This window comes from Ylistrum balloti, unplaced genomic scaffold (assembly GCF_031769215.1).
Source record: "Ylistrum balloti isolate Yb309-2 unplaced genomic scaffold, AGI_CSIRO_Ybal_v1 Utg369772, whole genome shotgun sequence".
In the NCBI taxonomy this organism is placed as follows: domain Eukaryota; kingdom Metazoa; phylum Mollusca; class Bivalvia; order Pectinida; family Pectinidae; genus Ylistrum; species Ylistrum balloti.
The window spans coordinates 3,733,452-4,021,809 of record NW_026781965.1 but is presented as its reverse complement, the minus strand read 5'-3'; the positions used below and the strand labels follow the sequence as shown (position 1 = coordinate 4,021,809).

General features: G+C 37.0%; 6 protein-coding genes across 9 annotated transcripts; 2 read left to right on the top strand and 4 right to left on the bottom strand.

Annotated features, from left to right (window-relative positions):
• Positions 1-55,683: 55,683 nt before the first annotated feature.
• Positions 55,684-59,686, top strand: LOC132544009 (uncharacterized). The gene is made up of 2 exons (XM_060207567.1): positions 55,684-55,773; positions 58,739-59,686. Exons 1-2 carry the CDS (start codon positions 55,684-55,686, stop codon positions 59,684-59,686), a joined length of 1,038 nt encoding a protein of 345 aa, XP_060063550.1.
• Positions 59,687-100,508: 40,822 nt separating this feature from the next.
• LOC132544007 (DNA-dependent protein kinase catalytic subunit-like) lies at positions 100,509-235,292 on the top strand. Its single transcript, XM_060207566.1, has 94 exons — positions 100,509-100,653; positions 101,918-101,994; positions 102,459-102,551; positions 103,270-103,344; positions 103,660-103,768; positions 103,922-104,034; positions 104,798-104,897; positions 105,059-105,210; positions 105,882-105,974; positions 106,171-106,230; positions 106,888-106,983; positions 107,610-107,692; positions 108,979-109,063; positions 109,497-109,665; positions 111,231-111,394; positions 111,784-111,924; positions 112,167-112,297; positions 114,638-114,721; positions 114,940-115,015; positions 117,356-117,478; positions 117,631-117,750; positions 119,235-119,391; positions 121,662-121,780; positions 122,814-123,006; positions 123,868-124,079; positions 124,321-124,428; positions 124,658-124,756; positions 125,305-125,429; positions 126,686-126,780; positions 128,066-128,168; positions 128,559-128,683; positions 128,964-129,076; positions 131,934-132,056; positions 132,507-132,601; positions 133,735-133,912; positions 135,316-135,426; positions 135,727-135,974; positions 136,184-136,319; positions 136,682-136,774; positions 138,193-138,257; positions 138,695-138,797; positions 139,346-139,473; positions 139,802-140,006; positions 140,410-140,591; positions 140,856-141,024; positions 142,022-142,087; positions 142,299-142,478; positions 142,906-142,983; positions 143,236-143,370; positions 146,703-146,819; positions 147,282-147,425; positions 147,877-148,028; positions 148,624-148,761; positions 149,405-149,638; positions 150,142-150,291; positions 153,165-153,338; positions 154,385-154,474; positions 154,670-154,880; positions 155,278-155,446; positions 155,764-155,957; positions 156,024-156,041; positions 156,406-156,409; positions 157,991-158,103; positions 159,044-159,175; positions 159,422-159,601; positions 161,383-161,470; positions 163,129-163,252; positions 163,532-163,670; positions 164,157-164,234; positions 165,473-165,574; positions 165,824-165,952; positions 166,601-166,699; positions 167,187-167,295; positions 170,575-170,876; positions 175,998-176,151; positions 176,921-176,925; positions 177,433-177,609; positions 177,915-178,071; positions 178,328-178,494; positions 178,673-178,795; positions 179,170-179,258; positions 180,337-180,430; positions 183,068-183,271; positions 183,940-184,008; positions 184,244-184,406; positions 184,815-184,882; positions 186,336-186,556; positions 186,823-186,921; positions 217,242-217,400; positions 224,479-224,680; positions 225,285-225,473; positions 226,471-226,510; positions 228,718-228,814; positions 233,181-235,292. Exons 1-94 carry the CDS (start codon positions 100,509-100,511, stop codon positions 233,380-233,382), a joined length of 12,102 nt encoding a protein of 4,033 aa, XP_060063549.1. The 3' UTR covers positions 233,383-235,292.
• LOC132543899 (uncharacterized) lies at positions 210,169-213,701 on the bottom strand. Its single transcript, XM_060207444.1, has 4 exons — positions 213,609-213,701; positions 212,760-212,813; positions 212,136-212,199; positions 210,169-211,565 (listed from the first exon to the last, which is right to left on the bottom strand). Exons 1-4 carry the CDS (start codon positions 213,610-213,612, stop codon positions 211,094-211,096), a joined length of 594 nt encoding a protein of 197 aa, XP_060063427.1. The 5' UTR covers positions 213,613-213,701; the 3' UTR covers positions 210,169-211,093.
• Positions 235,293-237,023: 1,731 nt separating the features above from the next.
• LOC132543872 (heterogeneous nuclear ribonucleoprotein D-like) lies at positions 237,024-246,013 on the bottom strand. 4 transcript variants are annotated; one of them, XM_060207401.1, is made up of 10 exons: positions 245,775-246,013; positions 245,397-245,437; positions 243,252-243,379; positions 241,520-241,675; positions 241,141-241,272; positions 240,276-240,390; positions 239,819-239,986; positions 239,004-239,036; positions 238,581-238,605; positions 237,024-237,246 (listed from the first exon to the last, which is right to left on the bottom strand). In XM_060207401.1, the coding sequence occupies exons 1-10, from the start codon at positions 245,942-245,944 to the stop codon at positions 237,213-237,215; spliced, it is 1,002 nt and encodes a 333-aa protein (XP_060063384.1). In that variant the 5' UTR covers positions 245,945-246,013; the 3' UTR covers positions 237,024-237,212. The 4 variants fall into 4 exon arrangements, with proteins under 4 accessions (XP_060063384.1, XP_060063386.1, XP_060063383.1 ...); XM_060207400.1 differs by lacking the exon at positions 238,581-238,605 and adding an exon at positions 237,716-237,802 and having other exon boundaries at positions 237,159-237,246; XM_060207403.1 differs by lacking the exon at positions 238,581-238,605 and having other exon boundaries at positions 237,158-237,246.
• Positions 246,014-250,011: 3,998 nt separating this feature from the next.
• LOC132543930 (uncharacterized) lies at positions 250,012-258,189 on the bottom strand. Its single transcript, XM_060207483.1, has 15 exons — positions 258,063-258,189; positions 257,594-257,795; positions 257,032-257,197; positions 256,566-256,763; positions 255,911-256,178; positions 255,600-255,673; positions 255,008-255,127; positions 253,744-253,909; positions 253,433-253,590; positions 252,954-253,164; positions 252,498-252,702; positions 251,884-252,166; positions 251,367-251,515; positions 250,412-250,616; positions 250,012-250,294 (listed from the first exon to the last, which is right to left on the bottom strand). The coding sequence occupies exons 1-15, from the start codon at positions 258,187-258,189 to the stop codon at positions 250,043-250,045; spliced, it is 2,784 nt and encodes a 927-aa protein (XP_060063466.1). The 3' UTR covers positions 250,012-250,042.
• Positions 258,190-270,928: 12,739 nt separating this feature from the next.
• LOC132544006 (synaptotagmin-17-like) lies at positions 270,929-281,983 on the bottom strand. The gene is made up of 5 exons (XM_060207565.1): positions 281,965-281,983; positions 281,741-281,769; positions 276,145-277,008; positions 271,765-271,885; positions 270,929-271,281 (listed from the first exon to the last, which is right to left on the bottom strand). The coding sequence occupies exons 1-5, from the start codon at positions 281,981-281,983 to the stop codon at positions 270,929-270,931; spliced, it is 1,386 nt and encodes a 461-aa protein (XP_060063548.1).
• Positions 281,984-288,358: the final 6,375 nt, after the last annotated feature.

Genomic DNA, 288,358 nt, shown 5'->3' with positions numbered 1-288,358 from the left:
TGCCACTCTAGCTGTCTACTTTCATTTCTGACTGGTTAACTGCCACTCTATCTGTCTCCTTTCATTTCTGACTGGTTTACTGCCACTCTAGCTGCCTCCTTTCATTTCTGACTGGTTAACTGCCACTCTAGCTGTCTCCTTTCATTTCTGACTGGTTTACTGCCACTCTAGCTGCCTCCTTTCATTTCTGACTGGTTAACTGCCACTCTAGCTGTCTCCTTTCATTTCTGACTGGTTTACTGCCACTCTAGCTGCCTCCTTTCATTTCTGACTGGTTAACTGCCACTCTAGCTGTCTCCTTTCATTTCTGACTGGTTAACTGCTACTCTAGCTGCCTCTTTTCATTTTTCACTAGTTTAATTAATCACCTTGTTTTTACAGACAATTTTTTTCATATTTCCCAAATTTTTCAAACATGTATAAATGAATCTGTTTTTGTTATTCATTGGCTAATCACAGGCATTGTTACAAATGATCACAAAGTCATAACCTTGGTAATATAGTTCAATCATCTACTTGTCTTTTCCAGTTGAATCAGTTATAAATGTGTATCCAACCATTAAGAGATAAAATAATCTTAAAATAGCTCAGGCCAGCTTTATCTAATCCACTATTTTGAAATCTTTAAGAAGAGTTTTATCACCATGTCTCTGGGTTTATCAAAGAGGTATATGAAAATTCAGGTCATTATAGATGTTAACATTATCAGTTTGAGTAACTCTATTAATTCACTGATATAACAGACACATAAATAAAGGACATTTGTTTTCTAATCATTACTGGAGACTATCGTAAAGTAGTCATGGTAACCTTGAGGCAGATGATGAAGGAGTGGAGAATTCATGTTTTATATCAGCACTGGCAATGTATCTGGAGGCTGTACAACAGAATAACTCATCAATTCACAATCTCTGTCCAAAAAATGGACATAAATCCTCTTTCAATCTAAAACAAAAAACTTCAAAATGGAGATTGAAATCCTTTCCCTATTAATATCAGTAATGAACATAAGCCTACCCAAACTTTTACAGAAAAATGTTGACAATTAGACAACAAATTTTCTGAGCAACAATGACAAATTGGTTCTAAAGCATGACATCCACAATAAACATTGCTTGTATTAAAGACTTTTAATCAACAGTATGTAATTTATGTGGCCTTCCAATTATTATACAGACTATATATGGATACAGGTAAACCAGAAGAACAAATTTGACCTCTCTGACTTGCATAATGGGTCAAGGTAATTTTTTTGTAAAAATTTGTTTATCTCAAACAAGAGGGACATGGCCCTTAATGGTCATCTGACAATTGATGAATGGATGGACTAACCACAGAATTTGCAAATAATGGTCTGAAAACCTGATTAATTCAAATTTTGGTAATTCCTTGAAAGTATCAGAAACTCATAAATGGTAATTTCTGCACATGAAAAACAATTGCGTAATCATGTTACATTAAGATGGCTGGTGAGGTGTTGATTAGGCTGGTGCATTGTTTTATTTAACAACATCAAGTAACAAAAAAATGTTGATTTCATGTTTTTGTACACTGTGTTATTTATAAACCTCCTCTGCCAATAAAAGGGCCATGGCCCTCAATTATCATCTGACAATCAATTGATGGATGGACAGACCACAGAACTTGCTGATGGTTATCTAACAAATCTGAATTCCTAGAAAGTATCAAAAACTCATAACTGGTAAGTTTTTGCTCTGAAAAACAGTTGCGTAATCATGTTACTGTGGCTACCATGTTTTGACCTGGCTGAAAAATAACAACGTATCATGCTCCTTCTCCTTAACAAATTAATCACTTTAAACATTTTTCTCAATTAGTGCAAATAAAATTTGAGTAGTTCAGATAATTTCTTCACAATGAGTTATGTTTGATTTATGACCAAACCAAAAATTAAGATTTGATCAGGACAATCTCAGGATCGCTTCATGCACATTTGATATGATTGCCATTCCCAGATAATGCTGGTTGAAATCTCCCCAGACATTATGAAGGAGTAGCATTTTAAAGCAAAATATTGCCTAATTTCCACTTTTGGGGCCTAGCCAATAAGTCTCTTGGGGTCAAATCAACTTTCTTAATTGAAGAATGGATTGCTCATCCCTAATGCTACATGTCTCAGACAAAATCTAACTTCCAATCAAATGCTAAGGAAGAGTAGCATTTTGAAGCAAAGTATTGTCAAACTTCTCCATTTGATGCCCTAATGCTAAGTCCCTCTGGGTCAAATCAAGATTTTTAATTTGATAAATGATTTCCTGCCCCCATTGATGTTTCAGTCCAAATTTGGTTGAAATCCACCACGGTATTTAGCAGCAGTACAGCATTCAAGGAAAAGTTACCAGACGGTGTCCAGTGCATGGCAGACTGAGCACGATGAAACAATAGCAATAGGTCATCTTGACCTTTTTGACCTATGTGAAGAATTGGGTTTAGTTCATCTGTACCCTCCAGCTATATATGTTCATGTCATTCTGTAATTTCATTTTGCACTTAAACCAAGTTCTATTTCAACAGCAATTGATTTTTTTCCTAGGGCAATTAATTATTTTAATCTGTATGAAATATCTTGATAAAACTATTATCTTATGTAGCTGGTAGTATGCAATCATGCAACAGTTAATCCCGTAATTATTTGCTGTCCTGTCACACACTAGTGTAGACATTCAGGAGTGAGTGCACTGATGCTGGACCCAGTCAATTGAGACAAAGGTATATTATACCGAACGTGACACATGCTCAATGAATAGAGTGGGAAATCACTATGGACAACTAAGAGATGGGAATGAAAATGAGTTTTAGGAATATGGGGTATCGGAGGAATAACAACTCAAGGAATCCAGGGTTCAATAACAAGGAATATTTAAGGACTTGTACAGAACCAAGCGACCAGTACTATGTATATGGGGTATCAGAGTAAGGTGGGCGGGGTTTAACTGTATTACGAATCTGTTCCCTTTGGTTTATCAGAAAAAACATTTTGAGTGCTTTAAACAATCTGACCCAATGACCTTTAAAAAAGTGCATCTGATTATTTTTGTGGATCAAAATTTAAAACAAGAGAATCGCATTAAAATGGGTCAAAATTCACAATCTGTATATAAAATAATATATACGTAATATTATGAATATTGTCCCAGGTGTCATCTTTCAAACATGTGATAGCTGATATACCAGTCAAACATCACCATGATTTGAAATGTGGATAATTATTCATGTTTTGAACACAAGTATTCCGTGCTATGTAACAAGCAATTTGTAAAAGATACCTTTTAATCTGTTCAATCATCTGTAATTGTAGAAATATCCTTGCACTATTGAGTCCAGTTAATTACATTAAGGATAAGACAACCATCTTTAATTGCAGTTCTGTTATATGGTGAATAATATTTACACATTTCTTGTTTTTACTCACAGCAAACTTTCACAACCATGTCACTGCTGCAAGGAATTGTGAAATAACATCCCTGCAAAAAATCACACGTGATATAGCTCAGATCAAAATCAATTTTTTTCTTTGTAAACTCCAGTTTCATCCAAAGAACCTGTTAGCCAAATATCATGATTCTAAGTTCTTTCATTGATTGGAGCAAGTGGTTTCAAAAAAAGTGAATATCTGGATACCAGAAACTACATTGGTATCCATGCTACAATATAAGATTATAAACTTATTAATGGCCCTTCCAGCCATGTAAACTTATCATTATGATGATAATAGTGAATAATTTGTAAAGCCTGAATTCTAAGGCTTGATGTCAGTATTCTTGCTGTTTTAGACCTCTGGTGTTATATCAAGGCTATATATATATATATATATCCCTTAATATAAATTAATAAAGGGACTTAATGAGCTAAGAACTATGTAAAACTTTTAAGATTTAAGTACACACACCAATAAAAAATCGTATTTAACCATATCATAACCAACTACTAATTCAGAAGTGTACCACTAAACAAGGTCGTACTGAGAAATTCTAAACAGTTCCATGTCAATACTTAATTAGTAACATGACACACTAAATGGATATTACAGCTAAGTAAGCATTTCTGTGATAAAAAATCAAACAATGATTAACGAAGATGGACATTGAAACCATGAAATTAACAAAAAATAAACACTGATCATACTTTTGTAAATAAAAAAAAAATCCCAAGGAAAATACAATGATCCCAAATATTTGGTCACCTTGTAATAATATAATAGCTCAGAGCAATTAGAAAGGCTTAGTAAATGGCCAACTTACTGGCCTCAGAAGGTTTGAATATTTCATGTCCCTATTCATTGAGCTGGAAACACATCACCAAATGCTATAGATTCCTGGTGGGTTTGTAATTAAATGGAAATCTCATCATTTTGACCAGTCATGTCAACGTGGAAATCAATCTTTGAGGACTTGCCACAACACTGACAATAGTATCTCAAAGAACAACACTAGATACACTGGTGACTGTCAGAGTCCCTGGTACAACACTAGATACATTGGTGACTGTCAGAGTCCCCAGTACAACAACAAATACACTGGTGAATGTCAGAGTCCCCGGTACAACACTAGATACACTGGTGACTGTCAGAGTCCCCGGTACAACACTAGATACACTGGTGACTGTCAGAGTCCCCAGTACAACACTAGATACATTGGTGAATGTCAAAGTCCCCAGTAAAACACTAGATACACTGGTGAATGTCAGAGTCCCCGGTACAACACTAGATACATTGGTGAATGTCAGAGTCCCCAGTAAAACACTAGATACACTGGTGACTGTCAGAGTCCCCAGTACAACACTAGATACATTGGTGAATGTCAAAGTCCCCAGTAAAACACTAGATACACTGGTGACTGTCAGAGTCCCCAGTACAACAGTAGATACATTGGTGAATGTCAGAGTCCCCAGTACAATGATTCTTGTAGATAAATTAATGACTAGATATTAAAACATTAAATTTATCTCATAACAGTTAATTGTCAATTTACATAAATAATTGACTATGAAAAATATTGCTTTAATTGTATTATTTAACTAAGAATGATGTTAAGTTTTATATTGATAGAATATGATGTACCAACTTTACATTGAAATTTTTTTTTTAACCAACTCTAAGTTAAACATTGAAAGTAAATGCTGTGCCAACATGTAATATGCCAATGTAAATACACCATAAGAAAAATCACCATGAATTTCCTGCAAAAGGAAAAACAGAATGACCATCCCAATAGACCAGAAGCTCCTGGTCCCTTGGACTTTATAAATTAAACATTTGCTAGCTAACACCACAAAAGAACATCAAAGGTCTGCTACATGTACTTCAATTAACTTTAAAAAAGTGATACACCTGTTGGAACATGTTCTACAACTTGTTGTAAATTTAATCATCTGTATTTTAGCCTGCTGGTACATACTCTCACTGCTGTATAACCACTATGCCAATATTATAAAGGAATGTCACTAAGATTGCAGGAATTAAACTGTGATGGAAATAAACCAGTCTAATACTACCTTGTAACCAAACATACAACCTTAAACCTGCAGATCCCTGCAGTCTAGGTCTTATATATAATAATCATAGCTTCTCTAAAACTTTCTATTATATCTCTTTAATGTTTAACCACAATGCTATGCATTATCAATGTCTGCTAGCCATTGTTGGCAGTATTGTCACAATCACAGCCCTACTTACCCATGGCAGTATAGTCTCAGCAAATCACGCTTCCAACTCTGTGGTCGAGCAGAAGTGTGCTCTCTAAGGTAATGAGCAAGTTACTGCAGCTATCAACACCTCTTGTCTGTTCTCTGGAGTATTCTCACAGCTCTCAATTACTTATCCAGTTTCAATCAGTCAGGAGAGTACAGACTTCATAATGCAAACCAATTCCATACTTAGTCTCTCTTAAAATTCCTAGAGTAAGGTGATGTGTGTTTGTTTGATGGAAGTCATAAGTATTCAACAGAACACAATATTTAAACCTTTCCACCAAACTGTCAAGAAAGCCAGAGTGAATAATTCTTTGCCTCTCCTACATTTTGACACCGGAGCAGGTTACCCGTGAGGCACTTCCTGTCTGGAATCAATAATAACACCGACTTATGGTATCTGTCATTTTGTGTGTACCACTATGTTATTCGATTTCCACAACCTAATAGTTGTCGCATCAAACTGTATACATATGACAGCTATTAGCAACAGATGGTGCCTTGCCTAAGTGTCTACTAATACTCACAAAATCTATAGCAGGACCAACTCTTTATTTAAGTGTCTCTCATACTCACAAAATCTATAGCAGGACCAACTCTTTATTTAAGTGTCTACCAATACTCACAAAATCTATAGCAGGACCAACTCTTTATTTAAGTGTCTTTATTTAAGTGTCTCAATACTCACAAAATCTATAGCAGGACCAACTTAAGTGTCTACCAATACTCACAAAATCTATAGCAGGACCAACTCTTTATTTAAGTGTCTCTCATAACTCTTTAAAGTCTCACAAAATCTCTAGCAGGACCAACTCTTTATTTAAGTGTCTCTCATACTCACAAAATCTATAGCAGGACCAACTCTTTATTTAAGTGTCTCTCATACTCACAAAATCTATAGCAGGACCAACTCTTTATTTAAGTGTCTCTCATACTCACAAAATCTATAGCAGGACCAACTCTTTATTTAAGTGTCTCTCATACTCACAAAATCTATAGCAGGACCAACTCTTTATTTAAGTGTCTACCAATACTCACAAAATCTATAGCAGGACCAACTCTTTATTTAAGTGTCTACCAATACTCACAAAATCTATAGCAGGACCAACTCTTTATTTAAGTGTCTCTCATACTCACAAAATCTATAGCAGGACCAACTCTTTATTTAAGTGTCTCTCATACTACATACTCTTTATTTAAGTGTCTCTCAATACTCACAAAATCTATAGCAGGACCAACTCTTTATTTAAGTGTCTACCAATACTCACAAAATCTATAGCAGGACCAACTCTTTATTTAAGTGTCTACTAATACTCCCAAAATCTATAGCAGGACCAACTCTTTATTTAAGTGTCTCTAATACTCACAAAATCTATAGCAGGACCAACTCTTTATTTAAGTGTCTCTCATACTCACAAAATCTATAGCAGGACCAACTCTTTATTTAAGTGTCTACTAATACTCCCAAAATCTATAGCAGGACCAACTCTTTATTTAAGTGTCTATAGCAGGACCAACTCTTTATTTAAGTGTCTCTCATACTCACAAAATCTATAGCAGGACCAACTCTTTATTTAAGTGTCTACTAATACTCACAAAATCTATAGCAGGACCAACTCTTTATTTAAGTGTCTACTAATACTCACAAAATCTATAGCAGGACCAACTCTTTATTTAAGTGTCTACCAATACTCACAAAATCTATAGCAGGACCAACTCTTTATTTAAGTGTCTACTAATACTCACAAAATCTATAGCAGGACCAACTCTTTATTTAAGTGTCTCTAATACTCACAAAATCTATAGCAGGACCAATTCTTTATTTAAGTGTCTCTCATACTCACAAAATCTATAGCAGGACCAACTCTTTATTTAAGTGTCTCTCATACTCACAAAATCTATAGCAGGACCAACTCTTTATTTAAGTGTCTCTCATACTCACAAAATCTATAGCAGGACCAACTCTTTATTTAAGTGTCTCTCATACTCACAAAATCTATAGCAGGACCAATTCTTTATTTAAGTGTCTCTCATACTCACAAAATCTATAGCAGGACCAACTCTTTATTTAAGTGTCTCTCATACTCACAAAATCTATAGCAGGACCAACTCTTTATTTAAGTGTCTCTCATACTCACAAAATCTATAGCAAGATAAGTCACTAGGTATCTAAGTGTCTCCTAATATTCACACATTCTATACCAGGACTGCTGTTTATCTAAGTGTCTACTTTAATAATTACACATTATATACCAGGACTGCTGTCTATCTAAGTGTCTACTAATATTCTTGCCATCCAACCTGATTCCTATACCAATCTACAGCCATGAAAGTGTCACATTTCATATGCATACAGACCTAGGGGAGAAACTTTTGGAGCTGGTATAGAATTGTTTGCCTGATGTTGCATATTACCTCTCATTCCATAAAAGGCAAAAGAAATGTGATTCAATTTCTACTCCATACCATCATTTAAAGGTGTTAATGTATCTCTGAAAATAAACAGCATTGAGACAAATTTTCCATCGACATGCTGGACACTGTGCAGTTAAGGAACGAGAGTCAAAATCTATACTGCTTTACCATTGTTCGCTGTCAGGCGCCACTTATATGCAATCAAAAATCTTCTTAGATTTCCTAAAATCCTTAATGTTATCATAATCTTGTTTTATAACAGTATCAGAAAATCATCAGAGTATCAGGGTATCAACAAAGCATAGAGTGACACAGAACAAGCCGATCATTGTGTAAAGTCCACATATGATTGTTGATATGTGATGTAGGACATGATGACTTTTGTCAAGAAATATTATTACACAGACTTATAAATGACCTTAATCTGCAAACTCTACACCTCAATACACAGAATTTCAATTAACTTGACCTATAGCCCCTCTTTCATATATACACATATGAACTTGAACTGTAGTCTCTCTTTCCTCATACACAGAATCTAAATGACCTTGACCTACATTCTCTATACTCATGATATATCACAAAATTCACAAATTCTTTTTAAAAATTTCCCACAAAAAGAGTAAATAACCATTCATCTTAACTTTCAGAGCTTTTTCACAAGATTTACAATGATTATTTTTAAAATGTGATTAGAATCTGGTGTAGCAGACCAAAGACAAAGTACTACTTTTGACATGTTTCTTACTTTCTCTAACAGTGTTATATGTCTTTCTCTTCTGCTATTACAAAGTGATACTGATCGGAAATAAACATTATCATATGTCTATTTGTACATCCTGAGATACTGAACCTTTAACAGTGTTACTAGTAGCCAAAGCTGCCAGTTGCAGCTTCAAGACTTATGAATAAGACATATCAGAAATAGGTGATCAATAAAGCCTTGTATATAACTATTTATAAAGTGGTTTATTTATTTGTGTACATGTCTTATACTTAGTGTAAGAAAATAACTATAGCAAATGATGAAAAAACATGTGCACATGACCCTTGTTTTGGCTGGTCATGTCCTGATATTTCACTCCGAGAGGTCTGTAATAATAGACAATGCTGTTGGTGTATATATATAAATGGTGTATATATATATATATATTATACTAGACAATGCTGTATGTTTATGTATATATATAAATGGTGTTTATACATTTTATAAAGACAATGCTGTAGATGTATATATACAAATTGTGTATATATATATTATATTAGACAATGCTGTATGTTTATGTATATACACGATTTCTATACATTTTATAAAGACAATGCTGTATGTTTATATATATATACACTGAAGGTGTATGTGTTTTTGATGATGTAAAGGAAGCCCCTTGAAGCCATCATTATTTTCATCATTACTATTCCAGAGAGACATCAATATCACTATTGGAATACTGCAATTAAACGTTAATGTCTTACCAGGCCTATCACAGATACTAGCAATCTATAATTCACACTGGGATCCTTTATCAATATACATTATTTTACCATAATGGCTGGATGAGATCAGATTAGATACACTGAGGCATATTTGTCTCCATGAAGTAATACAGTTCCTAATACATGCTAACTCATTAGACTGGATAGCCATCACTGTTGAAGTTTAACCGCAGAATAAACGTAATTAAAAATAATGCCTTCATTTATTGTTCCGATAATAAACACAACACACCTGGGATTACACACACTTCATTTTCATTCATTCAATTATTTTCATGGTTCTGATTAATGTGCTTATGAAAGGCACCAAATAAGAGTGTGATTTTATACACTTTTGAAATAATAACTATTATCACTAATTAAATAGTGTGGTACAAGAGTACTTTTAACTTTTGTTGCCTTTAGATTAATATGTACGATCCACCATAATCAGATTAACATCAGTATAATGTTTCCTAAAATCTGGTTTCCACAAGACAAAGGAATTCCAAACGGAACAAGTCTACAGAGAGTAAAGTGATAGCCTCGTCTGAATGATCAGATTCCTTCATTTTACTTCAGGTCTGAATCAATCTATGGCACTCCAAATAACCCTCCAGGTCCCAATCCAGGTCCCATTCTAAGTCTCTCTCTCCAGATCCTATTCCATGCCTAACTTAACAGGTCCCAAACTAAGTCCAACTTGACTGATTCCTGTCCATGTCTCCTTCTCCAGGTCCCACTCCAGGTCCCATTCCAAGTCTCTCTCTCCAGGTCCTATTCCATGCCTAACTTAACAGGTCCCAAACTAAGTCCAACTTGACTGATTCCTGTCCATGTCTCCTTCTCCAGGTCCCACTCCAGGTCCCATTCCAAGTCTCTCTCTCCAGGTTCTATTCCATGCCTAACTTAACAGGTCCCAAACTAAGTCCAACTTGACTGATTCCTGTCCATGTCTCCCTTTCCAGGTCCCACTCCAGGTCCAATTCCAGTTCCCACAAAATTAGTTTCCACTACAATGCTATCTCCATGTTTCTGTCCGGATCTTTAGGTTTTACTTCAGGTCCTAGGTCTTCCTTCTGATCTCAAAAACAGGGCCCATTTCTGGTTTCTCCTTACACCAGAATTAAATTTTTTATTCAAGGATTCAAAGATTGGACAGGGTAATATTGTAGATAGTATAAACTTGAAAAAAATAATGGACCGTATAGCAGACATGAGGTCAATGAACATGACAAACGCTTCATATTATGTAATAAATCCCCCTAGGTGATATAACTGATATCTTTGTGTATTCCATTATTTCTGTGATACATGGTCTTCTCTGGGGAAATTCTGAAATTGATTGTCCTCAACACAATGATTTAAGAATTTCTCAAGAATGTCCTGTAAGGATTTTCAAAGAACCATTACACCTAGAACTGTCCCTAGATGAAAACAACCCCACTTATTTGATACAACCTGTAAGATTTTTTTTGCATAGTAATAGACTAAGTCAATCGGAGCTGAGAAAAAAAGATGTTCATTCTTCCCTGAAGACATGACCTTCTAGAGGGTTTAAGTTAAACGATGACGTAGGTTTTATCAAATCAGTATAATATGAAACAACAAGGAAACACCAACATGTCAACTAAATCATAATTTACATCAAATTCAATAAAACCAGGGTCAAAATATCAACAACAGAAAGATTTCCACAAAGACTCTTGAGAAAGAACAAGAAGAATAGTACCAGGTGTTCCAAAATAGAAAGTATCTCATGCTTCCTTGAAAGATGATCGTTTAAATATGTGGACAATGTGTGAATGTCCACACATCCTATCTATAGGTGTAGATAATGTGTGAATGTCCACACATCTTATCTATAGGTGTAGATAATGTGTGAATGTCCACAATTTCTATATGTGTAGATGATGTGTGAATGTCCACACATCCTATCTATATGTGTAGATAATGTGTGAATGTCCACACATTCTATCTATATGTGTAGATAATGTGTGAATGTCCACACATCCTATCTATATGTGTAGATAATGTGTGAATGTCCACACATCCTATCTTTATGTGTAGATAATGTGTGAATGTCCACACATCCTATCTATATGTGTAGATAACGTGTGAATGTCCACACATCCTATCTTTATGTGTAGATAATGTGTGAATCCCCACACATCCTGTCTATATGTGTAGATAACGTGTGAATGTCCACACATCCTGTCTATATGTATAGATAACGTGTGAATGTCCACACATCCTATCTATATGTGTAGATAACGTGTGAATGTCCACACATCCTATCTATATGTATAGATAACTTGTGAATGTCCACACATCCTATCTATATGTATAGATAACGTGTGAATGTCCACACATACTATCTATATGTGTAGATAACGTGTGAATGTCCACACATCCTATCTATATGTGTAGATAATGTGTGAATGTCCACACATCCTATCTATATGTGTAGATAATGTGTGAATGTCCACACATCCTATCTATATGTGTAGATAATGTGTGAATGTCCACACATCCTATCTATATGTGTAGATAATGTGTGAATGTCCACACATCCTATCTATATGTGTAGATAATGTGTGAATGTCCTAACAACTTTTCTATATGTCGATTACATTTAAATGTCCAGTAAATGCTTTGAGTACATTTAGGAACAAGAAATAAGTTAGACCTTGAAGTCCAAAATGGCCACCTAGCAGCTACCTATATGCACATAAAAAAAAAGTTAGCTCTGATAAGGTGCCTGCCTTAATAGGTACAGTATGTGGATCAGTTTACAGGCCTAGATCCAGACAGCCTGATTAACCCACAGTACAAAGCCATTAGTTTACATTTCAAATGAAGCCAACAAAAGGATATTGATATTCTCTCATCTTATTTGATATTAATTGAAGAACTGCTGCAAACATATTGATGTCCTCATCAAACTGTGGATGGCCCTCAAATGAATACACTTGTCTGTATTATGTTACAAAAGGTAAATAAAAGTGTCACCAATGCACACAGCTCTGTGACCCTGATGACCAGGACTCGAATGGTCAGTCAAGTACAATACAGCATTAAGCTATAACAATGTTTAATTAGGAATGACCTCAAGCTGACCTTTTAACATAATACCTTAAATATATGAATTATACATATCAAAGAATAATGGTTACAAGTGTTAAAATTTCTTCATTATGAAATCAAATCATGAATTTAATTTACCTTGGATTTTGATGACACCACACTCATCCTGTACAATGCTATCATACTCATCCTGTACAATGATATCACACTCTGTACAATGATATCACATCCTGTACAATGATACCACATCCTGTACAATGATATCACACCCTGTACAATGATACCACATCCTGTACAATGATATCACACCCTGTACAATGATATCACACCCTGTACAATGATATCACACTCATCCTGTACAATGATATCACACTCATCCTATACAATGATATCACACTCATCCTGTACAATGATATCACACCCTGTACAATATCACAATCAACCTGTACAATGATATCACACTCATCCTGTACAATGATATCAAACCCTGTACAATGATATCACACTCATCCTGTACAATGATATCACACCCTGTACAATGATATCAATCACACAATGATACCACACTCATCCTGTACAATGATATCACATCCTGTACAATGATATCACACCCTGTACAATGATATCACACCCTGTACAATGATATCACACCCTGTACAATGATATCACACCCTGTACAATGATATCACACCCTGTACAATGATATCACACTCATCCTGTACAATGATATCACACTCATCCTGTACAATGATATCACACCCTGTACAATGATATCACACTCATCCTGTACAATGATATCACACTCATCCTGTACAATGATATCACACCCTGTACAATGATATCACACTCATCCTGTACAATGATATCACACCCTGTACAATGATATCACACCCTGTACAATGATATCACACCCTGTACAATGATATCACACCCTGTACAATGATATCACACTCACCCTGTACAATGATATCACACCCTGTACAATGATACCACATCCTGTACAATGATATCACACTGTACAATGATATCACACCCTGTACAATGATATCACACCCTGTACAATGATATCACACTCACCCTGTACAATGATATCACACCCTGTACAATGATACCACATCCTGTACAATGATATCACACTCACCCTGTACATTGATATCACACCCTGTACAATGATACCACATCCTGTACAATGATATCACATCCTGTACAATGATATCACACTGATATCACACTCCCTGTACAATGATATCACACCAATGATATCACACTGTACAATGATATCACACACACTCATCCTGTACAATGATATCACATGTACAATGATATCACACCCTGTACAATGATATCACACACCCTGTACCACACCCTGTACAATGATATCACACCTCAATGATATCACACTCTGTACAATGATATCACACCCACACCTGTGTACAATGATATCACACCCACAATGATATCCTGTACAATGATATCACACCCTGTACAATGATATCACACTCATCCTGTACAATGATATCACATCCTGTACAATGATACCACACCCTGTACAATGATATCACACTCTGTACAATGATATCACACCCTGTACAATGATATCACACTCTGTACAATGATATCACACCCTGTACAATGATATCACACTCATCCTGTACAATGATATCACACCCTGTACAATGATATCACATCCTGTACAATGATATCACACTCTGTACAATGACCCTGTACAATGATATCACACCCTGTACAATGATATCACACCCTGTACAATGATATCACACTCACCCTGTACAATGATATCACACCCTGTACAATGATATCACACCCTGTACAATGATATCACATCCTGTACAATGATATCACACTCATCCTGTACAATGATATCACACCCTGTACAATGATATCACACTCTGTACAATGATATCACACCCTGTACAATGATATCACACCCTGTACAATGATATCACACCCTGTACAATGATATCACACTCATCCTGTACAATGATATCACATCCTGTACAATGATATCTACAATGATATCACACCCTGTACAATGATATCACACTCATCCTGTACAATGACATCACACCCTGTACAATGATACCACACTCTGTACAATGATATCACATCCTGTACAATGATATCACATCCTGTACAATGATATCACACTCACCCTGTACAATGATATCACACCCTGTACAATGATACCACATCCTGTACAATGATATCACACCCTGTACAATGATATCACACTCATCCTGTACAATGATATCACACCCTGTACAATGATATCACACCCTGTACAATGATATCACACCCTGTACAATGATATCACACTCTGTACAATGATATCACACCCTGTACAATGATATCACACTCATCCTGTACAATGATATCACACCCTGTACAATGATATCACACTCATCCTGTACAATGATATCACACCCTGTACAATGATATCACACCCTGTACAATGATATCACACTCTGTACAATGATATCACACCCTGTATATATCACACACCTGTACAATGATATCACACCTGTACAATGATATCACACCCTCCTGTACAATGATATCACATGACAATGATATCACACCCTGTACAATGATATCACACCCTGTACAATGATATCACACCCTGTACAATGATATCACACTCATCCTGTACAATGATATCACACTCTGTACAATGATATCACACTCATCCTGTACAATGATATCACACCCTGTACAATGATATCACACTCATCCTGTACAATGATATCACATCCTGTACAATGATATCACATCCTGTACAATGATATCACATCCTGTACAATGATATCACACCCTGTACAATGATATCACACCCTGTACAATGATATCACACCCTGTACAATGATATCACACTCTGTACAATGATATCACACCCTGTACAATGATATCACACTCATCCTGTACAATGATATCACACTCATCCTGTACAATGATATCACACCCTGTACAATGATATCACACCCTGTACAATGATATCACACCCTGTACAATGATATCACACTCATCCTGTACAATGATATCACACCCTGTACAATGATATCACACCCTGTACAATGATATCACACCCTGTACAATGATATCACACTCATCCTGTACAATGATATCACACCCTGTACAATGATATCACACTCATCCTGTACAATGATATCACACCCTGTACAATGATATCACACTCATCCTGTACAATGATATCACACTCATCCTGTACAATGATATCACACCCTGTACAATGATATCACACCCTGTACAATGATATCACACTCATCCTGTACAATGATATCACACCCTGTACAATGATATCACACTCATCCTGTACAATGATATCACACTCATCCTGTACAATGATATCACACCCTGTACAATGATATCACACTCTGTACAATGATATCACATCCTGTACAATGATATCACATCCTGTACAATGATATCACACCCTGTACAATGATACCACACTCTGTACAATGATATCACACCCTGTACAATGATATCACACCCTGTACAATGATACCACACTCTGTACAATGATATCACACTCTGTACAATATCACACTCAACCTGTACAATGATACCACACTCATCCCATTAATGAAAAGGAATGTTCACTGCTACTTAACACAAAGCTCTACCACTCCAGTCTTCAATATTCCGACTGTTAATCACCAAGGACAGAAAGTTCTGCCCATGAGCAGCAATGAAATAGACTTGAACTGCTACAATTGACATCACTTTTTCCTAACAAACTTTCTCAATTTTATCTTAGCTCATCTCCAGTATCCTGACAGAATTGGTTTCGTTTGGAAAATTGCTTTGTCAATTTTTTGTATTGAATCTGAAGTAGAAACTAACCCTACCCGTGATTGGTTGTAAATGCAGCAAATTATGAAAGAATTGTGAACGAAGAACTGATTTATCATACCAATAAATCTAGGCTGGGAAGCCAAATGGAAATTCAAGTTATAATGAGAAATTATCAACTCCAATCAATATTATGGCAAGGACTTGAAAATGGCAATAACATAGTCAAACGGATACACCAATACAAGGTTTTTGTCCACCACATTTAAACCAAAAATATCTTACTAAAAAAATTTGTTAAATATTTGTAATCCATTGGACAGTAGTATATTGATGAATCCTTACAGAGCTCCTTAGTAAAGTCTCATTAATTCAAACTGACAAACACAACATTATAAATGAGCTTTTAATTACACAGAAAAATTGATTCATCAATACATCTCAAAAACCTTTTCATATTTCCTTTTAAAAATTAATACTATACATACGGATAGTTTTCCTCACATCTTAATTTATAACTTCTTCAAACATCTTAACATTTTACCATGACCTTTGATATCACATGTAAACCTTTTACCATGACCTTAGATTTTACCCGTTAACATTTTACCATGACCTTAGATTTTACCTGTAAACCTTTTACCATGACCTTAGATTTTACCCGTTAACATTTTACCATGACCTTAGATTTTACCTGTAAACCTTTTACCATGACCTTAGATTTTAGATAAAGACTAAACTTTGACTACAAATCTAACCTATTTTGACCATGACCTTAACTTTACTACAACATTTTACCATGACATATTTTTACCTGTAAACTTTTACCATGACCTTAGGACATTTTACCTGATAAACCTTTTGACTACAAATCTACAAAAGGACATATTTTGATAAAGACTAAACTTTGACTACAAATCTACAAAAGGACATATTTTGATAAAGACTAAACTTTGACTACAAATCTACAAAAGGACATATTTTGATAAAGACTAAACTTTGACTACAAATCTACAAAAGGACATATTTTGATAAAGACTAAACTTTGACTACAATCTACCAAAGGACATATTTTGATAAAGACTAAACTTTGACTACAATCTACCAAAGGACATATTTTGATAAAGACTAAACTTTGACTACAAATCTACAAAAGGACATATTTTGATAAAGACTAAACTTTGACTACAAATCTACCAAAGGACATATTTTGATAAAGACTAAACTTTGACTACAAATCTACAAAAGGACATATTTTGATAAAGACTAAACTTTGACTACAAATCTACAAAAGGACATATTTTGATAAAGACTAAACTTTTACTACAAATCTACCAAAGGACATATTTTGATAAAGACTAAACTTTGACTTTAATCTCCCAAATGAGATGATTTGACAAGGACTAAAATTTGATTATGGATTGCTGGAGATGTATTTCACCACGACTTAAATTTGACCATAGACTCCCAGCGATATATTTGACAAGGACTCCCAAAGGAGATGTTATGACCAGGAATAAACTATGGACTTCCAGAAGAAATGTTTTCAACAAGGACTAAACTTTGACTACAGACTGTTAGAGAAGATATTTTTGTGAGCATTATGATGATAGCCTTCATTTTCTCACACAAATGTTATAACATACAGTGTGGTATAGATATGTTGCTCACTAAGTTCTAGTTCCTTTATATAGTCTGACTTCCTTATAACTGTAAATTGAATTCCTAAAAAATTTGACCCCAAATCCCTATTGCTTTTAGTGTGCTAATGGTGTGATCACGATACACAGGACCTAATGTCATGATGACGTGTACAAGCCCCCATATCTTCAGTAACTGATCTGCTATGCCAGTGTATTGACAAGTTTGCTCCTGCTCGAGCTTTGTCACTGTCACCGAGTGCAGCATTCAGTATATAAATACTGGAAAAATCTCAAGTCAAAGCAAGCCAGCAATCAATTTAATCGGAAACGGATTGCAATACTTAAAGCTACATGTAAATGTTTCAGTGAGATCAAAATTAAAAGATATATCAAAATGTTTTGAAATGCTCTTATATAGAACTTTTCATGCCTGTGGAGTTCTTCATTTCACTCAACAACAACACACAATTTTTTTATCATGTAAGGAACTGATAATATGGAGCAAACTGCTTTCAAGTAAATGAAACAAGAGGCCCATCAGGCCTGTATTGCTCTCCTGGGTTCAGTTCTCTGAAAATGCTTATATGTAAACTACATGAAAAGCATTCTATTTCCCCTATGGGGACTGCCCCCTCCCATCTCAGGGGTCCAAACCCATTGTTTATTCCTAATTGATTCACTTTTACCCAAGAATGTTCAGATAAAATTTGGACAGAATCCTGATAATCCTACAGAATTTGCTCTACTTCCCTTTTTGGGCCTCATTTCTCATACTCTAGAATGCCAATACCAACCGTATAAGTAAATTTGAATCTGAATCACTTAAGGATGCATTAGACCAAATTTAGACAAAATTTTATCAGGTGGCCAAGACCCAGCATATACATGAACTTGATTCCCTACACCATTTGAAGGGGCTGAAAACCAATGTTTAAACAAAATTGAGTTTTCTTCATTCAAGTATGCTTCAGACCAAATTGGGATACAATACAGGCATTCATACAGAAGAAGGATTTTCAAGAATTTGCTTTATTTACCCTATTAGGCCTCCTGCCTCCTGCCCCCTTGGGCTTTGGAGACTCACCATTTATACAAACTTGAATCCTCTCCATCCAAGGATTCTTCAGGCAAAATTTGGGCAAAATCTAACCATTCTTGCAAAGGGAGAAGAAATTTGAAGATTTTACTCAATCTCTCCTATTACATTCTGCCCTCCAGCTCCTAGAGGGCCCAAGACCCACCATTTATACAAAATTGATAGCCTTTCAATGAAAAATGCTTCAGACTAAATTGTGATATAATCTAGATATTCCTTCAGAAATAGGATCTTTAAGCAGACCCTTTATCTCCCCTTTTGAGCCCTGTCCCTCTGGACTCAGGTGCCAAGACCCACCATTTATACAAACTTGGTTCTTCTTCCCCATGGATACTTCAGACCAATTTTGGTTATACATGTAATCCATTTAGATGTTCATGACTAGTAGTGTTTTTTAGTAAAAAGCTGGGGAACAGACTAGGTAAGCTGAAAATAACCATATCATTATGACTATTCCACTTATGACCAATGCATGTTTGGTCAAAGCTATGAAGAAGCTACATCTATAAATGCCCAGTGACAATATGTTTGTGGACAGTATTCCATTTTCAGTCATTATTTAGATATGGCAGGCATAAGCCTCATTAATATGTTTTTGACCTACTCTAGAGGGAATATATCACAAGTGTCCATTGTACAGAGAGTTTGTATACATGCTAGATGAGTTTTTGTATAAGTCAATTATTTTTAAAATAAAAATGGTAATCATGAAGAGCTAAAAGTAAAGACAACAGACATACACTAATATTGACTTTTAAGACAAAGGACAATAGAAATTTACATTCTACCATGAGAGTATCCTTGAAAATGTCTATTCTATTTTGTTGCCAAATATCTTCCATGACATTTACATTTGTTCTAAAACGATGTATCACCACTGATAGTATCAATATCAGAAATCTAAGCAGATTCTGAAAATAACTAAAGGGGAGGAAATAAGAATTATAGCAAAAATCCTTCCCTGAAGAATTCTAAATTCCCCTCCAGTTGTTAAATTGATTATCTAACAGGAAGATTACAATGGGAGATTTATTTTGTGAAAATGTTAACAGAGAAATCATTCGAGTTTTTCTGATAACCTGAGACATTACAGTCTACAGGAGATACGTAAATCCTATATACATAAAAGTCAACCCAATGCATTATTACATAGGTATCACTGTTATATTGTAAACTTTTTACAACATCAGCTATAAAAGTCTAGTGCAAAATGTAAGATTGAGTCTGGAAACCATTAAATTGCAATAATGAACCAGGAAACCATTAAAACACAAGAATGAATCTGGAAACCATTAAAATATAACAATCAGACTAGAACAATCCGTAAAAACATATTAATGAGTCTGGTAACCATTAAAATGTAAGAATGAATCTGGAAATGAATCTGGAAACAATTAAAATGTAACAATAAGCCTAGAACAATATTAATGAGTCTGGTAACCATTAAAATGTAACAATAAGCCTAGAACAATCCATTAAAACATATTGATTAGTCTGGAAACAATTAAAATAAAAGAATGAGTCTGGAAATCAGTCTGGAAACAATTACAATGTAACAATAAGACTAGAACAATCCGTAAAAACATATTAATGAGTCTGGTAACCATTAAAATGTAACAATTAGTATAGAACAGTCCATTAAAACATATTAATGAGTAAAACCATTAAAATGTAAGAATGAATCTGGAAATGAATCTGGAAACAATTAAAATGTAACAATAAGCCTAGTACAATCCGTTAAAACATATTAATGAGTCTGGTAACCATTAAAATGTAACAATAAGCCTAGAACAATCCATTAAAACATATTAATTAGTCTGGTAACCATTAAAATGTAAGAATGAATCTGGAAATGAATCTGGAAACAATTAAAATGTAACAATAAGCCTAGAACAATCCGTTAAAACATATTAATGAGTCTGGTAACCATTAAAATGTAACAATAAGCCTAGAACAATCCATTAAAACATATTAATTAGTCTGGTAACCATTAAAATGTAACAATAAGCCTAGAACAATCCGTTAAAACATATTGATGAGTCTGGTAACCATTAAAATGTAACAATAAGCCTAGAACAATCCATTAAAACATATTAATTAGTCTGGTAACCATTAAAACATATGAATGAGTCTGGAAAACCATTAATATGTAAGTATATGTCTGGAAACTATTAAAATGAGTCAAAACTCATTAAAAAATTATGAGTGAGGCTGGAAATAATCATCAAAACATAAGAATAAGTATAGAAACTATTTATACATATTACTGTACCTGAAACCCATTAAAACATCCGAATGAGTCTAGAAAATATTAAGAAATCACAAATAAGTCTTTAACCTAAAATATAAGAATTGATGACAAGGAATTGAACCTAAGAATGTTAGAAGGATAAGAAGATGAGATTGTACCATAATGAATATATATAAACATAAGAATGAGTCTTGTTTCCATTAAAACATCAGACTTTGCCTTACAATCATAAAATTTATTTAGTCACAACCTGACATGAACTGTCAGGACTGAAATCCCATTCAATACCTCAACCCTAGATTTCATAGTGAAATGTAAAAGATCCTGACGACAATATATCAAATACTTTCTTCACTATTTGGCTTTGTGTGGCAGGGGGATGGCCTCATTACAGTAAAATACAGGGTAAAAATAGATTCACCTAATTGACCTGAATTCCAACCAATGTCTCATTGAAGTCCTTAGATAATGAAATAATGGCAGAAATCAGGAAGTTTTAGTCTTGAAATGTTGACAACTTAATACTAACCAAATGGCTTAATTGCTACAGTTTATGACCTCCTTTAAAGCAGTCAATCTCTAGGTCAGTCTCCCCTGAAATCATAATGACCAGTAACAAAATGGCATCTAGGCTATGTTGTCTAAAGCCAAACCAATTCTTTGTCATTTGAATATTCATATATTTGACCACTGGAATACTTGTCAGAATAAATCTTTTCATACAAAAATTAACTATAAATTGGTCAGTTTAGGGTAGAGGGTAGTGTAACCTCAGTCTAAATACACATACACAGGGAACTGTAACCTCAGTCTAAAACACATACACAAGGTACTGTAACCTCAGTCTTAAACACATACACAGGGTACTGTAACCTCAGTCTTAAACACATACACAGGGTACTGTAACCTCAGTCTTAAACACATACACAAGGTACTGTAACCTCAGTCTTAAACACATACACAAGGTACTGTAACCTCAGTCTTAAACACATACACAAGGTACTGTAACCTCAGTCTTAAACACATACACAAGGTACTGTAACCTCAGTCTTAAACACATACACAGGGTACTGTAACCTCAGTCTTAAACACATACACAAGGTACTGTAACCTCAGTCTTAAACACATACTGTAACCTCAGTCTTAAACACATACACAGGGTACTGTAACCTCAGTCTTAAACACATACACAAGGTACTGTAACCTCAGTCTTAAACACATACACAAGGTACTGTAACCTTAGTCTTAAACACATACACAGGGAACTGTAACCTCAGTCTTAAACACAAAAACAGGGTACTGTAACCTTAGTCTTAAACACACACACACAGGGTACTGTAACCTTAGTCTTAAACACATACACAGGGTACTGTAACCTCAGTCTTAAACACATACACAGGGTACTGTAACCTCAGTCTAAAACACATACACAAGGTACTGTAACCTCAGTCTTAAACACATACACAAGGTACTGTAACCTCAGTCTTAAACACATACACAGGGTACTGTAACCTCAGTCTTAAACACATACACAGGGTACTGTAACCTAAGTCTTAAACACAAACACAAGTTACTGTAACCCCAGTCTAAAACACATACACAAGGTACTGTAACCTCAGTCTTAAACACATACACAGGGTACTGTAACCTAAGTCTTAATACACATACACAGGGTACTGTAACCCCAGTCTAAAACACATACACAGGGTACTGTAACCTCAGTCTTAATACACATACACAGGGTACTGTAACCTTAGTCTTAAACACATACACAAGGTACTGTAACCCCAGTCTAAAACACATACACAGGGTAATGTAACCTCAGTCTTAATACACATACACAGGGTACTGTAACCCCAGTCTAAAACACATACACAGGGTACTGTAACCTCAGTCTTAATACACATACACAGGGTACTGTAACCTCAGTCTTAAACACATACACAGGGTACTGTAACCTCAGTCTTAAACACATACACAGGGTACTGTAACCTCAGTCTTAAACACATACACAGGGTACTGTAACCTCAGTCTTAAACACATACACAAGGTACTGTAACCTCAGTCTTAAACACATACACAGGGTACTGTAACCTCAGTCTTAAACACATACACAAGGTACTGTAACCTCAGTCTTAAACACATACACAAGGTACTGTAACCTCAGTCTTAAACACATACACAGGGTACTGTAACCTCAGTCTTAAACACATACACAAGGTACTGTAACCTCAGTCTTAAACACATACACAGGGTACTGTAACCTCAGTCTTAAACACATACACAGGGAACTGTAACCTCAGTCTTAAACACATACACAAGGTACTGTAACCTCAGTCTTAAACACATACACAGGGTACTGTAACCTCAGTCTTAAACACATACACAAGGTAATGTAACCTCAGTCTTAAACACATACACAGGGTACTGTAACCTCAGTCTTAAACACAAAAACAGGGTACTGTAACCTTAGTCTTAAACACACACACACAGGGTACTGTAACCTCAGTCTTAATACACATACACAGGGTACTGTAACCTCAGCCTTAATACACATACACAGGGTACTGTAACCTCAGTCTTAATACACATACACAGGGTAATGGAACCTAAGTCTTAAACACATACACAAGGTACTGTAACCTAAGTCTTAAACACAAACACAAGTTACTGTAACCCCAGTCTTAATACACATACACAGGGTACTGTAACCTCAGTCTAAATACACATACACAGGGTACTGTAACCCCAGTCTTAATACACATACACAGGGTAATGGAACCTAAGTCTATATATAAATATAAATGATATTTAAACCTCAAAGTCTGTTTATATTATACTCTAACATATAGAATCTGTATGCTGTGGATGGGGGATGATTTCTGTGACACCATGGGAATATGAATGTGGTGTACAGCAATCATTGTGACGGGCTTGGACCCCCATCTAAGACTTTTTGTGATTTTATAATAATATATGTAAAATGTTGTATTTTTATAATAACCGTCGTTTAAGAAAATAAATGGCCAGATTCAATTTAAGCTAAAGTGTTGAGTCTTTACATAAGTCTTACGAGCTTGCCATTCTTAGAAAATGTAGAATGTTTCACTGTTAGTTCAACATATATGATTATAGATATGCCAAAAGCAGGTTTCTGATACCAAATATACACCCTCTTTCCATGAAAACAAATTCATTTCCTCTCATTCTAGTTGATACTATGTGTTCCAATTATAAAAGTGAAACATTTGTCCTTGCGTGTGGTTATGAAATGAAACAATCTAAGATTGGAGCTGTGTAAATGTCAATGTTGCGAGCAGTGATTTATTGTACAGGAAGCCAGCTCTCCTTGTCTAGTTTTAATCAGTGGCGAGTTGAATTTGACTTTGTCCTTAATTTCCTGTTCATAGACTACAGTTGATATTCAGTATTTTCCCTACCATCTGTCAGCAAAAACGAAATGGCAGTGCCTGATTAAAACGTATGGAGAAAATATTATCTTTATATCAATGTGGTCTTTTGAGAAATTGAAAGGAGAAAAATAAGTTAATCTTAATGAAATTTGTGGCCTCATCTATTGAGAATATCACAGAAACTATGAGAAACAGTGTTCAAGGTTCACCTCCAATTCATGCTTGACACACAGAAAGACAACAGTCCTTTTTCTGCAAATTTTATTTTCAATTAACCCTCAGGAGTAAGGATGACCTTGAATTAAAACCTTGGAAAACATACTTCAAGTGCAAGCATGGTAAGTTTCATGAAAATTTGCCCAGAAATAGCCACATAAGCCACTGAAAATATCACCTTGTTAACCTTGACCTTGGACCCAATGATACAAATCTTAATGACACACACCTTGGATATTACATGAAGCTTTGTTGAAAAGTTAAATTCTATTTCTGGCACATTTTTTTTCAGTAACAGTGCCTTCAACATCATATTCTTATAAAGCTATCAATCAATCAGGTCCAATGTTTGTTCAATACAAACATTATAAGGCGGAAAGCCTTCAAAATTAATAAAAAGAAAATATGGCAACTGGAATGATGTATATAGAATAAAATTGAAATTTTAGAATTGGGTTACAATGATTTTGACCTTCAGTTGACCGTTCTGATAAAACAAGAGGCCTACCATCCTTGATGCTGATGGTCACCTGAGATATGTAATACTGAATATAAATATTCAAGGTAGTTATCAAGTGTCATGAAACAGAAATTGTGACACTGAATATAGTAAGCCAGTGTCTATACATGCATACTATCAAAACTGTCATCCTATATTAAAATTCTTACAAAGTTATTTCCAGAGGAAAATAATCAACATTATGCTCAAAAATGCAATTTTTCTATGAAAATGAGAGTAAGTTCAAAAACAGGAAGAAATGTGAAACCCATTTTGGTGATTAAAGCACTTTCCATGCTTCCATTCATACAGAGAATTTGATTCTACTATATCTGGGTGTTGAGAAGAAGATTTTTGAAATCCAAGTCAATTTGGCCCCTTTTGGCCCTGCCTCTCAGTCCCCTTTGGAGTGAGGATTGTGTAATTCACAATTTAGGTTTATATTAGGCAAGTGAAAGTTTCTGCAAAATTTCAATGAAATTGGATCAGGAGTTTTTGAGAAGAAGTCTAAAATGTAAAATTATTTACAGGACACACAACGCCTGATAAAGGTGATTGCAATAGGTCACCATGAGACTTTGTCTCAGGTAATCTAGAAACACAAAGGTGAAGTGTTGCCACAATTTGTTAATAAATCAAGAGATGAATGACAGGAAAAGTGAAGTTAGAATTTAATTTTTGATAACAGTGACCTTTGACCTAGAGTTAATATTGATAAACCCTTGTCAGACAAATCATCATGAATCCCTGATTTCACTGTGACAATTAAAGAACAGCTAAAATTATAAGTGGCAGACTTAAGTCTCTGTGAGGAGTTGTCTCCTTAGGATTTCCTGTATGGACAGACAGATGAATCATTCCTCACCAGTTAATCCGGAGATTAGTATATCAACACATTACAAATTGAAATCTTAAAAGACAACATCTGTAATATTACGAAGGTTTCAATACAGCAGCTTGAAGTAATTACGAATCCCACGGATTTACACTACAGAAGCAACTACTTCCCAGCTGTGTAAACAAAAAATGCATTACACACATTACCTAACCCAAGAAATTCCTAAAACCATATTAAACATAAAAATTGTGCCTGGAAATCTGAGTATAGAAGACTTTAGAACTGTACAAGTTAGTAAAAACAAATCACAAACATGATGGGCCTTTATTACTCACCTAGTTCGCAGACTTAATTATGAAACGCAACTTTTTTGTAAGAGTTTTTTCTGCTAAGTTTTATCCCAGACATCAAACCCCTCCCTTGAGGTACATGTTAGTAAACTGCAGAAAGAATAACTAAATTCAGGGTCTCTTGATAACTGAAAGGATATTATTGAAAGGAAAAGAATAACTTGTAAATTTTGGGAATTACCTTTCAAAGCAAGTGGTCATGATAAGTTGGAGACCCAGCATGGGCAGAATACTTTTCATTACTCCTTCCTATTACATCTAAATGAAGTTTGATTACATTGCGATTTATAGGCAATGTCTACAATGCGACAATATTGTTGTAGATATATACAGATAAAAGGTACATCTGAACTCAACAAAATCTCACGTTAACATATAACAAAAACAATTTTTGTTAAAATCAATTCAAATTTTTCTGCATAATACATTGTATTAAAAAAATATTCTATCTCAAGATATGAAATTGTGGATTCAAGCAGGCAGTATATAGATTTGTCTTATGCTAACAAAATTCAGAATCATTGTACGCCTATCAGAGGAAGACATCTCCTGTAAAGTTGATTTCACGTTTTGAATATTTCCTGATGATCCATCATTGTTGAGAACTATGTATCCTATTACATGAATAATAAGAAACATGGCCCATCTCTCCTGGAGGACAAGCTGAACAACTGACGCTGTCACACACAGCCTCTCATAACAAGGCTGCCATTTTTTAACAAGATGACGTGTACAGTGTATCTAAAGAATAGGTGAATTATTCATACAAAGATTTTAACTAGTGTTACAGGATAATAAAAACAGTAACTAGTATATCTACTTTAGAAAACTGCAAGCCCTGATTCAATTGCCACCATTTAGCTTGTGACAATAAAACTGGGCTGGAATGTTAAATTTACTTCAACAGGAGGAATAAAAGCTTATGTCAAACACGCAAAGTCTGTATAAATCAGACTTGTCATGGACCAATTTCAGCTATTGCTGGTAAAACATCTAAACTAGAATCAAGCCAACTTGCTTTTTAAGGAAAGTTATCAACATCATCTCCACAAGGAGGCACAGACAATCTAGACAGGATTTTACCCAAGTAGGTTAAAAAGCCTGAAATTGTACATAGGTCATTGGTACATCTGCTATAGATAGTAGTGGTCAGTCTATCTTTATTAATCTGATCAAGTCAAAGCGTTTACTGGGATCACATCATTACATCATGTGTTTACAACAGATTCCAGACATATCAAAGGTCATCTTACACCAGCTATACAACAATGTCACCTCACACAAGCTATAAAACAATGTCACCTCACACAAGCTATAAAACAATGTCACCTCACATGTCCTACACAGCAATGTCACCTTACATGTCCTTCACAGCAATGTCACCTCACACGTTCTACACAGCAATGTCACCTTACATGTCCTACACAGCAATGTCACCTTACATGTCCTACACAGCAATGTCACTTTACATGTTCTACACAGCAATGTCACCTTACATGTCCTACACAGCAATGTCACCTCACATGTCCTACACAGCAATGTCACCTTACATGTCCTACACAGCAATGTCACTTTACATGTTCTACACAGCAATGTCACCTTACATGTCCTACACAGCAATGTCACCTCACATGTCCTACACAGCAATGTCACCTTACATGTCCTACACAGCAATGTCACCTTACATGTCCTACACAGCAATGTCACCTCACATGTCCTACACAGCAATGTCACCTTACATGTCCTACACAGCAATGTCACTTTACATGTCCTACACAGCAATGTCACCTCACATGTCCTACACAGCAATGTCACCTTACATGTCCTACACAGCAATGTCACTTTACATGTTCTACACAGCAATGTCACCTTACATGTCCTACACAGCAATGTCACCTCACATGTCCTACACAGCAATGTCACCTTACATGTCCTACACAGCAATGTCACCTTACATGTCTGACAAATCAATGTCACCTCACATGTCTGACAAATCGATGTCACCTCACATGTCCTACACAGCAATGTCACCTCACATGTTCTACACAGCAATGTTACCTTACATGTCCTACACAGCAATGTCACCTTACATGTCTGACAAATCAATGTCACCTCACATGTCTGACAAATCGATGTCACCTCACATGTTCTACACAGCAATGTCACCTTACATGTCCTACACAGCAATGTCACCTCACATGTTCTACACAACAATGTCTCATACTCAACTCATCCATAATATTTGTGACCTAACCAAAAAATTTAACGATGAAAAAAATATTAGCCCTGTGAAATTAAATAAGTACACAGTATATGTGTGTATAAATAAGTACACAGTAAATATGTGTATAAATAAGTACACAGTATATGTGTGTATAAATAAGTACACAGTATATGTGTGTATAAATAAGTACACAGTATATGTGTGTATAAATAAGTACACAGTATATGTGTGTATAAATAAGTACACAGTATATGTGTGTATAAATAAGTACACAGTATATGTGTGTATTAATAACTACACAGTATATGTGTGTATTAATAACCTTTGAAAGTCTGACTGATATTTGATGGTTCAATATCAATGAATATTTTTAATCAAGTCTTTTGTTTTTATCTAAAATTGTTTTTCTTGCTGCATGTTAACACAACTGGAAAAGCTTTTTGAAAACCATAGTCAGCTAAATGATTTACATAAATCTATAATGGATGTTATCTGAGGTGAAACGCAAAGTATTGACATAATATTGTTTCCTTGCTGACAAGTAAGAGGGAACAGTTCATTGCTGACAAGTCAGAGGGAACAGTCCATTGCTTACAAGTCAGAGGAAACAGTTCATTGCTGACAAGTCAGAGGGCACAGTTCATCACTGACAAGTCAGAGGGAACAGTTCATTGCTGATAAGTCAGAGAGGACAGTTCATTGCTGACAAGTCAGAGGGAACAGTTCATTGCTGACAAGTCAGAGGGAACAGTCCATTGCTTACAAGTCAGAGGAAACAGTTCATTGCTGACAAGTCAGACATTGCTGGCAAGTCAGAGGGAACAGTTCACTGCTGACAAGTCAGAGGGAACAGTTCATTGCTGACAAGTCAGAGGGAACAGTTCATCTCCAACAAGTCTGAGGGAACAGTTCATCACTGACAAGTCAGAGGGAACAGTTCAGTGCTGACAAGTCAGAGGGAACAGTTCATTTCTGACAAGTCAGAGGGAACAGTTCATTGCTGACAAGTCAGAGGGAACAGTTCATTGCTGGCAAGTCAGAGGGAACAGTTAACTGCTGACAAGTCAGAGGGAACAGTTCATTGCTGATAAGTCAGAGGGAACAGTCCATTGCTTACAAGTCAGAGGAAACAGTTCAGTGCTGACAAGTCAGAGGGAACAGTTCAGTGCTGACAAGTCAGAGGGAACAGTCAATTGCTGACAAGTCAGAGGGGACAGTTCATCTCCGACAAGTCTGAGGGAACAGTTCATCGCTGACAAGTCAGAGGGAACAGTTCATTGCTGACAAGTCAGAGGGAACAGTTCATTGCTGACAAGTCAGAGGGAACAGTTCATTGCTGACAAGTCAGAGGGAACAGTTCATTGCTGACAAGTCAGAGGGAACAGTTCATTGCTGACAAGTCAGAGGGAACAGTTCATTGCTGACAAGTCAGAGGAAACAGTTCAGTGCTGACAAGTCAGAGGGAACAGTTCAGTGCTGACAAGTCAGAGGGAACAGTTCATTGCTGACAAGTCAGAGAGGACAGTTCATTGCTGACAAGTCAGAGGGAACAGTTCATTGCTGGCAAGTCAGAGGGAACAGTTCATTGCTGGCAAGTCAGAGGGAACAGTTAACTGCTGACAAGTCAGAGGGAACAGTTCATTGCTGACAAGTCTGAGGGAACAGTCCATTGCTGACCAGTCAGAGGGAACAGTCCATTGCTGACAAGTCAGAGGGAACAGTTCATTGCTGACAAGTCAGAGGGAACAGTTCATTGCTGATAAGTCAGAGGGAACAGTTCCTTGTTCTGCTCAAAATTCCTCCTATGATTGTGATCATTCCTAAGTTGTAGCAAGCAACAAACCTCTAAAGAATAACTATAAGTCATCTCCTCACATTACCCAATGGAAGCTACAAGGTTTTAAAAAAAAGTAGTAACAAAGACATGATTTCATCTGATGGAGTCCATCTCTCTGAACATGCTGGTATCCCACGATATGTTGCAAACATGAAAAGGGCAGTGATAGTTTTAAGTGATAATTTGTAGTTACTTACTTCAGTGAATTTTCATCGTATTAATTTTGTCAAGAAAGGGAATTAATGCTGTTTAAATAAAAACATTAAGGGTCAGTCATGTCCATTTCTACCTACCGGCTGATTGACCAATGTCCAGCATTTGTTTGGACTGATTATATTCTAAATATTTTTATAATAATACACAATCAATTTCACATAGAAAATTGTTAGATTGTTGTAAGATCATTTTGTTGTCATTAACGATAAATTGGTTGTCAGAATTATTTAATTTAAAATATTAAAATAAGAGGGCACCATTGGTTAAACATAACACCTGTGCCAAGTTGTCATTATGATCACATTAGGTTTATTAGGTTTGCAGAAGTTATAGTATTATAAACCACATGTCCTGAATATGCTTCAGAGCTCAAACATTTTGAGTGGTGACAACGATGTTTGTTTCTTTGGTCTAGTGAATGTAGGTGATTTATTGATGAGACACAACAGTGGTTGTCTTGATAAGTGGCAACAGTGGTTGTCATGTTTTGTGGAAACAGCAGTTGACATTGGTGGTTGTCATGTAATGATACATGGCAATAGTGGTTGTCATGATATGTGACAGCAATGGTTGTCTGGATAAGTGACAACAGTGGTTGTCGTGGTTGTCATGATAAGTGACAGCAATGGTTTAGTTGCAACAGTGGTTGTCATAAATAACATTAACAGCTGTTTTGTCATAAGAAGTGACAACAGCAATTATCACATTCACAAAGGGCAACAGCTGCTATAATTTCAGACAACAGTGGTTGTCAATTAAATCATATATGGGGATTGACTGAAAGTTGTGCAGTTAATCTCCTGATTACAACCTTAAACATTCTGTGAAACATGACCAGTAAGCACAAAGCACCAGTCAACAGCAGCCTAGCCCCCTGGGAAAAGCCCACTCTAAGTAACCTGCTGCTAGCACTCAACAGTCAGAAGGGGACGAAAACACCACCAGCTAAAATTGGGGTCCCTATTAAAACTAAGAAAATGATGGGACCTGCCCTAATAATGACCTTCCTGGGAATTGAACTAGATGCTATCTTATATTAAGCCATTTTTCCAGAAGAAAAAAGTAGACAAAATCAAAGACACTCTGCAGTTCTTCCTCTTTTATAAAAAAGGTAACTCTTACAGAGCTCCAATCATTGATTGGATTACAACATTTTGCATGCCAAGTAATTGTTCCGGGTAGAGCTTCCTACATCGACTGATTGACCTTACCAGGAGGTCCAGACTTCTCAACATTACATTAGACTAAACTAGGAGGCCCACAAAGACTTCCAGGAATGGTGGTAATTCATTCAGTCCTACAATGGTAAACTATATACCACAGATATACTTGGGAAACTTCTAAACATTTACATTTGTACACTGATGCCAGTGATTTGGATTCACAGCCATTATGGGGAAACTTTAGGATCTATGAGAAATAGGAATTGTTGGTTTTAAAACAATACTGAAACATTTTTCTCTTTTCTATCTGTAGAAACCTGGGTTATAATGCTAACATGAGGCCCAGATGAGCCTGTATCACTTACCTGAATATTAAAGTCAATAATGCAAAACTCCACATTTCTTAATAAGGAAAACATCGAGCCTCACCCCATAGATACAGCTTTCAATTCCCTTGGGCCAGGGGTCAGAGATTAGTTGTTAATCTCCTGATGGCCAGCAATGCTATTAAGTTACGGGATGGTCATCTCAATGGCCTTAAAGATATTATCACACTACCCAGCGATTACACAAAATTGATTCCACTTCCCCCTAGGATGCTTCAGACCAAATTTGATTAAATTCACTCAGTCGTTCATGAATAATTGCAATATATAGTAAAAGTTGACAAACGATGGATGCTGCCGTATCCCTACAGCTTACATGACCAGGTGAGCAAAAAAAAAATGTGTTTTGTTTCACACGGACAATGCTGTTGTTGTGCAAATTGTAAATAACCAGTCCGCTCAGTATTCAAATCAAAGGACTTTAATTCGCAGACTGGTTTTAGCATGCCCCAGATTTAACTTTCTTTTCAGAATGGAACATATCTCTGATTATCATGATACTGCAGTATATTATGCTATAATGTTTACAAATGGACAAGTTTCTTGACCTACTTGCTTTTCATGGTTTTCCACAAATAAGTGAGACAACACAGCAAAATGTCTGTATTACACCTTGTTTAACAGGTTAGCCTATCACAAGAGCACACTTTTCAAAAAAACTTAACAGGGCTTTCGTGGCCTCAGAGTTAGAGCTCCAAAAATACCCTAGTTAATGTATTGGGCTCACCAATAGCAGACATGGCAGGTTTTCCAGATGACACCATTCTACAGATGAGCAGGTGGAAGCGAAATGCTTTCTATTGATATATGGTGACATGAATCCCCTTGAAATGTCTAACATGTTAGCTCCACATTTAACTAACGTTCGGTTTGGGATTAGATTTGATCTCTGATCAGATAATTTGCATTATTCGCTGACTTTCAAGGATATAAATGTATACTATGGAATTGGAAGTTGCATTAATTACGAGTTAACAACCCCTTCAGGTTACTGGTTTTGTGTTTTTTGTATAGGGGTTTATGATTTGTCGATTTCATCAGATGATTTGTGTGCTCTTTTCATTTGCATAAGCCTGCAAAAGTGTTTATGAAAAATAGCAAAAAAAAGTGTAATTTTTCACTCATGAAAATAACACTTTTTCAACAAGAAATTTCTCAATATTTCACTGAATGTAATGAATTTTGCTGCCAACTTTGACAGAGCTTCATGTCTAAACGATTTGATTCCTTATTTGCATTAAGAAATCTTTAAGAGAATCACTATCTGTTACATCCCAAATACCTGGTTGGGAGTAAATCTTTGATATACTTTGGAAGTTTGGATCTCCACCTTCATGGCAATTCACATTCATACTTTTATCTCTTAACATATATACCTCTACTTTTGAATTAACCTTTAGGGGTTTTGCCTCTAGGTTTACATACATGTTGTCACATTACTTGATGCTGTTTAGACTTAATAAATGACATTTACACACACTTCAGTATATATTTCCTTATTGGTTTTATTTGGTACTTAACATTAACATTTTGTAGAGTATAAAATTATTTGAACTAAACCATGTTTATATATGTGTGATATGGGAAATGGTGGCACGCGACCTTAACGTTTTTGGCAACAAAAGGGAGCAGCCTTCCCTGTTCCGAAAGACTGATTCGAATCCAGTGAGTCAAGTCTACTTGTCAAAATTCTACCATTTTCCAACCAATCATCCGTGTGAATTTACTGAAATTTTACACAACAGCTGCTACTCATTTTGCTTATTTTTTCATGCTATTGCTACAAAGTGAACTGCTTATCAAATTATGGGAATCAGTTTTGGTACAAGTAGTCATCTTCAAAATGGTTGTTTTACTAATTGTGCAGATTTCAGATAATTCACAGTCTGATTGTTTTAAGTAGTGGAATAATTGGTTCCCCAGTTATTTTTGGAGAATTGGTCACTTTCAATGTCCTATTTTAATTAATGTCATTTATTTTTCTTGGCAACTACAGTTATTGGGATAGTAGGTCTCAAGATTATCATTATGTAAATCCAGAGGAACTGGTCTTAATACCTACCCCGATTACAAGTATATGTGATTTGTAAAATCATGTCGAAATGTTAAGTACATTTTGTATAAATTCACCTTATACTGTTCTACAGACGTAAGGTCATACTATTACAGATTGTTTCAAAAACAATTTTTGGCTTCTTGAATCTTGATGTGCTATCAAGAACCCCACCTTACAGAAGTTCATATCATCTCTCACCTGAATTACCTGTAATTTTGCATTAACCTACAGGGTTATTGGTCTCCAGCTTTACATACCAGATCCATGTTGTCAAGTTACTTACATTTTGGTATTTTCTTTATTGACTGTATTGTCATGAACGAGCAGATTTTATTTGGGATTTCACATAAAATCTAATGGTGTGCAAATCAGCTATGGATTATTAAAGGGATACATATCACTGAAGCTCTCTGATGGACATTTTGACCTCAATGATTAGAGGGACATGTCTCACTGAAGCTCTCTGATGGACAATAACCACAATGATTAGAGGAATATGTCTCACTGAAGCTCTCTGATGGACAATAACCACAATGATTAGAGGAATATGTCTCACTGAAGCTCTCTGATGGACAACAACCACAATGATTGGAGGGACATGTCTCACTGAAGCTCTCTGATGGACAATAACCACAATGATTGGAGGGACATGTCTCACTGAAGCTCTCTGATGGACAATAACCACAATGATTGGAGGGATATGTCTCACTGAAGCTCTCTGATGGACAATAACCACAATGATTGGAGGGATATGTCTCACTGAAGCTCTCTGATGGACAATAACCACAATGATTGGAGGGATATGTCTCACTGAAGCTCTCTGATGGACAATAACCACAATGAGTGGAGGGATATGTCTCACTGAAGCTCTCTGATGGACAATAACCACAATGATTGTAGGGATATGTCTCACTGAAGCTCTCTAATGGACATTTTGACCACAATAATGAGAAGGATATGTCTCACTAAAGCTCTCTGGTGGACATTTCAACCACAATCATTAGAGGGATACCACCAAGATTGTGTGATAATAACAAATCCTTTCTATTTACCACCAAGATCCTGTGATAATATAAAAACCTCTTTACTTACCACCAAGATCCTGTGATAATATCAAATTCTCTCTATCAAGATTCTATTATAATAAAGTGTATCAAACTCTCTATATAACAATAATATATTGTTTCAGTAGATCCTTTTTTATCACCAAGACTGTGTGATGGTAAATTTATGAAATTTTGTTAGAACAATCCTATGTGAACTGTATAGGTTGACCCAAGTCCATCATTTTGACTTAAAACCAGATCAATAAAAGGCAGTCTAGCTTCTGCACACAAAAGTGACTGGAATTTCTCATGAGAGAACAATGAAAAACAAGTTGTTACAAGACTTCTTTTTCAAAGCTTTATCATTAATCAATAGCAATTCCATCTTATATGTCATAGGGAATCTACTAAAGTAAAATAGATTCTTCTGAATGTCATGACAACTACCAGAAGAAGTGAACAATCAAAATGGATTCTCTGAATGTCATGACAACCACTAGGAGAAGTGAACAATCAAAATGGATTCTCTGAATGTCATGGTAACCACTAGAATATGTGAACAATTAAAATGGATTCTCTGAATGTCATGGTAACCACTAGAATATGTGAACAATCAAAATGGATTCTCAGAATGTCATGGTAACCACTAGAATATGTGAACAATTAAAATGGATTCTCTGAATGTCATGGTAACCACTAGAATATGTGAACAATCAAAATGGATTCTCAGAATGTCATGGTAACCACTAGAATATGTGAACAATCAAAATGGATTCTCTGAATGTCATGGTAACCACTAGAATATGTGAACAATTAAAATGGATTCTCTGAATATCATGGTAACCACTAGAATATGTGAACAATTAAAATGGATTCTCTGAATGTCATGGTAACCACTAGAAAATGTGAAGAACGATAATGGATAATCTGAATGACATGACAACCACTAGAAGATTGGAACAAGCAAAATGCATTCTTTAAATGTCATGATAATAATTGGTAGATGTGAACAATAAAATGAATTCTCTAAATTGAAGATGACCACAAGAATATGGAGGCAAGCATCATATTCTGTGAATGTCATGACTGCCTTTAGAAGTTTTGACAACAATAATCAATTATCTGAATACCATGACAAACTATAGAAGATCAGAACAAGTAAAATAGATTCTCTAAATTTCATCATGATGACCACTAGAAGACGAAGGCAAGTAAAATGGATTCACTGAGTGTCATGACAACTTCTAGAAAATGAAGGCAAGTAAGTTGATTGTCTGAATAAATGTTATGAGGACCACTAGATGTGGGCAGGTAAAATAGATTTTCTGAATATCATGAGGACCAACTAAAAGATGTCGGTTTGCAAGACTGTTTCTTTTCTGGCAGAAAGAACCAACAGATAAAAATATCGGGGATGGTGGTTGTAAAGGTCCTACAAGGTTATTTCCAGCTTTTGGAAAATAAATTAAGCACAAAAATGTATTACAATTCTTCATTATTTCTACTCCAGCTCAGAAAAAAAGGCACATGGAACTAACAGCCTAGAGATGAAATCAAGCAAAACAGAATCTGCCCTACAGCTCCTCTGAATGCTTTTGTGCAGTTTGTCAAATACAAATGTAATCATTACTTCGAATGGCGTTCACATTCATTTTAAGCCACTCCACCCAATAAATCATTTCTTAAATGTGACTGACATGATTTAAGGCGTATAAATAAACTTGAGCAGCTTCTCTCCACATCCAGTAATGATACTCGGTTATTGGACAGTAACTATGCTTGACATATTGACAAGGATTATTGAAGATAACCATCACTATGAAGGTTAAAAGAAGGTTAATAAAACACCAATCAGTCAGCATTAAATGCATAACCAGTTTTTCTGTAAATCCACATGGACAGAATCCACATGGACAGTTTTCAGTAAATCCACATGGACAGTTTTCAGTAAATCCACATTGACAGTTTTCAGTCAATCCACAGGGACAGTTTTCAGTAAATCCACATGGACAGTTTTCAGTAAATCCACATTGACAGTTTTCAGTAAATCCACATGGACAGTTTTCAGTAAATCCACATTGACAGTTTTCAGTAAATCCACATGGACAGTTTTCAGTAAATCCACATGGACAGTTTTCAGTAAATCCAAACAGTTTCAAATCTAGAAATGTGCAGAGAATGTGGAAATCATTACGGTACTTACCCTTTCATGAGCCCAGGCAATGAAATAGCATTTGTTTGTCATTCTAGTGAACTGTAATAGCATTTGTTTGTCATTCTAGTGAACTGTAATAGCATTTGTTTGTCATTCTGGTGAACTGTAGTAGCATTTATTTGTCATTCTAGTGAACAATACTAGCATTTGTTTGTCATTCTGGTGAACTGTAATAGCATTTGTTTGTCATTCTGGTGAACTGCAGTAGCATTTGTTTGTCATTTTGGTGAACTGTAATAGCATTTGTTTGTCATTCTGGTGAACTGTAGTAGCATTTATTTGTCATTCTAGTGAACTGTAATAACATTTGTTTGTCATCCTAGTGAACTGTAATAGCATTTGTTTGTCATCCTAGTGAACTGTAATAGCATTTGTTTGTCATCCTAGTGAACTGTAATAGCATTTGTTTGTCATCCTAGTGAACTGTAATAGCATTTGTTTGTCATTCTGGTGAACTGTAGTAGCATTTATTTGTCATTCTAGTGAACAATACTAGCATTTGTTTGTCATTCTGGTGAACTGTAATAGCATTTGTTTGTCATTCTGGTGAACTGCAGTAGCATTTGTTTGTCATTTTGGTGAACTGTTATAGCATTTGTTTGTCATTCTGGTGAACTGTAGTAGCATTTATTTGTCATTCTAGTGAACTGTAATAACATTTGTTTGTCATCCTAGTGAACTGTAATAGCATTTGTTTGTCATCCTAGTGAACTGTAATAGCATTTGTTTGTCATCCTAGTGAACTGTAACAGCATTTGTTTGTCATCCTAGTGAACTGTAATAGCATTTGTTTGTCATTCTGGTGAACTGTAATTGCATTTGTTTGTCATTCTGGTGAACTGTGATAAGCTTTGTTTGTCATTTTACTCTGATAACAGCTATAAGAGGGCTTATTTCCAGATATAGAATGTACACATAACCAACTTGAGCTTGTATCAAGATGGCAACTATAAATCAGACAATACCAGACAATAGTAATAACCCACACCTGTGCTATCTTTGTTGTTAAACAGTCTATAAGATTCAGGAATACAGATGACAATCACACCATACATAAAGAAGGATTGCCAGCTCTCCTGGTATCCGAGTGTCTGGTCAAAACTGTCTGACAATGATATAGTAGTATGTTGGAAAGTATCGTTGCCTGAGCCACATCACCAATAACTTTGATCAAAGCCAGTAGTTATAGTATTTCCACTCAGCTGGTGGAATCCCCACCATTTACAAAGACAAGCATTTTCTTACCCTAGTCAATTCTCATAATATTCAACATCTCTACTAATGTGGTTCAAGGTTTATCACCACGCATTTTGGGACAGTCATCTACCAGGCACCTAGTGGTCAGATACAACTGCTGGACAAAATATCATCAGCTTTTAACAGAAGACACTCTTCCTAAATTACAAGTAATAATGTCGGGAGATGATTTGTTGTATCAGTGTAGCGATAGTTGATCAATATAGATATCATGGCATTATAGTAACCAATAGAAGGTTCACTGACCTTTTATAGCAGACTGCTTTCTCCACTGTTTCTAATATGTAGGCAAGTATAACAGCAATCATTCCTCCCAACAGCACTCATTACATAAAAAGCATTTCACTTTCCTAAGATCTCACATCCTCCAGATACCATAAATACATCATAAATGAACTCTTTTCAACCTTGTTTTCAACCCTGGCTACATTACTGAAGCATGAAACCAACTCAATCAAAGGACTGTCTGAAAACAAGACAGGCTCATATTAAATGTCACAGATGAACTATCAATTGGTTTCTGAAATGCTTGTGAAGGGTCTGAAAAAATTCGGAAAATCTGACTGATGATAAATGGCAGGGAAAGATCCTGAAGATATAATAAGCAATGGGAATGACAGAAAGTCTCATGGCTCTTCTCAAATTCCACACAGAATTATTATCAGAGGAAGGTCACAGACATACATGTAACCTCATCAACAAATGTAATTCTCTAAACAGAATATACCATATTGTTGAACAGATGATGATACCAAATTTTGGTCAAAAAAAAAAAATAAATAAATAAATTGCTCAAGTTGACCAGGCTTTTCATAGTGTTTAAAAAAGACGGATGTCTTGACTTTCAAAAAAGGTCAGGGTTTGTCATAATCAAGCATTGATTCATGTGTGGTGTAACAAAATTTAAAACGACTTGATGATACACATTCAGCCAAGATAAATTTCAGCCCAGTCAAATTGAAATTTTGTCAAAAGATTTTAAGAAGAAACTGATGGAAATTCATGCCCAGATCCTAAATTTGTAGCAGAGTGAAAATACATAACAGTGTCGGAAGCACCAAAAAGAGGATTAGGGCTAGGGTAAGGGGACAATCTATGTGTTCAATACTATGGGAGATTACACATTAGAACACATTATCTGCACTGAATACCTGTTTTTCCTTCTTTCTTTCGAATATTTACCATATAATGATTATGGATTCAGGAGTAAGCACAGTACAACATAGATATGTTTTTTTCCCTTCCAATGTTTTTGACTTTGCTTTATGAGTAAATATTTCATTAAAAACTGCTACAGCCTGAGAGTAATACTTTTCAGTTCAACCTGAAATGGAGGAGAATAAGATCAAAGTCTAGATTATAAAATACTTATATTAAACATGTGATTTAGATGTTTTAATAGGTATTTATTGCAATACTACCTGTGATAGTTGTTGAGGTTCAGGCCCAGCATCTGTATCTTTGATGATTCATTTTGTCTATGCTTGCCACTCAACACCATACCTCCACAAAAACCAGTTAGTTAGTGTTGAATGAACTTTACACATGGCAAAAAGTCAAGTTTAGTTTCTCCAGGTGTAGCATGTCTTAATTGTGTACATGTGATTACAGTTGGTCGATATGAAAAATTTCATCATTACTATATTCAGTATAGCAGTTGTCTGATCCCTACAGCTTGAACCCCCAAAGTAATATTTGTCTGTTTGTTGGTGATGACAGGCAGATAGAGCAGTGTAACAGGTTTGGTATCTCAAGCTTTGAAAAGGGTGTTGTTATCACTATGGATGATATGCAATACTTTATTTAATTTAAGGGCACTTTTTTGTACAAAAAAAAAAAAAAAATGAATCGCTCATAACGCCTGCATTGCTCACCTGGTTGAGATTGCTGAAATTGATTACCTTAAACCAAAGGAAAAGTATTTTAACACCTGTTTCTATTTCCCCTTTTAAGGCTGACCCTCCTCCCAAAAGGGGTTAGATGCACTGATTGTACAAACCTAATTTCTCTTCACCAAGGATGCTTCAGATCAAACCTGGACAAAATCCCATCATTCCAACACAAGAAGGATTTGAAAGATTTGCTCTGTTAGATCCTGCCCCACCCACTCCAGTGAGCAAAAACCCAGTGTTCATACAAAATTGATTTCCTTCACCAAAGCATGTTACCAACCAAATTGGGACAGAATCCAGGCATTCATACTAAAGAATAATTATTTTAAAGATTTTGCTCAGAGATGTTTGAGATGCACCATTTGTACAAAATTGATTCCCCTTCACCAAAAATATGCTTCAGACCAAATGAGCTAAAGATTATATTGACACAAACATCTTCATTCAGCTTTCCTTAATCAAACTAATGTATCGACAAATAAAGCACACTCTTTAGGAAATTCTTGTTTTTCAAAAAAGTGATGTACACTACTCACAAAAACAAGGCACATTCATGGACTACCTAGACCATTGGCTTAGACAATCAGTGTACTTAGCTGTCAAAGTGATATATCATTTTTCCATGGTCAATGTGTCTGAGTTTCATCTCAATAAATTATGGAATATGGTCAATAAGTCAGAGCAAACACTGCAGATATTCACATGAGCATAAGCAACATTTCCATCACAGAATGGTAGTATTGCATTATACTATTATAATTAGTGTACAAATGTTCATTATGAATAAGCACTTAAAAGAATATCTGAGGTCTCAGATACTATATCTCCTGTATAAACAAATTATATTGTCTTCTGGTTTCTGACAAAGCCCTGTATATACAAAGGTGGAGCCTACCTTTGTGTCCTGGTTTCTGACAAAGCCCTTTATATACAAAGGTGGAGCCTACCTTTGTCTCCTGGTTTCTGACAAAGCCCTGTTTATACAAAGGTGAAGACTACCTTTGTGTCCTGGTTTCTGACAAAGCCCTGTATATACTAAGGTGGAGCCTACTTTTGTCTCCTGGTTTCAGACAAAGCCCTGTATATACACACTTAAGGTGGAGCCTACCTTTGTCTCCTGGTTTCTGACAAAGCCCTGTATATACTAAGGTGGAGCCTACTTTTGTCTCCTGGTTTCAGACAAAGCCCTGTAGATACAAACCAAGGTAAAGCATACCTTTGTGTCCTGGTTTCTGACAAAGCCCTGTATATACTAAGGTGGAGCCTACTTTTGTCTCCTGGTTTCAGACAAAGCCCTGTATATACAAACTAAGGTGGAGCCTACCTTTGTCTCCTGGTTTCTGACAAAGCCCTGTATATACTAAGGTGGAGCCTACTTTTGTCTCCTGGTTTCAGACAAAGCCCTGTATATACAAACTAAGGTGGAGCCTACCTTTGTCTCCTGGTTTCTGACAAAGCCCTGTATATACTAAGGTGGAGCCTACTTTTGTCTCCTGGTTTCAGACAAAGCCCTGTATATACAAACTAAGGTGGAGCCTACCTTTGTCTCCTGGTTTTGGAGAGGCTCTTCTACCATAGCTGTTTAATTCAGGTGAGGAGGGAGGAGTCAGGGTGCTGGCTCCAGATCCCATAGTTACCAATCATTGGTATCCACGGCTCAGATATCCACAATTATGAGCAGCTCCTGTCAAATAAAAGCAATATAAGCTTTATTCATCTCCTGCTGTATTTATTTATATTTAGTTTTAAGTTTTAAGCAAATCTTAATAATTACAAACAATATACGTTGTACATAACTCCTGTCGATTATCAACAATCTTCGTAGATGTCAACTCCAGTCATTTACAATCTTATAATCAGTTATGGTCAAATATTGTCAATTATAAACAATTTGAAAAATAGCCAGCAACTGTCATATTGTAAAGAATTTAAATTTAAATATAAAATTAAATCCTCACCTCCTGTCAATTACTTTAATTTAATAATAGTCACATCCTTCCAATTTCAAACAATCTTATTTAAAGCCTTATTTAGATTCAATATACCTGTCCGTTTCACTAGTTAACATCTGTCTTTTATTTTCCATTTATTTTTTTTGTATGATATGATTTTTATTCTGTAAATCATAGATAACCTGATGACAACAAAAACTATGAATAAACAACGTTACAGGAAGTGTCTATAACAAACCATAAATAACCTACATTTGCGAAAACACAGAATTGCTTTTCCACAAACAGACCCAGAATGTTTTTATGCCACTGTGGCAAGATGGCTTGTATTGGGTAAATTGGTTCCTCATTAATTAAAGTCAGTGTAGGATGGATTCCACAGACAATACCATAAAGAATCAATAGCACTCCTTATTCAAATGTGACTGGACAGCAGTTTGGAGGATTTTCATGCCAATTACAAATCATTCACATTCTAGATCATAAGAGTTTCTATTTATCTTTATATATTCCAAGCTTATTTTCTTAACCCTTTCAGCACCAAATATCTCTCACAATGTACAGTTCAGCGCCAAATATCTCTCACAATGTACAGCTCAGCGCCAAATATTATAAAAACATATATAACAAAAATATGAAAATTGTCGACTAAAGTCTCCTACAGCAGCCTGTCTGCATGTCGACTAAAGTCTCCTACGGCGGCCTGTCTGCATGTCGACTTTAAATCGCCTACAGCGGCCTGTCTGTATGTCGACTTTAGTCGCCTACATAAATTATTAGTTTGAACAATGACACTAGAACTTAAGTAAATTTCAATTTTTTAGGATGTGGAGGCTCTGGAAGCTAAATAGATTTTCCTCAGAATGTTGGAAATATTGTAGCTGAACAACTTTTACTGAGGAGAAAGAAGCTACAGAAGAAGCTGGGCACTACTTGCCGAGGAGAAGAAGGGAGTTTGTGTAGCTGAACAACTATCACAGACGAGGAGAAGGGAGTTTGTATAGCTGAACAACTATCACAGTGGAGGAGAAGGGAGTTTGTATAGCTGAACAACTATCACAGAGGAGGAGAAGGGAGTTTGTATAGCTGAACAACTATCACAGAGGAGAAGAAGGGAGTTTGTGTAGCTGAACAACTATCACAGAGGAGGAGAAGGGAGTTTGTATAGCTGAACAACTATCACAGAGGAGGAGAAGAGAGTTTGTGTAGCTGAACAACTATCACAGAGGAGGAGAAGGGAGTTTGTATAGCTGAACAACTATCACAGAGGAGAAAGGAAGTACAGGAAGCTGGGCTGAACAACTATCACAGAGGAGGAGAAGGGAGTTGCCAACTATCACAGAGGAGAAGAAGGGAGTTTGTGTAGCTGAACAACTATCACAGAGGAGGAGAAGAGAGTTTGTATAGCAGAACAACTATCACAGCGATGGGGAAGTTACAGAAGCTGAGCCCTACTTGCCGAGGGGAAGAAGGGAGTTTGTGTAGCAGAGCTACTAATTGTTAAAGAGAAGGAGGGAATTTGTGTAGCAGAGCTACTAACTGTTGAAGAAAAGGGTAGAGTATGTGAAACTGAGTAGATATTTGCTGAGGGAAAGGAGGGAGCCTTTATAGATGGGCTTCTTTTTGTAATGGAAAAGGAGGAATCTAGTGTAGCTAAGCAAATATGCAAATATTTTTAAGTATGGAGGTTCTGCAATTGTGTAAATATTTGCTGAGAAGAAGAAGATTGAAGCCTGTGTATCTAAGCTTCTCTTTGCTGAGGAGGAGGAGGAGGAGGAGGAGGAGGAGGAGAAGGAGGAAGGGTTGTGAAGCTGAGCAAATAATTGCTGAGGAGAAGATTGAAGCCTGTGTAACTGAGCTACTATTTGCTGAGGAGGAGGAGGAGGAGGAGGAGGAAGGGTTGTGAAGATGAGCAAATAATTGCTGAGGAGAAGATTGAAGCTTGTGTATCTAAGCTACTATTTGCTGAGGAGGAGGAGGAGGAGGAGGAGGAGGAAGGGTTGTGAAGATGAGCAAATAATTGCTGAGGAGAAGATTGAAGCCTGTGTAACTGAGCTACTATTTGCTAAGGAGAAGGAGGAAGAAGAGGAGGAGGAGGAAGAGGAGTAGGAATAGGGGTTGTGAAGCTGAGCAAATAATTGCTGAGGAAAAGGGAGCTAGTGTCATTGAGCTACTAATTTTTGAGGAGGGGGCTTTATTTAGTAAGAAAACTATTCCTAATATAAATACCTTGCTGTTGTTTCTTGAAGTTGAATGTAATTGATTACCTTGTTCATTAATAATACAATGTTTGTTTTTAAAGCAGGACACATTACATCCAGGATGATCATTTACCAGTTGTCTGACTTCCATCACATTTGATTACCGGTCAAGGTCAATCTCCTCAGCTAAGGCAACTTAAATAATGTGATTTTAAAGCAGGCATCAAACAGTTTTTGTAATTCAAAATACTCCCGGTTCAAAATTAAAACAAAGACCAAGAAAATGATAAAAACATTGTTATATTTAGTACCAAAACACAATTTAGTAGTTATTTTTGGATTTATGAAAGGAAATAAATGACAAAAGCCATGACTAACAAGGATCCTATCACACTGTTATCATTAATGTTATCATTTCAGATCTCAATTCTGATAAATTGATGAGCTAACATATCAAACAGATTTAATCGCTATGATAGATCAACTTTAACACTAAAGCCAGTGATTTCCAGTCTTAATAAGATTAAACAAAAATATACAAATAAACACACGTGTAAGATCCAATCAACATGTCATTATAAACAATATACACATACCTACATAGTCACAGTACAGATATCTAACAGTCAATCAACACCTGTCATTATAAACAATATACACACACCTACATAGTCACAGTACAGCTATCTGACAGTCAATCAACACCTGTCATAAAATACACACACACCTACATAGTCACAGTACAGATCTCTGACAGTCAATCAACACCTGTCATTATAAACTACACACACCTACATAGTCACAGTACAGATATCTGACAGTCAATCAACACCTGTCATTATAAACAATATACACATACCTACATAGTCACAGTACAGATATCTGACAGTCAATCAACACCTGTCATTATAAACAATATACACATACATAGTCACTGTACAGATATCTGACAGTCAATCAACACCTGTCATTATAAACTACACACACCTACATAGTCACTGTACAGATATCTGACAGTCAATCAACACCTGTCATTATAAACAATATACACATACCTACATAGTCACAGTACAGATATCTGACAGTCAATCAACACCTGTCATTATAAACTACACACACCTACATAGTCACAGTACAGATATCTGACAGTCAATCAACACCTGTCATTATAAACAATACACACACCTACATAGTCACAGTACAGATATCTGACAGTCAATCAACACCTGTCATTATAAACAATACACACACCTACATAGTCACAGTACAGATATCTGACAGTCAATCAACACCTGTTATTATAAACAATATACACATACCTACATAGACACAGCACAGATATCTGACAGTCAATCAACACCTGTCATTATAAACAATATACACATACCTACATAGACACAGCACAGATATCTGACAGTCAATCAACACCTGTCATTATAAACAAAATACACACACCTACATAGTCAATATACAGTCAATCAACACCTGTCATTATAAACAATACACACACCTACATAGTCACAGATATCTGACAGTCAATCAACACCTGTTATTATAAACAATATACACATACCTACATAGTCACTGTACAGATATCTGACAGTTAATCAAGGTATGTCATGTACAGCCCAGAAGCATATAATATGAAAGTGGCCTAGTACTGTGTAATTAAGACATACATTTATAGTAGAGGTTGTATACAAGTCGAGCCACCATTTTATTTCTACCTGGCTATAATACCAGGTCAGGGGCAATCAGCACCCAGCAAGATACGTATTATACAAACACCAAGTAAACAGGCAATTTACAGAGAGCAGCAGAGTTCATTTGATAGGCTTTGGTAATGGGCTGCTGGCCTTTGGTATAAAACTCAAAGCTTCTTTCACTTAAACCAATGTTATACATCAGGGCTTGTGTAAGTAGAAATGTCCTAATGGGATGGATTTACCTGGCTAATTACACCAAATTTGGTAAAGTAATGGAAGCATATTTAAGCCTTTACTTATCCACAATGCACAGCTTTCATTACAGCAATAAGCACAATATTAAAGATAGCTACTGTAGATGTAAATTAAATGTAAAAGGAAATGAAATGGTTTAATTCATACCTCCAATATATATAGTGATTTTTGACACAACAGAACGATAATTCATGTTTTTTGTCGGTACCTTTGCAAATCACTTGTTACAGGATCAATGTAAACTCTAGGTGGAATTCAGAGTTTTGGCACCAGCTCATTTATAGATACAAGTATATGCCTGGTTTGGTTATGAAACCATTTTTATTTTGAAAGAAAGAAAGCTCATAACCAAATAAATGGAAAACTTAAACATTGCACAAATTAACAATGTCCAATTAAGGATAAACTGCAGATGAAATCAGAATATAAAATGTGTGTCAGGATGGCCATACCTACATATAAGTATAATCCAGGTTTGGTAATGACATGCAAAATAATTAAGCTGAACACCAAGGTAAGCACACAAAACTATAATAACATGGATAAGATAATTAACCAAGTAAAGTCAAGTGTCAAGGACATGTATAGACTAAATGTAAAATCAAACCATGTGTGAAGATGCTCTTCCTTAGGTTAGTTGATGTCACAACTAAGAGTTTTACACAAATGTTTACCTCATTACTGCCAGAAAAGTCTGGCTCAAGGACAAACATAAAATAATAGTTAAAAATGACAGGATAGAAGTCAAAGGTCAAGGACACAGATATAAAAAAATAACAGGAAAGGAAAAGTAAAAGTCAAGGAGAGAGATATAAAAAAATAGTAGGATAGGAAGAGTAAAAAGTCAAGGACAGAGATATAAAAAATAACAGGACAGGAAAAGTTAAAGGTCAAGGACATAGATATAGAAAAATAACAGGAAAGGAAAAGTGAAAGATCAAGGACAGAGATAAAACACAAGAGATCCCAGAAGGATCTTGGTGCCCACCATTGTTTGATCTTTATTTGCTCTTTGAAAGTTGGATCTTTTTCCTTCTTTTCTCTTCTCTTCTCTGTTTTTGCTCTTAATGATAAAACATTTGAACATTCCTTTGCAGAAATTGCAATAATGATCTTTACTTGCCAAATCCAAAATGGTCCCAAACTCACTCAGGCACAATTAGGGACCAAGAGGGACCCATACAACAAATTTGAGAAAGATCTATTCAGTACTTCTTAAGAAATAGAGATTACAAACTTTCAAAGCCAAAATCCAAAATGTCTGCTTGTGGGCCATTTTATTTTCTCTGATCAGTACCAAAATGAAACAAGCACAACCAGGGAACAAGGAAAAGATACACAAGGAATTTGAGATCTATGCTGCAGTTTTCATGAAACAGCGATGACAAACTTTCAAAGTCATATTCTAAGATGGCCATCTCTCAGCCATTTTGTTTTTCTGATCAGTCCAAAAATGAAATGGGCACAACTAGGGACCTAAAGGAACCTATACAAGAAATTTGAAAACATCTGTACAGTAGTTTTCAAGAAATATCAATCACAAACTTGCAAAGTCAAAATCAAAGATGACATCTGTCAGCCAATTTGTTTTTCTGATCAGTCCTAAAATTACATGGGCACAACTAGAGACCAAGGGAAACCTACACATGTGCAATTTAAAAAAGATCCATTGAGTATTTTTCAAGAAATAGCAACAACAACAAATTGTTTACGGACAGATGAAAGACTGACCAGGGATTCAGGGTGATTTAAATAGCCCACCATCATTAGATGACATAACATATAACGTGCAAGGTCAGGGACAGAGATATAAAAGAAATACATTACATGATAAGTAAAAGGTCAAGGACAGAGATATTAATAAACACAGGACATGATAAGTAAAAGGTCAAGGACAGAAATATAAAGAAACACAGGATATGAAAAGTAAAAGGTCAAGGACAAAGATATGAAAAAACACAGGACATGATAAGTAAAAGGCCAAGGACAGAGATATTAAAAAACACAGGACATGATAAGTAAAAGGCCAAGGACAGAGATATTAAAAAACACAGGACATGATAAGTAAAAGGCCAAGAATAAAGATATAAAGAAATATAGGATATGAAAAGTAAAAGGTCAAGGACTGAGATATAAAGAAATATAGGATATGAAAAGTAAAAGGTCAAGGACTGAGATATAAAGAAATATAGGATATGAAAAGTAAAAGGTCAAGGACTGAGATATAAAGAAATATAGGATATGAAAAGTAAAAGGTCAAGGACTGAGAAATAAAGAAATACATGACATGAAAAGTAAAACGTCAATGACTAAGATGAAAAAAACATGACATGACGAGTAAAAGATCAAGGACTGAGATATAAAGAAACAAAAGACAGGAAAAGTAAATGGTCAAAGACAAAGATAAAAAAAAGCACAGGAGAAGAAAAGTAAAAGGTCAAGCTGTGATATGAAGGGTGAAAAGATTAGAAGAAGTCCATATCCCAACTATTGATGTTTAGAGGTCTGACTGTTGGACTGATACATACATATTATCAAATAGGCACAGACCAGTGAAACCCTTATAAAATTGGGTTAATTGCTTTCTGCTGCTTCTTGCCTCAGAATTAACCGTGTCTGGCATTAATGACCCTATTATAAGCCAGTATAGGGCTTGAGGTCATCAGAATCTACAAGTCCTGGACCCAGTCATGGTAGCCATTCTCCCAGGAGGTATACAATACATACCTTCTTATAAATTATTTAGAATAGTACAGAATATCTATTGATTTTCATATGACTTCAAGGTGTGTTTCACTTAAATGGATAATTATACACTTAATGATAAGGTTGACATCACTAGTCAAGTTACATTTCATGAGTTTAAGAAATGATTGTCAAATCAAAAAAGTACAACAGGTCATTTCAAGCTGATAAAGGACATAGCTCTTTCCCAAAAATGTTTACTCAATGTGCTCCCAAAAACAACATAATAACATATCATGATTATAAAGATGTCAACTTGGGGGACAGAGAAACATTATAGCATGTCATGTCCTTGGGAATTTCAGAAAGGCGTACACGAGTCAGCGTAATTTGGCAGGGAGACAGATCAAGGTCTCAAAAAGGAAAACAAATCATGTGACATTTCCATTGTTAGGCATTACAATCTTCCCTTACATTTGTATTGTAGGTTAAACATACATCTCTAATCAAGGGCAGACATAAAAAAGGAAAAATATTCTCTGTGTTTAAAGGTCGTCCAAGGATGTTACGTTTTTCACTCCAATCCTATTCCATCTAAGAAGTATATAAACATGGGTATATATGTGGAAATGAAGTATGGCTTTTTTCCTATTTGTATAGTCAAACATTATTTAGAATGGACTTGTTGTTTAAAAGTCTGTTTTGATCCATTATCTGGAACACGATACCCTATTTTAGAATTTGCTACAAAATGTCTACCACTATTTTCCTAGATGAAATCCATAGTGTTGATCCATCTTTATAAGCGATACACAAACCTGCTTCACCCATTATTTCACTAATCAGGAAACAAATGTATCTATGGAAACAAATCCACATACAGACTTCCTAAATCTTACGTGATATTAACAAATCATCATCAGCTTCAGAGGGTAACCTAATCAATGCTTTGACAGTGGTTTTCTAACATGTTACTGATATCTCCAGACAAAAGTTTATCTGGACAAAGGTTCCTTTAAACAATCTTTAAAGCAAACAAAGGTTTATCTGGACAGTGGTCTCTCTGAAAAGCCATTTCCTCTGATAAAGAATTATCTGGACAAAGGTCTCCTTAAATAGTCATTTCCTTAGCTAGAGGTTTATCTGGACAGTGGTCTCTTTGAAAAGCCATTTCCTTTGATGAAGGTTTATCTAGACAGTGGTCTCTTTGTAAAGCCATTTCCTCATAATAAGGTTTACCTGGACAGTGGTTTCTTTAAACAGTCATTTCCTAAAGCAGCAGTTTATCTCAACAGTGACGGTGGTCTTTTTAAACAGTTAAATCCTTAAGCTGAGATTAACCTGGACAGTGATCTGTTTGAACTGTCATTTTAGACAAAGGTTTATCGGGACAGTAGTCTCTTTAAAAAATAGATTTTCTACACAGAGCTTTATCTAGACAGCTGTCTCCTAAAACAGTGACATTTGTAGATGGAGTTTTATCTGTACAGTGATCTGTTTAAATAGTGGTCTCTCTTCACAACTGTTTTCTCTTTACAATGGCCTCTCTACACAGTTATTTTCTCTTTACCATGGCCTCTCTACACAGTTGCCTTATCTTTGCCATGGTCTCTCTACACAGTTGTTTTCTCTTTGCCATGGTCTCTCTACACAGTTATTTTCTCTTTACCATGGTCTCTCCACACAGTTGTCTTCTCTTTGTCATGGTCTCTCTACACAGTTGTTTTCTCTTTGCTATGGTCTCTCTACACAACTGTCTTCTCTTTACCATGGTCTCTCTACACAGTTGCCTTCTCTTTGCCATGGTCTCTCTACACAGTTGTTTTCTCTTTGCCATGTTCTCTCTACACAATTATTTTCTCTTTACCATGGCCTCTCTACAGTTGTTTTCTCTTTACCATGGTCTCTCTACACAGTTGCCTTCTCTTTGTCATGGTCTCTCTACACAGTTGTTTTCTCTTTACCATGGTCTCTCTACACAGTTGCCTTCTCTTTGCCATGGTCTCTCTACACAGTTGTTTTCTCTTTGCCATGGTCTCTCTACACAGTTATTTTCTCTTTACCATGGTCTCTCCACACAGTTGTCTTCTCTTTGTCATGGTCTCTCTACACAGTTGTTTTCTCTTTGCTATGGTCTCTCTACACAATTGTCTTCTCTTTACCATGGTCTCTCTACACAGTTGCCTTCTCTTTGCCATGGTCTCTCTACACAGTTGTTTTCTCTTTGCCATGGTCTCTCTACACAGTTATTTTCTCTTTACCATGGTCTCTCTACACAGTTGTTTTCTCCTTACCATGGTCTCTCTTCACAGTTGTTTTCTCTTTACCATGGTCTCTCTACACAGTTGCCTTCTCTTTGCCATGGTCTCTCTACACAGTTGCCTTTTCTTTGCCATGGTCTCTTTACACAGTTGTTTTCTCTTTGCCATGGTCTCTATACACAGCTGTTTTCTCTTTGCCATGATCTCTCTACACAGATATTTTCTCTTTGCCATGGTCTCTCTACACAGTTGTTTTCTCTTTGCCATGGTTTCTCTACACAGTTGTTTTCTCTTTGCCATGGTCTCTCTACACAGTTGTTTTCTCTTTGCCATGGTCTCTCTACACAGATATTTTCTCTTTGCCATGGTCTCTCTACACAGTTGTTTTCTCTTTGCCATGGTCTCTCTACACAGTTGTCTTCCCTTTACCATGATCACAGTCGATTTTTCTCTCCATATCTGTATCAGTGGTCTTTCCAGACAGGTTTTAGTACAGATTTTTTTAAGACAATATAATCCAGTCATTCCAGTCCACACCCATTTCATCCCATGAATTTTTTTTATTGTTTTTCCGTTTAACACTAATTCATTATATCCTTATATAGTACATTAAGGATATGTTAATGATTCCCTGTAATATATTCTTAAAGCAACTCTGAATTCATACAGCCACTCAACAACATTTTTCAAGCATGCTTAGTGATACATTTCAAAGATTTATTCTGAAATGTTCATTAAACTTTTCACACAATTCTATGGTGAAGAAAAATATTGAGTGTCCTGGCACAACCAATTTTCTGTAATTAATCAGAATATGGCTTTGAAAAAAAAAACCTGCTAGACTTCACAGAGTATTTAAACAAGGTATTAATGCATCAATCATATAATCAATGATAAACATGTAATACAGATATACCAAGACAAACAGATATACCCAGACATTTGGACCAGAGATTACACAATATATAAAGATATACCCAGACATCTGGACCAGAGACTACACAATATATACAGATATACCCAGACATTTGGACCAGAGACTACACAATATATACAGATATACACAATATATACAGATATTCATTTGGACCAGAGACTACACTATATACAGATATACCCAGACATTTGGACCAGAGACTACACTATATATACAGATATACCAAGACATTTGGACCAGAGACTACACTATATACAGATATACCCAGACATTTGGACCAGAAACTACACTATATACATATATACCCAGACATTTGGACCAGAAACTACACTATATACATATATACCCAGACATTTGGACCAGAGACTACACTATATATACAGATATACCCAGACATTTGGACCAGAAACTACACTATATACATATATACCCAGACATTTGGACCAGAAACTACACTATATACAGATATACCCAGCCATTTGGACCAGAAACTACACTATATACAGATATGCCAAGACATTTGGACCAGAAACTACACTATATATACATATATACCCAGACATTTGGACCAGAGACTACACTATATATACAGATATACCCAGACATTTGGACCAGAAACTACACTATATACATATATACCCAGACATTTGGACCAGAGACTACACAATATATACAGATATTCCCAGACATTTGGACCAGAGACTACACAATATATACAGATATACCCAGACATTTGGACCAGAGACTACACTATATATACAGATATACCAAGACATTTGGACCAGAGACTACACTATATACAGATATACCCAGACATTTGGACCAGAAACTACACTATATACATATATACCCAGACATTTGGACCAGAAACTACACTATATACATATATACCCAGACATTTGGACCAGAGACTACACTATATATACAGATATACCCAGACATTTGGACCAGAAACTACACTATATACAGATATACCCAGACATTTGGACCAGAAACTACACTATATACAGATATACCCAGCCATTTGGACCAGAAACTACACTATATACATATATACCCAGACATTTGGACCAGAAACTACACTATATACATATATACCCAGACATTTGGACCAGACACTACACTATATATACAGATATACCCAGACATTTGGACCAGAAACTACACTATATACAGATATACCCAGACATTTGGACCAGAAACTACACTATATACAGATATGCCAAGACATTTGGACCAGAAACTACACTATATATACATATATACCCAGACATTTGGACCAGAGACTACACTATATATACAGATATACCCAGACATTTGGACCAGAGACTACACTATATATACAGATATACCCAGACATTTGGACCAGAGACTACACTATATACATATATGCCAAGACATACATCTGCGCACAGTATTCGTGCTTAAAGTGTATTTTCCTTCACATTTAAAAACTCATGTTCACAACAACAATAATATGCATGCACATGCCCTTATATTACTGTATGTACTCAAGGATAAAACTGAAAACAAATACAGGGAAATGATTAAACTTCAATGATATTAGAAACAAATGTCATTCAAGCATTATTGTCCACAAAATACAGTTACAGGGTTTACATGTCATGTTTTCCAGCCAAGCACTTATGTTATGTCTCTGGCACATTTTATTGGGAGAAAAATAACCGAAAATATTTTATAACAGATCTCAGTTATCATAGATTGTTAAGTTATAACCTTTCCAATCCATCAACATCTGATCAAAAGTTGTATCGACCAGCCATGGAAAAATTAAATGCTGGTAAAAAAAGCTAGCTGACCATGCATTTCTAAAAATAGACTGATGGAAAGTACTGTCAACTCTGACACTAGTTGACAATAAAAACAGAAATGGCAGACAGCAGGTTTGCCATTTTTACACACCACATATAACATGCTGTTCCCAATGGCATGGAGTCTAATAACACCAAGCACGTCAACAGCAATAATGTGATATATGTAAATATATAATGAATTATGTATTTCCTCTTCTTTAATTACGCTTAAAAAAATGCATTCTATCGACTAAAAACATGTATGTTATTTTATAATAAAACTATCATAGGCATCACCTTTTGATTTTGGTTAATAAAATCATGTATCAACCTCATCAAAAGTGTATAATTGTATAGAGTTTTCCCAGTCAATGATAAAGTTTACTGTTGAATAATGCAGTCAACCATAAACCTTACCATTAAGTGTCAATAACTGAGTTCATTGTTGAGTTACCCAGCCAAAATTCAATATTATATCATCAATGTTTAGTTTTTTTTTTAATAAAATCCAATTTCATTTCCTTACATATTTTAGTTCAACAATGAAGACATTGTTATGTTTACTGTAGACTGTTCCCAGTATAAACAACAATGTTTGTGAATCAAAATGAAAGTCGTTCCTAATTTGGTTTATCATAGCTGACAAAGTTAAAATAGATGAAATGGAGTAAAACATCACCTGAAAACAACAAAACATCAAGTAAACACAAAAAATAAATCACATGAAAAGCTACCTTGAGTTACTGGCAAATAGAGATGGTCCCCTCGTTCAACCTGTCATATGCACACAGACACAAAGCTGCTGGGTTGTTAGAGAAGCTGGCTTGGCAGGCTAGAGAGTTACAGGTTTGTACCAAGCTATAGCTCTCACTGCTCACTCTCCCCTGCCTATCAGCACAGATAAGCACAGACACACATACTAGTACCTTACTTTTCTAACCAAACTGTCTTTCATCATGTTTCCCTCACTAAACTATCTCTCAGCATGTTTTTTCACCAGACTTTTCCATGTAAGCTTCTCTGTAAATGGATCCCTGATCAAGCTTCTCTGTAAATGGATCCCTGATCAAGCTTCTCTGTTAATGGTTCCCTGATCAAGCTTCTCTGTCAATGCTTCCCTGATCATGTTTCTCTGTCTATAGTTCCCTGATCAAACTTCTCTTCCAATGGCTTTCTGATCAAGCTTCTCTGTCAATGGTTCCCTGGCCAAGCTTCTCTGTCAATGGTTCACTTATCATGCTTCTATGTCAATAGTTCCCTGATCAAACTTCTGTTCCAATAGTTCCCTGATCATATTTCTTTGTCAATAGTTCCCTGATCAAGCTCCTCTGTCTATCATTCCCCGATCTAGCTCCTCTGTCAATGGTTCACTGATCATGTTTCTCTGTTAATGGTTCACTGATCAAGCTTCTCGGTCAATAAGTCCCTAATCATGCTTCTCTGTTAATGGTTCACTGATCATGTTTCTCTGTTAATGGTTCACTGATCAAGCTTCTTTGTCAATAAGTCCCTAATCATGCTTCTCTGTTAATGGTTCACTGATCAAGCTTCTCTCAATGGTTCACTGATCATGTTTCTCTGTTAATAGTTCCCTGATCAAGCTCCTCTGTCTATCATTCCCCGATCTAGCTTCTATGTCAATGGTTCCCTGATCAAGCTTCTCTGTCAATGGTTCACTGATCATGTTTCTTTGTCAATAGTTCCCTGATAAAGCTTCTCTGTCAATAGTTCCCTGATCATGTTTCTTTGTCAATAGTTCCCTGATCAAGCTCCTCTGTCTATCATTCCCCGATCTAGCTCCTCTGTCAATGGTTCACTGATCATGTTTCTTTGTCAATGGATCCCTGATCAAGCTTCTTTGTCAATAGTTCCCTGATCATGTTTCTGTGTCAATAGTTCCCTGATCATGCCTCTTTGCCAATGGATCCCTAACCAAGCTTCTCTGTTAATGGTTCACTGATCATGTTTCTCTGTTAATGGTTCACTGATCAAGCTTCTCTGTCAATAAGTCCCTAATCATGCTTCTCTGTTAATGGTTCACTGATCAAGCTTCTCTGTCAATAAGTCCCTAATCATGCTTCTCTGTTAATGGTTCACTGATCATGTTTCTCTGTTAATGGTTCACTGATCAAGCTTCTCTGTCAATAAGTCCCTAATCATGCTTCTCTGTTAATGGTTCACTGATCATGTTTCTCTGTTAATGGTTCACTGATCATGTTTCTCTGTTAATGGTTCACTGATTATGTTTCTCTGTTAATGGTTCACTGATCAAGCTTCTCGGTCAATAAGTCCCTAATCATGCTTCTCTGTTAATGGTTCACTGATCATGTTTCTCTGTTAATGGTTCACTGATCAAGCTTCTTTGTCAATAAGTCCCTAATCATGCTTCTCTGTTAATGGTTCACTGATCAAGCTTCTCTCAATGGTTCACTGATCATGTTTCTCTGTTAATGGTTCACTGATCAAGCTTCTCTGTCAATGGTTCACTGATCAAGCTTCTCTGTCAATGGTTCCCTGGTCAAGCTTCTCTGTCAATGGTTCACTGATCATGCTTCTATGTCAATAGTTCCCTGATCAAACTTCTGTTCCAATAGTTCCCTGATCATATTTCTTTGTCAATAGTTCCCTGATCAAGCTCCTCTGTCTATCATTCCCCGATCTAGCTCCTCTGTCAATGGTTCACTGATCATGTTTCTCTGTTAATGGTTCACTGATCAAGCTTCTCGGTCAATAAGTCCCTAATCATGCTTCTCTGTTAATGGTTCACTGATCATGTTTCTCTGTTAATGGTTCACTGATCAAGCTTCTCTGTCAATAAGTCCCTGCTTCTCTGTTAATGGTTCACTGATCATTCTCTGTCAATAAGTCCCTAATCATGCTTCTCTGTTAATGGTTCACTGATCAAGCTTCTCTGTCAATAAGTCCCTAATCATGCTTCTTTGTTAATGGTTCACTGATCATCCTTCTCTGTCAATGGTTCCTTGATCCTGTTTCTATGTCAAAAGTTCCCTGATCAAGCTTTTCTGTCAATGGATCTCTGACCAAGCTTCTATGTAAATTGTTTTCTGACCTGATCATGTTTTTCTGTCAATGGTTCACTGTCCAAGCTCCTCTTTCAATGGTTCACATTTTTGTAGCCATGCTTCCATGATCATGTTTCTAAAACCTTGATTCCCCATTCAGGTTTCCCCAACCATAGTGCCTCATATGAAAAGTGGGGCAACATGAATTGTTATCTCACATGGATAGTTTAAACTAGATTAGTTTATTGTATAAACATTTGTAAACTAGATCCAAAGGTAAAAAATCAATGGTACAAGATATCAAAAAAGCTCTGGTATTATTTTACAGTAATTCTTCAGAAAAAAACCTTATTGGGAAAGCCATTGAAATTATAGAAATCCCTTGTAAAACTGATTGGAGTTAGATTGACAAACGAACAATAGCTGTGACATTTAATGGTATTCTATATCATATATGATACAAACATCTACATCACAGCTATTCAAGTGTTTAATGTAACAAACCAGCCACAGTAGATCATTAGTATCAAATCCATGTCACATACTGAGCAGGATACGAGATCAAAGCCATGCGATCAGTGTCAGGTATTGATTGACCTAATATATCCATCTCAGCCTTGTTGTTGTAACATTTAGTTTTTATCCCTTGTCCTTCAGTGTCAATTATATCTCCAATACTAATGTTTCATTTGTTATCAAACTAATAACTAACATCTTCCTGTCAACCAAACATCCACCAACATCGACTCCAGGAAAAAAGTCAACACATGTGGAACGTCCACCAATAGTCAACTCCAGGAAACAGTCAAACAAATGTGGAACATCCACCAATAGTCAACTCCAGGAAACAGTCAAACAAATGTGGAACATCCACCAATAGTCAACTCCAGGAAAACAGTCAAACAAATGTGGAACATCCACCAATAGTCAACTCCAGGAAACAGTCAAACAAATGTGGAACATCCACCAATAGTCAACTCCAGGAAACAGTCAAACAAATGTGGAACATCCACCAACAGTCAACTCCAGGAAACAGTCAAACAAATGTGGAACATCCACCAATAGTCAACTCCAGGAAACAGTCAAACAAATGTGGAACGTCCACCAATAGTCAACTCCAGGAAACAGTCAAACAAATGTGGAACATCCACCAACAGTCAACTCCAGGAAACAGTCAAACAAATGTGGAACATCCACCAACAGTCAACTCCAGGAAACAGTCAAACAAATGTGGAACATCCACCAATAGTCAACTCCAGGAAAACAGTCAAACAAATGTGGAACATCCACCAACAGTCAACTCCAGGAAACAGTCAAACAAATGTGGAACATCCACCAACAGTCAACTCCAGGAAAACAGTCAAACAAATGTGGAACATCCACCAACAGTCAACTCCAGGGAACAGTCAAACAAATGTGGAACATCCACCAACAGTCAACTCCAGGAAAACAGTCAAACAAATGTGGAACATCCACCAATAGTCAACTCCAGGAAAACAGTCAAACAAATGTGGAACATCCACCAACAGTCAACTCCAGGAAAACAGTCAAACAAATGTGGAACATCCACCAACAGTCAACTCCAGGAAAACAGTCAAACAAATGTGGAACATCCACCAACAGTCAACTCCAGGGAACAGTCAAACAAATGTGGTACATCCACCAACAGTCATCTCCAGGAAAACAGTCAAACAAATGTGGAACATCCACCAATAGTCAACTCCAGGAAACAGTAAAACAAATGTGGAACATCCACCAACAGTCAACTCCAGGAAAACAGTCAAACAAATGTGGAACATCCACCAACAGTCAACTCCAAGAAACAGTCAAACAAAAGTGGAACATCCACCAATAGTCAACTCCAGGAAACAGTCAAACAAATGTGGAACATCCATCAACAGTCAACTCCAGGAAACAGTAAAACAAATGTGGAACATTCACCAACAGTCAACTCCAGGAAAAAGTCAAACAAATGTGGAACATTCACAAATAGTCATCTCCAGGAAACAGTCAACAAATGTGGAACATCCACCAATAGTCAAATCCAGGAAACATTAAAACAAATGTGGAACATCCACCAACAGTCAACTCCAGGAAACAGTCAAACAAATGTGGAACATCCACCAACAGTCAACTCCAGGAAAACAGTCAAACAAATGTGGAACATCCACCAACAGTCAACTCCAGGAAAACAGTCAAACAAATGTGGAACATCCACCAATAGTCAACTCCAGGAAACAAATAAAACAAATGTGGAACATCCACCAACAGTCAACTCCAGGAAACAGTCAAACAAATGTGGAACATCCACCAACAGTCAACTCCAGGGAACAGTCAAACAAATGTGGTACATCCACCAACAGTCAACTCCAGGAAACAGTAAAACAAATGTGGTACATCCACCAACATTCAACTCCAGGAAAACAGTAAAACAAATGTGGAACATCCACCAACATTCAACTCCAGGAAAACAGTCAAACAAATGTGGAACATCCACCAATAGTCAACTCCAGGAAAAAAATAAAACAAATGTGGAACATCCACCAACAGTCAACTCCAGGAAACAGTCAAACAAATGTGGAACATCCACCAACAGTCAACTCCAGGAAAACAGTCAAACAAATGTGGAACATCCACCAATAGTCAACTCCAGGAAAATGTCAAACAAAAGTGGAACATCCACCAATAGTCAACTCCAGGAAACAGTCAAACAAATGTGGAACATCCACCAATAGTCAACTCCAGGAAAACAGTCAAACAAATGTGGAACATTCACAAATAGTCATCTCCAGGAAACAGTCAACAAATGTGGAACATCCACCAATAGTCAAATCCAGGAAACATTAAAACAAATGTCAAACAAATGTGGAACATCCACCAACAGACAACTCCAGGGAACAGTCAAACAAATGTGGTACATCCACCAACAGTAAACTCCAGGAAACAGTCAAATAAATGTGGAACATCCACCAACAGTCAACTCCAGGAAAACAGTAAAACAAATGTGGTACATCCACCAATAGTCAACTCCAGGAAAACAGTCAAACAAATGTGGAACATCCACCAACAGTCAACTCCAGGAAAGCAGTCAAACAAATACAGAATGTCCATCAACACTCAACTCCAGAAAAACAGTCTTTCATCAATCCAATATTAGCTAGTGAATTGATATACATGTAATGTTAATTGTAGAAGAATATTTGATACTAAAACAAGAGGCCCATGGGCCTTAATGGTCATCTGACATAAAATACAAGATTTCAAATTTTGAGCTTGAAAAGAAGTCAAAAATGTGTTTTCAAGATGGCGGCCATGGCGGTCATGTTGGATTTCGGACCAACCCGAAATTACCAAACTTTGGTCAGGATCATGGCATGATCATGTCAGGTAAGTTTCAGCTCAATGAGACGTGTAGAACTTGAGAAGAAGTTGAAAATGTTTACGACGGACGACGTACAACAGACAACGAGGGACAAAAGGCGATCGCAATAGGTCATCAAACCCTTCAGTCAGATGACCTAAAAAAGTGCTCAGGTTTGAGATTGATTTAAAATTTCACCTTTGTGAAAGAAGTTCAAAAAACCTTTACCAATCAGAATTATATCACCTGAACCACATAATAAACAATATACTACAAACATATTCTAAATGAGAAAGAAATTCAATACACTGTAATATCCTTCTCATTATGTTATTGACAGTGAGTTTTTAGAAATTCATAAAATTTTTATGTTTTATTTTCTCCATTTGGTCCAGGCAGAATGAGCAGTGCTTAGAAAATTAAATACTACTGGACATTGATAGGAGTTGGTATCTTTACAAATGATTGATATTCTTTTTTCATCTACATGTTTCAACATGTAAAAAATTGTACGAGATTCAAGAAAAATTTAAATGGTGCCAATCATTTGTTTGATCTTTCCCGTTCTTTTCTTTCCTATTATTGGCTCTTAATTGCATATATCTGACAATATTTACATTTCCAGTGTGTATTCTTCATTCAGCCTTACCAACAAAATTCAAACTTACACTTCAGTAAACATATATACCTTGTATAAACTAGAAAACTCAATGCAATATGTGAATAGAAATAGAAGTAATTAAAATATATCACAAAAATGTAATAACAACTTGACATTATGATGGAAGTTTCCCTCCTGGAGTTGACAAACTTTCCAGGGCTGTTGGGCTGTTCCGTCAGTGCATCAAATATCCAATCAACAACAATTATTGTTTTTTAGGGAGCGTAAATAAAGAAAGAAATGCTTTCAAAATGTAAATATAAGAAATAACTATTTAGTTTTGTTGTTTATTGCAGTTTTTAACAAATATGTCTCCAAATTACAAGAGTACTAATAGCCACTAATTTTAAATTTTGAGACAGATCCATTTAGTGCTATGAAGAAATATACTGATAAGAAGTGTTATATAAAGAAGGACAACACCTCACTATTATCAGATGGAGTAAGTGCTGTCTGAAGATTCAGAAGTACTACCCTAGAAATGGGTCAACAGTCAAAGCATTGGGTCTGAAGGCTTGTAACTCATCTTATCTTTGTGATTTTCAATTAACAGAAGGTGATTAGAAATTTTAATATACATGTGTATGTTATAAAAAAGGCCCATTGTGTCATTGATTACTCTATAGGCAGTCTCTCAGGTATTCAAAATAATTCATCTAAATAATCACAATTCATCACATCTATCTATGAGGGGGTTTCTTTCAAAAACATTTGAAGTAATGGAAGACCTCCGATCAGTTGAACTTACCTTTTAATTTTACCAGTTAATCTGATTTAGATGACCTCTTGACCTTTTCAGTGGTCAGTTAATTTTCCGTTTAAATTCTGACCAAGTTTGCATCATCATATCAATTAACAGGAGACAATATATTTACCAGTCAAAAGATAGAAAATTCTACTTGAGGACAGACTTTTGATCTGTTGATACTTTGTTTGATAAAGTTATTACAAAAGGTTATCTGGGTAAAAATATATATATCCAACATTAGCAGACAGACTACTGGACAGAGGACAGAAGGATGCAAACAAACCCAAAGTTTCCATCAGTGGGTAACAAAATGATTACAAAAAGATCAACACAGGTTACAATCATTAAGAAGAGAATGAACTAAGGGCCATAATTCTGTATGTTGTTTGGCTCCAGTTCAGATTCCAGTCCACAATTCCAAAATATGGCCATATACTGAATTTCATAATTAACTAAAAGCATACAATATCTCATAACACCTTCAGAGAAATCATCAATTGTTGCTATGGAAGCAAAACACTTTTAGAATGTCAAGAAAATGCTCAGAATTTACCATTCAACTTAACATGTATAGTCCTATAGTTTTTCATTAACAAATTGACAAATATTTCTTTTGAAGTGTATGAAAACTTACCAAGGAAGGGAGGTGTCCCGGAAACACTGTCACAAAAATATGGAAATAATTCTCCGAGAATTGTCTGAGTATCAATTGACAAGAGATCTGTTCAATAACTGCAGTGTCGTTACATCTTGTTAGCGACAATGTGATGTGTGGGGTGTATAGGTATAAACACCACAGCTGCTAAACTAATTCTACGATTTGTAGCGGGTTGTCACCAGTCTGATACTGCGGGCTAACTCTCCTTACTGTGTACTTAATCAATAGCCAATCACACCTAGGCTTGACTGCTCTAACTAGTGTTGGGGGCCACACTGTCAGGCTCTGCTAATGAGAACCATCAGAACCACCATTTCATGTTCATTACTGGTGCTCACCATCAGGTATCAAGCTAATTGTGTATGTTACCTGAATAAAGAATCCACTTTTATTATCACTTAATAAGGGATTCCATTCTAAAATTACCAGGTACCTAGCAATTAGCATGCACTGTTTGATCAATGTATTCCTTGTTATATGCGTAAGTTGATGGAATAAATCACCGACTTTAGAAGATTAATTGACAGAAATGAAAGTCTTCTTTGTATCTTATTAAAATATGCACAGGTCAATACTTGAATATTGAACTGTTGTAATATGGTGAGTACAGAAGGACTTCCATGAGATAGTACATAGTTACCACCTAATATACATATAGAAGAACACCAGTTCCACCTGTTTTTACTATTATTGCCACCTTAATTGTCACAATAATTTCTACCCTAGTATTTATAATATCATACCACAGTAGAAAGACCTTCGATATTTAAACTGATGTGTTTCATTAGTTATTTGTTTCATCAAGGCAACAAAGTAGCCATTGATATGTCACATCAATATTCTACCTGGTTATAGGGGACAGGGTAGTCATCAATATGTCATACTTCAATACGTCACATCAATATTCTACCTGGTTATAGGGGACAGGGTAGTCATCAATATGTCATACTTCAATACGTCACATCAATATTCTACCTGGTTATAGGGGACAGGGTAGTCATCAATATGTCATACTTCAATACGTCACATCAATATTCTACCTGGTTATAGGGGACAGGGTTATCATCAATATGTCATACATCAATATTCTACCTGGTTATAGGGGACAGGGTAGTCATCAATATGTCATACTTCAATACGTCACATCAATATTCTACCTTGCTATAGGTGACAGGGTAGACATCAATATGTCGTACATCAATATTCTACCTGGTTATAGGTGACAGGGTAGTCATCAATATGTCATACATCAATATTCTACCTGGCTATAGGTGACAGGGTAGTCATCAATATGTCATACATCAATATTCTACCTGGTTATAGGTGACAGGGTAGTCATCAATATGTCATACATCAATATTCTACCTGGTTATAGGGGACAGGGTAGACATCAATATGTCATACATCAATATTCTACCTGGCTATAGGTGACAGGGTAGACATCAATATGTCATACATCAATATTCTACCTGGCTATAGGTGACAGGGTAGACATCAATATGTCATACATCAATATTCTACCTGGCTATAGGTGACAGGGAAGTCATCAATATGTCATACATCAATATTCTACCTGGTTATAGGTGACAGGGTAGACATCAATATGTCATACATCAATATTCTACCTGGTTATAGGTGACAGGGTAGACATCAATATGTCATACATCAATATTCTACCTGGTTATAGGTGACAGGGTAGACATCAATATGTCATACATCAATATTCTACCTGGTTATAGGGGACAGGGTAGACATCAATATGTCATGCATCAATATTCTACCTGGCTATAGATGACAGGGTAGTCATCAATATGTCATACATCAATATACTTCCTGGCTATAGGTGACAGGGTAGACATCAATATGTCATACATCAATATTCTACCAGGTTATAGGTGACAGGGTAGACATCAATATGTCATACATCAATATTCTACCAGGCTATAGGTGACTCGTTAGTCATCAATATGTCATACATCAATATTCTACCAGGCTATAGGTGACAGGGTAGACATCAATATGTCATACATCAATATTCTACCTGGCTATAGGTGACAGGGAAGTCATCAATATGTCATACATCAATATTCTACCTGGCTATAGGTGACAGGGTAGACATCAATATGTCATACATCAATATTCTACCAGGCTATAGGTGACAGGGTAGTCATCAATATGTCATACATCAATATTCTACCTGGTTATAGGGGACAGGGTAGTCATCAATATGTCATACATCAATATTCTACCTGGTGACTTGTTAGTCATCAATATGTCATACATCAATATTCTAACTGGCTATAGATGACAGGGTAGACATCAATATGTCATACATCAATATACTTCCTGGTTATAGGTGACAGGGTAGTCATCAATATGTCATCAATATGTCATACATCAATATTCTACCTGGTTATAGGTGACTTGTTAGTCATCAATATGTCATACATCAATATTCTACCTGGTTATAGGGGACAGGGTAGTCATCAATATGTCATACATCAATATTCTACCTGGTTATAGGGGACAGGGTAGACATCAATATGTCATACATCAATATTCTACCTGGCTATAGGTGACAGGGTAGACATCAATATGTCGTACATCAATATTCTACCAGGCTATAGGTGACTCGTTAGTCATCAATATGTCATACATCAATATTCTACCTGGTTATAGGTGACTTGTTAGTTATGTCATACATCAATATTCTACCTGGTATAGGTGACAGGGTCAATCATGTCATACAATATTCTAATATTCAATATGTCATGCATCAATATTCTACCTGGTTATAGGGGACAGGGTAGACATCAATATGTCATACATCAATATTCTACCTGGTTATAGGTGACTTGTTAGTCATCAATATGTCATACATCAATATTCTACCTGGTTATAGGTGACAGGGTAGACATCAATATGTCATACATCAATATTCTACCTGGCTATAGGTGACAGGGTAGTCATACATCAATATGTCATAGTCATCAATATGTCATACATCAATATTCTACCTGGTTATAGGTGACATTATAGACATCAATATGTCATGTACATCAATATTCTACCTGGGTAGGTGACTATATAAGTCATCAATATGTCATACATCAATATTCTACCTGGCTATAGGTGACAGGGTAGACATCAATATGTCATACATCAATATTCTACCTGGTTATAGGTGACAGGGTAGACATCAATATGTCATGCATCAATATTCTACCTGGCTATAGATGACAGGGTAGTCATCAATATGTCACATCAATATTCTACCTGGCTATAGGTGACAGGGTAGTCATCAATATGTCATACATCAATATTCTACCTGGCTATAGGTGACAGGGTAGTCATCAATATGTCATGCATCAATATTCTACCTGGCTATAGGTGACAGGGTAGACATCAATATGTCATACATCAATATTCTACCTGGTTATAGGGGACAGGGTAGTCATCAATATGTCATACATCAATATTCTACCTGGTTATAGGTGACTTGTTAGTCATCAATATGTCATACATCAATATACTTCCTGGCTATAGGTGACAGGGTAGACATCAATATGTCATACATCAATATTCTACCTGGCTATAGGTGACAGGGTAGACATCAATATGTCATACATCAATATTCTACCTGGCTATAGGTGACAGGGTAACACACCTCATATATATGTCATACATCAACACATATATATAACCCCACATATGTAACACACCTAGACATATAATATGTCACACATGTAACACACACACCTCACTATATAACCCCACACCTCAAACACACCTCACTATATAACCATGTAACACCCACATTCCATGTAACACACCTCACTATATAACCCCACACCTCCACCTGTATAACACATCACACCTATATAACCATACACACCTCACTATATAACCCCACACCTCTACCTGGTTATAGGTGACACCTCCATGTAACACACCTCACTATATAACCACACCTCAATATTAACACACCTCACTATATAACCCCACACATCCATGTAACACACCTCACTATATAACACACCTTCATGTAACACACCTCACTATATACACCATGTAACACACCTCACTATATAACAGGGTACACATCACACCTCATGTATAACCCCACACACCTCACTATATAACCACACCTTAACACACCAATCATATATAACCATGTAACACACCTCACTATATAACCATGTAACACACCTCACTATATAACCCCACACCTCCATGTAACACACCTCACTATATAACCCCACACCTGTAACACACCTCACATATAACCATGTAACACACTTGATATAACCATATAACCCCACACCTCAATATGTAACACACCTCACTATATAACCCCATACCTCCATGTAACACACCCCACTATATAACCATGTAACACACCTCACTATATAACCCCACACCTCCATGTAACACACCTCACTATATAACCATGTAACACACCTCACTATATAACCTTGTAACACACCTCACTATATAACCATGTAACACACCTCACTATATAACCCCACACCTTCATGTAACACACCTCACTATATAACCATGTAACACACCTCACTATATAACCCCACACCTCCATGTAACACACCTCACTATATAACCCCACACCTTCATGTAACACACCTCACTATATAACCATGTAACACACCTCACTATATAACCCCACACCTCCATGTAACACACCTCACTATATAACCATGTAACACACCTCACTATATAACCCCACACCTCCATGTAACACACCTCACTATATAACCCCACACCTTCATGTAACAGACCTCACTATATAACCCCACACCTTCATGTAACAGACCTCACTATATAACCCCACACCTCCATGTAACACACCTCACTATATAACCCCACACCTCCATGTAACACACCTCACTATATAACCCCACACCTCCATGTAACACACCTCACTATATAACCACACCTGTAACACACCTCACTATATAACACCTCCATGTAACACACACTCACTATATAACCCCACACCTCCATGTAACACACCTATATAACCACACACCTATATATAACCCCACACCTCCATGTAACACACCTCACTATATAACCACCACACCTGTAACACACCTCATATATATAACCACCACTATATAACCTCACACCTCACTATATAACCCCACACCTCCATGTAACACACCTCACTATATAACCCCACACCTCACATGTAACACACATGTAACACACCTCACTATATAACCACACCTGTAACACACCTCATAACACACCTCACTATATAACCATGTAACACACCTCACTATATAACCCCACACACTCCTATGTAACACACCTCACTATATAACCCCACACCTCCATGTAACACACCTCACTATATAACCATGTAACACACCCCACTATATAACCATGTAACACACCCCACTATATAACCATGTAACACACCTCACTATATAACCACACCTCCATGTAACACACCTCACTATATAACCATGTAACACACCTCACTATATAACCCCAACACCTCACTATATAACCCTGTAACACACCTCACTATATAACCATGTATCACACCTCACTATATAACCATGTAACACACCTCACTATATAACCATGTAACACACCTCACTATATAACCATGTAACACACCTCACTATATAACCCCACACCTCCATGTAACACACCTCACTATATAACCATGTAACACACCTCACTATATAACCCCACACCTCCATGTAACACACCTCACTATATAACCATGTAACACACCTCACTATATAACCATGTAACACACCTCACTATATAACCCCACACCTCCATGTAACACACCTCACTATATAACCCCACACCTCCATGTAACACACCTCACTATATAACCATGTAACACACCTCCTATATAACCCCACACCTGTAACACACCTCACTATATAACCCCACACCTCCACCTCCATGTAACACACCTCACTATATAACCCCACACCTGTAACACACCTCACTATATAACCCCACACCTTCTTTATAAATATAAATTGTAATCCTGTAACACACCTCACTATATAACCATGTAACACACCTCACTATATAACCCCACACCTCCATGTAACACACCTCACTATATAACCTCCATGTAACACACCTCACTATACACACCTCCACACACCTATATATAACCATGTAACACACCTCACTATATAACCATGTAACACACCTCACTATATAACCCCACACCTGTAACACACCTCACTATATACACCCCATATAACACACTCCATGTAACACACCTCACTATATAACCATCCATATAACCATGTAACACACCTCACTATATAACCCCACACACCTCACTATATAACCATGTAACACACCCCACTATATAACCCTGTAACACACCTCACTATATAACCATGTAACACACCTCACTATATAACCCCACACCTCCATGTAACACACCTCACTATATAACCCCATGTAACACACCTCACTATATAACCATGTAACACACCTCACTATATAATAACCATGTAACACACCTCACTATATAACCCCACACCTCCATGTAACACACCTCTCACTATATAACCCCACACCTCCATGTAACACACCTCACTATATAACCCCACACCTCCATGTAACACACCTCACTATATAACCCCACACCTCCATGTAACACACCTCACTATATAACCCCACACCTCCATGTAACACACCTCACTATATAACCATGTAACACACCTCACTATATAACCCCATACCTCCATGTAACACACCTCACTATATAACCCCACACCTCCATGTAACACACCTCACTATATAACCATGTAACACACCTCACTATATAACCCCAGAAACACACCTCACTATATACCCCCACACCTCCATGTAACACACCTCACTATATATCCATGTAACACACCCAACTATATAAGATTGTTAACACACCTCAATATATAACCCCACACCTCCATGTAACACACCTCACTATATAACCATGTAAATCACCCATGTAACACACCTCACTATAAACCCCACACCTGTAACACACCTCACTATATAACCCCACACCTCCATGTAACACAACACACCTCACTATATAACCCCACACACCTCACTATATAACCATGTAACACACCTCACTATATAACCACACAACTACAAGAAACACACCTCACTATATAACCACACACCTCCATTTAACACACCTCACTATATAACCATGTAACACACCTCACTATATAACCATGTAACACACCTCACTATATAACCCCACACCTCCATGTAACACACCTCACTATATAACCCCACACCTCCATGTAACACACCTCACTATATAACCCCACACCTCCATGTAACACACCTCACTATATAACCCCACACCTCCATGTAACACACCTCACTATATAACCCCACACCTCCATGTAACACACCTCACTATATAACCCCACACCTTCATGTAACACACCTCACTATATAACCATGTAACACACCTCACTATATAACCCCACACCTCCATGTAACACACCTCACTATATAACCATGTAACACACCTCACTATATAACCATGTAACACACCTCACTATATAACCCCACACCTTCATGTAACACACCTCACTATATAACCATGTAACACACCTCACTATATAACCATGTAACACACCTCACTATATAACCCCACACCTCCATGTAACACACCTCACTATATAACCATGTAACACACCTCACTATATAACCATGTAACACACCTCACTATATAACCTCCATGTAACACACCTCACTATATAACCATGTAACACACCTCACTATATAACCCCACACCTCCATGTAACACACCTCACTATATAACCATGTAACACACCTCACTATATAACCATGTAACACACCTCACTATATAACCATGTAACACACCTCACTATATAACCCCACACCTCCATGTAACACACCTCACTATATAACCACACCTGTAACACACCTCACTATATAACCACACCTGTAACACACCTCACTATATAACCCCACACCTGTAACACACCTCACTATATAACCCCACACCTCCATGTAACACACCTCACTATATAACCCCACACCTGTAACACACCTCACTATATAACCACCTGTAACACACCTCACTATATAACCCCACACACACCTCACTATATAACCATGTAACACACCTCACTATATAACCCCACACCTCCATGTAACACACCTCACTATATAACCCCACACCTCCATGTAACACACCTCACTATATAACCATGTAACACACCTCACTATATAACCATGTAACACACCTCACTATATAACCCCACACCTCCATGTAACACACCTCACTATATAACCCCACACCTCCATGTAACACACCTCACTATATAACCCCACACCTCCATGTAACACACCTCACTATATAACCCGTGTTCATGTAACACACCTCACTATATAACCCCACACCTCCATGTAACACACCTCACTATATAACCATGTAACACACCTCACTATATAACCCCACACCTCCATGTAACACACCTCACTATATAACCCCACACCTCTATGTAACACACCTCACTATATAACCATGTAACACACCTCACTATATAACCCCACACCTCCATGTAACACACCTCACTACACACACCTCACTATATAACACATGTAACACACCTCACTATACCATAACCCCACACCTCCATGTAACACACCTCACTATATAACCATGTAACACACCTCACTATATAACCATGTAACACACCTCACTATATAACCCCACACCTCCATGTAACACACCTCACTATATAACCATGTAACACACCTCACTATATAACCATGTAACACACCTCACTATATAACCATGTAACACACCTCACCTTTCATGTAACACACCTCACTATATAATAACCCACACCTCACTATATAACCCCACACCTGTAACACACCTCACTATATAACCCCACACCTTCATGTAACACACCTCACTATATAACCATGTAACACACCTCACTATATAACCATGTAACACACCTCAATATATAACCCCACACCTCCATGTAACACACCTCACTATATAACCCCACACCTCACTATATAACCATGTAACACACCTCACTATATAACCATGTAACACTACTAAATAACCCCACACCTCCATGTAACACACCTCACTATATAACCATGTAACACACCTCACTATATAACCCCACACCTCCATGTAACACACCTCACTATATAACCCCACACCTCCATGTAACACACCTCACTATATAACCATGTAACACACCTCACTATATAACCCCACACCTCCATGTAACACACCTCACTATATAACCCCACACCTCCATGTAACACACCTCACTATATAACCATGTAACACACCTCACTATATAACCATAACACACCTCACACACCCATGTAACACACCTCACTATATAACCATACACCTATATAACACACCTCACTATATAACCATGTAACACACCTCACTATATAACCCCACACCTCCATGTAACACACCTCACTATATAACCATGTAACACACCTCACTATATAACCATGTAACACACCTCACTATATAACCATGTAACACACCTCACTATATAACCATGTAACACACCTCACTATATAACCCACCTCACTATATAACCCCACACCTGTAACACACCTCACTATATAACCCCACACCTCCATGTAACACACCTCACTATATAACCATGTAACACACCTCACTATATAACCCCACACCTTCACATATCACACCTGTATTTACCTTATAGGATACAAATACTATAGGACGGATACTTTTATGATGGGGGATACAAATATGATATGCCACCGGTTATAAATATTTATACAACCAGTATATTGAACCACAGAATTAGAATGTATAGTAAGGTGGAATAGCCGGGTTTGTCAAACAGACATATGAACATTATTGACAAAAAAATAAAGAAAAAAGAATGATGCATTTCATAAAAATTATGTATAAAATACAATATATAATTAATGAATAAACGTACATGCTCAAAATTAACAATCCCACACCTTCACATATCACACCTTTATTTATAACCCGAACACTTCACATATTACACCTTTATTTATAACCCGAACACTTCTCACATTACACCTTTATTTATAACCCAAACACTTCACATATCACACCTTTTATTTATAACACCACACCTTCACATATCGCACCTGTATTTATAAGCCGACATTTCCACGTAAGACATCTGTATTACACCTTTATTTATAACTCCACATCCCCTGAGACAAGTAAGGCGACATGTAATTTCAACTTCTACACACGTAGCACAATCTCTTACCCAACATCTTTGATAACATCTTTCTGTTCAATACCAACAAATATTGATGCTAATTCTCTGCATCACCTGTGCAAACAGTTCTGATGAGTTTTACCCTCGAAACTTTTTCTTACCTTGTTATATATTCAAAAAGAATATTTTGACAGGACCGTCTATAAAAGTAATTGTTATTTCAAAGTGCTTTCATGAATGTGGCGTCCTTCTTCCTGGACGTTGGATTCCAGATACAGACGTCTTTTTTATCCCAATTTGATGGTAACAGTGACAACATATTCGAGATAAACAACACACATAGCTGTCAGACTGATCAGCTGACAAAGTCATCAGCATGTTGTAGTTGTATCAAAGCGTTCTCGTCACCATGATGGAAGTGATATTGTCACTATGGAAACGATACGACTCGCTTTAGATATTGCATTGAGCGATAACATTTCCTTATTATTGATTGTAACACGCGACGCGAGAGTCCAGAACTGAATCAACTGACCAGTACATAAAGTACTGCGTTTGCTCATGTCTTCAGATGCTGTGACAAGTGATGAGCAGGGTAATCGTGTGGGCTTGTTTTTAAGGCTTATGTTGTAACTATTTACTAAGTATTTGTCGATTTGTGTGTGTGTTGCAGACGAATGTTGCTACCGACGAATATTGTCACATTGACTTTTAACAGATGTTACTTTGATAATTGTCTTATCACCATGAGAGGAGGGGTGCTCGTCGTATGTTTGTTGTCATTCACAACTCGAATTAAATACAGGTTCTACAACGAGTGGCAGTTGTTTATCTAACTGGAAGTAGTTAATTTTCAAATTTAGAAAAGAGGCTTTGCCGAGTGTCTTTTTCTAAATTTGAAAATTAACTAACGAGAGGCTTTGCCGGGTGTCTTTTCTAAATTTGCAAAGTAACTAACGAGAGGCTTTGCCGAGTGTCTTTTCTACATTTGAAAATTAACTAACGAGAAGCTTTGCCGAGTGTCTTTTCTAAAGTTGAAAATTAAATACCGAGAGTTAGATAACGATGATAATCAACTGCCACGAGTTGTAGAACTTCTTTCCACCATAACCTTTTAACGTAAAAATAGATATATCGTGTACAACGTTGTTTCGTCCCCATTGACACTTTCGCGTAAGAATACATCGTAGGTTGTCTGATTGGCTCGTTAATATGCAAAAAGAGACAAAATCGCTATTTTTGAAGCAAAATACTTCACTTATTTATCCAGTAATATTGTTTGGAAACACCCCGTAACATTAGTTCATTGAAACACGTTACATAAATTTCACAAACTGTTAATCTTTAAAAAAAATAATTTGGAACTAGATTCTATTGCGGATAAGAGTAGTGCTTCTCCGCGGGAAAATGTGAATGCAGGCACGATTAATATGGTGTGTAATTTTGGGGCTGAGTGTCTGATGCTCTTTGCGGTGTTTCTAGGGGGTCTCGATATTGACATCCTTGGGGCTCAGCTGTACATTTAAGTTTAAGATCATTTGATACTGAGATATTGTCTGAAATGGGGCGGGGTTCAGCGGTATGTCTAGTTGAGACAGTGACGATAGGGTCAGGGTAAATGTCAAACCTGTATCTTGATTCCGAAACGACCTTGCCAATCTCCAACCTAATATAAAAGGTTAGAAAACCAAAATTACTGCATTTACCAGTTACTATCCCCTTTCCCCCTCCACACAGTTTTTTTCCGCATCACCGTTCTTGACCGCCGACAAGAATGACAGATCGTCACTGTCAGCCATGTTGATGATGGACAGCAGACGATGAAAACAATCGCACGTGGCGAAAGTAGTTCGGGGTCACAGATAATGGTTGCGTCATAGATTTGGCTGTCACCAATAATACACGTGTGTATTATGCGTATGAATAAACAATGGATATGGTGAGATAACATACGCAGATTATGGTAGAAATAAGTTTTACCAACTTATAGGTTTAGGTCTACATAATACATTATGAAGTTAAGAAAAATAATTCAACAAACTATATTGTAGGAAAACAACAACGAAACTACAAACGTGTCAGTAAAATCTTTGTTCAAACTAAAATTCTATATACAATGATAAGATACAGACAGAAAAAATATTTACACGAAGATACACTTTATTCCGGAAAGGTAACCTTTATCGGCTCTTGGCCTAACCAAGTTAGTTATGTTGCGTTCCCAAAAGAGAACTAATTCAACATAACCACCAGGAATATTAAACATAGACTCTGCACATCAATGACCAAATGTTAAACAAAGCGAAGCCAACTACAGTATATTTTTACCATGTTATGGGTTTTCTTCTAATATTTCTAACATCTCGTCACGCTATCTTCTACCTTGCACAGGATTAGTACAGCCGAACAAATTAATCGAGTTCGTACTATCTCGTATCTGATGAAGGTGACGTGTAGTCATCGAAACGTCACACTTAAAACATCTACTAGTGGTGTTATAATAACGTCTTTTTGTCTAACGGTATATGGATCAGAATATCTCGCCAAATTACTGGTTTAAAGTATTAGAATACATAACCAAATTACTGGTTGATATCGTAGTACTCGATAAAATTCTAACAGATCAGGATGTGGCCACATTAGGCCAAGGCAGGGACGTCCCTGGCCAAGGTAACCCTTTTCTATTGGACAGACGACCATCGTGTGAGGTAGAGTTGAATTACATAGGATTTCAACGTTAATCTCATTTCCCTTACATTATCGCTAATGTAAAGAAAACAACGAAGCAGTGACTAAATTTAAAAAAAAAAATGGTCATGTAACATCGAAAAAGGTATCTTGAATATAAATGGAGTTGCATGAATGTTTTCAAATTGACCTTTGACCCTTTCACCTTGACCTTTCTGTAAACATAACATTAATTCGGAGCGAAACGCAAAGGATTGACAGATATGGGTAACGCAGTATCCCCCTCCTACCCATTCCGATTCAAACGGCGGGCTCATAAATCTCTGATTTATTGACAAAGCATATTATAATACAGAATAAGGGCTTATTTGTATATAAATACAATATTCAATAGTCATTGTTAGTTCATAGTTTCATATCAATACATACATGATGTCACACTGCTATAATCAGTCGTTGCTCTGTAGTAGAAAGGAGCTGCAGATATACCTATAGTGACGTTGGGCTATAAATAAATGTAATATGAAGGTTTTTTTGTAAAATGTCCTGTGGGACCCCCTAAAGACTATAACATATCACATTTATAAACTCGGTAAATAAATTTAATAGTGAAGACGAATGAAGGTTTGGAGGCCATAGTTTCTAAAATTTCACTTGTTCTGTTGCCGATTTTTTTACGGTATAATCAATATGTTTCTGCGTTTCTTTTTCTGCTAAAGTCGCCAGTTTACCAGTGAATACACATTTTCATACATCATTCTTTATTGTTCCCAGAAAAACATACATTTTTGTTTTTGTATCATGTTTTTTTTCAATAAATTTTCTCTTTCATGAAAATGTAATACGTTGACAATCAGAAAAAAATAATGAATTGATTAAAGAAGCTTCATTAAACGAGATTAAACCGAAACATTAAAGGTTTTTATTCGCGTAAGTGATCTTACTAAAGTACTTAGGTGATGTCTCTCATTCATAATGACGACAGCGGAATAAAAACGGCGCCCTATATAATTTGACAATATTCTAAATTTAACCTTTTTAAAGGCTGTATGATTTTACAGAGAAATATTTCACGATACTATTCATGATTTGAGTGTCGACGAACTTTGTTTATCTTTAATTGGGGGGGGGGGGGGAGGGGCTACCAGAGCAAGCCGTCAACTGCGCCTTCACAACAAGTCCACGGGCAAAAATTCTACAAAACACCGAAGTACAATTGTAGGTAACCAAGTACATATAAACGTCCGAACTCTATGATATAACGCTGGGATTTTGTTTATATTGACCTACGTCCAGTCAAACATCACTTTCACGCAGATAATACGTACACGTATTCAGAATTTCAGTAAGAAAACGTATTTTATAGTGTTTACTTTAGAAACCGTAACTACCTGTCTGACAGCAGTAACACGTGACTGTTAAGTTCCTGTGGTGGCCTGAAACTTCAATACCAGAAAACTATTGATTGAAACAAATCGCACTACTACAGTACACAATAGTAAATCGGTATGTAATCCCGTGTCGATACAGCTCTTATCAGTAGATTAGCGTCATCGCAGGGACGACACGTATCATATTACCGTCAACAAAGGTATAACATCACCGTCATCATAGGTATATAACTTTACCGTCATCAAAGGTTTAACTTTACCGTCATCAATATTATAACTTTACCATTATTATAGGTATAACTTTACCGTCATCACAGGTATATAACTTTACCGTCATCAAAGGTTTAACTTTACCGTCATCAATATTATAACTTTACCGTCATCATAGGTATAACATTACCGTCATCACAGGTATATAACTTTACCGTTATCACAGGTATATAACTTTACCGTCATCAAAGGTTTAACTTTACCGTCATCAATATTATAACTTTACCATTATTATAGGTATAACTTTACCGTCATCACAGGTATATAACTTTACCGTCATCAAAGGTTTAACTTTACCGTCATCAATATTATAACTTTACCGTCATCATAGGTATAACATTACCGTCATCATAGGTATATAACTTTATCGTCATCAAAGGTATACCATTACCATCTTCAATATTATAACTTTACCATCATTATAGGTATAACTTTACCGTCATCAATATTATAACTTTACCATCATTATAAGTATAACTTTACCGTCATCAATGGTATAGCTTTACCGTCATCAAAGGTATAACTTTACCGTCATCAATATTAGGTATAACTTTACCGTCATCATTGGTATAGCCTTACCATCATCAAAGGTATAACATCAAAGGTATAACTTTACTGTCATCATAGGTTTAACATGACCATCATTATAGGTATAACTTTATCGTCATCAAAAGTATCGCTTTACCATCATCTTAGGTATAAGTTTACCGTCATCACAGGTATAACATTACCGCCAGTATAGGTATAATATTACCCTCATTATAGGTATAACATTACGTCATCATAGGTATAACATTACCGCCAGTATAGGTATAATATTACCCTCATCATAGGTATAACTTTACCGCCGGTATAGGTATAACATTACCGCCGGTATAGGTATAACTTTACCGCCGGTATAGGTATAATATTACCCTCATTATAGGTATAACTTTACCGCCGGTATAGGTATAACATTACCGCCGGTATAGGTATAACATTACCGCCGGTATAGGTATAATATTACCGCCGGTATAGGTATCATATTACCGCCAGTATAGGTATAATATTACCCTCATTATAGGTATAACATTACCGCCGGTATAGGTATAATAACTTATTACCGCCGGTATAGGTATAATGTTACCCTCATTATAGGTATAACTTTACCGCCGGTATAGGTATAATATTACTCTCATTATAGGTATAATATTACCGCCGGTATAGGTATAACTTTACCGCCGGTATAGGTATAACATTACCGCCGGTATAGGTATAACTTTACCGCCGGTATAGGTATAACATTACCGCCGGTATAGGTATAATATTACCCTCATTATAGGTATAATATTACCGCCGGTATAGGTATAACTTTACAGCCGGTATAGGTATAACATTACCGCCGGTATAGGCTTAATGTAACCCTCATTATAGGTATAACATTACCGCCGGTATAGGTATGATATTACCGCCAGTATAGGTATAATATTACCCTCATTATAGGTATAACATTACCGCCGGTATATGTATAATATTACCGCCGGTATAGGTATAACTTTACCGCCGGTATATGTATAATATTACCGCCGGTATAGGTATAATATTACCGCCGGTATATGTATAATATTACCGCCGGTATAGGTATAACTTTACCGCCGGTAAATGTATAACATTACCGCCAGTATAGGTATAACATTACCGCCGGTATAGGTATAATATTACCCTCGTTATAGGTATAACATTACCGCCGGTGTAGGTATAACTTTACCGCCGGTATAGGTATAACATTACCCTCATTATAGGTATAACATTACCGCCGGTGTAGGTATAACTTTACCGCCGGTATAGGTTTAATGTAACCCTCATTATAGGTATAACTTTACCGCCGGTATAGGTATAATATTATCGCCGGAATAGGTATAACATTACCCTCATTATAGGTATAACATTACCCTCATTATAGGTATAACATTACCGCCGGTATAGGTATAACTTTACCGCCGGTATAGGTTTAATGTAACCCTCATTATAGGTATAACTTTACCGCCGGTATAGGTATAATATTACCCTCCTTATAGGTATAACTTTACCGCCGGTATAGGTATAACATTACCCTCATTATAGGTATAACATTACCCTCATTATAGGTAAAACATTACCGCTGGTATAGGTATAACATTACCCTCATTATAGGTATAACATTACCGCCGGTATAGGTATAACATTACCCTCGTTATAGGTATAACATTACCCTCATTATAGGTATAACATTACCGCTGGTATAGGTATAACTTTACCGCCGGTATAGGTTTAATGTAACCCTCGTTATAGGTATAACTTTACCGCCGGTATAGGTATAATATTACCCTCCTTATAGGTATAACTTTACCGCCGGTATATGTATAATATTACCGCCGGTATAGGTATAACATGACCATCATTTTAGATATACAACATTACCGCCGGTATAGGTATAATATTATCGTCGTCAAAGGTATATAACATGCAGGCTATACTGTATACTAAGAGAGATAACTCGCATGCGTCATAGCAACTCATTCGTCATCATTTGCTTTTTCTGTAAAAAAAATATTTCAAATGCTGGGGTCAGGGAGTGAATGTACTGATGAACAACGTTGTGTGTGACGGGCCGTACATGATAGCAGGCGAGACGGAAAATCTAAAAACAAAAACGGAGATATAGGTGTATGTCTTATGGGCGCAATATCTTCGGTTATTATCTTAACATTACAATTCTGAAATTACACGTGCTGTAATGATAGGGAGAAGCCTAATAAATTCCTGACCAAAAAGCATGAAAATTACCCGACACGATTTGAGCTCATACATCACAATCTGTTTACTGATATTCTGATGAATTACGAGAAAATGGATTTTTGTTATGAATCTCATTGTCTGTCTAAAACAGAAAATAACACACAAGTATATATGTGTGTGTGTTTTAATTGCACATGGGGACGACATTCTATAAATCATTGTGGAACTTTTATAAAGTCGCCAAGAGGGACTTTGAGACCTAGACAAACAACAGCTGTTCGTGATTAATAAATTCCAGCGTATAATAAGTTGTATTAGAGTTTGAATTCGTCGGGATGAACGAGCGGTTTAACGTACATTATTATAATGAGGACAGGTCTGTCGCTTGCGCCGCCGCAGCATTTACAGAAATTATACATATCTTTAGTTATTTAAGATAAAGCAATATCTTTAATTATAAACTCTGAATGTGTTTATTTGAGATATTTTAACCAGAAAACTATAAACTTGAAGCAGTATACCCGACATTTACTGAGTACGAATAAATGCTGTAAAAAAAAACGTACAAAAAAATGACCACGTGGATCAACCTAATAACGTTAGCCCTGTTTTTACCTACATCGTACAGGCCTAATGTGTCGGATCAATGTGCGGTGAAGTCAATGTCGGAAATGACCACATGATATGAAGATAAAACAAGGGCCACAATTTCTTTCAAACCCAAAGGTTAAGCATACTTACCAACACTCAATACTGCAGTAGTCAGTGCCATACAAAATTTTGTAAAAAATGTTTCAAGTCTCACAAAAAATGTTGTTACGAAGGGTTCACCACACTTCTGTTTCTCTTGGTTTGATTTCGTGCCCTGTCTGTTAAAATATATTTGTTTGATATGTTAACTCAGTGAAAGTTTATTTTGTACTTTGGGCCGAGTTTCATGGTTTCCATTTAGTCGAATGTATAATGTAGATGAATGTAGATCTATTAACGAGGCTCTTGATCGTGACTTGTTTGTGTTTTAAATCTTGATGTGTTTACGGGGCTCTTGACAATTAACTGTAACGGAGGGTTTTCGTGTCCTATGATCCAACCATCATTATCACAGCGACACTTATCCTTGACAAAAAACAAAAAAAACAAAAAAAAAAAAAAAACAGCGGAACGGCAACAAGTGACCACAAAACATGACGTCTGTTATATTAACGGATGCCTATTTTACCAAATCCAAGTACTTAGACAGATTTCCTTCTCCCTTCCTTCGTTCCCTTCTCGAGTACTAAAATAGATATCCTAAGCCCACCCCGCTCCCATTCTCAGGTATTTAGATATATTTTAATACTCACCACCTCCCAATCCCCAGGTATTTAGATATATTTACTACTCTCCCCCTCCCCAGGTATTTAGATATATTTACTACTCCCTACTACTCCCTATTCCCCCCCACCCCCGGGTATTAAGATATATTTACAACTCTCACCCTCCCCAGGTATTTAGATATATTTACCACTCTCCCCCTCCACAGGTATTTAGATATATTTACTACTCTCCCCCTCCACAGGTATTTAGATATATTTACTACTCTCCCCCTTCCCAGGTATTAAGATATATTTACTACTCCCTACTCCCCCCACCCCCGGGTATTAAGATATATTTACAACTCTCACCCTCCCCAGGTATTTAGATATATTTACTACTCTCCCCCTCCCCTCCCCAGGTATTTAGATATATTTACTACTCTCCCCCTCCCCAGGTATTTAGATATATTTACTACTCTCCCCCTCCCCAGGTATTTAGATATATTTACTACTCTCCCCCTCCCCTCCCCAGGTATTTAAATATATTTACTACTCTCCCTCTCCCTAGGTATTTAGATATATTTACTACTCTCCCCCTCCCCAGGTATTTAGATATATTTACTACTCTCCCCCTCCCCCTCCCCAGGTATTTAGATATATTTACTACTCCCCCCTCCCCAGGTATTAAGATATATTTACTACTCCCCACTCCCCAGGTATTTAGATATATTTACTACTCTCCCCTTTCCCATGTGTTTAGATATATTTACTACTCCCCCCCTCCCCAGGTATTTAGATATATTTACTACTCTCCCCCTCCCCTCCCCCCCTCCCCAGGTATTTAGATATATTTACTACTCTCCCCCTCCCCTCCACAGGTATTTAGATATATTTACTACTCTCCCCCTTCCCAGGTATTTAGATATATTTACCACTCTCCCCCTCACCTCCCCGGGAATTTAGATATATTTACTACTCTCCCCTCCCTAGGTATTTAGATATATTTTCTACTCCCCATCCCCTCCCCTTCCCTGGTATTAAGATAGATTTCTTACCTTCTTATCCCCTTACCTCTTCAGGTATTAAAATAGATTTCGTAACCCCTCCCCTTCCCATGTATTTAGATATATTTCCACACTCACCCCTCCCCTTCAAAGGTATCAAGATATATTTACTACTCTCCCCCTCACCTCTCCAGGTATTTAGTAAGATTTCTTACTCCCCCTCCCATTCTCAGATATTAAGATCGGTTAAATGTATTTGCGGATTACCATATTGCCGACTATGATCACCGGCCATCCTTTTATAATCACGCTATAATGCGCAGATGCAGACCTAGTGTAGAGAGTTCGGAAGAAGACTGATCGTCCTTTTAAAACGTTAATCGCCGGCGTTGCTTCCAAATGATTTATTATAATGCTACATAATGACGGAAATCTTAAATGATTTACGTTTTAAGGAACAGCGAAGCTCCGTTAATTTGTCTTATTTTATAGCTTTAAAAAGCTTGCAACCAATCTGATTACATGTATATAACGAAAAACAGCCCAGGACATATCGTTAGAAAACGTGGCTTAGGTCCGTAACACCGAGCTGTGGTCGAAATGATATATATGCCAATTACGTATGATGTGGCAATTAGCGAATTCTTCATTTTTCCTTTTTATCACAAAATAGTATATTTGTAGTAAAAAAACACCACTTAATGATATAAAATCGAGAGGGCAAAATGATAAAACGGGTCAAAAGTGCAGGCCAAACTCCAAAAGTAATTTAATTTGGCGCTTTTTCCATGAAAAACCCGCCAATAGGCGAGAAGAGGTGTACAATATAGTACAAACTCGTGACAGGCGGATTAAACATAACGGAGACGTTAATAAAGTTATAGTGCGTGAGGTTGTTAAAACTGTTCTACCAATCCTTGGCACATCATTGCTTAGCCATCGGTGTAGAAATTTCTATATTACTGTGAACATAAATAATGCATCACACAACAGAAGCTGTGATATCACTTGTAATTAACAGTGTGTCGGCGAGACCCTCTCACTCTCACTTCTGATAGATAGAAGTTACCCTGGCTCGCATACTATAAAAAAACGTTCAATCTATAGACAATTAAGGCGTTTTCTTTACCGATACCACAGTAGAAGTCGTTATCAATGAGAAGAATTTAATAATCAACGTGTATTCGTATGGAGACATTCAAAAACAATTTAATTATAAGATTGATGTCGAGATGATACAACGATTCATTTTTATTATTTATAGTTCGTCATTCTTAATAACGATAATGACGTCATATCATTGATCAAAATATATAAGACAAAATATCAGAAACCTGTAAGTACCAGTTACCTGTAGCATCAGATATCTGTAAACACCATGTTTAAGTAAACATCAGATACTTGTTAATACCAGGAGGTCAATAACGGTGGAACACATGAAGTACATGTAGACAAAGTGGGTCAGTAACAGTAAAACACATGAAGAACGTGTAGACAAAAGGGGTTAATAACGGTGGAACACATGAAGAACATGTAGACAAAGTGGGTCAGTAACAGTGGAACACATGAAGAACGTGTAGACAAAAGGGGTCAATAACGGTGGAACACATGAAGAACATGTAGACAAAGTGGGTCAGTAACAGTGGAACACATGAAGAACAGGTAGACAAAAGAGGTCAGTAACAGTTTAACACATGAAGAACATGTAGACAAAGTGGTTCAGCAACAGAGGAACACATGAAGAACATGTAGACAAAAGAGGTCAACAACGGTGGAACACATGAAGAACATGTGGACAAAGGGAGGCAGTAACAGTGGAACACATGGAGAACTTGTGGACAAAAGGGGTCAGTAATAGTGGAAAAACTTGGGCCAGTATACATGTGGAACATGGGGGTCAGTAAAAGTGTAGTATGTTAATACTGAACAAGTGGACGAAGGAATCCAGGGATAGGAGACGTAAAAGTGTCGTAGGGGAAAACAGCATGTTTCCTCGTCACTAATTTAACATGTCCCCTTCGGACTACGTGTACGACAGACACGACGACGACGACGATGATGATGATGATGATGATGATGATGATGATGATGATGATGATGATGATGATGATGATGATGACGACGACGACGACGACGACGACGACCACGACGACGACGACGACGACCACGACGACGATGATGATGATGATGATGATGATGATGATGATGATGATGATGATGATGATGATGATGATTCATTGGTGTGGTGGTGCTATGATGTTGATGATATTTCATGAGATGAGATTGTGATGACAAAGTATAATGATGATAGTGACGTAATGATGACGACAGTGTGGTACTGAAGAGGTGTGGAAACGCGTTGTGATTAATGTATGCGTATATCGATAGTTTAAAGAAACATATATAAAATTAATATATATGCCTTGAATTTCGTCCCTGGATACATACACATTTGTATAACTCATAGCCACCACTGACTTACAAAGGAGCGGGGTTATGAGAGAGTTTTTTTTTCATGTTGAAAGCTTCCAGCAACTCATCATATTAAAATGTATTGATCCCAAACGTCGCGGTTTAACTACAGTCTTTTGTTCATTATTATCACAAACTTCGACAAACTGTCAACTCCCCTCGCTTTGTAGTATTTACCATGAAACTGTCACAAAACAAACGATTGTGTTGAAATTTTGAGAGCATCTGTGTCGCCCCAGAAAATGGGATGATATGGATTAATCCCCTGGGGTAGAGACGGAGGTCGGAGGTGTCAATATTACCCAGGGGCAGTGTATATAAATTGTATCAGAGTCAGAACCTCACGACATTGATTATCACATCAAAGTGTCTCCTCCACGGTAACAGATTGGTACTAATACATGACATGTACATATATTACACTCACCACTTGTCTATACAGTCTACGCCTTGGTTCATTTGACCGATGTAATGTGGTCCATGCATATAGGTATCCCTTAAAGTATTGGACCTTGAATGGACTTAGATATTCGTTATTCTTTAATAAGAAAACATGTTTCATAAAATTATTTAAAATAACATGTGCATCATGTATGTAAATTAATAAAGATATGGATCTTTCATTACTTAAAATGGCGGAGACCATTTTGCCTATGCTATTTGCTAACTTATATAATGAAAATAAAAGTTATTGTGAAGTAAGACAAAATGTACATAAAATTTAATAACATAGGAATGATATAGAACATTAGTGACCGTTTAATTTGTCTTGGAATGTTTGCTCCGGGTTGTTAAACAAAGAGTTGTTCAATACATTTTTGTGGCGGACGCCGCGCCGACGGAGACAAATTTTTATTCATGCGTCTACACCACAGCTTTATTGTATCAAAAGTGACGCGTCTACACCACAGCTTTATTGTATCAAAAGTGAAGGATACATATTTTAATCTTGAATCACACGACATTTTTGCCAGTTGACTACTTTTTGACCTTTTGCTGTAGTACAACTAGCCAATACATCAATGGGGCCGACTTTCCAAGAACTCTTGTATTATATAACTTGAATCTACATCACTTGAACTACGTCATGTACCCATTCACATGACCAATTACAGAAGTCACGCCCCCTCCCCGAACACATAGGCGTGGACTTAATAACACAGAAACTCATGTCCCACTCCTACACTTACAAACAATACACGTAAATGTGACAGTTATCTCATTTTAGATAGCAGCGATACCTTATAGACAAGTTTATTATATTGTGCAACGTGTAGTCCACACACTAATTAACAAAATGAGAAAGAAAACAAACAAAATAAATTCATACACTTTCGACATGTTTGATTGAGTTGTTCCGGTTTGTGTACTGGACTTGATGTGTCTATAGAAGGTGCCCCTAGTCGTGCTCAGCGAAATGACAAGGGCAAACGTCACACCTTTGATTCATGTGATACTATCCATCTGGCCGACGGCTACACCGGCCCACTAAAGCGATAGAGGGAGGGACTTAAGAAAACTTCAATATAAAACTGTGTTCGTAAACTGTTGGGAATATTGATCTGTAATCAACGTGCAATCCTCCACGGACGAGAAAATGGGTCCCGTTGGAATTTTCGTAGGCCTCTTAATATGGGTATGTGCCTTATCCGATGCAGCTGGCAGCAATTTTACACTGGAATTTGAAAATGCTGCAGAGCGCGAAAACCAACATTTTCGTGCCATGTGGCGAAGTATGGCGTCCAAGAAACGAACGCTCCTAATGTACGAAGGCGACTACGTGGTTTTGGACTTCTGCCTGTCCTCTTTGACCTCCGTGACCATCACAAATCTCCGGTTCTCTAACGACGGGAGTTCCGATAACATCACATTTTTTGTCGATGGCAAGCAAATTGGAAGCTTCGAGACTTTCGCAATATCGGACTGGGGTCGAATGTGGAACGTGTTTCAAGACACGGGGGTCATAAGTGACCCTGTCATCATTCATCCTGGAAACCACGAACTCAACATCAGTGTCACGGTATCTGACAACTATGGCGTTGAGTTCGATACTTTGCAATTTGAACTCGATAATGAAATAAGCGAGGAGACATTCCTGTGTCAAACCGAACTGAAAGAGCACGTGATGTTCAGTGGCCTCCATACCCCTCCTGTCCTTTCTGTAGACAACGTCAAACCCAACGTCATCCAAAAGAGTTTTCCGTCAGACTGTATCGACGAAACAAACGTTCAGATTTGCTTTAACTCTTCAAACTGGGTAGGAGCTCAACTTTTCGCCACCTCGGAGTTCCTCAACAACACCGGCGTGGGAGATGAGTGGGAGAATGCCTTGATCAATGCCAAAACCTGCCACGAGTACGAGGGGAATGTCTGGAAGATTGGAATCGAAGACAACAGAAATATGGAGTTCGGTGGAGCAGAGGCCGGGTCAAAGGTATTTCAAATATCCATTCCTAAAGTCCTCGAAAATCTAAAAGTAATTCCAGGCGAAATTACGGACGCTTCAGACTCTGCTCTCGAGGTCAGTTTCCGTTTAGAACAAAATGTGATTGACACGTTTCCATGGGTGATTCTGACCGTCGGCCTTGTAGAACCGGATGTCATTCCTGTGGCTGTGTCCCATTCTGACGTGAGGGACAGCAGTATGTCTACTGAAGATCAAAAGACTTTCACATATGACATCAGAAAGCATACCTGGTTCATTCCGACGAAAGCATTCTCTCCGTCAGTTGAGAACAAAATCAAAATTTCTTTCCCTGGGGCGACCCACCCTGTTCTCATTGACTTCCTGAGGTTGGATGCGGAAGACAGGTCTCGTAACGAGTCCTCCTTGCATATTTTTGAAAATAAATTCATGAAGATTCGCGGTGTAAAGAATGTTCTGGGTGACCACGATGGCATGGAAGTGAGCACACTTGATGATCCAGTGGGCGTCAATGTTGATCGATTCTCCATCATGGCAAGGAAGGGGCGCCGAGCGACCTTTGCTAAAATCTTGACTCTACATTACGACGGCCGAATTTTTCTACATACTCTCGCTGAACGGCGCTTCTTTATGGATTTATTTCCGAAAGTGTTGAGCGAGGCTTCCGGTTTTTCTTTTCTTCCTCGTCACAATCTCCCTAACGGTAAACCAGTGTCCATCATGGACGTCGTGTTGGACCCGACCGGACTGGTCATGAATGTTACGTACACGGACAACACTCAAATCATGTTCCGGTTTTCGTTGGTCGGCGACGAAACGAAACTCGTTATTTATGACATGTATCTGTCTCCGGACACGGAACAGGAAACGTTCGGATGTTACTTCTCCAAAGCCCATACAAATGATATGTCCGCTGTAGATGATGTAACGATCGACGGAAGAAAGAAATTCAAGATATTGGATCCTCATATTTCCGGAAAATCTGGCTCAGTATTCGTGTTTGATCACGAGTTTGCTCCGTGGTATGTTGGGGTAGGATCGGACATGGTGGTCACTTTTTGATCTGTCACGTGGGAGTATTTCTCAGAATGCAGCTAAGCTGATTGGTATGATGCCAATGTTTTGGTAACGTCAGAGCTACCGGTGTTGTCATAGAAGGATATCGAGTTGTGCAAATTAAATGACCGATTTGCTCAGATGTGTGTAGATTTCAATGAACATATCATGTAGTCAATAGATGTGATGTTTTCCCCCGTATCTGATACATGGTGCAGGCAAGACCCTGGAGATGATTTACCATCAATATTTAGTGTTAACCCAGGGCTAAAACCTCTCAAAACATACATTGATTTTCCATCGACATTGAAAAATATTGAACCACATTTTCATTATATCACTAAGATTATCTAGACTTATTGTAAGTCTTCTTGTCAATTAAGTTTATCAGATATATTGCAACTATTGTATCCTTTTTTTTAATTTTCTGTCAAATCTGTCTTATCCAGAAAGGCTTCAATTAAACGGTGTTTTAATGTGTTGTGTGATATTCTCGTTGTGGTTCAGCGCTTGGCTAGGTGTTACTATATTAGGTGTTCACCGCATACCTTATATTTGTATTGTTTATTTATTTGCTTGTATCCACAGGCATATTGGCCCTAAAGTAATGCATCTCTGATTTGTCAGATAAAACATACTGAGACACAACTGTCATTTTACTGTATAGCTTCCGTGGTTACCTATAAACACATGTTTACTCTGTTCTTTTTCATCTTTTTTTTTATTTGTTGTCATTATTTCTGTAATTCATCCATTGTCTCTCCATCCCTGTTTATGGCTTTGATATAAATGAAGTATTGCGTTCATTAGATCATGAAGCAATCTGTTATGTCCGATAATCCATCACTCCCTGTTTACAGACCATGTGACTCCTTAATTCATCCTAGATACGAAACTAACGGAAATGTGTTAAAGTAATATCGATGGCTCTCTTATGTAAATAACTGATATTGAGGAGCATTATTTATCAGTGTACTGCTCGTACATCACATGACGGAAATCGTTGTATATTACGCTAAACGGCATTCATTAATTCTGATATGATTATTTAAACCTTAGTTATCATCCATACAAATGCATGTGTATGTAATGTGAGGATGATTGCTGAATTATAGTGATAAGATTAAATAAATTTTCGGAAGCATCACAAGGCAGACAATGTAGAATATTCGGCATAAAAACGCCCTTTGGTTACGGGTATGAGTATTTTAAAATCATTACTAGAATGACATAATAGTTGTATTACGTCACATGAATGATTTCTTATGATGTCACTAAAAGTACTTACTTGTAAATATGAAGTCACCCTAAGGACATAGTTTCGCGTCTGCGTATACATTTGTCTTCGCTCTACAAACGTTCTCTGTGTTATCTTGACTTGTTTTAATTAATAAACTTCTTATTTTCCTAATAAAATAAAGAGACTATTAAAATCTGTTTTCCAGTTCTATTTTTCTATACTACATTCATACTGTTTACACATGTGTTCAGTCCTGTACATCTATTGGTGAGTTTACATTTTTTCCAGATTTAAACATTTGTGCAAAATATACTCGAGGTAAAACCAGCATCCATGTAACCAACAAACAACCCGTCTACTTTAATAGCTTCTGTTCCTACTGATCATTATCTAACATTTTATGAATTTGTTCAAGGTGAAAATTATATATATATATAAAAAAAGGAAACGTATTTTGGTCCTAGCCTATTTCTGGTGTTAGCGCTTTTTTCTTTCTTTTTTTTTCTTTTCTTAAGCGCATGCCTATTTTTGAGAATAAGATTTAAAAACTGTTTGGTAATGACACATACATTACACGAATCTGAATATTGACACCTGTATGCGCTGTGTGCCAAAATTGCAAATGAAGTCTAGAAAACTCAAGTCGTAACTATGATCACACCAAAGGTTATTCACGTGATTATAAAGTCTACACACCTAATTAAAATAAAGTGTGTTTGAAAAAAACATCATGTTTTGATTTAACTTTTTCTCGTGTTTCTTGCCTGCGGTTAGGACCTAACGCACTATATAATGGCCCTCTTTAAAAGTGGTCCATCACATTATATCAAACACAAATCGTACAGGAATACAGCACTTCGTCAAATGACAAATAACATTTACTTCACAGGAGGACGGACAACAGTCCGTCACATGACTTACATCATTTACTATACAGGAGTACAACAGTCCGTCACATGTACAACAGTCTGTCACATGACTTACATCATTCACTATACAGAAGTACAACAGTCCGTCACATGACTTACATCATTCACTATACAGGAGTACAACAGTCTGTCACATGACTTACATCATTAACTATACAGAAGTACAACAGTCCGTCACATGACTTACATCATTCACTATACAGGAGTACAACAGTCCGTCACATGACTTACATCATTCACTATACCAGAGTAGAACAGTCAGTCACATGACTTTTATCATTAACTATACAGAAGTACAACAGTCTGTCACATGACTTTCATCATTAACTATACCAGGGTACAACAGTCTGTCACATGACTTTCATCATTAACTATACAGGAGTACAACAGTCTGTCACATGACTTTCATCATTAACTATACAGGAGTACAACAGTCCGTCACATGACTTACATCATTCACCATACCAGGGTACAACAGTCTGTCACATGACTTACATCATTAACTATACAGGAGTACAACAGTCCGTCACATTACTTCATCATTAACTATACAGGAGTACAACAGTCCGTCACATGACTTTCATCATTCACTATACAGGAGTACAACAGTCCGTCACATGACTTACATCATTCACTATACCAGAGTAGAACAGTCTGTCACATGACTTACATCATTAACTTTACAGTATAGAAGAGTCCGTCAGATTACATACAACATTTACTATATAGGGTAGAACAGTCCGTCAGATTACATACAACATTTACGATACAGGGTACAACAATCCGTCAGATTACATACAACATTTACTATACAGGGTAGAACAGTCCGTCAGATTACATACAACATTTACTATACAGGGGTACAACAGTCCGTCAGATTACATACAACATTTACTATACAGGGGTACAACAGTCCGTCAGATTACATACAACATTTACTATACAGAGTAGAACAGTCCGTCAGATTACATACAACATTTACGATACAGGGTACAACAATCCGTCAGATTACATACAACATTTATTATACAGGGTTCAACAGTCCGTCAGATTACATACAACATTTACTATACAGGGTACAACAATCCGTCAGATTACATACAACATTTATTATACAGGGTTCAACAGTCCGTCAGATTACATACAACATTTACTATACAGGGGTACAACAGTCCGTCAGATTACATACAACATTTACGATACAGGGTACAACAATCCGTCAGATTACATACAACATTTATTATACAGGGTTCAACAGTCCGTCAGATTACATACAACATTTACTATACAGGGTAGAACAGTCCGTCAGATTACATACAACATTTACTATACAGGGGTACAACAGTCCGTCAGATTACATACAACATTTACTATACAGGGTACAACAATCCGTCAGATTACATACAACATTTACTATACAGAGTAGAACAGTCCGTCAGATTACATACAACATTTATTATACAGGGGTACAACAGTCCGTCAGATTACATACAACATTTACTATACAGGGGTACAACAGTCCGTCAGATTACATACAACATTTACTATACAGGGTAGAACAGTCCGTCAGATTACATACAACATTTACTATACAGGGGTACAACAGTCCGTCAGATTACATACAACATTTACTATACAGGGGTACAACAGTCCGTCAGATTACATACAACATTTACTATACAGAGTAGAACAGTCCGTCAGATTACATACAACATTTACGATACAGGGTACAACAATCCGTCAGATTACATACAACATTTATTATACAGGGTTCAACAGTCCGTCAGATTACATACAACATTTACTATACAGGGTACAACAATCCGTCAGATTACATACAACATTTATTATACAGGGTTCAACAGTCCGTCAGATTACATACAACATTTACTATACAGGGGTACAACAGTCCGTCAGATTACATACAACATTTACGATACAGGGTACAACAATCCGTCAGATTACATACAACATTTATTATACAGGGTTCAACAGTCCGTCAGATTACATACAACATTTACTATACAGGGTAGAACAGTCCGTCAGATTACATACAACATTTACTATACAGGGTACAACAATCCGTCAGATTACATACAACATTTACTATACAGGGGTACAACAATCCGTCAGATTACATACAACATTTACTATACAGGGGTACAACAGTCCGTCAGATTACATACAACATTTATTATACAGGGTTCAACAGTCCGTCAGATTACATACAACATTTACTATACAGGGTAGAACAGTCCGTCAGATTACATACAACATTTACTATACAGGGGTACAACAGTCCGTCAGATTACATACAACATTTACTATACAGGGTACAACAATCCGTCAGATTACATACAACATTTACTATACAGAGTAGAACAGTCCGTCAGATTACATACAACATTTATTATACAGGGGTACAACAGTCCGTCAGATTACATACAACATTTACTATACAGGGGTACAACAGTCCGTCAGATTACATACAACATTTACTATATAGGGTTCAACAGTCCGTCAGATTACATACAACATTTACGATACAGGGTACAACAATCCGTCAGATTACATACAACATTTACGATACAGGGGTACAACAGCCCGTCAGATTACATACAACATTTACTATACAGGGGTACAACAGTCCGTCAGATTACATACAACATTTATTATACGGGGTTCAACAGTCCGTCAGATTACATACAACATTTACTATACAGGGGTACAACAGTCCGTCAGATTACATACAAAATTTACTATACAGGGTACAACAATCCGTCAGATTACATACAACATTTACTATACAGGGGTACAACAGCCCGTCAGATTACATACAACATTTACTATACAGGGGTACAACAGTCCGTCAGATTACATACAACATTTACTATACAGGGGTACAACAGTCCGTCAGATTACATACAACATTTACTATACAGGGGTACAACAGTCCGTCAGATTACATACAACATTTACTATACAGGGGTACAACAGTCCGTCAGATTACATACAACATTTACTATACAGGGGTACAACAGTCCGTCAGATTACATACAACATTTACTATATAGGGGTACAACAGCCCGTCAGATTACATACAACATTTACTATACAGGGGTACAACAGTCCGTCAGATTACATACAAAATTTACGATACAGGGTACAACAATCCGTCAGATTACATACAACATTTACTATACAGGGGTACAACAGTCCGTCAGATTACATACAACATTTATTATACAGGGGTACAACAGTCCGTCAGATTACATACAACATTTATTATACAGGGTACAACAATCCGTCAGATTACATACAACATTTACTATACAGGGGTACAACAGTCCGTCAGATTACATACAACATTTACTATACAGGGGTACAACAATCCGTCAGATTACATACAACATTTACTATACAGGGGTACAACAGTCCGTCAGATTACATACAACATTTATTATACAGGGTACAACAATCCGTCAGATTACATACAACATTTACTATACAGGGGTACAACAGTCCGTCAGATTACATACAACATTTATTATACAGGGGTACAACAGTCCGTCAGATTACATACAACATTTATTATACAGGGTTCAACAGTCCGTCAGATTACATACAACATTTACGATACAGGGTACAACAGTCCGTCAGATTACATACAACATTTACTATACAGGGGTACAACAGTCCGTCAGATTACATACAACATTTACTATACAGGGGTACAACAGTCCGTCAGATTACATACAACATTTACTATACAGGGGTACAACAGTCCGTCAGATTACATACAACATTTACTATACAGGGGTACAACAGTCCGTCAGATTACATACAACATTTACTATACAGGGGTACAACAGTCCGTCAGATTACATACAACATTTACTATACAGGGGTACAACAGTCCGTCAGATTACATACAACATTTATTATACAGGGTACAACAGTCCGTCGGATTACGTACAACATTTATTATACAGGGTTCAACAGTCCGTCAGATTACATACAACATTTACTATACAGGGGTACAACAGTCCGTCGGATTACGTACAACATTTACTATACAGGGGTACAACAGTCCGTCAGATTACATACAACATTTATTATACAGAGTAGAACAGTCAGTCACATGACTTTTATCATTAACTATACAGAAGTACAACAGTCTGTCACATGACTTTCATCATTAACTATACCAGGGTACAACAGTCTGTCACATGACTTACATCATTAACTATACAGGAGTACAACAGTCTGTCACATGACTTTCATCATTAACTATACAGGAGTACAACAGTCTGTCACATGACTTACATCATTAACTATACAGGAGTACAACAGTCTGTCACATGACTTCATCATTAACTATACAGGAGTACAACAGTCTGTCACATGACTTTCATCATTCACTATACAGGAGTACAACAGTCTGTCACATGACTTACATCATTAAATATACCAGAGTACATCAGTCTGTCACATGACTTTCATCATTAACTATATAGGAGAACAACAGTCTGTCACATGACTTACATCCTCCACTATACAGGAGTACAACAGTCTGTCACATGACCTTCATCATTAACTATACAGGAGTACAACAGTCTGTCACATGACTTTCATCATTAACTATATAGGAGTACAAGAGTCTGTCACATGACCTTCATCATTAACTATACAGGAGTAAAGCAATCTACCACATGACTTTCATCATTAACTATACAGGAGTACAACAGTCTGTCACATGACTTACATCCTCCACTATACAGGAGTAAAGCAATCTACCACATGACTTTCATCATTAACTATACAGGAGTACAACAGTCTGTCACATGACTTACATCCTCCACTATACAGGAGTAAAGCAATCTACCACATGACCTTCATCATTAACTATACAGGAGTACGATAGTCGGTCGCTTTATCTTTTTATAGCATTCATGTCACTGTTTTGCAATTCATAGAAAGACATATCACATGTGGTTGATATACGAAAAAAATGGTTCGTGACTTTTTGTTTTGTTTTGTTTTCCATTCCGATGATAGATGACTCCAATATATTGAGATGTGTTATTGGTTCACGTAATGAAGCGAGGGAAGTAAAAATTCTGCTATAATTTACTATGTGTTTTGACTCCGTAGCAATAAGTTACCGATCAAACGTGTGGAAGACAAGTCAATACGGACATTCATAAGAAGTTATTTATCTGAATCTTAACCCTAGCTATCTATGATTGGTGAAGCAGTGGAGATTGATACACACCGTTTATTAAGTGTGTAAAGTCTATTCATCAAACGATCTGCATCTTGATGCCATTGGAGTGGACAGCGCGTGCACAGTTGTCAGTAGTGATGTTGTAGGAATGATGGACGAGGAAAGTGAAAGGACGACACAAGTCGATCGATTTTACGGAGGAGGAAGGGGGAGGCAGGTTAACCACAACACAGTGGCGTGGTCATGTTATGTAACAAGACAATCTGTAAAGAAACAGAAAACTGACACAATCATTACTTATCCATACTATGACACATTAAATATATAGCTTAAGGCGGTAAACAAGTCAATTTCTGTTCTTAATATAAAAACAGAGAGAGACCTGATATCATATTTATATATATATATAACCAGATTAAACTATGAACACTGCCGTTACCTGACATTTCCCATTACGTTACACGTTGCATCTACAAAATAACCATAGTTTTCTTCTATTTCATTATCGACATAACAAAACTATGGAAATCTCACATTGACAGAAAAAGTTTCAAAGGTAGTGAATGGTTTCAAACTTGTTCAGGTTAACTATAGATAGATGTAAACTAATGCTGTAAAATGGTCAAATAAATGTATCTGAACTTCATGTATCATGCATGAGTGGGAATCATTCTACGTGGATATCGTGTATCATTATCCATGAATATCGTTTATATCGTTCTCCGCAGCTACCATGTATATCATTCACCCGTGTATGTTGTGTATACCATTGCCCGTGTATGTCGTGTATCTCATTCCCTTTGGATATCGTGCATATCTTTCTCCGTGTATGTCGTGTATACCATTGCCCGTGGATATCATTCTCTTTGGATATCTGTTCTCTGGGGATAACGTGTGTATCTTTCTCCGTGTATGTCGTGTATACCATTGCCCGTGTATGTCGTGTATATCATTGCCCGTGTATGTCGTGTATACCATTGCCCCTGTATGTCGTGTATACCATTGCCCGTGTATGTCGTGTATACCATTGCCCGTAGATATCGTTCTCTTTGGATATCTGTTCTCTGGGGATAGCGTGTGTATCTTTCTTTGTGGATTTCGTTTTTATCATTCTCCATTGATAGTGTGTATGTCATTTTCTCGGGTCTCGATCTCTGTGGATATCGTGTAGATGTATATTATTATCAGATTCTGTGAATGTCTCGTAGCAGGTAGATTCTTGATAGAAATAGGCCACACAGTTTAGCTGTTCAAATGATGCACTTAGCCTTACGTCAGGAGCTATCAATTTCAGTATGAACATTTCAAGCAAAACTGATTTTTTCTTTTCAAAAAATAAAACCTGTTCGTACTTCTTGCAATGTCTCTTTTTGAGTTTGGTGCCGTATGCCACAAACGATACATCCAATTGAACAATAACTCGGACTAAAATGATGTACCTTGTATTCTTACAAAACACAAGTTTGCTTTGTCACCTAATGCAGCGTTTGCACATGTATTTCTGATTAATCATACACGTGCCCATAACTGTAATTAAAAATTGGACGTCGAAAATTGACGGTTGCTGAAAGATGGCAAGCCTATGGAATGGTTTTAGGTGTTGTGACTTGTATACCAGCACGTAGCTACACGTTTTACGTGTGATGTCAACCATTCTGTTATTTCTCGGTTAATGGGTATGTTAACGAGCGTCTCGTGCCTTGTAAACCTCAAAAGAACAGGCAAGTCGAGCCCTCTTCTCTACTGCCGACAGACTCTGGGGCAGTGGCACGTAAATGAACAACAGACGACATCGCCCTGTAAACAGTCCTTGACTGGAAGGCAAAACACACAAGACTGCAGTGGGTACTTTCAAGTTATCATCGAACATGAAATATTAGGTCTTGGAGGAAAGTCCACTGATCTGATTAAAACCGCTTTTCACTTAGTCTGACAGACGGCAGGGTCTGTGTTTGGAGAACAAGAACAACAGCACACCATCAGAATAAGATTTTTGGACACATCATCATTTGGTGGTGGCAATGGTACTGTTTGGGGATGTTATTCTCTAGACTGCATACTTTGCTTGCATGCCCTTCATGGAACTTTTAACGAGCAAAAGTACCTTGGTAAAATCCTTCTACCTTAAATTTTCCCGCATTTCGATGGCCATCGATTGACAGATCGGCCTATTCTAATTGATGGCAATGCTATACCACACAGAACCCACCTTGTCCAAGACTACCTTCAACAAGAAGTGATAGAGACGATCCCATGGTTAACAATGTCACAGACATGAACCCAAATGAGCTTATGTGGGACTATATCGGACAAAAAGTTAATGAATGGTATCAAGAACGCCAAACAATTGGAGAATTACGGGCCGCATGGGATCAGGAATGGCAGTGGTTTCCTCAGAATAAGTTTCGTCGTCTCGTCAGTAGCATGAGACGACGGTCACAACAACTGTACCGGTAGCGTGGTGACTACACTAAATACTGACATACCTGTAGAACTCGTTGTTAAGCGAATCCTCTTGAACAAGTAACGTATTTTGGTGATTTGATGACCTGTTCATAAGGGAGAGTTAAATGCATACATTTTTAGTATTTGAGCACGATTTTTTTATAATGATTCAACACTTCCAAAATGATTCAGCACTTCCGGTTCTGTAAAGTCTTGTTAGATACAACACGTTCCTATACATCCTATATATCCTTAATTGTCAAAATGGAACATCTTAAATACAGGGAAGAGAATTAATTCCAATCTAGGATAAGGGTGATCCCTAAGGTTTGGCCAAGTGTACAGTTAATCAAATAAAAACTGTTTTGTAGAAAGTCGTAAACAAAACTTCTCGGGAGCAAATAAAATTATACTTAAACGCGGATTCGGGTATATAAACGTAAATATTCTTCATTCAAAAAAAGGGTAGGCTTCCATGAGAATTTCCGAACGGGGTAGGGGGATACCTTTCTTATGTGGTTTTGGTGCGGCTGGGCGGTGGGAATGTCTTTTAGTGTGGGCAGGGGGATTATGGGGATACTATCTTAATAGGAAAAGGGCTTAAGGGATAAATATACACTTCTGAGAACATGCGGAATAGTGTACGATGTAGAAAGATGGAATAAAGATAAGGAGAGTAGGAAGAAAGACGGAGAACATTGCCAGTATACAGTATTTATCCAGTACACCAAAATTATGAAAACACATTTGCTTTCAATCATGTAGTCCTGTCTCCTTTAAATAAAGCCAAAATTGATATATTAACTGAAATTCTTCGCAAACCCTTATTTCCCTAAACCAGAAAAACACATTTAATTTCAATTAGTTAGGGCTCTAATTATACCCAAAATCAAATGTTTACTGATATTTCTTCCCTACCCCAAATTTCCATAAATCAGGAAAACACATTTAAATGCAACCGTTTAGAAAAGTATGTATAATTGAATGATACATCTGTTTGCGCGGATTTTTCACATTGAATCGATCTTACATAACAATAAGTAACTAAGTTCGTGTCCTTCCAAAACACTTTGTCCTATTGTTCTTGTATTTTTTCGATTGTCTCTGAGTAAATCTTTCTTTTGTTCAAAGTTTGCCCTCGTCCCATAGATTTTGACTTTTAAGCGAGATTTATTTTGACACGCCGGATGGTATACAAAATGTAATTGTTTTCAGTAACAGGTGCTTGTGGGCATTTTTTGTTTTTTGGTTTATTTTGTTTTGTTTTAAACATGGTAAATAACAGGAAAATAAATCTTGTTATAAGATCCAGATGCTTGATTTCCAAAGCACATAGAAATTATATATCACGTAGTCTTACCATGATACTTATCAGGGACGAATGATATACATGTATATTGAGTCCATGTATTTAAAGAACTGAAAAAAAACATGTCCACAAGTACTCGTGGACTACAGTACCGGATTATGGTCTAAAAAGTGTTGTCAACATACAATTGTTAGGTTAAAATACAGATTTCTTAAGATGAGACATTGGTCTCTACAATACACGTCTCTGCTTGAATGGGCCATGGTGAAGCACGCTCGTCAGTGAAAGTATCAGTATTTCATGAGGAGTTACATCCCTTGACTATTCTCACGTGACTTTGTTTTGGTTTGTATGGTTAATATGGCGGCAAGCCTGCTGGAGAACAACTTGCGATCTCTCCACAAGTGCTTGACAGCCGGCGATTCCTCGTCATTGGAGCAGAGCGATGGGATCATTTCAGACATAAGTCAATTATGTCTTCATGAAATCGACGATAAAGAAATTGGTACTTGTCATGATTGTTTATCCGACATTTCGGCTCATAGTTTGTTTATCAGCTGGTTTTATATCGATGTGCAAGCTAAGCGAATTCAGGGTCGTGTCGTATAGTTATGAGTTCTTGGTCTCTAACACTAGGTATACACATTCTATACAAGTGATCGTTGTTATAGCTTTAGATGCACGTTGACACACGATTACATAGAGCGGGTTTATCTTTCATGGAATGTTGTATTTGGCCGAGTTTGGTACATACATTCTAAAACATACACAATGGTGTTGCAATTTAACATGATGAAGGCGCTCCTCCACCTGTGTATTTCCATAGTTAGCCAAAATGTTGAATTATCAAGATTAACAAGACTAACTAATGGAGTTGCATTGAAATGAAGAGAACAAGTGTTTGACTGGTTATGTGAATTGCCTGGCAGTATGACTGTCATAACAAGTGCACTCAAGGATGAGCTACAGACAACTTTCACCCCATATCATGGATTGGAGATGCACACTATGTCCAGTGCTTTCCCTAAATGTCCTAAACAACATTGTCCTTTCTACAAGTCGTTGTAAAAGTTGAACAGAACTTACATTGTTTGTTGAGCTTGTAAACGACATTAATGAATGTTCTGTAACAGAATGGAAAAATGCACGGCTAGACTGGGTTCTAACCTTCGACTCTCCAAATTCTCAAAGGGCACTTTACCAATTGAGCTACTTGGTCACTGACAACTGACCCAGTCTGTTTGGCTAAATGTCATTTTCAGGTTTCTTCCGTCCTTAAATTGGTTTGTCAAAAGAGTTTTCTTAAATATTATATTGATATTTTGGACATTGCAATAATGATCATTGAGGAAATGCAATGGAATGATAAGTGTCTGAAAGGAGATAACATATATTGTAATGCTGGTAGTACTTGTACAACATAACACTAGTTCTGTCTGTGTGGCTTTTACATATACTCATATACACAATGGAACTATTTTTCCATTTTCTTTCACAAAGTCTCCCTATGAAATCCTTCTGATGTTGTTCTCGGGTTGAGTTTTGGAAATGTGTGTAAAAAGAAGGAATTTTGACATCCCTGTCCTGTTTACACATCTATGATATATAAATACACACTACAAAATAACAACTTGAGAACTAATAAGTATTTGTAATGTGCATCCACTATTTCTGTATACTTTGGCAAGGGAATTTAGAAGTTTTTATAAGTGCACAAAAAATGTTTTAAAATGATTATTGGAAAACTGCTTTTGATTTGGGTTTTTCAGATCTCTGCTGTTCAGCTTTGTTTGACAAAGACAAAGGCATTGTAGCGTTTCTGAACAAGACATTCAACAAAGATGAGGTAGGTACCTTAATATTTTATCAGTATAAAGTTTCTATTCAAAGCTGAAGTTAAGTATACATGCCTGGTACATAAACATTGTATATGTCTGTTTTGTTGTAGCTGAGAAGTAATGGTGGAGTGTGAAATATATATTCTAACACAGGATTCTTTTTAAAAGTGCTTAAGTGAATGGTCAGTGGTGTACTTGAAGATTTGAAGATTAGGATTGTAAGAAACAGAGAGACTTAGTTAATACCATTTTTGTGGTTGTCTGAGCTTCTCGCTGAGTGTTATTATAGACAGTATGGGTGATGTATGATAGAGATAATCAGGTGGTCACCACCCAAAAATATATGACAACAACAACGCCATTGACAATTTTTTTATCATCAGTTTCTTAGTTGTAATATGTTGATGCTTGATCTGATTTTGTTATGAGTGCCTGGGCTGTAATAATCATGTGAGATTTTGTTTCTCATCAGTTCCTGGGCTGTAAACAAAAGCTACTGGAGCTGTTGTCTGGATTTATACAAAAGACTGAGAAAAAAATCCTGCCTTACGCTGTGGACATTAAGGTATACAGCAAATATACAATAGATAAAAGTACATGAGTTACAAAATATAGAATTATACTGTCATTTCAGTGTGTTTGGAGAGTAATTTTAAGATTGTTTTTCCTTCCTGTACATGTATCAGAATTTACATCTAGGTAACTACATATTGCTTAAATTTACATTTGATAGTCACAGATTTTCAAAGAAACATTAATAAACAAATTACCTTATACACTTGGTCAGAACAGCAGCTAGATCAATTGAACTGCCATATGATAGTGGAAGCTGTAGGTGGTGCCACTTGGGCATCATTAACAATGTTTATAAAACTGATCAAGAATAAAATGATATCAAATTTTCATTACTATTTAAGAATACACATATTATGTAACATTACTTCTAGATATCTTAATGTCTCTTCTCATTTAAACAATGTCTGTACAATATTTAGGGTATAAGCAAATGCTGCAGAGTTACAATCAGTTTCAGTATTAACAAGACTGTATACTCTTGTGTAATCCTAGTCATTATGCATAAATATTGAAAAATTCTCACATGTTGAGGTGGGTGAGCTCCATCTAGAGACTATGTAACACAAGTGTAAATCTTGATTTTTTGACTTGATGGATCTGTATAAGGGAGGTAACAAGTATTTTGATTGTATTGATGGATAGATTGATTTGGTTATAACATTATTTCTGTGATACTAATTATCAACTGCATATTTCTTTGTTGACAGGATGTGTGTGTCTCTTTGTTTTTTCGTGATCGATTTGCCAAAGTCAAGAACGGCGCCATCCCGGTTTTGGCTAAGGTGACTTGTAATTATGTACTTAAGAGTTAAATTTGTTTAAGGATATTTAGCTATTCTAATCGGTTGATGGTGGGTTTTTCTAAACAATTTTTTAATTTTAATTTTTTTAGTATGTTCATCACTCCCTCCCATAAACATCTTTTGTTTCTCTTTTGTGAAGTAAACTTTATAATCTAGTTGATGATGTGTCCTAGTTGTGCATGCCAAATTTTAAGATGTCTTATGTGACTTTGTAAATTGCTTAATGATAATTATTGTCTTCAAATTGTCAGTTTAGACAGAAAAAATTAGAGAATGATGTGTATTATCTTTCAGTTAATTGAGGTGACAGCTGGGACTAATATTGGAAAGGATCTCAACATCCCTAAACTAATAGAAAAATTTTTCATGGAGCTCACTAAAGGATCAAAGGTGTCTTCCACAGGTAAATATATAAATACTTAAGATCTGAATCCCGCATGTCAGCAACTCTTGAATGTTTTAAAAAGTGACATTAAAACTGTTCAATATTTCTGTAAATTTTATGAAGCAAATGAATAGTTAGGATGTTTACATAGCGTGAGGTTTTAATTTTCAGTGAAGGAGAACATATTTGTGTTACTTGGTGTGGTAGCTGAGGTATACCCGGAACACATGGCAAGCTATGCTGAAAGGTTCATAGGGCTGTGTGTTACATCATTGAAAACTGAGGTAATCTAATCACCAGAGTCATCATTATGTATGTATGAATGAATATTCAAGAAATTTTGATTGAAATTTTTGATTTAGTTAAAAGTTACATTTGAATTATTACTGATTACAATGACATTAAAAAAGTTCATGCAGGTTTTGACTGAAACAAGAAAAAAGAATTTGGATTGTACACATGTGTTGCTTTTATTCTTCAATAGTTTTATACTTAAGTGTGCATGATTTCATCACAAAGTGACCTTCAATATAAGTTCAAAGTGTGAATCATTACCTTGATTGTATTTGACCTTCGACTGACCTTTCTGACATAGATCCATCATGTGAAGACATGTATCTTTTTTGTTCCTGCTGTTAAACTTTATAATAAATGTCAATGGAATCTGTGTGTCTTTGATGTACCTTTCTGGGTAATTGATTACTGGATGTGACATTTATCTTCACAAAAGGTTCTCATTCATAATTGAAGGTAAACACAATGGTAGATTATGTTTTAGGTGACAATGATAGAACCAGACATTAACACCTATAAAAGGAAACTTACCTTATAAAAGGGTTAATTTTCTTGACCTTGTCAAGGTCACAAGAATCACAAATTTATTACAAGAACACCATAATATTGTTTGAACAGTAATGTTATGAAAATTGATTAAAAAATTAAAAGAATTATAGGAACTTTAAGCTGCGTATTCTCAGTTTAATGACAATACAGCCAATGAGCCATCTTGTTTTTTGTGGATATTTTAAATGAAATGTTTGATGTCAGATGACTGCCAAAACTAGGAAGGCGGAATTATCCATCATAGCAGGCAGCCTGTCTGGTCTGACTTCCTGTTTGGTGAACTTTACCCAGTCTGCGGATGACAGTAAGTAGTAACATAAGAAAAATGTTTCAGCAATGATTGACTTAATGGTAATATTTCTCTATGAAATCTACACTTTAAGGACACAGAAAAGTTGTAATATATAAATTACTTGATCCATGTATACTTGATACTACATGAATCTTTGAAATGATATATTACAGGGTCAAAACAGTTATACGAAATATTTAAGTACGCACGGATGGCCATAGACCCAAAGGTGGAGTATACTCGTTACCAGGTGCCAGGCGCTGGTTTGAGGTTGTTAACCAAGCATGCAGCACAGTTCAGTCTGTATCTCATAGAGGACTACCAGGTAAGTAATGTGGTACTAAAGGGACTACTGTGTAGGAAGTGTGATACATAGAGAAATATTGGGGCGGTAGTGTGGTACAGAGAGGACTACTGGGGAGGTAGTGTGGTACAGAGAGGACTACTGGGGAGGTAGTGTGATACAGAGAGGACTAGTGGGGAGGTAGTGTGGTACAGAGAGGATTAGTGGGGAGGTAGTGTGGTACAGAGAGGACTACTGGGGAGGTAGTGTGATACAGAGAGGACTACTGGGGAGGTAGTGTGGTACAGAGAGGACTACTGGGGAGGTAGTGTGGTACAGAGAGGACTACTGGGGAGGTAGTGTGGTACAGAGAGGACTACTGGAGAGGTAGTGTGGTACAGAGAGGACTACTGGGGAGGTAGTGTGGTACAGAGAGGACTACTGGGGAGGTAGTGTGGTACAGAGAGGAATATTGGGGAGGTTGTTTAGTACAGAGAGGAATATTGGGGAGGTTGTTTGGTACAGAGAGGAATATTAGGGAAGTAGTGTGGTATAAATTTCAGTCTTGATCTCATAAACAATATTAGAAAGATATCAAGACATAGGATGATGACAATATAGGGTATGTAATATGATGATGGCAACAATGATTATGAAGTGTTTCTTCTGGTAATAAAGAGAATAAGAAGTGACCTCAGTAATTCCTTTGACAGGGTATGTATGATAAGCTGCGTTACTGGAGCCACCATCACAATCGTGACATGTTACACTTGGGTCTGTCTGCTATTGAGGCTTTCTTGGGACAGGTAGGTCTGCATTATATCCTTGTATACAATTTTTGTTTTTATACTCTCGTTTTAAATTGTCAGATAATATTGTTATTCTTGTTTAACAATCAGCTTATATGTAGATCAAATTCGTTTTACAATGTAAGTATGAATCAGTTATCTAAACACTAATATGGCCTCAATATCGCTATATTTAATGCATGTTTTTTGATAGATATCAGAGATGCTGGTGACACGAGCTGAGGAAGGTCACAAGGATGGAGCTGTCTTCAAGGTCAGATATTTGAATTTATTCTGGTATAATTGTAAAAGAAGTATTATCTGACAGTGGTTGGCAGAAAAAGTACAATTGGAAGAAGAAATAAAAAACTTAATCATTATTGGTCTTTATAAAAACCTGTAGTATTGTTCTTGGGATCATGTGTAAAATTACCAGATTTTGGACACTATGACCAAGTGCTAAACAAAGCATAGCCACTCTATAATCTGTTAACCATCTCATCACACTGTTTTTGACCTTAGTGTACATAGGATCATAATACATTAAAAAAAGTTGATTGATACCTTACCATCTTGTACACTACGTACGTCAGTCTTAGTTCACTCCATACTGGTTACTTGTCTGATGAAGGTAACAGTAGATATCAAAACATTTCACTCAAATCTCCTACTGGGTGTGTTAAAAGGAACTTCTATTCTATAAGTAACAGTTATCGATTTATTATAAGTTAATATGTCATGATCTTATCGTATGAATTCTCGCAAACTGAGACAAAAATAAACAGTTCACCTTATGCAAGCATTTCAGAAAGAAAAACATAGCCGTACATTTTGCACAATTGTTAATGTATGACAGCGGTATAGCGACCGGAAAAAAGTTGTACTGAAATTTGGTCTTTGATTGTGTTAGTCTGTGTCTTTTTGTTTTTAGTTCTTCATACAGGAGTTTCGTACTCTGATGAATGATGCATCAGCCAGTGCCAAGGAAGTGTCTTTGGCCATACGTGGGTATGGTCTCCTTGCAGCTGTAGGTATAAATAAAGTAATGAGTTTAGTAATTATATATTTTGCAAAAGGATGTTTGAGTAAAATTTTGTAAACTTTTAGTATTTTTGTAATATATTCAAGGATAGAATATGTAGGTATACAATGTGTATATATCCCCTTTCACTCTATCAAATGAAAGCTGAATATTCATGAATACTTTTACAAAAATGGAAGTTTTTATGCCCCCAAGATTGAAGATAATGGGTCTGTCTTTCTGCCTATTTGCCTGTCTTAGGGTTTTGTTCGAATAACTGAATCTTTTCATCAAATATGAACCAAATTTTGCTATATTGCATTTTATAAATAAGATCTACTATTAGTTTTATGTTGGTCAAAATCAGTCAATGTTTGCCAGAATTACAGGACTTTAAAATTTTTACAATAAGTTATTTCTTTGTTTCTGTACAATAAATTAATTTTTTATTGCACGATATGAACCAAATGTAGTATTATATTTCTTTATGTTAATGAGATGTTAAATATTGATATCAAACTCCTTCAATATTGCTAGGCCTCTTCTTGTACTTCTGTGTTTTCAATCATTTAGTGTTAAGATTATATTCTATGTAGGAGTTTAAGGACGGATGTATGTTATTCTTATTGCAGCCATGCAAGACATTTCTGAAGCAAGTGGATGTACAGTTTATGTTTAGTGAGATGATGTCCAAAAGTGAACAGCAGTTCCTCAGGTACATCATGGTCATTTTCTTGTCAAGTATTTTAAATCTAAGATTTGATTTAAAAAGTGTTCTCCCAATTGTTGATCACTTTGTAAAAATAATTCCATTATTGAATGAATACATGTGTTATGGTTGTCAAATTGAAAAGGTTATATATGTTGCTCAAAGATCTAGGTATATGTAGATGGATACTATGTACTATAGATGACATTTTTATCAGGTCATCTGACCGAAGGGTCAGAATGACCTATAGCCATCGTGTTACATCTATCGTCATCCGCCGTCTATCATGCGTAAACTTTCCATTCAAATGACTTCTTCTCAACAACCAGAAGGTTCAGGGTACTGTTGTTGGGTCTGTAGTATGATGGGACGAAGTGCTATGAAGTTTGTTGATATGAATGACCTTGGCCGATTTTTAAGGTCACCGGGGCAAATATGATAAAATTCTTAATAGACTTCTTCTCAATAACCAAATGACCTAGGTAACTGATATTGATACTGTAGCATGCTGGAATGAAGGGCTTCCAAGTTTCTTAAAATTTTAACCTTGACCTGCTTTCATGGTGAAAGGTATCAAAATATGTTAAAATCTTTAAAAAACATGCTTTCAATAACCAAAAGGTTCATGCTACTGATATTAGGCCTTTAGCATGCTTGGATGAAGGGCTACCAAGTTTGTTTAAATTAATTATCAATGTGTTAAAATGCATTAGCAACTTCTTAATAAGCGAAAGGCCAAAGGTCTTGATATTTTCAACAAGCAATATGTCTTGAATAATGGCATTTGTGGAGTGCATGTATAAAGAATATGGTTTATACAGAAAATGTCTTTATGAACCAACCAATGCCTTCTATGTAAGCTGTAGTGTAGTTGAGCAATTTATACTAGGCCTATTTTGCCTCTTTCATATATAGGCCTTTATAGTCAGATGACCCTTAAGGCCTGTGGGTCTCTTGTTTTATTTTATAGATCACACTTGCCAAACCTTTGTAGGTCATACTTGCAACACCTGTTAAGAACCTAAAATTCCTAACCCCATGATGGATTGATATTTGTTTTGAACATTCTTCCCTATTAATAGTCATTGCTGTGTTAAGTGCTTATGCTGCACTGATGAAATTGAAAATTTATTGATGATGAAAAACATATTCTGGAAGAAAAGAATTCAGTTTTTTGTTTGTTTGTGACCTTTACAATGATAAGTTTGAACTATTATGTTACTTGTATGTAGGAGTAACTCACTGATTACTTGGAGACCTGTTTACATGACATGTAATATTATATGTTACAGTCAAGATGAGAACCTTGAAGAGAGGCTTTTTAATTTGCCTAGCTATCTGGAGGCCCTTGGTAACATCATCAAGCAGTTGGATGAGGTAGGAAGAATTAATTTCTTTTATACAGAAATTATCATTGAGTAAAAATTCCCCTTACACAAATATTGCGATGTTGCTCTTTAGGGTTGTATAATTTGGAGTTTTTACCTTTACCAACCAAAGGGAAAAAATCAATAGGGGAAGTCTATTGGGACAATGAAGAGTTTAGGCCTGCATCTGATTACAAAAAGAATGGGTCAGGAGATGTATGGCATGTGGTGTAACACGTCCGTCATTGTTCTACAGCTTTCATTGAATTGTTTAGAAACAGGTATTCAGTAAACAATACCACAAAAACATACATCCGAAGTCAGGGTTATTGTTTTTGCAAATATACAGGGTCCAAGATCTTGAACCCAAACATGACATATTTTGTGATCGTTGGAGACCTTGCAGAGTCTATTTAAATTAAAATGTTGTTTTCTTGTATCAGATTTCAGAGACATATACCATATCTCTCGAGCGACTGTTGGTACTGTTGATAGAGAAGCTGCCGTCACTCCCACAGACTCACTTCTTCATTTGTCTGAAGTCCATACTATGGCTACTTCTGGCTGTGATGCCTAAAGGCACAACATTTCAGCAAATCATGTCCGGTGTAGGTAAGTAGGACCCAATCTTAAAAGTCAGTTTATGGTAGGGTATATCATGGCTGGTAAAGGAGCCGGAGGTCATGTCTGGTGTAGGAAACTTCGACTTCACCTAGAAGTCAGTTTTTGGTATGGCTATGTAATGTCTATTACAGGAACTGAAGGTCATGTATGGTTTAGTGGTTAAGGTTATTATGACTCATACTGATATATCATATCTGGTAAAGGAACTGAAGGTCATGTGTGGTTTAGTGGTTAAGGTTATTATGACGGATACTGGTATATCATATCTGGTAAAGGAACTGAAGGTCATGTGTGGTTAAGTGGTTAAGGTTATTATGACTGATGCTGGTATATCATATCTGGTAAAGGAACTGAAGGTCATGTATGGTTTAGTGGTTAAGGTTATTATGACTCATACTGGTATATCATATCTGGTAAAGGAACTGAAGGTCATGTATGGTTTAGTGGTTAAGGTTATTATGACTCATACTGGTATATCATATCTGGTAAAGGAACTGAAGGTCATGTATGGTTTAGTGGTTAAGGTTATTATGACTCATACTGGTATATCATATCTGGTAAAGGAACTGAAGGTCATGTATGGTTTAGTGGTTAAGGTTATTATGACGGATACTGGTATATCATATCTGGTAAAGGAACTGAAGGTCATGTGTGGTTAAGTGGTTAAGGTTATTATGACTGATGCTGGTATATCATATCTGGTAAAGGAACTGAAGGTCATGTATGGTTTAGTGGTTAAGGTTATTATGACTCATACTGGTATATCATATCTGGTAAAGGAACTGAAGGTCATGTGTGGTTTAGTGGTTAAGGTTATTATGACTGATACTGGTATATCATATCTGGTAAAGGAACTGAAGGTCATATGTGGTTTAGTGGTTAAGGTTATAACGACTGATACTGGTATATCATATCTGGTAAAGGAACTGAAGGTCATATGTGGTTTAGTGGTTAAGGTTATAACGACTGATACTAGTATATCATATCTGGTAAAGGAACTGAAGGTCATGTATGGTTTAGTGGTTAAGGTTATAAAGACTGATACTGGTATATCATATCTGGTAAAGGAACTGAAGGTCATGTGTGTTTTAGTGGTTAAGGTTATTATAACTCATACTGGTATATTATATCTGGTAAAGGAACTGAAGGTCATATGTGGTTAAGTGGTTAAGGTTATAATGACTGATACTAATGACTACTAAAGTCTTGATTTTAGCATAGGACCTTATTTGTCAGGTATTGGTTTTATTTTGAAGGAGAACTATAAATCTTTTTGTCTCTTTAATAGAAGTTAATCAGAATCTAGTGATATACATGATATATTTCTGAAACTGTCAAGTATTCCGAAAAGAATATTGTTTTCTAAAAAAGTTTTTATAGATTTTCTATCGAACTTTTTATGTTTAAAAGTTTAAGAAGGATAAAGTTTTATTAGTTTGATTTTCCCAAGTTTCTAGTCACAAATCTGTGATAAAGAGGGTCTCCGTTTTCTTCTTTTCGTCAAGAATGATCAAATTCTACAGAAAATATCTTTATTGTGATGTGGGTTGTAGTATTTCAGGGTCTGATCCGGACCTGCTCCCACCCTCCTGTGATAGAACTTGAGCAGACAGAAGAATCTAATAACCCACAGCCAGAAAGTGTCCTAGTCAGAAAGATCACCTACAAAGATTACATAGCATTGTGGACTGGTCTTCTGAACAGTGCCAAGATAAAGGTGGACCAACTACTGATGACCTTACAATGTTTGAATGTCAGGGGGAAGGTCACAATGCACTGATAATTTTACATTTTAACAGGATCAAGGTCAAAGTGCACTGACAATTTTGCAATGTTACAATGTCAAGGTCATAATGCTGTGAAGGTTTGTTAATGTTACAGGGTCAAGGTCGTAATACACCTTTAATTTTATAATGTAAGAGTATCTTGGAGAAAATCGTGAACCTTTTCTCAGACTGTTTTCTCAAGTGCTACATAATAGTGGTAAAACAACAGGTATAACTTTAAAAATAACTCTCCCCCCCTCCAAAAAAAAAAAAAAAACCACTTGACATATTAAGATTCACTGAAAGAAGTTATTTTACAATATAAATATATTTGTTGTAGGATTTCTCAGTAGCTGACATTAGTTTGGATGTGCGACACCGCCTTACAGAGGTTCTGTACGATGAACTGATTGCATCTGTGTTAAAGATTCTAGGCAAACTTGATCTCACATCTTCCTCAACATCTGAGCTTTCCTCTCAAGTGAGTTGCTAAAATTTAATATCTATGAAGGGAAGTTTTTCACCCTAGAAATCTTTCACAGAATCTAGAAAGGTTGGAATCCATTTTTATCAGCATCTCAAATGCTTCAGCAATAACATATAAGAAGTTTCATTCCAATTTGAATTTAGATTCAGCAAAATGTTTTTTTTTTTTTAATTTCAAGTCAAAGTCGTTGCAGTAGTGTAGCATAGTGTATGTGTATTGATATACATTTGTTTCAGTCGGAGGGTGTGGCTGGGACCAGTGAGGAAATGTTAGAGGAGGGCGGGGTAACTGGTGATCCCACACAGGGAGTACAACCCAACAGGCCGAAAGACCATCAAGTCTTTATCAACCTGGTCGACTTCTGCAGGTCAGTGTTTCTCTAAAGGATGGGTAAAGGATTGGTGTATTAGCTGCTTATTAAGACTAACAGGTGGCTATTGTTGATACAATTTTTTTGTCAGAGGATAGCTCGAAAACTGTTAAAACATTAACCATTACAAGTCTGTCAAAAGGAGTAGCCATTTAATTAAGTGGTAATGTGTATACAATTATTTGATAATCAAAAGATTTTGTCACTTCTGTGTTAGGAGTAGGGTATCAAGGAAATTCATTTATTAACACTATATATTGGTTAGAACTGGAAGACTTTTTCTTCCCAGTGTGGTCCTCCATTTTGTCCCTACTATTCAGACTGTGTTATCAAAGATAATCCTTTTTTAGGGATGTTTTGTTAACCTCATTATGTTATTTTTTATGGACTTATTGTTAAACTCCATTTAGTATTGTTTCTGTACATAGTGTTATTGGTTAAACTCCATTTAGTATTGTTTCTGGACTTATTGTTAAACTCCATTTAGTATTGTTTCTGTACAAAGTGTTAGTGGTTAAACTCCATTTAGTATTATTTCTGGACTTATTGTAAAACACCATTTAGTATTGTTTTTATACTTATTGTTAAACACCATTTAGTATTGTTTCTGGGCTTATTGTTAAACACCATTTAGTATTGTTTCTGGGCTTATTGTTAAACACCATTTAGTATTGTTTCTGTACATAGTGTTATTGGTTAAACTCCATTTAGTATTGTTTCTGAACTTATTGTTAAACTCCATTTAGTATTGTTTCTGGGCTTATTGTTAAACACCATTTAGTATTGTTTCTGGACTTATTGTTAAACTCCATTTAGTATTGTTTCTGTACATAGTGTTATTGGTTAAACTCCATTTAGTATTGTTTCTGGACTTATTGTTAAACACCATTTAGTATTGTTTCTGTACATAGTGTTATTGGTTAAACTCCATTTAGTATTATTTCTGGGCTTATTGTAAAACACCATTTAGTATTGTTTCTGGACTTATTGTTAAACTCCATTTAGTATTGTTTCTGTACATAGTGTTAGTGGTTAAACTCCATTTAGTATTGTTTCTGGACTTACTGTTCAACACCATTTAGTATTGTTTCTGGGCTTATTGTAAAACACCATTTAGTATTGTTTCTGGACTTATTGTTCAACACCATTTAGTATTGTTTCTGGGCTTATTGTAAAACACCATTTAGTATTGTTTCTGGACTTATTGTTAAACTCCATTTAGTATTGTTTCTGGACTTATTGTAAAACACCATTTAGTATTGTTTCTGGACTTATTGTTAAACACCATTTAGTATTGTTTCTGGACTTATTGTTAAACACCATTTAGTATTGTTTCTGGACTTATTGTTAAACTCCATTTAGTATTGTTTCTGGGCTTATTGTAAAACACCATTTAGTATTGTTTCTGGGCTTATTGTAAAACACCATTTAGTATTGTTTTTGTACTTATTGTTAAACACCATTTAGTATTGTTTCTGGGCTTATTGTTAGACACCATTTAGTATTGTTTCTGGACTTATTGTTAAACTCCATTTAGTATTGTTTCTGGACTTATTGTTAAACTCCATTTAGTATTGTTTCTGGACTTATTGTTAAACTCCATATAGTATTGTTTCTGGGCTTATTGTTAAACACCATTTAGTATTGTTTCAGGGCTTATTGTTAAACTCCATTTAGTATTGTTTCAGGGCTTATTGTTAAACTCCATTTAGTATTGTTTCTGTACATAGTGTTATTGTTAAACACCATTTAGTATTGTTTCTGGACTGATTGTTAAACACCATTTAGTATTGTTCCTGGTGATGTATTTATAACCCAGAATGGATAAAGATGTTTCCTGTGGTACCAGAACTTGTGATCATGTGACCTTGACCTTTGACCTACATTTGAAAAATTATAACATTTGCCATAACTTTTGCACCATAAGATGTAGGGCTTTCATATTTGGCATGTGTGTTTCTTGTAACAAAACCACAATGAAGAAATAGGTATTTCACAAAGTGTGCATGCAATTAGCACATGCCTTACACAGTACAGTTTTAATGTCCCAATTCAGAATTTTGTTGTGACCGAGGACATAGTGTCCATTCAGTTTTATTTCTGAACTTACTGTTAAACTCCATTCAGTATTGTGTCTGGACATATTGTTTGGCTATATACTGCTTTGCATGTGGGAATTTTGTAAAACTGTGATATTACAATCACCACAGGAAGCTTTGTATAGATATACATGTACTATTTAGCTACTTTCACTATGTTAATTGTTTGTGGATGTTTTGTAAAACTACATAATAATATGGTATTATTTGTGGACTTTTAATATATACATGTTTACAGAGACTTACTACCTACAGCCCACTATGAACTGTTTGAGAAGTGGATTTTCACATTCTGTCACAAAGTCATTCTTTGTTCTACTGAGTAAGTAAATCTCTTACATGAAAGATGTACAAATTTTTGTTATGTAAGACGAGTTGTTATAAGATGTGGTATATAATAATTCCTGTATAATTTATCTGAATATTTTAAGAGTTTGGTTAATATATCTGTGGTTTGTATGGTAATCCGTACATTATTTCTACAGTAGCTAAATGCTGGGTGATTGTTTTTGCAGCAAATTGTATGTAATTTCTTTGCAGTAATCCATTGGTCAGTGGATTTTACAAGCTTCTGGCAATGAGTATGAAGATTTCAAACAAGCTCAACTTTTTCAAGGTATGTTTTGTACCAAGCATTTTACTTAACCAAATTTACATGTGTTTTAGTTTTATTTCTTCTAAAAAAAGTTGTATAAATGGCATTATTGTATCTTGACAACTTGCATTACAGTCCATCTATAAACAATGGCTGTGTTTCTGAAACTACTGATTGTAGGATCAATTTGGTTACAAGGCTATTCAGTTTCCAGTGTATATAGCTTGAAACGTTTTACCTGGAATTGATAGACTGTACCTGCATCTACATTGATTTTAGTTCATGATTCTCTGAGTTCTTATAAAAACATGTAATGAATTAGAAAATCTAGCAAAGACAGACTTTCTAATTGTCTTGGTGTATGTATATATCTAGGAGAGGACAGAGGAATGGAGTGATGAGTCATGATTTTTTTACATGGAATTTGTTTAACAGAACAGTAAAAGGTGTTTGATTCTTTTGTTTGTAAATTTTGCAATGTTGATCAGAACATTAAAAGTTGTTTGAAATTCTGGTTGTAAATTTTGGAATGTTAAACAGAACAGTAAAAGGTGTTTGATTTTTTGTTTGTGAAGAATACTTGATGGTCCAGGTAAGATTATTTTACGTGACTGTACCTGCCAGGAAAACAATTTACACCTGTTTATTGTTGATAAATACTAAAAAAATTCTTTTTTTTTTAATATTCATAAAACTAGTTTTTAACTTTTATTTAAATATCAAATATTTTTCTGTCTTAGAATTGAAGAAAAAATTGGGTTTTTATCTGATGTTTTATCAAAACAAATTTTTGATAACCTATAATTCATTCTCTCAGTAAACACATTACATCATTAAGTGTTTGCACACAATAGAAATCAGTAGAATAGACAAAAGCCACTCAGTGAAAATATTTTGGAATCACAGGACCTGGAGTTATCTATAATACTGTATATGTATTGTAAGCTACAGACTGTATAGCCCCACAGGACATGGAGTTATCTATAATACTGTATATGTATTGTAAGCTACAGACTGTATAGTCCCACATGACATGGAGTTATCTATAATACTGTATATGTATTGTAAGCTACAGACTGTATAGTCCCACAGGACCTGGAGTTATCTATAATACTGTGTATGTATTGTAAGCTACAGACTGTATAGTCCCACAGGACATGGAGTTATCTATAATACTGTATATGTATTGTAAGCTACAGACTGTATAGTCCCACATGACATGGAGTTATCTATAATACTGTATATGTATTGTAAGCTACAGACTGTATAGTCCCACATGACATGGAGTTATCTATAATACTGTATATGTATTGTAAGCTACAGACTGTATAGTCCCACAGGACCTGGAGTTATCTATAATACTGTATATGTATTGTAAGCTACAGACTGTATAGCCCCACATGACATGGAGTTATCTATAATACTGTATATGTATTGTAAGCTACAGGCTGTATAGCCCCACATGACATGGAGTTATCTATAATACTGTATATGTATTGTAAGCTACATGCTGTATAGCCCCACATGACATGGAGTTATCTATAATACTGTATATGTATTGTAAGCTACAGACTGTATAGCCCCACATGACATGGAGTTATCTATAATACTGTATATGTATTGTAAGCTACAGACTGTATAGTCCCACAGGACCTGGAGTTATCTATAATACTGTATATGTATTGTAAGCTACAGACTGTATAGTCCCACATGACATGGAGTTATCTATAATACTGTATATGTATTGTAAGCTACAGACTGTATAGCCCCACATGACATGGAGTTATCTATAATACTGTATATGTATTGTAAGCTACAGACTGTATAGTCCCACATGACATGGAGTTATCTATAATACTGTATATGTATTGTAAGCTACAGACTGTATAGCCCCACATGACATGGAGTTATCTTTAATACTGTATATGTATTGTAAGCTACAGACTGTATAGTCCCACATGACATGGAGTTATCTATAATACTGTATATGTATTGTAAGCTACAGACTGTATAGCCCCACAGGACATGGAGTTATCTATAATACTGTATATGTATTGTAAGCTACAGACTGTATAGCCCCACATGACATGGAGTTATCTATAATACTGTATATGTATTGTAAGCTACAGACTGTATAGTCCCACATGACATGGAGTTATCTATAATACTGTATATGTATTGTAAGCTACAGACTGTATAGCCCCACAGGACATGGAGTTATCTATAATACTGTATATGTATTGTAAGCTACAGACTGTATAGCCCCACAGGACATGGAGTTATCTATAATACTGTATATTGTAATTTGAGTATATCAGTAAATTATTTTTTACTCTCTAACTTGTGGTGTTTATTGTGCAGGATGTTGTTGTGACTGGCTCTCCTAAGAAGTCATCGACTGTCTCGATGGATGTGGACCAGCAGATGATCACAGGGACACAGCGTGACAGTGCTTATCTACTCATGAAAAAATTTTCTAAAGAGGTATACATCTTCACTGATTAAAGTTAACAGTAATATCTTTGATTTTCTTTATGATTGGTTGTGGTTGAACATTACTGAAGAACTAAAATTTGAACGATCCTTTTGGTTTGCCTGTTTTTGAGGAATGTAAACCTGAAATCTTATAATGACAGGTGCTAGTGAGAATGAAGCAGTATAAGGATGATCTTCTGGCATCTTGTTTGACCTTCATCCTGGCTCTTCCCAAGGAAATCATTGCCCAGCAGATGGTGGAAGTGGTACCTGTCATACAGGTAAGTGAAGTGTGGTACCTGTCATACATGTAAATAAAGAGGTGGTACCAGTCATACAGGTAAGTATAGAAGTGGTACCAGTCATACAGGTAAGTAAAGAGGTGGTACCAGTCATACAGGTAAGTATAGAAGTGGTACCAGTCATACAGGTAAGTAAAGTGTGGTACCTGTCATACATGTAAGTAAAGAGGTGGTACCAATCATACAGGTAAGTAAAGAGGTGGTACCAGTCATACAGTTAAGTAAAGTGTGGTACCTGTCATACATGTAAATAAAGAGGTGGTACCAGTCATAGAGGTAAGTATAGAAGTGGTACCAGTCATACAGATAAGTAAAGAGGTGGTACCAATCATACAGGTAAGTAAAGAGGTGGTACCAGTCATACAGGTAAGTAAAGTGTGGTACCTGTAATACAGGTAATTTAAGAGGAGGTACCAGTCATACAGATAAGTAAAGAGGTGGTACCAGTCATACAGGTAAGTAAAGTGTGGTACCAGTCATACAGGTAGGTAAAGAGGTGGTACCAGTCATACAGGTAAGTAAAGAGGTGGTACCAGTCATACAGGTAAGTAAAGAGGTGGTACCAGTCATACAGGTAGGTAAATAGGTGGTACCAGTCATACAGGTAAGTAAAGAGATGGTACCAGTCATACAGATAAGTAAAGAGGTGGTACCAGTCATACAGGTAAGTAAAGAGGTGGTACTAGTCATACAGGTAAGTAAAGAAGTGGTACCAGTCATACAGATAGATAAAGAGGTGGTACCAGTCATACAGGTAAGTAAAGAGGTGGTACCAGTCATACAGGTAGGTAAATAGGTGGTACCAGTCATACAGGTAAGTAAAGAGGTGGTACCAGTCATACAGGTAAGTAAAGAGGTGGTACCAGTCATACAGGTAGGTAAAGTGTGGTACCAGTCATACACGTAAGTATAGAAGTGGTATCAGTCATACAGGGGAGTAAAAAGGTGATGGTGTTATCAGTCAACTGATAAGTAAACAGTCAGTGGAGGGGATACCTGTCATACAGGTAAACAAAGAGGTTGTTTAAGTCATACGGGAAAATAAAGAAGTGGTACCATTCATACAAGTAAGTAAAGAGGTGATGGAGGTGGAAACCAGTCCAACAGGTATGTAAAATAAATATAAATTTTGTTTATTTTACAATAAGTGCAAAACAGGCTTTCAGCTGATGTTAATCACTCTTGTTGGCCGCATGAAAGAGTGTGGGGATTTTACTGTGGGAGGAAATTGGATTACCGGGGAAAACCCACATGGTCGGGCAGGTGACACCATACGTCTTCACATCTGTTCCTGGAATCAAACCCTGTACAACTAGGTGAAAGGCAAGTGTGTTACCACTGTGCCACTCAACCATTCATTAAATTACACATATAAGTTTAAAGAAAAATGAGTTGATGAATCAGTATAAAAAATTTTTTAGATTTTGAAATTTTTCAATCTACAGTTTTTTTCTTTCTTCTAGATAACTCTGAAGATGGGTCTAAGTTATCTGCCCTTGGCAAAGGTGGCACTGGATGCACTGGAGTACTGGTCAGACAATTTGCCTGCTGCTGTCATACAGCCACATTACCCCAAGATACTGCCTCACCTTGATACCTACCTCAAAACAGCTGACAAAGGTAACTGCTGGCTACCAGTTACACTACCCCTAGATATGGCTTTACTTATTTAGACACCTACTTCACAGTAAATAAGGTTAACTAGAAGTCTTGTTTAAAGCTTAGTATATTATGGAAAACAATTCAACTGTTGATTACATTTAAGGGAAATGAGAAAGTTTTTAGGTCACCTGAGACAAAGTCTCGGGATGAACTATTTGGATCCCCTTTTGTCTGGCATCATGTGTCATAAACTTTTAACATTTTCTACTTCTTCTGGAATATTCTTGACCCGATTGCAATGAAATTGTACAAAAACCTTCTTTGGCTAAAGATGCAACAAAATTGTGAATTAAACGGTACCCAATTGCCAAGGGCCTGAGGGATGGGACCAAAAAAGGTCAAATTGATTGAAACTTCAAAAATCTTCTGAGATCCCAGGTATGGTAGAATAAAATACCCTTCATAGATGGAAAGGTCTTAGGTGCTTTACCAAAATTGTAAATTTCATGACCCCAGGGTCCCCTTGGGGAGGGGGCAAAGTTTACGTTAGTTTATATATCACATTTTTGATACATTTTTGAATATTATTTGTGTATTTTCTTTTAGAAATTGTTCACACTTGGTCAGAATTATTAGTATAAGCTGACAGTTGATGAGATGCACATATTGACCTTGCTTGACCCCTAGAGGCCAATGGGCAAGGCCATCAATCTGTTATATTGACTGAAATTTCAAGGTTGTTCATGGATGGGATTTAGAGTGATACAATAAGTATGGATGGGATTTAGAGTGATACAGTAGGTATGGATGGGATTTAGAGTGATACAATAGGTATGGATGGGATTTAGAGTGATACAGTAGGTATGGATGGGATTTAGAGTGATACAGTAGGTATGGATGGGATTTAGAGTGATACAGTAGGTATGGATGGGATTTAGAGTGATACAATAGGTTTGGATGGGATTTAGAGTGATACAGTAGGTATGGATGGGATTTAGAGTGATACAATAGGTTTGGATGGGATTTAGAGTGATACAGTAGGTATGGATGGGATTTAGAGTGATACAGTAGGTATGGATGGGATTTAGAGTGATACAGTAGGTATGGATGGGATTTAGAGTGATACAGTAGGTATGGATGGGATTTAGAGTGATACAGTAGGTATGGATGGGATTTAGAGTGATACAATAGGTTTGGATGGGATTTAGAGTGATACAGTAGGTATGGATGGGATTTAGAGTGATACAATAGGTATGGATGAGATTTAGAGTGATACAATAGGTTTGGATGGGATTTAGAGTGATACAGTAGGTATGGATGGGATTTAGAGTGATACAATAGGTTTGGATGGGATTTAGAGTGATACAGTAGGTATGGATGAGATTTAGAGTTATACGATAGGTTTGGATGGGATTTAGAGTGATACAGTAGGTATGGATGGGATTTAGAGTGATACAGTAGGTATGGATGGGATTTAGAGTGATACAGTAGGTATGGATGGGATTTAGAGTGATACAGTAGGTATGGATGGGATTTGGAGTGATACAGTAGGTATGAATGGGATTTAGTGAAACAGTAGGTATGGATGGGATTTAGAGTGATACAGTAGGTATGGATGGGATTTAGAGTGATACAGTAGGTATGAATGGGATTTAGAGTGATACATTAGGTATGGATGGGATTTGTAGTGATACAATAAGTATGGATGGGATTTAGAGTGATACAGTAGGTATGGATGAGATTTAGAGTGATACAATAAGTATGGATGGGATTTCGAGTGATACAACAAGTATGGATGGGATTTAGAGTGATACAGTAGGTATGGATGGGATTTAGAGTGATACAGTAGGTATGGATGGGATTTAGAGTGATACAATAGGTTTGGATGGGATTTAGAGTGATACAGTAGGTATGGATGGGATTTAGAGTGATACAGTAGGTATGGATGGGATTTAGAGTGATACAGTAGGTATGAATGGGATTTAGAGTGATACAGTAGGTATGGATGGGATTTAGAGTGATACAGTAGGTATGAATGGGATTTAGAGTGATACAGTAGGTATGGATGGGATTTAGAGTGATACAGTAGGTATGGATGGGATTTAGAGTGATACAATAGGTATGGATGGGATTTAGAGTGATACAGTAGGTATGGATGGGATTTAGAGTGATACAGTAGGTATGAATGGGATTTAGAGTGATACAGTAGGTATGGATGGGATTTAGAGTTATACAGTAGGTATGAATGGGATTTAGAGTTATACAGTAAGTATTAATGGAACTTACAGGTGCAGAGGAAGTGTCGGTGGATGGCACAGTGAACATGACCAAGAGTAAGACAGGAAGGGGTAGGAAGAAGCTAGCTGTACGGATGATCAGAGGACCCAAAAAAGATGAGGTGAAAAAGGTAAGTATAGACGTGGTATAATACAGAAGATTTTGTTTTCTTTATGATATTGGTTCTATAGGGACAATTAACAAATATTTAGTGTGATCAGATATCAAAGATGGCAACCAGAGGCCATTTTGAATTTTCATCCCCTGCTCATAGATTGAAACAGGATATTATACTGTCATATACTGTTATGCCATTATCCTGTCTGTCCACATCACTTATTTCAGATAATGATTCGACCAGTCATGTTTCGTCACGGTAACCAGTAATCAATTCATCTTTCTGTAGAAAACCTTTTTTTTTTTTTTTTTGAATCTGACCCCAAAAAAGCACCTGCACACTATACTGGAGTGTGCACTATACCCGCAAATTTACGGTAAATGATGGGGCTGACCCCCAAGAGGACTGAGGGGTTTGGCCAGAAGCGGGCTGTTTGACTTATTGCTGTAAATTACCTCTTCTCTAGAACTGGATATCACAAACATTTGATTGGAAACTTTTAGGGGTGAAAGATGTTCAAAATTGTACAAATGGAGTGGCTGATCTTCCTGGGAACTGAGGAGTGAGCCAAAAGGGGATGTATGGCAAATTCTTAAAAAATACTTCTTCCGTAGGAATAACAGGATTTTGTCCAAATTTAGTCAGAAGCATAATTGGGTGAAATGTACAGAACTTTATATAAATAGTCCTTAAGAAGAAGATGGAGGGGTGGGGCTCACGACGTTAAATAGAGGTGCTGCTTTCAGATCCTTCTGTTGGGATGAAGGTATGGGAGCTGATTTTGTTAAACTGATGGGTCTCAGGGCAGGGTCCAACAGAAAACTCATTTCTTGTAAATCAAGGGTCTACAGAATAGCAGGACCTATTACAGGTGATAGTGGTCAAAGTTTTAAAATAATTATTTTTCTGCTTGCATGAAGATTTTTTTTCTTTAAGGAAAAATGTAACAATGTAATTGTGTATAAAACGAGGACTTTTATTAGGGCTACGAGTCTGAGCTGAGAAATGAAACCTTGAAACATTATATGTGCGTTGACTTTACCAGGGATACAAGTCTGAGCTTTCTCAAGTGAAGCTACGTGTGATGCAGTACCTTGGAAGCCTCGGAGGTGGTCAGAACCATGCCTTGCTGGCAGACAGTGAGACAGAGATCAGCAAGCAGGCCATTGCTTGGGACACACAACACCATCTCAAGTTTGATATGCCCTTCATTGACATGAAACCCACCATCTACTTGGGTAGAGTTTTTATTCAAACATTTTAGAAATGCCATCTGTTGTTGAGTATTGACTTCAAACATTTGTCGAGAGTGAAAAGGGGAAAAAGTGTTTATCTTTGTAGAAAGAAAAAGTAACTGTTAGAAATGCTTTGGTGATAAAGCTATACTGTATAGTTAGTGATATTTGTAGGGGTTTTAAGTTAACAATAATTGCAGACAATGAAGTTATTTCAAAATTAAATACCTAACAAAATATTTTTATAATAACAATCTTCATTTTCTGAGGATAAATACATGTGAAGCCAATGGCTTATCAAACACATAGTCCTCTTATTAGAAAAAACATACACATACATAAATTAGTTAGTAAAAAACAACAGATATTGGAAAACGAAAATAACATCAAAATGTTTGATTTAAGATACACATACATACATTGTTAACTCTTTGAAAGAGACATTTACTGTAAAAAACCAACAAAATAGTATCTGGGAAATCGCAGACATATATTGTAGCTCTATTGTGACTACTTCTAACTAAAGATGCATTGCTGCGTAGTAGTCAGTGATTTCTTCATGAAAACATTACAAAATTATTAATAGCCTTCTAAATTTAAAATATTTATCAATAGAAATTTGTATAACCTGGGAAATTCACAGAATATTACACTTGTGACATTAAACAATTATACAGTAGTTAATTGAGTTTAAAGTCAGATTCTGATTGCCAAGTTTACCAGTTTTGGTCATGAAATGGTAAATTTCCATTACTGAGACATTTTGACTCATATAGCATTAAACATTCCGTACTTTGATTGGACCTAGTCCTGAAGACCACTCATCTCTGGGGTACAAATGTCATTTTATTTCCCTGACAATAGATCCGTTCCTGCCACACGTTGTTATGTTAGCTACCAAGTCAAGTGATCGCCAGACCAAGGTAGCTGCTTGTGAGCTACTTCACTCTCTGGTACTGTTTTCCCTGGGACGAGGTGCCACCCAACCTGGAGAAGCGGCCAAGCGTTGTTCCATGGCACCACTGTACAAGAAGCTGTTTCCTGTGCTTCTGCAACTGGCTTGTGATGTAGAACTGGTAAATATACTATACATATGAGAATGTGAGTGGTGGTATAGACGTTGGCAGCCATTCTAGGTAAAGTATGTGATTGATAAGGATTTAATGAACTCTCAAAAGGGTTAGAAAAACCTGTACCTGACCTGGAATATCAATTTCTAACTATTAGAAAGAGGCATGAAAAAATGTGAAACAGTGAAAGGAAGGGTATTTTGTTTAATATGCTATATAATAGTTTGTAATAAATCTCTGTTTATAGGTTGCTAAGCAACTGTTTGAGCCCCTGACAATGCAGATCATCCATTGGTTCACTGGCAGCAAGAAAGCAGAGAGTAAAGAAACCATGTCTTTACTGGATGCCATCTTTGTAGGTTTTTTTTCTTTTGGTATCAGTATCAGGAGTGTATAAAACAACTTATTACATGTTAATAGATAGATACGTACTGAAGTTAATGGAGTGGTACTATTGTTAAAGATTTAGATATATATTTCTCAATGATCAGCAGTTTTACCTAGATATCTATACTTCAAGAAGCAAATACAACCAGAAATGACTGCTTAGAGAAATTATTCTGAATATGTATATTATTTTCCAGGATGGTATCATTCAACCTACAGACACCAGCTTAAGAGATTTTTGTGCTACTTGTCTTCGAGAATTTATGAAGTGGTCCATTAAGCACACATCCAAAAAAGTAGGTATTGTTCACACTGTACTTTTAACAATTTAAGTATATTGTTTATACTGTACTTTTAACAGTGTAAGTATATTGTTTATACTGTACATTTAACAATGTAAGTATATCGTTCATACTGTACTTTTAACAATGTAAGTATATCGTTCATACTGTACATTTAACAATGTAAGTATATTGTTCACACTGTACTTTTAACAATGTAAGTATATTGTTCATACTGTACTTTTAACAATGTAAGTATATTGTTCACACTGTACTTTTAACAATGTAAGTATATTGTTCACACTGTACTTTTAACAATGTAAGTATATTGTTCATACTGTACTTTTAACAATGTAAGTATATTGTTCATACTGGACTTTTAACAATGTAAGTATATTGTTCATACTGGACTTTTAACAATGTAAGTATATTGTTCATACTGTACTTTTAACAATTTAAGTATATTGTTCACACTGTACTTTTAACAATGTAAGTGTATTACTTATGTAAACAGTATACACAACTACTATTAACAGTAAATAATATAAGTTGTTTGGTTTTAGATGGAGACGAGCCCTATCAATGCTAAGTCAGTGTTGAAGAGACTCTTTACTTATGCCCTACATCCCAGCGCCTTCAAGAGGCTTGGTGCAGCTCTGGCGTTTAACAACATATACACAGTGTTCAGGTATAGTCATTCTTCTATATACACATTCACACTGTTACCTAACCCTTTTTATCCTGCAGCATGAACAGATCTTGATGTATGACAATGTTGTATGGTCATAAGGTGTTACCTTTCTATCATACAATGTTGTATGGGTATAAGGTGTTACCTTTCTATCATACAATGTTGTATGGATATAAGGTGTTAACTTTCTATCATACAATGTTGTATGGATATAAGATGTTAACTTTCTATCATACAATGTTGTATGGGTATAAGATGTTAACTTTCTGTCATACAATGTTGTATGGGTATAAGGTGTTAACTTTCTGTCATACAATGTTGTATGGGTATAAGGTGTTAACTTTCTATCATACAATGTTGTATGGGTATAAGGTGTTAACTTTCTGTCATACAATGTTGTATGGGTATAAGATGTTAACTTTCTATCATACAATGTTGTATGGGTATAAGGTGTTAACTTTCTGTCATACAATGTTGTATGGGTATAAGATGTTAACTTTCTGTCATACAATGTTGTATGGGTATCAGGTGTTAACTTTCTGTCATACAATGTTGTATGGGTATAAGGTGGTTAACTTTCTGTCATACAATGTTGTATGGGTATAAGGTGTTAACTTTCTATCATACAATGTTGTATGGGTATAAGGTGTTAACTTTCTGTCATACAATGTTGTATGGGTATAAGATGTTAACTTTCTATCATACAATGTTGTAATGTTGTCATACAATGTTGTATGGGTATAAGATGTTAACTTTTTATCATACAATGTTGTATGGGTATAAGATGTTAACTTTATGTCATACAATGTTGTATGGGTATAAGATGTTAACTTTCTGTCATACAATGTTGTATGGGTATAAGGTGTTAACTTTCTGTCATACAATGTTGTATGGGTATAAGATGTTAACTTTATGTCATACAATGTTGTATGGGTATAAGATGTTAACTTTCTATCATACAATGTTGTATGGGTATAAGATGTTAACTTTCTATCATACAATGTTGTATGGGTATAAGATGTTAACTTTCTGTCATACAATGTTGTATGGGTATAAGATGTTAACTTTCTGTCATACAATGTTGTATGGGTATAAGGTGATAACTTTGTATCATACAATGTTGTATGGGTATAAGGTGTTACCTTTTTTTCATACACTGTTATAAGATTCTATCACTTGTACAACTTGAAATATTCTGTGTTGTTTACTATATTTTCCAGTCCCTACATTTTTAGTAATGTAAATTTTTCCAGGGAGGACAACACTTTGGTGGATACATTCACGTTCCAGATCTTGGTTCACTTCGTCGAGAGTCTGGCAATTGCTCATAAGGATGAAAAGTCTTTAGGTAACTATAGCATACAATAAACACAGTAGTGGAAAACTATCATACACCCCCAACAAAGTCACAATAAAACAATGTATTTATCAGTGATGATATGATCACTGTATAAAACTCCCAGCTGTATTAACGATGCAGGATGATAATCATTAGTGTGTTTGATTTGTATGTAAAATTGCCTTAAGAAAATAAAATGTAAGTTCCGAAGATGGACATGAGTGTTTGGGAAAAGAAGTACATCAATAGTGTATGTGAACATGTTTCATGAAGTCCCATCATTGCAGAAACATTATCAATGACTGGTGTACAGTTTGTATGTTACTACCATTTTATGGTCAGGTGGATATACATGCTACCTTTGTCTGTCATTCTGTCACATTTCTGCTCATCTTCTCTTTAGCATATATAGATATAAAACTGTAGTATGGTATGTAGTTGTATAGTGGTGATATGCAGGTAAAGATATGAATTGCTTAGGGTCAGTTAATTTAATTTAATTTTTTTTTATTTATTGCCATTTAACTTTGAATTTTTGTAAAATTTTCATAAAAAAAATCCCCCCAAAAATTCAAAAACAAAAACTCTGCTGTATTTTGCTTCAGATTATTTAACATTGATTTATTACGTGAGTTTACCTCTTAACAAAGCCTATAACACTGGACAATTACAAAGCTCTCCTTGGTTTCTTGTACAGGCGTATGTGTCTCTCCAATACATCTAGTTGTCTAATTGTTTACATCGTTAAAGCGGCCAGTGAGTGTGAGAATACCTGAGTGTGCATTTCCCATGGAAACCAATCTTAGAATTGGTTCTGAATTTCTCTTTATTACAGATAGACAATTCTATAAATGAATAATTTTTTTTTTGCTGTTTAGGATTGAGTGTAAGTAATGAATGAACTTTAAGTGTTCCCCAGAGAATAGATACACTTTCTGTATGAAGGTAATAAAATGTAGATACTGAGATTTAAAGTTTTACAGTTGCAACCTTACCCGTGTCATAAAAATATATCTCTAGTTTCTAGAATGATTCTATGATTTGAGGAACATGTCACTGATTCAGTGCTTGGATATTCATTTTATTACAAACATTGTGAAATCATATATATCAAGTGAAGTGTCTTTAAGCTGGACACCAGGTTATAATGCTCCTTGTTGATTTCTCAGAGGATGTTTGTGATTGGCAGGGGTGTTTTCTTGTCACGTTTTCTCAACTATATATTGTATCTCTACCACTACGTTCTTTAATGGTTCTCTCTGTCCTACATTATCTCCGTGGTTATACTTACAAGGTACACAAGAACAAGCATGCAAAGCCCTGGAACACTTAGAAAAGATCATATGTAAAAAGGCAGACATCTTAAGGAAGGAAAGTAAACTTCGTACAGAGCCCAGGTAAGAAAAAATAACTTCTCTCTCAAGTTCACATCTCATGTGAAAAAACAGGTGATTTCACTTTATATTTTGAACTTTTTGTGTTACAACAATGAAAAGATGTTGAGATAAGATTATCAGTGAAAACTTCTGCTGAAGTCCAGTATAAGTTTGTTCTGGACCAGTATTTTTAAAGCTGTCTTAAATACAAGGCCAGTAAAAGACTGATGATTTAGAAAATTAGTACATCATTATTTCATATTGTTCTTATACCAAGTTTTCTACCTGATTTTAGTATCAAAGCATTCCTTGTATAGAACATGGGATGTTAATGATGAAGAAAACTTGTCTCAGAATCTGGATTTTTTTATAACTTTAGATGTTAATAATGAATGTTGTTTCTTTCCCTAGTCAGTGGAGTAAGATCACTATTGATATCTGTGTACGCTGGTTCATGCGTCAGTGTGGTCGACCACAGACAGAATGTAGACACATGTGTATGAGATTACTTCACAGGATGACCCCATTAATACAAGGTACAGTACCGTAACAGCCACGACCTTTCACCTTAATTTCTATATAAACAATATGTATATAATATAATATAATATGATAATATAGAATAAAAATATAGACAATTTTAATCTTTATGACATAGGTTTCCTTTTTGTTAGAGACAGTGAAGGATTTATAAACGATGTCCTATTACAGGTGGAGCATCATAGCAACAGACAAACTTTAAGACTTAATACCTCAGACAGTCTCATCACAGTTGTTAAGGATTAGATTATTAAATGAAATGTTGATTTCAAAAAGATGGAGACAGTTCTGGCTTGTTACTGAGGGATGGAGGTCATAATTACTCTGACCTCAGACAGTTCTGGCTTGTTACTGAGGGATGGAAGGCAAACCTACCATTACCTCAGACAGTACTGACTTGTTACTGAGGGATGGAAGGCAAACCTATCATTACCTCAGACAGTTCTGGCTTGTCCCTCAGACAGTTCTGGCTTGTTACTGAGGGATGGAAGGCAAACCTACCATTACCTCAGACAGTTCTGGCTTGTTACTGAGGGATGGAAGGCAAACCTACCATTACCTCAGACAGTTCTGGCTTGTTACTGAGGGATGGAAGGCAAACCTACCATTACCTCAGACAGTTCTGGCTTGTCCCTCAGACAGTTCTGGCTTGTTACTGAGGGATGGAAGGCAAACCTACCATTACCTCAGACAGTTCTGGCTTGTTACTGAGGGATGGAAGGCAAACCTACCATTACCTCAGACAGTTCTGGCTTGTTACTGAGGGATGGAAGGCAAACCTACCATTACCTCAGACAGTTCTGGCTTGTGACTGAGGGGATGGAAGGCAAACCTACCATTACCTCAGACAGTTCTGGCTTGTTACTGAGGGATGGAAGGCAAACCTACCATTACCTCAGACAGTTCTGGCTTGTTACTGAGGGATGGAAGGCAAACCTACCATTACCTCAGACAGTTCTGACTTGTTACTGAGGGATGGAAGGCAAACCTACCATTACCTCAGACAGTTCTGGCTTGTTACTGAGGGATGGAAGGCAAACCTACCATTACCTCAGACAGTTCTGACTTGTTACTGAGGGATGGAAGGCAAACCTACCATTACCTCAGACAGTTCTGGCTTGTTACTGAGGGATGGAAGGCAAACCTACCATTACCTCAGACAGTTCTGGCTTGTTACTGAGGGATGGAAGGCAAACCTACCATTACCTCAGACAGTTCTGGCTTGTTACTGAGGGATGGAAGGCAAACCTACCATTACCTCAGACAGTTCTGACTTGTTACTGAGGGATGGAAGGCAAACCTACCATTACCTCAGACAGTTCTGTTGTCCCTCACTGACTTGTTATGGAAGGCAAACCTACCATTACCTCAGACAGTTCTGGCTTGTTACTGAGGGATGGAAGGCAAACCTACCATTACCTCAGACAGTTCTGACTTGTTACTGAGGGATGGAAGGCAAACCTACCATTACCTCAGACAGTTCTGACTTGTTACTGAGGGATGGAAGGCAAACCTACCATTACCTCAGACAGTTCTGGCTTGTCCCTCAGACAGTTCTGACTTGTTACTGAGGGATGGAAGGCAAACCTACCATTACCTCAGACAGTACTGACTTGTTACTGAGGGATGGAAGGCAAACCTACCATTACCTCAGACAGTTCTGGCTTGTCCCTCAGACAGTTCTGGCTTGTTACTGAGGGATGGAAGGCAAACCTACCATTACCTCAGACAGTACTGACTTGTTACTGAGGGATGGAAGGCAAACCTACCATTACCTCAGACAGTTCTGGCTTGTTACTGAGGGATGGAAGGCAAACCTACCATTACCTCAGACAGTTCTGGCTTGTCCCTCAGACAGTTCTGACTTGTTACTGAGGGATGGAAGGCAAACCTACCATTACCTCAGACAGTTCTGACTTGTTACTGAGGGATGGAAGGCAAACCTACCATTACCTCAGACAGTTCTGGCTTGTTACTGAGGGATGGAAGGCAAACCTACCATTACCTCAGACAGTTCTGGCTTGTTACTGAGGGATGGAAGGCAAACCTACCATTACCTCAGACAGTTCTGGCTTGTTACTGAGGGATGGAAGGCAAACCTACCATTACCTCAGACAGTTCTGACTTGTTCCTGAGTGATTGTCTAAGGCAGTTCTGGCTTGTTACTGAGGGATGGAAGGCAAACCTACCATTACCTCAGACAGTTCTGGCTTGTCCCTCAGACAGTTCTGGCTTGTCCCTCAGACAGTTCTGGCTTGTTACTGAGGGATGGAAGGCAAACCTACCATTACCTCAGACAGTTCTGGCTTGTTACTGAGGGATGGAAGGCAAACCTTACCTCATTACCTCAGACAGTTCCTGGACTTGTTACCAGACAGTGTTACTGGGGATGGAAGGCAAACCTACCATTACCTCAGACAGTTCTGACTTGTTACTTGTTACTGAGGGATGGGAGGCAAACCTACCATTACCTCAGACAGTTCTGAGTTGTTACTGAGGGATGGAAGGCAAACCTACCATTACCTCAGACAGTTCTGGCTTGTTACTGAGGGATGGAAGGCAAACCTACCATTACCTCAGACAGTTCTGGCTTGTCCTTTCAGATCAGTTTTTGCTGAACAAAATATTGTTATACTTTCAACTCAAGTAGGTTTCAAACACATACCCTGTACATCTGAAGAAATGCTATTAAAGGTTATTATAAATATCTTAACAGACACAACATTAATGTATAGAGTAAAAAATGAATATAAAATAGTCTGATTTATACCTGATTTTGTATGATAGGGAATGCCAAAAATTATTTTCAACTGTTTTTGACTTTTTTTCATGGAGTGTTGACCATTTGGTGTAAAGAGGTCTTTGCATATGCAGGGGTTATTGATGTAGTGCTGATTTTACTAACAGTTGTCACATTCAAACTTTCAGGGAAAAATGTACAGTTGTCATCCGTCTTTTGAATTTCCTCTCTGTGGTGGTCGCCACTTGTGAATCAAAGGACTTGAATAAGGTAATAGGAGGTCATACTTGAAGCTGGAGAGTCTGACATTACATGCTTATTGATATTTTATGAACATGTACAGTGGATATTTTAAGATTATCAAATTAAAAAGTACATAATTTGTTTTATATTAGAAAGCATTTTTAATGAAGGAAAAGGAAATAAGAAATGTGAAAAACAATGTACATTCTTATTTAAAACTCTGTAACACAAACTGTAAGTGATGTAATCATTCTGGGTGATAGGCAGTTCCACCAGAGGTTTGGAGTGATGCACTCTGGGAAATGGTGTGTATGTGTGTGGTAGAGCCAGGCTCTGTTGGTTTCAATCTTGGAGAGGTAGAGGTCATGAAGAATCTACCAAGGGAGGTAAGTCTTTTTTCTTTTTTTAGCCTTTGTGTATAGGTGATACATCTATGTTAAATTTCTAAGATCCTCACCACTGAGATGATAGATTAACAAATTGGTGGATACACACTGTAGTTACTTGCAAACTTTATTAAATGTTTCACTGAAGATCTTGTTAAATTGCCCTCCGTTGTCTGTTATATCAATGAACTTTGGTCAACGTAATGTTTACCACTTTGTGAGAACTGCCTTCCATTATCTGTCATCAGTAACGTCAACAATAGTGGTCACCATATTGTAAGAAAGGGTGCTGCTTATAAACTGCAAAACATGGTACTTAGAAATAGGGACTTGTGAGGACACACACTTTGATACCTTAGAAGTAGGAACTTAATGGACCCACACTTTGGTTACTTGAAGTAGAGACTTATGAAAATGGTCAACATTCATGTTTTTTTATCACTGTTGTAGATGGAGCAAGTTCTTATGGTGATGTCAAGAAAGCTTCCTGCCAAATTATGTGAGAACATGAAAAGTCAGTTTACAAAGACTCTATCTGGAAAGAGGTATGTACTATCAGTGATAAATCTGCTACTTGAAGGCAATCTGCTTGCATGCATTTGGAATTCAGATAAATACTGCATAACCACAAGGTGACTGTTTTCTTTTGACAAGTTTATCGCAGCGTTGGGCATCTTATGTCCGGTATCTGTCAACTTTCACTACATATTGCAACTATTCATGAACAACTCAGCGAATTTTAATCAAATTTAGTCAGAGCCTCTTTGGGGAAAGTGGAACATTTTTTTTTGTAAATGGTTGGCCTGGCACCCCAGCCTGAGGGGCAGGGCTAAATAGGGAACATCTATCAATTTCTTTAAAATCCATCTTGTTCCTAAGGAATTGCAGGATATTATCCAAATTAGTTTGAAGCATGCTAGGGTGAAGGAAAATCAGATTTGTACAAATGGTGTGTCTTGGCCCCCTGGAGCTAAAGTGATGGGGCCCCAATATGGAAAATCTATGAATCTATCTTGTTCTTCAAGAATTGCAGGATAATGTCCTGATTTGGTCTGAAGCATGTTTGAATGAAGGAAAATATGTTTTTAGCACACCTGAAAAACAGTCATGATGTAAGATTTGGCCATGGGGGTCTGGCCCTACTACTTGGATCTTAGTTTTGTACGGATATCTTGGAAACAGTTGAAATCCCCCACCCCATAACCATGTATGTATAGAGTTGCTTGGCATCAAGAGATAAACATATTCGTTATGTAAAAATTGACCCTTGGGTGTGGTACACCTCTAGGGACATTATTTGCGGGTCATATTTTTTATATAGTTGAGATACCAACCCAGTAAACATAAAAACTGTTACTGGGAATCAAAAGAGAAAGACGGTCATGATATTAAAACATACCCACTGGTCTTGCCCCATTAAAGAGGTTAAGTGACTGAACTTTAACTTGGAAATATTTGAAATATTCAGCCTACAAGCATGTGTACCATTACTGGGCTTTAAGATTGAGGTGAGTGATACAGGCCCTATAAGCCTCTTGTTTTTCGTGTTTTGAGAAAATATTATACTCAAAGAGTTTAAGATTTGTGTTAGTTGGAATCTCAAAGCTATATGTTATAACTCAAGAATATTATAGTTATCATAATATGTTCATGAAACCTCACTTCTATTTTTACTCAGAGATTTGTCTGGTCACCTTCCATTGACTTTGGATAACCTTAAGCTTGATCCTATTTACCTGCAACAGTTACTGGGTGGATATCACCAGCTCCATACAGCTGGTCTGATGACAAGTGTCCACTCAGGATCAAAGAATGCTGATGACTTGGCACAGAAACTCTTTGCTAATGTCCTCCAGGTATACAGCCCTATGTTAGAATACTTTATATGAAATCTGAATCTCATTAAATTGTAGGTAAACCTTAATATTTATTTGTGAAGTATGGGTTGGGTTTCATCTGTTGTTGGTTTTTGTTGGTTATGATCTAGGCATTTTAGCAGTTTTACCAGGTTGTACTGTTAAAAATACTGAATATCATGAGTAGGAAGAACGGTCGTGCCTCCTGTAGAACTGATAAACATGGTTTTATTTCTTCGGCCTAAATTGATATCGAAAGAGGAAATCCCATAATGACAAAATGCAATCACCTTTTGTCTGACGTCATGCAGTGTGCCATGCATCATAAAATTTTCTTCTTCCTTTGGAAAACCCATGAACCTATTTCAATCAAATTTCATCTCAGCCAAAAGTGCACAAAAACTGTAAATTTTGAAGTTCCCAACCCCCTAGTGCAAAGATGGTAAAATTGATTGAAACTTAAAAAATCTTCTTCTCAATATCCGTATATTGTAGAATGAAGCACTCTCTGTAGATGGAAGGGTCTTAAGGTGCTTTACCAAAATTGTAAATTTCATGACTCCAGGGTCTCCTCACATTTCCCACGGGGGTAAGGTTTACTATAGTTTTTATAGGAAAATGTTTATTTTCCACTGGAAATTGTTCACATTTGGTCGAAATTATTCGTTTAGGAAGACATTTTGATGTTATGCACATATTGACCCTGACTGACCCCAAGGGCTGATGGGTGAGGCCAATAGGAGTCAATGCTTGAATGGATTTCAACCAAATTTGGTCTGAAACATCATGGAGAGTGGGGAAACATTTCTTAGATTCAGAAAGTTGATTCGACCCTTAGTTTAAAGGAATGACCTTGATCCTCTTGAAAGATCACAGGGATCAAATGTGTTAAAATCTTTGAATGTCTTCTTTTCAATAACCAAATGGCCTGTTGATATTAGGGCTATAGCATGCTAGAATGAAAGGCAAACAACTTTGTTAATATGAATGACATTGACCCACTTTCAATGTCACAGGGGTCAAATGTGTTGAAATGCTTAAGCAACTTCTCAATAAGTGAATGGCCAAGGGTCTTGATATTTTTCAACAGGCAAGATGTCTTGAGTAATGGCAATTGGGTAGTGCATGTATAAAGAATATGATTTCAAGTATGTCAATGTAAGCTGTAGAGTAGTTGGGCTATAAAAATAAAAAAAAAAATGTAAAGCCTATTTTGCCTCTTTCATATACAGGTCTCAATAGTCAGATGAGCGTAAAGGCCCATGGGCCTCTTGTTTTTGTTAGATTAAGAACAGTCCTTTAAACTGACCCTTTATCAAGTTATGTTGATGATATGCTTGTCTCTGACATGAAGATGAAATTTATATTGCGGTTTAACTGTTGCTGCTTTTGTCATTGCCCAGGGTGTGGTATGTAGGTATAGCGGAGGAGCACTGGAGGCTGTTACTCTTACACCTGTGATACACACTCTCATGAAAGACATGCTGGCTCTCAGTTTCCACCTTGGACTACCAGTAAGTTGTACTCTGACAAAAGTTATTTTGATAAAACATGTCAATTCCTTTAGAATAATCAGTGGTTTAGGAGATATTTTTATAAATGGTGGACCTATGAAAGTGGGTCTCACAAGGAGTAAAAATGAGGACAGACTTTACAAATGAAATGAAAATAATTCTAGGCTAAAGCCATTTAGGTACTGAATATCCTTTTTATCTGTGAAGCTAGCCTCAGGAGATGTTCACTCTGATCTGGTGGTGAACAACACATCCATTGTCTAATGTCAAAACCTCATCATCAACAAAATTGGTTTGTAGGGGATTACTCTTGTGGAGGCTATACTTGACCAAACTTTGGTGAGTGGCTCTAGTAAAGGGTTGGAGCAGTGCCATGGAGACCTTATCTTCTCCATGTTTAAGTCAGTCATAGCCGGTCACATGGCATTGGAGTCTGACGTGTGTGTCAAGGCATTGGCTGTGAAGGCTGGAGCAGATGGTAGAAAGGTGAGCCGGATCCTGGTTGCTGTGGTAGACCACGTGACGAGGGACAAGGCCCTAAGGAAACGGTGAGTTTCTACGATAATCCCTGAAAGTAATGATGATATTTTTCTAAACATAAACATAATAAAAAGGTGGGATAACCCTAAAAAAAGGACTTCAAATAAAATCTGTCAATTCTATTGAAATTTTGATGTTTTTTGCAGTTTGTTTAAATACTTCTATAATGACAAAGTGTGACAGGTGATACATATAAATATGTGTAATTCTTTGTCAGTATTGGACAGAAAGTAGTAAAAAGTGTCCTGATGCAGTGGAAGACAATAGCGACCTGGTGTGATAGCAAGTCTTCCATTGACCTTCAGAGTATGACCTTGCTGTTATTGACCAAGCTCCTATTGATTGATAGTAAGGTAGGGTACAGGACAGTATATTCTTTGTTTATAACTAGTGAGCAAGACTTCAGAGAAAGTATTCCAGATAACTCAATGTCCTCGGCTTGTTACTGTGGCCTTCACCTCTGTGTTAGAAGACTGAATTATACTTACATCTTCTACAAAATATTGGAAGTACATTGTACTCAATAGATATGATAACCTAAAATATGTATAACTCAGTGCTAAGAGGAAAGAAAAGAGATTAAATGAAAATTACATATCTAGTTGAAATGAAAACTATTTGACAGTTTCAAATTTAATCAAATTTTCTGAAGATTGTAGAAGAAAGTGTCTTGACATGTTTGAAAAATGATGACATTGGATCTGCTATCTTACAGTTTGTGTCCACACCGTCATCCCCATCTTTTGAGGATGTGTTTGGTACATACCTCCAGTGTCTGACGGATACACGAACTAACCTGGCATTTAAGGTATGTGCACTTTACTGAGAGCTAATGCTGTTGACTATAAGTTTAAATAACTTTATAGAAAATAACATGTTACATGCTTGTTACTTCCTTATCAAAGAAACATAGGAAGCTTGTCTGTTTATCCAGGTTTCAGGATACTTACCTGTTTATCCAGTGTTCCAGGAAATTAATCTGTTTATCCAGTGTTCCAGGAAATTAATTTGTTTATCCAGTGTTCCAGGAAATTAGTCTGTTTATCCAGTGTTCCAGGAAATTAGTCTGTTTATCCAGTGTTCCAGGAAATTAGTCTGTTTATCCAGTGTTCCAGGATACTTGTCCATGTATCCAGTGTTCCAGGATACTTGTCCATGTATCCAGTCTTCCAGGATACTTGTCCATGTATCCAGTCTTCCAGGATACTTGTCCATGTATCCAGTCTTCCAGGATACTCATCCGTGTATCCAGTGTTCCAGGAAACTTGTCCATGTATCCAGTCTTCCAGGATACTCGTCCGTGTATCCAGTGTTCCAGGATACTCATCCGTGTATCCAGTGTTCCAGGATACTTGTCCGTGTATCCAGTCTTCCAGGATACTCGTCCGTGTATCCAGTGTTCCAGGATACTTGTCCATGTATCCAGTCTTCCAGGATACTCGTCCATGTATCCAGTGTTCCAGGATACTTGTCCATGTATCCAGTCTTCCAGGATACTCGTCCGTGTATCCAGTGTTCCAGGAAACTTGTCCATGTATCCAGTCTTCCAGGATACTCGTCCGTGTATCCAGTGTTCCAGGATACTCGTCCGTGTATCCAGTGTTCCAGGATACTCGTCCGTGTATCCAGTGTTCCAGGATACTCGTCCGTGTATCCAGTGTTCCAGGATACTCGTCCGTGTATCCAGTGTTCCAGGATACTCGTCCGTGTATCCAGTGTTCCAGGATACTCGTCCGTGTATCCAGTGTTCCAGGATACTCGTCCGTGTATCCAGTGTTCCAGGATACTCGTCCGTGTATCCAGTGTTCCAGGATACTTGTAAAGATATTAGCAGTGATTGTTCCATTCAGTTGTATTTATTTAAGAGAAGCCACATTATGTGATCAGGGCTGTTTTCCTTGATTGGTTTGACCAGTTTGACGCAGGTTGTTGATGTACAAAATAAGGTCAAGCCTGCTGATTTTATTTTGCTCTCTGACGAGCTTCAAATTGGTTTTTTGAGACCTGTGCTAATATTTCAAGTCCATACTCATTTTTTTTAAAATGTTACATTAAAAGTGATGAGGAACCACATATATGAACAGGCAAGTGGTTACACTTCTCTCTCATTGTGTGCCATGAATATGTGATTATATATACACCTCAGTAACTCATCCATTTTTAGTACAAACATGTCTGCATTTATCACTGTATAACTGATATAGCCCCTTACAACTTTGTTTACAGTGCCGTGTGTTAGACCTAGTACCATTCTTTGTCAATGTCCCAAAGCCCCATATCACAAAGCTCAAGTAAGTAGCTCATCAACTTTAATATTCATAAAAAATTGACATGATTTCTATGCTGTTTTCATATTTGTTCAGTAGATGTTTTGGTCAAAGAAATAGTTGCTACAACTCTTCATAGTCTCAAAAGTGGGAGACATGTAATGTTTTTATACGCCTGTCAAAATGTATACATCAGTTTCGACTGTATTTGAAAGAGTTATTGCCCCTTGTTGTTTCATAATGTTAATCTTGTCCGAAGTTTCCTTTATTTTGTAGGCATTATAACTATGACATGTAATTATGTTTTTTAGGGAATTTCAGTTTGATCCAACAATTTTTGAAGGAGTTATTGCCCTTTATGGTTGTTTTTTTGCTGAAATCGCCACCCTCAGTCTTTCACCAATTTCTTAGAAACCTAACAGACTATATTTGAGTTAAGTTATATTACTTTTATATTAAAGGACAAGTCTAGACAGGCTTGTGGCAGATAACTTTCCTCTGAAGAGTTCCGAGTTCCCAAAAGGCAGTTCCCATTATCGGGATTATATATCAGCTTTAGACAAGGTAAAATATTTCTCTGAAGAGCTCGGTGTTTCCCAAAGGCAGTTCTCATTATCGGGATTATATATCAGCTTTAGACAAGGTAAAATATTTCTCTGAAGAGCTCGGTGTTTCCCAAAGGCAGTTCTCATTATCGGGATTATATATCAGCTTTAGACAAGGTAAAATATTTCTCTGAAGAGCTCGGTGTTTCCCAAAGGCAGTTCTCATTATCGGGATTATATATCAGCTTTAGACAAGGTAAAATATTTCTCTGAAGAGCTCGGTGTTTCCCAAAGGCAGTATTGGAATTATGTATCAGGTTTAGACAAATTAAAACTTAAGTGTTAAAAAATGTCTTAAATAATAAACATTGGTATCACTTAGGACAAAAAGACTTTATATTCTTTATATTGCAGATGGATCTGTAGCTTATCTAATTGTAAACAAGTCCATGCTGTTAACCGTTGTAACAATTCAGAATTGATGTAAAATTGCTGTTAATGATTATCAGTTACCTTTTGTCTTCATTGAATAGTTAACACTGCTTGATGTTTGTGTGATTAATTTAGATCTTAAGTGGACTAGAGCTGTCTGGCAGTCTGGTTCTCTTAGAGCTCCTGATCAGCGTAGCCTGTCGAGAACAGAAGCATACATATGAAGATACAATCCAGCAGTTTCTCAACAGGTTCATAAGAAGGTAAATACACACAAATGTTTTCATGTCAATCAATCCTCTAAGATGAAAAGGACTTTACAAAAAGATAATTGCCATTGGTTGCCTCCTTTAGCTTTAGTCCTAGGATGCAACAGCTGTATAATGCAGTATAGTTCATTAATTGGCTCTACTATATCTAATTCCAATTTCGTATTGAAAGGTGCTCCCCCCCCCCCACCCCACCCCACCCCACCCCACCCCCCAATCTTTGAGGACTTGGTACAGTTTCAGTCTCCTGTGTGTCTATCAATTTTAGACAATAATAAAAGTTTTAACTTAGTGTAGTATGATTGTTATGTATATATGACAGACTTCCTGCTGACAAACAGAAGCTGGCAGTAGATGTGGCCTATAATATATTCTGTAAAGAGAGCTATCCTGCTGAGATTCGTACTGCGACCTTGGAGAAGGTTGCCCTGCCTATGTTACATCTGTGTCACAAGTCTGCATTACTGGAGTTCTATCTGGACCACATGAAGGATTTTAGAACCATACTTGAGGCCAAACAGGTCAAGGTTAGTTGTCATGTGATTACAAAGCCAAGATTAATGGTTATAAGGAGGTCAAGGTCAATGTCATGTTATGAGAGGGTCAAGATCAGCCCATGTCAGAGTGCCAGGGTTAGAGGTTGTAGTTTTAGATCAAGGTCACAGATTTTGTTTTTAGTTGTTAGGTTTCAAATATTTAGTTTCAAGATGGTCAGAAGAAAAGTTATTAAAACCAAAGTAGAAAGACTATATCATTAAGACAAAATGATGTTGATGAATAAAGTGCAATTTTAATATTGTTGAAGTTTTAAGGCTTTTTCAGGGTAAAATTTTTCTTGGAAGACATCTTGTTGAAATTTTTATGGTGTATAATTGGTAGCAAAAAATTAAAACACAATTATAATAGTACTTGAAACCATGATTTCCACAGGGGTCAGGACTGGAAAATCAGCTAGTGAGTAAGACTGGGTGTTTCCAGCTGATGGATGTCATGTACTCACACCTAGCTAAGGAGGAAGTCTCCAGCAAAAACTCAGCCCTCAACGAGAAGTTCTGTCAGTTGAAAGACGAACCAATCAAAACAGGATCGGAGATGACTAGAGCTGTGATGAAGTAAGGAATTACAATGATGATAATGAAATTAAGGGTGATTAGCGTTATGATAAAAAACGAAAGGTGACAAGGGGGATAATGAAATAAAGATAATAAGGACGATGCTGAAGTAAGGGATGACTAAGGTGATGATGGAGTAAGGAATGACAACAGTGATAATAAAATTATGGATGACTAGAGAGATTAAACTTTTAGTCTTAATGCAAGATTTCTGACATTTTTCTGTAAGTGAAAGATTTTCTGTAAATGATTGTTTTATTGAAGGATTGGTCATGCTGCGAAGGGTGAAGATACACGAGGGGAGACAACTCTGCTTAGCCTTCGTCGCCTGTATCACTGTGCAGCCTACAACATGCTTATTTCAGTAGTATCATGTACTCAGACAGAGGCCAAGTTTTATCAGGTGTTCTTGTTTAAGGAGGACGAGACAAAGGTATAGATCATATCAATGACCTTTACTTATTTTCAAGGTCACAAGAGGCTTTCGTTGATAACTAAAAAATGGTGGGCAGTTTGGCGGATTGGTAGATGGGCACACACATTGTCCACTTGATGACTTGAGTAGTTTTCACTGTTAGATTTCAAACTTCAAAGAAAAGTTCATCAACCATGATAGCTTGGACAAGTTCAATTCCTGTGATTTTCGAAACAGTTATTCAAAGAGTTTTGGCACCTTATTAAATTACTGCAACAATGCCTTCTATACATCACAAGTAGTTTTTAATGAATCAACATCAAACTGCAGAGAAAAGTCCAATATCATGATAGTTTGGACAAATTTGATCGCCGTAATATTTGGACTTTATTTCATAGCCCCTTATTGAATTACCCAAACAGTGTCCACTCAATAAAACAAGTAGTTTTCAACAGATCAACTTCAAACTTAATAGGAAGTGTTATTACCATTATCATTTGGACAAGTTCAATGACAGCATTTTTCTAACTTTAATTCATAAAGTTATGGCCCTTTATCTATTATCATTGATGCTGGGTAGTTTACACAAGTTTCCTTCACCATTACACAACTGGTACTGTCTGTAAATGACCTTGTTATTACACAACTGGTACTGTCTGTAAATGACCTTGTTATTACACAACTGGTACTGTCTGTAAATGACCTTGTTATTACACAACTGGTACTGTCTGTAAATGACCTTGTTATTACACAACTGGTACTGTCTGTAAATGACCTTGTTATTACACAACTGGTACTGTCTGTAAATGACCTTGTTATTGCCATTGATGCTGGGTAGTTTACACAAGTTTCCTCCACCATTACACAACTGGCACTGTCTGTAAATGACCTTGATGTGTTGATGTTGATTGGACATTGAACATCTCTTTCCTTCCCTTTCCTTTCGCGAAATGCTAATTAAGCCTGTGATGGATGTATCATGTACCACACTGCAGAACTCTTTTCTATTTTGCAGGGTGATTTTCTGCTGGATAATCTTATTGATAAAGAAAGGACATATGAGTTTCCTACAGAACTGACCGTGAGTTTATTTTATAGCAATGTGTGTATATACACCGTGTAAATATAAAAGAATGAACAAGGCTAGTTGATTATCACTAACATTTTCATTTTGTGTAAGTCACCTTTTCTTAATCATTCAAACTAAACTCTATTTAAAATGTGTTTTTTGGTGCTAAATTACTTTGCTGAAACTTTTTATGCTAAACTTTGATTTTTGTTGTCTTTGTCAGTCGCCCATGGAGCGCAAGAAACAGTTTGTGTCACTTCGTAAGGAAGTGAAGGAACGACAACAGGAGGGTGGTATGGAAACAGAATATGCTTCCTTCAATCTTGCCTCACAGTACCTGGCTGACAGTAGTCTCCATGATGATGTCAGCCAATATGATTTCTCCACATCAGGCACGTCACAGGTCAGGGTTGTGTCTGTATCTATAGTAACACAAGATTTAACATACAATATCTCCAGGGCAGGCACGTCACAGGTCAGGGTTCTGTCTGTATCTATAGTAACACAAGATCTAACATACAATATTTCCAGGACAGGCACGTCACAGGTCAGGGTGCTGTCTGTATCTATTATAACACAAGATTTAACATACAATATATTGAAGGCGGGTACATCACAGGTCAGGGTTCTGTCTATCTATAGTAACACAAGATTTAACATACAATATATCGAAGGCAGGGTTCTGTCTAGTTAACATTGTAACATCATTTGTCATTAAAGTGATGTAGTCACAAAAACTAAATGTGAACTTCAAGATTATTAAAAATGAGTAGTAAAAACAAAAGGATAAATTGTCATTTCTCTAAAACATTTTTTATACCACTATCCAGTTTTCACCTTCACCCTCTGATAAAGGAAGGACTCGACTGGGAAGGATCTTCAGCTACAACAATCCTGATGATGACACGGTAGGTTTAAATTAACGTTAGGGATTTATCATTTATAAAGTTGAGTTTGCCCAGGAAGTAGGAAAATAGTGTCCGAGGCTCGGTTATAACCGGAACAAGGACGTTAAGCTCAAAAAAAAAAAAAAAAAAAAGGAAGTAGGAATTCAGTGAATAATGTGAAATTTAACTGTGATATGATTTTATATGGATAAATTACTCTGGCTTAAGCTGTATTTGGAAATTGGTATGATTGACACTTTGATATTTCTACAGGAGACCAAGGTTGTGGTACAGGATGACTATGTAGAGTTGGAGATGGATGATCTGAACAAACATGAGTGTATGGCCACCTCTATAGCACTGCTGCAGCACATGCAACGCACAGGTGTCACACCTCCTGTCACTACAGTAAGTAGTAGTCACACTGCTGTAGTCCTGTCTCTACACATGCAACGCACAGGTGTCACACCTCCTGTCACTACAGTAATTAGTAGTCACACTGCTGTAGTCCTGTCACTACACATGCAACGCACAGGTGTCACACCTCCTGTCAATACAGTAAGTAGTAGTCACACTGCTGTAGTCCTGTCACTACACATGCAACGCACAGGTGTCACACCTCCTGTCACTACAGTAAGTAGTAGTCACACTGCTGTAGTCCTGTCTCTACACATGCAACGCACAGGTGTCACACCTCCTGTCACTACAGTAAGTAGTAGTCACACTGCTGTAGTCCTGTCACTACACAAACAATGAACAGGTGTCACACCTCTAGTCACTATGGTAGGTAGTAGTTACAGTGCTGTAGTCCTGTCACTACACATACAATGAATAGGTGTCACACCTCCAGTCACTATGGTAGGTAGTAGTCACACTGCTGTAGTCCTGTCACTACACATACAATGAACAGGTGTCACACCTCTAGTCACTATGGTAGGTAGTAGTCACATTGCTGTAGTCCTGTCTCTACACATACAATGAATAGGTGTCACACCTCTAGTCACTATGGTAGGTAGTAGTCACAGTGCTGTAGTCCTGTCACTACACATACAATGAATAGGTGTCACACCTCCAGTCACTATGGTAGGTAGTAGTCACACTGCTGTAGTCCTGTCACTACACATACAATGAACAGGTGTCACACCTCTAGTCACTTTGGTAGGTAGTAGTCACACTGCTGTAGTCCTGTCACTACACAAACAATGAACAGGTGTCACACCTCTAGTCACTATGGTAGGTAGTAGTCACACTGCTGTAGTCCTGTCACTACACATACAATGAACAGGTGTCACACCTCTAGTTACTATGGTAGGTAGTAGTCACACTCCTGTAGTCCTGTCTCTACACATTCAATGAACAGGTGTCACACCTCTAGTCACTATGGTAGGTAGTAGTCACACTGCTGTAGTCCTGTCACTACACATACAATGAACAGGTGTCACACCTCTAGTCACTGTGGTAGGTAGTAGTCACACTGCTGTAGTCCTGTCACTACACAAACAATGACCAGGTGTCACACCTCCAGTCACTATGGTAGGTAGTAGTCACACTGCTGTAGTCCTGTCACTACACATACAATGAACAGGTGTCACACCTCCTGTCACTATGGTAGGTAGTAGTCACACTGCTGTAGTCCTGTCACTACACAAACAATGAACAGGTGTCACACCTCTAGTCACTACATTAAGTAGTAATCCCTATAAGCACAGTGATTTTGTGTATTTTTAAAATGATTGATCCTACTCATAAATTATTGTGAACGATCATGGTATATTTACAGTTTAACATGTGAAATTTGATTGTGACAATACTTAACAGTTTAACATGTAAAATTTGATTGTGACAATACTTAACAGTTTAACATGTGAAATTGTTTGTGACAATACTTAACAGTTTAACATGTGAAATTTGTTTGTGACTATACTTACATCCACTAATATATTGCAGCATAATTCATTCATCCATTAGTGTGCAGACTCCAAAATAGGAAATGATTGTACAGTTGTTATATACATATATTATTATGTAGTATGCACTTTATTCAGCATTTTTAGTTTTGTATCATGAGTGTGATAATGAAAACTCAATAATAATGATATTTCTAATAATGATATAATCATGTCCTGATTTGTTGTCCCATTGGTCATTGTAAAAAGTAAAACAAGGGCTATTTACCCTAAATTGTAAAATTTAAATCATGTTGGATTATATTCTCATCATATCTTTTGGAAAGCATTCTTTGTTGTTTTGAAATTTATCCTGATGTGCATACTTCAGACAAAGTTTCAGAATGTTTTGGCAGCATATCAGAGAACTTAGTAGCATGGATGCCAATTATTCATGATAGTTGTAACAATTTCCAAGTGAAAAAGGGTTTAAAACCAATTTGAACACTTTTGTCACATTAGCCAATTAAAATCAAACACACCAGACTTCCCTTGACCTAGCTTGACCTTACAGGTAAGAGAGTCTGTCTTTGTTTCGGAGTCAGCAGATGTTTAATGTTGGCCAGTAGGGCACATCCATGTGTGACAAATGGCCCCTGAAGCAAGAATTTATAGGTCTTTTTCTCACATTCTAGTGATTAACTTGTGTTTTTCTTTGCAATAGTCGCCAAAACGAACTGATATCATGCATTGCCCACATTACCAGATGTTGGATTGCATAGAATTATATGTAGGTTAAAATTGATGTTTGAAATAAGCATAATATTCACTGGAAGATGACATTACGTGATATAAAAGTAGGTGGTTTCCAGGGTATAACAATATTGATTTCCTGTGCTGTAAACTGTTAATAGAACAATATTGGTTTCTTGTGCTGTAAACTGTTAGTAGAACAAAGTTGGTGTCTTGTGCTGTTAACTGTTAGTAGAACAATGTTGGTGTCTTGTGCTGTAAACTGTTAGTAGAACAAAGTTGGTGTCTTGTGCTGTTAACTGTTAGTAGAACAATGTTGGTGTCTTGTGCTGTAAACTGTTAGTAGAACAAAGTTGGTGTCTTGTGCTGTAAACTGTTAGTAGAACAATGTTGGTGTCTTGTGCTGTAAACTGAAAGTATAACAATATTGGTTTCCTGTGCTGTAAACTGTTAGTAGGACAAAGTTGGTGTCTTGTGCTGTAAACTGTTAATAGAACAATGTTGGTGTCTTGTGCTGTAAACTGAAAGTATAACAATATTGGTTTCCTGTGCTGTAAACTGTTAGTAGAACAATGTAGGTTTATTGTGCTGTAAACTGTTAGTAGAACAATGTTGTTGGTGTCTTGTGCTGTAAACTGTTAGTAGAACAATGTAGGTTTATTGTGCTGTAAACTTTTAGTTGAACAATGTTGGTGTCTTGTGCTGTACACTGTTAGTAGAACAATGTTGGTGTCTTGTGCTGTAAACTGTTAGTAGAACAATGTTGGTGTCTTGTGCTGTAAACTGTTAGTAGAACAATGTAGGTTTATTGTGCTGTTAACTGTTAGTAGAACAATGTTGGTGTCTTGTGCTGTTAACTGTTAGTAGAACAATGTTGGTGTCTTGTGCTGTAAACTGTTCGTACAACAGTGTTGGTTTCCTGTGCTGTAAACTGTTAGTATAACAGTGTTGGTTTCCTGTACTGTAAACTGTTAGTTTAAAAGTGTTGGTTTCTTGTACTGTAAACTGGTAGTATAGCAGGTTTCCTGTACTGTAAACTGTTAGTATAACAATTTTAGTTTTCTGTACTGTTAGTATAAATGTTGGTTTCCTGTACTGTAGGGGACAGCAGCCTCCATGCCTGGATGGATGGATTACCTACATACCAAAATGAAGAGTGCAAAAACTCATGTCAACATCAAATTGTTCATTGCAAAGCTTGTCAGCAACTGTACCCAGGTTTGTGCTGTTATAGATTACAGTCACTGTGAATTATTTAATCATCACAAATACTTGACTTTTTCTACATAAATATATCATTTATAGAGCTAGTTTTTAGATTCACTGTTATTATAGTTACCATGTACATGAAAAATGTCAAATGTTTAGGATTATGGGGTTAGTTCACCTCCTTTTCTTAATTTTGACTTTTCTATCACTCAGTTTCTTGTTGTCTTGATCCCCTCCTTTATTTAAAAGTTTTAAGCCCTTAGCATCACTGACAAGTCCTGGTAAACGAACAGCTGTATCATCTGTTAAATTACTGTTGGAAACTGTATTTTTATCAATTTTTCATCTGCTTTCTGTAAGAATCAGTCACTCTTTAAAGTGTCCTCCTAATTTTCAAAGTTGTCGTATTGAGTATCATTGACCTTGAAGCTTAAAGCAAGTAACTTTTTACACCATTGTCCTTTGTTACAGATATTTCAGCCATATGCCAGGTACTGGTTGCGGCCGCTGAGCCAGCTGATTCTGAGTGGGGCTTTAGGAAGTGAGGGAATCAATTACTTTGTTGTGGATGTAGTTGTCACAATGATGTCATGGCACCAGGTGGCCATCCCGCAGGTAACTTTATTTACAAAGTGGCCATTCCTCAGGTAACTTTATGTACAAGGTGGCCATCCCTCAGGTTACTTAATTTACATGGCCATTCCTGTGATAACTAAATTTACAAGGTGACCATCCTGCAGGTAACTTAATTTACAAGGTGGCCATCATGCAGGTAACTTAATTTACAAGGTGGCCATCATACAGGTAACTAGATTAAGAAGATGGCTATCCCTCTGATAATTTTGATGTTACTAATGACTTAATTGATATAATGTCTGTCACCTTGACCTTGACTGATGTTGCTGATTACTATATTGATGTATGTCTGTCACCTTGACCCTGACTGATGTGCTGATTGCTATATTGATGTAATGTCTGTCACCTTGACCTTTACTGATGTTGCTGATTGCTATATTGATGTAATGTCTATCATCTTGACCTTGACTGATGTTGCTGTTGACAACAGGATACTGCAGAAGAGCGTGCCATGGCTACACGCGTAGTGGAATACTTGACAGCCAATGCATTCAGTGAGACACGACCAGTCTTTAGAAACAACTTGGAGCTGTTAAAGACTCTTCTACAGTGCTGGAGAGATCGTCTAGAAGTCCCATACAAGTATGGACCTACATAGATCTTAAAACCTCTCTTAGTCATAGGAAGTCCCATCTAAGTACTGTCTTATATGGCTTCCATTTAGGAGAAATTTTCAAAGAACAAAGAAAGATTAAATAACGGGTGCCAAGATCCCTCTGGATTCTCTTGTGTATTGCTTTATATATTGATAGAAATATTACTTTCTGTGTTATAAGGTAGATGAATAAACTTGATATGTTATAAGGTATGTTGATCTAGATATATAACCTTAGATCAAAAGCTTTTCACTGTAGATTTTTGTACAACAAAAATACAACCTTCTCATGATAGAGTGTCTACTGTGTGAATTCAACTTAAGTGCTATTATTGATGGGAAATTTCATTGGAATATTAGTTATTGAAGACACTAGAGAAGTTAGCATGGGAGTACTTATCTAGTGTCGTAGCCACAATATAAATCGTTATAAATACATTTGAAAGAGAAAAATATTATTTACTTAGAAAGAAAGCTAAAATTTAATCCATTTCATTGCTTAAATAATGATGTTTTCAAATGTAGATTTAATAATGAAAAATATATGGTATAGGCATTCTACATGTTTGTTGTTCCTTGCAGTGTCATATACAAGTTGATGATGGATTCGCGTGGTGACCCGAAATCTCCTCGTCACAGCACAGGAATTCAGATTATGGGGGTTGTCCTTGCTTGCAAGTTACCACCGTATGGTCCAGCAGCCCCAGTGGACCGTGATAAGTAAGCTGTTTATTAGTCCACCATCATTGCACCCAAGTTGTTCACATTAGATTTTGGGACTGATCAGAAAATTAAAATGGCTGACAAGCAGCCATCTTTGATTTTGATAATGAAAGTTTATTTGAAACCTATTTCTTTAGAATTTTTCTCAAATTTCAAATGTAGGTTCCCCTTGGTCCTATATAGTGTCCATTTAGTTATGGAACTTGTCAGATCAACAAATAACTGACAAGCAACCATCTTGGATTTAGCACTTAAAGTTTGCTATGTTTATGTCTTAAGAGGGATTTCCAAATTCCATATATTTATGAGTAAAACCAAGAAAGAAGTGAAAAAAGGGAAAAGATCCAACTTGTAAAGAACAAACACTGTTGGATGCCAAAATCCCTCTTGGATCTCTTGTTTATAATACATGTTTAATCTTGATAATCTTTCTTTCTGGCAGTTGATTTTTCATCTATATTCACACTATGTGGTCTAGCAGATTTTAAATCATTTTAAGGGTCGGTACCAGATATTATTCAGCAGTCAATGTTTCTGATATAGTTTTGTTTCCTGTAGGCACATGCAAAAAAAAGAGAATTTACATAATTTTGTAAATAAATGATAATTTTGACACCCGAACAATTTTGTTATGTTGTAGGTTTTTCTCCACTGTATCAAGCTACTTGACCCATCAGCTACGGTCTGTATATGCAGCCACAGCTGAGGTAGTTGGCATGATATTCCAGTATCTGGCTGAGAAGGAGAAGGAGACAGAAGGGCCATTTTACAATCATGTGACACGCCTGATGAATTCCATGCACCTTTCTAAGCCAGAAAACTTTGTGATTGGGGTCCATCGGCTACACCGACACTACCCTCCAGTGGCTGTCAAGTAAGGCTGGTCAATCATGAACAAGTCTTATAACCTGCTAGGACCCGTTAAGGATGGCAGAACATTGATATTTGAGAGAATAATCTGAGTGATTTACTATTCTAATGTTGTTTGATTGGTTGTGATGTTTGATAAAGGACTGCATTAAACATTAATTCTTAGCCTATCATGCCTTTCTGCATGAAAAAGTTACTTTTAAACAAATGGTTAAAGAAAACCCCAAACCAGGACTATTTCCTGGAAAATTTATCTGCCTTTTGGTTTGTGAACAAACAAATGCTTTGATTTTAATGAAATTTTTTTGAAGAATAATCTATTTTGGGTTATCATAAAAGATCAGTGGCTTGTACAGGTCTGTCATTATAATTTCTAATTCCTAACATAATAGACTACATTCAAATCTGTGATCATGTACAGCCTCTTAAGTTTCTGTTAAACATTATCTACTGTCTGTCACGGTGAACACAGTATTCAGACTGCTTTATATGAAATTTTCTCTACAGATTTATCAATAAGATATTGTTTATGCTGCCTAAGATGCATGGTGAGTTTCGCAGTCTAAGTCTGGAGATTATTCATGGCTGTGTGGAAAGCATTGATAATGTCTACATGGAACTCAAGTCAAAAGGTCTTGTTTCCTACCTCAGTCACAGGTCAGTATCCTAACTTAGTCACAGTTCAGTAACCTAACTTACTCACAGATTTGTTACAGTCTGTCACAGATCACTGTCTCACCAGGTCACAGGTCATTTTTCTGCCCTCGTCACAGGTAGATGTCTTATCCTAGTCAAAGTTCAGTATCCTACTTCAGTTACTAGAAAGTGACCACCTAGCTTGATCAAAAGTAATTGTCCTGACCTTAGTCACAGGTCATTATACTAACTAAGTCATAGGTTTTACCTTAGTCACAGCTTATTATCCTTACTAAGTTACGGGTCCTACCTTAGTCACAGGTTATTATCCTAACTAAGTCACAGGTCCTACCTTAGTCACAGCTTATTATCCTAACTAAGTCACAGGTCCTACCTTAGTCACAGCTTATTATCCTAACTTAGTCACAGGTCCTACCTTAGTCACAGCTTATTATCCTAACTAAGTTATGGGGCCTACCTTAGTCACAGGTTATTATCCTAACTAAGTCACAGGTCCTACCTTAGTCACAGCTTATTCTAACTAAGTTTAGATCCTACCTAAGTCACAGGTCATTATCCTTACTAAGTCACATGTCCTACCTTAGTCACTGGTCATTATCCTAACTAAGTCACAGGTCCTACCTTAGTCACATCTTATTATCCCAACTAAGTCACATGTCCTACCATAGTCACAGCTTATTTTTCTAACTAAGTCACAGGTCCTACCTTAGTCACAGCTTATTATCCTAACTAAGTCACAGGTCCTACCTTAGTCACAGCTTATTATCCTAACTAAGTCACAGGTCCTACCTTAGTCACAGCTTATTATCCTAACTAAGTCACAGGTCCTACCTTAGTCACAGCTTATTATCCTAACTAAGTCACAGGTCATACCTTAGTCACAGCTTATTATCCTAACTAAGTCACAGGTCATACCTTAGTCACAGCTTATTATCCTAACTAAGTCACAGGTCATACCTTAGTCACAGCTTATTATCCTAACTAAGTCATAGGTCATACCTTAGTCAAAGTTTAGTGTCTTACCTTGGTAATAAGTCAGTGTCTTACATTAATCACAGGTTATTGTCATTCCCCAATCAGTGTCATACTTCAGTCTGAGGTCAGTGTCCTACTTCAGTCACAGGTCAGTGATTTACTTCAGTCACAGGTCAGTGACCTCCTGCAGTCACAGGTCAGTGACCTAGCCCAGTCACATGTCACTGTCCTAGCCCAGTTACGGATCAGTGTCCTACCCATGTCACATGTCATTGTCCTATGTCAATCACAGGTCAGTGTCCTACTTCAGTCACAGGTCAGTGTCCTACTTCAGTCACAGGTCAGTGTCCTACTTCAGTCACAGGTCAGTGTCCTAGCCCAGTCACATGTCATTGTCCTAGCCCAGTTACAGATCAGTGTCCTACCCACATCACAGTTCATTGTTCTATGTCAGTCACAGGTCAGTGTCCTAGCCCAGTCACATGTCATTGTCCTAGCCCAGTTACAGATCAGTGTCCTACCCACGTCGCAGGTCAGTGTTCTATGTCAGTCACAGGTCAGTGTCCTACTTCAATCACAGGTCAGTGTCCTACTTCAATCACAGGTCAGTGTTCTACTTCAGTCACAGGTCAGTGTCCTACTTCAATCACAGGTCAGTGACCTACTTCAATCACAGGTCAGTGTTCTATGTCAGTCACAGGTCAGTGTCCTATCCTTGTCTACAGTTTAGACTTCTGTAAATTTTCATTTTGTTGGTACTCCAAGTCCATAAATTCTCAACATCCAGGAATGGTAGAATCAAATGCTCTTCGTGGTTGGAGGGGTCTCTTGGAGTATCAAAATTGTGAGTTTCCTGACCCGAGAGTCTCATATTTCTCCCTGGGGAAGGGATGAAGTTTACTGAAGTTTTTATAAGAAAATTGAATTTTGAGAAAAAAGTTGCTTATTTTCCATAGGAAATAATTTGGTAAGTTGAATTATTGGGATAGGATGACAATTGTGAAAGGATGCATATATTGACACTGGCCAACCCCCAAGGACTTCAAACATATCACTTACATCTTACTGCAATTAATGTTGCAATTTTTTGTTTGTTATATATATATATATATATATATATATATAAACTTTATTTATTTTACAACAATTGCGAAACAAGTTATGTCAACTTATACTAAATACTCTTGTTGGCCCGGATGTAAGCGTGCTAGGGGTCTTATTGTGGGAGGAAACCGGAGTACCCGGGGAAAACCCACGTGGTCGGGCAGGTGACCCCTTACCTTTTCACGTCGGTTCCGGGAATCGAACCCCGGTCGGCTAGGTGAAAGGGGAGTGCGTTAACACAGCGCCACCCTGTTTCTTGACACTTGAAAGTCACTGAACCTGTAATTCTTTTATATTCAATATTGCTTACCTCAGGTGACCTTCAAAGCCACTAGGTCTCTTGTTTTTGATGTGGTCCTCATTTTAGGTACACTGAATTATAAGTCCCACCCTTTTCTGATGATATGGTAACCACTATGTTGACCTTAGTTGGTTGATTATTCATCTGAAGACAGTTGACAAAATTGACAGTGAAACATTTAATAATATATCTAGAGTTCTAGGTCACTTGCTAAGTATAGTTTTGCTAGCTGAAATCAGTTGAGAATCAATCATCAGATTGACTTTAAACTTTGTGTTCGCAGTACCTAAAGGAAATGGAAATCAATATCCTTCCAATGTTCGGGTCATAAATGTTTGAAATGTTTTTCTTCTTTTGTTTTTTTAACCTGTAGAACCTTGTTATTTAGATTGTTAGGTGCAAGTATTGAAACATATCATCAGTGAAAATCAGTGTAAGCTGCTTCCTGAGACCATGATCATCTATCTCAATATACTGTTCATGTTTATTAAAGGGATGAGCAAACACAACTTATTGCTTTAAAGATTGTGAAGACGATGATGGTGAAACTGGAGCCTAAGGAATTGATGGCCTTGTTACCACTGGTGACAGCATTCTCTGGTCATCCTAGTACATCCTGTCGCAACATAATGTATGATATTCTCATGTGGGTGTACGATAACTATCGGTAAGTCTATAATCTTTACATAAAATAAACGGACAAAGTAGTGTTGGAAAACCTCGTGGTCAAAATTACTTTCATTTTGAATGAATTTAGTCTTAGCATGAGTTATATAAGTTTCCATTACCTTGTACATTGTATCTTGTTCAGTTATAACATTCAAATAATAGCCAGTCATGTTAACAGTGCTGTTAACATTCCCTCATAACATTTTTTATGCAATGGGAAAACTTACACAGGGTAGACTTATGTTAATACTGATAACAGGGTAGAGTTATGTTAACACTGATAACAGGATAGAGTTATGTTAACATTGATAACAGCATAGAGTTATGTTAACAATGATAAGAAGGTAGAATTATGTCAACACTGATAACATGGTAGTGTTGTGTTAATATTGATAACAGGGTAGAGTTATGTTAACACTGATAACAAGGTAGAGTTATGATAACACTTATAACAGGGTAGAGTTATGTTAACACTGATAACAGGGTAGAGTTATGTTAACATTGATAACAGGGTAGTGTTATGTTAACATTGATAACAGGATAGAGTTATGTTAACATTGATAACAGGGTAGAGTTATGTTAACATTGATAACAGGGTAGAGTTATGTTAACACTGATAACAGGGTAGAGTTATGTTAACACTGATAACAGGGTAGAGTTATGTTAACACTGATCAGAAGGTAGAGTTATGTTAACACTGATCAGAAGGTAGAGTTATGTTAACACTGATCAGAAGGTAGAGTTATGTTAACACTGATCAGAAGGTAGAGTTATGTTAACACTGATCAGAAGGTAGAGTTATGTTAACACTGATCAGAAGGTAGAGTTATGTTAACACTGATCAGAAGGTAGAGTTATGTTAACACTGATCAGAAGGTAGAGTTATGTTAACACTGATCAGAAGGTAGAGTTATGTTAAATGTTATTCAGATTTCTCCTGCCTATAAACTTGAGAACAAAATCTGGCTCCATTGACAAAGAGATAATTACTCTAATCAGAAAATAAATGTGTAATGAAGTCTTATGTAGTGCTCTGTATTTCAGGCGAGATGATAATGAGGATGCCCACATAATCATACAGCAGACTAAAGAGGGACTCCTGAGAGGACTTGGAGATGAAGATCTTCACTCCAGGTAAAATGATACTATGGTAATGGCTTTATCAGGGTAATGTCAAAGTAACAGTTTATCAGCATTCTTTTTTCTTTTTTTTTGAGTAAGAATTCCCTCTTCATGTCTTTAATATTTACACTGACAGGTAAAGACTTTCATACATAACGTTTTCTTGTCTTGATCATTAGTACAGAGACAGATATTTCGTACTTGTAGGTTGTTGATCCAGAACTTTTGGAGCAGTGAGACCCGCCTGCCACCGGACACCTTAGACCGTTTAGTGGCAATGCTGGAAGCAATGTATGCTCCTGTTACTGAGCAACAATACCTTAGCTATGCCACAAATTTACTTCTGGAGATGACCTCTAAAAGTCCTGACTACCAGCGACAAATATTTGAGCATCCTCTCTCTGAATGTAAATTCCAGGTACTACCAACGTTTTGTATTTACCATTTTTAGATAACAATTCTTAGAGTTATGTGAATTGAAAATGTCAACAAGAACAGGAAGCAGAGACCTGTCTTTTGTTTCCCAATTACTACTGATTCCTTTTACGATAACTATCACGGTAGTTTTGTTTAACATCTTATTCATCCATCAACAATTTTTGTTTTCAACTCATCATAAGGAGCTTTTGAAGATTATATCTGATGTTGATAAAATTGAGTCGGTCACTGAGGGCAAGATCGTCATTAGTTGGCAAGCAATGGTTTGGCTTGCTTTTAACTGTGACGTCTTATGATAAGACGTCATTTTTTTGTAATAGTAAACAGAGATGTCAGGAAAACAGTAAAATAATTGTGTGATTTTGTTGTTTACCTAGGATTACAATGTCAAGTCATCATGGAGACAGAGACATGTAGCCATGACGCCATTGTTTGCCAACACCATGGCAACCCAGGCAATGGACTCTGATAGTCCTCCATCAGACAGCTTGGACGGTGAGATACAGGCTACAGCTGATGTTCAGCAGTTCACAGCCACTCAGGATGGTCAGTATTTCTGTGGTCATTTTGTGTGATAATCAGTGGAATCAACATTTACATGTGATCGTGAAAACGTCATCCTTTTAAAGGATGACGGAAAATGTTCAGCTTCCAAATAACAATAGAACTTGTGTAAAATCTTATTGTGTTTATTTATCTGTCACCTTTAAATTGAATTCAAAACTTTCAAATGAATTTCATTTAATGGCATTATTACACTTTTATTTGTACACTGGATTTAAAAAAAAAATTATAATGTTTGTTGTGATGTATTAAAGATTGACTTACAGTTTAACAAGATACAACATTCCTGTTCACCACAGCATCTAGAGCCCCATTTAACTGGCTGACCCAGAGCAGCTTGGATACCTACACAGACTATGGAACTGTGGGCTCAGAACCTCAGAGTGCTCTGCTCTTCACTGTCGGATCAATGGAGGCCTCAGCCAGAATTGGCCGCCCAAGGGTCCGGCCTAAACCCTCTGGGTTTGGACGGCCACACCCAGGGCCCAGTAAGGTCAAGACAGAGGACAAAGCTGGATCATCAGGTACAGATAAGTACAAGCCATTATTCAAGATCGAGAAACCAGCTGAAAATTTGGTTTTTGGAGACCTTAAAATCAGGGGAAAGTGATTCTTAAATTTGAAATAATGATTTTTAGCGATAATTAATGCAAAATATAGTGGAAATCTACCCAAGACTTTGAGATTATACTGTGAAGAAGTACCTTACCAACAAAAAAAACAGTAAAATTGTTGATGCTATTATCTGAATCACACCAACACCTATACGTCAAAAAATATAATTAACAATCAAAATTTCTTCAAAAGGTTGTATAAAGGCCCCTATTTCATTTTTTAAGTACACCATTAGATTACAAACTACATGTATATAAAAACACAAAAGTCTAAGATATTACCTTGAATTAATTCTATCAAATTATGTCCTTCTGGTCAAACATCAGAGGAGTACATCCTGAATTGAAAAAAAGAAAGTCAGAAATCTTGTATTCAAGCTTTAAACACTATGAATTCATATCTGATTATCATGAAAACTACAATATACTCTGTCACATTTACTTTTACCGAAACATGGTAATGGAATAAATGAATATGTAGTAATGACTTTGTCTCTACATTAGCTCAAAATCAAAGTCTATACCTGACTTGACTTTGGTGGTCATTGGTTAGGGTTGAAATATATACATATATGTAAAAAATGCACTTCAGTGTCAAAGGTCACTTTTGATGTAAAGTAAGCATATGGACAATGTATGCCACAAAGCTTTCAACAGATGTAATTATCCCCCATGAAATGTGTTTGCAGTGGATATTAACTTGGGCTCTGTCTGTCCATCCAACCGTCCATCCCTCCACAGGATTTTCCAGGCTATAACTTCAAAACCGTTCAACTCAACTTCACAAAACTGGCGTCTTTTGCTTTTGATGACATTTCAGTTTCTGTATTTTTTGTGTTACCATGGAAACATGTTGAAGTTAAGGAGATTCAAGGAAATTCAATTGATAATTGACAAAAAAAGATGTTATATTTTGTACTAGTGCTTTCACTGTATTAGATCTTAAGATGATAGTAGCGGTACATAATTGAAGTGTGAAGTCACAAATTGTTATACCGGTGTATATATTTATCATATTTGGGTTTTACATCAAAAGCTCGGTGTGGGGATAGTAGCTGTACATAAGTCACAAATTGTTATACCGGTGTATATATTTATCATATTTGGGTTTTACATCAAAAGCTGAGTGTGGGGATAGTAGCTGTACATAAGTCACAAATTGTTATACCGGTGTATATATTTATCATATTTGGGTTTTACATCAAAAGCTGGGTGTGGGGATAGTGGCTGTACATAAGTCACAAATTGTTATACCGGTGTATATATTTATCATATTTGGGTTTTACATCAAAAGCTGGGTGTGGGGATAGTGGCTGTACATAAGTCACAAATTGTTATACCGGTGTATATATTTATCATATTTGGGTTTTACATCAAAAGCTGGGTGTGGGGATAGTGGCTGTACATAAGTCACAAATTGTTAAACCGGTGTATATATTTATCATGTTTGGGTTTTACATCAAAAGCTGGGTGTGGGGATAGTAGCTGTACATAAGTCACAAATTGTTATACCGGTGTATATATTTATCATATTTGGGTTTTACATCAAAAGCTGGGTGTGGGGATAGTAGCTGTACATAAGTCACAAATTGTTATACCGGTGTATATATTTATCATGTTTGGGTTTTACATCAAAAGCTGAGTGTGGGGGATAATTCCAGGCTTTGTGGCTCCTTGTTCTTGGTTACATTCATATATACATCTATATAAAGGCAAGCTTTCAAGGATATCACATACACTTCAGTTCTCAGTGTGATGACTCCATAAGATGTATATAGTCCAAGTTTATCCTTAAATAAATGGTGATCATGCATCTTGTACTTCATTATCTTAGCCGAAGGGTTTGTGTTGTGGATGTGTTGTGATTAAATCAGGGGAGGTAATATAAGATATTTTTTGTCTTAAATGATAGAGTCTGATGAAGGAAGTGAGATGTTGCGATTAAAGAGAAGATTTTTGAGAGATGAAGAGGCAAGCAGGATTTTCTTTGCAAGGAGGACCCAGCGTATACAGCAAATGAGACAGGTAAGTGGCTGACAGGACTGAGTGTATATAGTAGATGAGACAGGTAAGTGGCTGACAGGACTGAGTGTATACAGTAGATTAGACAGGTAAGTGGCTGACAGGACTGAGTGTATACAGTAGATTAGACAGGTAAGTGTCTGACAGGACCCAGTGTTTACAGTAAATTAGACAGGTGAGTGGCTGACAGGACCCAGTGTATACAGTAGATTAGACAGGTAAGTGTCTGACAGGGCCCAGTGTATACAGTAGATAAGACAGGTGAGTGGCTGACAGGACCCAGTGTATATAGTAGATGAGACAGGTAAGTGGCTGACTGGACCCAGTGTATATAGTAGATTAGACAGGTGAGTGGCTGACAGGACTGAGTGTATATAGTAGATGAGACAGGTAAGTGTCTGACAGGACTGAGTGTATATAGTAGATGAGACAGGTAAGTGGCTGACAGGACCCAGTGTGTATAGTAGATGAGACAGGTAAGTCACTGACAGAACCCAGTGTATATAGTAGATTAGACAGGTAAGTGGCTGACAGAACCCAGTGTATATAGTAGATTAGACAGGTGAGTGGCTGACAGGACTGAGTGTATATAGTAGATGAGACAGGGCCCAGTGTATACAATAGATTAGACAGGTAAGTCACTGACAGAACCCAGTGTATACAGCAGATTAGACAGGTAAGTAGCTGACAGGACCCAGTGTATACAGTAGATTAGACAGGTAAGTGGCTGACAAGACCTACAGCACATACAGCAAATGAGAAACCATGTCACTGACATGTATATAAACTTATGGTATCATCCTGTTTATGTTGTATAGACAGAATAGTATCGTAAACGTTTCAGTATAATTTGTAAAGTCTAAGATATCAATTCAGTTGTATTTGTATTTACTGTGTTTTTTATGGTTATTGACTGTTTATTGCATACACTCCTTTGTATCAGGTGGCCATGCAGGAGCAGAAGACACGTCGTGAAAACCAGGTGACAATGTACAGGAAGTACCGTATTGGGGATTTACCAGACATACAGATCAAGTACTCCTACATCATTGCCCCCCTCCAGGCTGTGGCACATGTGAGTGATACATCCCATCCACCCTCAAGATGCATTTCCCTTAGCCCTTAGGATATATCCCCTCCATCCTCAACATGCAATCCTCCTAAAACTCAGGATACATCACCCCATTCCACATTCCAGAAACACATTCTGGAAGGATGCATTCCCAAAGCCCAAGGATCCTTGACCATGGTTAAGATTTATAACATTTATAACAGCAATGCATTACTATAGCTTACATTCTGCTGATATTACTTCTTTCAGCGAGACAGCACAATCGCCAAGATTCTGTTTAGTGAGCTCTTCAAGGCAATATATGACCAGATGGACCAGGTGAAAGTTGAACGGGAGATAGAGCCTATTGTGGAACAGATCAAGGCCAGCCTTGGCACAGTGCTGTCACAGTCAGTACAGTACCATCCGCCCTTCGTCGGCTGTATGTTGGTGAGTTAATCTCTACTACCTCTTTTTGTCAGCTGTATGTTAGTGAGTTAATTTCTACCAACTGCCCTTTGTCAGCTGCATGTTGATGAGTTAATCTCTACCACCTCCTTTTGTCAGCTGTATGTTGATGAGTTAATCTCTACCACCTGCTCTTTGTCAGCTGTATGTTGTTGAGTTTATCTCTACCACCCGCTCTTTGTCAGCAGTATGTTGATGAGTTAATCTCTACCACCTGCTCCCTGTCAGCAGTATGTTGATGAGTTAATCTCTACCACCTCCTTTTGTCAACTGTATGTTGATGAGTTTATCTCTACCACCTCCTTTTGTCAGCTGTATGTTGGTGAGTTTATCTCTACCACTTGCCCTTTGTCAGCTGTATGTTGATGAGTTAATCTCTACCAACTGCCCTTTGTCAGCTGCATGTTGGTGAGATATGTCAGCTGAATTTGATTGTGATGGTATTGTGTGACCTCTGTGACTATGATGTGTGACCTCTGTGACTATGATGGCATTGTGTGACCCCTGTGACTATGATGGTATTGTGTGACCCCGGTGTGACAATGATGATATTGTTAACCCCAGTGACTATGATGGTATTGTGTGACCCCGGTGTGACAATGATGATAATGTTAACCCCTGTGACTATGATGATATTGTTAACCCCTGTGACAATGATGATATTGTTAACCCCTGTGACTATGATGATACTGTTAACCCTTGTGACTATGATGATATTGTTAACCCCTGTGACTATGATGATATTGTTAACCCTGTGACTATGATGATATTGTTAACCCCTGTGACAATGATGATATTGTTAACCCTTGTGACTATGATGATATTATTAACCCCTGTGACTATGATGATATTGTTAACCCCTTTGACTATGATGATATTGTTAACCCCTGTGACTATGATGATATTGTTAACCCCAGTGACTATGATGATATTGTTAACCCCTGTGACTATGATGATATTGTTAACCCCTGTGACTATGATGATACTGTTAACCCCTGTGACTATGATGATATTGTTAACCCTTGTGACTATGATGATATTGTTAACCCCTGTGACTATGATGATATTGTTAACCCCTGTGACAATGATGATATTGTTAACCCTTGTGACTATGATGATATTGTTAACCCTGTGACTATGATGATATTATTAACCCCTGTGACTATGATGATATTATTAACCCTGTGACTATGATGATATTGTTAACCCCTGTGACTATGATGATATTGTTAACCCCTGTGACTATGATGATATTGTTAACCCCTGTGACTATGATGATATTATTAACCCTGTGACTATGATGATATTATTAACCCTGTGACTATGATGATATTATTAACCCTGTGACTATGATGATATTATTAACCCTGTGACTATGATGATATTGTTAACCCCTGTGACTATGATGATATTGTTAACCCCTGTGACAATGATGATATTGTTAACCCCTGTGACAATGATGATACTGTTAACCCCTGTGACTATGATGATATTGTTAACCCCGGTGTGACTATGATGATATTGTTAACCCCTGTGACTATGATGATATTGTTAACCCCTGTGACTATGATGATATTGTTAACCCCTGTGACTATGATGATATTGTTAACCCTTGTGACTATGATGATATTGTTAACCCCTGTGACTATGATGATATTATTAACCCCTGTGACTATGATGATACTGTTAACCCTTGTGACTATGATGATATTGTTAACCCTTGTGATTGTAATAACTTATGTGACTCCTACATTTTGTGACAGGACATAGTGTACCAACTAAGGAGCCAGCTGTCAGTTGATGTGACCAGTGTGGGATCCAGTGCAGCCTTTAGTAACCTACAGCCTTTAGGTAAGTATATGGTAAACACTCAAACTTCACAGAATAACCACTAGGAGTCATCAATCTCTACAGAATAACCACTAGGAGTCATCAATCTCTACAGAATAACCACTATGAGTCATCAATCTCTACAGAATAACCACTATGAGTCATCAATCTCTACAGAATAACCACTAGGAGTCATCAATCTCTACAGAATAACCACTAGGAGTCATCAATCTCTACAGAATAACCACTAGGAGTCATCAATCTCTACAGAATAACCACTAGGAGTCATCAATCTCTACAGAATAACCACTAGGAGTCATCAATCTCTACAGAATAACCACTAGGAGTCATCAATCTCTACAGAATAACCACTAGGAGTCATCAATCTCTACAGAATAACCACTAGGAGTCATCAATCTCTACAGAATAACCACTAGGAGTCATCAATCTCTACAGAATAACCACTAGGAGTCATCAATCTCTACAGAATAACCACTAGGAGTCATCAATCTCTACAGAATAACCACTAGGAGTCATCAATCTCTACAGAATAACCACTAGGAGTCATCAATCTCTACAGAATAACCACTAGGAGTCATCAATCTCTACAGAATAACCACTGTGAACACTGAAACTCCAATGACTACCTTGTACAGGGCAGAGTTCGTTGGAATTAGGAAGTGGATTGTGAACTGAATGATATTCATGTTTTCAAGTAGAAAACTTGCTTTTGATACTACATTTATTTTAATCATATACATACATATTAATTTATATGTTACTATTGTCAGGTATTGTGTACTTATTGACAGGTACCAATGACCAAGTACATGTACATGTACTGTGTACTTTCAAAATGTTAAGTTTAATAATAGAATTTTACTAATTCACATAAGTTGTGTCCTAATTGACAGGTATGGTATACTCATTGACAGGTATGGTATACTAATTGACAGGTATGGTATACTCATTGATAGGTATGGTGTACTATTTGACATGTATGGTATACTAATGGTATACTAATTGACATGTATGCTATACTAATTGACAGGTATGTTATGCTAATTGACAGTTATGGTATACTAATTGACAGGTTGGTATGCTAATGGTATACTAATTGTATACTAATTGACATGTATGGTATACTAATTGACATGTATGGTATACTAATTGACAGGTATGGTAGACTAATTGACAGGTATGGTATACTCTTTGACATGTATGACATACTGATCGACAGTCATGGTATACTAATTGACAGATATGGTATACTCATTGACAGGTATGGTATACTCATTGACTGGTATGGTATACTAATTGTATACTAATTGACAGATATGGTATACTAATTGACAGGTATTGTATGCTAATTGATTATTGTAATTGACAGGTATGATATACTCATTGACAGGTATGATATACTCATTGACATGTATGATATATGAATTGACAGGTATGGTATACTAATTGTATACTAATTGACAGGTATGGTATACTAATTGACAGGTATTGTATGCTAATTGATTATTGTAATTGACAGATATGATATACGAATTGACAGGTATGATATACTAAATGACAGTTATGGTATACTCATTGACAGGTATGATATACTCATTGACAGGTATGATATACTAATTGACAGGTATGGTATTCTAATTGACACTTGTAATTGACAGGTATTGTGGTATTGGAAGAACAACTTATCATCCATAATCCAGAGGAAGAGAGACCATCCAAGCGAGGAAAGATGGACTCCCTGACCATCTCAAAAGAAGTTCCTACTTGGATTGAGTTGGCAAGGTCAGTTTGGATTTAAATATAGTTGAACAATGTATTCAAAATATGTCAGTTTTTCTAACCACACATTGTTTACTTTGTTTATGTTGTCAGATTGTCTTATTCACTTTTATAGTATTCTCGACCCTTTGTAGTTTCAAACCTTTTAAAATTACAAAATATATGTAACTTATACACATTTCATTTTGTGAGGTTTTAATTTTGAGGTTTTATAGTACTGTTTGCTATGGTGATTGTTTTCACTTTCCATATTTTCCTGTTGCTGTTACAATAAACGGCCAGGTTATACAAGTCTGTAGACGAATATGATGTACTACTTGGGATATTTACTGGTAAGATTGGCACTCAGGAAATTACCCAGAAGGCAGTGGCTTTTGAAGCAAGGGGAGACTTCTATCAAGCCAAGAAGTTATATGATGAGGTTTGTGATAGTTTATATGTTGTGTCTCCATGTGCACATGTGCATAGCATTAATGAATACAAGTGTATCAGTTAAAGATGTTCGTTTTATCTATTTATTAGAAAGTGTATGTCTGACTAATTTATTGTTTGGTACTCGGTATGTATTGAAGACCAATATGTATTAAAGATTTACTATATATTAAAAACTTATCTGTATTAAAGATTTAGTTTATATTAAAAACTTATCTGTATTAAAAACTTACTATATTATATAAAAAACTTATCTGTATTATTAAAAACTTATCTGTTTATATATATTAAAAACTTATCTGTATGGAAGATTTAGTGTATATTATAAAACTGTTCTGTATTAAAGATTTAGTATATATATAAACAGATCTGTATGGAAGATTCAGGGTAAGATAACAAAAACTGAAGTAGCAGAGATCTAGTATATATTAAAAAGTGATCTGTATAAAGATGCAGGTGTGTGGTCTGTTATTAGGCGCTGAGTTATACTGACTGGCCGGATGGTAATCCTGAGATGGCCGAGGTGGACCTCTGGGATGATTGTAGGATGGAGGTATTTTTGTTTATAATTGTTGATACGTTTATATTTACTTACTCTTACATAACTGGGACAGCAAATTATCCTCAAGTTATAAGCGAAATGTTATGTCACTTAGTCTTATTACAAATATTCATTTTTGCTTCAGAGTACCTAGTACACACTGAGTACCTAGTGTACGCTGTGAGTACCTAGTATAAATTCAAAGTACCTAGTGTACACTCAGAGTACCTAGTGTACACTCAGAGTACCTAGTATACACTCAGAGTACCTAGTGTACACTCAGAGTACTCAGGGTACCTAATGTACACTCAGGGTACCTAATGTACATTCAGAGTACCTAGTGTACACTCAGAGTACCTAGTGTACACTCAGAGTACCTAGTGTACACTCAGGGTACCTTATGTACACTCAAGAGTACCTAGTGTATGCTGTGAGTACCTTATATACACTCAGAGTACCTAGTGTACACTCAGAGTACCTAGTGTACACTGTAAGTACCTAGTATACACTCAGAGTACCTAGTGTACACTCAGAGTACCTAGTGTACGCTGTGAGTACCTTATGTACACTCAGAGTACCTTGTATACACTCAGGGTACCTTGTATACACTCAGAATACCTAGTGTACACTCAGAGTACCTAGTGTACACTCAGTACCTAGTGTACACTCAGAGAACCTAGTGTACACTCAGAGTACCAAGTGTACACTCAGGGTACCTAATGTACACTCAGAGTACCTAGTGTACACTCAGGGTACCTAGTGTACACTCAGGGTACCTTATGTACACTCAGAGTACCTAGTATACACTCAGGGTACCTAGTATACACTCACCATACCTAATATTCACTCAGAATTTTGTTTTTTTGTCTTTAACCATGCATTTTCAGTAATAACGTAATTTCAGTTACTGTAAATATATCATCTGATTAAACATAACTGATCTCTGAAATGTAAAACTGATGACTTGAGCCAGTGGCAAATAGCAAAAGTTTTGATAAAAAAAGGTAACAGTTTGAGGAGACTTGATGGATCTCGGATTTCTTCCCCCACTCCATATTGTCAGTGTATGAGATATAGACATTAGGATATACGTCAGCACCACATGGTGTTATATCTGTATAGGATCAACTGACGGTAGACTTGTTCACAGGAAAACGGAGAAAATGTATCAATATATAGAAAAGAAATTTTTAAAAAAATTGTTAGTTCAGGCAGACATCGCTAATATGACATTTTTTGTTACCTTGCAGTGTTTAGATAACTTGACCAGTTGGAATGAGTTGGACACAGTATCCACTTCAGGATTAGATGCTGGCGATCTCTCCTCTGTGTGGGATGATACGTTTTACCAGGTACAACAAGACAGTATAGAATTTGTACAGAGTGTAGTTTATGTACATTTATTGATATACAATTCACAGGAAACAGGCTTCTATCACTTATATACAGGCCAAGGTCACTATCATACTCTTCATTTTAATATGAAGCTTGTAAATATAGATTGTCTAACATTGCTTTATATTTTGGATCTTATTAACAAATTATTATTGAAATAGAGGTAGATATAAAGATGTTGACAATTTATTTGATTGTTGTCGTAGGAACACTACCTGCCTTTCATCATCCGTAGTAAGGTGAAGCTGATTCTCCATGGTGACCATCATCAGCAATCACTCATAAGTTTTGTGGATGAGGCAATGAAGACACCAGAACACAAGTCTTTACTAGAGGTAGGTTGTTATGTCATTGTATTACATCTTTGCCAGTGAAATATATAGAGATATATCTCACTGACTCGGACTTACACCAGTGAAAAGAGAGAACACAAACCATCTGATAAAATTAACAAATCATGAAGCCTGGTTCAAAAACCTCAAAACCGGAGATCTGAAGGGGTTGTTTACTTGTGATATGACCCTCAGTTTCATGGTAAACATGAAAGTTGGCTAACAATGCAATGCAGATGACCTTATCAGAGATCAAATCCAATCCTCAACCGAATGTCTTGAATGCGGAGCTAACATGTTAGACATTTCAAAGGGATTTGTGTCATTAACAGCAATAACTGTAGGTTACCACCATGTTTTCAGTCACATAGTAACTAGTCATTGGTTAAACTATTTTTGAAAGTTTTAAAAAATTTTGTCTCTTAGTGACATGAATAAGTAACATTTTCTATGTGAATATGAAAAGAAATTTACATGGAATTTCATTTTTGTGTTTACATATCTTAAATGATTTTTGAAAAAACGTACCATATTTTGTTGTATACTGAGAAGTTATAATGAAGGAGTAATGTCTGCAAAAAGCCAAGTCAGCTTCCTTTTTTTCGTTTCTTTTAAACATGCCTGTAAAAAAATTTTGTGTACATTTGTCAGAACCGTTACTGTGGAGAGCTTGCACTACTGGCAGTATGGCAGGAGGACTATGATCGGGCTCGACATTACACAGCTATGGCAGTACAGCGGTTCCAACAGGTAAAACAATAAAACAGAAATTCATTGCTTCTTATCTTGAATATAAATATTTTAGGGAAAACAGGTCTGATTGAAACAAATGAAAAGAAAGTTTAAACAACACTAGGCCCTCTTCAGTAATGCTATCCTTGACAGCATTTCTGAACGTGTTTGGGTAAATCTAATAATGTAACATTTGTTATTTTTTCAATACAAAAATATATCATTATATAGTCAGAGGTCCTTATACATTAAGACACTGATTCCTATGTAATTCATTGATATAATTAGAGCATTTCCAGCACATGGTTGGAGCTAGGGAAATGCCTCTAATATAAATTGGTTATCCCCTTTGGCAAACTTTACCAAATGGTTTAAATGTTAAGGTGATATTTATTGGAGTTAAAATTCCACAGGACCAGCAAATAGGGGTTGGGAAAGCATTGTAAACATTGCTCACTTTATTTAGTGCCAACATGAACTTTTGTCTCTGATTTGATGTGTTAAGGAGTGGAGCAGCACAGACACTCTTATGATGTCAAGTCGTGTGAACAAACTTCAACAGTTACAACCCCTAGTGGAACTACAGGAGTTTCTCAACTTTATCTCCCATGAATGTAAGTATATCCCAGCCATTACAACCCCTAGTGGAACTACAGGAGTTTCTATTTATCTCCCATGAATGTAAGTATATCCCAGCAGTTACAACCCCTAGTGGAACTATAGGAGTTTCTCAACTTTATCTCCCATGAATGTAAGTATATCCCAGCCATTACAACCCCTAGTGGAACTACAGGAGTTTCTCAACTTTATCTCCCATGAATGTAAGTATATCCCAGCAGTTACAACCCCTAGTGGAACTACAGGAGTTTCTCAACTTTATCTCCCATGAATGTAAGTATATCCCAGCCATTACAACCCCTAGTGGAACTACAGGAGTTTCTCAACTTTATCTCCCATGAATGTAAGTATATCCCAGCAGTTACAACCCCTAGTGGAACTACAGGAGTGAATGTAAGTATATCCCAGCCATTACAACCCCTAGTGGAACTACAGGAGTTTCTCAACTTTATCTCCCATGAATGTAAGTATATCCCAGCAGTTACAACCCCTAGTGGAACTATAGGAGTTTCTCAACTTTATCTCCCATGAATGTAAGTATATCCCAGCAGTTACAACCCCTAGTGGAACTATAGGAGTTTCTCAACTTTATCTACTGTGAATGTAAGTATATCCCACCCATTACAACCCCTAGTGGAACTACAGGAGTTTCTCAACTTTATCTCCCATGAATGTAAGTATATCCCAGCCATTACAACCCCTAGTGGAACTATAGGAGTTTCTCAACTTTATCTCCCATGAATGTAAGTATATCCCAGCAGTTACAACCCCTAGTGGAACTATAGGATTTTCTCAACTTTATCTCCCATGAATGTAAGTATATCCCAGCCATTACAACCCCTAGTGGAACTACAGGAGTTTTTTTACTTTATCTCCCATGAATGTAAGTATATCCCAGCCATTACAACCCCTAGTGGAACTACAGGAGTTTCTCAACTTTATCTCCCATGAATGTAAGTATATCCCAGCAGTTACAACCCCTAGTGGAACTATAGGAGTTTCTCAACTTTATCTCCCATGAATGTAAGTATATCCCAGCCATTACAACCCCTAGTGGAACTAAAGGAGTTTTTTTACTTTATCTCCTGTGAATGTAAGTATATCCCAGCCATTACAACCCCTAGTGGAACTATAGGAGTTTCTCAACTTTATCTCCCATGAATGTAAGTATATCCCAGCAGTTACAACCCCTAGTGGAACTACAGGAGTTTCTCAACTTTATCTCCTGTGAATGTAAGTATATCCCAGCCATTACAACCCCTAGTGGAACTACAGGAGTCTTTTTACTTTATCTCGTCCTGTGAATGTAAGTATATCCCAGCAGTTACATCCCCTAGTGGAACTACAGGAGTTTCTCAACTTTATCTCCTGTGAATGTAAGTATATCCCAGCAGTTTCAACCCCTAGTGGAACTATAGGAGTCTTTTTACTTTATCTCCTGTGAATGTAAGTATATCCCAGCCATTACAACCCCTAGTGGAACTACAGGAGTTTCTCAACTTTATCTCCTGTGTATGTAAGTATATCCCAGTAGTTACAACCCCTATTGGTACTACCGGTGTAATGTAAGTATATCCCAGCAGTTACAACCCCTAGTGGAACAAGGAGTTTCCCTTTATCTCCTGTGAATGTAAGTATATCCCAGCCATTACTAGTGGAACTACAGGAGTCTTTTTACTTTATCTCCTGTGAATGTAAGTATATCCCAGCAGTTACAACCCCTAGTGGAACTACAGGAGTTTCTCAACTTTATCTCCTGTGAATGTAAGTATATCCCAGCAGTTTCAACCCCTAGTGGAACTATAGGAGTCTTTTTACTTTATCTCCTGTGAATGTAAGTATATCCCAGCCATTACAACCCCTAGTGGAACTACAGGAGTTTCTCAACTTTATCTCCTGTGAATGTAAGTATATCCCAGCAGTTTCAACCCCTAGTGGAACTATAGGAGTCTTTTTACTTTATCTCCTGTGAATGTAAGTATATCCCAGCCATTACAACCCCTAGTGGAACTACAGGAGTTTCTCAACTTTATCTCCTGTGTATGTAAGTATATCCCAGTAGTTACAACCCCTATTGGTACTACCGGTGTTTCTCAACTTTATCTCCCATGAATGTAAGTATATCCCAGCAGTTACAACCCCTAGTGGAACTACAGGAGTTTCTCAACTTTATCTCCTGTGAATGTAAGTATATCCCAGCCATTACAACCCCTAGTGGAACTACAGGAGTCTTTTTACTTTATCTCCTGTGAATGTAAGTATATCCCAGCAGTTACAACCCCTAGTGGAACTACAGGAGTTTCTCAACTTTATCTCCTGTGAATGTAAGTATATCCCAGCAGTTTCAACCCCTAGTGGAACTATAGGAGTCTTTTTACTTTATCTCCTGTGAATGTAAGTATATCCCAGCCATTACAACCCCTAGTGGAACTACAGGAGTTTCTCAACTTTATCTCCTGTGAATGTAAGTATATCCCAGCAGTTTCAACCCCTAGTGGAACTATAGGAGTCTTTTTACTTTATCTCCTGTGAATGTAAGTATATCCCAGTAGTTACAACCCCTATTGGTACTACCGGAGTTTCTCAACTTTATCTCCCATGAATGTAAGTATATCCCAGCAGTTACAACCCCTAGTGGAACTACAGGAGTTTCCCAACTTTATCTCCCACAGATGAAAGTATAGCTCAATAGTTACAACTTACAATATTAAGGGGCTCCATCTGAACCTAGGAAATTGGTGTCTAATTATTTGAAATGATTTACCTTTCATTTTGTACTTATTATCCTTTGATATTTTGTTTGTTAAATTTATACAAATAAGGTTTATGTTTCAAAGTTTTTCACCTGAACTGTCTTTATATGTGGCAGTTAGATTAACATACTAACAGGCTTCATTCAGGTGTCAGTCAAACAATTTTCCTTCAGGTGTGTTCAGTTCGGGCTATGGACGGCCTTTTATTTCATAGTATGTTCTAAGGATTATAAAACACCAGGCATTTAAGTTTACGACATTTAGGATTTAATTTTTGAAATGTCAGCCACAGACTTTCTCTTTGTCTATTTCCTTCCTTCTCTGTCTCTGTCTTATAGAATTCCTCAGCTTTATCTCCCTCAAATGAAAGTTCAGAATTTTTTATTAATAACGTTTTGAAGAATACATATATTTTGCTAACATTAATATTAGCCTCTGACTTCCATCATTCAACAGCTTTCAAAATGATTTTGCTGAATGGCAGAAAAATAAGAATAAATGGTTATCATCAATTCTTTGTAGCTAATTTCAGTTCCCCTGGTCCTGCTAATCGCCTACTGGAGAAGTGGGAGGGTCGTTCTCCTGACATGTTGTTGGACTCAGTGAGGGTATGGGACGACATTGTCACCAACAGGAGCCTCTTTCTGGATCACATTGGGGCACGTTTAATGGCCAGTGAACAAAACTCAGAGGATTCTATGGAAGTAGATATGTCTGACACATTCCTCGAGTCCAAACTCCGACTCCACCTTCAAATGGTAGAGAGCTGCAAAAATCAGAACAATTACAAGCTGGCTTTGCAGATCCTGGGAGAAAATAAAAGTGTAAGTGGGCACTGATAATTATCGGACATGATAACACTTATCAGACATTTAAGTAAGAGGTTATTTATTATGTACAGTCAGAAAAAAATTGTATTGAGACTGAATTGAAAGTTTTATTTACAAGTGTTTCTCCCTCCACCAGTATACACCTGTTACCATAGTCTGTAGATGACTGATTTCTCTTTCCATATCAATGTTGACATGGCTGTTCTCATAGTCTGTAGGTGACTGATTTCTCTTTCCATATCAATGTTGACTTGGCTGTTCTCATAGTCTGTAGGTGACTGATTTCTCTTTCCATATCAATGTTGACTTGGCTGTTCTCATAGTCTGTAGGTGACTGATTTCTCTTTCCATATCAATGTTGACTTGGCTGTTCTCATAGTCTGTAGGTGACTGATTTCTCTTTCCATATCAATGTTGACTTGGCTGTTCTCATAGTCTGTAGGTGACTGATTTCTCTTTCCATATCAATGTTGACTTGGCTGTTCTCATAGTCTGTAGGTGACTGATTTCTCTTTCCATATCAATGTTGACTGGGCTGTTCTCATAGTCTGTAGGTGACTGATTTCCTTTTCCTTGTCAGTGTTGACTTGGCTGTTCTCATAGTCTGTAGGTGACTGATTTCTCTTTCCTTGTCAATGTTGACTTGGCTGTTCTCATAGTCTGTAGGTGACTGATTTCTCTTTCCATATCAATGTTGACTTGGCTGTTCTCATAGTCTGTAGACGACTGATTTTAGTTTTCAATATCAATGTTGACTTGGCTGTTCTCATAGTCTGTAGGTGACTGATTTCTCTTTCCATATCAATGTTGACTTGGCTGTTCTCATAGTCTGTAGGTGACTGATTTCCTTTTCCTTGTCAGTGTTGACTTGGCTGTTCTCATAGTCTGTAGGTGACTGATTTCTCTTTCCATATCAATGTTGACTTGGCTGTTCTCATAGTCTGTAGGTGACTGATTTCCTTTTCCTTGTCAGTGTTGACTTGGCTGTTCTCATAGTCTGTAGGTGACTGATTTCTCTTTCCTTGTCAATGTTGACTTGGCTGTTCTCATAGTCTGTAGGTGACTGATTTCTCTTTCCATATCAATGTTGACTTGGCTGTTCTCATAGTCTGTAGGTGACTGATTTCTCTTTCCTTGTCAATGTTGACTGGGCTGTTCTCATAGTCTGTAGGTGACTGATTTCTCTTTCCATATCAATGTTGACTTGGCTGTTCTCATAGTCTGTAGGTGACTGATTTCTCTTTCAATATCAATGTTGACTTGGCTGTTCTCATAGTCTGTAGGTGACTGATTTCTCTTTCCATATCAATGTTGACTTGGCTGTTCTCATAGTCTGTAGGTGACTGATTTTAGTTTTCAATATCAATGTTGACTTGGCTGTTCTCATAGTCTGTAGGTGACTGATTTCTCTTTCCATATCAATGTTGACTGGGCTGTTCTCATAGTCTGTAGGTGACTGATTTCTCGTTCCATATCAATGTTGACTAGGCTGTTCTCATAGTCTGTAGGTGACTGATTTCTCGTTCCATATCAATGTTGACTGGGCTGTTCTCATAGTCTGTAGGTGACTGATTTCTCGTTCCATATCAATGTTGACTGGGCTGTTCTCATAGTCTGTAGGTGACTGATTTCTCTTTCCATATCAATGTTGACTGGGCTGTTCTCATAGTCTGTAGGTGACTGATTTCTCTTCCATATCAATGTTGACTGGGCTGTTCTCATAGTCTGTAGGTGACTGATTTCTCTTTCCATATCAATGTTGACTTGGCTGTTCTCATAGTCTGTAGGTGACTGATTTCTCTTTCCATATCAATGTTGACTGGGCTGTTCTCATAGTCTGTAGGTGACTGATTTCTCTTTCCATATCAATGTTGACTGGGCTGTTCTCATAGTCTGTAGGTGACTGATTTCTCGTTCCATATCATTGTTGTCTGGGCTGTTCTCATAGTCTGTAGGTGACTGATTTCTCTTTCCATATCAATGTTGACTGGGCTGTTCTCATAGTCTGTAGGTGACTGATTTCCTTTTCCTTCAGTGTTGACTTGGCTGTTCTCATAGTCTGTAGGTGACTGATTTCTCTTTCCATATCAATGTTGACTGGGCTGTTCTCATAGTCTGTAGGTGACTGATTTCCTTTTCCTTGTCAGTGTTGACTTGGCTGTTCTCATAGTCTGTAGGTGACTGATTTCCTTTTCCTTGTCAGTGTTGACTTGGCTGTTCTCATAGTCTGTAGGTGACTGATTTCTCTTTCCATATCAATGTTGACTTGGCTGTTCTCATAGTCTGTAGGTGACTGATTTCCTTTTCCTTGTCAGTGTTGACTTGGCTGTTCTCATAGTCTGTAGGTGACTGATTTCTCTTTCCATATCAATGTTGACTGGGCTGTTCTCATAGTCTGTAGGTGACTGATTTCCTTTTCCTTGTCAGTGTTGACTTGGCTGTTCTCATAGTCTGTAGGTGACTGATTTCTCTTTCCATATCAATGTTGACTGGGCTGTTCTCATAGTCTGTAGGTGACTGATTTCCTTTTCCTTGTCAGTGTTGACTTGGCTGTTCTCATAGTCTGTAGGTGACTGATTTCTCGTTCCATATCAATGTTGACTGGGCTGTTCTCATAGTCTGTAGGTGACTGATTTCTCGTTCCATATCAATGTTGACTGGGCTGTTCTCATAGTCTGTAGGTGACTGATTTCTCTTTCCATATCAATGTTGACTGGGCTGTTCTCATAGTCTGTAGGTGACTGATTTCTCTTTCCATATCAATGTTGACTGGGCTGTTCTCATAGTCTGTAGGTGACTGATTTCTCGTTCCATATCAATGTTGACTGGGCTGTTCTCATAGTCTGTAGGTGACTGATTTCTCGTTCCATATCAATGTTGACTGGGCTGTTCTCATAGTCTGTAGGTGACTGATTTCTCGTTCCATATCAATGTTGACTGGGCTGTTCTCATAGTCTGTAGATGACTGATTTCTCGTTCCATATCAATGTTGACTGGGCTGTTCTCATAGTCTGTAGTGTGACTGATTCTCTCTAGATCATAACACTTTTGACTGGGCTGTTCTCATAGTCTGTAGATCACTATTTGTGTGGGAATCGTTCCATATCAATGTTGACTGGGCTGTTCTCATAACACTTTTACTACGTCTACATACCTGTAAGCCCTCAATATTTGTGTGGGAATCTCCATGATCTCCACTCTAGATCACTTTTATACGTCTACATACCTGTATTTGGTGACTGATTTCTCTTTAACCTTTTATATCACATACCTGTTTCCCTCACTTTGTGCTGGGAATCTCCATGATCTCCACTCTAGATCATAACACTTTTACTACGTCTACATACCTGTAAGCCCTCAATATTTGTGCGGGAATCTCCATGATCTCCACTCTAGATCATAACACTTTTACTACGTCTACATACCTGTAAGCCCTCAATATTTGTGTGGGAATCTCCATGATCTCCACTCTAGATCATAACACTTTTACTACGTCTACATACCTGTAAGCCCTCAATATTTGTGTGGGAATCTCCATGATCTCCACTCTAGATCATAACACTTTTACTACGTCTACATACCTGTAAGCCCTCAATATTTGTGTGGGAATCTCCATGATCTCCACTCTAGATCATAACACTTTTACTACGTCTACATACCTGTAAGCCCTCAATATTTGTGCGGGAATCTCCATGATCTCCACTCTAGATCATAACACTTTTACTACGTCTACATACCTGTAAGCCCTCAATATTTGTGTGGGAATCTCCATGATCTCCACTCTAGATCATAACACTTTTACTACGTCTACATACCTGTAAGCTCTCAATATTTGTGTGGCAGTCTCCATGATCTCCACTCTAGATCATAACACTTTTACTACGTCTACATACCTGTAAGCCCTCAATATTTGTGTGGGAATCTCCATGATCTCCACTCTAGATCATAACACTTTTACTACGTCTACATACCTGTAAGCCCTCAGTATTTGTGTGGGAATCTCCATGATCTCCACTCTAGATCATAACACTTTTACTACGTCTACATACCTGTAAGCCCTCAATATTTGTGTGGCAGTCTCCATGATCTCCACTCTAGATCATAACACTTTTACTACGTCTACATACCTGTAAGCCCTCAGTATTTGTGTGGGAATCTCCATGATCTCCACTCTAGATCATAACACTTTTACTACATACATACCTGTAAGCCCTCAATATTTGTGTGGCAGTCTCCATGATCTCCACTCTAGATCATAACACTTTTACTACGTCTACATACCTGTAAGCCCTCAGTATTTGTGTGGGAAGCTCCATGATCTCCATTATTGATTTGTACATTTGTATTTCCAGAACCTAGCATCCTCATACTGATGTGAAATTAGTGCATTCGGTTCTGATAAGAGATATAGCATCACTATTTTGTCGTATATCAAATAAAGAGTTTGAATATAGTATATTACTTTATAATGTTAAATTTAGCCATATATTTCTCCTACATTTGAAAACTGGAGAGTTGATAGGCATGCTTATAATGCTTAAGTAAGACAGTAGGGTAAGACTATAATGTAATTATGCCTGATAATTTTTATCATATGATTGTCTTGTTATTCAGCGGGGACCATAGATAAAAAAACAATAAATACCAGCATGTCAACATAAGTGAATTCAAACTCCAGTTCTATGAAACTAACCACTCTGGAGCACTGCTAAAATCCTTCCGATCCACCTAGGATTCTTCTACCGACACATCTACCAACTACTACCACTCACAGGATGTTGGACTCCTCCACCTCTTTTTATTTTCCTTTTGTTGAAACTAGTGCATATTGTAAACTGAAGAAAAATTTACTCATATACTCCTGAAATAGTACAAGGAGAAATAAAAAATACCAGGTGTTCCTGAAATCGATGACAGCCGCCTTGTATATTTTTGTTAATCTCTCATGAGAATTAAGATAAACAATAACAAACCACCAGGAACACTAATGAACATCTGACACATATGGGGTATTTCCAAGTGAGGTCGTCATGACAACAATAAAAATTCCTCTTCATCAACCTAGAAAAGTGATGTAATTTGTGAGACACTCTATTAAGATGGTATTTGTTACAGCAATGTAAGGGTAGTGGGAATGCTGGACTCTGGATAAGCTGGGGACATCTATATACCAGTACTCATCACAAAAAGGCACATAGCGCTCAGTCAAGCTGGGCAGACGACACTTTTACCAGCATTGCCTCCACTGTAGATCTGCTAGGTAAGTACAGTGCTGGTTTAACTGTAATCTCGTTGATATTGACCAGTCCTGAGCATACAACACCCTTACTTGTATCACACATACAGCGGATCTGTGGGTTTAGCCCTGAGCCGATTGTACCCTTACAGGTATGACACCAATTGTGTTCTCTGTGACACACTGTTATCACTACCCTATCCTCCCTTCTCAGAGGATTTGTGTGTGTTAAGTCTTGAACAAAAGCTACCCTTAGTTGTGTCGCCCCAATACAGAAGATCAGTGTTATTAGTCTTGAACAAAAGGCACCCTTACTTGTGTCGCCCCAATACAGAAGATCAGTGTTTTAAGTCTTGAACAAAAGGCACCCTTACTTGTGTCACCCCAATACAGAAGATCTGTGTGTTAAGTCCTGAGCTGATGATATCCTTACCCATACTGCCCCTACAGAGGATCTGTGTGTGTTAAGTCCTGAGCTGATGACATCCTTACCTATACTGCCCCTACAGAGGATCTGTGTGTGTTGAGTCCTGAGCTGATGACACCCTTACCTATACTGCCCCTACAGAAGATCTGTGTGTGTTAAGTCCTGAGCTGATGATATCCTTACCTATACTGCCCCTACAGAAGATCTGTGTGTGTTAAGTCCTGAGCTGATGATATCCTTACCTATACTGCTCCTACAGAAGATCTGTGTGTTAAGTCTTGAGCTGATGATATCCTTACCTATACTGCCCCTACAGAAGATCTGTGTGTGTTAAGTCCTGAGCTGATGATATCCTTACCTATACTGCCCCTACAGAGGATGTGTGTTAAGTCTTCAATGAAAGACACCTTTACCTGTATCACTCCCACATTGGTCTGGCCCCAGTTGGTCAATGGCTGGTTATAGATAACCAGTGTCTAACATGAGTTTAACAAAATTGGAAACATTCTTTTCCATTACATAGCAGTAGTTTTGTTGAGACAAGTCAGAATCTTATATTTTATGTGTTAATTTTACATTTAACACTGTTGTTGTTCACTGTCAGCAATTTCAATTTTTCACTAACCAGTGGTTAACTTTAGCTAACTTTTGAGCAACAGATCCCCTATTAGGTTATGAGCAGAAAACACCCTTACTAGAGTGACCTTGAAGTTCTGAGCATATGACACTCTTACTTTTATCATATCAAAGAGGAGTTGTTGTTTAAATCCAGGGCATAAAACACCTTTACTTGTATCAATTCAACAGAAGATCAGCCTGTTAAGTCCTGAGCAAAAGACACCCATACATTTATCTGCTACTTTTCTGTTTCAGGTAAAAACAGCAAGAGTGATGTCCTTGAGGAGATTCCAGCATTTGGTCGTCTTCATTTTGTGTTGCTAGGGCAGACACACGAGCTGTTGGTAGATGGTGTGCGATCAATAAGTGGCTTGGGCTGTCTTGGTGACAGGAACAGAGAGAGATTAAAAGATATTACAGGAGTCAGCAAAATGGAAGAGACAGAGGTAAATTGAAAAATAAATGACATATATGTTTAACTAATAGGTAGAGTGTTTATATGCAGAATTAGGAACTACTTTCTTAATGGCATAGTTAGAACATTTCCTCCAGCCTGGGTCTATGGTAGGTCACATATTTGTACTTTGTACATGACTGCGGAGAATCTGACTTCTGAGAATCAGTTTGATAATTTCTTCATCTGATCGAGAACGATTGGTTCATGTCTTCTGAGAATCAGTTTGATAATTACACATCTGATAGAAAACGATTGGTTCACGTCTTCCGGGAATCTGTTTGATAATTTCTACAGCTGATAGAAAGCCTGGTTAAACGTGGCTTTGAGAACATGAAGAAGTCGCTACACTATGAGGACGGTGGACATTCCCCACGGAATGGGTTCACCAAAGACATGGCTTTGATGGCAGTGGCCAAATTCTGTGACAAGATGCTGAGAATGACCGAAGATGGTATGTTAATTTCTAATTCATGTATGGTAAGACAGGTAATAAAGAATATTCTTAAATCATCGTGAATTACACATGCAACACTATTATTGAAGGCTCTCGTCATGTCTTGTTGTAGGTAAACTTCCCCTATCTAGATCAGTTGTGAAATAAACAGTTTGCTGTCAGTTTCACATTAGTTTGAATCTTTTCTCCAATGAAAACTATTTTCAGTTCAGTTCAAGAATTCTTATTTGAATTCCTGTATCTGTTTTGTCAGATGACTTGGACTTGAGTAAATCAACAACCAAAACATTTCCTGATACCGTAGTTGTGTGTCTACTCAACGCCATGCGGTTAGACTCCATGGAGGCCAAACAAAGATTTCCCCGTCTTTTACAGCTGATTGAACTTTACCCTGATTGTATGGGCACATTTATAGACAAGGTTTGTACTAGTGTAAGGCTCCACCATGATATTTCAAGGTTTGAAGTTTTCTGATGAAACACATGTATCATTCTCAGTAACACACATAGTAGAAGGTTACTAATTTTGATGACTTGAGGAAGAATTTTAAAGGGAGGTAATCACTGTAGCATTTGATGAGTAAGGTTGGTTTTGACAGTGTGATGAGGTGCCCAGCTGGATGTACTTATTGTGGATCAGTCAGATGATGGCCTTGATGGACAAGCCAGAGGCTCCTGCTGTACAACCAGTGCTGTTTAAAATAGCTACTTTGTACCCTCAGGTAAGCTACTGTTTAAAGTAAAAAGTGCTGCCAGAACTACTTCAAATGCAGATTTTACAACACTGTCAAAGGAGTTGAATATCTATTTCTCTGGACTGGTAACCTTTTGATGAGAAACTATTTATCATAAAAGTGTTCTTATATGGCAATTAATGTTAATCATCATATACAGAGATGATGCCTTTTAAAAGTATTGTAAATTTTTATAAAAATCTGCTGCAAACCACAATTTTCTGTTAACCAAGAACAAATACCATAGACAGAACTTTCAGTTATACATCCCAAGAAACATGGAACCAGCTTTCTTTCGAAATTTCAAAACAGCAGGCAGTCTGTAGACAGGTTTTTGTAGCATGTCATATGTTGATTTACAGGCTGTTGTATACCACTTCAAGCTCAGTCAGGAAGGTTTCCAATTCGGGAACAAACCTTATGATAAAAAGAACAAAGCCGTGGTGGAAAGGTAGGTGATTCACTATTATCAAAGTTAGGAAAAGGTAGAGTCTTGCATGTGCTCTTTTGCCTTGAATGGTATTAAGGATTGATATCATTATGTTGACTAAAAGCCCTCCAAGTACAGGTTAACAGGTTCTTCTGGGTGTGTTAGCACCGACTTAATTATTGTCCTTGTGTTGATCACTTAAGGACATCTTTAGATAACCATTAAGTCTGTATAAATGTTTACACATTCTAATAAAAATTCAATGAAATTAATGTCAAATTATGGCATTTCCATCAATCCTTTGTCACAATTTGGGGTATTCACCAACCCATATAACCTCATTCCTTGTTACACAGATCTGCTGTCCACTTGTCAATAAAGTAATCTTCAATAAAAACGGTATGTGCAGTTTTGGGTTTAAAAAATACAGTGATAGCTTTGAAGCTGTACTGGTAATGGAATACAGACCTACCCCATTTGTATGAAATGTATATAAGTGATCTCTTCTCACATGACTAGTAATTCACATAGTAATTGACCTAGTTAGTACAGATGTCAGCAAACCAGCATTGTTTGTTGTAACTGATTAAATGATACCAGGTGATCTTACCTTTATACCAGCAACATCCTAAACAAAACTTTAACAAAACAAAGTATTATAGTCACAAATTTTTAAAATCACATCTTTCTTGAAGAGTGACACAACAATACATTTTCTGTAGCCATGTCATGCATGAAGGATTCTCTGCTGTAATCACCGAAATAAAACCACATTACCTAATGATGGAGCTGCAAATTGGTGCATCTGGAATATCTAGTATTTTTTGATATGACAACATTATGATTTAATGTGTTTAATTTTGGTGCTTTCATGCCAGCTGGTGCCAAATAAACCAAAATATAACTACAACCAAAATGTCCTGGTTTACAGTAATTAGTCGGAGGTTAATGATACGTTACATTTATAATTTGTTAATGTTATTTAAACTTTTATCAGTTCAAATGGAATCACAATACTACAGCTATGGAATGCATTGGTTTCAGCATCCAACCAGCTGGTCAAATGATACATTGTACTATTTCTTTATTTTTTTTTCAGACTGGCCAACCTGCTGGATGAGGAGCATGTCCCCTTGGTAACAAAATTCATTTCTGCCTTGGAACAGTTTGGACAACCAGACCAAATATTCAAGGTAAGTCATAATTTCAAGGCCCATGGTTGATATATATTGAAACTTATTTATAACTATTTTCTGATTGACCAAGGGATCTAATTGGAATGATAGATCATTGAGCTTGATCAAACGAATAATCTAGGTCAACTTTCAATTTTAGTAGTAGTAACACGTGTTCTTAATGATATTTCCTTGTCTTACCTGGACAGATGTATTTGGGCCTTTACTGGTGTGATATTTCCGTGTCTTACCTGGACAGGTATATTCGGGCCTTTACTGGTGTGATATTTCCCTGTCTGACCTGGACAGATGTATTCAGGTCTTTACTGGTGTGATATTTCCGTGTCTTACCTGGACAGGTGTATTCGGGCATTTACTGGTGTGATATTTCCCTGTCTGACCTGGACAGATGTATTCAGGTCTTTACTGGTGTGATATTTCCGTGTCTTACCTGGACAGATGTATTCAGGTCTTTACTGGTGTGATATTTCCCTGTCTGACCTGGACAGATGTATTCAGGTCTTTACTGGTGTGATTTTTCCCTATCTTACCTGGACAGGTGTATTCAGGTCTTTACTGGTGTGATATTTCCCTGTCTTACCTGGACAGATGTATTCAGGTCTTTACTGGTGTGATTTTTTCCTGTCTTACCTGGACAGATGTATTCAGGCCTTTACTGGTGTGATATTTCCTTGTCTTACCTGGACAGGTGTATTCAGGCCTTTACTGGTGTGATTTTTCCCTGTCTTACCTGGATAGGTGTATTCGGGCCTTAACTGGTGTGATATTTCCGTGTCTTACCTGGACAGGTGTATTTGGGCCTTTACTGGTGTGATATTTCCCCGTCTTACCTGAACAGTTGTATTCAGGTCTTTACTGGTGTGATATTTCCCTGTCTTACCTTGACAGATGTATTCGGACTTTTACTGATGTAGAATTTACTTGTCTCACCTAAGGGTTGCAACAGTTAAATCCTTTCTTTTTTCACAGCATTGACATCATATTGAAATTGCCAAATTTATAATCTTTCTCTTCAGGTAGAGTTCTCATATTTTGTCCCAAGGTTCTGTCTGGTTGTGAGTGTCGTACTAAAAATTGTCTGTTTTGTTGATATTCTCTGTCTTGTACAGATTGTTTCCCTTCAATAGATTTTATCTTGTTGTAAGTTCCTCCTTGTAAAGTTTCTGTGTACTGGGAGTTTTTTTACCTCTGCTTTAAAGTTCGTCCTTTTTGTATTTGGTGAAAATTCAACAATATAGCAAAGTATCACTGTTGAACGAGATATAAAAAATGTTGTTTTTTAGGCATATCCCACATGGGGCAAAAACCCATGAAACTATGGACCAGTAGATCTGACATCTTAATCTATGGGGTTATAATACACAGGGCAAAAACACAGGAAACTATGGACCTGTCAGTCTGACGTGGTAATCTATGGGGTTATAATACACAGGGAACAAACACAGGAAACTATGGACCTGTCAGTCTGACGTGGTAATCTATGGGGTTATAATACACAGTTAACAAACACAGGAATCTATGGACCACTCAGTCTTACGTGGTAATCTATGGGGTTATAATACACCGAGACCAAACACAGGAAACTTTGGACCTGTCGGTCTGATGTGGTAATCTATGGGGTTATAATACACCGAGACCAAACACAGGAAACTATGGACCTGTCAGTCTGACGTGGTAATCTATGGGGTTATAATACACAGGGAACAAACACGGGGAACTATGGACATGTCGGTCTGACATGGTAATCTATGGGGTTATAATACACAGTTAACAAACACAGGAAGCTATGGACCAGTCAGTCTGACATGGTAATCTATGGGGTTATAATACACAGAGACCAAACACAGGAAACTTTGGACCAGTCAGTCTGACGTGGTAATCTATGGGGTAATAATACACAGAGACCAAACACAGGAAACTTTGGACCTGTCGGTCTGATGTGGTAATCTATGGGGTAATAATACACAGGGAACAAACACAGGAAACTATGGACCTGTCAGTCTGACGTGGTAATCTATGGGGTTATAATACACAGAGAACAAACACATTAAACAATGGACCTGTCAGTCTGACATGGTAATCTTTGGGGTTATAATACACAGGGAAGAAACACGGGGAACTATGGACATGTCGGTCTGACATGGTAATATATAGAGTAATGAAAAATATTGTTTAGGAACATTTTAACAAATTTTTTAGGTCAAATGAATTTCTATAAACTGTAGAGCTTTAAATCAGGTAAACTTATGAATGTTAAAAAATTTAGATAAAGTGACTGTTCGTCTTCATGTACAAACTTCCAGAAATGGTAAACTCAAATATGTATGCTTTTTGTTGATTATACACAAATATTGAATATTTATAAGAAATTGGGAAGATATGCATACCCTTCATTAGAATCAGCAACACCTGGCCATTAGGAATGTACCCAGGGAAACGCAAACATATGCATGTATGTCAATGTCAGTGATTGGGAAACAGATCACATCAACTGCTTGGAAATAAACTCCAAAAAACAGCAAAAAAGATATTAATGTACATTGTGTACATATTGTTTCTCTGTATAGGTATTGCCTCCGTTCTGTTACCCTTCTATAGATATATTTTCCTGCAGCAGAGCGTTGATTGTTGTAGGACTGGGGTCATGACATGCTGAGGATGCTGAAGAAAAAGAAGCAAGACAATGTTAAAATAAAGGAAATGTATCTGGAGATGTACCAACAGGTGCTTGAACCATCCCAGAGTGTGATGTTGAGTTACCGTGATGATGTGTCATCCACACAGACCAGTTCACAGTCCATTATAGAGATGGGGCAGTACCTCAAAAAATTCTCAGCTGTAAGCAGTTACTGATAACTGATTTTAATTAATAACTGATTTTGATATAGCCGTGGCTATTATCAGATTTTTTCAGTAAATCTTATTAGACTAAGCTAAAAATGTTTGGTTTTCAGAGATTCAAAAAGGAAATTAGCAGTAAAGATAAACTTTTCAGGTGCCTAGAAGTTGATGGTGCTTTTGATTAAGTGGTTATTAAATACCTGTAACAACAAAGAAAGAGGGTATAATAGTGTTTACCTGTAACAACAAAGAAAGAGGGTATAATAGTGTTTACCTGTAACAACAAAGAAAGAGGGTATAATAGTGTTTACCTGTAACAACAAAGAAAGAGGGTATAATAGTGTTTACCTGTAACAACAAAGAAAGAGGGTATAATAGTGTTTACCTGTAACAACAAAGAAAGAGGGTATAATAGTGTTTACCTGTAACAACAAAGAAAGAGGGTATAATAGTGTTTACCTGTAACAACAAAGAAAGAGGGTATAATAGTGTTTACCTGTAACAACAAAGAAAGAGGGTATAATAGTGTTTACCTGTAATAAGTGTTGAACTGGGTTACTGCTTTGACTTTCAGTTCTTTTTTTTTTCAAATATTAATGTTCAAAATTTATCCTTTCCAAATATATTCATATTAAACCAGCAAAAAATAAATTTTGGGTTTTCAGAGATTCAAAAAGGAAATTGATAAATGTTTTGGAGAAGGTGGCAGGAAACTTGTGGGTATGAAGACAAAAGTAAGTATTGAGTAATAGTCTTATAACAACACAAGTGTTTTAGGAACCTCTGTATCAACTATAGACAATAATCAACTAGCATTGACTTGGTATTATGATAAGAGATGTCAAATAGTCTCTAACATATAATAATGTTGGTATTTGGTCTTAAAAGCATTGATTAGTGAAATGAGTCAATGTTGAAATGATTGCAATTAAAAATTATCAAAAATAATGAAATTTTTTATTTATGAAGGAGTTCTATGCGATTTTCCGCAAGCTTTCTGAAGATATGGACCTGGAGGTGAAAGGGGTACCAAAGAACTCAAAACTCATTCCTCCAGCATCACTCAAGGAGTACTGTAAGTGGATGGTGGACTTTAACCCCAACACAGAGGGCAATAACTTGGAGATTCCAGGTAACACACGACAGTGAAATAAAATCACAGATATAATTTTGCTATCTAATTTGAGATTTCCTTTTCGTCACACTATTTTCCTTTTGATTGTTTAGATAACAGGGTGAGCGAGAAAATTCAGATTTATGATCCATTCACTTTTTTTTTATTCAGATTTTTTTTGCTGGCAACTTTTTGTGTTGTTATCTTTCTTTAGATGAGATGTAAGAGATGAAGAAGTGGGGCGTTCACTGTTTGAGCCCCTACTTTGTTTTTAATGTTTAGAAAGATTTTTGTGGATTCTGATGAAAAATTAAAAAAAATAAAAGAAGAAACTTTGACAGTTATGCTAATGACACATTTTTTCCTCGTGTTTATATTAGTTTTGTTTGGAAATTGAAATATTGATGTATCTGGCTATTTCTCTAGGTCAGTATACCGGCCTGACAAAGCCTCTTCCTGAATACCATGTAAAGGTTGCAGGCTTTGACCAAAGGGTAAGTACTATTTGTACAAATCTCTTGTAATTACTTATTGCCGGATCTTTTTTCTTTACCTTCTAGGATATGTTCATATACCAGATTAATTATCATTATGATGATAATCACTCTTAATTAATACCTTACCCCTTTTTTAGTTCACCTATGAGCTCACCAAAGAACCTATGCAATGGTGTAGCGACTGTTGTCTGTCCGTCAACTTTTTCTAAGAATTTGCTTCTAGACATGAGGGGCCCAAGAGATGGGGCCCAAAAGGGAAAATAGAGCAGATTCTTTAAAATTCTTTAGAATTATGTCCAAGTTTGGTCTGAAGCAATTTTAATGAATAATGAATTTGACTTCTGTTTAACTACAAGTTTGGACCCAAAAGAGAAATTACAAAAGAAATTAAATGTTATGTTTGAAATTCTTTATTTAACTACTGAATAGTTTCATTAGTCAGGTGAGCAATGCAGGCCCCTTGGGCCTTATATTTACATGAAAGTGAAGATGATCATAATGATAAAAAATAAATGTTTATGATGACCAACTTAAGGTTATTAATGGTGAACTCAAGGTAACACAGCCAGTAGAAGGTTAGAGTGTGACATTTCAATGACTACACAATCACCTTCATCAGACAAATGGCCAGTGTAGAGCATACTAGCACTGGCGTACATAGTGTATGACAGATGGTACGATTTTGACCAACCTTTTCGGCTGCACTATAATCCTATGTACACTAAGGTTGAAATACACTAAGGTTGAAAATAGTATGATGAGATAGTAAATAGATTACACCAGATGGTAACTATGTACTGTAGTCAATTTAGCTTTGCTTTGTTTAATACTTGGTCAAAGACATTTTCCCTGTCAAATATTTTGTATGTTCCCAGTCAATGATATGATTTTTCTGTGTGGAATGGTTTGTCACTCTAAAAAAAACCTCGAGGTTATTAACAGAGGACCTAAGATTATTAGTGGTGAACTCAAGGTTATTAACAGAGAACCTAAGGTTAATGGTGAACTCAAGGTTATTAATGGTGAACTCAAGGTTATTAAAGGAGAATTGAAGGTAATTGGAGGTGAACTCATGGTTATTAATTGAGAACTCAAGGTAATTAATGGAGAAGTTGAGGTTATTTATGGAAAACTCAAGGTCATTAATGGTGAACTCAAGGTTATGAATGATCTGCTCAAGATAATCAATGAATTCACAGGATTATACACTGAAGAATTCAAGTCATTAATGTAAAACTAGATGTTATTGAGGAATAGCTTAAAATTGTCAAAAGCAGAAAGACTTAGATATTGGTGTAATGAATTTAGAACTAGAAGTTATTGATGAAGTTTAAGAAGTTACAAATAGAGAGTCGGAGTTTCATGATAAATGTCTTTGACTTCCTTACTGCTGTCAGTATGGAATGGCAAAAATATTTATAGACAATAAAGACTAAACATATATTTACAGGTGTTAGTGATGTCATCAATAAGAAAACCAAAGCGTGTTGTGATCCGTGGTAATGATGAAAAGGAATACCCCTACCTTGTAAAGGGAGGTGAAGACTTAAGACAGGACCAGCGTATAGAACAGCTCTTCTTCCTAATGAACCAGGTGTTTGAGAGAGATCCTGCTTGTCGACAACGTAAACTTCATCTCAAGACATATCAAGTCATCCCTATGACCCCCAGGTATTTACACATTGTAAACCCTTAGTAACCTTAAAACAGCCATCCCTATGAACCCCAGGTAATTACACATTGTAAACCCTTAGAAACCTTAAAACAATCATCCCTATGACCCCCAAGTAATTACACATTGTAAACCCTTAGTAACCTTAAAACAGTAATCCCTATGACCCCCAGGTATTTACACATAGTAAACCCTTAGTAACCTTAAAACAGTCATCAGCTATCATGCTAAATATTAGTAACTGAGATTCTTGTTTACTTGACAGGGTTGGTTTGATCGAGTGGGTCAGCAACACCATGCCCATGAAGGATTTCCTAAATGCCAGTCTCACTGAACAGGAGCAGAACTTTGTACACCACAAAACGTATTTATACTTTCATCTTACATCCTGAGATAACTTTGCATCAGATGATATAAAATTGTCATTACATTTTTGCCTGTGAACTAGAAGAAAATATTAATTTTGATAAAAAAAAAATATATATATACATTTCCAGTGATTCTTTCTAACTTTTTTAATGGTGATATGTGTTTTTGAACTCTGAAGTGCTGTTTTCTAGTTTAAACTTGTTGATTGTTCTGTTATTGGTAAATGAAGCAAAAGTTGAATTCGTGGAATTTTCACTAAATTTTTGCTGTGTAACTTGAACTGCAAGTTTCATTGAAATTTAAACGTTATTACAGTTTAACAGTGATTTGCAACAGAGAATTATAGAAGACTTAAGGGCAGGGCTTTAGAATGCTACTCCTTCTTAATTCCTTGGATTTCAATCAAATTTGGTTTTGGACATTATTAGGTTGTTACAATTGTATCAAACGTGCCTGAAGTTATTCTAGGATTGTCCTGACCTGATCATATTTTCTGGTTGGTCCAAAATCCATCATAACTCATCTACGACTACTCAAGTTTCGTCCGCACCAATGAGGAAAATATTTGCAGTGTTTTAATTTGCCAAGGTGAAGAAGCATGATAGGTTGTTATATTTCAGCGTGATGAAAATATGGCAGTCACGGTGGCCATTATGTAACATGATTACGAAACTGTTTTTCATGAACAGAACCTACTATTTATGAGTTTCTGATACTTTAAAAGAATGTTCTGAATTTTAATTCATCAGAGTTGTTAGACAACCATCAGCAAATTCTGTGTTCTGTCAGTCTATATGTCAATCGTCAGATGACCGTTAAGGGCCATGGCCCTCGTGTCTAAAGATCTTTCTTCTTCCTTATGTCTCCCAAAAAACACTTCCTCACTTATGGCCTTTAGTTGAGTGCTCGTCCCTGTGAGAAAGGCTTTGGGTTCAGTCCTATGGACGAGCCTTACTAGAGTCTTTAAAAATAGTTGTTACTACTTCCTGCTTAATGTTCAGCATTGTTGTAGTGTAACAACTGGTTTGCCTGTTGTTGAAGTAATGTGACAAGGTTGGATGTCCAAATGGGAACCATCTGCAGTTTACTTCAGTGTGGTAGCACTATAAAGTTGGCTTCAGTTCAGTTCTGCACTATTACGATCACTATCCCAAAAACACATACATTCAACACATGCGCTCTTCTCGCATACACGGGGATGATGTCCTTATATGATCCTGGATGTTGATTGAATATTAAGCAGTTTAAGACAAACCAAACCAATTATAAGCATGATATGTGAATGATCTAGGTCATCTCTCTGGTGACCCTAATTACCAACGCAACTGGATAAAATTTCAGTTATACTTCCCATGGATATACTTTGGATAATTTTTGACATCACAATTGCTCCAAGGTCACTGACTAACTAGAACCTCAGCATTCACACTGTTTGCCATTCGATGAGTCTTTCATTCATTTGTCTATCCTCATCTCAATTTGCTGACAATAGTTGAGGCTTATGGATCAAACTCCAACTTCACTCATTCTTATTGGGAGTGCTTTAGATTGCTTTTCATATCAAAATGTCAAATGTCAAGGTCTCTATTAATATCAGTAAAAATTGATTTCCAACCAACTCCTTTCACTCATAATTTTACATGATGATACAAGTTTACTTGATCTGATCAATGACAATCAAGCAATTAGGATTAGTTTAATTTCACTTTACCTTGTTTTCTCTCAGACAGTAAAAATAATAAAGTATACAGACACGGTCAAATGCATAAAGTTTATATTCAGTAAAACAATTACAAAGTAAAATACATACAATATGTATTTAGTAAATTACACACAGTAAATTATGTACAGTTATATATCTAGTAAACTACACACAGTAAATTATATACGATATATATCTAGTAAATTACACACAGTAAATTATGTACAGTTATATATCTAGTAAACTACACACAGTAAATTATATACGATATATATCTAGTAAATTACACACAGTAAATTATGTACAGTTATATATCTAGTAAACTACACACAGTAAATTATATAAGATATGTATCTAGTAAATTACACACAGTAAATTATGTACAGTTATATATCTAGTAAACTACACACAGTAAATTATATACGATATATATCTAGGAAATTACACACAGTAAATTATATATGATATATATCTAGTTAACTACACACAGTAAATTATATACGATATATATCTAGTTAACTACACACAGTAAATTATATACGATATATATCTAGTAAACTACACACAGTAAATTATATATGATATGTATCAAGTAAACTACACACAGTAAATTATCTACGATATGTATCTAGTAAATTACACACAATAAATTATATACGATATGTATCTAGTAAATTAAACACAGTAAATTATATACGATATATATCTAGTTAACTACACACAGTAAATTATATACAATTGTATATCTAGTAAACTACACACAGTAAATTGTATACAATTATGTATCTAGTAAACTACACACAGTAAATTATATACGATATGTATCTAGTAAATTACACACAGTAAATTATATATGATATATATCTAGTAAACTACACACAGTAAATTATATACGATATATATCTAGTAAACTACACACAGTAAATTATATACTATATATATCTAGTTAACTACACACAGTAAATTATATACGATATATATCTAGTTAACTACACACAGTAAATTATATACAATATATATTTAGTAAACTACACACAGTACATTATATACAATTATATATCTAGTAAACTACACACAGTACATTATATACAATATATATCTAGTAAACTACACACAGTACATTATATACGATATGTATCTGGTAAATTACAGTAAATTATATACAATATATATCTAGTAAACTACACACAGTACATTATATACGATATGTATGTAGTAAACTAGATTTTCTCCTTTGATTGGTTGTGGAACAACTGATGCAGTTTGAGAGATATGCACAGTAAAATTTTGAGAAAATTAGATGTGGGTCACAAGGGTTTGTTTAGTAGAATTGAAGAAATGAAGGTCACAACACACCTGGTATTGTGTGATAGGACTTTGTTGATCACTTAATGGAATGGCGATAGTGACCTGCAAGGGGCAGATTAGTCAGCAACTATGATAATGATTTATCTTGTCAAAAACAGTCCAATATTTATATAGTAAACTGATTCTTACCAAGAATTGCACGAGGACATATATATGTTTTACTAATCTGTATTCCCTCACCAAGATTTTTGACCAATCTGTATTCCCCCAGCCAGTTTTTAACCTGTTTTTTTCACCCCGTGCATTTATTGACTGGTCACTATCCCCCAGCCAGTTTTTTACCTGTTTCTATCTCCCCGTCCACTTTTTGACTGATCACTATCCCCCCAGCCAGTTTTTTACCTGTTTCTATCTCCCCGTCCACTTTTTGACTGATCACTATCCCCCAGCCAGTTTTTTACCTGTTTCTATCTCCCCGTCCACTTATTGACTGATCACTATCCCCCCAGCCAGTTTTTTACCTGTTTTTGTCTCCCCAGCCCATTTTTTTTAACCAATCTTTATCTCCAAGGTCAGTTTTTCACCAATCTCTGAAATAGTGGTTGTTCAAATGTAATTAATACATACATATCCAAATTGTTATGTATGTTTTTTTTTATATATATATTAAAATACATGTTTTAACTGATTTATTTTGGCGAGTTTAACATAAATTTACAGGATTCTTGTTGACATAATATTGTTGATCAGAAAATTTATAAACTTGTTATTGAATGAGATTGAAGAATTGTGTCAATTTTCTTGAAATGTATAAAGATTATAACTAGTTTTGATATATATTTGAATGTTGGAGAGTATCATAGAAATGTTTATTTTCTGTGTTAGCTACAGGATTGTTACTGAAGGATGTCTCGACTTCTGTGACGTTTTCATATGTCATGTTTTGTTGTCCCGATATAGTTGGCACAGTACTCCTAGGTACAGATTGACATCTATTATGTACAATGTAGATGACAAGTGCTGTACCCAAAGTGATGACCAGGAGTATGGTGAGAGCTACAATCACTCCAATGTAGATAGTGTGTGTTGTTTGAGATCCTGCTGAAAGACTGCGTTGCTCTACAGGCTGGGTCTGTGTTGACATTGCAGGTTGAATCTCAGTTGGATCCAAGACAAGACATTCCCTGATGTTACTGAACCATCTTTTATCTGATAATGTCAGGCACACTAGATCTATATCATTACTGTCATGAGGAAGTGTCCAGGTGTCCTGACTTGTAAGTGAAATGTTTGCCTCCAGTTTGCATTTGCTGTAAACTTTAACATTGGCCAGCGATTGTGGTGTAGTTTGTTATAACCAGATAGTACATCCCATTTTAGCTTTTGGTTCTGATTTCTGAGCACCAGTCCATTCCTGAAACACGCCTGTATAGTTTCCTTTAATGTATACACACTTACATCTGTATCACAAGGTAAGGTTGCCAAACAGGTCACCGAGTTACCTTTTAGTTCTGCTGGGTAAATACACTGTGCTAGGTCTGTGGTAAGGGTATAGTTTCTCAGCCAGGCACTGGAACAGGAACAGACAAGTGGGTTACCATGAAAGTGGAACATTGACAAAGATGGCCACAAGGACAGGCCAGCATCTGGGACTGTCAGAATCAAGTTTCCTGCCAAATTGAGTATTTCCAAGTTTGATAGACTGGTTATACTTTTGGGGAATACAGTCAGATGGTTAAAGCTTAAATCCAGTTGTACGAGTTGAGGCAGTCCATTGAAAGCATCTGGTGTGATTGTTGAGATGTTGTTGTTACTCATAACCAGGTACCGGAGAGTTGAGGAGTTGGAAATCGGCTCCAGAATCTCGGTGAAAATGTTGTGACTGACATTTAACATCTCAAGGTTTTCCATCAAACATGTTTGGTTGCTGGGTATAGCATGGAGGAAGTTTTTAGAGAAATCCAATCCTAGATATCCATTAGGACAAATAAAGTGTTGTAGAGAATTGCATGTGGGGAATTCTGTCATCATGTTTTCAGTAATATTAAGAATTATTCTGTTCCAATAAAATCTACCCTTACAACTGGTTTCACTTTTGTCTGAGATAGTTTTTATTGTGTTTCTGCTGAAGTCAAAAATGAATGTTGTGTCAGCAATGTTATGTCCATCTAAATGTATTACTTGTTGAATTGACTCTATGTGGTTGTCAGATAAATTAAGATAAATAGAAGAGTGATAAGAGAATTCAAATGTTCTGAAAGTCATAGGTACTGCATGTGTTAAGCTATTGTTGCTGATGTCTACAACAATATTTGTCCCAGCCAATCTATCAAATTCCAATTGAAAACTTTTTCCACTAGAAATATTACTCGAGGAAAAATCCAGAAACCTTGTTTCCAAATAGCTTTGTCTTGTTTTAACTTTGATGAGAGGGAGTTCCTGTATATCATTAAATGATACATTCAAATGTAACAACTTATGAAGCTCAGTAAAGTTATCTGCTGTTACTGACTCCATATTGTTTTCAGCTAAATCTAAGTACACTAGATCTGGCATTTCCTGTGAAATAAAATATTCATTTGTAAAAGTCAAATAGTTACCTTTCAGAGACAGAGCTAAAACAGTCACATTGAGAGGACATTCCTGTAGTGTTGTCATTCCGTTTCTGTCCAGGAAAAGATTTACTCCATGTGGACTGGACAAATTTGATCTCAGCTGACATATGAATTTGGATGGAACACAATTGTCTGCCAGATTTAATGTTATTTCCGAGGAAATCTGTATCTCTGGGATGTCCATTTGTTCACACAGAAAAGTTGTGTTCTGTAAGTTTACATCTTGTAATGTTTGATGAGGGAGATAAGTTAGGAAGTCCATCACACTTGATGTAGAAAACAGGTTATGAGATCCATTAAAGTTAGTCCAGGAAGGTAAATGAGGAGGTAAGGATTCCAGCTTGTTGTATGAAATGTCAATCAAACTGAAGGTGCTGTTTTGATTTGAAGAAAGGCGCATTGTGGTAAGGCTGTTGTGGTGTATAGAGAACTTACAGTGGGAGCAATCTAGAATGGTCAGATCTACACTGACAAGCAAATTGTAGGACAGGTCAAGGGTAAATGAGTACCTGAACCCTGTCCCTGTAGCAAACATGTCCTCTGTGATGTCAGTGAGGAAGTTATGATGAAAAAACAGAACTAGCAAAGTCTGTTGGTGAACAAAGGCTGGTCCTAAGTGAGAAATCTTGTTGTATGAAATATCAAATGTCTGTAGGTTCTCCATACTTGACAGCACATTATCGTTGACACGATCTATCTGGTTGTGGGACAAATTAAGATTTCTCACCTGTTGTAAATATTCTAGACACAGCCAGATATCACTAGTCAGCTGGTTGTTGGACAAATTGATCTTCTGGAGATGACCACCAGATGTTACAAAGGACCTTGGTTGGATGTATTCTAGCTGATTCTCACTCATGTCAAGACTTTCTAAATTAGAAAACTGATACAGTTCATTCTTACTGATTGTGTGAAGTTTGTTTCCTCTGATGTTGAAACTTTTCATGAGGTTTTTCTTGTAGACATCTGTGGACATGTCAGAAGTCATTGTATATAACTGGTTGTATGATATATCCAGGTGTTGTAGTGAACTAGGAACTGAGTGTTCAGGAATACAGGTGATGAAGTTCTTACTCAAGGTCAGTTCTCTCAGGTAATACAAGTTATTGAGAGAGCATGCAGGGAAAAAGTCCAGCAGGTTGTCATCCAGGTTAAGAATGGTCAGCTTCTGTCTGACGTTTGTAAAAACATCACACGACAAATGTTCTAAACCAATGTTTTCTAGTTTGAGCTGATTCACATTCAAGGAAATGTTTGAGAACAAGTTCTTGTCTAGGTTTCTTATAATCCACTGTCCATTAAATGATAGATAGTTGAGGGTACCATTGTAGCGTGGAAAACTTGATATGACATTAGCTTGGTCTTGATAACATCCGAGTGTTCTAGAATATGTAGACAAATAACATCGAGTAACCACAGCTGGAAGTGACCACACCAAGAGAACTGCTATCAAAAGGAATGTAGACTCCATCTTAAGTGTGTTAAATAGTAATGATAGACCAGCAACACCTTGTTGAGATTTTAAACTTCCTGGTTATAACTTATGTACTAGAACTAACATAAAAGGCATTCTTTGTAAATCCATGTCATTATTCAGAATGCTATATTTAGTAAGATATCAAGCTTGATTGAACAACATTATGCAATGTATTCATCTTTAAAACTGCCTACAATATTGAAAGTCCTGTGGGCTTTTCAAATTATTGTGATCCCCTTTTGTCCAGCATTTTCCATCGTAAACCTTAAAACATTTTTAATGTGTACTAGTCAGAGCTGTCAGTTAACTGTGTACCAGTCCAGGTTATAATGTCACAGCTGTCAGTTAACTGTATACCAGTCCAGGTTATAATGTCATGGCTGTCAGTTACCTGTGTACCAGTCCAGGTTATACTGTCACAGCTGTCAGTAAACTGTGTACCAGTCCAGGTTATAATGTCACAGCTGTCAGTTAACTGTGTACCAGTTCAGGTTATACTGTATTAGCTGTCAGTTAACTGTATACCAGTCCAGGTTACACCGTCACAGCTGTCAGTTAACTGTGTACCAATTCAGGTTATACTGTATTAGCTGTCATTTAACTGTATACCAGTCCAGGTTACACCGTCACAGCTGTCAGTTAACTGTGTACCAGTCCAGGTTATACTGTCACATCTGTCAGTTAACTTTATACCAGTCCAGGTTACACTGTCACAGCTGTCAGTTAACTCTGTACCAGTCCAGGTTACACTGTCACATCTGACAGTTAAGTGTGTACCAGTCCAGGTTAAAATGTCACAGCTGTCAGTTAACTGTATACCCGTCCAGGTTATAATGTCACAGCTGTCAGTTAACTGTGTACCAGTCCAGGTTACACTGTCACATCTGACAGTTAAGTGTGTACCAGTCCAGGTTAAAATGTCACAGCTGTCAGTTAACTGTATACCCATCCAGGTTATAATGTCACAGCTGTCAGTTAACTGTGTACCAGTCCAGGTTATAATGTCACAGCTGTCAGTTAACTGTATACCTGTCCAGGTTATAATGTCACAGCTGTCAGTTAACTGTGTACCAGTCAAAGTTACACTGTCACAGCTGACAATGAATTATGTACCAGTCCAGATTACACTGTTAGCTGATAGTAAACAAAATACCCATCTATGTTAAATGAAATTTGGCAGAAAGGTTTCATTGACAATGACAAGCTAATATTTTGTAAATTGTGTGATTCCTACTTCGGTCTGAAGGACAGAGCAAAATGGGTGGTAATTTGCTTTGATTTGAAAAAAACTTCTTCTTCAGACAGAGATACTATTAAATCAAAAACTCTTCATGAATGGAAAAATATGAAGGAGTTTATCAAAATTGTAAATTTCATAACTCCTTGATCTCCCTTTTCCCTCTAGGGATGGAGTAGATTTTAGTAATATTGATACAGGACAAAAAAGAGTTTGTTTTGTTTATTTTCAGTTAGAAGTAATTTAATCTTCCTTAGAGTTTCTATCGTTAGGTAACACTTTGATTATATGGGAAAAATGATCATAAGTGAAATGGAAAAGAAATGACCTTAACTAATATTCAAAGTCACAGGGTCAAATTTGTTAAAACATTTAAATGACTTCTTCTCATGAACTAAAAGGCCTAGAGGCATGATATTTGGTCGGTATTTATATATACCAGGTGGGCACAGCAGGCCAATTGGACCTCATGTTTTTGCTTTTTTCTTCAAAACTACTCTTAATACACATGTTTATAGAGATTTATTTTGGTGAGTTAATGCAGATTTAGCATATTCTATTGAAGAATTGTGTCAATTTTCTTGTAATATTCAAGGGTTATAACTAGTTGTCCTATTGAAGAATTGTGTCAGTTTTCTTGTAATATTCAAGGGTTATAACTAGTTGTCCTACTGAAGAATTGTGTCAATTTTCTTGTAATGTTCAAACGTTAAAACTAGTTGTCCTATTGAAGGATTGTGTCAGTTTTCTTGTAATATTCAAGGGTTATAACTAGTTGTCCTACTGAAGAATTGTGCCAATTTTCTTGTAATGTTCAAATGTTAAAACTAGTTGTCCTATTGAAGGATTGTGTCTGTTTTCTTATAATATTCAAGGGTTATAACTAGTTGTCCTATTGAAGGATTGTGTCAGTTTTCTTGTAATATTCAAGGGTTATAACTAGTTGTCCTATTGAAGGATTGTGTCAGTTTTCTTGTAATATTCAAGGGTTATAACTAGTTGTCCTATTGAAGAATTGTGTCAGTTTTCTTGTAATATTCAAGGGTTATAACTAGTTGTCCTACTGAAGAATTGTGCCAATTTTCTTGTAATGTTCAAATGTTAAAACTAGTTGTCCTATTGAAGGATTGTGTCTGTTTTCTTATAATATTCAAGGGTTATAACTAGTTGTCCTATTGAAGGATTGTGCCAATTTTCTTGTAATATTATAGGGCTATAACTAGTTGTCCTATTGAAGGATTGTGCCAATTTTCTTTGAAATGTATAAAGATTATAACTAGTTTTGATATATATTTGAATGTTGGAGAGTATCATAGTAATGTTTATCTTCTGTGTTAGCTACAGGATTGTTATTGAAGGATGTCTCGACTTCTGTGACGTTTTCATATGTCATGTTTTGTTGTCCCGATATAGTTGGCACAGTACTCCTAGGTACAGATTGACGTCTTTTATGTACAATGTAGATGACAAGTGCTGTACCCAAAGTGATGACCAGGAGTATGGTGAGAGCTACAATCACTCCAATGTAGATAGTGTGTGTTGTTTGAGATCCTGCTGAAAGACTGCATTGCTCTACAGGCTGGGTCTGTGTTGACATTGCAGGTTGAATCTCAGTTGGATCCAAGACAAGACATTCCCTGATGTTATTGAACCATCTTTTATCTGATAATGTCAGGCACACTAGATCTATATCATTACTGCCGTGAGGAAGTGTCCAGGTGTCCTGACTTGTTAGTGAAATGTTTGCCTCCAGTTTGCATTTGCTGTAAACTTTAACATTGGCCAGCGATTGTGGTGTAGTTTGTATATAACCAGATAGTACGTCCCATTTAAGCTTTTGGTTCTGATTTCTGAGCACCAGTCCATTCCTGAAACACGCCTGTATAGTTTCCTTTGATGTATGCACACTTACATCTGTATCACAAGGTAAGGTTGCCAAACAGGTCACCGAGTTACCTTTTAGTTCTGCTGGGTAAATACACTGTGCTAGGTCTGTGGTAAGGGTGTAGTTTCTCAGCCAGGCACTGGAACAGGAACAGACAAGTGGGTTACCATGAAAGTGGAACATTGACAAAGATGGCCACAAGGACAGGCCAGCATCTGGAACTGTCAGAATCAAGTTTCCTGCCAAATTGAGTATTTCCAAGTTTGATAGACTGGTTATACTTTTGGGGAATACAGTCAGATGGTTAAAGCTTAAATCCAGTTGTACGAGTTGAGGCAGTCCATTGAAAGCATCTGGTGTAATTGTTGAGATGTTGTTGTTACTCATAACCAGGTACCGGAGAGTTGAGGAGTTGGAAATCGGCTCCAGAATCTCGGTGAAAATGTTGTGACTGACATTTAACATCTCAAGGTTCTCCATCAAACATGTTTGGTTGCTGGGTATAGCATGGAGGAAGTTTTTAGAGAAATCTAATCCTAGATATCCATAAGGGCAAATAAAGTGTTGTAGAGAATTGCATGTGGGGAATTCTGTCATCATGTTTTCAGTAATATTAAGAATTATTCTGGTCTGAAAGAATCTACTCTTACAGCTGATTTCACTTTTGTCTGAGATGGTTTTTATTGTGTTTCTGCTGAAGTCAAAAATGAATGTTGTGTAATAAATGTTACGTCCATCTAAATGAATTACTTGTTGAATTGACTCTATGTGGTTGTCAGATAAATTAAAATAAAATGAAGAGTGAAAAAAGAAATCAAATGTTCTGAAAGTCATAGGTACTGCATGTGTTAAGCTATTGTTGCTGATGTCTATATCAATATTTGTCCCCAACAATCTATCAAATTCCAATTGAAAACTTTTTCCACTAGAAATATTACTCGAGGAAAAATCCAGAAACCTTGTTTCCAAATAGCTTCGACTTGTTTTAACTTTGATGAGAGGGAGTTCCTGTATATCATTAAATGATACATTCAAATGTAACAACTTATGAAGCTCAGTAAAGATATCTGCTGTTACTGACTCCATATTGTTTTCAGCTAAATCTAAGTACACTAGATCTGGCATTTCCTGTGAAATAAAATATTCATTTGTAAAAGTCAAATAGTTACCTTTCAGAGACAGAGCTAAAACAGTCACATTGAGAGGACATTCCTGTAGTGTTGTCATTCCGTTTCTGTCCAGGAAAAGATTAACTCCATGTGGACTGGACAAATTTGATCTCAGCTGACATATGAATTTGGATGGAACACAATTGTCTGCCAGATTTAATGTTATTTCCGAGGAAATCTGTATCTCTGGGATGTCCATTTGTTCACACAGAAAAGTTGTGTTCTGTAAGTTTACATCTTGTAATGTTTGATGAGGGAGATAAGTTAGGAAGTCCATCACACTTGATGTAGAAAACAGGTTATGAGATCCATTAAAGTTAGTCCAGGAAGGTAAATGAGGAGGTAAGGATTCCAGCTTGTTGTATGAAATGTCAATCAAACTGAAGGTGCTGTTTTGATTTGAAGAAAGGCGCATTGTGGTAAGGCTGTTGTGGTGTATAGAGAACTTACAGTGGGAGCAATCTAGAATGGTCAGATCTACACTGACAAGCAAATTGTAGGACAGGTCAAGGGTAAATGAGTAGCTGAACCCTGTCCCTGTAGCAAACATGTCCTCTTTGATGTCAGTGAGGAAGTTATGATGAAAAAACAGAACTAGCAAAGTCTGTTGGTGAACAAAGGCTGGTCCTAAGTGAGAAATCTTGTTGTATGAAATATCAAATGTCTGTAGGTTCTCCATACTTGACAGCACATTATCGTTGACATGATCTATCTGGTTGTGGGACAAATTAAGATTTCTCACCTGTTGTAAATATTCTAGACACAGCCAGATATCACTAGTCAGCTGGTTGTTGGACAAATTGATCTTCTGGAGATGACCACCAGATGTTACAAAGGACCTTGGTTGAATGTATTCTAGCTGATTCTCACTCATGTCAAGACTTTCTAAACTAGAAAACTGATACAGTTCATTCTTACTGATTGTGTGAAGTTTGTTTCCTCTGATGTTGAAACTTTTCATGAGGTTTTTGTTGTAGACATCTGTGGACATGTCAGAAGTCATTGTATATAACTGGTTGTATGATATATCCAGGTGTTGTAGTGAACTAGGAACTGAGTGTTCAGGAATACAGGTGATGAAGTTCTTACTCAAGGTCAGTTCTCTCAGGTAATACAAGTTATTGAGAGAGCATGCAGGGAAAAAGTCCAGCAGGTTGTCATCCAGGTTAAGAATGGTCAGCTTCTGTCTGACGTTTGTAAAAACATCACACGACAAATGTTCTAAACCAATGTTTTCTAGTTTGAGCTGATTCACATTCAAGGAAATGTTTGAGAACAAGTTCTTGTCTAGGTTTCTTATAATCCACTGTCCATTAAATGATAGATAGTTGAGGGTACCATTGTAGCGTGGAAAACTTGGTATGACATTAGCTTGGTCTTGATAACATCTGAGTGTTCTAGAATATGTAGACAAAGAACATCGAGTAACCACAGCTGGAAGTGACCACACCAAGAGAACTGCTATCAAAAGGAATGTAGACTCCATCTTAAGTGTGTTAAATAGTAATGATAGACCAGCAACACCTTGTTGAGATTTTAAACTTCCTGGTTATAACTTATGTACTAGAACTAACATAAAAGGCATTCTTTGTAAATCCATGTCATTATTCAGAATGCTATATTTAGTAAGATATCAAGCTTGATTGAACAACATTATGCAATGTATTCATCTTTAAAACTGCCTACAATATTGAAAGTCCTGTGGGCTTTTCAAATTATTGTGATCCCCTTTTGTCCAGCATTTTCCATCGTAAACCTTAAAACATTTTTAATGTGTACTAGTCAGAGCTGTCAGTTAACTGTGTACCAGTTCAGGTTATAATGTCACAGCTGTCAGTTAACTGTATACCAGTCCAGGTTATAATGTCATGGCTGTCAGTTACCTGTGTACCAGTCCAGGTTATACTGTCACAGCTGTCAGTAAACTGTGTACCAGTCCAGGTTATAATGTCACAGCTGTCAGTTAACTGTGTACCAGTTCAGGTTATACTGTATTAGCTGTCAGTTAACTGTATACCAGTCCAGGTTACACCGTCACAGCTGTCAGTTAACTGTGTACCAGTTCAGGTTATACTGTATTAGCTGTCATTTAACTGTATACCAGTCCAGGTTACACCGTCACAGCTGTCAGTTAACTGTGTACCAGTCCAGGTTATACTGTCACATCTGTCAGTTAACTTTATACCAGTCCAGGTTACACTGTCACAGCTGTCAGTTAACTCTGTACCAGTCCAGGTTACACTGTCACATCTGACAGTTAAGTGTGTACCAGTCCAGGTTAAAATGTCACAGCTGTCAGTTAACTGTATACCCGTCCAGGTTATAATGTCACAGCTGTCAGTTAACTGTGTACCAGTCCAGGTTACACTGTCACATCTGACAGTTAACTGTGTACCAGTCCAGGTTAAAATGTCACAGCTGTCAGTTAACTGTATACCCATCCAGGTTATAATGTCACAGCTGTCAGTTAACTGTGTACCAGTCCAGGTTATAATGTCACAGCTGTCAGTTAACTGTATACCTGTCCAGGTTATAATGTCACAGCTGTCAGTTAACTGTGTACCAGTCCAAGTTACACTGTCACAGCTGACAATGAATTATGTACCAGTCCAGATTACACTGTTAGCTGATAGTAAACAAAATACCCATCTATGTTAAATGAAATTTGGCAGAAAGGTTTCATTGACAATGACAAGCTAATATTTTGTAAATTGTGTGATTCCTACTTCAGTCTGAAGGACAGAGCAAAATGGGTGGTAATTTGCTTTGATTTGAAAAAAACTTCTTCTTCAGACAGAGATACTATTAAATCAAAAACTCTTCATGAATGGAAAAATATGAAGGAGTTTATCAAAATTGTAAATTTCATAACTCCTTGATCTCCCTTTGCCCTCTAGGGATGGAGTAGATTTTAGTAATATTGATACAGGACAAAAAAGAGTTTGTTTTGTTTATTTTCAGTTAGAAGTAATTTAATCTTCCTTAGAGTTTCTATCGTTAGGTAACACTTTGATTATATGGGAAAAATGATCATAAGTGAAATGGAAAAGAAATGACCTTAACTAATATTCAAAGTCACAGGGTCAAATTTGTTAAAACATTTAAATGACTTCTTCTCATGAACTAAAAGGCCTAGAGGCATGATATTTGGTCGGTATTTATATATACCAGGTGGGCACAGCAGGCCAATTGGACCTCTTGTTTTTGCTTTTTTCTTCAAAACTACTCTTAATACACATGTTTATAGAGATTTATTTTGGTGAGTTAATGCAGATTTAGCATATTCTATTGAAGAATTGTGTCAATTTTCTTGTAATGTTCAAACGTTAAAACTAGTTGTCCTATTGAAGGATTGTGTCAGTTTTCTTGTAATATTCAAGGGTTATAACTAGTTGTCCTACTGAAGAATTGTGCCAATTTTCTTGTAATGTTCAAATGTTAAAACTAGTTGTCCTATTGAAGGATTGTGTCTGTTTTCTTATAATATTCAAGGGTTATAACTAGTTGTCCTATTGAAGGATTGTGTCAGTTTTCTTGTAATATTCAAGGGTTATAACTAGTTGTCCTATTGAAGGATTGTGTCAGTTTTCTTGTAATATTCAAGGGTTATAACTAGTTGTCCTATTGAAGAATTGTGTCAGTTTTCTTGTAATATTCAAGGGTTATAACTAGTTGTCCTACTGAAGAATTGTGCCAATTTTCTTGTAATGTTCAAATGTTAAAACTAGTTGTCCTATTGAAGGATTGTGTCTGTTTTCTTATAATATTCAAGGGTTATAACTAGTTGTCCTATTGAAGGATTGTGCCAATTTTCTTGTAATATTATAGGGCTATAACTAGTTGTCCTATTGAAGGATTGTGCCAATTTTCTTTGAAATGTATAAAGATTATAACTAGTTTTGATATATATTTGAATGTTGGAGAGTATCATAGTAATGTTTATCTTCTGTGTTAGCTACAGGATTGTTACTGAAGGATGTCTCGACTTCTGTAACGTCTTCATATGTCATGTTTTGTTGTCCCGATATAGTTGGCACAGTACTCCTAGGTACAGATTGACATCTATTATGTACAATGTAGATGACAAGTGCTGTACCCAAAGTGATGACCAGGAGTATGGTGAGAGCTACAATCACTCCAATGTAGATAGTGTGTGTTGTTTGAGATCCTGCTGAAAGACTGCGTTGCTCTACAGGCTGGGTCTGTGTTGACATTGCAGGTTGAATCTCAGTTGGATCCAAGACAAGACATTCCCTGATGTTACTGAACCATCTTTTATCTGATAATGTCAGGCACACTAGATCTATATCATTACTGCCGTGAGGAAGTGTCCAGGTGTCCTGACTTGTTAGTGAAATGTTTGCCTCCAGTTTGCATTTGCTGTAAACTTTAACATTGGCCAGCGATTGTGGTGTAGTTTGTATATAACCAGATAGTACGTCCCATTTTAGCTTTTGGTTCTGATTTCTGAGCACCAGTCCATTCCTGAAACACGCCTGTATAGTTTCCTTTGATGTATGCACACTTACATCTGTATCACAAGGTAAGGTTGCCAAACAGGTCACCGAGTTACCTTTTAGTTCTGCTGGGTAAATACACTGTGCTAGGTCTGTGGTAAGGGTGTAGTTTCTCAGCCAGGCACTGGAACAGGAACAGACAAGTGGGTTACCATGAAAGTGGAACATTGACAAAGATGGCCACAAGGACAGGCCAGCATCTGGAACTGTCAGAATCAAGTTTCCTGCCAAATTGAGTATTTCCAAGTTTGATAGACTGGTTATACTTTTGGGGAATACAGTCAGATGGTTAAAGCTTAAATCCAGTTGTACGAGTTGAGGCAGTCCATTGAAAGCATCTGGTGTAATTGTTGAGATGTTGTTGTTACTCATAACCAGGTACCGGAGAGTTGAGGAGTTGGAAATCGGCTCCAGAATCTCGGTGAAAATGTTGTGACTGACATTTAACATCTCAAGGTTCTCCATCAAACATGTTTGGTTGCTGGGTATAGCATGGAGGAAGTTTTTAGAGAAATCTAATCCTAGATATCCATAAGGGCAAATAAAGTGTTGTAGAGAATTGCATGTGGGGAATTCTGTCATCATGTTTTCAGTAATATTAAGAATTATTCTGGTTGAAAAAATCTACTCTTACAGCTGATTTCACTTTTGTCTGAGATGGTTTTTATTGTGTTTCTGCTGAAGTCAAAAATGAATGTTGTGTAATAAATGTTACGTCCATCTAAATGAATTACTTGTTGAATTGACTCTATGTGGTTGTCAGATAAATTAAAATAAAATGAAGAGTGAAAAAAGAAATCAAATGTTCTGAAAGTCATAGGTACTGCATGTGTTAAGCTATTGTTGCTGATGTCTACAACAATATTTGCCCAGCCCAAATAAAAAACTTCCAATTGAAAACTTTTTCCACTAGAAATATTACTTGAGGAAAAATCCAGAAACCTTGTTTCCAAATAGCTTTGTCTTGTTTTAACTTTGATGAGAGGGAGTTCCTGTATATCATTAAATGATACATTCAAATGTAACAACTTATGAAGCTCAGTAAAGTTATCTGCTGTTACTGACTCCATATTGTTTTCAGCTAAATCTAAGTACACTAGATCTGGCATTTCCTGTGAAATAAAATATTCATTTGTAAAAGTCAAATAGTTACCTTTCAGAGACAGAGCTAAAACAGTCACATTGAGAGGACATTCCTGTAGTGTTGTCATTCCGTTTCTGTCCAGGAAAAGATTTACTCCATGTGGACTGGACAAATTTGATCTCAGCTGACATATGAATTTGGATGGAACACAATTGTCTGCCAGATTTAATGTTATTTCCGAGGAAATCTGTATCTCTGGGATGTCCATTTGTTCACACAGAAAAGTTGTGTTCTGTAAGTTTACATCTTGTAATGTTTGATGAGGGAGATAAGTTAGGAAGTCCATCACACTTGATGTAGAAAACAGGTTATGAGATCCATTAAAGTTAGTCCAGGAAGGTAAATGAGGAGGTAAGGATTCCAGCTTGTTGTATGAAATGTCAATCAAACTGAAGGTGCTGTTTTGATTTGAAGAAAGGCGCATTGTGGTAAGGCTGTTGTGGTGTATAGAGAACTTACAGTGGGAGCAATCTAGAATGGTCAGATCTACACTGACAAGCAAATTGTAGGACAGGTCAAGGGTAAATGAGTACCTGAACCCTGTAGCAAACATGTCCTCTGTGATGTCAGTAAGGAAGTTATGATGGAATAACAGAACTAGCAAAGTCTGTTGGTGAACAAAGGCTGGTCCTAAGTGAGAAATCTTGTTGTATGAAATATCAAATGTCTGTAGGTTCTCCATACTTGACAGCACATTATCGTTGACACGATCTATCTGGTTGTGGGACAAATTAAGATTTCTCACCTGTTGTAAATATTCTAGACACAGCCAGATATCACTAGTCAGCTGGTTGTTGGACAAATTGATCTTCTGGAGATGACCACCAGATGTTACAAAGGACCTTGGTTGGATGTATTCTAGCTGATTCTCACTCATGTCAAGACTTTCTAAATTAGAAAACTGATACAGTTCATTCTTACTGATTGTGTGAAGTTTGTTTCCTCTGATGTTGAAAGTTTTCATGAGGTTTTTGTTGTAGACATCTGTGGACATGTCAGAAGTCATTGTATATAACTGGTTGTATGATATATCCAGGTGTTGTAGTGAACTAGGAACTGAGTGTTCAGGAATACAGGTGATGAAGTTCTTACTCAAGGTCAGTTCTCTCAGGTAATACAAGTTATTGAGAGAGCATGCAGGGAAAAAGTCCAGCAGGTTGTCATCCAGGTTAAGAATGGTCAGCTTCTGTCCGACGTTTGTAAAAACATCACACGACAAATGTTCTAAACCAATGTTTTCTAGTTTGAGCTGATTCACATTCAAGGAAATGTTTGAGAACGAGTTCTTGTCTAGGTTTCTTATAATCCACTGTCCATTAAATGATAGATAGCTGAGGGTACCATTGTAGCGTGGAAAACTTGGTATGACATTAGCTTGGTCTTGATAACATCTGAGTGTTCTAGAATATGTAGACAAAGAACATCGAGTAACCACAGCTGGAAGTGACCACACCAAGAGAACTGCTATCAAAAGGAATGTAGACTCCATCTTAAGTGTGTTAATTAGTAATGATAGACCAGCAACACCTTGTTGAGATCTTCAACTTCCTGTTATAACTTTTGTGCTAGAACTAACATAAAATGCATTCTTTGTGACTGAACCTTGAACCCTGAAGCTTAACAGAACAAACACCTTTCCAGGTATTCTTTTGTTTGAACAGCCTGAAGTTTTAATCAAATCTGTTGGCATCTTTAGACGGAAATAATTGATGAATACTTTTTAAAAAGTTAAGGTATGTTGACAGGAAGATAAGACATTATGGTTTGTTTTAATTCATCATCTATGTACCAGTCCAGGAAATCTTCTCACAGCTGACAGTAAACTATGTACCAGTCCAGGTAAGCTTCTCACAGCTGACAGTAAACTATGTGTACCAGTCCAGGTAAGCTTCTCACAGCTGACAGTAAACTATGTACCAGTTAAGGTAAGCTTCTCACTGCTGACAGTAAACTATGTGTACCAGTCCAGGTAAGCTTCTCACAGCTGACAGTAAACTATATACCAGTTCAGGTAAGCTTCTCACAGCTGACAGTAAACTATGTACCAGTTCAGGTAAGCTTCTCACAGGTGAGAGTAAACTATGTACCAGTTAAGGTAAGCTTCTCACAGCTGACAGTAAACTATGTACCAGTTAAGGTAAGCTTCTCACAGCTGATAATTAACCCTGTATGCACCCATGTTACTTTGTCACTGCTGACTGTACACTGTGTACCAGTCCAGGTTACACTGTCATAGCTGTCAGTTAACTATGTACTAGTCAAAATTATTCTGTCACAGCTGTCAGTTCACTGTGTACTAATCCAGGTTATACTGTCTCAGCTGTCAGTTAACTGTGTACCAGTCCAGGTTACACTGTCACAGCTGACAGTTAACTGTGTACCAAACCAGGTTATACTGTCACAGCTGTCAGTTAACTGTGTACCAGTCCAAGTTATAATGTCACAGCTGTCAGTTAACTGTATACCAGTTCAGGTTAAAAAATATAGTTGTCAGTTAACTGTGTACTAGTCCAGGTTATAATGTGACAGTTGTCAGTTAACAGTGTACCAGTCCAGGTTACACTCTAACAGCTGTCAGTTAACTGTGTACCAGTCCAGGTTACACTGTCACATCTGACAGTTAACTGTATACCCGTCCAGGTTATAATGTCACAGCTGTCAGTTAACTGTGTACCAGTCCAGGTTATAATGTCACAGCTGTCAGTTAACTGTATACCCGTCCAGGTTTTAATGTCACAGATGTCAGTTAACTGTGTACCAGTCCAGGTTATACTGTCACAGCTGTCAGCTAACTGTTTTCCAGTCCAGGTTATAATGTCACAGCTGACAGTTTATTGTGTACCAGTCCAAGTTATAATGTCAAAGCTGACAGTTAACTGTGTACCAAACCAGGTTATACTGTCACAGCTGTCAGTTAACTGTGTACCAGTCTAGGTTATACTGTCACAGCTGTCAGTTAACTGTGTTCAAGTCCAGGTTATAATGTCACGGCTGTCAGTTAACTGCGTACCAGTCCAGGTTATACTGTCACAGCTGTCAGTTAACTGTGTACCAGTCCAGGTTATACTGTCACAGCTGTCAGCTAACTGTATACCAGTCCAGGTTATAATGTCAAAGCTGTCAGTAAACTGTGTTCCAGTCCAGGTTATAATATCACAGCTGACAGTTTATTGCGTTCCAGTCCAAGTTATAATGTCAAAGCTGACAGTTAACTGTGTACCAAACCAGGTTATACTGTCAAAGCTGTCAGTTAACTGTGTACCAGTCCAAGTTACACTGTCACAGCTGTCAGCTAACTGTGTACCAGTCCAGGTTATAATGTCACGGCTGTCAGTAAACTGTGTTCCAGTCCAAGTTATAATGTCACAGCTGTCAGTTAACTGTATACCAATCCATGTTATAATGTCACATCTGTCTGTTAACTGTGTACCAGTCCAGATTACACTGTCATAGCTGACAGTTAACTGTGTACCAGTCCAGGTTACACTGTCACAGCTGTCAGTTAATTGCGTACTAGTCCAGGTTATACTGTCACAGCTGACAGTTAAATGTGTACCAGTCCAGGTTATAATGTCACAGCTGTCAGTTAACTATATACCAATCCATGTTATAATGTCACATCTGTCTGTTAACTGTGTATCAGTCCAGGTTATACTGTCACAGCTGACAGTAAACTGTGTACCAGTCCAGGTTATACACAACTTTTTTCAGTTATCTCCCCATTAGTTCATATATTTTCATATAGGGGGCGTCGAAATCGGCCGCCATTACGGTCATGATCGACTACCGTAAACAGCTTGTGGGCGGAAAACACTCAAATTTGACAGTCGGATACCGCGAAAAAATTGAATGAAACTACACAAGATCTTAAGATACAGACATTAAGAAATCACTATGTCTCATTCTAAACTGTGGAAAAATGCTGACATTCGTCCAGATTCATGTAATACAACTGAGAGGAAGGATGATATGCGAGAGTGGCCTGCAGTGTATTATGGTAATATTTATAATTATTTGGTACAAAGTCGTGCAGTGGATGGGGATGCTATGAGGTAGTTTAAATCTCTTGACAGTTTCAACTATTTTCAGAGTGGTTCATTAGGTCGGATTGTTCACGTAAATGTAAATGACGATATGGTATTGCTAAAATCAGAGGTGAGACTGTCTCAAAATGCAAATCAGGAGCATCATTTACCATGGGTAATGGAAAGCGTGACGGAAAGATACAAATGGGAGAGTGTTCGTGTGTTGCAGGTAAGAGCAAAACCTGTAGTCATATTGGAACTCTTGTGTGGAAAATTGAATATGCTGTGCGAATGAATATGACTGGAAAAGGTTGTACAGATGATCAAATGAAATGGAACAGGGGAACAACTAGAAACATTGAACCTCGTTCCATCACTAGCATGGATTTTAAGAAGCCTAGGAGAGACAAAGTTGAGAGCGAGCTTGCTAGTGAGAGTGACGGAATGGAAGAAGGTAGAGATAAGTCTGAATTCAACATGTTTACAAGTCATGATGAGTATAAAGCCTTTGTCAAAAGTTCAGACATTAAAGACTTATTTATGCTTGAAAACAGTATTATTCATAAATCAGTCTGTGCAACACCTCAACAAGTATCAATCCCTGCATCACATGGAGTTCATGAAGATGTTCTTGTGATAAGTGTTTTGAGTTCTACAGGCAATACATACAGCTTACAGAATCACAGATAAGCAGCTTAAATGAAACAACCACTACTCAAGCTAGCTCTCAAATTTGGAAAGATAGTAGAAAGGTCAGAATTACTGGTAGTACAGCACATAAAGTGCCAGTTAGAGATACTACCAACCCAGATAACTTCATACGGGAACACATGTTTCCATCCTTTCTGGGAAATAGTTATACTAGGCATGGTAATATTGGTGAAGTTACCGCCAAAACAACATTGCGAGAAAATGGCATTGTTATTTCAGACTCTGGAACTGTTGTATCAAAGAATTATCCATGGCTTTCTGTGTCTCCTGATGGCATTATTCACACTGATACAGGAAACTACCTGCTTGAAATCAAGTGTCCTGTGTTAAGTAGTGTGTATGATTCCTTAGAAGCTTAGTTTTGTTCAGGAAAATATGATGTGGTAAGGATCAATGATACAAATCAATTGAAACCAAAGAGTAGCAGAGGTTATTATCTTCAAGTTCAATTTACTCTTCATGTTTGCAACTTGCAGAAATGCAAATTAGTAATATGGACACCAGAAGAATATCAATCTGTGGAGGTTGGGTATGATGTTGACTTCTGTAACATGCAAATCCAAAGATTAAGGAAGTTCTACTTCCAGAAATTTCTGCCAAGAATTGTTGATGATTTCGAATCTTCTCGATTTCAATTAAGTGATGAATACAAAACCATCTGCTGTAAGAACTAACAACAAATGAGCAAATCAACTGTATTACAATCTACAATTGTCACAGTAATTTTGCTAACAATACCTTTCCAAGAGTTAATTTTCCATTATATAAGTTTATCTATATATCAATCAGATAAGAAATACAAAAAGACAATTTTTCAAGAAGAGGAAATAATAGTTTTATTTTTACCTCTATAAAGTAAGGAAATCAAACTTACAAATTCTTCATGCACATATCAATAAATATCCAAAGTATCTACATGTATTTGTGAGACTCTTATTGTTCTTTAGTCTGATTAAATTTTGAAATTATTATCATATAATTAAAGTTGAAACCTGTTTCACATAAAAATGCTGTATATAGTTGCTGCGATAATAGTGAAATGAAATACAAAGCTGATTTATTAATGAGATCATAGCATGTTCTTTAGTAATCTTCAGAACTCATTAATTAGCAAGATTTAAAATGAAAATAAACTAGAACTGTCATCCAAAGGATAACTAATACCCCCACACTCCACCGCCCCCACCCCAGAGTGACCTGGATAGCATAGTAACCAAAATATTTTGAGAGAAAAAGGGTGCAGGCACATCTACACATTGTCCCTAACATTACTATGAAGTTTCATTGAAATCAATTCACTGGTTTAGGAGGAGTTGTCCGAACAAAATGTGTCTACAGAACGACGGATGGACAGACAACCTGATTCCAGTTTATCCCCTTAACTTTGTTGGGGGGGGGGGTGTAATCATTACTCGCAATCCCAGATATAGACAATCAAACTACTGTGCCGAGTATGTTTGCCGATTAGACATTTATTGTACAGTACATACCAGGTACATGTACATATACTGCATTTACCCTGCAATAAACCCATGGGGCCAGTGTTAAATATTGGATCAATAGTTTGGGTGGGCTTATTGGAGGGATACAGTTTATATAGGACAATGAATTTGAATTCTATGAAAAACATGGGTGGGCTTATTACAAGGCATGGGCTTATTGCTAGATAAATACTGTATTACATGTGTACTCTCTTGATATATCCAAGACAGATAATGTTATTTCCTATATACTCATCAAAACTGTCATCTTTTTCCTCACCTCTTATTAATTCAGTCCCTAGATTTGCAAGTGCTGAGCAAACAATTAAAATGTCATCAAGTTTTTTAACAGAGGTAACCGGCACAATATTGCTCAGTATTTTAAAGACTTTCAGCCTCCTTATAGCCCATTCCACATGAATTCTTACATGGGCAATACGTCTAGTTTCTGTAACTTCTTCTTCTGTCAGTTGTGGTTTTCCTTTTGTAAATGCTGGCATATTAAGCTTAACTTTGCGTGGAAATAGTAAGTCATTAATTGTAAAACCTCTGTCTGCCATGACTTCATCTCCAGGTAATAGGTACTCAAGAAAACCAGACTTCTCCACTATAAATTTGTCACTAGCTCTTCCCCCAAAACCTTTTGAAATAAACATAATTTGTCCAAAAGGTGCAATACCTATCAAGTACTTCACTGTATTATGTGATTTATAGTGGCTGTAAGTTTCACCTCTTGTTTTCAAATTTTTTGGCCTTTGCATGAATGTTTCAGCACAGTCGATGATAACAGTCGTTTTAGGATACTTCTCCTTGAAAGCTGCTGGCATAGTTGCACGTATAGTTTCCCTAGGTAACCACACAATCAACTGGCGAAGCGTAGCACTTACAACTGGCAATCAACAATTGAAAATTTTGGAAGCTTGACTCTCACTAATACCAAACCAATGACCTAAATCTGCAAAAAGAAGATTAAGTCTCAGTCTCATCAAAAACAGGAGTAACTGGTCTCCTACATTCATTGTGAACTTAAATGGTAGTTCCAGGTTCTGAAAAATATTCAACAAGGTGATAAATGCTTGTAAACACAGGCCAGTATACAGGTGAGATAAAGAATCTGAGTTCAACTTTTCACAAGACATGTTAATATGAGTCGTTGAACAATTTACACCTTTGGATACATGTGATGTTGATTGGGTCTGTGTACTGGCATCAGAATTGCTATTGGAATTGGCTGACACTTGGACGTATATATGATCCTGCAGGCTTTCATCAGACCACTGAGTAGATGAGGAGACAGTCTCAAAATATGTTTGGACACCCATATCTTTAGCTTGTTCTTCACAACCAGTCAAAAGTGGCTCATCATCACTGAGAAATGAAAGTGATAACAATCAGATTTACATTATAGCACTTAATTGTTTCCAGTACCAATTTCTTAATCCCTTTGCACCCACACAAAAGGCTTTAATGAAGAATTTCTCATAAGTTGAGAAAATATAGTCTTTAAATTAAACACATTTTTTTTCCAATAAATTTCTAATAAATTACGGTGTACTGAATAAAATAAATATTTTACATAGTGCTGACTGGATATAGCATTGTTACAATAATAGTAATTGGACTCCCAGTTGTGATCATGTAGCACCATATATTAATATACAAATAATTAGTTTCATTAAAGTTCAAATAAACTTTTCAGATGTTGGTGACAACACACCACTTGATCACATGGGCAACATTAGCCTATCTTTTTGATATATGTCAAAATTAAAGGTTTTTTTTTAATTTTTAAAGGGTAGAGACGTAGAGTATATATGTGTTCATTTCTTCATTTAAAAAGTACATACCGATTTCTTTCTACTATTTAAATAAGGACCAGTTATTGAAATATGGTTGAATTATATTAAATCTCTTTTAACACCAAATACATGTAATTACCTGGTAAGTAAAAGGTTGTCATTAAATTCCATCCTGTCATCAGTCTTTTTCGTCATCAGAGGGTCTTTAAAAATAATTGAAAAATGATATTAAAGGTTTTGTTATGAAATAAAATGATTCTGGAAGATTCATTAACTTCCCTTCCTACCCCAGACAGGGATATCCAGTTTCCATATCTCACCCTAGAGGTTGAAACTGGGGATTTCCCTTTTAGGACAATGCCATCACAATAATTCAATGACGTCACATCAACAATTGAACACAGCATCCAATCCACAAAGCCAACCATTAAAATAACAACATTGCATGTATAGGAGCCAAAATTATGAGAAAAATCACCATTCAACCCCCAGGGGATTATCAAGCTATCAAACACGACTCTTTAACCAAATAATCTCACCCTCAGATACCTCCAACCACATCCCAAAGAGGACGAAAGATTCTATTTCTCCAACATAATTTAAATTACAAGATAATGTTTCACTGAGTAATTATGCTAGGAGTAAAGAAATTAAAATATTGAAATCTTGTGTAGCAAAATAATTATTCAGGTAACACTGATATACAAGATTAGATAAAGTTTTTGAATAAACTGACAATGTAAAATTATGTGTAATTACCTACCTTTCCTTATTCTTTTCAGGATTCTTCTGCTTCTGTTAGCAGGTGTTTCATAGCCTAAACAGGATAAATTTGAAAAAAATGTAAAGCCTATGCTATTTCAAATAAGATCAATATTGGGAGAATATTGCATGCACATTATTTAACACATACATGTAGATAATCCCTAACGTGAAGTTTCATTGAAATTGGTTCACAAGTTTAGGAGGAGATATCCTCCAGACAGACAGACATTCTGATTCCATTACCCCCACCCCCCACCCCTCTTTACTTTGATGCGGGGGGGGGGGGATTAACTTTGACATATCCGGTACATGTAATGTTTTGTATGACTCCCAACATCAGGTTACATCACAGTATTCCCCCTGGTATTTTAAAACTGGGGGGTACACTGTACCTCCAGTAATGTATGTATATATAATTAGGGGAGTCCTTGAAAAGCAGGGGTACAAGTTCTGAATTTCACTAATTTCAGTGGTTTTGTACCCTCAATCAAGAGTAATGGGGAACACTGACATCAATTTTATTTATACTACAAGTGTACATATACTGATCAGTAATCCATTAGAAATACATCTAACAGGTACATGTAAAACTTGCATAACTGTTACAGTTACACACACATTAACTACATGTAAATTGTAATTATATTCTCGAATTTCAATAATCTATTATCAATATTTCTACTTGTGTGAGTATAATATTCATATTCCTAGCTACATGTAGTTTGCAAGCATCAGCAACTGACATAGCATTAGTAGGCCTAATTACAAGTTGACAGTTACGGCTTACGCTTCGTGTGTGTACATCTTGATTTTTTTAACTGTTAAAAAAAATAAATGAAATACACACCCATAGCGATACTAGGAACCGGATTTTTCGGTGTTGGGAGTCCATCTTCAAAATGGCATGAACAAACGAAAACTCGCTTTGGTAGATCTTTCCTGTTGATAGCTTTCACCCAGTCCAGTCTTTGGCTCTCGTTTGGTGGTAGTCTGTGAAGCGAAAATGGAAGCAAACACGGACATTCGTCGTGTATTATGTTGTGTTTGTCACATACTTCATGTCGCCATTGAAATAACTTCCTTCTGTTGTTTGCACATCCGACAATAGCACACGAATTCCCCCCGCCAGCTCGATACTTCCGCGTATCCGCCATGATTGTTTACCTTGCCGATCATGACAGTAATGGCGGACTGACCACGTGATTACAGATGGGCGCGCCTACTGCAAATGACGTAATACATCAATCAAGTCGTGTATAATGACACAGCTGTCAGTTAACTGTGTACTAGACCAGGTTATAATGTCACAGCTGTCAGTTAACTGTGTACCAGTCCAGGTTACACTGTCACATCTGACAGTTAAGTGTGTACTAGTCCAGGTTAAAATGTCACAGCTGTCAGTTAACTGTATACCCGTCCAGGTTATAATGTGACAGCTGTCAGTTAACTGTGTACCAGTCCAGGTTATAATGTTTTTCACAGCTGTCAGTTAACTGTATACCCGTCCAGGTTATAATGTGACAGTTGTCAGTTAACAGTGTACCAGTCCAGGTTACACTCTAACAGCTGTCAGTTAACTGTGTACCAGTCCAGGTTATAATGTGACAGTTGACAGTTAACTGTGTACTAGTCCAGGTTATATTGCCACAGCTGACAGTTAACTGTGTACCAGTCCAGGTTGTAATGTCACAGCTGTCAGTTAACTGTGTACCAGTTCAGGTTATACTGTCACAGCTGTCAGTTAACTGTGTACCAGTCCAGGTTACACTGTCACAGCTGTCAGTTAATTGTGTACCTGTCAAGGTTATAATGTCACAGCTGTCAGTTAACTGTGTACTCCAAGTTACACTGTCACAGCTGTCAGTTAACTGTGTACTAGTACAGGTTACACTGTCACAGCTGTCAGTTTGCTGTGTACTTGTCCAGGTTATAATGTCACAGCTGTCAGTTAACTGTGTACCTGTCCAGGTTATAATGTCACAGCTGTCAGTTAACTGTGTACCAGTCCAAGTTACACTGTCACAGCTGTCAGTTAACTGTGTACCAGTCCAAGTTACAATGTTATAGCTGACAGTAATTATAACAGTTCAGATTACTGTGTCACAACTGACAATAACATGTTTACCAGTCCCAGTTACCTTGTCATATCAGACAATAAATATCAGAAACTCAAAATGACTGACAGATGCCTTCTTTGATTTTTTACAATAAATATTTTATGACTGTTTCTTGAGAAGTACTGGATGGGTCTCTCTCAAATTTCATGTGAGGTTCTCCTTGGTTCCTTGTTGTGTCCATCTGATTTTGGGAATGAATATAAAATAGCTAATAGTCAGCTGTCTTCGATTTGAACTTAGAAAGTGTGTAATCACTGTTTCTTGAGAACTACTTGGTTCTTAGTTGTTCTTATCATTAAGAGCAAAAACAGAGAAGAGACAAGAAAAAAAATATCCAACTTTCAAAGAACAAATAAAGATCAAGCAGTGGTGGGTGCCAAGATCTTTCTGGGATCTCAGTGTTTTTTTTTGTTTTTGTTTTTTTTTCTTCATCTGGAAATGAATAGAAAAAATTGACATATCAGAAAGTTTTATTTTGGATACAAACTAAGAAAATTAATTATCTTTGTTTGAACATTTTCACATCTTTGACTTCAGTGATTACAATAAATTTTTGCGGAAAGGTTTTCATGAACAATGAAATTGTAAATTGTTTGATTCAACCTTTGGCCTGAAGGATAGGGCCAAAAGGGGGAAAAATTGGTTATATTTCAAAAATTGAAAAAACTTTTTATGAAAGTAAAGGTCTCAAGGTGCTTTACCGAAATTTTAATTTCATAACCCCTTGCCCTCTAGGGATGGAGTAAATTTTAATGATAGTTGATATTGGAAAATAACATGTTTTGGTATTTTTTGTTTCCTTTCATTGAGAAGTAATTCAGTCTTGGTTTTGATTTACTAGTATCAGATAGCAGTTTGATTGTATGAAAGATGCCAACCTCATCCCTGAGTCAGTTCTAAAGGCCAGGGCTCAAAGGGGAAAAAATTGCTTTTATTTCAAAAATTTTATCATCCAGACTCCAATGCTGTAGATTAATAAAACTTTCCATTGATGGAAAATTCTCAGCATAAATTTTTAAAACTGAGCTTCCCATTTGATGCAGCGTAGGGGGTCAATTTTAATTTAAATATAGGAATATATAGGAAAATAATGCTTTTGGATACATATGTGTTTGTTTTTTTATAAAAAAAAAAATCATTCTAACTCCATTAATATTGTCATGAGATAGCTGTTTGCGATAAAAATACGAACTCTTGCAAGCTGTAAAGCCCAGTGGCCTCTTGTTAAATTATAGTCTTATACTTGTTTTCTTGATATAGTTATGACAATATCATATCACAATAAAAAATATACCCAATCACAGGAGACTGCTTAGTGATATTGTCCTCTTACCTCGTTATAGATATACCATAAAAAAATAATTTATATTTTCGTCATCTCACCCAAAGGGTCAGAATGACCTATAGCCATCGTGTTTTGTCCATCATTGTGCACCATTAGTCAAGTGTCATCCATTGTGCATAGATTTTCCATTCAAATGATTTTTCAATAAACAAAAGGCCAAGGGTGCTGTAGTATGATGGGATGAAGGGCTATCAAATTTGATAAATTTATGTCCTTGACTAACTTTCAAGGTCACAGGGGTCAAATATGCTGACATTTTTAAATGACTTGTTCTCAGTAACCCAAAGGCCCATGGTGCTTATATTGGCATTGTAGCATGCTGGGATGAAGGGAAACAAAGTTTGTTCATATTATTGTTCTTAACCTACTTTTAAGGTCACAGAAACAAATTTGAAAAAAAAATCTCAACAGCATCTCAATAACCAAAAGGATTAAAGTGCTGATATTGGGCCTGTAGCATGCTGAGATAAAGGGCTACCAATTTTGTTCATATCATTGACCTTGACACTTCTTTAAGGTCACAAGTGTCAATTATGTCAAAATCTTTAAAATGGCTTCTTCACAATAACCAAAAGTCTTAGGCTATATTTGACATTTGGTCTGTGGAATGCTGGGATGAAAAGTTACTATTTTTGCTCATGTGATTGACCTTTTCTCTTATCTAATGTCTAAGATTAAATGTGTTAAAATCTTCAAACAACTTCTTCCCAATAATGAAAAGGTTCAGGCGCTTGATATTGGTTCTTTAACAAAGTGGATGAAGGGCTTCTAATTTATAACCTATCAAGGTGTCCTGGGTCAAATGAGTTGAGATCTTAATTTTTTTTTCAACAAGCAATAGGTCTGGAGTGATGGCATTTTTGTAGTATCATGTATAAAGAATATGATTTCAAGTTTTCATAAAAAAAATTTATGAGTCAACAATGTCTTCCTTTTAAGTTGTAGAGCAATTTATTGTAGGCCTATTTGGCCTCTTCCATGTATTGATCTTTATTGGCCTCTTGTATGTATTATATAGGAATGGTCCTTCTGCTCAACACACAGCCTGGCTACAGAAACTTGGGAAGAATCTGCCACTTCCAAAAATGTATGGCCTAATGTACCAGAAGTATAATAAAACAGAGGCTATCCGTGAACTACATCTAAAGGAAAACAAAATACCTTGGGATCTGTTCAGGTAAGGTGCTGGAATGTCATTTGTACAGGTAAGGTGCTGGAATGTCATTTGTACAGGTAAGGTGCTGGAATGTCATTTGTACAGGTAAGGTACTGGAATGTCATTTGTACAGGTAAGGTGCTGAAATGTCATTTGTACAGGGAAGGTACTGAAATGTCATTTGTACAGGTAAGGTGCTGAAATGTCATTTGTACAGGGAAGGTACTGAAATGTCATTTGTACAGGTAAAGTGCTGGAATGTCATTTGTACAGGTAAAGTGCTGGAATGTCATTTGTACAGGTAAAGTGCTGGAATGTCATTTGTACAGGTAAGGTACTGGAATGTCTTTTGTACAGGTAAAGTGCGGGAATGTCATTTGTACAGGTAAGGTACTGGAATGTCATTTGTACAGGTAAGGTACTGGAATGTCATTTGTACAGGTAAGGTGCTGAAATGTCATTTGTACAGGGAAGGTACTGAAATGTCATTTGTACAGGTAGAGTGCTGGAATATCATTTGTACAGGTAAGGTGCTGATATGTCATTTGTACAGGTAATGTACAGGTAAAGTGCTGGAATGTCATTTGTACAGGTAAAGTGCTGGAATGTCATTTGTACAGGTAAGGTACTGGAATGTCTTTTGTACAGGTAAAGTGCTGGAATGGTAAGGTGCTGGAATGTCATTTGTACAGGTAAGGTACTGGAATGTTATTTGTACAGGTAAGGTGCTGAAATGTCATTTGTACAGGGAAGGTACTGAAATGTCATTTGTACAGGTAAAGTGCTGGAATGTCATTTGTACAGGTAAGGTGCTGATATGTCATTTGTACAGGTAAAGTGCTGGAATGTCATTTGTACAGGTAAGGTACTGGAATGTCATTTGAACAGGTAAGGTGCTGGAATGTCATTTGTACAGGTAAGGTGCTGGAATGTCATTTGTTTTTCAGGAAATATTTGGTTCAAATAAAATGGTTTCAATACACTGAAATCTCTGTTGAAGATAATTATTATAATACACAGACCTACCTGATTCAGATGTACTATTTACAATACACTGACATCCTTTGTTAAGTTACTGTTAACAATTTGAGTTTTTTTTGCATGTAAAACCAACTTTCATGAGGTGATACTTGCCATAACTTTGGTGTGCAAATGCGATACCTACACCCATTTTTGCATCCCAGCAACAAAAGATTAAAAAATCCTGCCCTCCCTACAATCCATGAGCCATCACAGCAGGAACATTGAGTGATCTCCCTTCCTCTAATAACCTTTATGGAGTACCCAACAGAGGGGCAGCCAGGCAGATAAGGAAGAGGGAAGGATAGGGTGGTACTCCATAAAGTTATGGTAAGTATTACCTCCTGAATATTGGTTTTACATTTAAAAAACCTCAATTTCATTTCAGTAATAATTACCATTACTGTAGTATGAGAATTCCTGTTACCATAGTGGTGACTAGCAGCCAGGCAGCCCATCCAGCTAGGAGAGTTACAGCATTGTAGCCTCTGGACCAACGTAGACAAGAAGGGAGCAACGACAAGGCGTGGACTTCACTTCATAAAAAGCAAGGACACTGACAATAGCTGTACAATAGCCAGCAGTAGTGCCAGGTGCCAGATTGTGGTCCCTAAACTTAGAAAGTAGGAAATCCGCAATCAACAATCCACACCAATCACAGAAGAGCTTCCAACATGACTGGCAGACGGCAGCAGAGGAAGCCCTGATTGATTGCTCATTGCAATCTGACACTTCTCAAGAAAAGCCTGCCTTGGCGAGGCTTCCAGAGATAGCCAGCACGCGTGATAGTGGAGGATCTCTGGTCGAGAGTGTGTCATTCTGGACCTAGGCTGGCAAAGGAGATTAAGTCTGGTGGGGAGAGCCAGGGGCTCCTCCACCAGAAACGACAAGAGCTCTGGAAACCAAGGATGCCTTGGCCACAGAGGGGCTATCAGAAGTAAGGAGCAGTGATGCTCCCGGAACTTCTATAGTACCCCCCCCCCCCCCCCCCCCCACCAGAGTGAAGGGAGGAAATGCATATGCATACATCCTGTCCCAGTCCAGAGAAAGTGCGTCCACAGCCCAAGCCTTCGGATCTGGGACCGTAGAGATGAAGGTTGGCAGGTGGTTGTTCAGGGAAGTGGCAAATAGGTCTATAATAGGTCTGTCCCACACCTAACAAATCCTCTCGAAAATCAAGCGACACAGTTGCCATTCTGTCAACACCGGCTGGCTGCATATGGAGAGAGTGTCTGCCAACACGTTCAGCTTGCCAGGAAGATGCTTGATTGCGATGGTCAACTGCATCTCCTCGCAGAGTGGAAGAATAGGGATAGCAGGGGCACACAGGACGTGAGACCAGGTGCCCCTCTGTCTCTCCAGATATGTGACAACTGTAGATTTGTTGGTAGCCACACTGCAGGATCCCCTGAAAGGACTGCAGAGCCAAAAGAACAGACCTCATCTTGAGCACATTGATGTGCTGCGAGAACTGTCTCCACATGCGGCATTGGCCGTCAAGGTAAACTCCCCATCCTGTCATGGACGTATCCGTGAACAGGGTCATAGAGGAGACAGGCTTGGTCAGAGACACCCTGCGTAGAATGTTCTCCTGAATGGTCCACCAGTGAGCGACCTCCCTGACCAGCTGGGTAAGAGGAATCCAGGCCTCCCAATTCCTGGATGACGGATAGGAGGAACATCTGGATCGGTCTGATGTGAAGCCTCCCTAGGGGGACCACATCTGCCAGGGAGTTGAGATACCCCAGAAAACTGAGGAACCAACGCACCTGGGCATGCGACCAAGCGATGAAGGTCAGGGCTAGAGCCCTAGCCTTCTGGAACTTCTCAAAACATGGAAGGGCTAAGCCCCGAATCGTGTCCAACGGTTCCCCAGGAAGACGAAGTCCTGGAATGGGGAAACCTCACTGGAAAGGAATGAAGCCGACTCTGAGCAAGACTTTCAGGACCAGAAGGGTGTCCTTCACTAGCGATTCCCTCATCAAATGAAGCATGAAGGAGTCGTCGAAATAGATGTGGACGTTTGTGAGTGTAGGAATCCCACGACCACCTGCAGTAGCTTGGTGAAAACCAAAGGAGCTGTCGTGAGCCCGAAGGGAATGGCCTGGAATTGGAAGACCTTGCCATTGCACGTGAAACAGGGCAAGCATGGACCCTACTTCCTCCTGGAGCGCCCGTGCCTTTCCTGCATCCTCTGAAGGAGGAAAGAAAATAGACTGGGCGGCGAGTGGCGGATCCCGAAGAAGGGGACGCCTAGAACCTCCCTGACCACAGACAAAGCCGAAGCATCTTCCGTGATCTCCCGCCACAGAGGGAGAAAAGCGGAGACACCCTTACCAAGCAACCCAGGAAGCACTCCCCCAAACAAGGTAGAGCCCGAGAAGAGGGCAGTCAACAAACGGTAAAGGTAGGGTTCCTCAACCAGGCAGTTTTTCAATACTGGAAACCGCCAGGCCAGCACGACATTGGAGAGCAAAGAGACTTGCAAGGCTGCCGATGCTCTCAAAGCCGTGCCTCAGGCAAGTCGGATACCGTATACAGACAAACTGTCAGGTAGTCTAAATACGACAGAATCTGGATGGACAGGCACAACATTCTCTCCATCTTGTGGTGTTACTAAACTTCCGAACACCACCTGATCCACTGATTTGCTAGGCCAGGTCTCCAGCTCTCTCGATTCCAGCTTAGCTGGTTGAGAGGCTAGCTGCCTGTCATGCATGGCATAGTCATTGGAGGAAGCCTCCGGCAGATCACCAACGCCGAGTTGCAGTCCAGCAAACCCGGGAGCACGGGTAGAGGAAGAATTCTTCTCCATAACATGAGTCCAGGCAGTGGCCAGTGCTGCAGACACGATAGTGCCTTCTGGCAGAGACAGATCTGACCAAACAGATGCCGCATCCCAGACAGAGCATGCTGAGCCTCAGCTTCAGCAGCCTCGGGGCCATCTTCCCCCTGGGAACCATCCTCACTGGTAGGGTCATCATCGGACTACTCATATGGGCCAATATCCGAGCACCCAGGAGAAATATAGATAACATTGTCTTCCTCTGCCATGCCTACACCCTCAAAATCCATCTCCTCGATAGGGACCAAAGTCTCCATGGGAGGAACAGACGCCACCAGAGGAGCCAGCTCCAGAGAGGGAGGCTCTTCCATACAGCCTTTGCTGTAGGCTTGGGTCTAAATCCGAAAGCCAACCTTTGGACTTGGATGACCTACAGGACTGTGCGTGTGGCGAAAGTCCTAAAGGTCCAGCAAACTTTCTTTGGACCAGTCGACAAGGCCCCCGAAGTAACAGAACATTGGGGGGATTTTGAAGTGCTTAACTGTCTCCTGGAGGGAGAGACCAACCCCCAGGGATTTCACGAGGGAAAATCCATAGGGTTAAACCCAAACCCCTAAGGGAATGGGAATGGTCCTGTGGGCTGGGAGTGACCCCAGAGATGGCCAAAATGGCCCACCTGAGTCTGGGGCTGGCCACCCTGTCCGAAAGACAAGGATGAACCACCACTCCCACCAGGTTGACACCCAGACATGTATGGGCTAGACCTGTAACTGCTTGGATACTGTTGGCACCCAGGCCCAAGAATTAGTATTAGTAAGAATTAGTGAACTGCACGTCACTAATCCCCGTAGCCACAGACAACCCTGACAAGAATTCTGTGGCCCCGGAACCTGCACTAGAAAGTACAGGTCTGGAGTCAAGATGGCCCCCACCAACAACACCACTTGGTGGGCCAGGATCACTGAACGAATCAGCGACCTGTGGCCGAAGTCTCTACCCGAAAGTAAAACTGTCTGCAAACGGGAGCTTCCTGCCAATTAGACTGGACTGCACCGAGTCAGGGTCAGGCTGTCCCGCCCCCTACTCCAGGGCGCACCTGGACGGGGGGACCACCCCCTGCTCGAGGGCGGAGCTCAACAGGACGAGAGCATCCTGGCTGGAACTCCTGAAACAGTCACAGGTTCAGAACCGGAGGTGGAAGACTTACAAAGTTACTTATCCTACCAGAAGAAGAGGATGAATCCCTCTTCTGGGGGAAAGTTCGCAGACAGGCATGGAAGCCTTGGCAGTAGACTCCATGTGCAAACAAAGTTCGCCCAGGGAAGTCTAGCTGCAAGGCCGGCAAAGGGGACAGGCATAATGGGGGTCCCGTTCTCAGAAGAAATGGGAACACCCATGTGCTGAAGTTTTCTAACAAACAAAAAACTACGAACAAAAGCTCAAGACTAACATTACGCAGTAAGACTGCAATAAGAAACCGGTCACACAAAACAGCCAATAAAGCAGCAAAAAAACAAATTACAACTTCACGAAAATCCGGAAAGCAAAACATGTGGTTATGCACTCGAACACATGGAGGAAAACACGGTCATAAAAATGGCTGAAATAAACATATGCCAAGACTTATAATTTCCAAAATAAGTTGGGAGATGGTTTAACAAACTACTTAAGGAGTAGCAATATACTCAGACAATAATAGAAGTACGAAGAGAAGGATAAAGAAAGCACTCAGCTTCAGACATCTCCACACTTGACGGCAGCCATAAAGGTAAGAGGAAGGGAGATCACTCTATGTTCCTGCTGTGATGGCTGATGGATCGTAGGGATGGTAGGATTTTTTTAATCTTTTGTTGTTGGGATACAAAGATGGGTGTAGGTACTGTATTTGCATACTTAAGTTAATTATGACTGAAATGAAAATGTTATTTACAATACACCAACATCTCTGGTTCAGATATACTGATTACAATACACTGACAGCCCTAGTTCAGATATACTATTTACAATAGACCAACATCTCTGGTTCACATATACTATTTACAATACACTGACAGCCCTAGTTCAGATATACTATTTACAATAGACCAACATCTCTGGTTCACATTACAATACACTGACATCCCTAGTTCAGATATACTATTTACAATACACCAACATCTCTGGTTCACATATACTATTTACAATACACTGACAGCCCTAGTTCAGATATACTATTTACAATACACCAACATCTCTGGTTCACATATACTATTTACAATACACTGACAGCCCTAGTTCAGATATACTATTTACAATACACCAACATCTCTGGTTCAGATATACTGATTACAATACACTGACAGCCCTAGTTCAGATATACTATTTACAATACACCAACATCTCTGGTTCACATATACTATTTACAATACACTGACAGCCCTAGTTCAGATATACTATTTACAATACACCAACATCTCTGGTTCACATATACTATTTACAATACACTGACAGCCCTAGTTCAGATATACTATTTACAATACACCAACATCTCTGGTTCACATATACTATTTACAATACACTGACATCCCTGGTTCAGATATACTGTTTAAAATACACTGACATCTCTGGTTCACATATACTATTTACAATACACTGACAGCCCTGGTTCAGATATACTATTTAAAATACACTGACATCCCTGGTTCAGATATACTGTTTAAAGTACACTGACAGCCCTGGTTCAGATATACTGTTTACAATACACTGACATCCCTGGTTCAGATATACTGTTTAAAGTACACTGACAGCCCTGGTTCAGATATACTATTTACAATACACCGACATCCCTGGTCCAGATATACTGTTTAAAATACACTGACATCCCTGGTCCAGATATACTGTTTACAATACACTGACATCCCTGGTAAAGCACTGGCAATAGTATTCAGGTGGACTTTTTATTTTGTGCAAATCTTCAATTAACAATTTAATTTATTATGTTAAATATTAACTTCACTCTTTCATTCTCTCTTAATTATTTTGTTTTTCCCCTCATTTCATGTTTTTTTGGACTGGGGAAACAGTTGAAATGAAGGTAATAAAGCATACCAATAGAAAATCCTCACAATTTTCATCACAATTTTTACTGTCACATGATACTGGTATAGGAACTTGTTGTCATGTATAACTAATAGATATCTAGGTATCTACTTATCAATTTTAACATATTATTTAAGATAAAAAATTTTCTCTTATAATTCTGTATGGATTTGGAAAACAGGTCAAAATAAACCAATTCCATTTCTGTACTTGTAGACGGGCCTTCCATGACATCAGTACATGTCCTGAGGCATTCCATGTGCTGCGTTGTACTCTGGCTGTTTCCCATGCCCTCGTGTCCATATGTCAATATATTCTAGGTATTGGTGATCGCCATCTCTCCAACTTCATGATCAATCTCAAAACAGGGCAGATGATTGGCATTGATTTTGGACATGCATTTGGATCAGCAACTCAGGTAATCATCTAAACCAATTGATATCTGTGTTTTAATATTTATCTAAATTTATATTAACATCATGTCTGTTCACAGGTGTTCATTGTTTGGTAAGTATTTCTGACTGACTGAAATATCTGTCAGCATAATGAACAGTTACAGGGATCCTAACACTCTGTGCATAAAACAATGATCACTCTCAGGGAAACTTTACATTCCAGTTTGTCTCCCGGTCAAGGTACAGTTATCAGCAACTTAACCTGATCTATCACATAACTGCCATGTTGTATCATATCAAAGACATGTCATAAATCTCAAAAGACATGTAGTAACACTATTGTGACATCATAGATAAGTCATGTATTGACAACGTCTCTTGATTGTCTTATTAGTGAAATTAGTCTATCTTATAGGGAAGTTGATTGGGGAGTTTTCATTTATTTTTTAGAATATGAAAGGCTCACAACATATCAATTTATTAAACTTGTTTAGTAAATTCCATATGCCCTTATCTGTGTAATTGATAATGGAGAGGATTATGGTGATGATGCTTGACGAGTAGCATGTTGATATGTTGTAACAAAGATTTCAGAAATCCTGTGATATCTTGTTCTTGTTTCCACAGTTCTTACCGATCCCAGAGCTGATGCCTTTCCGTCTGACTAGACAACTCCGTAACCTGATGCTACCCCTACAGGTGAAGGGCTTGATGGAGAGCACTATGGTTCATGCTCTGCGTGCCCTGCGTGAAGACTATGACCTACTTCTTGCAACCATGGACATATTTGTGAAAGAGCCATCTGTTGATTGGCTGGTGAGGACATCAGATATCATCACAGGTTTATTCCCAATAAGGCAATACCATATTTATACTTAGTAACTTCAGAAACTACCTCTTCCAAAATCCTAAGTCAAAGTACATCATGTAATTCTCAGCCTTAACATAACAGTACTTTATTATTATTTATAGGAGCTGTTCAGGTGTATTAGCCCCATGTTATAACCCATGATAAGTGGTTGCAGGTTATATTAGATTAAGCTACATTTACCTGTCCCAAGTACCTTTTCTAGGCTTCAACTTGAAAACTGTTCAACTGATAAAAATTATTGTCATCTTCCATCATCCATTGTGCATTAACTTTTTGCTGTGGATGCAACGATTTATGTAAATATGAATATACTTCAATGAAATTTATATGCAGCCTTATATCAGTAAGATCTCCATTTGACCAGGGGACTGATTTGATTGTAACTTACAGATATAGCCCTTTATAGTTAAGTTCAGTGTTGATAATCATAAGGTGACCATTTGTACCCACTGGTTTCTTGTTAAACCTTTAGCTGTTTGCAAGACTTCTTTTTTTAATGTTCTCCCAGTTATCATGGTAACAATATTAGATATAAAAAACACATTGATTACAAGCTTTTACCATTATACAGTTTGAAATTCTTTCAGCTTACCTTTACAAATGATAAACATCAACAATGAAAAACAAAGAAACTGCATCAAAATATTAACTTATTGTAAAGTACACGGTACATATATGCCTGTATGGATGCTTATACCAGTGCTTTTTTGCTCCCTTTTAAATTTTTAAATGGACAGGAAAGGTACAACACACATTATATCAGTCGTTGCTTTGATTACTGGTAACTGTGATAAAGTCGTCTGTGATAGGTTATATATCCGTCGACATGCCACATGTTTGAAAACTTCGGCCTTCTCACATTGAGATCACCATTCTTGTTGACTTCATGTTAAAAGATGAGCTCTGTTTTTTATACATGTATTTGTATGTAATCTTTTGCAGGTTAATGCTGAAAAACAGATGCAGAGTTTAAATTTAGAAGGTAAAGTATCCACACTAGGCAAATCATGGTCACACAGAGTGGAAAAATCTGCATTTCATTTACAATACAGCAATTTATTAACAGTACATTTACATAGCCAAATTAATAATAAAATCAGAGTCTTACTTATTGATTTCCAGTATTTTGATCCCTAAATTTATGAAAAAAGTTGGTTTTGATTTAGAACCTCCCGATGAGGAAAAGAGGGTCACTTAATGTGGATAAACAAAGTTTAACAACTGAAATAGGGATGTATTTCTCCTTGTGATAAACCACACAGGTGTGATGACTACCCTGCGATCTGTCCACATCTTTGAGTCCTTTGTCAAGGACAAAACTATAATTGGTTATACTTACAGGGTATTTAAATTTTAGATTTTTAAATTAAACTTAAAAATAAATACCAAGCATTTTTACAGTGAATTAAAATCTTGTAAGACGTATGTTGTCATCCCTGTTTGGTAACAATGTATAGACTTTGACGAAATTTAATACTTACGAAATAGCCCAACCAGGAACATTTGCAGCCCCACGAAATTAAACACCTATACAGCAGGCTGACATTGTTTAATGGTATATATATAGGTGTTTAACATTATTACCATAGGCATGAAAGAGCATCAGTATGCCCAACATTTAATATGCCTGTTACTTTTAATGGTACTAAACTAAAATTTTAGGTGATTTTAAACTTGATTTTCTGGCGTTCCCTTTCCATGCACTGAAGAAGACCAATAGTTATGACTAAGGTCTCAAACTAAGTCTACATCAAATAATTGAGCATGTTAAACTTTAAAAAATAAATGGTGGGCTAGTTATAAAATTTCAACATAGCTTGCTGTTGGAAGTGTTTACAAAAGTGTAGTACTGCATGGTCCCGAAACCCCTGACATTAAAGGAGAGGTACAACAGTTAGTGACCATGGTACACCGAGTCCTTGTGCCCTCCACACAAAGGGGCCTGTGTGATCTGAGACAACTGAAGGGTGACCTGTTCTGCAAGAAGGGTCACCAAGTTTACTAGGTAACATATATACAGCCATTCCTCCCCATCATCTTATGATAAACCCCACCAGGCAGACACTACCATTCAAGTTAATGATGTATCAATCAATCTATACCTTCATACACCTATATCATTACATATAATGAATTATCTCATTCTTCTGAAACTTCGTAACTAACTTACAGCCATCCTCACTTGTACAAAGTGGTGTCTTGACCCTAGATTTAAACTTGAGGTCACTTTCTATAAGTTGATACTTTACATCCTTGCCATCTGGCTTGATTAATCCATCTGATTGTCTTGAAACATCATACATATATTCATTGCCATCATCTCATATACAAGTTCATGTCTCAAACTTATGTGGTGAAAATTGAGGTTATTGTCAATATAAGTAGATTTGTTACGTTCCTGCTTGCCAATAGCCCACTGAAAAAAGGCTGTAAGGCTGTGGTAGTATAGGTAAAACCTGTTTAATAAATAAATAAATCCTGCTGTCCATGTAAAAATCATATGAATGTCCTGAACAACATGTACTGACTCACAACCTCCATAGATCAAAAGTGGGGTAAACTGTATTTTTGGTGTCAAAATGTTTTTATGTTACTGATAAGTTCCTGCAGCAACGATGTCTTGTTTTAGCACACCTCATCAGAAGTACCAGTGAGCTCATGGCATGGCATCTGTTGTCTGTCCAGCATCCCATGCCCATCAACTTTTTACTAAAAATTGCTTCTAGTCATGAATGAATAAAGGTATTTTGTCCAAATGCATCCTTTGGGGAAAGGGAATCAAGTTTGTTATATATATTTGTTCTTGACCCCTCGGGGCCTTAGGGGCAGGACTCAAATGGAGAAAGTTTGCAAGTTCTTTAAAATCCTATTCTTTCTGTAGAAATGATCTGATTGTGCCCAAATTTAGTCTTAAGTATTCTTTGGTGAAGAGAAATCAGTTCTATATAAAACAGTAGATTGTGGCCCCTTGGGATGGGAGGTGTGGGGCTAAATTGGGAAATGTGAGTTATTAAAAAAGCCTTCTGTACAAGGAATTGTGCAAGTTTGGTCTGAAGCAGTTTTTATGAATAGTGAATATGACTTTTGTTTGGCCACAAGGCCGGGACCCAATAGGGAAATAATTACATCATTAATTGTTATATTATATAAAGCGTGGACTTTTTACAAACAACAGAGTTTTTTTTGCAGAATCCCTTGATGAGGAGAGTATTTCCTGGTATCCCAAGGAGAAAGTTCGATATGTTAAGAGGAAACTCAAGGGTGAAAATCCTAGTTACATAACAAGGTAAAGAAAGGCTCTTACAAAGAACTGCTTGTTTACTGTTAAAATAATAAAATGACTTCTGGTAGGTCACTGTTATTTCCTTGTGATGCTTATCAGCTACTCAACTTTTTATCACTTACAGATCTGTACATACTTCACAAAACACTACACTACTGACAGAAATACTACAGAAATGGTATGGTACACACAGGAACAGTAACATTACAGAAATACTACTCAAATGGTATGGTACATACAGGACCAGTAACATTACAGAAATACTACTCAAATGGTATGGTACATACAGGAACAGTAACATTACAGAAATACTACTCAAATGGTATGGTACATACAGGAACAGTAACATTACAGAAATACTACTCAAATGGTATGGTACATACAGGAACAGTAACATTACAGAAATACTACTCAAATGGTATGGTACATACAGGAACAGTAACATTACAGAAATACTACTCAAATGGTATGGTACATACAGGAACACTACAGTAACATTACAGAAATACTACTCAAATGGTATGGTACATACAGGAACACTACAGTAACATGACAGAAATACTACTCAAATGGTATGGTACGTACAGGAACACTACAGTAACATTACAGAAATACTACTCAAATGGTATGGTACATACAGGAACACTACAGTAACATTACAGAAATACTACTCAAATGGTATGGTACATACAGGAACAGTAACATTACAGAAATACTACTCAAATGGTATGGTACATACAGGAACGCTACAGTAACATTACAGAAATACTACTCAGATGGTATGGTACATACAGGAACTCTACAGTTACATGACAGAAATACTACTCAAATGGTATGTTTACCACAGGAACACTACAGTAACATGACAGAAATACTACTCAAATGGTATGGTACATACAGGAACACTACAGTAACATGACAGAAATACTACTCAAATGGTATGGTACATACAGGAACACTACAGTAACATGACAGAAATACTACTCAAATGGTATGGTACATACAGGAACACTACAGTAACATTACAGAAATACTACTCAAATGGTATGGTACATACAGGAACACTACAGTAACATTACAGAAATACTACTCAAATGGTATGGTACATACAGGAACAGTAACATTACAGAAATACTACTCAAATGGTATGGTACATACAGGAACGCTACAGTAACATTACAGAAATACTACTCAAATGGTATGGTACATACAGGAACACTACAGTAACATTACAGAAATACTACTCAAATGGTATGGTACATACAGGAACAGTAACATTACAGAAATACTACTCAAATGGTATGGTACATACAGGAACACTACAGTTACATTACAGAAATACTACTCAAATGGTATGGTACATACAGGAACAGTAACATGACAGAAATACTACTCAAATGGTATGGTACATACAGGAACGCTACAGTAACATTACAGAAATACTACTCAAATGGTATGGTACATACAGGAACACTACAGTTACATGACAGAAATACTACTCAAATGGTATGTTTACCACAGGAACACTACAGTAACATGACAGAAATACTTCTCAAGTGGTATGGTACACATAGGAGGATGCAAATGGTGTGATAGGAGGACAGAAATGCTATGCTTTCAATGTATTAAGTTGTTGAGTAAATACATACCCAAAGGGTCAAGATGACCTATAGCCATCGTGCTTCGTCCGTCGTCGTCCGCCGTGCGCCGTCTGCCGTGCGCCGTCCGCCGTGCGTAAACTTTTCATTCAAACAACTTCTCAAATACTAGAAGGTCTAGGGGGCTAATACTTGGCCCATAGCATGCTGGCATGGAGCCCTACAAAGTTTGTTCAAATGAATGACCTTGGCCCACTTTCAAGGTCACAGGGGTCAAATATGTTAAAATATACAAAGGACTTCATCTCAATAAGCAAAAGTCTATGAGTGCCGATATTGGGTCTGTAGCATGCTGGGAGGAAAGGCTACCAAGTTCATTCAAATGAATGACCTCGACCCACTTTCAAGGTCACAGGGGTCAAATATGTTAAAATATACAAACGACTTTTTCTCAACAAGCAAAAGTCCATGAGTGCTGATATTGGGCCTGTAAGATGCTTGAAGGAGAGGCTACCAAGTTTGTTCAAATGAATGACCTCAACCCACTTTCTAGGTTTAGCTTGCTTTTTGTCAGATGACCGTTAAGGCCCATGGGCCTCTTGTTTATTAAAGGCAGGATGTGTTTCCTGTTAGAAGTCATCCTACTGTAGCATTGCTTTGGTTACAAGTTATACCAGATAATATTAGATGTGATTAATACACCTTGTACACATGTCAGAATGGTCATTTATTATATAACAGTCACCTGAGTGGCATGTTTTTACACTTACTACTTCGTGTTATTGTTTGGTAATTTATGAATTTGATGATTGGAGATCACACATTGGTCCATTCTTAGTTGAGAGGTTTTTGCGCTCTCTGAAAAATTTTTTAGGGTAGCATCTAGTTGCTGCTTGGTCAGTCTGTCCATCCATCCTTTGTTGTCTAATGCATAACTTTGCCAACATTTAAGAAAGGATCTTAACAACATTTGAGAAAGGATCATGAAACTTGATGTATGCATTGGTCACACTATGACAATGTCCAGTATACAAGATTAAGGGCCAGCAACCCCAATTTTACAGAGTAATTGCCCTTTGTTTAAAACTAGAGTAATGAAACTTGATGTATACATAAGTTAACAGTTATTTCCCCCGGTCATCACTTACAGTTACTTCCCCTTGTTTTCACTTACAGTTATTTCCCTAGTTGATCACTAACAGTTATTTCCCCTTTTTTCACTTACAGTTACTTCCCCTGGTCATCACTAACAGTTATTTCCCTAGGTTATCACTAACAGTTATTTCCCCTGGTCATCAATAACAGTTATTTCCTTTGGTCATCACTAATCGTTATTTCCCTAGGTTATCACTAACAGTTACTTCCCCTTGTTTTCACTTACAGTTATTTCCCTAGGTTATCACTGACATTTATTTCCCTAGGTTATCATTAACAGTTACTTCCTCTGGTCATCACTAATAGTTATTTCCCTAGGTTATCACTAACAGTTATTTCCCCCGGTCATCACTAACAGTTATTTCCCCTGGTCATCACTAATAGTTATTTCCCTAGGTCATCACTAACAGTTACTTCCCCTTGTTTTCACCAACAGTTATTTCCCCTGGTCATCACTATCAGTTAATTCCCTAGGTCATCACTTACAGTTACTTCCTCTGGTCATCACTAACAGTTATTTCCCTAGGTTATCACTAACAGTTATTTCCCCTGGTCATCACTAACAGTTATTTCCCTAGGTTATCACTAACAGTTATTTTCCCCGGTCATCACTAACAGTTATTTCCCTAGGTTATCACTAACAGTTATTTCCCCCGGTCATCACTAACAGTTATTTCCCTAGGTCATTACTAACAGTTACTTCCCCTGGTTATCACTAACAGTTACTTCCCCTGGTTATCACTAACAGTTACTTCCCGTGGTTATCACTTACCGTTACTTCCCTTTGTTATCACTAACTGTTACAGACCCCATTGGCTTCTTGTTCATTGGACCCCTATATTTGTGAGTGTATGTACATCTGTCCATAACTCAATTTGTGTCTACTTCATAACTTTTTTACGAGTCATAGTAGAGGGATGACACATTGTTTGGTTGTTTTATTAGAAGATGTGTCACACACCACATTCTTATTTGTCCTCCAAAGATCAAGTTCTCAAACTTAACAGTTTTTTTCGGGATCCAATATTTGTCTCAAGTGTGCTCCTGTTCAAAACACATCGGTGTCTGCTTCATACTTTTGTCATGTCATGGTACAGTGATAAAACTTTGTATGGTAACCCTCTTTAGAAGATTCAACACATATTAAATTCTTGTTTGCCCATCAAACCTAAGGTTTTTTTTTTATTTATCAGACAATAAATGCATACCTGGTAATAGGCCACCCTAGATTCTACCATACCATGATCATCAGATGTTGGGCTATTAAGATTGCCCTTCATCCATGACCTGTCATACATCATTAGAACATAAACCTTGTTATGACTACCTTTTCAGAAGTTCTAAAGGGATGTTTTCATATTTGACATTTACTTGTTCCATAGTTACTACTTGTTCTGCTCAAGAAAACAAAATGGCTAACTGAAGATCATCTTCGACAGTGTTATAGACCTTCAGATCATCTTCGACAGTGTTATAGACCTTCAGTCAATCACTTACAGATCATCTTCGACAGTGTTATAGACCTTCAGTCAATCACTTACAGATCATCTTCGACAGTGTTATAGACCTTCAGTCAATCACTTCATTATGTCAATTCAATCTGTTTCCTCTTACAGGGATGAACTAAAACTTGGTCATTCTAAGAATGATGCCCTACAGAATTTTGAGAGTGTTGTGATGGGAGAAAAAGGAAATCGGAGGGCAGAGCTTCCTCAACACAGCCTCAGTGTAGAGGATCAGGTAGCTGCTCTCATAGACCAAGCCACAGATCCTAATATTCTTGGACGGGTATATGCTGGCTGGGAACCTTGGATGTAGAGCATGGCAATACATAAAGCACAATGAAGATCCTGATATTCTTTGCCAGGTCTACAAAGGCTGGGAACCTTGGATGTACAGCTTGGCAATACATCAGGCCAAATGAGGATCCTAATATTCTTTGTCAGGTCTTCAAAGGCTGGGAACCTTGGATGTACAGCTTGGCAATACATCAGGCCAAATGAGGATCCTATTCTCGCTCAGGTCTACAAAGGCTGGGAACCTTGGATGTACAGCTTGGCAATACATCAGGCCAAATGAGGATCCTATTCTTGCTCAGGTCTACAAAGGCTGGGAACCTGGGATGTAGAGATTTTTTACTTATTCACAGTAGAGACAAGCAGTACAAAAGGCCAAATAATGATCCTTTTATGCAGATATTACCACAACTTGGCTCTCATCAGAGCTGTAAGAGTTGAAATAAGTAGATCCATGTAGGCTCAAAACTTTGAATGTAGAGCTTGGCAGTGCATACAATCATTCAAAAATTCTTTGTGTGTTATACACTAAGAAGGCTGTCTGCAGAATCCCTAGAATTCCAGGAAGATTAGCTAGTTTTTTAACTTTTATTTAATGCTATTAAAAAGCAGTTCCTAGTCCCAGAAAGTTCTTTAGCCAATACAAACTACACCTCATTTACAAGAGACAGCATCTCTATCTTGTTACCAAATACCAGTTATAAAGCCTAAGTATATCATAATTTGATAGGTAATGTCACTGACATCCATTCATAGGGATTTGTCTGGCAAAGTGTAGAGCTTTACTTAGAATGGACACAATAGTGAAAGTTAAAACCAGTTCATTGAATAAACAAGTAGACAACAATCTAGATGTGTTCTGATATTCTGATAGGCATTACAAAATAAAGTACATATAATGCAGACAGCAGGATCATAGTCCTATCAATTTGATAGCATGGTTTTTAACCAGAAAGTCATATTCATATTTCTGTCAAATGTGGAAAATGTTGCTTGTGAATTTGTCCTGCTGTTGATTCTGTTGTCTGTGAAAAAAAATGTATTGTATTATAGGAAAGCTGTGTTATATGCTCTTTAACATGATTTTTTAAGAGTACATGTAGTTATCAACCAACAAGGAACATTTTGTTTTTCGCTTAGTTTCAGTTTTAAGACAATGGCACAGTATGTATCATATAAACAACTACCTATTGTAGAACATTGTATTGGGTTTGTTAATCAATTTATTGAAATTGAAGAACATAGACAAATCCTTAAAAAAGTGTTTGACTTCAATATACATTTACTGACATCTGTATTTTTCTCGATGCAATATTTGTAACAAATATCCTTCAAATAGACATCAAAAAGGCACTGTGTGGAACAGTTTTAAAAGTTTTACTGGGCCAGAAATGCAGTCCTAAAATAAATATGAATCAATTTTCAATTGTATCGCTCTTCATAGAAACTCTTTGCAAGTAAATGCAGTTTTCTTTCTGTATGTTTTTCTTTTCTACTAGAAATTGAGTGATTCAGATAAGTAAAAACCGTCTGTTTTTCTTTTCTAGTAGAAATTGAGTGATTCAGATAAGTAAAAACCGTCTGTTTTTCTTTTCTAGTAGAAATTGAGTGATTCAGATAAGTAAAAACCGTCTGTTTTTCTTTTCTACTAGAAATTGAGTGATTCAGATAAGTTTACAACAGGAATTTAAAACCTTTTAAAATTTGTTCACATATCAGTTTGTGTTTTATTTTTTAAGCAGAATAATCCTCGTTATGACATAATTGTTAGGATATTGCTGTTAAATTCGGTTGTGTTCCAGGAAAAGTACATGTCTTGCTTTAAAATTTTGTTGTGTTGTAGGATATGTGTATTGTGGTAGCCTTTCAACATTAGCATTGCCTTTTGAATGTTTTTCATGCAGGATAAAAATAAAATGATTTCAACACGAATTTGTTTCATTTGATGGCCTTGACTTTGAAATATTAAAACATTTTGACCTGAGCCAGAGACTCACAAGTTACTGTTTTGGGTCCTTCAATTGTCATGCATAGTTAATACTTTTACTTGGTCAGTTTTGATGAAGCTTCCCATGATTGATTTTGATTAATATTGCATTCAAGAATGCATTTTGATCGTTCTTTTCAAATTCTGAGTCATAGTTATATTTTCAGCTTGTGTGAAGGTTTCTAAACTAATGTTTGAAAAATTAAAACCTTACACTGACTTTATTTGTCCTATGAGTCAGTATACAAGCATAACTTTAACACTAACAACAAAGTATGGAATTATCAATTTTGTTTGAAAATTAGACTAATATTTAGTGACCTACATATTGACATTTGGATTAACTTAAAATGAAGAATTAAGTCCACTGACAATTATATTTATAAGTCTGTTACATTTTCACGATTGACCCAACTTTTACCTTTCATCACATTTATTTTTAACATTTTATCAGATAAATTAATACTTTACTGAATTTAAAGGAATTATATTAAGCATAAAAACCAAATTTCATTGTTATAACTCATACACATGAAAAGTTATCCACATGGATTAAATTCAGCAAACAATATCATATCCATGACATTGGTTTACCCATAAATTCACACTGGTAACTTTCTTGTACAATGTACACAATTTGTACAAGATGTCAGATTGAATAGAAATTGATTGGTATTGCAGCCTAATTTATATGCTTTGTCTTGTGAAAAAATTTGACAGGGTATTTAGATTTACAAAGTATTCCCGATATCTAATCGGCCAGAAGTGAGGGATCAATATCGATATGAAAATATTTATCAAAAATTAATTTTCGTAAAAATAAACCTTGTACTTCATGCAGCATCTCCTTTAGAGTTCGGTACCATATGCCACTTAGCAATACACCTATTAACCTACCTTGTTCTCTACAAAACAATTGACCAATGCTGGATGAGCATTTTGAATGGTTCATGTGTCCACATCCATCTATAGACTTTTGAACAAAAAGCGACTTTCTGGCCCTCTAAAATGTCATCTGGAAGACACACACTGCCTGCAAGACTGTTAGGCTCTAGAAATGGAATACTTATTCTTGGCAAAGAGTCCACTGGTCTGATGAAGGCAGTTGTGATTTTACTGTTTCATGACCCTGATGTTACTGTAAATGAGCGGAAGTACTGCGATTTTTATTTGTTTGGCATTTCAACCTAGTCCAAGACTCTTCAATAAGTGATGGAGACTCTCCCATGGCCTGCATTGCCACCAGGCATGAACAGACCATTACACAAAAAACCCATGTAGAGCGACATATTTCCCTGGCAAACCAAAATTTAGTTTAAAATCCTTCATGCTATTCTACACATCTCCTCTCAACATTCTTTGGTAAAAAGAGGATCGTTTGTGAACTTTTTCATCTTTACTCATCCCACCTCCAAGGTTTCGCAAAGGTCTTTTCTTTCACTGTAATGAGGAAGAAATTCTTGTATTCGATGATCTAGTTATACGATTGTTTTTTAACAGAATAACTCACTTCAAATCATTTGACATTTTTTGCTATGCATGTTGCTTCTACTGGCAACAAATCAAAAGCAACTGAATCAAATGTGTATATTTGTACAGTTTCAGCATCTGAAGTCATACTTCTCATTTCCAATTCCTTCCTGCTGATGGTGAACAAATGAAAATGAACAAATGAATAAAAAAAAGTCAGTTTTATTTTTTTTTTTTTTTTTACAAGACAACGATCAGACAATAAAATCAAAGATGAGAATGAATGAATCTGGTTGTAGAGTCAATAGTTTATTCAATGTCACTGTTGTATCCACTTTGGAATGATGTAACACAGTGTCCAGCATGTGATGATAAATGAGGCAATGAAACATGATTCAATGGTTGTTGGCAACCGACACTTTCTTCACTCTGGTTAGGGAAAAAAGAAGAAATTGCTAGTTCACAAGGTCAAGTATATATTAAACTGTTTGCATGTCATTAGGCATAGAGGAGGAGGAAAGCAAGCCAATAAAAAAATGCAGATTAAAAAGCTCCTGCAAAGAAAACTATCTACTAATCAATGAAATATAGTTCTGGCCAAATGGAGATAGACATAACTAAAAAAATGTTTTATACCTTTCCTATCTATTGAAATAAAGTTAATCGATGCAACCAATTGTCAAGTACTTTCCAGCTTGCTGCAGCTGGCTGCATTCAAGTAATAAAATTCAAATCGATACAACCTTGCAAGTTCATAATAATGAACCATCAGCAAGCATTAACCATCACCTTACCACAGGTAGACTTCCTAATCACATAAACAAGGTCTATATTGTGAAACTAACCCCACTCTGCAAGTATACCAAGATGGATATGACAATCCATAAATCACGCCTACCTGTTTATCGGCTGTATGGGTGGTACCCACCACCAGCCCCTCGGCCTCCTTTTTGTGATTTGCCATAGGTGCTCTGTTGCTGATTCCCTGTGAATACGGATAGAAATTGATTGATTTTATCCATCGGATGGTTTTATTGCTATGTTTCTATTTACATTGATTACTACTACACACTACAAAGGTTAGCACAACTGACCTCTTGTCATTAGGATCCACTATCACCCCAACCTACTCAGAAACCTTGCAGAGTTGCCTTGACAGACCTTGAGCTAGATAGTGACCAGAAAGATCTGTACCTGTGGAAAGGTGATTTCATGATCAAATGCACTCTGCAAGGTTATACAGTTATTCAAAACAATTATTACATAGTGAGAAATATCATGTAAGATGTTGATTTTAATGAAATGTCAGGTTCAAATACAAATGTTTTTCAAATACTTTATATTTGACATCCAAAATAATTGCATTATCCAAGAGGTCAATTCTTGCAAACTTGCAGTGCACATTATCAACGAACTACAAAAATTGTCACAAAATGAGAAACACTTGATTTCTGGTCACAGAACTTTTTCACACCAGGCATTTTATATATACATGGTGGTGTTCAAGCTATTCTTTCAATGGCAGTAAAAATATATCATTCCAAATAAAGCAAGCTGTCAATGTAAAGTGACCAGAAATGAAATGTTATTCAATATTGCTGATTTTGAACCATTACATAATACCAAGACACAGCTTTCATTTATGGATAGTTCAAATCCATACATGTAGAATTCCGAAACTTGAAAGCTGTTTTATTTTTATACAATGGTTCAAGTTTATGAACAGGAAACAAAACTGCAAGCAAAACTGTAACAGCAGTTACCTGACTGAGCGTGAAGTCCTTGATGCTACAAATGCATCATCAAAGGAATTAAATGCTTCATGCAAAACAATTATGTCTGATCAGATCGTAATCAATCTTTTCAGGTCGATGATTTGAGAGTGCACCATCAATCTTCATGTCTGATGACGGGGAAAGTTTTCTTACTGCTACCTTGTGTTTGTTTTTTGTATTCTCCTTAATCTTTACCTCCTGTTACACACTAAATTTTACAATATTCATGATTTTTTTTTCCTTTGTGCCATTCTAAATTGCTTCATTATAAAATCTGTAAATGTCAAAACTTTATCTTCATTTTACTCAATGAAACCATAAATACCATGGTATTTTTTCATAAATAGCATGATGTCTACATGATTCTGGTAAAGACTAGAGAACTAATTTACACCTAATATTGCAACTCACCTTGGTCATAGCCCCATCCTCCATTATAATCACCTATAAAAGATCAAGGTAGTCTTGTTACTTACAATGGCTACCCAATTTTTTCAGCTTTTTTACATCTATTCTTCCAAAATTTCCTCTTTCAGTAGTAGCAAGTATTACTTCCTTGTTTTGTGCAACTACCTTATATAATGTCCCATGTATTGGATTACAAGATCCAAAAAAGATTACCCTTGTCATTTATATAACCAGTATTCATATGCATTTTCCTCTGAGGTATCTTAATGTAGCCATCAATTTTACAGGTACTGTGAATTAAAATATTGAATTGTAGTTATTCTAGCATACTTTGGTCTAGCTATATCCTCTTAGAGATGAGACAAACTAGCATACTGACAAGTACTTTTTATCAAAATATTCCCATTTGTAATAAATATGATTATTCTTGAATACCTTTAGACTAATCGGCAAATTTCACAGTATGTAGAAAGGAATGGAAGTAAATGGTGTTCTTAATAACAAGCTATACACCAAATAAACTTGGTGTTTAAGTAAAACTACTTCATCTATCACAAATACAGCAGCAGTTTAATTTTCTCAAATGTAAAAATCTATTAAAAATGAAAACACAAGACCATGCACATAACAACAAACACAGTTTAATGGTCATCACATCTGCAATTCCCTGTAATATCATGCACATTAATTTCAAAGAATTGTTCAGTCAAGTATTGAAGATCAAAACTTAAAAAATTACACTAATCATGAAAAAAGACTAGAAATATTCATTTAATTTGATTACATTGGCAGAACTGATCAAAATTGTCAAGACTTACTATAGCTCCCATAGTAGCCCTGATCGTATCCACCCCATCCACTACCATATCCTTGATAGTAGCTGTTGTCATAACCACCATATCCTCCATATCCACCATAACTTCCATATCCTTGGTTATAGTTGTTGTAATAGTTATTGTTATATCCTTGGCCTCCCCAGCCACCACCTAAAAATTTAAACAGAAATATTATAGTTGTCACTACATGGGAAATTCGGTGGTTGTTTGAAATGATAAATATCCTGACAAAGAATTTCCATACACAAGTACTCCATGTATCCAACAAAGATGTATTGTGTATTTATTACCTATGGTAGTGGAGGAGATTTCCCAAACAATTACTTAAACAATATAAACAAATATCTTGGGATTATTACTTAAGGGAATGTATAAAAGGGGACAAAGTCTGCTATAGCCATTGGTATTTTTCTAAAAGCAAATTCAATTATGTTCTTACCTCGACCCCCACGTGCTCCACCACCGCGACCACCGCCCCATCCGCCTCCCCAGGCAGCAAATCCTCCTCGGCCTCGTTTGTTCTGGTTGGTGGGTGTGGCTTTCTTCACATCAATCTTAAAGGAATAAATAAGTATATTAAAGACAACAAAATATACATTTGCTTCTTCAAAAAAAAATTACATTAAAAACTATCAAGATGCTTTACAGGGCTGCGAGCAAATTGGACAACTAGAAACGCCTTTAAGGAGGTCCAGTTAGCCAGGGCAGTTATGAATATAAAGCACCTGTTGATGTGAAGAATCAGGATCCTTTATGCTGGAAGAGTTTCAAAACAAAAAGACATTAATTACATGACGTGAATGATATTGAATATTTTAATCGCAACCCTATTTTCTTTAGCTTATAATTCAACGGTTGTTAAAGAAAATAAGATGCTGTGGTTGGGAACTTTCATTTAGTTCATTTGGTACCTCTAGCCCATGACCTCAATCAACTGTTTCGGCTCCTTTGCATCCACTCATTACCGGCATCTTGCTGGAAAGTGGAATAAAAGGAGGATAGTGTCAGTCACATGGTACATGTTAACCTTCACATTATCATTCATCCTTTACCAGCATGATCTATTCTTACCGCTTAACTTATCCCAACAGAAAATTCTTTGAGAGATGTTGAACTCAGAAGCAGGTTTGACTGTTTTTTTTTACATTCCCGTGCAAACTATTAAAGAGCGTAAATAAATCTTTAAAGTCAAACACTTTAATTTATTCTTTCCTGTAACGAGAAAAAAAGACATGAATGAAATCAATTCAATCTGCAGTTCTCATTGATGAAACAAATATTTCCATTAGGAACAATGTACTTACTTCTTGGTCATTTAGTTTGTGTGGACAACTATCTATGATTTTTTTCACAGTTTCTTCCTTCTCAAATTCAATGAAACAGAATGCCCTCCTCTGATCCTTTACTTTATCAAAAGGCAGGTCCAATTTTTCAATCTGATAAAAAAAAACACATTCTACTTTATCCTTCAACATTTTGCCAGTGGGAAAATTTCATACTTGAGTATACTCTGTTCACACAAGTCTTACATTTCTCCAATCTTTGAGATTTCCTTGGTGAATACTAAATTAATACTTGCACACTTTCTCTTAGGGGAAAAACTCAAGGATTTTTTTAAATAAAGCTAAGTGTGTTGGAAATTTCATACTATATTTTTGCCTTGCAGCGAATTACAACACATACCTTTCCATATTTTTCAAAGTATTCCCTAATATCAGCTTCTGGTACACCTGGATCCACTTTTCCACAGAAAATTTTCTTGATTACTTCTCTCCTAGGGTTTGCTCTCTTTGGGTCTATTACACGTCCTTGAAGTTTGTGTTCCTTTATTTGTAAAACCTGAATCACATACAAACAAGGAAAATAAAAATTTAAGACTGGATTTATTTTCAATTCCCCTTTCCTCAAATATTGGCATTTTTTGTGCTTTGATGTGAAACATCAGCGAGATAATGTAATATATCTCATTCAAGCACTCAAGGTAATAACATGATAGAAAAACTTTACTAATGACATATTGGTCTATGTGGACCATGGACACGTCGCACAGCTTGCTAAATACTTTTTTTTAGTTTTTGAGACAGTTATCATCCACTAATCACTCTACTCAATCAAAATTTGAAGTTTGTTTTAAAATCTATATATAAGGATGGCAGCAGGACCATACTTGTCCCAATCCATCTGCAGTCTGAAAAAATATACGAAAGACAATAGACATATTGAACTATGAACAAAAGCATGATGCATATTAACACCAGACAGAAAACAAAACTTTCTGAATCCACATTAACATTACTTTTCAAAACATTCAGTTTGCAGGGAAACAGATGTCATTTTCAACTTGCTTGTTCAGCCTACACATCTCTTCTTATTTCAAGCTTTACCATCACTCACACCTATCAAGTTTTAAGGAGTTAAATTCAGACCAAATAAGATTTATTGGCATATATTATGTCACTTGTACACATAGAATGGACACCCTCCATCTCCTGCACAATACTGAATATATTGATACTAGAAGCTCGCATGGTTTTGATTATTCAGAACTTTACAGGTCAATAGTAAATAAGTGTTTGCCCTTTCTTCATGAGCCATTTGAATTTTTTCTTGCAGCCAAATCACAAGAGCTTTCTTTTTCAAACGAGGTGCATTTTATATATGTACATGCAAGAAATTGACAAGTTTTCAGAATCTCTCAACAGGAATCAGAGACCCTGGCAGACCAAATGAGACTGAACACGACTTGACCAAATGTGCCACATTTAGCAGTAGCCAGAAGAGGCTGCTTGGTGATTGAAAAAATCATTTGGTTGTATAAATAGGATTTGATAGTTACAGATTAAAAAAAGATGCATGTACCAATAAATAATTTTGGATACACAGCTTTTAGATATCCAAGATTACCTGGACCCAAAAAATACAAAGATAAGAGGTTGGAATGGCCTTATGATCACAGCTGCAAATTTTGGAATTTGGCTTCAACAGGAAATTATTTCAATAAGGAATGCTAGACTCATTTTTTATTAGGACAATGAATTATCATTTTGCACGGATTAGTGTTTTTTTTATTCCGTTATCAAAACAGTAATAATCAAATAATGATCTGGTAATAATTTTATTTGATATTCAAAATTGAAGAGTTTGTCCTTAAAAAAAGGAGGGTTGAAAACCGTATTCAATAGTAAGTTTCGTCACATGATTATACTGGGATTAGGCATAGAAGATATGACATGTATTGCAGCAAAACGTAATGCAATGTTTATATGTATCATTATCACAAATTGGTCAAAGCACATGACACATAGGCCTAGGTGCAATATAAGCATCTTTACATAACAGAAATCACTACATTCTTCTTCACTTAAAAGAAACTAGTTTCACACTACTTCAAAAGACTTGTATAACCCGCAATTACCTTCTCTACACTTGCTGGATCCTTGAATACCACAAATCCAAATCCTCTAGATCTTCTTGATTCTGGATCTGTTTTTAATGTGCAACTTGTGACTTCTCCAAAGGTTTGGAAGTAATCTTTTAGGTCCTCTGCAATAAATATTTGGTAAACCAGCTTACATTTAGTGGTGTAAAAATACTGCAATTATATGTATTGATATCGTCATATACCCAAACAATTATTTATTTTTTGATATGTTGGTCATTTTGGAATCTTGAGACAGGACAATGTACAACACCCACAGAGTTGCAAGTCTACAATCAACATAAAATTCCCTGACTTTCCCCCAACCAGTTGTTACTTTTCACTGACCAAAATAATAGTAATTTTTAACAGCCTCCACACAGGCCCCTACAGCCGTCCAGTCCACCTATATCTTAAAAGGATTTATCCAATAAAAGCCAGACAGGTTTTTTTTTTCTTCATTGAATTGGAAAACTGCTTTAGTCACAGTAAAATGTTTGACCATGGAAATAATTTATCCCCAACTTTCATGTAATTAGAAAATTTTACCAACTTTTCGCCAACATTTGAAATTTTTTTTTTTTAAATTTTCTTATAACTGATTGAATAGACTAGTGGAGAAACTGCAATGAAACAGTGTTGATAGATTTAAAACAAATATTTCTAAAATTATAGGTTTCAAGTTAATTTTGTAACAAGAAAAGGCAATGAAATACAAAGATCAAACCGAATGTCATAACCTATTCCCATAAATTACTTTCTGTTAAGATTAATCTCCCACTTTTATTTGCTTGCATCCAGTTATGACCAGCCAATACCTTTCATTTAAACTAATTATACTTTGCAAGAATTTCTTTTTGACCTTAATGCTTTGACAATGCAATTATCCCTGCATAAGAAACAGTTGCATAATCATTGTCTTTCATCTGTGAAACAACACAATGACCTAGACCAAAACTCCATAAAACCAATAATTTTATTGATCACAACTTTTAACTTTTGATTAACAAACATTTAACGACTTGCACTTATTTGCTCAACACAGTTTAGAATTTTTGCAAGATATTTTTCAAGCCAGTGCAGCCCACCATTTTAAAAATTCTGACTAATCAAATCACAAAGAAATTTAGAGGGTTCTTAAAATTTGGGGGAGTTCCAAAGGAAAAGTATGGATCTTGAGACACAAATATCCAAGACACAAAAATCAAAGTTTCAGTAAAAGTTACACACATGCAATTACCAAAACAATAGAAGTTTACATGGCAAGAAACTTGAGACAGGCACCTAACATCTAACTTCCCAAAAGGTGCCTAACCCATTGCTGTCTGTAAAGTTTTCTCATTAAGTTCACATTATCACATTTAAGCGTTTTGGCATAAATTTGAAATTAACAGTATTGGGCATGTAATTATTTGTTTGAAAAAACCTATGACAAAACCACTTCTGTGCCATGAAAGAAAAATGTATAAATGCTCTTTTTCCTATTCCATCTTGAAGCAGAAAGAACATTAGCACTCTCCTCTAAAGCTTTACAAAATAACACGTTGAGTTAAAAAAAAAAGAAAAATCTAAATATGCACACTATATAAAATGGAGTCTCTTCTCCTTTAATCACTTTATTTGTTTAGAATATTGCATATATACATAGTTTGCATTGGCCAAAATTATAATGTTTGAAAGTTAGGTCAACAAAAGCACAAGAGTGAAGCTAGAATTTATTGATATACTAAATTGAACAATGGACAATACCTAAGCTGCAAATACATATATTTGTCATTAACTTTTATGCTATAATCAGGTTGGACACAACCCCTCGTATGGGTCTAGTTTGAGGGATAGTTGCTGCTTCGAGAAATCAACTATTTATCCAAATGCTAGGTCATTTAGAATACAACAGAAAAAGTTTTTCTAATAATTTGCAACAAAGGCATCATACTTTTTTCAAGAATACTAATGCTTAACATTAGTGTTGGTATTCTTTCTATATTAATATATAAAATCATGCAAGGTTAAGTTTTGCCAATGACTCTCGGTCACCATAAAAAGTAAGCACTCAGAAGATCTAAACGGATTTTGATCATGCAACATGGTTCAGCCGATGGTATTTCCACCAATATTGATCGACGAAAAAGGCATACTCACTCTGCTGGGTTTCCCAGCTCAGGTTTCCCACGAACAATTTACTGGAATAAATGAATTTTCATATTAGCAAAAAAAAACCGATTATTTTAAAATCCACAACTTTTTATTTTTAGATTACCAAAACGGTTTTAGCAACTTTTAAGTCTATTATGATGATTTTAGCTTACCCACGCGGTGGATCACGTGACTTGTGAATGGGCGCCATTTGCTCCATGTTTGGGACTCGAATATCAACAAAGGCAGTCAATTATTTTACATTTTACAAACTGGAAAGCGTGCATTTAAGTTGATGTTCAGTTATAAAAGCAGGATAAGAAAGCTTTCGCGTATAGAATTCGACGATAATACAAATCTCGAGAGTAATGAATCTGAACATACCGGTCGTCTTCGTCGTCTTCGCCACCTTCTACGGTGTCGCCAGCAGCTTTTTCTGATTCATCCATTGGCTCTGCAGCTTCAACATCACCACTAAAGTTTTCAAAACCTTGTGCTTGTTCGAATCCTTCTCCATTTGCCTCGTAGCTGTATTCGCCTCCTTCTTCTGCCATGATGTTATTTGTCTGATCCTTAGGTCTTGTTCTTTGTCGGCGAGGTAGGCATTCACAAGGACCGATTCACAGTGCGGTTTGGGCACGTGTTAAGAAAACAGCTATTTCATTGGTCGACGATGACGTTCAGTGAAGATAGCCTCTAACTATTTTTTACGACTTTTATCTAAGATAATTTATCTAATTATTTTACACTTTATTTGTCAATTTCACATAGCTGGTATCAAGTATTAATATTCTCCACATGTTTCAGGTTATTTCTAGGTAAATGATATATCGATTATTCTTCGTAATTTTCCGCTGTATTCCGGAAATAGTCTTGCTAGCGACATGTTTGCTAACAACATAACGTTCATCGCCAGTAGATTTGTAGTATATTTTTAGTCTTATCTAGGTTACAGAAACCAAACTTTTTTTACTACAATTTGGAGTAGAGAAATAATACTTAATATTTCGTCCTACATTTTGGAGAAGTAACTCTTAGTTTTCTGTGGTATCTTGCCGTATATTGAAGAAAGTAATATAGGAAGTTTGAAGTCTCCCTCTCTCTCTCTCTGAGCAAGGATCCTGTTTGTTACTGGAACACTTTGAAAATCGTGTTTAGTGGACTCATCAGAAGATATCCAAAAAAAAAGGTCCACTTCGGCCATTAAGGTAAAGGAAATAAAAAATCTAGTGTGATATTGATCTCAAACTGTTATTGATATATTCCCCAACAACTTTTTTTTTTTCAATGATAGCCTGACCCAAAGAACAATTCACTTCATAATGGCGTAACAAAATATTTACTAGGTAAGGAAACGGTATATTGTACAAACCCGGCGGAAGCAATTTGACAAAAGCTACAATACACACAAAAACTTTGTTTTCAACCATGTTTTTGTAAAATTCCTTAAGTTGTGATGATGACAATAATAAATGTAAATTGCAAATCATTACTAGGCATGATAATATATACATTTGTCTTGAAATGTTTTTTAATTCATGCTAAAGATATTGTGTCGGTCATTAAAATTTCTTATGTTGAGTTGATATAATTTGTTTTTGACCAAAATTTTCTGTTTTAAAAATAACGTGCTTTTGCAGCAGTTACAGGACCGTGTTTTGATTTCGCTGTTTACACCACAATGTAAATGTAACCACAACATAACAGGGTCAACATGAGATTGTTTGCGAAGTTGTAAAATTTCTGAAATTGTTACTTTTGATACCAGCAACCAATGCTGTGTGTAAACGGCCATTGCGCAGAATCAAAACCTATCTGCGATCAACAATGACACAACGTCTGGAAAACTGCATGCAACTTCATGTCCACAAAGAGGCGACTGCATCTATTAATTAAGTTGATGTTGCAAATGAATTTGTAAACAATGAAAACTGCGAAAGGGTATTTGGAAAGTTCACATCAGATGACTGATTTTGCATCGCTTCTTTGTTCGATAAGGTCAAGTAAAACTTTTCATATTATGAAGATTGAAATATTTCAACGATATGATTCAAAGAAATGAATATATACTATATTTTCACTGAATTGTGTTTTGTCAGTACAGTGTATATGCTATGAGGAAAATCGACTTGCTAAAACTTAACTATCATTGAATATTAAATATCATCTGTAAAATTTGCAATTTTCATTTTTATTTTGAGCCCCCCGTTCCGCCGGCCCTGTTGTGAAAGTTAACATTGATGTTTGACACAATGACTGTGAGTTTTGTTCAGATGAAGCCCTCTTCTATTACGACACATCATGATGATCTGTCAACCGATTTCCAGTAAAATATTTAAAATTAGACCTGATGACCTTGACCTGTGGTAAGGTGACTTCTCATTTAATTTCAGTTCATTGTGTCATAAGTGATTATCTATGCATAAAATTTTAGATGTGATGTATTTTTGCTGCATACGCCCATATCTCCATATAGTAATCGCGACCTTTACCTTTGACCTCTGAGCAAAAAGTAACTGAGAACTAGCACTTCCAGCAAAGAAGATCGACTAAGTGTAATGATCCCTGCAAAAATGAAGACATTTTGAAGAAACAATTTTATATTTGTAGTAAGTGACCTTGACCTGTTACTCAAGGACCCATAAATCACTTCCATGCAGGCATTGGTTGTGAAGAAGCTTTGGGTAAAGTTTAGGTAGGATTTGTGCAATAGATATTGTTAAAAAATATGGGGCCTAATGTTGAGGTGGAATTTATAAAATAGAACTTAGCGATTTCTCTTCGTGAAGTTCCAAAATATACCTAATGTGTGTTGTACAAAGTAGCAGAGTTGAATTATTTACAAAGCTCAATTTTTTGTCAAGTAGCACAGCATAGGCAAAATATCATATATTTTCATGAGTGGTAGAGTAATGACAAACAATTATTTATAATGTAGCAAGTCAAACCCCATTGAAATATATCTTTAAAACTAGTTAAGAAAAGTTCCAACAAGAGCCACTGAGTATGAATACTGAAGAAGTTCATAATATACAAGTATATAAATGTGCAGAGTAAAATTTTTAAAAGTTTGTGAATAATTTCACATTTTTTTTTACTCAATTGAACACTAATTTTCCACATGATAGCAGTAAAATAACATTATTTTTTTGTGTCATTACACCAAGATATAGAGCAAGCTCAATGGTTTCCTATATTATTTCATACATATAATTGCACATGTATGACAGAACATCAGTATTTACACGAATGCAAAAATATTATGAAAAATTGTAAAGAATCTTTCAAGTTTCAAATCGCTCTTTGGTCTTGCAGCCATTTTGAATCTATATATCCAGTAAAGAATGACTATATGCTCAACTATACAGCAAAGCAACACCAGTGTTCTCAAAGGTTTGTTGAATGGTGATAGTTTATTGTCTTTTTTTTTTTTTTAGTATATGGTTGCCAACTGCTTCCCATAGTCTTCATTGTGAGTAAATAAAAAAAACAGTTACAACTGTTTATTCTGCTGTAGGCTAAGCGAGGCAACAAAATAACTGACTCAAAGTTAGGGGATGGGCTTATCAATGGACTTTGAAATACTGACAGGAATGGGTGGGCTTCATTTGAGACACAGGAAAACTAAGAAGCAGACATTTGACTGGATTGTACATGTGATCAATTTATCAATATCCTCCATATTACCAGGATCATTTATCTTACAGGAATTATCAAATATCTTTATTCTCCTTTATAAGGAAAAATGATGCACAAAACAAGGAAACAACTTTACTTATTTACAGATGATATTTATTTCATTGTTCTTTACAATATATACACAAGTACATGGTATGGATACAGAATGGCAGACCCATCCAGCTCCATTGTTATCTACAAACAATGTGCTGCCAGCAAGTCCTGTGTGCCTGCATAGCCATAGCAATGATTAAAATACTGAAGTAAATATATATATCACAGTCTCATATTCACAGCTGAAAAAATATCAGGCATCCAGAAAAAAAAACAATAATTTATTAACAATACTTTGATGTAAACGTAAAAAATATATCTGTAAGATAAAATTTAATTCAGTAAAAGGATAATACTTCAAAAGACAATAGTACATTGTTGTAAAATGATAATTTCATATTAGCAGGTTATAAGGACAAATACAATTTTCATGAAAATGGGTGTCATCATAACTTACAGTCCCAAACACAACAGGACATTTCTAACAATAGTGTAGGTCTGCTAACATTGGTTTTTTATTCTGTTATCACCATACGAGGAGATCACTAAGCAGAGAGACATGTATTGCATTCACACAGGTTCATTTCCACCATTACAAAAATTGTATATTTGTAAGGACATCACAAAGATACCACAGACATTTTCAGTTCTATTTTGACATGTAATGATGTAGGCAGAAGGTAACAAATAAGAATAAAAAAGTTTCCTCAAATCCAACACCTAGTCTGTGGAAACCATCACTAGCTCGGTTCAAAATGAGGACACACAAAGTTTCCATTTTCTATATCCAAGTTTCAACATCCACTTTCAAATTGTCTGTATTCTTAATTAGTAACACTGGTATTTTAAATGTTTTTTCTATTAACTTGTTTTTTGTTTTCTTGTTTTTATTATATTCAATTTAACATCTTTTATTTCCATCATGGCTTCCTCCATTCAAATTTTGCCAGCTCATAAATCATCTCGCAGAAAGCAGTATAATCTACGTCATCTTTGCCGCCAATCTTCACTTCAAATTTAAACCACAGTAAATCAAGCTCCTGTTCACTGACGAGGCTGCCGAGTTCCAGCTCACTCAGCACTCTGCGGAACTGAGACCTCGATACTGTTCCATTGTGGACCCTGTCATAATCCTCAAACAGTGGAAACAGCTGCATTTGGTGTTTCCTCACCTGTAAATGAAATGAAAGAAAATGACCTTAAACAATATTATCATGTTTATTTGACAAATACCTTTAGATGGCATAAAACAATGATATTCCTCTTAACGTTCAGAGGTTTGCACCTACCTTCTCTGCTATTCTGTTCATGCAGGCTTGCCATTTCACTTGATTTTCCCCTTCCAGTTTGTTGAGGGCCCACTCTTGGGGAGGTTTGAACTGAACAGGGTTTTGAAGAGGAGCCTTTTCTAGCTCCTTAAATGTGAAAATAGACTCCATTTCATCAGAGAATCTTACATAGTCAACATGATCAGCATCTCCAATAGACTGATACCTACAAACCACATGAAAGTAAAGAGTTCAAATGCATAAAGTATACACATGCAAATCAACATTAACAGGTTATCTCAATTCACATGTAAATCATCCAGTAAAGGGAGAGACAAGTAACTACAGACTGATGCTTACTAGTCCTCTAGTAAAGAGAGAGACAACTACAGATTGGTGCTTACCAGTTATACAGTAAAGAGAGAGACAACTATAGATTGGTGCTTACCAGTTATACAGTAAAGAGAGAGACAACTATAGATTGGTGCTCACCAGTTATACAGTAAAGAGAGAGACAAGTACAGATTGGTGCTTACCAGTTATACAGTAAAGGGAGAGACAACCACAGATTGGTGCTTACCAGTTATACAGTAAAGGGAGAGACAACTACAAATTGGTGCTCACCAGTTATACAGTAAAGGGAGAGACAACTACAGATTGGTGCTTACCAGTTATACAGTAAAGAGAGAGACAACTACAGATTGGTGCTTACCAGTTATACAGTAAAGAGAGAGACAACTACAAATTGGTGCTCACCAGTTATACAGTAAAGGGAGAGACAACTACAGATTGGTGCTTACCAGTTATGCACTAAAGGGAGAGACAACTACAGATTGGTGCTTACCAGTTATACAGTAAAGAGAGAGACAACTACAAATTGGTGCTCACCAGTTATACAGTAAAGGGAGAGACAACTACAGATTGGTGCTTACCAGTTATACAGTAAAGGGAGAGACAACTACAGATTGGTGCATACCTGTCCTCTAGTATAGAGGCCTCACTTTCCTTTAGCTCAAAGCGGCACAGATCTAGAGCTCGCCTGAATGATGTTTTCAACACTCTACCAGATCTCAGCTTGTCGTAGTCCTTCATAAAGTCTATTACTCGAATGCGTTCCTTGCTCACCTGAAAGCACATGAACATGAAATGTACACTTATCCTTACATATGATGTACGTAGCTAAGTTAAAACTAGAATGTGTTGGAGTTAAGCTATTTTTTAAATATTAGCTTGTCCTTTAATTGGTACAATTGCCATTTTAAGATGGTTTTAAGCATAACTGTCATTTTGACTACCTGGTACTTAAAATTCACTTTGTAACTTTCCAGAGGGAATATAACAAAAGTTGCAAATGTGTCATTAATTTTTGATTTGATGAGAAAGTCTTAATGCAACAGACGTACTGACAGTTGGAGTGAATGATAAATGCCATTTCAATTAAATCTATCCAAATGAAAAATTTCACCAGTCACACTGATCTCTTGCAATATTACCTTTGTCTTCACTTTCATGAGAACTTCCTCCAAGTCATTTGCAGCATTGATTTCTGGGAGTTTTGTTTTCTTGTTTGTGAGGCGCAATTCCTCCAGACGAGTCTCATACATAAACTTTGGAGGTATGACTGGCTGCAGCTCATTCAGTAAGGCAAGGTAGTTGAAGCCCACATCATTACAGAACTTTGCCTCCAGACCTGCCATTTCTGCCTCTGTAGAGTGCAACTCAAGCATGGTGAGACACTGTCGAAACTGGGCCTTTGTCACATGACCATTGTTATGTCTGCAAGACAAGAAACTTCAATAACTAACTTAAGCAAAATTTTCAAATATTAGATAGATTGCTATTTTCTGTAAGTTGCCTCCAATATACCCCCACATCAGCATTGGGCGCAATTGATAACAGGTATAGGAGAGATATTCATCTAAAGGTGACCTCCTTAAATAAAACTCTCTAATAAAAGGTGTAATATTTTGATTCCTATAATTTCCTATCACTAAGCTTAGTCGCAGTAAGGAACTAAAACTAATTCAATGAAGGAGACAGTTACATCTGTCTCCCTGTCACTGTGTTGCAGTATTGTCTGTACAAATGTCTACTAAATCATCCTTACTTGTCAAAGTCCTGGAATACCGGTTTGGCCAGAACCCTGCGCTGGTTTATTCTCTGTCTCAACCTCTCCATGGTGCTCTCAAACAGTTCTTTGTGGTCCTCTGTGGCGTAGGCCCAGTCTATGGTGCCAGGTTTGGGGACCCTGAACATTTCCATAGGAGGGACCTGGTAGGTTGGCTCTTTTTCCAGTCCTGGCTGTGTGAAGACTACAATCACAACAAAAACATATATCAAGTAAATCCAACAACTGAATATTTTTTAAACAACACTCGGGCAGAATTCATGAAATTTAATATTGAATTTTATGAGTGTTTCTTGAAGACTTTAAAACTTACTACAATAAAAGTCATCAAACTTAGTTCAAACATAAATATAAATTTTACATCTTGAAACAGATGAATTTTGACTACGTTTAAGTTAATGGAAAGAACTGAATGGACATCTTTTTTCTGCTCACCTGTTTCAACATCGTAGGTAAATTTGGTCCAAAGGACTTGGTCTTCTTTATCTGGGTTTTGGTAATAATCAATGAGGACCTGAAACTGTGGATCCAATAGGTCATGCTGACCTAGCTTACTGAGACCCAGAACGGACAGGCCCCGCCGAAACTGTGACTTACTGATTGAACCACTCCTTAAGGGGTCATAGTCCTGGAAATACTCAATCACCTGGGGACAGAAAACAATGCCACATTGTCAGCTTACCTTTGTTGCCTGGATATATGCAGTGGATACAGACTGATGTATATATATATATATATATCATGTTTCATACTAGCCATGTATATAAAGCAGAATTAAATATGACCATAGTGAAACAAAGGGGAAAGTACTCAAAGATATCATGGATCTATTTCCTGAATATTTTATCGAGTCAGTTGTTGAGGATGATGATGTGTCTGATCGGGAATGATGAAAATTTCTCGTCAAAACTTACTCGCAGTCTGTTGGTAAGGACAATATTCCTGATTCTGCTCATTAGGTCCTCATAGCTCACATTGCTGTCTGAAGCACTGACTGGTTTGGATGGTACTGGGGTATTAGTACGGTTCTTGTCCATCATGTTTGCATCATCCAAAGTATGGCCAACAAATTCTATATAAGAGAATGATGTATTTACTACAAATTTAAGGGATAAGAGATTTGAATACAATTATGAAGCCTGCTTGAGGAGTAGTGTAGTAGGTAGATAGATATAGGGACTGATAGAGTACCTGTGTTTTTATAAACATACTTAAATGATCATACCTTGGTCAACAGCTTGGACAAAGTCAGGATAATTGACATCACCACTTGCTGGATCCTCAAACTTAAGACAGATTAATTTCAGATCCTCGGCATTAATGTTGAGGCTGAGGAAGTGGAGAATACGTCCAAACTGGGTCTTCGTGACCACTCTGGTGTAGGCAATACCCTGTAATTACAGTCATCAATCATAACTTACATTGATACCCTGTTAATGGCAGTCATAGATCATTGCACTAATTAATTCACTGTAACCATGCCCCAAAACCCCCTCCAACAAACAAAGCCCTTATCAACACATACAGTCATAGATCATTGCACTAATTAATTCACTGTAACCATGCCCCAAAACCCCCTCCAACAAACAAAGCCCTTATCAATACCCTGTAATGACAGCCACCAATCTTATCTCTCATCAATACACTAAAACCATGTCCCACCAATCATACTCCTAAGTAATACCTTGCAATCATGCCCACCAATCATACTCCTAAATAATACCTTGCAATCATGCCCACACATCATGTCCCTAAGTAATACCTTGCAATCATGCCCACCAATCATACTCCTAAGTAATACCTTGCAATCATGCCCACCAATCATACTCCTAAGTAATACCTTGCAATCATGCCCACCAATCATACTCCTAAGTAATACCTTGCAATCATGCCCACCAATCATACTCCTAAGTAATACCTTGCAATCATGCCCACCAATCATACTCCTAAGTAATACCTTGCAATCATGCCCACCAATCATACTCCTAAATAATACCTTGCAATCATGCCCACCAATCATACTCCTAAGTAATACCTTGCAATCATGTCCACACATCATGAACCTCCTTAATAACACCCTGCTACCCTATTACAGTCAACAACCAAAGTCAAAATCAGAGACCTGTAATCAGAGTCACCAATCATATCATTCATCAAAACTCTGTTATCATGACCTCCAAACATACCATTCACCTATATCCTGTAACCATGCCAACTAACATAACCCTTATCAATATTCTGCAACTGTGCCCACCAAACATAACCCTCATCAATTCAGTGTAACCATGCCCATCAAACATAACCATCATCAATACCCCTTAAACATGCCAACCAAATATATCTCTCAGCAATACCCTGGGATCTTGATCACTGTTAAAAGCTATAAGACATGTAAACAAAGAATGATCTTCATATTTATTAAGATAGCCATCTATTTTTCATGAAACAATGAGACATTTGCACTAACCGAGGTTATTACAGCTACATACCCGGTCATAATCTTTGAAGTATGGATACATCATGAGACGTCTCCTTTTGACCTGCTCTAAGATTTCCCCAAGGATGACCTTGATTCTTGCTTCCTGGTCATCTGTCAGAGACTTCAGTCCCTACACGGAGAAGACAACGTATTCTTGTAACTACCATCACAAATTTGTATTATTCAACTAGGACAAACATATATCTGCATGGCAATTATTGTATCATTTTTTCTTCTTTAATGACATATTATCAAAAATGGCAGATTTTTGACAATTATGCATACTTAATTACAGTTAAGCTGTTTCTCCATATTAATGATAGCATTACAAATAATTCCAATCTTTCAAAAGATATATATATATAAGTATATATAAAAAGTACATTGGGTATACAATGAGCATCATTTGTATCATAATACAATTAATAAATAGACCTGTTGGAAATATCAGAGTACTTGAATCTTTGTAAAAATATGTATTTGATAAGCACAATTCAAAACTTAAAACTGTGGCCCTAAAATGCAATTAATCATTTCTTCTTAAATTAAATATATTAATTAATATCAAATTTGCTGTGTGTATAGAAGAAAAGCACACTCACTCTATGTAATGTTCCCTTCAATGGCCGGACAACATTCTGAAGTGGTTTCTTGTCCAAATGGGGAATGTTAAATGCTGTAAGTAAAACAGGTGCATTCTCAGATGAAAATCACAATAGAAATTTATAACGAATGAGAAGATACACCTTTCCAAACCTCTCAACATTTGTTGTAGCATTATAATGTTTGAATCAACATGATGTTAAAAACATGAAAGAATTATTATAAAAATTCACATAGAGAGAAAAAATCCTATTACACCATCAAATTGCCATTGTGTTAAGCTATAAAATTTATGAAATTATTTCCCTACCATTTTCCATCATGTCGCAGAATTCCTGGTACTGGACACGTCCATCAGGCTGTCTGTAATATTCAACCACTTTCTGTATTTCAGCACGTGATAGCTGTGCCTCCTTACCCACAGCTAAAGCCAGACCACATACAAACTGATTTTCTGTGATTATACCACTCCTCAGCTTGTCATGGTCCTTAAAAAACTCAGGTGTACGTATTCCATTTTTATACACAGATACTCTAATCTTGTCAAAGATCATGCTGAGGGCTGGATCCAAGTTTGGCTACAAGATATTTCATAAGATTACTGTGACCATCAGATATAGTGGTATGTTTCAATGGAGATTCTCACAGGTTACTTCTATAATAAACAGATCAATTAATGGGAATCAAGCAAGCCATGGACATAATTCACAATTTTTAATACTAGGAAAAAATAAGACACATGCCTGACAAAAGCACAATTGGGGAAAAATACTGGTATTTATATTCAGTTTTGGCTACTCACAGATTACATATCTTAATATATTCTGCTGATATTCTCTACAATGATACAGAAAATAAAAGCAAAAACAAGGAACAAAAAGATGTGGACATATCATTTGAATATTCCATCAAAATGTCTAACATTTTCCCTATTGATCGAGCTGAGCGATAAAATGAACACCTACCATCAATGGGACAAGATCTACATTCCTGTCCAGGACACTGCTAACAGACCCCATCAGTTGTTGTCCTATAGCCACGATGTCGTGGTGTAGATTGAGATAGTTGAGGAGACCTGGCTTATCAGGGTCTCGGTACTTCATCACCAACATACTCATTTCATTGTCATTGACATCTGGGGGGCCAGGGAAACTCCGATAAAACTGCACAATGCAAAATGTATTCTATAAGCATGAGCAAATTAGACTTTCAAAAACTATGAAATATTTTGATTGTTTCAAAATCTTGGCACATACAATTTATCCCTTACATCTTACACTGATAACAGTAATTGATTAAAGGGAAGTAATAACCTCCACCAAATTTGCAGTATATATCGAAATTAAAAATATATAATCTGTTGTTGAGATATCTAATTGGTATTCAGTCTAAAATCCAGCATCACTAGAGTTGCTGGCACAAATCCTTTACCTGGCTTTCTGTGACGACACCCATGTGATGGCGATCAAAGTCCTCATAACATGTCCTCAGGTTGATCCCATGGTAGTGATAGAACTGTTGCATTCTCTGTAGGAGCTTCAGGATCTTATCTTCTGTCTGAGGACTCAATGGTCGTACAGACCGCTTGGTTCCCAAACTGTGATGTTATGAACAGAAAATGCATGTATGTGCTTGACCTTTTATTCAAGACAGAATTTAAATCTTCATGAGGTGTAGTTAGTCCTATTTGACTAAGCATCAATTATTTTGCAGCATGTACATTAAAACATAAAAACAGTTTCTGAAATTCTTTGAGAAAAATGATAATGATATATTTATCTGTACTTCTTCATGAAATTAATCTTATTAGACCAAAATCACTGCTACATACTGTATTAATGTTTTGTTAATAAGGATTAACTTAAATTCTTTTATGTTATTGAATCATAGTACCAAAAATGGAATGTACTCTAAATAAACCACAAGGTTTTATGTATGGGATGACAATATAAAAAAAATAGAACATTAAATTAAATGTATAAAAATATCTTACAATTCTGGTGCTTCTTTTTTCTGACTTTTTGGATCAACTGTTAGATCACCAGGATTGAAGTTTTTCTCTATTTCTTCACAGAAAGACTTATAGTGCATTCTTTGATCTCGTTTTAAGTCATATTTTTTTCGCAAAACATTTGCTTGTTCATCATCTAGCTGGAGTCCTAGGGTGAGCCATAAACACCGGAAAAACTGTTGGTCTGAAAAGTAAATACTGCTTATCAGAGGCTATCATCCTTTCATTTTTATCACCTTATGAACATCTTCATGAGGACAGTAATGATCATGTTGTCAAATTTTTGAAGCAATAATTCATCTTATATGACAGACAATAAGAATATGCAAATTGCAAGACATGAATTTTCCTTGTTGCTGTGTTATGAAATAAAGGAATTCATACTTATATTGAACATAACAGTATCGGAGGCCAAACATTACATGATGATATTTATATCTTATTAGATTACCTGAAATAAATCCTGAGCGGAGCTTGTCAAAGTCTTGGAAGAATTCAGTGACTCGTATCCTCTTTGTTAGTGACAGAGTGCGGATATTATCCTCCAGATCTGCCGCAGTTACTAGAGCAGCAGGCATGTTGACTTCCTTCATGTCAAAAAGAATCAATAGCATTAGGCTATTATCTGTCATTCATGTAAATCAAAAAGTTGCACAAGAGGTGAACATGTTCGATTATAGAACCCATAATCATAACCTTCCTCCTTTGCTTCACGTGATAGAAACAAGACGGTATTAAAATATCAAATTTCCCTTCTTAATATGCATTATTGTTTATTTTTGTATCTATATGGATTGATACTTGAATACGATGCAAACCAACTATCATAGACAAAATAAAAACTAGGTACCATATCCATGAAGGTGTAATATTTCAATCGAAACTGTGCAGTGATGCCCTGTTACGTAGCTTGCACAAGAGGAAGAAAACGACGACACTGAAAACTGAGACAGGCAGTTTCCATGTACGTCAGTTAAATAAATATCATCTAGATTCATACAAATTTATCACAATGTATTGAAGTCATAGCGTTTATGTAGTTTAATGGATGATAATTTTCAATGCAATCAGAAAATAAGAATATTCTTTCAAAATCTTCTACAGCGGCATGTTGGAATTGTCAACAAAATAAAGTACACAACACCGTCGCCAAACTGAACTGTGGAACGGTAAATTGTACACGCCGTTCTAGTTTTATTCTAATTTGATTGTGAAATGTAAATGACACTTCTTTAAACCTCAAATCACATTACCTGTGCGAAGCAGCCGTCAATTTTCTGCCTGTTCCTTATAATCAAGAAAATGTTCTATAGACCACCAAGCAGTGTGAGATGTTGAAATGTTGCTTGGATACGGACAGCTTCCGGTAAGACCATGTCAACTTCCGTCGGGGAGAAGTTTGTATTCAATATCTCATGCGTATTGATAATATCTGTTGTCTATGAAATCTGTGTAATATCTTATCTCAATCTCCCTTTAAGTTTTAAATGTCATATGGATTATCACATACGATACCCTCTTATATTGCACTACTTTTTCAACGATTAATTATTACGATACTATTTTTATATATGTGTACGAATTGCTTCCCTTTTATACACAAACAAGAAGCAAGAAATGACCCTTGGAGATTAAAGAAACGGTCCAAGACTTTTAACGCCTATGAAGAAGGTTTATTAGCACTGGTGTACCCAGAGTGAGAGAGAGAGTGGGACATAGGGTGAAATTGACAATGTGACTTTTTTTGCGTGGATAATGATATGAAAACTGAAATTTTATCATCACACTCGATTGCATTCATGTGCAAACTGGGACATTAACATGATAGTATTAAACAAATAATTGGGGCTACGCCCAATTCAGACTCCAGAAATTTGTAGAATTTGGAATAAATACCGAAATTATCTCTTCAATCAGTCCCAAAGGTAATGATTGATAAGAAAGCATCAACGAAAACCTAGATAAGGAATTTTGTTAAATAATTTGTCGAAACAAAGAAAAAGATACATGCATTCTTTTCACACACCCCTCCTGTAAACACTAGAAAAATGAGGAAAAAGTGAGTGAGAGGAGCAGATGGAAAGAATATTTTTTAGTGTGAAAATGTGCGCCCCTCTAATCCGAAATCTGTGATCCGCGCCTGATTAGCTCCGAATCTGATCAATTCAAGTTCAATTATCTTTACAGTAGCAGTTGTCTTTAAAATACTTAAGAAAGATTGTTTGACGATCAATAAGGCATCGGAATTCGGAATGGTGAAAATGCCACTTTGATCATGTTTTACTGATTGGATACCATTTTAGGGGCTAGTCTTGTCTGAAGGGTTGTGACTATCTTTCCACGATTTTACTTTTGTCATGGACTGCGACGAAGAAAAAAAATGAAAAATAAAATCACGGATAGATAGTCAGACTTATGCTAGTCTAGAGGAATTTACATATCCCTACATACACAATTTACATGTATATTTTGACTTCCGAATTAAAATAAAAATAGAATATTATATGGTCTCTAATTGGTTTTTTATTCAATGTCATCCCCTTCTTTTATATCCTTCATAACCATATCTTTAAATATATTGGAAAGGCTACCGAAACGTATTTACAGTGTCGATCCCCAAAATCCATCTAAAATGTCTTGACAAAGACAATGAAAAAAAGTCTGGTGCAATGTTGCTGTGAACTACGTCACAAACAAATCCCATAACACTTCTAGACCTAGTACACTTTGCTGGTGACATGTATGATTAAAAAAAACTTGGCAGGAGTTGTCTCTCAACTAGACGTAGCGCTACACGGCTTTCCGTGCTATATAACACATCACATAAAACTAAACAACCTTATCATTATCTTGATTTCATACAAAAGTGAAAATTCATAGATATAATACCATACATGTAATTATTTGTAGATGTTTCATACAATTAGCGAGGGACTTATAATACAGAGCTATATCATATGTCCATGAATCACCTGACTTACCTGGTCTTAGGTCTGTATAAGCTTCACAATCACCTTGATTCTGCATGCCTGTTCTGCCGATAGCTGCGCACGGTGACCGCACAGAAATATTTTGTTCAATTTCTTTAAATCATATAAAAGTAAAACCAAGGTATGGACGTCAATGTTAAGCTTTAAAAGTTGTTGTGACTGTTAAGGGACGATAACTCTGGTAAAGATCGGCTAATGGCTTCAAACATTTCTTGTCCTGTTTCGCCGATTCCATTAAGGAGTCTGCATACTTAAATGGCATCATATCTCTTTCTGTTTCATTGCAGGATAAGCATTTCAGGAAAAGTATCAAATCTTGATATGATAAATCCTTATAGATCTGACAACCTATTCTTTGAACATTTCAATTGCTCTAGTAACGTCTGTCATTAACAATGGATTTCATAAAGTTACAACATCCACCGCATGTGATCTTATGGGGGTTTTATATAGTGCAATAAACATTGCTTTGTCCATGTGCATGAAGTACTTCTTTAGTACCACTACTAATCTGATTTCCCTTTTTTCAGGTCAGTCTCAAATGTGACTCCTAGATTTTTTTCTGAACTCTTTATTGTACTTCCTCATCATCTACAATGTAAATGTGTCTTACGTTGTTGTGTCCGAAATGCAAAGACTTGTATTTCCCTTAATTAAATTTCGATTGCTTTTTTTGAACCATTCTTCTAGGCTGTCCAAGTTGGCCTGAAATTGACCCGTGCGGTTCTGACGTTGCTTTGTATCATTTGCGGTAATTTTGTGGTGAAATCCGTAACTTTTGGTAGGTCGTTAATGTAACACAGGCCGTAAAACGCTCCCCTGAGTGATCCCGCAGTTTTAATTCGCTCAGTCAGATGTTTTGCCAAGGATTAATACACGTTCCTGTTACTGAGGAAGGATGTTTGACACTCTACCTTTTATACAGATGGTATTGGTGTTTGCTATCAGTTTTAGATGGGGACTATGTCAAAGGCGTTTTGAAAGTCTAAATAAATTATATCATTTCTTCTCTCGTCTGTTTTCCTTTTAAGAGCTGTAATGTGGTTGGTCTGCCTTTACAAAGTCCCTATTGACCATTGCTCAGCAGGTTGTTATGCTCACAGTGTTCCATAATACTCTCTGTCATCACCGATTCCATAAGTCTTAAAAACTACCCATCGGACTAATAGGTCTATAGTTAATCTTTTTACCATCATTTTTTAAGATTGCAGTAATGTTGACTCCCATTTATTAATCTATTAACTTTTCTTCCCCTAGAGATTTGCTAAATAATATGCCACCAGTTTACTTATTAACGCTCTTGTTTCCCAAAGTAATGTTGGGAGTATGCCTTCTGGTCCTAGAGCTTAAGATGTGTGAATAAGTGGTGAATATTTTACAGAAACATTCGTTAAGAATGTCTGTCATTATCATCAGTTGCTATTTTACCATCTTTTTACCGGGTTTTGTCTTCGTCTTGGTTTGAATACATTTCTTAAAAAGATAGGGTCTGTCTAGAATTGATTGGCTATGCTTTTTCATATTGTTTAACAGCCTGTCGCTGTAGGTTCCTAGTGCTTTTATCATTCTTACGTATGATAATTAAAGTTGTAGGGTCACTCTTTCCTAGTGATGTTCCAACTTCCAATTCTGTACGATTACTTCCTTGTTTGTAAAGACAAGGTATAAACTTCCAGGTCTGTATCTTGTGTAGTCAGTTACATGCTGGTATTAGATAATTGTCTACAGTCTAAATTGTTGATTCACTGTTGTTGTCTCCGTTTCCCAGTGTATTCCTTATATAGTCACACAGTATGAGAAGATGTGCAGTTCTGATACTTGTTTCCTGCAGCATTGCCTTTAGGATTCTAAAGTTGGTTCTACTACCAGAGGGACTTCTGCATCCTATTTACAACTTGTTAACTCCTTGTAATCTAATGCTGCACTATATTTCCACTCCAATTGCAAGAAGTCACATTCTCCTCTTCGATAAAACAATGCATAACCAGAAAAAAAGTATATTGGACTCGAGTAGCTTAATTCCATATATTATATCCCGAGAACTGGTATATTCTTATGACCGAGCATCGACGTGTTACATGACAGTACTGTGAAAATCACGCAAACTATAAAAGTGTGTGTGTTCCACGCAAACTAATGTGTGTGCCACGCTTTTGATTTCCAAATCTCAATTCAAGTCTAAATACTACAACCCATGATAGTTCGTTTGGTGCCAATGTAAAGAATCGTTGATGAGCATTCAGAAAGAAACTGAACCAGCGTCTCAGGTGTGATAATTCGCAGGCAGCTCTACCAACTGAGTCAAATAAGACAAACTACAAATAACTTCCTTTAGTCAACCTGTAAACTACTGAAAGTACGACGAGATCAGTTGATCATTCGAGCTCTTGGTCACAGTCCTGTCATACAGTAAACTTCAATGTTTAAAAAAAACTTTACAACTGGCATATGATAATTCAGATACATGATTCGCCAAAACCCTTACAGATTATTAATTTCATCTGGATCTTGTAAAATGATGATGAAATATTAGTCACTTTCATAGGATTATATAACTGTCGCATTGACGCAATATTAGTAACATTGATATAATACCAGCGACATTAATACAACGTCAATTACATTGACACAACATCGATCACATTGGTATATTATAAGTCACTTAGATACAATGTCAGTCACACTTATACATTTAAAGTCACTTTGACACGACATCGATCGCATTGATATATTATAAGTCACTTAGATACAATGTAAGTCACACTTATACATTATAAGTCACATTGATACAATATCATATGCACTAAACTAATATGTCCAGTATTGATACGATATCAGTTACAAATGTTGGCCGCTTGTTCACCGTTTTGGTGACGTATTCCTCGCTAATTGTCACATTTTTAACGGAACGCAATGCGTCCGCTTCGAATAATGTAAATGATGAAACGAAAAACACAACAACGGGTATCTACTTATACATAAACTTACTTTATTTTCTCTGACTGAGAACAACTTACACGGTACATACAATAAAAAGTACATATAAGTATATACGTCATATAATATCGCAAACAACGTCTTTACTGTAGCTTATAAAAATAAATCAAGACCGACCTAAAATATATGGTTTTGGCTCATTGTTTTATAACATAAATCACATCTGCAGATCAACATACGGAACAAGAACAACAGTAATATTATACATGATATTTATAAACAAGATTAAGTTTATAAAATACAGCAGTTTTTGGCATTGGTTTTCACAAATATACGACTTCCTGATCTCGACATGGACCATATTATCAATTAAGACTAATATCACGTAATTAATCCCACTAAACACTTGCTGAATGTAACAGTACCTAATTCTAGAATAGACACTTCACAAATGTAAAATGATTTACCTTGTATTAAGTACATCCTGAAGTAATCCAAAGACATCCTGTACAGGTGTGATGAACACAGAAACGCAAATCTGTAAAAACGAAATTCATTCGTCGTCCCATGGTCTCTATATGGTGTCAAATATTTGAACAATAGGCATGCTTGGGGTCGAGAAGGGTGCTAACTGACAACGGACTGTGGGATTGGGGAGGGTACGGACACATACTTACTGACCGTGGGATCGGGAAGAGAACTAACATACAACGGACTGCGGGGTCGGGAAAGGTACTAACATAAAACGGACCGTGGGGTCGGGAAGAGAACTAACATACAACGGACTGTGGGGTCGGGATGGGTACGGACATACAACGGACTGTTGGGTCGGAAAAGGTACTAACATACGACGGACTGTGGAGTCGGGAAAGGTATTAACATACAACGGACTGTGGGGTCGGGAAGGGTACTAACATACAACGGATTGTTGGGTCGGAAAAGGTACTAACATACAACGGACTGTGGGGTCGGGAAGGGTACAAACAACTAAATATGTGCCGTGTGGTCGGGACTGCAAGGGAGAGAAGAGCACAAACAATGCACATTACTTGCCGTGGGGTCTGAAGGAAGAGGTACAAACAATACACATTACAGGCCGTGGGGTCTGAACGGGAAAGGTACCAACAATACACATTACTGGCCGTGTGGTCTGAAGGAAGAGGTACAAACAATACACATTACTGGCCGTAGGGTCTGAACGGGAGAGGTACAAACAATACACATTACTGGCCGTGTGGTCTGAAGGAAGAGGTACAAACAATACACATTACTGGCCGTGGGATCTGAAGGGAGAGGTACAAACAATACACATTACTGGCCGTAGGGTCTGAACGGGAGAGGTACAAACAATACACATTACTGGCCGTGTGGTCTGAAGGAAGAGGTACAAACAATACACATTACTGGCCGTGGGATCTGAAGGGAGAGGTACAAACAATACACATTACTGGCCGTGTGGTCTGAAGGAAGAGGTACAAATAATACACATTACAGGCCGTGGGGTCTGAACGGGAGAGGCACAAACAATACACATTACTGGCCGTGTGGTGTGAACGGGAGAGGCACAAACAATGCACATTACTGGCCGTGGGGTCTGAACGGGAGAGGTACAAACAATACACATTACAGGCCGTGGGGTCTGAACGGGAGAGGTACAAACAATGCACATTACTGAACGTGGGGTTTGAACGGGAAAGGTACAAACAATACACACGCAGGACATAAGGTTGAGAATTTGTGCAAAACTCGTGTTGTCTACAATGCTATAACGTCTGGTCAGGAACATGTCTCTTGAACAAAGGAAATTAATTATCAGTACTCCTCCAGCTTGGTGAGCAATATATCATATCTGTACTCCTGGTAATGAATTAGCAATATCTTATATCTGTACACCTGCAGCTTGATACGCAATATTATATGGAGTGATAACTACAATTGAGATCAAGTAAATTAAATAAATGTTTATTATCAGGGGACATTAACAAAACAGAAAAATAATCCTTATATTTACAGCATTTCTTCAATAAAATATAGTTAAGTTTTTAATCGATTCAAAACATTAAGACACAAAAATAACGAAACCATTCAGTTTTCCGACATAAAAACTACCATCATATTATAGACACAAAAATAACAAAACCATTCAGTTTTCCGACCTAAAATCTACCATCATATTATAAACACAAAAATAATGAAACCATTCAGTTTTCCGACATAAAAACTACCATCACATTATAGACACAAAAATAATGAAACCATTCAGTTTTCCGGCTTAAAAAACTACCATCATATAACAACCTGTGGTTCTAGTCTTTCTGATACCGCAGAAACAAAACGAACCACTCTTTAATATTTCACATAAATTAATGTATCATTTGTAAAATACAAAATTTAAACGTTTATTTTATTGAGATTTCGTTAAAGAAATCATGAAACGTTTGACAAAAGATTGGCATAAGACCCATATTTCAAACGGACTTCATTTCGCGCGAAAATCAAGATTAGGGTGTAATGTAACGAGACAGACTACCATTATCGGCTTAAATATGCTCTCCTGTTTCTTACAAATTTGTAATAAGCAACATATCATTTCTACTCTTTCAGACAGATCAGCAACATATTATACCTGTACTCATGTAACTTGGTTAGCAATATATTATAACTGTACTCATGTAGCTTGGTTAGCAATATATTATAACTGTACTCATTTAGCTTGATTGACATTTGTTTACATCTATACTCCTATATATTGGGTAATAATATATTATATCTGTACTCCGATCTGGCTTGATTAGCAATACATTACATACGTACTCCTGATATATATATATCTGTATTCCGGTAGTTTGGTTATTAATATATTTAATATGTTTCCGTCTAGCTTGATTAATGCAATAATTATTTTCTGTACTCTGTGACACTCTGTTATTAACATAATTAATTATCATTTATTAATAAGCAATAATAATACTGGTCACATTTATCCCTTTATATAGAAACGGCGTCCCCTCCCATTATTAGAGACTCTATCGGAATGGCCTTGACCTTTGACTACCGTCAAATTGAAACATCCGACCTTTACATATATCACAGAAAAATGACTATTATGATAAAATGACCGTGTTGATTTTTTAGAACTGAAGACTAGCGTACCGAACCGATGACTGAAGTTTATCCACGATCGCCTCATCTTCGATCTTCTAGGGGCTACGATCAATTACTAGGTTGTCAGCCCTTTGGAAAACACTGTAATACTACTGATGAAAGACGAAAATTATTGGCCCAGATTACTTCTTATCACCTTATCCTATCTTAGTTTGTGTAGTGTTGGATTAGACGGAATCACAACCAGAAGATACGTGTGACGATGGACGGACAGGCAGCTTAGGCACCTTATAAAAGTTATTGTTAAGCTTAAACTGTTTCAAGTTTAGAAAATAAATAATTTTCTACTCAACATTTTCCTTCTCTTTTAAAGTAAAAAAGTCTTACATGTTCATGAAATTTAAAGAACGTTTCAGATGTATACACTGAACCAGAGATATATATACTGGACAAAATAAGTTAAGGATCATAAATTGTGACCATAATATCTTTAAAAATTCAAATCATGTATTGATATATATAACAAAGTCATGTCATATATACTGAAGGTCTTGCCGTTCCGCTCTAGTTAACTATGGTGGTGTGAAAGAGAAAATTGTTTTTGATTCTGTTACTTCTAAGCAAAAAAAAGTTAATTTGGAAACATTTAATCAATTTGTAACGAAAACTGAAAAACTAATCATGCGAAGACATTTAAATGATATGGAAGCCGCGCGAATAGTCCTTCAAGCTGGTCAACACAAATGTGGCGGCACAGCTTCATGTTTCTCAGAGCTTGATTAGTAGGCTATGGAATCGCTATCAACAAATAACGTCCGTCAACGCCCCAGATCTGGACGACCACGCTGTACGACAGCCCGACAGGACAGATTCATTTGCATCACGGCACGACGTCAGCGGTTTTGAGTGCTCCTGTCTTGAATCTTCAGTTTCAGCGTGCTACAAATCTAAGGATTTCATCCCAGACAATCAGAAACAGACTCCATGCCTCTAATTTACGAGCTAGAAGACCAGCAGTCCACAATTTTATCAACAATCCAGACATCAATGGGCCACTCATCATTTGAATTGGCAATTACGTCATTGGAGAAATGTTATGTTCACAGATGAGTCTAGGTTTTGTGTTGACTTCCATGACGGTAGGAGGAGGGTATGGAGAACCCAAAGAGAGCGCTATGCAGACTGCTGTGTTGTCCAGCATGATCGCTTTGGTGGTGGGTCAGTGATGGTTTGGGCAGGGATCAGTGTTGACTTCCATACAGACCTCTACATCATAGACAATGGATCTTTAACAGCTGTTCGATACAGGGACGACATTCTACACCCTATAGTAAGGCCCATTGCAGGAGTTGTTGGCCATGATTTTATTCTGATGGATGATAATGCTCGTCCTCACCGTGCTCGTGTGGTCACACTATCTTCAACGTGAAGCAATCGTTCGCATGGACTGGCCAAGTCGTTCTCCTGATCTGAACCCTATCGAGCATGCTACACACAGCTCGACCTAATCACAGAACCGCCAACAGCTTATGATTGCTCTGCAAGAGGAATGGCAGCGCATCCCACAGATCAGCCACCGACGACTAATAAGGAGCATGTGCAGACGTTGCAGGGCAGTTATTGATGTCAACACACTGCCTATTAAACTGCCAATTGCAGTTTGATGACCTTGTCTACATTATTACTTGCTCTACTTCCTCTTACACTTTTATTTCAAGGGTGCTGTTACTCAGGGTTATCTGCTCTTGGTAGCAATTACCACAAATGAATTTGTTTTGTGTAATTAAAGACTAAAATGAATATTCTGTCATTAAAATTTAAAATATAATCATATTATTATTTGTATGTAAAACTGCACTGTTTCAAGTTTATGATCCTTAACTTATTTTGTTCAGTATATAACAAACTGTGATATATACGTCTCTGACTGAACCAAGTATACAGAGAAAATTGTTGCCTTGCATTATGGATAACGAGCACTGACTGCGTAAATGTTTAGTGAATGTAGCAGAACACAGATATCGTGCGTCCTTCCATTTTAAGTTAAACTGAGTTGTATCTATTTTTTAATCCGTTCAGATCAATATTTCCCTTGTGTATCCACATTATCAAACCACATCGGGAAGTTAAATCAATACACCCTACTATCCATAGCTACACGGCTATCCCACGATATGTGGGAAAATTGAAGTATTGCCCCACACAAAAAAAACGCACCCTTCCGCTTAACTACACACATATTCACAAAACTGTATGATTGCACTTAGAACTACACTACAGTCAACACACCACTACACACATGTCCACACAACTACACACATGTCCACACATAAATACATACCTGTCCACACAATTACACCTGTCCACACAACAATTCATGTGTGGTTCTCTCTTCCCATCAATACACGTGTGGTACTCTCTTCCCATCAATACATGTGTGGTTCTCTCTTCCCATCAATCCACGTGTGGTTCTCTCTTCCCATCAATACACGTGTGGTTCTCTCTTCCCATCAATACAATTGTAGTACTCTCTTCCCATCAATACACGTGTGGTACTCTCTTCCCATCAATACATGTGTGGTACTCTCTTCCCATCAATACACGTGTGGTTCTCTCTTCCCATCAATACACGTGTGGTACTCTCTTCCCATCAATACACGTGTGGTTCTCTCTTCCCATCAATACACGTGTGGTTCTCTCTTCCTATCAATACCACGTGTGGTACTCTCTTCCCATCAATACATGTGTAGTTCTCTCTTCCCATAAATACACGTGTGGTACTCTCTTCCCATCAATACACGTGTGGTACTCTCTTCCCATCAATACACGTGTGGTACTCTCTTCCCATCAATACATGTGTGGTTCTCTCTTCCCATCAATACATGTGTGGTACTCTCTTCCCATCAATACATGTGTGGTACTCTCTTCCCATCAATACATGTGTGGTACTCTCTCCCAACCAATACATGTGTGGTACTCTCTCCCAACCACTACATGTGTGGGACTTTCGTGTGAGATAATAATTCAGGATTGAAAAAAAAACTATACTGACATGAATGTATGATGTACTTTACATAAACATACCATTTCGCTAACATATGTACGTATATATGAATTACACATGTCGTCCTCGTCACAAATGTCTGATTGTTACAACACTTACATAGTACTAAAACATTCAGTACCACTGTATTTATAAGCAGCCATCCACTTTGTTTCCATGTCCTATCGGAAAAAAGCAAGATGGTTTCATTCAGGAAGAAGTTTTTGACTTTAAAACATGTATACAAATTCGTGCTCCATAACAAGTCAACATATATATAACCTGGTAAAATAGCATTAATCATATATCACTTCATTAAAATGGCTTGTCAAAATTAATCAGTTAGATACCACAACGTATACAATAATGATCAGCATCGTCCGGCAGGAGTATTGTAAACAAAACAATATAGACAAAATATAAATTCCTCGTCGCAACAGGTGTGTGATCGTGCTTTTTTGTCATGGATTTTTACTGTATATACCTTATCAATATATTATACCGAACAGTTGTATAACCGTCCCTTCACTGAAATCAACGTTCCTGTTTTCTTTGTGCGTTGCCGTAATATTGCTTATAGTGTATAGGTCTATATCTATATACAATTAGGTTTGACGACGTTGATACGGCATGAAAATACAAATATACTGATTTTGATATACATGTAAAATAACCAAATATAAGAAACTTCTGGTTCTGGAATTGATTGTAATAGGGATGTATCTATACGTTCCTGACTGAAATAACACGATCATTTTTGTCGTTTAACAACGCTGAGACATACTGAAATGTTTACCCTATTTTTTTATACAAAGTATAACGTTTGTGTCATTACCTAAATTAATCCTGTTTTATATTTGTGATTTTTCATTGATCACTTCCTCCTTAATAAAATCGATTTTTTTTATTAGAAACATTTAATGTATATCCTGAAATAAGGTTTACCGCATACAATATAGTTTCATTAAAATCTATGTATTCTACCGGTCAATGAAATCAATAAAACCAACAATGTCCAGATGTCCAATAACAGGTGTAGTGTTACGTGTCCACTGGTACGCAGTAACATTTAATGTTATTGTTTACGACTTCAAAAGTCCTGGTTAAATTGCATTGGCTGGTGCTCGTCGCTTTGTTAGCAGTGTTTAGATGGAGCACAAGCAAGATTTGCTCGTTTGTGGCTGTAACCTGGCCTGCAGTAAGTTCGTGCCGGTGGGATTTCTGTTTCTAGGAAAACTGTCATCATGGCACAGCTATGGATGCCGGGGAGACCTGGTCGCATTCCTGACGCGTTCGTAACGAGTGCCACTGAGCAACCGGTGATCTGTGTGAGTTCAACATCCGGTTCCAATGGGTGAACTCGTGCGGTCCCGTTCCGTATTTGCCGATCACTACACGGCCTACAAAATCATCTCGACTTTTGGAGTTATAGTCCCACACCGTAATCACGATACTGGTGTTCTCCAACTGTTGTGGCGTCACATTGAAGCTTACCGACTCGTTGAAAACAGGATCAATGGTATTTTTCTTGCATGTGGTTTTCTTTGTCTTTATTGGTTTCTCGAAATGCACCATTGTCACTTTAACGAATGGATCTGCAAGTATAAATACAGCGCGTTATATATAACGATCACAAAGTCAGTAAAATCGTCACTGAATGAATTTTGTTGATATCATGAAGTTATAATCAGACTTGTGTCAGCGTATTTGTGATGGCCTCTTCAGAATATTGATCACTAGTGTAGCCCAGCTTCCGCCCAGTGTCATATAAAGGTGTATTCAAATGTCTACATGCATAATTCATATAATCTCGTATGTAGCCAGAAGCGAAGGTAAAATTATGGTCTGACAAACCCAGGTACTTCACCGTGAACTGGATAGTCCTGAAACGACTTTTAACCGAACATTTAAACGCATAAATCAGTAGGTTACCTGGAACACAAAACATTTTGCAAAGTTAATGCTTGATAAGTCAACTACAAGCACTGCCGAAACTTGATGACCGGTGCTAACTACCCGAATTACCTATGCTGCCTTTGGATGAAAAGTGAATAAGCCGACTTGTAAAAACATATTACCTGATCCCCCGATCATGTCTGTCTGTAGGAGTTGTTTTGCCTTGATGACGTCAATGTTCAAACGTCCTGCACTTGGTAGGTAGTTAAGGGAAAGTAGAATCTCTCCGAGATCTTGTCGCTCCTACAAAATACCCCATCAACACATCAATTACCATTACACTCCAATCAAAACATCCCATCAACACATCAATTACCATTACTCCAATCAAAACATCACGTCAACACATTATGTACCATTACAATCAAATCAACACATCCCATCAACACATTAGTTACCATAACACTTCATTAAAACATCCCGTCAACACATCAGTTACCATTACACTCCAATCCAAACATCCCATCAACACATCAGTTACCATTTCACTCCAATCCAAACATCCCGTCAACACATCAGTTACTATTTCACTCCAATCCAAACATCCCGTCAACACATCAGTTACCATTACACTCCAATCCAAACATCCCATCAACACATCAATTACCATTACTCCAATCAAAACATCACGTCAACACATTATGTACCATTACAATCAAATCAACACATCCCATCAACACATTAGTTACCATAACACTTCATTAAAACATCCCGTCAACACATCAGTTACCATTACACTCCAATCCAAACATCCCATCAACACATCAGTTACCATTTCACTCCAATCCAAACATCCCGTCAACACATCAGTTACTATTTCACTCCAATCCAAACATCCCGTCAACACATCAGTTACTATTTCACTCCAATCCAAACATCCCGTCAACACATCGGTTACCATCACACTCCAATCCAAACATCCCGTCAACACATTATGTACCATTACAATCAAATCAACACATCCCGTCAACACATTAGTTACCATAACACTTCAATTAAAACATCCTGTCAACACATCAGTTACCATTACAATCCAATCCAAACATCCCGTCAACACATCAGTTACTATTACACTCACTCTAACATACCACCAACACAGCCATCTGTCACTATAACATACCACCAACACAGTCATCTCTCACAACATACCACCAACACCGCCATCTCTCTCTATAACATTGCAACACAGCCATCTCTCACTATAACATACCACCAACACAGCCATCTCTCACTATAACATACCACCAACACAGTCATCTGTCACTATAACATACCACCAACACAGCCATCTCTCACTATAACATACCACCAACACAGTCATCTCTCACTGCAACATACCACCAACACAGACATCTCTCACTATAGCATACCACCAACACAATCATCTTTCACTATAACATACCACCAACACAGCCATCTCTCACTGCAACATACCACCAACACAGACATCTCTCACTATAACATACCACCAACACAGTCATCTCTCACAACATACCGCCAACACAGCCATCTCTCACTATAACATACCACCAACACAGCCATCTCTCACAACATACCACCAACACCGTCATCTCTCACTATAACATACCGCCAACACAGCCATCTCTCACTATAACATACCACCAACACAGCCATCTCTCACAACATACCACCAACACAATCATCTTTCACTATAACATACCACCAACACAATCATCTCTCACAACATACCACCAACACAGTCATCTCTCACTATAACATACCACCAACACAGTCATCTCTCACAACATACCACCAACACCGTCATCTCTCACTATAACATACCGCCAACACAGTCATCTCTCACAACATACCACCAACACAGCCATCTCTCACTATAACATACCACCAACACAGCCATCTCTCACAACATACCACCAACACAATCATCTTTCACTATAACATACCACCAACACAATCATCTTTCACTATAACATATCGCTAACACAGTCATCTCTCACTATAACATACCACCAACACAGCCATCTCTCACAACATACCACCAATACAGCCATCTCTCACTATAACATACCACCAACACAGCCATCTGTCACTATAACATACCACCAACACAGTCATCTCTCACAACATACCACCAACACCGCTATCTCTCTCTATAACATTGCAACACAGCCATCTCTCACTATAACATACCACCAACACAGTCATCTCTCACTATAACATACCACCAACACAGCCATCTCTCACTATAACATACCACCAACACAGTCATCTCTCACTGCAACATACCACCAACACAGTCATCTCTCACTATAACATACCGCCAACACAGCCATCTCTCACTATAACATACCACCAACACAGTCATCTCTCACAACATACCGCCAACACAGCCATCTCTCACTATAACATACCGCCAACACAGTCATCTCTCACAACATACCACCAACACAGCCATCTCTCTCTATAACATTGCAACACAGCCATCTCTCACTATAACATACCACCAACACAGTCATCTGTCACTATAACATACCACCAACACAGCCATCTCTCACTATAACATACCACCAACACAGTCATCTCTCACTGCAACATACCACCAACACAGCCATCTCTCACAACATACCACCAACACAGCCATCTCTCACTATAACATACCACCAACACAGTCATCTCTCACTATAACATACCGCCAACACAGCCATCTCTCACTATAACATACCACCAACACAGCCATCTCTCACTATAACATACCACCAACACAGTCATCTCTCACTATAACATACCACCAACACAGCCATCTCTCACAACATACCACCAACACCGTCATCTCTCACAACATACCACCAACACAGTCATCTCTCACAACATACCACCAACACAGCCATCTGTCACTATAACATACCACCAACACCGTCATCTCTCACAACATACCACCAACACAGTCATCTCTCACAACATACCACCAACACAGCCATCTCTCACTATAACATACCGCCAACACAGCCATCTCTCACTATAACATACCACCAACACAATCATCTCTCACTATAACATACCGCCTACACAGTCATCTCTCACTGCAACATACCGCCAACACCGTCATCTCTCATTATAACATACCGCCAACACAGCCACCTCTCACTATAACATACCGCCAACACAGCCATCTCTCACAACATACCACCAACACCGTCATCTCTCACAACATACCACCAACACAGTCATCTCTCACAACATACCACCAACACAGCCATCTGTCACTATAACATACCACCAACACCGTCATCTCTCACAACATACCACCAACACAGTCATCTCTCACAACATACCACCAACACCGTCATCTCTCACAACATACCACCAACACAGCCATCTGTCACTATAACATACCACCAACACCGTCATCTCTCACAACATACCACCAACACAGTCATCTCTCACAACATACCACCAACACAGCCATCTCTCACTATAACATACCGCCAACACAGTCATCTCTCACTATAACATACCACCAACACAGTCATCTCTTACTATAACATACCACCAACACAGTCATCTCTCACTATAACATACCGCCTACACAGTCATCTCTCACTGCAACATACCGCCAACACAGTCATCTCTCACTATAACATACCGCCAACACAGCCATCTCTCACAACATACCACCAACACCGTCATCTCTCACAACATACCACCAACACAGTCATCTCTCACAACATACCACCAACACAGCCATCTGTCACTATAACATACCACCAACACCGTCATCTCTCACAACATACCACCAACACCGTCATCTCTCACAACATACCACCAACACAGTCATCTCTCACAACATACCACCAACACAGTCATCTCTCACAACATACCACCAACACAGTCATCTCTCACAACATACCACCAACACAGTCATCTCTCACTATAACATACCGCCAACACAGTCATCTCTCACAACATACCACCAACACCGTCATCTCTCACAACATACCACCAACACAGCCATCTCTCACTATAACATACCACCAACTCAGCCATCTCTCACAACATACCGCCAACACAGTCATCTCTCACAACATACCACCAACACAGCCATCTCTCACTATAACATACCGCCAACACAGCCATCTCTCACTATAACATACCGCCAACACAGTCATCTCTCACTATAACATACCGCCAACACAGTCATCTCTCACTATAACATACCGCCAACACAGCCATCTCTCAGATTATTTTACCTTACTGCCAATATCAGATATGTACGAAGTTTGGTTACCTTCGTGCTTGATCGCAAACATATTAGGATAATTTTGATTACCACAATTCTGTGTATCAGACCTATTGTAAGAAGTTTGGTTACCCTATTGTAAGGTATCAGATCTATAGTATAAGTTTCGTTACCTTAGTGCTTGGTTTCAAACATATTAGTAAAATTTTGATTATCACAATTCTGTGTATCAGTTTGGTTACCCTATTGTAGGGTATCAGATTTAAATTATAAGTTTGGTTACCTTAGTGCTGGGCATCAACGGTTTCCACATGTGACCTCCCTTGATGAGGTTTATGTTGGCAAGAGGCAGATATACCTGCCCAATGATACAATGCCGTGAAAATCGGTCGAAATCTTTGATAAGAATCTCAAGTGTCCGCATCTGGGCTTCATGAAAGGGTATCTCAAACATGAAGTATTCGTTCCATGTCGGGCTCTGAGTTTTACGTTGAACGGAAGTTTGTTGTGAATTTTTCTGATCCGGCAAAAGGCAAACTTTACAGTAAGGATTTGAGTGGGCCAGGTCTTGTTTGTTTTCATCTAAACAATATGGCGGCGGCAAGTCCTTAGATTCGATCACCTTGACGACCAGAACTTTTGTGGATACTTCGTATTGTAGACCAATATGTATTTGGCCCAGCTGAAATTTGGCAAGTTTTTCCTCGTCAGTTAGACACGGCTCACTGTCTTCATCCACCTCATACAAATCTCTCTGAAAGTTTTCGATGCTAATTTCCGTTTCGCTTGGGAGCCGTCGTCTACCTTGACGTGGTTGAACACTTTCTCTGTTTGCCGCCCAAAATTCGATTGGTTTCATATCAATAATGGGTGTGTTCATACCCTTTCGATAATCACCACTAATCTGAGAGGCAGACGACACTGAGTCCGTTCGAGAAGTCGCAGAATCAGACTCCACACGATCCCGGAAACTTCTGTAGCTCTCGGCGTAAGAACTGGTGGAATCGAGCCTCGAGTTGGAATGTCGAAAGGAGTGCTGTATGTCAGATTTAGTGAGCTTCTGCTTCTTTCCGTTTAGACAACACTCACAACAGCCACCATCTTGACAGCAGACATACTCGACAATCTTTTGGGCGCACATCTGCGACTACAACAGAGACAGAAATATCCGATTAACGCGGATTGTTCACTTTGTCTCAAATGACTTGTTATTTCATTAGAAGATAAAAAAATAAAAAAAATAAAACATGTGCCGCCGCGGCTGTTTGTCCCCCAAAGGACAAGCCCCTATAACTAATCACTGCTGACTACAGCCCCCTCAAATTACAAAGGTCAAATTGATATAAGCTGACTTAATCATTTGGCATACATTTTACTAGATAATTTTATTAGTCAAAATCAATTGGTCGGATGGTGGTGCGGATATCAATATGAACGAATAGTAAGTTTGTATTGAATATTGTATAATGTAATGGTAACAACATATTGTATACAATGTTCAGATTAATGGTAAGGTCACCATGTGTACTTTGTCCGGATTAAAAAAATGGTTATATACTGAAAGGATAAAGAAACGCAGGGTAATATTTATTCCGATATTTTGAAAACGCGTTCTCCAAATAAAGTGAAACTTTGTGGATTGAGTAATTAGGTCATATTACATCTTGTCATGTATCGAAAATTTAGTCACGGTACAGTGCGCAGTTCTGGTAGATGGAGGAAGGAAAAAACAAGAATCTCGTGCACCGCGTTTTTCTGGTCTCATGCAGCGTTGGTCAAGTCACTCTTCGTTAGTCTTTATACAGACCAACTGCTTCCCTAAAATCAATTGAGAATTTGATTCGTTTTAAGAATGGCACGACTCACAGAAGTTCAGAGGGGTCAGGCCATTCAGATGCTGATGCAAGGACAGCTGCAAAATCAGGTTGCTAGGCACTTTGGTGTTAATGTTTCCACCATAGAACGTCTTGTAAGACGTCTTCGGGAAACTGGACGATTGGCCGATCGACCTAGGTCAGGACGTCCGCGCGTAACGTCACGACGTCAGGATCGCTATATCGTCGTCTCTCATGTGCGTAATCGGCGCCTTACTGCCGTTGAGAGTGGAAATCATGGGCGTCCTATAAGTTCAAAAACTGTAAGGAATCGATTACGAGAAGTTGGTGTAAGAGCACGTCGCCCCTACGTAGGTCCACACCTTACCCCTGCTCGACGTCAGCGTCGTATGGCCTGGGTCGCTGCACAATGCTCCACGACGGTTTCCACTGAGGCAGTGGAGACAAGTTTTCTTCACGGACGGGTCTCGATTCTATCTTTATCGATCTGACGGCCGTCAACGTGTCTACCGACGTCGTGGCGAACGTTTTACGGACGCTTGCGTTGTAGAGAGGGATAGGTTTGGGGGCGATTCAGTAATGGTGTGGGGAGGAATCTCACACGGGTTAAAATCACGATTGGTTGTTATTGATGGCAATTTAACAGCAGCTAAGTATAGAGATGTGATCCTCCGACCCCATGTTATCCCTTTCTTACAGCAGCATAATCTAACCCTCCAGCAAGATAATGCTAGGCCCCCACGTAGCAAGGATTTGCCAAGTCTTTCTGGCCAACAACAACATTCAACCACTAGATTGGCCGCCATATAGCCCTGATTTGTCCCCGATCGAGCATCTTTGGGACCAGTTGGATAGACAGGTTCGAAAGCGCCAGCCTCCCCCTGACCAGAGCTCTGATTGAAGAGTGGGACAACATCCCCATAAGACGGATTAACGCTCTCATGAACTCTATGACCAGAAGAATAAGGGCCGTGACCACAGCAAACGGCGGACACACAAGATATTGATGACTCAGTTCAATTTCAATTTCAAAATCCTATGGGTCCATTCAATTTAATCGTTAGTACCTCTAAACCAATTGTCAGATGCAAAATACAGACTTTGGAAATTTTTAAGCTTTAATTTATCTGTAAGTATACAAAATTTCGTTTTAAATGAAGCCCGATATCATACTTAATTTCTGGTTTAAAGTTCACCCTGCGTTTCTTTATCCTTTTAGTATATTTTCGTTGTTTGCAATCAATGGTGCTAAACACTGTAGAACTAGTACGAAACAGAAACGTTTTCTTTCTAGTGTTCATACTTCCATGGTTAGACAGTTAATAGTGATAATATTGTGCTGACAATTAAAGCAAAATATCCGGATTAGAGAGGTTATAGTGATAAAGTTTGTACTAAAAACTGAGGCACAATGTTCGGATTAGAAACGTGGTGATTGTGCTGTATCTGTTGAAGCACAATATCCGGATTAAAGTGATGATAATTGTGCTGAGACTGTGCAAAAAATTGAGACACAATATCCGAACAAGAGGGGTGGTGATTGTGCTGATTCTGTACTGATTATTGAGACACAATATCCGAACAAGAGGGGTGGTGATTGTGCTGATTCTGTACTGAATATTGAGACACAATGCCCGGACTTCTGGGGTGGTGATTGTGCTGATTCTGTACTGATTATTGAGACACAATGCCCGGACTTAAGGGGTGGTGATTGGGCTGATTCTGTACTGATTATTGAGACACAATATCCTGACTAGAGGGATGATAAAGGCGTAGATACTAGAGGGGTGATAATTGTGTCGATGCTGTTATAATAGTTTTGTGTTCTGTACTGATTATTGAGACACAATGCCCGGACTTAAGGGGTGGGAATTGTGCTGATTCTGTACTGATTATTGAGACACAATATCCGAACAGGAGGGGTGGTGAGAATTGAGGCACATTGTCTTGATAAGGCATGCTGTAATGTTGGTTTAAAACCTAGATCGGCCAAGGATCCCTTATATCAACCAAAGGATCACTCATATCGCATAAAAAATCCCTTATTTCGGCAAAATGAACCATTATATCGCACAAAGGATCCCTTATATCGGCCAAAGGATTCCTTATATCGGACAAATGATCCCTTATAACGCACAAAGAATCCCTTATATCGGCCAAAGGATTCCTTATATCGGACAAATGATCCCTCATATCGCACAAAAGATCCCTTATATCGAACAAAGAATCCCTTATATCGGCCAAAGAATCCCTTATATCGGCAAAAAGATCCCTTATATCACACTGAGAATCCCTTATTTCAGACAAATGGTCCCTTATATCGAACACAGAATCCCTTATATTGGTAAAAGGATCCCTTATATTGGCCAAATGATCCCTTATATCACACTGAGAATCCCTTATTTCGGACAAATGGTCCTTTATATTGAACAAAGAATCCCTTATATCGGCCAAAGGATCCCTTATATTGGCCAAAGGGTCCCTTTTATCGAATAAAGGGTCCCTTGTATCGAACAAAGAATCCCTTTTATCGAACAAAGGGTCCCTTGTATCGAACAAAGAATCCCATATATCGGCCAAACGATCCCTTATATCGGCCAAATGATCCCTCATATCGGCCAAAGAATCCCTTATATCGGCCAAATGATCCCTTATATCACACTAAGAATCCCTTATATCGGCCAAATGATCCCTTATATCACACTAAGAATCCCTTATATCGGCCAAAGAATCCCATATATCGGAAAAAGGACCCTTTATATCGGACAAAGGATCCCTTATATCGGCCAAATGATCCCTTATATCACACTAAGAATCCTTTATATCGGCCAAATGATCCCTTATATCACACTAAGAATCCTTTATATCGGCCAAATGATCCCTTATATCACACTAAGAATCCTTTATATCGGCCAAAGGATCCCGTATGTCGGACAAATGACCCCTCATATCGCAAAAAGGGTCCCTTATATCGGACAATTAATCCCTTATATCGGCCAAAGAATCCCTTATACCGGACAAAGGATCCCTCATATCGCACAAAGGATCCCTCATATCGCACAAAGGACCCCTCATATCGCACAAAGGACCCCTTATTTCGGATAAAAGATCTCAAAGGGATCTAAGAATGAGCATATACGAAAAAGCGATATCAAAGATCAACTATCCAAATTCGAGATGGTCTCCGGCCAGCTATTTTGTTTTCTGAGCTGAGACGAAATTAAATGGATACAACTAGGGACCACAGAGAACATACATTTTAAGTCTGAGAATTACCCCTCCCTATATTTCTCTTGAAATTGCGACAACAAACTTCGACTGCCGAAATCCAAGATGGTCGCCTGTCGGCGATTCTGTTCCACTGTTCGAATACAAAATTGAAAGGGCACAACTAGGGGCCATAGGGAACCTACAAATGAAGTTCTCATGTACTTCCTAAGAAACAGCAGTAACCAGGACGAAAGGCCATTTGAACAACCCAACTATCTGACGATGGTGAGCTAAAACACATTGTGGTATTAATCTGACAGTCCAGTATCGTCAGCTAACAATATACACATAAAACAGCATTTATAGGGAACACAATTTTTCTCATCATGGCGACGATAATGAAAGATATTTATCAACACAGCACGATATACCCCCTACAACATTACTTTGGTGGTAATGGGCATTTGGCGCCCGAATGGTTGTTAACATCGAGTCCATGACGTCATCAATACACTTGACACGAGAGATTCTCGAGGGTAGGAATGGTCAGCTCAGGTGGCCGTCCCTCGTACACCAAGCATTACCAATAAATCTGTCAAGAATCTGCGAAAGGTGATATCGATTTTCGGTAAAAGAGAGAGAGAGTATGGAACCTCTGTGCTAATGAACGACAGAGAAAAGCGTACTGGCCTGCAGGCACTTCCTGTTCTATAGCACATGGAAGTTTATATCTACCACTACGCCGATAGATGGCATCGATGATGTGATGTACGTCAACAGGATTACCTGGCGCCATGACCTACATTTACTTATCGGAAATACATAACTATATACACTGTTAACGATTGATGACGTACTTCCGACTATGACAGTTCAATTTCTAAATGAACTGTTTTGTTCCCTCACATTGAAGATACGCCGTTCACTAGTAATATACGTATTTTTATTACCATGACCAAGGGATTATCATCGTCAATCTAAGCATACTCGTTTCTTGTCAATGAAGAACATTTTTCTATTATTCCGCTCGGACCAGAAACAAGTACATACAGCCAAACATTCAAACTCCTTTATCATCCCTATTGGCGCGTCTTCACGCCTTCTTCTTTTGAACTCCTAGTTAGGTAGCCACATCATCACAATTTGGTGAAAATAAAATTACATTGGCATTCTGTTAAAGTGTGTGGGGATTGGGGAAGGCGCGCAAAGTTTCAGCGGAGTAAAAATTACTTAATACTGTTATTTTTCTCCGATCAGACAGAAATGGTCACGTAGTTCTTGGTTTATTTGAAACATTGAAGTATGAACACTGGAATTATGTTAAGTAATGCGAGAGGTATTTCTCCATATTGCAGTTTTACTTGTTGTTTAGCCCTTCTATATCTAGTCATTAAAAGGTTCTTATAATGTATGTGTATTAGTACAATCTTCTAATGCCATAAAATAGGCATTGAACTGTCTTTCTATTATATTTACGGCCGGTGTAATTGCCACAACAATAAAGTGGACCGTGTAATCTGCAGAGTGGACCGTGTAATCCGCAGAGTGAACGGTGTAATCTGCAGTGAACGGTGTAATCTGCAGCGTGAACGGTGTAATCTACACAGTGAACGGTGTAATCTGCAGAGTGACAATGTAATCCACAGAGTGAACGGTGTAATCCGCAGTGTGGACCGTGTAATCCGCAAAGTGGACCGTGTTATCCGCAGCGTGAACGGTGTAATTTGTAGAGTGAACGGTGTAATCTGCAGAGTGACAATGTAATCCGCAGCGTGAACGGTGTTATCCGCAGAGTGGACCGTGTAATCTGCAGAGTGAACGATGTAATCCGCAGAGTGGACCGTGTAATCTGCAGCGTGAACGGTGTAATCCGCAGAGTGAACGGTGTAATCTGCATCGTGAACGGTGTAATCAGCAGCGTGAACGGTGTAATCCGCAGCGTGAACGGTGTAATCCGCAGAGTGAACGGTGTAATCCGCAGTGTGGACCGTTTAATCCGCAGAGTGGACCGTGTTATCCGCAGCGTGAACGGTGTAATCCGCAGAGTGAACGGTGTAATCTGCATCGTGAACGGTGTAATCAGCAGCGTGAACGGTGTAATCCGCAGCGTGAACGGTGTAATCCGCAGAGTGAACGGTGTAATCCGCAGTGTGGACCGTTTAATCCGCAGAGTGGACCGTGTTATCCGCAGAGTGAACGGTGAAATCTGCAGAGTGAACGGTGTAATCAGCAGCGTGAACGGTGTAATCCGCAGAGTGAACGGTGTAATCTGCAGAGTGAACGGTGTAATCCGCAGAGTGAACGGTGTAATCAGCAGAGTGAACGGTGTAATCTGCAGAGTGAACGGTGTAATCAGCAGCGTGAACGGTGTAATCTGCAGAGTGAACGGTGTAATCCGCAGAGTGGACCGTGTAATACGCAGAGTGGACCGTGTGATCCGCAGAGTGAACGGTGTAATCCGCAGAGTGAACGGTGTAATCCGCAGAGTGGACCGTGTAATCCGCAGAGTGGACCGTGTAATACGCAGAGTGGACCGTGTGATCCGCAGAGTGAACGGTGTAATCCGCAGAGTGGACCGTGTAATACGCAGAGTGGACCGTGTAATCCGCAGAGTGGACCGTGTAACGTTTCAATATCAACAATAGCGACGTTTTAATATTTAGGCGTTGAATGACATTTACGGCACACGACATAACAGTCCAAAGGGTTCTTACTAGCCGTGATTTTTTTTGTCAAGACAAAATTAATTCTGCGGTTAGATAGTCAGGGCCCTTAAGACTGTTGATATAACGGTATTGCTATGCAAATGAGAATTTACTGAATCAATAGTTGTTGTTCCAAATCCCAACCCCAACCTAGCCCCAAAATCAAGGAACCAAGGGGAACCTACGTATGAAATTTGAGAGAGATCTATCCCGAAATTCTTAAGAAAACAAAATCCAAAATATCCGCCTGTCAGCCATCTTGTTTTTCTTATCAGTCCCAAAATCAAATGGGTAGAACTAGGGACCAAGGGAAACCTACATGTGAAATTGGAGAGAGATCCATCTCGTCCTTCTCAAGAAATAGCCATAACAAGAATGTTTACGGACGTACGGACGCATCATGGACCACGGACGTTGGACTATTTAAATAGCCGACCATGGTGTGCTAAAAGCCTAGAAAATGTTTGTAAAACATAATTATATACCTGCCGCCAAGTGAAATCAGACTCAGTGTTGAACCAGGTGATGATTTACGATATAAAGCAAGGGTGACATTTGCCCCCTGAAACACAACCATTTAAGAAGGATATTCAAAAATTTATCTTTGTATAAAATTTGACCAAAATCGATGAAAGAATGAAGTCCTAAGTGTTTAAATTGAACTAGTTGATATTATCTATAAGTAAAGCACTACTGACCTTGGTTTTGACCTTGAATCCATGTAACATAATAATGTCCAAAGTATACTCGTACTTTGTCGTTGCGTTAAATTTGATCCATTTTCATAATAGAATGAAGTTGCTAAGTGTTTAATATAAATCAGTTGATTATTCTGTATACACAGCAAGGGTGACCTTGACATTGACATTGGGCCCCTAAAACACAACGATGTCCAAAGTATACTCATTATTGACCTTTGTATAAAGTCTGAACAAAATCTGTCGAAGAATGAAGTTGCTAGGTGCTTTCCGGACAAGGACGGGGTGGTCATTTTACAGCGGGGGCGTTTATAAAATAAGAAAGGGATCTTGACTCCAAACATTGTTTGATCTTTATAAGCTCTTTGAAAGCTATAACTTTTCCCTTCTTTTCTCTTCTCTTCTCTGTTTTTGCTCTTAATGATAAGACATTTGAACATTCCTTTGCAAAAACAGCCATGCTCATCTTTATCGCCTAAATCCAAAATGGCCACCTGAAAGCATTTTCTTTCTTCTGATCATTTCCAAAATCAAACGAGCACTAGGAGAGACCAGATGGAACATACGTATGGAAATATGAGATATATCCTATCAGTACTTCTTAAAGAGTTAGACCCACTCCGTTATAGATATATTTTCATATTTTATTGACTGGAAATGTTGTATACTAATAGATAATATATAAATAAAGACTTGTGTAAAGTTTCGAACTTGAAATTGAAAGGGTACCACCGGAGATATCAGTGCCGGAATTAGTCTCATTAATCAACACCAGGATATGAATATTGATGAGGAAAAGTCACGTGCTACGTTCAGACGCGGTAAGAACCAAAACAAAAATGTAGGAAGAGGTGAGTAGTACGTCCATGTGACATCGCTAGTAAAGAGATTTTACCGATAAATGCAATCAATACACTACATATCCTGAATGGAAATCATCTAACGTATGTATTGATCACATCTTTCAATGCTTAGATATGACACAAAAACGTGCATATTACGAGAAAAACTACGATTAATTGCAAAGAGGCCCACTTCCTTCGACGCTTTCTGCCATGTTGGAAGACGGCAGATTTATTTACAGTTCTTTGCGCATGCGTCAGAGGGCAGGACTTCCCGCATAATTATGAATCAGCACCGAGTCGTTTCGAATTCTTTTTTAAAACTTTTTATTACGTTAGAATGGTAGCGATTTACTTTAAAATTGCGGTATTACAGGGTTAGTCAGAACTTTTGCTACCCGAGAAAAATAGAAAATCATGATTTTTTTATTATATAAAATAATATCGGTCGAGGAGTGGGTCTGGCTCTTTAAGAATTAGCAATAACAATCTTTACTAGATAATATCCAAGATGGCTGCCTGTCGGCCATTTTGCTTATCTGATCAGTCCCTACCTCAAACAGACACAACTAGGGACCTAAAGGAACTTATACATGAAATTTGAGAAAGATCTATATAGTGTTTCTCAAGAAATAGCAATAACAATTTTTCAAAATTAGAATACAAGATGGCCGCCTCTCAGCCATTTTCTTATCACACACAAAATCAAATGGGAACAACTAGGGACAAAGGGGATCCTACATATGAAATTTATGAAAGAGCCATTCTCCACTTCTCAAGAAATAGCGATAACAAACTTTCAAAGTCCAAGATGGCCGCCTTTTTGTCAGTTTGTTTTTCTGATAATTCCCAAAATTACATGGGCACAAGTAGAAGTCAAAGGAAACTTACTTCATTGAAAAATCCAAGACGGTTGCTGTCGGTCATTTTGTTTTTTTTATCAGTCCCAAAATCAAACGGGCATAACTAGGAACCAAAAGAAAACTACATATGCAATTTGAGAAAGATCCATTCAGAACTTCTCAAGAAATAGCGATAACAAAAATTGTTTACAGAAGGACGGGCCACGGACGCAGAGCGTATATAGGTCATTTAAACTGATATTTGGGAGCGTTAGTACAAAATAAAAGGAAAGTTGTCAAAGAATTACGGAAACGAATTGATATGCATGGTATAGATGTTAAACTATTTATTCCTATACATATCAGGCAAACTTACCGATAATTTGTTACCGATATTAACTGGTTATGTATAGGTACACGATATAGCTAAAGGGACTGATATCTCATCTTATATACATGAATCACGTGCGCATAATACATTACAAATACCATTTCATATACAAATGTACCACGTACAGCGCGTGCGAGTAATACCATTTCATATACAAATATAACACGTTGCCATTTCATATACAATTGTACCGCGTACAGCACGTGCGAGTAATACCATTTCATATACAATTGTACCACGTACAGTACGTGCGAGTAATACCATTTCATATACAATTGTACCATGGGCATACCAGTAATACATTCTAAATTGACAGCCGGTATACCAATGTGCATACCAGTAATACATTCTAAATTGACAGCCGGTATACCAATGTGCATACCAGTAATACATTCTAAATTGACAGCCGGTATACCAATGTGCATACCAGTAATACATTCTAAATTATACCAATGACAGCCGGACAGCCGGTATACCAATGTGCATACCAGTAATACATTCTAAATTGACAGCCGGTATACCAATGTGCATACCAGTAATACATTCTAAATTGACAGCCGGTATACCAATGTGCATACCAGTAATACATTCTAAATTGACAGCCGGTATACCAATGTGCATACCAGTAATACATTCTAAATTGACAGCCGGTATACCAATGTGCATACCAGTAATACATTCTAAATTGACAGCCGGTATACCAATGTGCATACCAGTAATACATTCTAAATTGACAGCCGGTATACCAATGTGCATACCAGTAATACATTCTAAATTGACAGCCGGTATACCAATGTGCATACCAGTAATACATTCTAAATTGACAGCCGGTATACCAATGTGCATACCAGTAATACATTCTAAATTGACAGCCGGTATACCAATGTGCATACCAGTAATACATTCTAAATTGACAGCCGGTATACCAATGTGCATACCAGTAATACATTCTAAATTGACAGCCGGTATACCAATGTGCATACCAGTAATACATTCTAAATTGACAGCCGGTATACCAATGTGCATACCAGTAATACATTCTAAATTGACAGCCGGTATACCAATGTGCATACCAGTAATACATTCTAAATTGACAGCCGGTATACCAATGTGCATACCAGTAATACATTCTAAATTGACAGCCGGTATACCAATGTGCATACCAGTAATACATTCTAAATTGACAGCCGGTATACCAATGTGCATACCAGTAATACATTCTAAATTGACAGCCGGTATACCAATGTGCATACCAGTAATACATTCTAAATTGACAGCCGGTATACCAATGTGCATACCAGTAATACATTCTAAATTGACAGCCGGTATACCAATGTGCATACCAGTAATACATTCTAAATTGACAGCCGGTATACCAATGTGCATACCAGTAATACATTCTAAATTGACAGCCGGTATACCAATGTGCATACCAGTAATACATTCTAAATTGACAGCCGGTATACCAATGTGCATACCAGTAATACATTCTAAATTGACAGCCGGTATACCAATGTGCATACCAGTAATACATTCTAAATTGACAGCCGGTATACCAATGTGCATACCAGTAATACATTACTAAATTGACAGCCGGTATACCAATGTGCATACCAGTAATACATTCTAAATTGACAGCCGGTATACCAATGTGCATACCAGTAATACATTCTAAATTGACAGCCGGTATACCAATGTGCATACAAGTAATACATTCTAAATTGACAGCCGGTATACCAATGTGCATACCAGTAATACATTCTAAATTGACAGCCGGTATACCAATGTGCATACCAGTAATACATTCTAAATTGACAGCCGGTATACCAATGTGCATACCAGTAATACATTCTAAATTGACAGCCGGTATACCAATGTGCATACCAGTAATACATTCTAAATTGACAGCCGGTACATACCAGTAATTCTAAATTGACAGCCGGTATACCAATGTGCATACCAGTAATACATTCT

Coding starts and splice junctions, on each gene's coding strand:
- LOC132543872 (XM_060207400.1), bottom strand. CDS start 245,944: ATGGCAGAAGAAGGAGGCGAATACAGCTACGAGGCAAATGGAGAAGGA. Junction 240,391..241,140: donor ACAAACTAAATGACCAAGAA/GTAAGTACATTG, acceptor TATTCCTTTAAG/ATTGATGTGAAGAAAGCCAC. Junction 237,803..239,003: donor AGGATGGGGCTATGACCAAG/GTGAGTTGCAAT, acceptor CCGTATTCACAG/GGAATCAGCAACAGAGCACC.
- LOC132544007 (XM_060207566.1), top strand. CDS start 100,509: ATGGCGGCAAGCCTGCTGGAGAACAACTTGCGATCTCTCCACAAGTGC. Junction 135,427..135,726: donor GTTTCCACCTTGGACTACCA/GTAAGTTGTACT, acceptor ATTGGTTTGTAG/GGGATTACTCTTGTGGAGGC. Junction 224,681..225,284: donor CATTTGGATCAGCAACTCAG/GTAATCATCTAA, acceptor TTGTTTCCACAG/TTCTTACCGATCCCAGAGCT.
- LOC132543899 (XM_060207444.1), bottom strand. Junction 212,200..212,759: donor CCTGAAAAGAATAAGGAAAG/GTAGGTAATTAC, acceptor TTATTTTTAAAG/ACCCTCTGATGACGAAAAAG. Junction 211,566..212,135: donor GACAACCTTTTACTTACCAG/GTAATTACATGT, acceptor TTCATTTCTCAG/TGATGATGAGCCACTTTTGA.
- LOC132544006 (XM_060207565.1), bottom strand. Junction 277,009..281,740: donor CGTCATCAATCGTTAACAGT/GTATATAGTTAT, acceptor TCTCTGTTGTAG/TCGCAGATGTGCGCCCAAAA. Junction 271,282..271,764: donor AGACATGATCGGGGGATCAG/GTAATATGTTTT, acceptor TTATACTTGCAG/ATCCATTCGTTAAAGTGACA.
- LOC132543930 (XM_060207483.1), bottom strand. CDS start 258,189: ATGCCTGCTGCTCTAGTAACTGCGGCAGATCTGGAGGATAATATCCGC. Junction 257,796..258,062: donor CCGCTCAGGATTTATTTCAG/GTAATCTAATAA, acceptor TTTACTTTTCAG/ACCAACAGTTTTTCCGGTGT. Junction 256,179..256,565: donor TAGATCTTGTCCCATTGATG/GTAGGTGTTCAT, acceptor AATATCTTGTAG/CCAAACTTGGATCCAGCCCT.
- LOC132544009 (XM_060207567.1), top strand. CDS start 55,684: ATGGTCCCCTCGTTCAACCTGTCATATGCACACAGACACAAAGCTGCT. Junction 55,774..58,738: donor GGCAGGCTAGAGAGTTACAG/GTTTGTACCAAG, acceptor GTCCACCAATAG/TCAACTCCAGGAAACAGTCA.